The sequence below is a fragment of the Camarhynchus parvulus genome, chromosome Z (assembly GCF_901933205.1).
Source record: "Camarhynchus parvulus chromosome Z, STF_HiC, whole genome shotgun sequence".
In the NCBI taxonomy this organism is placed as follows: domain Eukaryota; kingdom Metazoa; phylum Chordata; class Aves; order Passeriformes; family Thraupidae; genus Camarhynchus; species Camarhynchus parvulus.
This window is the reverse complement of record NC_044601.1, coordinates 59,339,172-59,618,456: the sequence shown is the minus strand read 5'-3', so window position 1 is coordinate 59,618,456 and position 279,285 is coordinate 59,339,172. Positions and strand designations below refer to the sequence as shown.

General features: G+C 41.0%; 6 protein-coding genes across 8 annotated transcripts; 2 read left to right on the top strand and 4 right to left on the bottom strand.

Moving 5' to 3' along the window:
* Positions 1-11,567: 11,567 nt before the first annotated feature.
* TARS1 (threonyl-tRNA synthetase 1) lies at positions 11,568-26,438 on the top strand. 2 transcript variants are annotated; one of them, XM_030968939.1, is made up of 19 exons: positions 11,568-11,607; positions 11,849-11,929; positions 12,749-12,939; positions 13,974-14,097; positions 15,178-15,299; positions 15,521-15,638; positions 16,478-16,542; positions 16,624-16,702; positions 17,291-17,437; positions 18,327-18,425; positions 19,164-19,330; positions 19,838-20,000; positions 20,089-20,226; positions 20,917-20,994; positions 22,730-22,830; positions 22,941-23,045; positions 23,664-23,736; positions 24,466-24,580; positions 25,210-26,438. In XM_030968939.1, the coding sequence occupies exons 1-19, from the start codon at positions 11,587-11,589 to the stop codon at positions 25,356-25,358; spliced, it is 2,136 nt and encodes a 711-aa protein (XP_030824799.1). In that variant the 5' UTR covers positions 11,568-11,586; the 3' UTR covers positions 25,359-26,438. The 2 variants fall into 2 exon arrangements, with proteins under 2 accessions (XP_030824799.1, XP_030824798.1); XM_030968938.1 differs by having other exon boundaries at positions 11,849-11,953.
* A 21,677-nt stretch (positions 26,439-48,115) lies between these two features.
* On the bottom strand, positions 48,116-195,656 carry ADAMTS12 (ADAM metallopeptidase with thrombospondin type 1 motif 12). The gene is made up of 24 exons (XM_030969291.1): positions 195,160-195,656; positions 190,132-190,493; positions 143,239-143,413; positions 117,861-118,057; positions 115,899-115,982; positions 114,122-114,246; positions 112,795-112,944; positions 110,088-110,231; positions 109,273-109,417; positions 104,400-104,492; positions 104,010-104,155; positions 102,989-103,158; positions 95,223-95,356; positions 88,135-88,255; positions 85,252-85,496; positions 83,788-83,929; positions 76,275-76,401; positions 68,568-68,778; positions 65,351-66,499; positions 60,616-60,768; positions 57,974-58,147; positions 56,486-56,632; positions 54,543-54,696; positions 48,116-51,865 (listed from the first exon to the last, which is right to left on the bottom strand). Exons 1-24 carry the CDS (start codon positions 195,287-195,289, stop codon positions 51,657-51,659), a joined length of 4,887 nt encoding a protein of 1,628 aa, XP_030825151.1. The 5' UTR covers positions 195,290-195,656; the 3' UTR covers positions 48,116-51,656.
* An 8,360-nt stretch (positions 195,657-204,016) lies between these two features.
* RXFP3 (relaxin family peptide receptor 3) lies at positions 204,017-209,324 on the top strand. Its single transcript, XM_030968633.1, has one exon. The coding sequence runs from the start codon at positions 204,125-204,127 to the stop codon at positions 205,460-205,462; it is 1,338 nt and encodes a 445-aa protein (XP_030824493.1). The 5' UTR covers positions 204,017-204,124; the 3' UTR covers positions 205,463-209,324.
* An 8,878-nt stretch (positions 209,325-218,202) lies between these two features.
* SLC45A2 (solute carrier family 45 member 2) lies at positions 218,203-233,875 on the bottom strand. Its single transcript, XM_030968996.1, has 7 exons — positions 233,375-233,875; positions 232,105-232,281; positions 228,457-228,782; positions 224,549-224,692; positions 223,204-223,327; positions 222,168-222,373; positions 218,203-218,427 (listed from the first exon to the last, which is right to left on the bottom strand). The coding sequence occupies exons 1-7, from the start codon at positions 233,811-233,813 to the stop codon at positions 218,203-218,205; spliced, it is 1,641 nt and encodes a 546-aa protein (XP_030824856.1). The 5' UTR covers positions 233,814-233,875.
* Positions 233,876-235,533: 1,658 nt separating this feature from the next.
* AMACR (alpha-methylacyl-CoA racemase) lies at positions 235,534-255,008 on the bottom strand. Its single transcript, XM_030969222.1, has 5 exons — positions 254,701-255,008; positions 251,882-252,025; positions 249,233-249,393; positions 244,471-244,657; positions 235,534-236,298 (listed from the first exon to the last, which is right to left on the bottom strand). Exons 1-5 carry the CDS (start codon positions 254,957-254,959, stop codon positions 235,889-235,891), a joined length of 1,161 nt encoding a protein of 386 aa, XP_030825082.1. The 5' UTR covers positions 254,960-255,008; the 3' UTR covers positions 235,534-235,888.
* Positions 255,009-261,919: 6,911 nt separating this feature from the next.
* On the bottom strand, positions 261,920-276,268 carry C1QTNF3 (C1q and TNF related 3). Of its 2 annotated transcripts, none has more exons than XM_030969416.1 (6): positions 275,782-276,268; positions 270,644-270,755; positions 268,315-268,469; positions 265,604-265,733; positions 264,807-264,906; positions 261,920-263,725 (listed from the first exon to the last, which is right to left on the bottom strand). In XM_030969416.1, exons 1-6 carry the CDS (start codon positions 276,067-276,069, stop codon positions 263,566-263,568), a joined length of 945 nt encoding a protein of 314 aa, XP_030825276.1. In that variant the 5' UTR covers positions 276,070-276,268; the 3' UTR covers positions 261,920-263,565. The 2 variants fall into 2 exon arrangements, with proteins under 2 accessions (XP_030825276.1, XP_030825277.1); XM_030969417.1 differs by having other exon boundaries at positions 275,986-276,268.
* Between the last annotated feature and the right edge of the window lie 3,017 nt (positions 276,269-279,285).

Genomic DNA, 279,285 nt, shown 5'->3' with positions numbered 1-279,285 from the left:
CACTTCCATTTTTTTCTTAAATATTCTTTGGGGGTTGTTACATACCGCTTAAGCCGTCCTTTACTGCTTGAGGAAGGCTTTTGAGGCACCCCGCGGGGTCAGGGGTTCGGCGCTCGGCAGGGCTGGGGGATTTGGGGAAGGAGAGGTTGCAGCATCAGCACCAGGGGATGCAGGCGGCAGGGCACAAGCGGGGCTGCCCTGCTCCCATCTCCTCGCCCAGAAAGGTGCCCGGGCACAGCATAAGCCTACGGGGAAGTTGACAGTGGATCCGTGGCCCCTGCCTGTGTCCCTTTGGGATCTTTCTGAGCCCCCCGTGCCAAGAAGGTCTGGATGCCGGGTTGTGTCATTTCCACTGTGTGGAGAGACACAGCTTCATGCCCCAAGCAACAGAGGTTAACCTCAGTGAAGGAGAGATCTGAGATTTTACTGGGAAAAAGAGAACTTTGGGAGTTACTGCGACAACATTGCCTAGTCCTAAGAGCATCCCTGTTGAGTTCTACTCACTGGCTTAAAACTGCTATGTTTCAGTTTTTGTTAGCCTTTTCTGGAATAAAGTGATGTGAAATGTGCAAGATGTTTTGTGAAAGAGGCTTTGGAACACCTGATGCTTTTTGATTGACTGCAACAGCCTAAAGGATGGTGCTCTGTGGAGCTCTGTGTGCCCTGTAGCAGCATGCATCCTGAAAGCCAGAGCAGGGCTGCATATTTTGATGTTTTATGGTTGCTAGAGTGTGCCAGGTTTGTGTTTGAAAGGGGAGAGAACTGCTCCTGGCTTTACAGAAGGGGTTTGTTTAGTTCAGCACAGAGGTCGTTGTCAGGGCAGTATGTGTAAACTTAACTTTTGTTGCTGCCTTCACTGTGCAGGCTGTGAATGGGAAACCTGCACTCCTGTGGTGACCATCTGCCCACCTTTAAGATACCTCAACTAAATAAAGCAAGCTCAAAGCGCTTGTGCAATCACAACGGAGAAGTGGAATGAAAACAGCAGATAACATGATGTACAGAAATAATCATCAACATTTATCTAACAAGGCTCGGTAAAATAAAGAAGCTCAGAAATTCAAAGATGGGTAGTGTCTCTGAGAAATGTGCCTCTCGTAGTTTTATTTGATTACTGAATCAAACTTCAGAGTGTTCTTGAAGATTACATAAACATCCACCCTGGTGAAGCTGGTTTTGTGTGTTCCTGTGCTGTAAGTTATGTCAGGCATTTTTTGTTGTAAATGACTCCATATAACATAGAGGAGATTAAGCAGAAGGTTACAATATACAACACACCAGCCATCTTTACCACAAAGCTTGCAAAAACATTTTCTTAAGACACATTTTGAAATGCTGACCTTTGTAGTCATTGCTTTATGGTGACCCAACAGATGTGTTTACACCACCAAAATCTGGTCGGATCTCTCTTGATTTCCTTCTTCCCCCAGCAGAATACCTTTTTCATTTTACATGAAAAAGACATTTTACATGTGAGCTCCATGCTCTCCTAGCTGTCTTATTTGAGCATAAGCTGTATATATACAACAGAAGAGATAGTAACCCCATAAATCACAGGGCTGCTGCCCGTTTACATGGGCTGCTCCTTGTGAGGTACTGCTGGGAATGAATCAGAGTGGGAGAAGCAGGGCCAGCATGAGGCAAATCAAGAAACAAAAGGCATGTAGCCAGTACTGTGTAGCAGTAGTAGCGTCAGAGTCCAATTTCAGTGTTTTCATAAAAACATTTGGCCCACAGTATATGGCTCTTACTCACCTGAGTAATTGCATTCAGTGTTATGGGAGTCAGTGTCTCTGTGGGCCTAGAGTGCTATAAACATTTTTGTTCCTCTATGCCTGAAGTGTTTTTGTAAAAAAGAATCCCAGCCTGTGATGGACTTTTATTTCTCTGAGCCAAGAAGTTATGCATGAGAATTTACTTGTTAATCCCAATTCAAAATGTCACTTACTACACCATCATCAGTTCACTTACAGTATTTTCCATAGCTATAAATTCAACATTTCTCCACAGACATTATTTTTTTCTGCTACATAAATGCTTTTTAATAGGAACAAATCCTGCAGTTGCAGATTTGTAGCAGGCAGAATGCCCACAGACTGCAGTGAGAAGAGAGATTTCAGAATAGCCCATTAAGGACTAAAGTAATTTCAGACACAGGCTATTTTCTCCCCAGAAATAACTCAAACACAAGTCAAGAATCACTTGACTCGCTCCAGCTAGCATTAGCAGCAGTCTGAGCTGCCTGATGCCAATTCAGAATTTTTTTCACAGATGAGTTCGCTGAAAGCACAGTCCCACCTACAGGCTGAAAAGATGAAATGCTTTACCATCGCCTATACTGCAAATATACCCAGCCACTGAGACTTGCAAACTCTTTCCCTGTTTTGCAAGGTCTATTATCTTCTTATTTTAAGGAACCTATACTCCTTTGGAATGCATCTAAAGGGTTTCTAAATGCATCATGATGTATCTTGTGTCTCTTTTTGTGTTCTGTGACCTTACCTTCATATATGTCTGTTACATAAAAAAAACATGGTTTTCAGGTGAAAATACCGCCGCATGAAAACCCAAGATGAGCCAATCTGATGCTAAAAAACAGATGGAAATGTGAATTTATTTTTTCCTTGTGACACCAACTTCTGTGGAGATATAAGAACCACAAGGTCATAAAAATGCACACAAAACATAGATGTACATACATACAGATATATATATATATCTATACACACATGCATAGTAATAACACTTTGTTACTGCTGCCATCTGAATGGATTCCAGTTGACAGCAGAAAGAAAAGGCAGGCAGGTAGATGTCATTTTTATTTCATGAATGCAATGCTAGGATACAAAAGACTGGCTCCCACGCTGTTCTTTTCCAGAAATAATAACGGTTAAACTTCTTGTCATGAATGTTTAAGGAGGAACAATACTTCTTTTCTGCTGCCTGCCACTCCAGACAACATGCAACATGGGCAAAATGCAACATGCAACATGGGCAAAATGCAGCTTTATACACAGCAAACACTAGTTGCATTGTTCATTAGTGTTTTATGGAACACTTGTGTTTCCACTGAAGCCTATGAAAGAACATAATGGCGAGAAGTTGGCATCACAACCCTCCAGATAACTTTAATTTCTAAGAAAGATGTTTTTGCAATTATTTTCACTTAAAAAACGTATACCTACATTACCAATTTTGCAAGTACTTGTAGTCAGCATAGTAATATTAAAAATGCAACTATTGCATTCTTTTTAACAGTGTAACCTTATACACTACCTTGAGTCATAGTGCCTCTCTGCTAAACTCACTTTCCTCTTCTGACTGGACTATGTTAGAAAATATTCACTTTGTTCAGGCAACCAGTTTCTGTATTTAGAGGCAACATCTGGATATAGATAATGTCTGGGAACAGATTTTTTTGCCAACTAAACTAAATTAGAAGGATCTAACTAAATTAAATTGGTTTGGATCCAAGTTTTTCCCGTGATTTTCACTTTTGTTTTCATTTCCACATGTCTTAGATAGGTCAGCACTGGATGGTCACTGGAGTGCACAGGATGGTGGGCACCTTGCTCCTCATGTGCATCTCTCTCCATCAAACAGCTGTATCATAGTTTGAGATAAAGAGCGAGTCATGAAATACAAACACCAGCTGTACCTTACCAATATAATGGCATTTCTGTCCAGAGGATTTTAAAGGTTTTGGTGAGCAAAGATCTTTGTGCTTGAGATCTAGTAACGCTACAATAGGCACCCATATTGCTTGTGAAAGAATAGTTAGAAATACTATCACGGTGTCCCTCAAAAAAAGAGTTGGGATCAGATCCCAGACCACTGACAACCAAGGAGCTGCATTGCTGTTGTGTGTAATCTCAAGACAGAAACTGTTCCAAAGTCTACTTTCACATGCACTCCCATATAAGAGGAACAGAAGTCTCACAACATAAAGAAACCAGACATCTATGCTTTGTCAGGATATTCAGCTCAGCAGAATGTGTCAGTTTACACAGTAATATCACCCAGGAAATGATTGATCTTTAGAGGCAAAATGTGGATTTTTTTTTAAACTAAATCAGCTCATTGATACGGTTTGTGGTTGTGTTGGCACAGTAGAGCAAGAGATCTGAAACAAGAGCAGTAAAATGCCACAGATGAGAGACAGGAACTTCTTAGTGGAAATTAGTACTGAGATCTCTGTATGTCTTTTCTCTTGCATGTTAGTTAATGATTAAACTACAGGGAATGCATAGAAAAAATATTTTTAGTACTATTGACAGATCTCATTCCACTGAGCTGATACAGAAAATATTTTAAATATATAATTAAATAAAAATAAATTGTATTAAATAAACTTGTGCTTCATGTGTCCTGTAATTTCCAGTTTATTAAAGCACTAATGTGATTTAAAAAAATCAATGTATGGACTTGGTGGAATACACAGTTGTCATTTGTCATCACATCACAGGAATGGGAACAAATGAGATTACTGAGTGAGAACAAAAGCTCCACTAACAGATGAGTTGATGGAGGAAGAAAAAATGCAGAGCAGAGTGGGATGCCAACAGTCAATAAAGAGATATAACAAAGCAAATAAAAAAGGACACCTTACAATTAATGGTAAACTGGCCATTTCACACATCAGTTAATGTAATTTAATCATAGCAAGATGGATAAGGGCTCAAAAAATAAAGCGAACAGTGCTTCACAGGTTCTAGTTCCTGCTAAAAGGCAGGAACTCAGCAGTGATGACTTCTGCCAGAAGCGGAGCCGGAGGAAATGGAGGTGTCCTCATGCTCTATGCAGAGAGAGAAAGGCCTTTTGGAAGTGTGGCTTCTATTCGCACACTGATAACAGAGGCCTTTGGAAAGTGATATATTCTTTATGTGCAGTTTGTCATGTATTTCTTAAGATCCTGCTTGTTCTTTCCATCAGTTTTATATTTTGCTCTTTCTGACAGCATAAGTGTTTTTATCACACACACACAGACAAAAAAAATGCTTGAAAATATTTAACTCATTCTCCTGTATGTACACTTGTAGACTAAGGTCAAAAGGACATAGGAATTCCTTGTGTTTGTAAAAAAAAATATTTCCTCATGTATTTTGCTGCCAACAGCAGCAGACAGAAAGAGCAAACGTATGTAGTGGTGAAAATGTTAGCAAGAATTAGACATCTTTCTGAAGAAGTAAGCAATTTTCACTTCCTTTTTCCTCTTAAATTTTCCCAACAGTTTTCACATTAAAAAAGGACAGAAAATATTGGGGTTTAATTCTTTTTGTCTTCAACCTTAATTCTTACACTGTTCTTCTTTTAACACCAGACAGATCTTTTTAAGCAAATGTGTTTGGTCAATTTATTTTTCTCAAAGGCAGCTGGGAGCTGGTCCAACATAGGACAGAGAAGAGCAAGACCCCAAAGTAATTTGTAGCTGAAGCAGGACTATTGGGTTATTGTGTACAACTGCCAAAATCAATAGGACTGCCATGAGTAAAAAAAAAGGCAAAAAAAAAGACTTAAGGTCATGCCCATTCTGGCAATAGTTGATGTGAAAAATGGGGCTTTCTGGCTGGTTTCTGCTGCCAGACTTTACTGCCCTTTCAGATATGTCAGGACAAGTGCGTGTGTAATTGCTATTTACCCTCATTCTGTCAGCCTGATTTGAGTGTAAAAGGTGTTTCTGTTAAACTAGGTCACTAAAACCAGGCTAGGGAGTGGATCCATATGAAGAAATGCCAAAAGGCTGGAGGGGGTGGTAATCTCTGGTGGAGGAAACAGCTCCAGGTGAGCTGCAATAACAAATTTCTTATCCCAAGGCAGCTGCACCTGAGATGGCATATTAGGTTCAGGTGATACAATACACAAATAAAGGTAGAAAATATGTATCTTTTACTATATTTCCTTCTCTTGTGGTTAACCCTTGGTGTCAATATTTAACCATGCCATTGTTTAAAGGAGTGATCGAACCTATGATGTTTGTGAAAGGTGGGCTTTATGTAGCAACATGGGCTGTGTACAATGAATGATGCAGTGCTTTCCTTGTAAGGGAGAATGACAAGAAGACAGAGCCAGAATCATGCCAAACTAATGGAGAGACATCAGGGAGACACGAGATCAATGAGAAGTACCGCTAGATGAATTTATTGAAACAAAAATAATTAATATAAGCTGCATTAATTACTGAACACTTCCATGATTAAATGAAACTGTGCTTAACTAGGCGATATTTCAAGCTGGTTCTACCCTGATTTTACCCTGTGTTTGGTTCTTGCCCAGAAAGTCATTAGCTGTTAATGCGGGAGGAAAGAGTACATGTTAAAAATTTATGCCCAATGAACTGGAGAGGTAGTTTGAAATCAAAGAAACAATTTGCTACTGCCCAGTGCTTTTCTGTTCAGGGAATTGTACAGAAGAACAGGACACAGTATGGAATGGAGCTCCTCATCCTAAAAAGCCACCAACTGAAGGCAAGTGAGCAATACTGAGCTGTCATATCAAATAAAGTGCTCTATGTCAGATTGAGCCATAGTTCTCTCTGCTCTGCAGGAATACTGTTCTTGTTTTAAGCACCATTGTTTTGAGAAAATCACGGACTGAGAAGGGAAGAATCATCTGGAAGCATGTTTCCCGAGACAGATTAAAATATTAAGTTTGCTTAGTGTAGGAAAGAAAAGACTGAAAAGATATGTTGTGGCCCTTCCATACGGAGCAGATGTTTCAAACATAGGGATGAGCTGGTTTTTCTGTTCCGTGCTATTGCCAAGACATCCAAACTATTCTTCTAGGTGAATTGTGAATAATTTAAACTTTGTATGTCCCCTTGGAATATCTTTTTCCTCTGACCAGCAAGTAAGAATGGAGTCCCTTCTGCCCTCTATCCCTGTAGTTATAAAACTTTGAAATAATTTTCCAGTTTTGTATTATTTTTAGTAATGTTCCAAATACTTCCAAGTGAAAAGGACACAAAGAAAAAAGCTTTTATATAACTTGTCGCAAGAGGTCTGACAAAATTCACAGTTATGATGTACTTCTTTTCATCAGCTTTCATGTGTTCCTTTATTTGAAGCAATGTTACTGGATTGTGTCCATGAAACATCACTAAAAAGGGATGTTAATGAGAACATCACCAGAACATTTGAGTCATAGCTAAAAAGAGAAACCAAGAACAGACTTTTCAAATAAAATAAGTTTTTCTGGAAATGTGTGAAGTTAGGTCATTACTGCAATGAAAAATATGGTCAAAGAGAAAAAAAAAATCCTAGAATGCAATATCTGACTTCCCTGTGTTGTCTGCAATTTCCTCCCAAAATTGTGAGATGAAGCCTTAGCAGAAGATAATGCAAGCATTTTTCACACCTTGGTATCTGGAGATAATTTCTAGTGCTCTGGAGTATGACAGATATTGCCTGGAGTAAGAAACTGAGTCTGGAAAATCAAAGGTTATGGACTGTACCCCGGAAATTACTGGAAATAGTATTTCCTGCTTCTAATGGCATTATGTAGAAAATTCCTCCATGTGCCATATCACGCCATGGTACAGGGGACTTTGCCCACAAAGAACATGGAGAAACACCTCAATCTCAGTAATGTGAAAATCACTTTTTTTTCTGGTAAGAGTGTCAGAAAGGGTTTTTTTTGGCATGGGGTTTTTTGGGTTGTTTGTTTGTTTGTTTGTTTGTTGGGGTTTTTTTTGGTGCTAATTATTTCTTAAATTTTAGAAATTATAAAATTTATCTTCTAATTGTATAGGTACTACATAAACATATCCATGATCTACCATTACAGAAAAATAAAATGTTATTTGGAGGGGAAAATTATCAGTGATATCTGTAAGAAAAAAAGGGAATTCCATTATCACAAATGTATCTGTCAAACCCCACATTCTCAAACTTTGAATTCTGAAATGCACACTAAAATGAAAAAGACTATATACATATATAATATATAATAGATAATATGATATATATTATCTATTATCTATTATATATTTTATAATAATTTGGGGGTGTTAAGAACAAAAGTTTAATAATAAAGTAGTTTGTATTCTGAAAAATTACATACATAACCAAAAAAGTTTTATGTAGTGCAATGACTTGGTGAAATGTTCAGTTAAACTAAAAGCTAGTTTTAATTTAGTTACGAAAACCAAGGATGCATCCAAGATCCAGAAATTTGGCAAGAAATATACAAATGTGATTTTTAACATGGTATTTAAGGACAGTCAAGGACACATGATTTTAATTTCTTAGTTTATCATCCCTCACTACACAAAATAGCTAACATTTTATTTTCCTTGTAAAATGACTGATGCCTCACTGTTTGATAACCTACAAGCAGGAAATGGAAGGCAGGGGCTCGGGATCCACATCTCAGAGCCCACTCATAAGACAGTGGAGACCAGAGTGGGAGTCACATCTGCAGACAGCACATCTTTTTCTGTGAGCAGTATCCAAAAGAAAAGCTTTAAATGAAAACAACAAACGATAGTGGCTGTACACAAAGCCACCACGGATATAGAACCAAACCAAAATGGTCTCCTTTTTTTGTGTGAAATACCAGTCATTTTTCTTGCTGTCCTAAAAACATAAGTATTTTAATAAGTCATCAGAAGCTGAAGTAATATCAAAAGTTATGGCTTAGATTTCATTTTCCTAGCACATTCCAGTTTGCTTCAGTTATTTTCACAATATTTAAATTTAATGTCAAATTAATTTTTTTATTTACCTTCACACATTTTTCAATTTCTGAATATACATTTCTAAGACAATTATACTAGACTTCTAAAAGGTTTACTGCTCTGTTGCATTAGCCATGGGGAAATTAATACAAGAGAAAACTGCACAAAAGTATTTAATTTCTTAAACCTGAGATTCTCATATTGGTATGCTTCCTTAATTTTGAGATAATAACTCTTTGCTTGAAGTGGGCTTATGGAAATCCACTAGGCCTGGAATTCAAATGGTATATTTTGAATCCTCAACATAAATGGGTGGCATTCATACAATTTTATTTTCAAATTAATTCAGAGTTTGTGAAATTACTAAATACAGTGTATATAGTTGATTTAATGTACACAAATATGAACAAACCCAGACATTTTACAGAAAGCCTAGTGAGTGATATATTACAAATCAGATGGTTTCCTTCAAGCAGCTGGTGCAAGTAAATGGTGTAAATGTGTTACATTCATTGCTCTAAATTTTTACTTGCATTTTGATTTCATTTTGATCTTTAGTTTTCCTAAATGAAATGTAAGCCAAGTAACCCTGCAATTCCACTAGAAATTTCTGACCATATTTTTCCCAACAAACTTCTCATGAAACAGAAACATCTATTCTTTGCTGATAATCATTAAAGCACACTGAAATCAATTTAAACTATTAGAGCATGGCTGAATTTAGTCGCACATCATTAATTACACTGTTTAAGAGTGAAGTCAGTGAAGCATTCACTTAATTTTGTCCTTTTTGCCATAAAACCTACTTCCTAAAGCCAAGAGCAGAGCGGAATTTGTGTCTCAGCAGATCTGCGTGTTTCTCTGCTGCCATCTTCTGGCACAAGAGACAGTTCCACAGTTTCCCAACTGCTTTTGAAATACTTAATTGTTTTTTTCTCTTGAACGGTATCAGTGTACGGTTTTGTTCCATTTTGGCCTTACATAATATCTATAAGTTTGGCAATGTTCTGTCTCTTAGCCACTTGTAATTTGTCCCCCCAGAAAAGATTTTAGGAGACTTGCAAATATAAAGATTAGTATTATAAAACAAATGCCCTTAGTATTACTAAACATTGTATTTGTACAAAAGAGCCTACATATATTATTAAACTTATCTGTTTAATAAATGTTTTTGCCATTATTTATGCTGTTCATATTTTACTTTCAGACCACAAATGAACTATCTAGATCTAGGCCTGATTGTGTCTTTAAGTTCTTATTTACTACACCTTCCCATTTTCATATTTTAACAAATAGATTAAAATACTTGCATTATTTTTTAAGCTCCTACATTTGTGGTGAAATAGCCCAGTGACATTCTCTCAACCATCCTTCACCGCTACATAACCACATATTTGAAAGCTATATAAAACATCTTTTTTTTTTTCCCTGAACATTTGGCTCATAGCACTTAAGTCCATGGAGGATGAGGTGCCCTGATATCCATCTGGGAACACTTTTACACACTCTAAACTCCTCAGTCACTGCTGCTGATAAAGAGAAGGCAGCTATTCCAGGACGCAGAATGGTCGTGTTGGGTTCTCTGCAGGCAGCAGAAGTCCGTGGCAAGTTTTGACCTGTGATTAACTCTCTTCAAAGTAAGGATGTTATGCCAGGATTTCCTGAAAACTGAAATCTGGTAATGAACATCTTGCTTAAACTGGATGAGTTCACTGGTATACCAGTATGCCTAAGGTTACAAACACACGTAAGGCCTCGGGACTGGCGACTCTGGGAGCCTCCATGAGATTGTGCTGAAAGATAGTAACTTTACTGAATGAAAATATTATTATTAGAGAACAACAGCAGGAGAGGAGTGAAAGATGGTTACAGAGCAAAAGTCAAGCCTGAATATCGCATCTTTTTCTTAGAGGTGTCTGTAGCTTCCGAGCCACTGACCTGAGGCTTCCCTTGGGACAGCTGCAGGTGCTCCTGCAATTCAAGTCTGACACAACCACCTCAGAATCTCTTCTACGTATTTTTTTTCCCCTCCCCTGGGAAATCAGACAGTGGTCAACCTGATTTTTTTTATTTTAGTCTCTTTCACAAAGAGCACTCCCAATCACTGATCCGTGCTTGACTGAACATCTGTGGGAGAATGGTAGCAAGGTATCCCTGGGTTCTGGAGTGAGTCCAGAGAAAGGTCAAGGAGCTGGGGAAGGGTCTGGAGCACAAGTGTGATGAGGAGCAGCTGAGGGAGCTGGGGGTGCTTGGAGAAAAGGAGGCTCAGGGGAGACCTGATCGCTCCCTACAACTCCCTGACAGGACAGTGTAGCCAGGTGGGAATCCACCTCTTCTTCCAGGCAACAACTGTCGAACAAGAGGACCGTCTTCAGCTGCGCCATGGAAGGTTTAGGCTGGACATTAGGAGGAATTTCTCCACAGAAAGGGTGATTCGACACTGGAACTGGCTGCCCGGGGGTGGTGGAGTCACCGTCCCTTGGAGGTGTTCAAACAAAGACTGGACATGGCACTTAGCGCCATGGTCTACTTGACAACGCGGCGTTCGGTCACAGGTCGGACTCGCTGATCTCGGGGATCTATTCCAACTTAATCGATTCTGTGATTCTTCCCGCGACAGCGAGCAGAGCGCGGTTGTGCGAGCGCCGGGCCGCGCTCGCCGCCTTCACGGGCGCGGACAGAGCATGGGCCGCGTCCAGCCACCGCACCCCGTGACGGGCCGCCTTCGCTAGGGCCGCGTTCGCTCGCACCAGCCCAGGGCGGCCCCGGACAGCCCCGCTGCCCCGCACGGCTCCATCACCCCGCTCCCGCTGGGGCCGGGCCGGCGCGGCCGCCCCCGGTTGCATCAGCCGCGGGCCGAGCGGCGCCTGCGCCGAGCCGCGCCCGCCCCCTTCCCGGGCGGCTCCGTGGCCATGGCGGGCGCTGACAGCCAGGTGGGCTCCGCGCCGCGGCTCGGCAGCGCGGGCCGGCGGGGGAGCTGGGCCTCTTCCCCAGCATCTCCCCAGCTCCGGGGGGTGGTGGGGTGTGCTCCAAGGAAAAGGAGCTGGGGGCACGCGGGCTTTGCGGGACGAGGAGGTCGGGTCTTTTCCGCAGTGTGTGGGGCAGGGGGGACTTAAAGCGCCTTATGTGTGAGGGACTGCCGGGGCTTGACTAAATGGTGTTCGCCCTCCGCAGGTGGACGCTGGGGAAGAGAAGAAGGCAGAGTGCGGGAAGAAGAAGATGAAGGAAGGGGCTGGCGATGGAGGGCGGTCGGAGGTGAGCAGCCCCTGGGCCGCGGAGGTGGGAGCCTGAGGAGTCCTCGTTACTGCCTTCTGTCATTGCTACAGTTTGTCCTTCTGGGTTGTTTTATCAGGCGATACAGTTACGCCTCCGCCTGTGTGCCTTGTAGTGCCGTTGTTGGCTTTTTACATTAAGTTGCATTGGTGTAATAGGAGAAGAGCTCACATTCCCATAGCTGGGTTAGGTTATGCTTTTCCCTGTGCCTCTTTGCAGCGAGAAGCAGGCAGCAGATCGCCGAGGTGAAGAAAGCCTGCTTATGGTGCTCTTGTCTTCGTGGTGGGTGAGCACAGATTGCTGTGAGCACACGGGCAGCCAGCTGCCAGTCAGCAGCGGTGCTGAGCCAAGTGCATGGCTGTGCCCGGGCGGATGGTCCTGACGTCAGGACACGTGTTTAAACTGGAGTCAGTTCCTGTCCGGGTGGCTCAGGCTAGAGTGCTCCCTCAGCTTTTTCACCTAATAAGAAAAGTCTTGCTTTACGTTGAACTTACGGTTTTTTTCTAGTTGACTTTTGTCCTTGCATAGTTTATTAGATGGTGTAGTTGTTGGGTAACATATGTGGTTTATTGAACAGGTGTACAGTGGTACAGATTTCGTTAAGCTGAAGCCTTGTGGTATTATGACATAATTAATACTATATAATCTGAAATAACGGTGATTATTCATTACATGTAGCACACAGATATCATCCCATAGTTGCTTGTGAAAGGTATATCTGTTGTGTTAGCATTCTTGGCATGATGTGCTGTCAGATTAATACTCAGATTAATAATTTTCCTTTGTCTTTATTATATACAGCTAAATCCCTGGCCTGCCTTTATCAATGAGCGTTTGGAGATGTACAATAAACTTAAGGCTGAACACGATGCACTCCTTGCAGAAAGAGCTGCAAATGACAGTAAACCCATTAAAGTTACGTTACCTGATGGCAAGCAGGTTGATGCTGAATCTTGGAAGACTACTCCTTATCAAATTGCATGTGGAATTAGGTATGTTTCTGTTCTGTGATGCTACATAGTCATTGTCAGACAGTGAGTTTAAGGGGATGGGTAATGTATAATTAATTTCTTTGTTATTTATCTCAAGTCTTCTCAAAGCATCTTGTATGCAATGAACTGAAGGTAACTAGCAGAGTTTTAGTTTTGGAGTACAGTTTTCTTTTACCTTATCAAGATGCAGTTCCTGACATTAAATAAGAATAGAACTGAGGTATTTTAGACACAATGTAGTAGTGTATTTTCCCATCAAAGTACTGCTCTTGCATTAAGAACTGATTTGCTAATAAATTACCAAATTGAATGTTAGCACTGCAAACCAGTTTGCATTGACCTGAGGAAGATGACTGCTGGGTGATGTTTCAATTGATTACAGAGAAATTTAACAATATGAGTATTCTTTGCTTTAATTTGCATGGGAGATATCTATTAAAAAGAGTGTTGCACATCTCCAGGTTACTCATAACTGCTGTGGAGTATTTTTGAATCATACACAGTGAACACGTCATTAACATTGCAAAGACTGGGCGATTCCTGAAGGTGAAATGCCCCTTTTTAATTGTTTTTTTCCTTTGTCCATACTAAGGTGCCATGTCATTGAAACCTCGTTTGCTTCTGTGATTTGGGATCATGAAAAGAGTATTTTGCCAAGTTGATACAATCAGTAAAGCTACTATGTCAAAAATGGTGTTTGATAGCTTTTAAGAGAATGGTTCTCTCTTACATGCAGTAGGATTGTGAAGTCAGGTTTGTACTTGGAGGATGCTGCCTCTAAGTCAAATAGGTGCGAAGGTTAAGTGTATAGCAGAGTTTTCTTCCCATATCCCTAAAATATAAGTATGGTTTTTCATGAATGTTCAGGACTGGCTAAACTGGTCATTTAATTAGAATTTATTTATGACGTTATATCCACTCTGAGCACTCTAAAGTCTCATTCAAACTGGAGGACAAATTTGGATAACTTCTGCTTGCTGATTTCAAAGTACAATGTACTTTCTTATAACTGTACTTCTGTGTTTGTTCTGTAGTCAGGGATTAGCTGACAACACGGTTATTGCCAAAGTGAACAAGGTGGTTTGGGATCTAGACCGTCCTTTGGAGGAGGATTGTTCCTTGGAGCTGCTGAAGTTTGAAGATGAAGAGGCTCAAGCAGTGAGTATCTTTTACCAAAACGTTTTTTGTTTCAGCTTTACATTTAACTCAGCCTCTTGCAGTTATTTAAATATTTACTGTGTTCAGAAGATGGAGAAAACAGGTTTGTGGTTTAGGTACATCTGCATTTCCTCATAGCTCCTTACTGAAGAGTTGTGGTACTACAGGTAATGTACATTCTGCTGTGTACTTGTAGCCAAGTCTGCTTGCAGTTGCTGTAGTTCTTGTTAAAAATTTGTATTTTCAGCCTTCATGTTAATGTAAAGTAGGTCTTTTGAACTAATATCTTCAGCACTGATTTTGGGAACAAAACTGAGTACAATACTTTCTGTGTAGAATCATAAAGGTATTGAGTAGACTGCTTTTTGCTCTTTGTGTATGCAAAAGTATCTACTTTTTTATTTTGGCTATTCAATCAGATAAATGTCGCCAGCCAGTAAATTTGTGATTAGGTTCTTTAGGAAAAAAAATCAGTTGGTACAAGAAACTGTCAGTCAAACTCATCACAGAAGTCTTACATTCAAACCTAGGGTCTTCGTATTGGCTTAATGACAGCTCCAAGTTTGTGGTTTTGATTTGTGCTACCAAGGCAGACTAATTCTTAAGCGATTTGGTTTTGTCAAAACCTCAGGTGTTCTACAAGATGGAGTGTGCAGGATTTCTTATGCATAAGATTGCTGGATTAGAACCACAGCCTTATGTTGAAAGCACATCTTTTGGTCATTATGCAGATCTGATTGATTAAAGTTCATAGAAAAAAACGGTTTCTGAATTAGTATCTTGACTTCTTGAGAATAATTAAATCATATTAGCAACAGTTGAAAGTAAGAATTGTTTGGTACCAGAATGTAAGTTTTCCGTTTCCACAGTTTTCCAGTGGAAATACTGCTTTTTGGAAACATTGATGCTGAGGATGCGAGTGGTGCTGGCAGGTCACTTCTGTTCTGCAAACTGCTCTGATTTGGGATGTGCCTCAAGTATCCTTGAAAGCAAGCATTTCAGAAAAGGTTTTAAATGAAACAATTGGAAATGCATCGTGTTTATTCAAAACTGATCCATTCTGTTTTTTACTTCTGTTAGGTCTACTGGCACTCAAGTGCTCACATAATGGGTGAAGCTATGGAGCGAATCTATGGTGGCTGTTTGTGCTATGGCCCACCAATAGAAAATGGATTTTATTATGACATGTTTCTTGAGGAAGGGTAGGTTTTGTATTTTTCTTTATTTAGGAGCTAGGGGTGGGTGGCAGTCAAAGCAAAATTTCTGCTGTGTGCTTGTTCCTAGAACAAAGTCATATGTACTGCTGCAGATGGTTTTGGTTTTTTTGCAGGATGTCCCAACCACAGGTTGGTGCATTGCACCAGGATGAAAAATTGCAAATGAAAGCAAAAATTACTCACCTCTCTCTGTGTGTTTATTTTAGGGGTGTATCAAGTAATGACTTCTCTGCTTTGGAAACATTATGCAAAAAGATAATGAAGGAAAAACAAGCCTTTGAAAGACTGGAAGTTAAGAAGGAAACGCTGCTTGAAATGTTTAAGGTGGGCTGTTACAGAAGGTTGTTTCTAGCCTCATGCAAGTATTTGTAATTTCAGGGCATGTGTTACTAGTGGTAAAAGAAAGTATATCAAATTTTTAAAGGTAATATGTTCTTAGAAACTCATTTTTGATACTTAACCAAAAAAAAAAGAAAAATAAAAGGAAGTCATTTTTAGGCTCTTGGAAGTAGACATTCTGATTTTTTAAAATTTCCCCAACATGATCTAACTGAATTCTGTGAAGCCACATTCTTTATTTACTTCCCAGAAATGTAAATTTGCAACAAATTATGTATGCAGTTATGTTGTGTTACCATATTATGTATGCAGTTATGTCTGTGGTGATACTGTGACTGTATATGTTGCTGCTGCATTCTGAAAGCTTCATAAAATATTTCTTAGAATATAGGACTTCTAAAAGAGTGCAAGGAATGCTAAAACCTGACCCTTTCCAGTATCTAGCTGCAAATAATTTTTTGGCATTCCTGAGGTAGACATTGAGTTTTCACTGTTACGGCATCAGGAGAATCATAGCGTCATTCAGGTTGGAAGGTACCTCTGTAGGCGTCCAGTCCTGTCTCATGCGCAGGACATGGGGTCAGACATGGAGACACTGAGGTCAGGTTTCCTGGGCTTGTCCAGTTGGGCCTTCAAAACTCCAAGGACAGTGATTGCACACCCTGCTCCCTGGGCACCTTGCCCTACTACTGTCTGTACTTCTGTCTGTCTCTTTTACAGGCCTGATGCAACACAGCATCAGGTTTGCAAATAATTTAAACTGTTGTCCACTTCTCTTTTCTAAACAAGGAATTAACAAGTATGTGTGCTGCTTTTCTTCTCAGTACAATAAATTCAAGTGTCGCATCCTGAATGAGAAGGTCAATACCCCAACTACTACAGTGTACAGGTAGTTATGCATGGATCATAATATTACTGGGTTTCTGGTTCTGGGATTAAATATACCAAATAAATGCTTTCCTTTTCTTAGGTGTGGTCCCCTGATAGATTTATGCAGAGGGCCTCATGTCAGACATACTGGCAAGATAAAGACCATAAAAATTCATAAGGTAAGTGCTGGAACTGTCCTACACAAATGTTTTCACTGCAGCACTTCACATACATTGCTGCCATTAGAGTTAGCCAGGAATGTACTGTGAAACTGTACATTCCTGGCTAAGGAATTCCAGGTTACTGTGTAACCTGGCCAAAAACTTGGTGTTACAGATTGTGAAAGGGTTGTATGCTAGAATGATATTCACATGGTGTGAAGCCCAACTAGGTGTCCAGGGCCTGCAGTTCCAGTACAGGAGTGTGTGTTTGGTTTAAAGTTTGGCTGAACTGTGTCAATTAGAATTCATAATTTCTGCTTAGCTGATGTTTATAGCTAATTGTGAATAAACAGTTGGAATACGATAGCTACAAAACAGATGGGCTTTTAAAAACGGCAAGAGCCTGAAACCATTTTTACTTACTGTATTTACCTTTAAGGATTTTTCTGATCAGTGCTCTAAATTTCACATTAAAAATCTCCTTATGACTTAGTTGTTCCACAGTAATCATTTATTAATAATTGTATGCCTTTTCATAGCAGGCAGAAGTAGTAAAATGTGGAGGCTTCCCCCTTTCTGCAATGTTTAATTTCTTTTTGCATTCAGAATTCTTCTACCTATTGGGAAGGCAAGGCTGATATGGAATCCCTCCAGAGGATCTACGGAATTTCATTCCCAGATACAAAAATGCTGAAGGAGTGGGAAAAGTTCCAGGAGGAGGCTAAAAGCAGAGATCACAGAAAAATTGGGCGGGTGAGACAGCTTTTCTAGTGATATATTCCAAAAGCACTGTGTGGATATAAGCCCTTAATTGAACGCATCTTGAGGATAGCCTATACTTACTGCCACAACCAAGGCGTGACGCGTTTTTATTTTCAGTTGGGTTATGAAGTTATCTGCTTTTCTCGGGAGCATCAAAGTCCTAAAATAAATAACTTCTTTATTCTTTCAACACAATGACATCGTTATTGCACACGTTGATCAGAACAGAATATAAGGACTTCAGCCTGCAACCCATGAATGCTCCAGTCTGCAGGCGCTGCCCATTCCTACACAGTTTGCTGCAGCCTGTTCATGCAGTTCTTTCCTTCTGCATGATTTCAGAATTTCCAGTATACAGCTGTGGTTTTTGGTTGGCTGGTTTTTGGGTTTGTTTTTTCAGATGGAAACCCCTGTCAGTTAACTGATAGTTCTGAACAGGGTTAAAATGTCTGCTGCTAGTACATTATGACAAAATTCTGAAGAATTCCCCATATGCAGATCTCAGGTGTGTGCACAGTTTGTAGTTCACACATTCAGTTTATGTGCAGATAATTAGAGAGCTGCAGAAGCAGAACTAAACATTGACAAGTGAATGTGCAGAGGGAGCCGTGAGGGCACAGTTGGGAGTTAAGTGTAAGGTTTTGGCACATCAGTAATGAGTGAAACAGGAAACTGAAAAATTTTCCTCCCTTATAACTGCTGGCAGACATAAAAATACTAGTGAAAATGCATCTGGTGTATTGGCTATTGCTTTTTTTCCCATGTTTTTCTTTTTGAAACTCTTGTTAGTGATGACCAGTCAGTAGCAATCCATTTGTCAATGTTAAATGAAAAAGGTAGGGTGCAAATACTAATTTCTTAAAGTATTATTTTCCTGCAGGACCAAGAACTGTTTTTCTTCCATGAGCTCAGCCCTGGTAGCTGTTTTTTCTTGCCAAAAGGAGCTTACATTTATAACACATTAATTGAATTTATACGGGTAAGTAATATCTTTTGGAAATCTTGTAGGAGAAATTGCATGATTTAAAAAAATACATAACAGCATGCTATGTTTAACAGTATTAATAGCCCTTCATTTCAGGTTATCTTTTAGTTGTGTAAGCCATGGAACTAAAGTAACCTTGGTTCTTTGAATTGGTCTTGTCACAATCTCTGTGAAGTTATGTTTTATCAGTACTTTATACCTCAGTTAAAGCTGTGATAAAGGTGCTTTGTCATAGGAATTCTTTGACATCTAACTACTATTAGCTCTACTGTGCTAAGCTCACACTGCTGCTGTTCCATTAATGCATATTGATTTGTTTTAATAAACATACTTAATTTGACCTTGAAGACCTATTTGTTTTGAAAATATATGTAGGAAAAGAGTTCTGATCTTCCTGCTCTAAGATTTGAGGTCTGTGTTACTACTGTATATTTGGGCTGCAGTGAAATGTATCTAGGGTCATGGAGTAATTAGAGACTGCTGCATTGCTTGCAGGGAGGAAACTTGTTCTTCTTGCTTACTTTCTACTAGAGAAATTGTTTGGGGGAAGGGTGGTGGAAGGGATGTATCCTTGGGTGTCCAGCTTCAAGTTGTGTCTTTCTTCCTCCGTTCCCTTCCTAAGTCATGGGACTTTCATATGGCATCGCTTTTATATTTTTTTGGCTGCAGATTGAAGCCTGTACTTACCTTTGTTTTCTTTATTATTTATTTTATATACTGTGCCTGTTCTAGAGTGAGTATCGAAAACGTGGATTCCAGGAGGTTGTCACTCCAAATGTTTTCAACAGCAAACTGTGGATGACTTCAGGGCACTGGCAGCATTACAGTGACAATATGTTTTCCTTTGAAGTGGAGAAAGAAATCTTTGCTCTGAAGCCTATGAACTGTCCAGGACACTGGTAAGTACATAGCAAATTCAGTTTGCCAGAGATTGTGCTGATTGAAAAAAAACCCAAGTGAAATCCACTGTGCTTCCTTTGCCTGTGTAATTGTAAGGATGGCTACTTTCAGTTATTCATTCTGTCAGGAATGATGTAATTATATGTCTTGCTGTGTACATGCTGTCTTCACTTGAAACACTGAGAAATGTCATGTCATTTTACCATCATTAGAGTGACCCCATCATTACTGGGGCAGTTTTTATGTCAGTTTTGTGGCAGTTCAGGCATTCAACTTTTAAAGCTCAGTTTTAGGAGCTTTTTTATCTCTTTTCTGTGAAGAGGGGAAGGCCCACCAGCTGTTGAAGGAGATTGTTTCCCTGACAAATCTAGATAAGACTGATGGCTCTGTCCAGATTACACCAATGACCTTACAGGCATGTGCTTCATCACTGGCTGCTTCTCCCTGACTGTTCTTTGCAGAATTTTGGTTCTGAATGAGCTTCAAGTAATAAATTTTTCCTTCAGCCTTATGTTTGACCATCGCCCGAGGTCGTGGCGCGAGCTGCCGTTGCGGTTGGCAGATTTTGGTGTCCTGCATCGCAACGAGCTGTCGGGAGCTCTCACAGGACTCACCCGAGTACGCCGGTTCCAGCAGGACGATGCTCACATCTTCTGTTCTATGGAGCAGGTGGGGGCTATTGCTGAGTGAAACTGGGTAGTAAAATCAGGTAAACTGAGATTTCCATATTTGAGACATGATTTCTGTTATCATCAAGATTGAAGACGAGATAAAGAGCTGTCTGGAGTTCTTGCGTACCGTGTATGATGTCTTTGGATTTTCGTTTAAACTGAATCTCTCCACCCGTCCTGAAAAGTACCTGGGAGATATTGAAGTGTGGAATCAAGCTGAAAAGGTAAAACAGTAGTCTTACTCTTTTTTGTGATGTAAAGCTTCATCTTCTGCAAGAGTTAACTGCCTTTTGGGAGGTACAGTGAAGCTGGGCTGGGCATGAGCAAAATAACTTTGATAATTGCCTTCAGTTCAGTCTGCCTGCTGTAAATAGTTTGCTCTCAGTACAGAGGCAGTCTCCATGTAAGCATCAAATGAACTCTTTGTCCTTGTCTTTTTTTGATAATAAAAAAGGAGGAAGAGAATCAGTTCTGGCAGCCCCTGTAATAAAACTTAAAGCCGTCTCCCAAAAGTGAGGCTGAAAGGGATGGGGTTGGCCACTGCAGGTGCAGTACTGGGGAGAAGATAGGGCAGGAATAGACATTTGGTGTACCAGGGCAGATTTCATCTCACCATTACCTACAAACTTTGAATTTAGTATAAAATGTTCTTATATCTTAGCTAATGCTTGTTTGGCCTCTACCAAAATGAATGCATTGATTTTGTGTGTTTAAATATGGACAAAATTAATTGGTTTGTTTTTGTTTTTTTTGCTGGTGCTCTTCCAAAACTTCCCTTTTTCAGAAAATAAATGTGTTTTGGCAGTTACTGAGAAGTAATGAGGGTTTGGTAGGGTCACCTATTTGTAGTAGCAGGCTGACCTGAAACTGTAATATGTAAAGAAACGCTGAGTGTTTATGTCCTTTATCTCCAGCAACTTGAAAACAGCCTCAATGCCTTTGGTGAGAAATGGGAGTTAAACCCTGGTGATGGAGCTTTCTATGGACCTAAGGTTAGTGTGTTGCTAACCCCTCCCTGGATTTGGTTTTTAATTCTTTTTGGGCAAGGCAAAAGGCTGGGATGAGGAAGAAGGGATTTTTTTTATGTTAGCCCATTTTAAGATGCTGTCTGACTGAAATTCGCTGTTTTTCCAGATTCATAAACTCTGACATACTTGAGAGAGAAATAATCTTCTATGATTCTGGTTTTCACATAGTTTTAACTGCTTTTACACTCATTTAGTTAATTAAACATAAATAAACTATTTATCTGCTGCTTAAACAGCTGACTGGTAGGTGACATAAACACAAGGTGGCACTGTATGACCTGTTTTAGCAGAGCAACTTCTGCATTGCAAATAATCCTTGCAGCAGTAAGTGAATCCTAAGTCAGGAGAAAATCAAAAGTAAACTTGCTGGTTAAACAAATTTTTATTCCTTTAACTGCAGAGTTTTGAAGTTGCATTGAGTTACTGGTGAGTTATGTTAGTTTAAAAATCCCCATGCAGTGATCATGTGAATTTGTTGGGTTTCTTAAGAACAGTCTCCTCAGTCTAGACAGATTAAATAGGGCTTTTTAGAAACTTCATTGTTACCCTTGCTCCGAAGGACACAGAGTATTATGAAATGGCTTTTAAATCTTTCCCTAATATGCCTACACTACATTTATATTTGTGTTCTAATCTAGTAAGCTGGTTCTGATTTCTGTATTTGTATGCCATTTGAATCAGTTTTGGTTTGTGTCATTTTTTAGGTAAAATGTGTTATAGCAGCTCATATTTATTAATTTCTGTATTTGACTGAAGAAAGACGAATATACAGGAACTTCTGTTAACATTAATAAATCTTACACTTGCTCTTCATACAGTCTGGATTTGAAATGAAATTAGGTTGTAAATAATGTATTTTGATTAGAAGCTCTTTGATGACTAGCTGAATTCTGATAAATTGAATTCTAGATGCAAAATTGAAAGACATTTAGATCTTGAGTTGTTAAAATACTCTGATCTGTTTGTTTATTACACAAATTAAAATAAGGCATACTGCCTTAATATTATAGCCTGATATATACTGGTAAAGTGATGAGTAAGTGAGCAATGTAATACATAAATAATGTCAGGACACTATAAGTCTACTCCTTTCTGTAAGTCTTCTCTGTCTAAGTTGTATCATAAGTGTACTCAGAATTTAAGTGTTAGATACAAAAGAAAGAACAGGCTTGACTCGTAGGTCAGAACAAGTGTCACTGATTTATAGGAGCTCCTGCTGGTAAGTGGACTATTTAACAGATTCTTGTCTCTTGTTCATGCCCTGAATTTGTAACACAAGATGCAAAGTCCTCCAATACTGTATAATGAAGAAGTGCGAATTTGCCACTTTGAGGCTGAAGAAGTCTCCTTTGTGGGGAGACATGTTCAGTTCTGCATTTACGTTCTGCTGTACTCACTCAGTGAAAAAGCCCATGAAAGTTCCAGACTTTGAAACTCACAATATGTCTGAGACATTAAATGTAGTTCCCATCCGATATATTATCTCTCTAGTTACTCACCCTGTTTTAGCTCTATCTAACATTTTTTGCATCAGAACCTGCAAAAATGAAAGCTGTTTAAACTGCATAGAATGCGCTGTTTAAACTGCGTAGAATTTCTCTGCATTGAGTGAAACTTTCCTTCTCAAAACAATGAATTTGCTTTCAGAGGAGAATGCTTGTCTCTTAACTGTAAAAGTTTATGTCTTTTTGTTCTTTAGATTGACATTCAGATTAAGGATGCCATCGGCCGCTACCACCAATGTGCTACAATTCAGCTTGACTTCCAGTTGCCAGTCAGATTTAACCTCACCTTTGTCAGGTAAGCACAAAGACTGGTGGCTTTAGTTTCTGTGTAATCTAGCTTCAGTGACACTTACAGGGATAAGGTTGCATCAAGACAAAAAGCCTTACAAAAGCATTTCTTTACAGCCATGATGGCAATGACAAGACAAGACCAGTTATCATTCACCGGGCTATCTTGGGATCTGTGGAGAGAATGATTGCCATTCTAACTGAGAACTATGGAGGCAAATGGTAATGTTGAAAAGTTATTATTCCAGTTCAAGCAAACTCTTCGTGTAGGAGAGAAATTAACCCCAAGTACTGGAGAGTCAAGAGGGTCTGTTTGTTGCACTTGCTTGCTAGGGCAACATGCCTAGGAATACCACAGGGCAATTTCTTCTGAACCACCTTCTTTAGATATGAAATTATTCAAGGTATGGTAGATTCTACATGACGCTGCCAATGCAGGTGCAGCATAGAGCTAGTCTGCCCACAGCATATGCATTCCAGCTACTTTTGCAGGAGGACCATCTTGGAAAGAGTCATATATGTAGGTGGTCTGCTTTACCTGTGTTAATACCCAATGGGAGTGACCCCTCTGATTCTGACAAGGATCAAAGGTAAAGGTTTTCCTGTGCTTAGTTAGTAATGAGCTCAGTGCTTGTGCCCACGCTGCAATCCTTTTAGACAGTCAGTTCTTTTGGGGAAATAATTGTAATGAATATAGGGCTCTCGTCACCTCTGAACCCAATCTGTGTAGCTGGCTTTAAGAGTCTCTTGTGTAGATTTTATTCCTCTCTGTAAATAGTATTTTTTGTAATGAAAAAAACAATGAAAGCTATATAAACTTGTTTTGTTTGTTTATTGAAGGCCGCTCTGGCTGTCCCCACAGCAAGTAATGGTGGTACCAGTGGGACCAGCATATGATGAGTATGCTCAAAAGGTGATGTATATGGTTTCAGGGCTTTGATTTCAGTATATTGTATTGATCTGAAATACTTAATGATTAATAGTATTTATTTCAGAGATGTATTCCAAGTCTTTGCATATTACATTGAGTCATTTTTCATATCACAGTGACAATTAGCTGCTGAAGTTGTAGATCTCTTAAAGATAACATGGGTTGGATATTGGATATGTGAATAATAAATGTTGATCTTTGTGGGACTTTTATTTTCAGAAAACTTAGTTTTTCTCTCGCTCAGATCTGTCTTACCCTTCAGGTTCTAGTCCCCCCCTGGCCATGTGCCTCTTGCAGAGCAGTAAGAAAGATGAAGATGAGTCTTTGCAGATCTAGCATCCAGCACACCTCTGCCTGTAGTTCTTTCAAGCACATTATATACAAATAAAATAGTTTGCAAAATTTTTTTAAAAAATCTCTTCTAATCAGTAAGCTACATCATCATGTTGCCTTTTACAGTATCAAACTCAAATCACTACTCAGCCCAAACATTAGATGTTCACATCACTGCTTACTTATTTATTGTGTGTATAGTTGCATGATAGCTGACATATTTTGATTTCTTGAAGTGGACTCATCTCAGAAGCCTGAACCCATGACAGTGCCTTTGTTTCAGGGTTCACATAATCTGAAATGGTTTAAATCTAGAAGTTGTGTATAGTTCATGGTCATGAATATCCAGTAGTGACAGTTCTGATATTTTTTCCTTAGGTCAGGCAGCACTTCCATGATGCTGGATTTATGGCAGATGTTGATGTAGATCCTGGGTGCACGCTGAACAAGAAGATCAGAAATGCTCAGCTTGCGCAGTATAACTTCACTCTGGGTAATGTATTAGTTACCTTGTACTGGCTGACCCTTTTGTTACAGGGTTTGATCATTTTATGAACAAGGCAGAGAGTTGTAATCAGTGTTTTAGGTCAGTTTGTTCCTGAGAGTCTCCCCTGCAGAGAACCTCTCCTGCTGACAGTGGCATTCCTGGTTTGGATTAGTGTCCCTGAAGGGAGATCACTGTGACCCAAGGCATTACTGATACTTTTTGCTGTCTTCTGGTCAGCAGTATGGGGATAGATGGGAAGTCTCTTGTCCTTTATCAGTCAGATTTTAAGTAATGTTCCATCCTCTCAATAATTTATGCTCTTGCTTCTACTTCAGCAAAAGAAGTATGTTTCCATTGCATTCAGCCGTGGTACACTTCTGAACTAGGCATGCATGCATAAGAGAGGCCTCTTTCAGAGAGAGTGATGCAGGAAAAATTAGAAACTCATCCTGAAGTACATGATTTGAAGCAGCTTGTTAGTCCTGTTGTGTGAATTGGGGATCTAGCATTGGCCTTAAAACCATCTGGGATCCATTAAGAGTAGAAGGAGCCTTTGACAGAGAAACTCTGCCCCCCAAGTAACTGAAAGAATGGTGAAGATTCACTTAATTCCTTTGCCTCTTGGTTGTTTGTAGTTGTTGGTGAAAAGGAGAAGGCAAGTGGAACAGTGAACATCCGCACCCGAGACAACAAGGTGCATGGGGAAAGAACCATTGCAGATGCTGTGGAGAGGCTGCTGCAGCTGAAATCCTCTCGTTCCAGACAAGCTGAAGAAGAATTTTAACACCATCTGCTCTACCTGGCATATAAAGAATTTGTAGTTTTCCTAATTTAGTTAACCAGAGTTTTTGTTCTGAGCCAGATTTGAAGTATATTTCACATTTGGACCTCTTGCTCATTTTAATGGGGATCTTTCTTTAGTCAAAAATGCCTCTTTTTGTATAAAAAAAATCAAGTTTTTCGAAAATGCTGGAGTAAAGTTTCCTGGCTTTTAACCAGTGACTTATGAAGCAAGATGAAATTACTTTCTGTGACTGTAAGGGAAGATTGAAACATTAATCAGGGGTATCTCTGGCATTCTATCTGCCCTGTTAAGAATAACATACATTTTGATAACATATTTTTCATGTCAGTTTAACAGTAGACCTCAGGCTTAAGAACCCACATAGTAACCATGTGCTGCAGCAGCAGCTTCTGGAGTGTCTCCATGAGCAAAGAAGGTGATACCTTGCCATCCTGTCTCATGGTCTCTTACCAGCTGTGAATATATTGACTCTCCAGAACTCCCAGTCACATGAATAGGGACATGAACAGAGGCCTCCTGCTTCCATAGTGGTTGTTAGCTCTGGCAGTGTCTCAGCTCCTGAAGTCAGGCATTCCTGACTCCACAGTGGGGCCCTGTGCCACAGAGCACAGGGCTGCTAACCAGAGCCTACTGTGCCCCTTTCCAAAGGCAGTCTCTGAAATGTGCTGGCTCTGCAGGTAAGGGCCTCAGAGCTGTAGAAAGGGGATAACACTGTCTGGAAAAAGCAGGGCACAGTAGGGCTGAGGAAACCAGTAGTATTAGGGACAAAGGGTGTTTCTGTTCATGTCTCTGAGCTGTCATTACAATAAGGGCATCTGTCACACAGAAACAAGAATGTACTAAGGTAGTGATTATTTCTTTTCACTTTAATAGGTACAGTCCCATCCAGGCTTCCTTCCCAAGCCTCTAGTCCAAGGTATCACTTAATTAGCAGCTCTTCCTAGCTTACTGCTGAGGGCTCTCATCTGTTGATTCTGGGTTTGGTTTGGGGTTTTCCTCTACATCTGGCTAACAAGAGGCAAATGTCTGTCACTGACAAAAAATAAAATCTTGGCCTGAGTTTTTTTTTTCATCTTTTTTATTTTATTAATCTTAACTAGCTTGAACAGTTTCAAAAGGTGGTTGATAACTGTTCATTTAAAAAGAAAAAAAAAGCTATTGCTACAGCCTGAGCAAAGATCAGACAAGTCTGAGGACAGGTTTGAGCTCGCTCACCTTTTGAAAGCCTCCATGTCTTGCCATTTCCATTATTGTCTGGGCAGAAGCATTTAATCCTGCGTTTTCTCACCTATTTTACTCAGGGGTGATGGTCACATCTATTCAGTATTTGAACCCTTAGTGAATTTAGACTCAGCAGACTCTAACCCCAGCAATTTTCCACAAAATCTATTTCATCCTACTTTCATTCATGGAGATTAAAGGTTCCATCTAACTGCTGTAGGGGGAAGAGGGGGAAATTGATTTTTTTCCCTGCCTTGCTGCTTTCAGAGTTAATTTTTTAAGGGTTGTTATTTTCTGTATTTTGCACCTGCTCTTCTTTGCTGAGAAGTGGCTGTTGCCCATGCAGTCACTGCAGTGGAAGCAGATGTCAGCTACCCCTGGGGCAGCAGGACTTCATCAACTGGTGAAGCAAACCCAGTGTAGGTACCAGTGGCCCAGAGTAAAGGAGCCACTAGTTCTGTTTCTCTCTAGAAATTGTGCTTCATATTGCCTTTCCACTGGTGTATTTGTTGATTTGCAGAGATCTCTCCTTTCCTTTTGTGGGAATCCCTGGGCATACCAGGCTGCCCAGGTTGTGTAATGAGAAGCTGGAGCTGTAAAGCAGCATTTATGGCACAGCAGGTGTCGGTTTTGGAGAGTCTGTCCCTCTACAGCAACCTCATTTGCTGAGATTGTGCTCTTAAATACCAGCAGAACAATGGGTATTTACTGTGTGCACACATTTCTAGAAACACTGCCCAAGGCAGGGTTAGGCACAGCACAGAGCCCCTGCAGGGTGCTGACAGGACTGAGGTGTCTGCCCCCAGATCAGGTCAGCGCAGTTCAGCTGTGGCTGTGCACAGAAATAAAGCTGGCTCTGAGGCTGTGCTCCCCCAGCCCTTTCCCTGCCTGAGCAGCAGCCTTCAGCAGTGCTCCTGATGGCTCCCTCTGCCTACAGACAGCACCCCAGGAGTTAAGGTCATAAATCTTCCTCAGCAACTGAGGGCTACTTCAGCACATGCCAACGCAAGAAACATCTGGTATGCAAATATTACTGTGAGTCAATTGTCTTATTCCATAAATAGTTGACAGCTGAGGACCTGATGGGCTCTCCTGCAGTGGGCTGCATGCCAGCATGTCCCCTTGAGTAAGGACTCTGCTCAGGGTTAATCCTTGAGGCTGGGAGAATCCTTGCCACGACTGATTCTCAGCAAGTGATTAACAGCGTGCTAAACTTTGAAACATTGGCTAAGTGGTAAAAAAGATGGATTGTGCACATATAATGCTTTAGACAGAAGTTGTTGACTGAGTCTGGGACTAAGCCTGTATCCAGCTGCATCTAGACTCCCCTCAGAAAGGAACACTGTATGTCTGGGACTCCTTCCTGAATCTCATGATTCAATGGCAATAGGGTCTTCCTACAACAATTTTGCCTGATCATGTTCTCTATGCAGTGAAAATCAGGTGTACCTTGACACTGTTGCAACACCAAGACCAGCTTGTCTTGGTTGCAAGTGCAGTACTTCATCTATAGCACTGGCCTGGCACAAGCAGCACATTCTCTCCCTTGGTTCAACCAGAATTCCTCTGAACAGTGGCTTTGGTCACTGCTTACCATCCTTGGTAGCATAAGCTCCCAGCAAAGTAACAGTGTGTGTCTCCTAAAGCAGAATACTGCAGCTTGGCTGTCAAAGATTGATGGTGGAACCACTTGTCAAGCAGGAAAGAAGCTTTTACATAATCCATTCCAGGGTTTGAAAAGGCTGAAACCCACCTCTCCAGTTTGGCAGAGCCTGCTCTGATTGCCAGCATTAGGTAAGAGAAATTCAAGTCATTCGCAATTTGCTTTTGATTTTGTATATCCCTAGCAAAATTTTCATGGGCATTTCCTGTGGAGTATTTGGTAAGGTATGTCTCCAACTCGGCTTTACTTCACAGCAAATTTAGTTTTACAGAATCACTGAATATGCTGAGTTGAAAGAGACTCACAAGAATCCAAGTTCAACTCCTGGCCTTGCACAGGACCATCCCCAGAAAGCACACCTGAGAGCATTGCCAAATGCTTCTTGAGCTCTCTCAGGCTTGCTGCTGTGACTACTCTGGGGTGTTGCAGTGCCCAGCCACCCTTTGGATGAAGACTTTTCCTAATATCCAGCCTAAACCTCCCCTGACACAATTTCAGGCCATTCCCTTGGATCCTGTCACTGTCACCATGGAGCAGAGATCAGTGCCTGCCCCTCTTCTTCCCCTCATGAGGGAGTTGCAGCTGAGGGTCTCCTCTCAGTCTCCTCTTGTCCTGCCTGAACAGACCAAAAGACCTCAGCCACTCCTTGCATGGCTTCTCCTCCAGACCCTTCACCATCCTTGTTGCCCTCCTTTGGACACTCCAATAGTTTCATGTCTTTCTTACACTGTGGCACCCAAAACTGCCTCCAGCACTTGAGGTGAGGCCGCCCCAGAGCAGAGCAGAGCAGGACAGTCCCCTCCCTTGCCTGGCTGCTGATGCTGTCCCTGATGCCCCCAGGACAGGGTTGGCCCTCCTGGCTGCCAGGGCACTGCTGGCTCGTGTTCAGCTCACCACTGACCAGAGCCCCAGGTCCCTTTCCGTGGCACTGCTCTCCAGCATCTCCTTCCCAGTCTGTCTGTTCATCCAGAGTTCCCCTGGCCCAGGTGCAGAGTCCAGCCCTTCCCCTTGTTGAGCTTCATGCAGTTGGTGATTGCCCAGTCCTCTCATTTGTCCAGGGCCTCTCTGCCCTCAAGGGAGTCCACAGCTCCTCCCAGTTTTGTATCATCTGTGAACTTGCTTAGCATTCATTCCAGTCCTGTTTCCAAATCATTTATAAAGGTGTTGAAGGGTTTATAAAGGTTTAGAAAGCGTTCCACAGGGGAGAGAATGGAGCCCTGTGGAACCCCACTGGTGACAGGTCACCAGCCTGATGTCACCCCAGTCACTGCAACCCTTTGTGGCCCACGCATGAGCCAACTGCTCACACATCACAGGATGTGTTTATCCAGCTGTGGGCTGGACATTTTGTCCAGACAGACCCTGTGAGAGACAGCATCAAAAGCTGCTGAAACGCAAAAAGTGAATGGAATGGCAGAGAAGGAAGATACCTTATTGACAGATCATCCAAGGATGTGCCAGGATTCAGTGTTCTGTGTAGCTCCTCAGTACTGCAAACTTCCTGAAAAATTTTCCTCTGGAGCAGAGCCACCTGGATGCTGCTACTACGAAGGGTAATTCCACTAAGGTGCTCCCTGACATATCTTGGGATGATAATACTTACTCCACTACACCACTGGGTCAGTCTGATGCAGTTGCAGTATTTAGATTCAGTCACATATCAATTCCTCTAGAAGCAGAGGAGGAGAACCGAGCTGTGAGATAAACTGTTGCTGTAGGCACCTTTCCTCAGTCAGTCTTGCCTGACCACATTTTTCCCACTGCATCCAAACCCAGTCCATATAGGCTCCTTGATAAAAGGGAATTGTTTCACTAAGTGACTTTTTCCTTGTAAGACTAGACCAAGGTTAAGTGGTCTTTGAAAACTCATTTGAGGCCTTCAGCTCCTGATCTGTGTAATTTCCTTATTGCCTTCTCCATTATTTCTGAATTGCACAGTCATCTCTGGCAAAAATCTAAGCAATTGGCCCTCAAATCTGACAATGATGAAGTGATGTGATGAAATTGAGAATTGCTAAAGGCTACACTTATTTAAAAAAAAGATAGAATTTAGTGATTGGTGCTTAAAGAGAATTGACAGAATCATTCAGCTTTTCTACACACTAGTGCTTTCTGTCTGCCTTGGACAGGAATATTCTTTCAAAGTTGCCTGAATGTGGCTGATGCCTTGTTAGCCACTGTGACTGAGCATGCTCACACAGAATGAGACACTTTCGGACCTCCACCAAAAGTTTTTTGTTTAATTTTTTTCATGTAGCCTCTGGAGCAAGGCATACATTAATAATTTCTGATAAATCACTGCAAGAACATGTGCTCAGACCAACTGGAGAAGCCAGGGACAATTTGTAGTGTTCTCAGACATCAAGGGTAAATCATCTGGGCTCCATGTTTAGTTTCAATACACCAGGTATCTGTATCCTTCTGAAAACTACACCCTTCAAACTGGATCATAAAGTTCTTCTGCGAACAAAATAAATGCTCTGAGTTGCACAGAGGGTAGCTGTGAAAACTGGGAAAAACACCGCCAACCAAACCTAAAATTTTCAGCATCCCAAAAAGAAAGAAATTATAATTTAAAAAACAAACAAACACCTCCAAAAGGACCCAAAAAAAGCCCTCAAAACAAAAACAAAAAACAAATCTATCTATCTATCTATCATCTATCTATCTATCTATCTATCTATCTATCTATCTATCTATCTATCTATCTATCTATCTATCTATCTATCTATCTATCTATCTCTATATGCCAGTTAATCATGACAAAGATGCATCAAGAGACAACCTTGTCTTCCCCCAGAGCCTTTAGAATTGCCTTGCTGAGATCCCCACAAGACAAGGAGAAACTGGAAAGAAGCAGAGATGAGATGAGAAAGCATGGAACAAAGACATGCTGTGCTCTTCCTGTTGGCATCCAGATGTAAAGTACAATTAAGCTACTTGGAGTCAGAACATCCCACCGTGTGAAAGGTTTATCTCACTCGATTGGAAGAGTTCGGGGCTGACACTTAGAACAGCTTTTGCTACCCACCCATCACAAGAAGAAGCCGGCTTTTAAACCAGACTTTGATTGATTTTATTGCATTCCTGAAGCATGACTCTTCATTTTTGAAATATTCAGAACTTACCCTTGTACACTGAGTGTATATGGCCACATCAGCACAGGTTAACTCAATACTCTGCAGGAGCTTAGATGCAGAATGACAATCTAATCATGTTTGATGTGTGGTTTTCCAATTGCATGCCTCAGGGACAGACTGTAACCTGTCTGAAGCACATTGGCAATAAAAGGAAAATTTCTCTGTGTTTTTCTTTACTGGGATACAGGCACATAAGGACGTGAAACCTCTTTTCCCTGAGTATCTGCTAGGATGTTGGGCTGCACACTGGAAGAGCTTTGAATGAATTTGATTTTTTGGAAAGACACCTTTTGTTGGTGCACTCATTGAAATGTCAAAATGGGTTCAATTGCTAAGCCTACCTTTCCAAGAAGCCATTGTCAGCTGAGATTTAATAATCACACAATGACATTTCTTCATAAACACTCCATTTACCTATGGGAAATGAAATCACACATAAGTATTCTGAGTTCTGCTCCTCACATCAGGACAGGTGTAGTCAGAAGAGTGGAGTTTAAACACCTTCAGATCATAGTAATAGCACAAAGAGATCAAATACAGAGTTTATGTAGGCGAAATATTTCTTTCCTTAGGATTTTTAAACCGTTTTATGTCTTTGAACAGATCATCCCTGAACTGACTGTACATACATTTTATCAAGTTTCTCCTTTCTGACTAACTCCTCAGCATCAACAGGTGGAGCTATTTGTATCTTTTCCTGACAGAGATTTTTCTGAGATTGTTCACAGGGTGGAAATAAGAATTATTTCAGAATGTTTGGGCTTTACTTTCCAGCGACAAGTTAGTTTTGGTTGTTTTCAGTGTCAGACTTTTCCCACAGAACAAGACTTTCAAGCTCTGACTAGAAACGACCATCAAACAACAAATCTGCATTTCCTCACAAGATACATTAACTTGTGTCATCCTGGATTTACAGATGGGAATTCTGCAACCAGCTGCAGCCTGGCCCTGAAGTACCTAAATTGTAGGGGAGCTGTCTTACTCATCTTGAAGCTTGCTGCTTGTCACACACTGCGTCCCTGTCCCAGATGTGCCGTTCCCTCATTCAGCTCCCTCCTCTGCCTGAAGAGGTTCAAACCCAAATCCCCAACAACCAAAGAGCATATTGAGAGTTCAGGGTATCTCCTGTACAGAAAAAGACATGAGAAAAGTGAGGACAGTAAGGAAACAGACAAAACAGGGCCTGTGCTGCCAAAGAGATCTGGGACTCCTATTGGGGATTTCAAACACATTTATAATTTTTTAGGAAGGAGATGCTCTCTTCTCACCACCAGCATATAAAGCTAGAGTTTTTCTATTTCTGTTTTAGTGAATCTTGAGCTCTCAGCAGCTAACTCCTGCGTTTTCAAGGTGCTCCATGCAGATCTGGCAAAGCAGTGCAACACTTTGGTGTATGGCTTTTTGTTCCCAACAACATGCTTTGCAAAGCACTGCTCTGTTCACAGGATAGTCTCTTATCCTGTAATTAACAAACTCATCAGAACCAGCATCATAAACCACTGATAAAATAATTTCAATCGTCTTTATGTATGGGAGATAATGCAGGGGGACTTTATGGCAAGCTGTCACTCTGATTATGAGTGTTTCCAATTGAAGGGAAGAAAGTAGCTGTTCTAGATTGTGACATTGGTCTGCATATGAATTAAGATACACCAAATAATGCTATTTTGCTTTCTGGTCATTGAAGAAAAGCAAGTATTGTTTTGCTAAGAAATAGTGCTACCCATAAAACTGTGAATGGAGAGAGGTATCAGTATGCATTTCATATTTAATTTTCAGCATGTCTCATCACAGTAAGTGAAGAACCTGCTGGAGGTCAGAACACTGACAGCATTCTTGTCCAGCTTTGCTGTAACCAGGATAAAGCACTGCTGCTACTGGGAAACTGCAACAAGCATATTTCAGGAGACAGGAGGCAGGAGACAGGAGGCAACTGAGCTTGAGCTGAAGTGAGAGAAGGAAAAGGATCCAGGAATTGTGTGAGAGAAGGACAAGACAAGAGGGAGACAGCTGGGTACAGCAAACAAGGGAGTGCTTTTAAACTCAGACCTGGAATGGAGAAGCAGAGTTGTTACCTGCCTGTTTACATTTCCGTGCCACTTTGCAGGCAGCACAAAGCAAGACTCCAGACAGAGACAAAGCCAAGCTCTCAGAAGCCATCTGTTTGCATAGTTTGCTTTCCTCTTCACTTTCCCATTCACAAAAGGGCTTTGTCAAACTGCTGCAGGAATTATACCTGAAAAAACCAAGATGCAAGTGAGGAGAGCCCAGGAAGGCTGTTCCAATACCCCGACTCAGAGCTGAGTGAGCAACTTCTGAAAATCAATTTTCCTTTTCAGCTCTTACCCAGAGTCCCTGGCTAATGGACAACCTCCTCCACAACACCTCTACTACCAAAAAGGATATGTCAGGAATTATATCTCCAAGGCCAAAACTCTCTTTTCCCCTTCCTCTGTGCTGAAGAATATGCTGGCCTCCTGATACTTTAGAGTTATGGAGCAGAGCCTCAGCCAAGAGGCTGAGCTTGGTGCAGTTAGCACACACCCGGAGTTAATCCACCTCGCTTGTTCAGACCAGTGTTTACAGGCTTGCTGTACTGGGGGCTGCTCAGGAAGCACAGATACCTGTGCCAGGCTCACAGGGTGCTGGGTGTCTGCTCTCCCACTCTCCTAGCACAGATGGCATCGTACATAACAGAGGAGGTGACAGTACAAAGCTGAGCTGCATGTGTCAACCCAAAACAGGGGCAGTGACACCTCTGCTCTCATTTGTGTCACGAGCTGCCAGATGGGTCCTCTGCAACTCCTTCCTGCTCCCCAGCACAGCTGGACAGCCAGCTCACTCTTAGCTTCAAGCCCTTGTGACAACACCATTTGGTTATGGACTGTTATTTATATTCTCTTTGTTGTGTAGCCACCTTTTGAACATGTTAATACGGACTTAATTCAATTATCTCTATCACAGAGACAAAATATATCACAATAGTACCAGAGCAATCTCAAGAGAATTTCTGAAAATCCTCGTTCACTGACAGCCGACCTGTGCAACCTAGGGATTTATGCCAGTTGAAGGAATAAATGTCCAACTCAAAATTATAACAGAAAACCAGGTTAAAGCTTCGATTTCCCATCCTCAGCTCTGTCCCTTCATCACAGGGTCAGCTTTCTTAAGAACTGTCCTGCTGATGTGGCAGTAAAACTTATAATATGTTTAATGAAATAGTATTAATGTGGTGCCAAGGAACCCCAACAAGATCAAAACCTCATTGTTCAAAGCTGTACAGAAGCAGGCTCTGCTCTGAAGTGATGGTGATCTAATTATGTGGGGGCACCAGGAGTGCACAGCACTGCGCTGACTTAATCCCTGTCACCCTGCCCAGCCCTGGAAGAACTTCAGGCTTGGCAAACAGGGCTCGGCTCACCACACTGCACCTCCTCTGTCTGCTCTGCCAAGCCAAGCAGTATTTTTTATGAGATGCCTTTTGTTAGAAGAACGAGCAGCCGTGCCTGTGTGTGTGTGCAGAGGTGCAGAGTCTGTCTGCAGCACTGCAAACAGCCACAACACTGGGATTGGTGTTTCTTGCACCACACGCTGTCACCAGCTGCCAGTATGCCCTGACTCAGTTTTTCACATCGGAGTGGCACTTGGATCCCACTATCAGCCACAGAAAGAGAAGAGAGACATGTTCAAAACTTTTTTTCATTTTGAAAATGATGGAGCTTCTCTGCTGTTCAAATTGCAGTCATTCTGCAAGAACAGCCCTTCTCCAAGTCACTGCATAGCTTTATTTTTGTCTTGAGACAGTGACTCCCTCTTTTCAATGGCACCACTGGCACCTCAACTTTTTGACACCTTTTTTTTCCCCCATACTTCAGGTGCTGGTTTGGCCCAACAGCTGCCCACCATTTGCAGAGAGCAGCCCTGGGAGCCCAGAGAGGTGCTGCTTCAGAAGCTGCAAAAGGAAAAATCAATCAATCAATCAATCTGTCCTTCTCTGGTCTACTCTCACTTATGGTATATCAGGCTCATTATTGATTTAGTGCTCAAAATAACAGTGCCCTAAACTGTTTTGATCAATAGAAGGTGTCCAGTTCTTCAGGAGAGAGCTCTCTTCAGAAACTGTAATGGATAATAAAGTCTGGGGAAAACCAAATCTAACTCACTGATTACTTTTTCCTCACTGTTCACCAGCAGGGCCTTCAGCCCTGGCACACCTGCCAAGCAGGCACTTTTCATCACATTTCACGACCACTCACAATTCTAGAGGGAAATGAATGTATGCTGAGGGTTTGCAGCCTTTTTGGCATTATTACTGTACGTAACCTTCTGCATTGTTTAGGCACCAATTTTGTTGGCTGGAAGATCTGTGTGAGCTATTCACAAGGGCTCAATCCCTCTCCCCAGTAATTTATCAGAATTATAGAATGGCTTGGGCTGGAAGGGACTTTAAAGGTCACACTGACATGGGCAGGGACACATTTCATCAGACTATGTTGCTCAGAGCAGCATCTAGCCTGGCACTGAGCATCTCCAGGGTTGGGAAATCCACAGTTTCTCTGAGCAACCAGTTCCAGTGCCTTACCACCCTCCCAGCAAAGATTTTCTTCCTAATATCTAATCTAAATCTACCCTCCATCAATTTGAAGCCATTCTTCTTTGTCCTGTTTTTCCGGACTCTTGTAAAAGTCTCTCTCTAGAGTAGCTAAAAGGTTTCCTTTAGCTACTGTAATGACACAACTGGGTCACCTCAGAGACTTTTCTTTCCCACTCCCAATTCACTCAGCCTGCTGTACATGGTGCTTTGGATCTAGCATCACTTTTTCTTTTCTTTTCTTTTCTTTTCTTTTCTTTTCTTTTCTTTTCTTTTCTTTTCTTTTCTTTTCTTTTCTTTTCTTTTCTTTTCTTTTCTTTTCTTTTCTTTCTTTTCTTTTCTTTTCTTTTCTTTTCTTTTCTCTTTTCTTTTCTTTTCTTTTCTTTTCTTTTCTTTTCTTTTCTTTTCTTTTCTTTTCTTTTCTTTTCTTTTCTTTTCTTTTCTTTTCTTTTCTTTTCTTTTCTTTTCTTTTCTTTTTTTCTTTTCCTTCCTTCCCTTTTCTCCCTTCCCTTCCCTTCCCTTCCCTTCCCTTCCCTTCCCTTCCCTTCCCTTCCCTTCCCTTCCTTCCTTCCCTTCCCTTCCCTTCCTTCCCTTCCCTTTCCTTCCTTCCCTTCCCTTCCCTTCCCTTCCCTTCCCTTCCCTTCCCTTCCTTCCCTTCCCTTCCCTTCCCTTCCCTTCCTTCCCTTCCCTTCCCTTCCCTTCCCTTCCTTCCCTTCCCTTCCTTCCCTTCCCTTCCCTTCCCTTCCCTTCCTTCCCTTCCCCTCCCTTTTCCCTCCCCTTCCCTTCCCTTCCTTCCTTCCCCTTCCCTTCCCTTCCCCTTCCCCTTCCCCTTCCCTTCCCCTTCCCCTTCCCCTTCTCCTTTTCTTCAGAAGTCAGGTGAGCAATGAAGATGTTTCTACGCAGCTCTGGAGTGTGCAGAAAGATCCATAAAATCCTCTTGAAAAGGAAAAAAATAGCAATTTACTTTTTCCCTTCCTCCTTCAAATGGTTTTCAGTCTTCATGGTGGAGGTGGAGAGGTTTTTCTCTCCACAGCTCTTTATTATTGTTGGATTTCTGCAGCACTGTAAAAAGAAGCATTTATACTTGGCAAGAATCATTGCTGGGAGAGAGAAGGGAAGAGCTGGTGGAGGGGAGGTGCTGGGCAGGGAGGGCAGCATCACCACCCTCAGCAAGGATCATGAGGTGCAATAGCAGCACACAGCAGCACACAGGGATTTAATAAAAATTAATCTCACTTAACAATTGCAGTCCAATAGTTTTCATCCTCAGACATGACTCAGTGCAAAATAGGCTGGTTTTCTCTCCATTCCAGTTGCAAAAAACATTTGGCTCTCAGTTACCCTTCAGTAAATGCAGAATGAGAAGACTGAGGACTGTATTATGACATGACATTATTTGTTTCACACTCTGAAAAGGGCTGAACTTGCTGGGTATGTTCCTAGTCCATTCTTGCTTTTGACAACCTTTTGCTTTTGAGTTGCAGCTGTGGGGGCTGCAATGAGATTTTTGTGAATGCATCTTTAACTGTTCTAGGCTCTCTGAGGAGCTGCCATCAGTCAAGCAAATCAATGTTTTGAATTCACCCACCTGCTGTCTGTCTCAGCTTTAGCAGGGCTTTTGCTACTGTCTTCTGTAGCACACTATTGACAAATGGGTGAAGCATGGACTAGGTAAGTGGGTATGAGAGGTGTCTGAACTAACAGGGCTAAAAGGGCAAAGGGCAGTGTCTGGTGATGTGCCTGAGGCTGATGCTGGGGCCAGTTCTGTTCAGCATCTTCTTCAGAGATGTGGATGATGGGACAGCACGTTCACACTGTGAGGAGTGGCTCCACACCAGGGGGTTGTGCCACCATTCAAAGGGCTCGAGAAACGGGCTGACAGGAACCCCAGGCAGCTGGGCACAGGGAAATGCAAATTCCTGCACTCCCTGTGCAGCAAGGGCTGGAGCCCAGTTCACTGGAAAGCTGAGAAGGAGCTGGGGACAAGGTGGGCATGAGCCAGCAATGGGCCCATGCAGCACAGCCCAGCAGCATCCTGGGCTCCACTGGGCAGGACACTGCCTGCAGGCCAGGGAGGGGCTCCTTCCCCTCTGCACAGCCTGGTGAGACATATCTGGGATGCTGCACAACGTGGGGGCTCCCCAGCAGAAATAGCAGAGATGTACTGAAGGCAGCACTTCAAGGGTCACAAAGATGATGAAGTCAGTCTGTGAGGAAGAAATCACACATGCTGTTCGAGGTATGATGGAAATAGAATCAGCAGCAGGTGGCTAGAGGAGCTGAGCTGGAGACTGGAAAGGATAAACATGCAGACACTTGTTCAGAAAAGATCCCTGCACTGTTATCAGAAGTTTTCAACTTGGAAACTCGCAGTCATGCAAATTTCATCCAAGGCATATTTAGCTGAACACCTGAAATTTCATCCAAAATTATCCAAAGCTTTGCAAAGCTGGTTTTGTTTTTGTGTGTGTGTGAACACAGATGGAATTTCAAGGAAAAAAATGTTGTAAAGCAATTTTAAGTTCATTCCTCATTTAAAAAATGGGGAAAGGGCAAGCACCTCGCTGCTGAAAATCTTATGAATTGCAGTTTTATTCAGCTTGTTCTTCAAAGGAGCATGACTTAGTACTTGAGGTAGAAATCATGTTCAGCACATCATTTTAGGACTGTCTTCAGATGTCACAGATAGCAATTTCATATGAATCATGGTTTGAATTGCATGTGTTAATAAATAACATCCAGTGCCACGTAACATACAGAAGCTATTCAGCAGCAAAGAGGAATAGCGGGTGATAGCACAGCTCATCAGTTACCACGCAGTACCCCTCCAGTATTTATGGCAGGGAAATGTAGGCACAGAAAGGAAATTAGACAGGATATTGGAGTTAGCACCCTAATTTCATAAACATGTTAGGTGTTATTTCTCAGCAGTTTCTGGGGCTGCACACAGGGTCAAGCAAATAGACACAGGTCAAGGTTTTAATTGCTTATCAATATTTCAGTGAGAATTAAAAGTTTGCCCCATTTTTTCTATGAAAGGAAAATGATAGCTATGATACTATTTTTTTAATCTAATAAGATGTCACTCATTCTATAATACGTGTTTTTAAAATGAATTCTGATCTCATAGTAGAACAAAATATCTTCAGTGAAATATCTTTTTACTCATTAAAAATCTCCTGAACAGCTAGTTTTGAACTGTCTAGACATTCTGAGTTCAGCTGTTATTTTACAAGCTAGGTACCATTGACATTTGAAAAAATATATTATTTTGTATAGAAAGAGGCATTTTTAGTCATAAAATGGCTCAGAGCCTAGATCATCAAAGGTAAGTGTTCCCAAAGTAGTCACTTCAGAGGCAAATTATTCCTTATTCACAAGCTCATACAGTGGTGTCACAAGGGGAAAGTGGCAAGTCCTTCACTGAGATAGTGAAAAAACCTTCTTTTACGAAAACTGCACATGTTTTGACTTCATTTTATCAGTCACCAGTGGCAACCACTGCTTTGGAGCTTTCCATGGACATTTTGCCTGACCATAGGCCTGTGGCTGGGCTTTTGGGATCCACCTGGAGAGATCACTGCTTAGCACAACACAGGCAAGCAGATCCAGAGAGCACCTGGATTCATAACAAGATCTGTCTCACCTGGAACTGCTCACTATCTCCCAGAACTGCAAGTTGCTTTCTTTTTGCGCCAAACTAGCTGCAAATAAAACAAAATACTTCCCTTTCTAATCTGTTTCTGAGCTAGAATAGTCTCCCTGGATCATAATCAGCTCTGCTCCTGGCTTCAGCTACACAGGTATTTGGCTCAATTAGTGCAGTAATAAGGACAGACAGGTCCCTTGACAGTTTCCCTTCCTTAATTTGTTTTACTCTGTAGGAGCCATGGCCAGCTAATGGTCACTGGGGAAGAGCAGGAAGGCTCTGGATTAATATTGACACCAAGGTAGCACGGTGGGGTTGGGACACATCTTTTCCAACATGAGCCTGGAGCACCCCGTCTTCTATTGCAGTTTCCTCTGCTGATCCAGTCTTCAGGCACACAGAAGTATTGGCTCAGGAAGATCTTCAAACCCAGGACCCATCACATCACAAACCCCTTTTTTCATAGCCAGGCCTCATCCAGCTGTAAACACTGGACCTGCAAGCTCCTGGCAGGGAATGTCAACCTAGGGAATGGCCTAAGAACATTTGTAGGCTGAAGCTTTACAGTCAGCATATCAGCCATCACTGTGAAGAGAAGCCAGGTATTTTCTCTGCTGTAGCAAATTCCAGGAGTCTTGCTGTTCTGATCTACTCTGTAGCTGGATGGAACAGCAGCTGCTCGAGTTTTCAAAATTCCTATGATTTCAAATGCATAGCTAGAGGTGCCAAAAGGCACAGAGAAGCATGTCCTCCAATAGATCTGTAGGAATCTTTTATTTTATTTCCTTCCCATTTTGGATATTTAAGATGGCAACCATCCGTCTGACCCAAAGATGTCTCAGTGGTTATGCTAACAGAAATCTGACATCAAAGACATTTCAAAGCTGTTGTTGAGCATGTTCTGAGTGTGCCTTGAGGCTGAAATTTCAGTAAGACAAAGGCTGTGGCTTATGCTAGCTTGATTCTCCAACCTAGTGTAAGCAGAGTCCTCATACAGCTTCCCTCCAGCAGATAAGCTGGGTTAGATAACGCAAAAGACATCTGTGAAAAATTTTTATTTTTCCTGTGAGATATTTTGATAACAAAAACTACCACTATGTCCAACACAAACAAATTCAGAATTCATCATAAAAATAAAGGGGAAATGTCAACCTAAACCTTTTATTCCTATAGAAAGATATTTCTGCCATTAAATATCTTTATTGGCGATCTGGAAGAAAAAAGAAAATCAATGCAGAGAATATTTTCAGATGAGACGAAAATTGGCAAGACAGTCAATGAGGAAGATTGATTGGATAGGGTGAACTGGGTCACTTGCTGAATTCAGTGGAACTTAAAAATCTGCTTTCATAAAGAAAGGAAAAGGAAAGATGAGAGGTCATATATGAGGGGGGGCTATATGCTGAAGTTTGTGACACTGCAAAATAGCATCATAGTTATCACAAACTACCATCTGACTTTGTGTTTATAATGTAATGGAAAAGGTGTAATAACTAAAATTTGAGGCTGAAAAAGTAACAGAATACCAATGTTGTGTGCAGTGACAAATTCAGATTTGCAAGTTTGTGCATCTGCACTTCGAAATTACATTTTTAAGCTTTCAACGAGAGCAGAAAAATTAAAGTGCATGGAATAGGCCTAAAGAAACTCAGTGTATTTATCTCATTTAACAGAAGAGAGAGATGACTTGACCAAAGTTTGCAAGCACCCCTCTGTGAAATAGATTTCTAATGGAAGTTGCACCTATTCCTGGCCTGAAAAGAAAGAACACAGTCCTGAGTTTGGAAGAAGAAGGTACAAAAATGGCAGCTAGCAAAAAGCAGAAAGCTTGAAAAATCAATATCATGGAATGGACAGAGTCAGTCACAGAATGGTTTGGGTTGGAAGAAAGTTAATAATTTTTTTTCAACCCCCTGCCATGGGCAGGGACACCTTCCACTAGACCAGGTTACTCAGAGTCCCATCCAGTCTGGCTTGGACAGGTGCTGCAGCCCTGTGACCATTTTTGTGTCCCTCCTCTGGGCTGACTCCAGCAGGTCCCTGTCCCTCCTGTGCTGGGAGCCCAGGGCTGGATGCAGTGCTCCAGGTGGGTCTCAGCAGAGCAGAGCAGAGGGGCAGAATCCCCTCCCTGCCCTGCTGCCCACGGGGCTCTGGATGCAGCCCAGGACACGTTTGGCTCTCTGGGCTGTGAGTGCCATGGCTGGGCCATGTGCAGCCTCTCACCCACAGCACCCCCAAGCCCTTCTGGGCAGGGCTGCTCTGGGGCTGGTCATGCCCAGCCTGTGCTGGTACCAGGGGCTGTCCCAGCCCAGGTGCAGCAGCAGTACTTGGCCTTGTTAAACCTCATGATGTTCCCATGAGCCTGCTTCTTGAGCTTGTCTGGGTCTCTCTGGATGGCATCCTGTCCTTCAGGTGTGTCAAACCACCTCAGCTTGGTGTCACCTGCAAACTTGGTGCGGGTGCACTTGATCCCTTTGTCTATGCCATTAATGAAGATATAACACTGGTCCCAGTAAGGGCCTCTTTGTATCCCACTTGTCGCTGATGTCCTTTGGGGCTCAAAGGTGTTGACCTCCACCCTCTGGATATTACTATCCAACCACTTTCATATCCATCTAACAGACCAAATTCATCTCTCAAAATCCATCTCTCTCCCTAAATGAAACATGTCATCTGAACAGCCCAGCTCACGAGGACACAAAATGTGCTGCTTTCACCAGGACACAACCTCCACATAGCTCAAACTAAGAACATAGATTTCCTTTGATCAGAACAAGTACTGTTAAGGACACAACAGTCCTCTTACCAGCAACCTTAATTCACTAATCTAGGGCTAAATATTTACAGTCATTCCCTGAATAAATAAAGATAATGAGAGGGAAGAAAGAAACCTTTTGCCCTTGTAGCTCTAATTTACAGTGGGTTTGGCACTCCATATAGTGCATATCTTCATCTCAGCAGGCAGCTCTCATTCAGGAGGGACAGATGTCATGGGCCGTTACAGAGGACACACAGTGTTCTCCCTTCAGAGATTTATTTTATTGCTTTTGCTATGAAAGGTCTTCAGGCTCAAACACCTAAGAGCCCCATGTGTGTGTGCACAAACAGTGGGAGTCAGTCAGACTCTTTAAATCTGTCTGGGGACTCTTGGTAACTGTGAAGCCAATTCAGCACCAGCTTCTCACAACTGTTGGCCACTAAAATACATCCAGGGAAACCAAAAGCTTTCAGCTCTGAGCCCACTAGATTTCCTGTATGAAACCAGCATAATAAATCTGGCCGCCAGGAAACAAATAGCTTTTCTGAATAACACTTTCTTCCTCAGTGGATTGATTATATATTTAAACAAAAATCCCAAAGAGATCATCTATGGTCAAGATATTATGCTGTTTGTGCTGTCATAATTGTCACTATATGCTGGAAAATTCTGCCAAGAGGAAAGACAGGAGAGGGTCCCCTCCAGCATCCTGCACAAAACTGCAATGAAGGCACTCACTCATCCAAATGTGAACTCCAAGGATGTGGCAGCTGGTAGGCAAACTACCCAAAAGTTTCTGTCCTGTGAAGGGCACTGGCGAACACTCTCAAAAAGAACATGTAATTTCAGAAATATTGGACCTATCAGTTTTGACATTGTTCATGATTATTCATGAAACCTGAATCAATGCAAGAAAGGTTTCAAACACTACAATACTCTACTTTTCAGAAAGTAAACTTTCTAGCACAGTTTGTTCCCACTGCCACTTCCCATTTACACAGACATATTCTTTTCCAAGGGTAAGGGGGACTGTATTGGATGGAAAATTCCAACTCCAGTTTTGGTTACCTTTCTGCAGTTTCAAACCCAATAAAGGTCATGGCCATGTCAATCACAGAACCAGAATAAAAGCTCCCTGAACAAAGTTTCCAATGTATTAGTGGCACTTCTTACCTCCTCACAGGGTTGTTACAACAGCAGTCAGTGAACCCTGAGATATGGGTTGCTCAAAAGATTTGTTGAGCTTGGTAGAGAAGGTTTTTGTGTTCTCCATCTCGCTAATCTTTGGGATACCATGAGTCCAACAAGGCATGAAACACACATTTCCCATTTGGAGGGTGACTGCAGGTCAAGCAGACTGATGCTGAGCCCGAGTGGGTGTTGGAAAGGCAGAGCAGCCATGGATCCAGAGCCCCAGCACCCTCGCACAAGCCAGCACTGCCTGCTCCCAGCAGGGTCCTCACGTAAACGGGGGTACCCTGCTCAGCCAGACCACCCCTGTGGGAGGGCAGAGGGTGCCAGCAGGAAGCTTCAGCCAAAATCTGAAATTTGCTGATCATGTAACAACAATAATTGCCACGACACGTTCTTGCTCCCATTAACTACAGCAGGATCTGGCAGCTGCAACATCCCCTCTGCCTCCTTGCCTGAACACAAACTTGGAAGAGAGGCAGGAACAGAAATGAAGTGACCCAGGAGCAACAGGGAGCTGCCAGCTGCCAGGTGGCACACAGGGAGCACTTGCTGACAAGAGGGATGTCTGCTGAAAGCAAACTCCTGCCTCATGCTGGAGCCTGTGGGTGCTCAGTCTAGATTTACAGCAAAACTTCAACTTTATAGGGCTGTGAAGCTGACACCAGCCAGGCTGAACATCTCATCAGATGGGCAGGAGGGTGAAATCAGTCACTTCTACATCCACAACTGCTAGGGGACAAAAAATCTCACTTGTCTTCCAGCGAGTGTGGTACTCCAGTGACTCGCAATGACTACCATGAAGGCTGGGACTAGTGACAGTGTCACACAGAAAAGAACTTGAAAAAGACCACCATTCATTAGCCTTCAGACAGGCACTGCAGCACAGGACAGTGATTTTATCAGCCAGCACTGTTCATTATGAGTCTGATTCATGCTCCCATTTGTTATAACCTGACAATATTTTTACTTCCAGAGCCAAGCAACAAGGAAATATACTTCCAAGTGAACACAGTGGTAATTAAATGTCAAGCTTCTTTAGTTCAGCTATTGTATGAAACAGATAACAGATACAGGAGAATAAACAGGAAACACAGTGTCTCCATGACTGCCATCTGTATAAATAAGCATGTGGGGAGCTTGAAGGTTCACTGCATTTCTGTTCACAGTGAGTCCTGATGGGGTTGCAATAAAACATTCCCTCTCTGATAGTTCATTGATCAGCTTCCCTCACCCTGGAGTTTTCCTTATGGCAGTTTCCCATTAGTGCCACATTTGCCATCACTCAGCTATGACAGTGTTGCAAGGGGGAGCTTTCCTTATCACCAGCACCAGAGTAAACTGCAGTGCCCTCTGCCCAGACTGGTGGGTGAGATGCTGCACATGGCCCAGCCATGGCACTCACAGCCCAGAGAGCCAAACGTGTCCTGGGCTGCATCCAGAGCCCCATGGGCAGCAGGGCAGGGAGGGGATTCTGCCCCTCTGCTCTGCTCTGCTGAGACCCACCTGGAGCACTGCATCCAGCCCTGGGCTCCCAGCACAGGAGGGACAGGGACCTGCTGGGGTCAGCCCAGAGGAGGCACCAAGGTGATCAGAGGGATGGAGCACCTACATTGTGAGGAAAGGCTGAGAAAGCTGGGATTTCTCGGTCTGGAAAAGAAAAGGATTTGGGGTGACCTAATTGTGGCCTTCCAGTACCTGAAGAGAGCCGACAAGAACAATGGAGAGAGACTATTTGTAAAAGCATCTAGTGACAGGACAAGGGGGAATGGCTTCAAACTGATAAAAGGTAGGTTTAGATTAGATATTAGGAAGAAATTCTTCCCTGTGAGGGTGGTGAGGCACTGGCACAGGTTGCCCAGAGAAGCTGTGGGTGCCCCATCCCTGACAGTGCTCAAGGCCCGGCTGCATGGGGCTTTGAGCAACCTGGTCTAGTGGAAGGTATCCCTGGCCATAGCAGGGTGCTGAAACTAGATCATCTTTAAGGTTTCTTCCAACCCAAACCATCCTGTGATTCTACAATTCATTCTCTGATGTGTCAGCTTCTGGTTGAAGACACTGAATCACCAAATCCAGACCATCTCACCTGCTTTGAACATGACAGACATAGAGGTAACTCCAGAGATATAGCAAAAGACTGCCTTCCAAAACATCCCACCAGGAAAATATTTTCCTCTGTCTCAAATCTTTACCTTTTATCTAGCGAATGATAACTTGACGACTCATAATGCTAACAGTGAATTAAAAGAAGCCTTCAAGAATCTTGATATTTTCTTTTTTATTAGTTTGTGATACCAAGTTGGCATCAACTTGGTTATTTAGCAGTTCCTTGGTTTCCAGAGACTCCTTTAAAAACCCTGACAGAGCTTACAGACTGTGGTGGCCACTCTGAGGGTCCTGTGGTTTTCATTCCCTGCTGTATTTTTCACTCCTACAGATGTAACCACTGCATCTGTAGGAGAAACTTGTACTCCTTGGTTGCCACATCCCAGGTTTTGCTCCTGTGAGTGTGCTGGAGGTATCTGCATTTGTTCACCAAGACAAAAGAGGAGGTTGGGATCAATCAGTGGTAGAAATAAGTGGTGGCAGAAATGAGCTCACCTCATGTGAGCTCCCCATGTTCTACTGATGGAATGAGAGCTAGGGAGGCTGCTGTGCTGGGCAGCAGCAATAAACCCGGTTTCTTACTAATCACCATTCTGAAACACAGTCAGATCAGCCAATCCAAGAGGTGTCTGGCACCAACTCCTGTTTTCCAGGGAACATGAGAATACATGAATACAAGGATAGGAATTTAATACCCTCTGAATACAAGGATAGGATATTCAGCAAGGCTGAAATTTCTCCCTCTTAAGTCTGCAATGTATTGTATTTCTATATCCACAAAATTAAACTATCAGTTCTGCTGCATCAAGCTCCTCTGTCTGGAGCACCCCACCTGAAATCCCCTCCTCTTACCTCATCCTGTCACCATGCTGGTTCAATTTCAAGCTGATGTGGACAGCCAACAGGCAGTTCCTTTGGTGGGTGCTCGTGGCAGGATGTCCACACCTCCACCTCCTCACCAGAGAGTTGGTGCATAAAGAGATAACCTGGCCTGAAAGGCTCAACAAGGGGGCATCTGGCACCAAAAGGGCTCCGGCCCCAACTAAGAATCAACATCTTAGTGTGGAGAGCTGATGTGGGAAGAGATAAAGGAAATATTCTGGACCAAGAGACCCTGTTTTACAAACTATGAATGACAAACAAGTTATCACAGAGGCAGAAGGCCCCTACATACACACCCTGAAAGTGTGAGAGACCTCTCCACAGAGTTTGGATGCATGGTTACTTCCCTGGGGATTGAGGGAAAGGATCTTGATGTTTGCTCCACCAACAGTTGGATGGGAAGATATATTGAATCCTAACTTATATTACTTCTTCACTGGCTGAAACATTGATAGGTTAACCTCACACTGTATATACTTACTAGTAGTCTCTTTTTGTCCTTATTCCTGTGTAGTATTAGTTTGGTTTAAGTCTTATGTCTGTTAGCTTTGTGTCTATTAAATAAATAATCCATTCTATAATAGTGGAGATCAGTCATTGTTAAGGCAAATGAGAGCGGGTTTTGGGGTGCTGGCCACCCCAATAAAGCCACTGCCTGCTTTTTACACAGCTAGAGGCCTGGGCAAAAGGCAAGGACTTACCTAAACCCCCACATCCATTTGTGGCAGTGCTGCTGGGCCGAGCCACGGGGATGCTGTGAGCTGTGCAGAACCACAGGATCTGCTCGCCAGGCTGTGCTGAGCCCTGGCTCCTCCAGGAACGTGTAAAGGGACCTGGGAAAGCAGAGGGAGCTTCCACTCCATCCTCAGATCAGCTCAACCCTCTCCCTCAGAGCACCTGTGCAGGGTGCTGCCCCATGGGCTGGACTCTCCAAAGCAAGAAGGAGCAAATTCCTGCGACTTCCACAGGGTGTTGTGAGGCTGAGCCCATGCAGGGATGCCGGGGGTGGAGTCTGGGGACAGAGTGAGAACTGAGGGTGCTCTCTGCCCGAGCCTAACTGTGCTCCTTGGCAGCACGTCAAGAATCAGGGCTGGTCTGAGCAAGCTCCTGGGCATAAGCAGCAGCAGGACTGAAAAACTCGAGTGTTGAGAAGATTCAGGGTGGGGGGCAAGGGGCATGATAATATTATATACAACTCTTCAATAGACACAACAGACACTCTCACTCGCTGCCAAAAATTTAAGACATATCTGCTTAACCACTAGAAGTGGTAAGATTTCCTATATTTCATGGGAAATAACGAATCCTTTTAATATTTTTACTTAACGCCATATTCTTCTGCTTTTCCCCCTCACCCATTGTAATGATCTTTTTTATGCTGGAGTATCAAGCACCAAAACAACTCAGTGAAGAGGACCTCTGACATAAAAAATATATTTTTAAAGTTTTATTTTTTTCCTGGAAATTCCATTGTACAAATCTTCTTGCACTGGAAACACAAAACACCAGAGACATCAAACATATGCAATGCCATTTATTGAAGCTTGAAACAAATATGTTATCATAGTTTGCTTTTTAAACCTTGAAATGTTAGAACAAGCTGTGAATGTGACAAATACACATTTTTCCTGAGCAATCTGTTGAAGCTGATGTGTCTCAGGCTAATACAATAATAAAATGATAATACACCTCTGCAGTTAGTATTCAATTCAGTTTTGAGACTAATGACCATCTGGGTTCAGATCATAAATCCACCTTTACTTAAGAACAGTTGTGTCATAATAGCAGTGGCACTGCTCTGTTAAACAGTTCATGTTGTCACAGTATTTTTCCTAAAGTTTTAAGCTGAGAAACAGTAATGACTGCATTTCCCTGGGTAGAATCATTATTCTGACTAATACCCATAATATAATTTATTCACTTTTTATTCATTTCAAATGAAATAACAGCTCCCTGAAGAAAACAATGGAGGCAGAAATGGTTTAACTCCATACTAGCCCTAAGGAGCACTGGAAAGGACAACTCCTGTAGGGATTTTCCTCCAACCTGCACCACATCCACTCAGTCAGCTCCTTTCGCATTAGCCCAGATACCTGGTGGCCTCCTTCTGCTGACCTCTGTGGGGAAAATGTTATGCAGGTACCTCTGTGCACAGAGTAATCTGACCCGGAACTTCGTCCCACCCAAATCCTACAGAAAGCTTTTGGGAATGTGCGGAGCACCTGCACTGCCCACCAGCCAGGCTGTCTGGCTGTCAGGGAGCTGCTCTACACCCCACAGCCTCAGCCCGAGCCCTGCCCAAATCCTTCCTGCATCAGGCACAACCCCTCTGCTCCTGCATGATTCAATACTTCTGTGTCCAGAGGAGCAAGAACTGCCCAGGGTTCTATTGCTCAAAGGGTCCCCAGAAGGAGAGAAGCAAACTGTGAAACTTAAAAAGCATCATGTCTGGCATTGGCCAGCAACACCACAGACATATATTACTGTAAGAGTGTGTGCATGCACACACATGCACCATTGAAAGTCATCCCCATGTCTGTTACCCTAGCACCACACTTTTAACAGTGGATTTTGTTTTATCAGCACCTAAAACTGGGGTTATATTGCCATCACAGAGGTAAATAAATCTAACCTTACCATGCTGCATATTTTGAACTCCCAGAGACTTCAAGTGAAGAAGTAAGTCCTTAGCCAAAGGACACAAACCTTTGAAAATGACAACTTGACTCGTGGCCATCACTAGGTTAATACATTATAGCCAGGTTGAAATACTTCTATTAACTTTCATAAAGTCTGTCTAGAAAAAAAGCTACTCCTAGTCACAGTTCTGTAACCACAGTAACACTTGGATTCACAACTATGTGACTCACCATATACTGCATAAAATGTGCATTTCCCAATCTGAAATTGCATAGTAAATAGGATGCAAATCTGAGATTTTCAGAAAAGCCAGAAGAACCAAGGTGTTTAAATCTTACTGAATTCCAAAGGAATCTAAATGTCTGCTCTTGTTTAGCTCTTTTCAAAATGCCCAGCTTTGTTCAAAAAGTCTGGTCTTGGTTCTCTGAAGTTTGTTTTGGCATTTTTTTCACTAGCAAAACAGATATGCTACTTGACTAGGGGTGCCCTCATGCCTGAGGCCCGAGGTATGCAGACACTACTCTGGGCCTCAGGCTGCTGTCCCAGGAGCCCTCAGCTCCACCATGATTATGGATTTACACTGTGGGAAAAGTCTGCTGTGAGTGAGGTGGCAGAGTGCTCTTGTGAACGTGGGCTTATGCTCTACCAGGAGACACTGGATGGCATGACAGCTCTGCCACTGAACATCTGTGTGAATTACAGAGATTCCAGTTGCTGGTTGGCCTTTACGCTGATGGTGTAAAATTGATTTCAAAATGTAGTACGGGTAATTTCCAGCTGAAATGCCTGCATGCCACATTTGAAGCTGCAGGAAAGGTTTAAGTCTGTAAAGCTGAATTCCATCACATAAGTTAACACGAAATTAGCAAAACTGTTTAGCTGGGCCAGCTCACTGCTCTTTCCTTTCTTTTTAATTTGTCAAAGAAGAGAAAGATTTCACTTTTTAAATGCAAAAGACTCAACTTCCAATTGTCCTTACCTACATCAGCTTAGAAGTCTTTTGCTTTCTCACTGACTCCTTTACTCTTCATGCTGTAAAGAGTAGAAAGCATTACAGTGAGGGTTCCTGGCTCCTCTATTCAGCACCTTTAACACTCTTGAACTAAATGGAGCTGACCACTAACATAAAACTGATGGAAGTGAGAAGTCAAGAGAAAGAGAACAACACCCCTTCCAAAGGGTAAGTTCTGAGGTTAAATTTTTGCTGCAGAACAAGTTGGTACAACCTTTATGCTCTATCAATTTCCTGACAGCTTTTTATGCGCTGCTGACATGTATCATTTGTGTCTGAATACCTGCAGCTACAGAGACTGGCAATAGCCTTGAGCTGGTTGCCTTATCTAATTTCAAATGGCCTTGGATAGTTAATTTCAAATGGAGAGGAACTACAGATGATACATAAGAATGTTACTGCCTGTCTAGCAAAAAGATCTGCAAAATCAAATTTTTCTTTATACTGAAATTATTCTATCAGATGGAATGTATAAAACTGTCTAAAAGACATTGCTGGATTTTCCCTTAAATGTGTAAAAAACCACATAGATATGGCACTTAGGGGTGTGGTTTAGTGGTGGACCTGGCAGCACTGGGTTAGAGGTTGGAACTGTTGATCTTAAAGGTCTTTTCCAACCTAAATTATTCTATGACTGTTAAGGTAGCAGGTGCAGATGTCTTGGCTTTTGTGGTACCAAGAAATGCTGCTTAAAACATATTTGGGAACTGAACACCCCACATTTTATGGGCTTTTCAGGTTAAAGCAAGACATTTGTAGCAAAAGAAAACTGTCAAGAACAGATTATGGCTGAGGTATCCTTTAGAGGTTCAGTCAAGTACTAAGCAAAGATTTTTTTTTTCTCCTGAAAACACAAGTTTCAATTCATCCTGCCTATCATAATCAGATATTACAAAACTCTGCTTTTAAGTTTATTAAGTGAGCAATGAATTTAGAGAAACATTGCCCACTTCACCTTGATTCCTAAAAAGGAAAGGCAAGAGACTATAAAGAGAACTGGCCCATGGCACAGGTATGTGTCTGTTGCCCCAAGGGCCACCTTCACTAAGCACTCTTGAGTAAGCAGTACTGGTGTTTCAAGTGGGTTTTGGAAAAGAGATGGAAAAACAAGTTAAACATTCATCACAAAAAATCAGAAAATTCTTGCAAGCCTGTTTCTAGTGTCTATGCATGCCTAAGTAGTACTAGCTGCTGGTACACTGAAATTTACATTATAAATTTTGGACTATTACAGAGAAAAAATGGAAGCAGTAAATTATGACTGATAACCCTAGGTGATGTGCTTTCCCAGTTTTGATCACAGATTTCAATTTATGCTGGATGGTTCAGAAAAAAAATAAGGAACGTAAAACTTGTATACAGAAGCTCTATTCAAGGAAACAAGAATAAAACAGCTAGTGCCAAGCTGCTTGGTTGTTGTTTTCTTAGTTTTGAGGTGGTTTTCTTCTAGATTTAGTGTAATTTTGTTGTTTGAAGCCTTTATGCTGATGCCCATATCTTGCTTTGTTCCGAATTTGGGCCTGACTACAGGTGAAGCAGCACTGAGTCTGTATTGATGGCAGCAAGCACTTGCCAATGCTTTTCAGCCTCTGGCAGAAGTGAACTGACAGCTGGTCTTTGCTGCAGGGCAGCCCTGTAGTGAAGAAGATGACAAGAATTAGCTGTATTTTGCTGACACACTCCCCATATTTCTAGAATCTTGAACTGCTCTATGCCAGACAGTCATGTCTGTTAAGGGTCTTATTTGTGGTGGCTTTCTCTTCCCTTGTATTATGGGTCAGCTTTACCTCCCACTGAAATTCTAGGATCTTTTAGTGAACACATGACCTTCTGTTTTGGAAAACACAACACTCATGACTGTTCAGTGAGATTTTACTTCTGTGGCAGACACAGCTGATCTATGTTTCCCACTTCAACTTTTCTGCTGACAAGGACTGCCAGAGAAAGCCTGGCAACACTGATTTGAATTTGGTACTGTTGCATTCTTGTGACTGCCCCTAAGATGAGCATCATGGGCTGCCAGGGTGCTGCACAGCCAGCCAGGGCAGGCAGAAGAGTGCAGACAATGCACATGCAACTGCACGTTCAGCTTGGCTATGCTTTGATTCCTGCAGCCTCAGAACATGGCAGGGACTGCTGCTGTCTGTACCACCGTGGTGACAGGTCTGTGGCAGCTCTAAGGAACTGAGATGGGCCAGATTTAGCCAGATATTAGAAACTGGAGGTTCTCAGCTGTGAGAAGGCAAGGTGTGCAAAAGAAGGAAGATGGTATATTAGCAAGGCTGTTCTCCAGCAAATCCCTCAACACTGCAATGGGAGAAACTCAATGAAAACTTGTATAAAGGCAATTTAAAACAGATCAAAGCAGTTTTTTTCACACCAGGCTGTGAACCTTTAGAATGGCTGTCCTCAAGATATCCAGCCCCCGGAGCTGGAAGTTAGGGGTGGGAAGCAGAAAGAAGCTTCCATAACCCAGGAGGAGATGGTTAAGGACATGCTTTGCCAATTAAGACACTCACAAGTCTATTGGTCCAGACGGGACCTACCCCAGAGTAATGAGGAAACTGGTGAGAGAATTTGCCAAACCACTCTCGATCTCCTACCAGCAGTCCTGGCTAACTGGAGAAGTTCCACCTGACTGGAAAACAGCAAATGTAATGCCCATCTCTGGGAGGGTCAGAAGGATGATCCAGGGGACTACAGGCCTGTACAGCTACCTGAAAGGAGGCTGCAGTGAGGTGGGGGTCAGTCTATCTTACCACACCTACAGTGAGAGAACAAGAGGAAATGGCCTCAAGCTGAGACAGGGGAGGCTCAGATTAGCTTTAGAAAACATTTTTTCACTGTTAGGGTGGTCAGGCATTGAACAGGCTGCTCAGGAAGGTGGTGGAGTCACCATTCCTGGAGGTGTTCAAGAGGCATCTGGATCTGACACTGGGTGATGTGTTTGAGTGGTTCAGGGGTTACAGTGGCACAGCTGGGTGGATGGTTGGACTGGACAGTCTTAAGGGTCTCTTTCAGCCTTGATGATTCCATGATTCTGTGAACTTGCTGCCACAGGAGAGGGCAGAAGCAGACACCACAGTATCAAAAAGCATTGCAACATATTAATGAAAGTTTAAATAAAAAGGCACGACATGGAGAACTTTTAATAGTCCTAATATACATTAGCTGGAAATGCTGGAGGACTATCATGGAAATGAATCTCAGGAAAGCTCCAACCTCTGGCATTCCTGCTAAACAGCATTTTCTAATGCCATTGTTGGAGACATAAGGGGGGCTGCATGGACCAGTGCTTACCCAGTAGGGCATTTATTATGTTTTACAGGCCACTTGAACTTTTATTCACAGAAGTTACTCTTACTAATATGTGTAGGCAGTATTTATCTGAGTTTTTCTCTCTGAACACGAGAGGGACAGGAAATAAGCAGTCCAATCCACCCCAGGGCAAAACACATGCTAAAATTCTGTGAACAGGAGCAGGAGTGATGCATCACTCTCAAGAGCATGTCAGATCCACATTGCCCTCCAGATTCAAACCATTGTCTCACTGTCAAATTAGACCCTTGGCACTGACTAACAGGGAAGATCATCCTCCAAAGGCTTTTGAAAGTTTTTCTAGAAGAGCTGTGAGATGTTGCTGTTATTATCTGAGGGTACCTCCTGGATGCAGCAGTACACACACTGCTCATAAAGACAGTATTCCTTCTGTAAGCTTCCCCCTTCCCCTGATGCCTCTTTTTTTTTGGGCCATTAACCATGTACACAGCTGGGCTCCTGGGCCTTCGAAGGACAGAGGTACAGGACACCCTGACTCACAAGAGCACTTCTCTTCACCTCTTGGTCTTGAACAGTCTCACCCTATGGGACACTGATTTTTTTTAAAGTGTTTTTTTACAGTGTGTGAAAGAATTTGCTTGCTTGCACTCCCAGTCCAGAATTTACAGCTTCCATGGAGTGATCTATCTTAAGAAATGGCAACTGTTTGGACTTAGTGTGTGTCCTTCCACAGTCCTCACTGCACCCTGAGTTACCTAAAACAAGCCAATAAATCACACCTACTAATTTAGTTGTGTCATCATAAATTAGGGATGCATGCTCCCCATCATGGCAACACAAGGCCAGAAGTGCTGGAAGAGACAAGAGTGTGGTTCTGCCAACAGAGCAACTGAGCAGTCACAGGCCAGGGTGACCTGTAATTACTGAGCCCACGCTACTCAAAAGAAGTTGATAGTTTGAGTCAGCTCCCAGTTTTTGCAGAATCTCAGCAGAAATGGAGAAAACTGTTTCATGCATGTGTATTACTCTACCTGTATTTTTCTTGCACTCCTGCAGATTGCATTTCTGGTATTCTGTGGGCTTGGCTTTATCCAGACACATACTGTCATCTTCAGTTTCATTAGTTTCTGTATTCACGCATTTCACAGTTCTTTGCTGAATGCCCCCTCCACAAGAAACAGCACACTGAAAGAGTAATTTTAACATACATGAAGTTTTTTTTTACATGGAAATTTTGCAATATGGCAATATTTGAGCTGTGATGTGACAGGAAGCTAAAACTGCCTTGTGACCCAGAAGCAATGCCATTACAGCAATCTGTGTCCTGTATGCTCCATCCAGACACCTCCATGGTGCATTTTGGCCAGATTTGGCAGGATACAGTAGAGGTATAAATGCTATAAATACAGCATCTTGGAATGTGTAAACAGGAGGAGGAGAGGACTGTTTTCTACAGAGGGAAAGGATGACTTGCAATGCCAGTCCTACAACAGAAGAGACTTTTAAAACAAATTCATACAAATTAGGACAGTTTTTGCTTCCTGTGTTTTCTGACTGTCTAAGTTAAACATGAATAACCAATTGCAATGTTAGGTCTATAAATGACCAAGCTAAGATTTGAAAAAAAAAGCCCAATAAGGTTTTGTTTCTTTCCTGGCTTTTAAACAGAGGTTATCTCTGTCCACAAAAGAAATAAATAAAATACCTTTATCCACAAAAGAACTGCCAGCTGCTTTTTCTGACTGCACACAGAAGGCCATAAAACCCAAACACTTTTAAAATATCTTCCTCTACCATTCTGTAAATGTTCTTAATTCTTGTGACTTCCCAGAGCGTCTGAGAATGCCAATTAGTTTTATTTTTTTTTCTCTACAGATAAATAGTGCCAGCAGATAAATGAGATAAAGAATTCAGCAGATAGAGAATGTCAGCTAACGAAGCACAAGAGATGAAGACAGGAGCGCAACCTCTGTAATTTTTCTGCAAATTATCTCCTTTCTAATGTGCATCTCTGTACATGAAGCACAATAGTACTGGCGTGAGGTAGACGGAAAGATCTTAGGTATTCTTGGAACAACTTTATATTGATGTTTAAAATATTTTTATAAAGTAAAATTATTCATGAATACATCAATATGGGATTAATAAGTAAGTAAAATAGTTGCTATAACATTTGGTATTCTGTTATTTACTTTATGTGCTTCACTTCCATATTTAAGTGTTACAGTGACCCTACATTAGTTTATAGTCATGTCCCATCTAATGGCTTTGTGTCAAAACCAACTCATTGAATTTTCTGTGTTAAATGAGACTCCAATGTTTCCTGATCTGTGACTCCTTCTTTTAGCATTCCTTCAATATTCCATTATGCTGTGAGGAGTACTTGTAATGTATGCAGTGTTTATTAAGGAAAGTGGAGGGAAAGTTTATCTAGTTTCTTTATAGATAAATATGTGTAGCAATAGATAAATATGTATAGCAGATAGCAGAAGGTTCCCCAAAGGTACACTACATATTTGTCAATAAGATTTCCAGGTACTATGTAGGAGGCTGTTGGTCAAAATTCAGAATTTCTCTTTGCGTGGGCAAGCACACTAATTCCCCAAAGTTGTTGTGAGGATCACTCAATACCCTCCAATAGCCTCTTACAGTGAAAAATTTCAAACTTCTGCAGTAGAAGAATGTTAATGGTAAAACTCCTTCATTCTTAGACAAGATAAAAAATCACAGACTTCCAATGACATCTAATACATCAACAAAAAATAGAAGCTACATTATCTGTCACCTGAAGGAATGAGCACAGGCTGGCTACGAAATGCTCAGTAATGTTTTCAGAAGTTCTCCTCTTTCAGCTTCAGCTGTGCATAAGGAACTGTACTTGCCACAGGTGCTGAGGTTCAGAGACAAGTGGATAGTATGACCAAATATGGCCAGCTCATGACAAAACATAAACCAGAAATACACTGAATCCTACCGGGCTCCAGGCCTGGTGTACCCACTGAGTGCAAGGCTGCCTGTTACACGGTGCCATGGGATCAGGTCTCCTGTTCCAGTCACAGCGCCCTTCCCGCGGGCAGGAGACGTGCCGCTGCTGCTGGCCACCGCCACACGTCCTTGAACACTGCCAAGAGAGGGGCACAGCCAGGGGTGGGAAAGCATGAGAAACCACAAACAGACCACAAAGATGGCTGGACACGTTAATTTAGAACATGTGGGGCACAGATAGCAAGGACTCAGGGTCACAGGCCCACAGGTTTAGAAAGATGTACAGGCTTGCCTGCACATCAAATCCTGAAGTGCAGACATGAAGAAAAGCTCTGCACTTATTCCATGTGCTTGGAAGGAGAAGAAGCTGCTACATGGGGAAAAGCTGCTCCTGGCACATACTACTGGAAAGACTAAAGGGCAGAGTAGAAGTGGCTACACAGAACAGGCAACACAGAAGTGCTCATCAACATCATCAACACCAGCAGCATGTCTAACAACATTCTACTTATTCACTGATTTTTTCTCTATTTTTTCACTAAGTCTGCTTGAAATACACGAAGTATTTTATACTCTGATATGAAATAAGGTATCAAATATAATTTGAATAAGGCATTGTTACTGTCCTACAAGGAATTGCACCCCTATGGACAGAATAATATATCTGACATCTGATAAATGAACCTTTTCAATACATTTCTATCCAGTGTCTTTAGCATGAGGGCAACTTCCAAGGCTGGACTAGTGTTTCAAGTATTTTAAGTGGCAAACAATTGCAATCATTAGGATATTTTTATTTTTCCTCCTCCTGCTGATTGCTCTGACAGCACACCCTGGTCTCCTCCAAGTGTGATTTGTTAGTGCTCTGTAAAATGTGATCACCTCCCTTAAAATCCCAAAGCACTAGCCCAACAGGGCTGCAAACATCGTGACACGTTCTCCAGAGCCGCTTTCAGTGGTGTTAAATTCTAAAATATAATCAGGCCACATGCTTTAGCTGACATAAATACGTGCCTGGCTGCCTCTGAGTAGGTTGGCACAGATCTGTGTTACAAAGGGACCTAAAAGTCAGATTTATCTTATGTCTGGTCTAAGCCTTTGCTCCAAAAAATTTCAGCCTGAAAGTGTAAAGGACATTCTAAATTTGCCATAATGAGAAGGCAAGATTAAAACAGCAGCAAAAAGGATTCATCTAAATGAACCACATTACTGGTCCAATAGGATAGCTACAACAAATTTTATTCCAGGCCATCTGCTTCTCCCCTTCAAGACATGGTAATTTAAAGCTCCAGCTGTAAGAATGATTTTGTGAAGCATAATGAACACCTGTACTAATTTTTGCTGTAGCCATGCACAAGAACTCACCAGCTGCATGTCTTCCTTGGAGCACAATTTTACCTGACAGCATGGGATCCAACAGCCGCTGTTACCTGAAAGCAGACTGCTGACTCACAAAGCTTCTCTTAAGGAACAGTACCTCACTCCAGGGCTCCACATGCCATTGCAAGCAAGGTTCTGTGTTACAACTAGCGCTGAGCTGTGGTTTATAGCCGAGTAACTGGCAGTGGAAAGGCCCGAGCAGCCGCTTTTCCCCAACATCGATGCAGTGAACGTCTCGGGTCTTGAAGCCTCCGCTGCAGTTCACAGAGCACTGCACACAAAACAGAGAGGGGCACATCTCCACATGATGAGCCCTGCTGAGGGGCTGTACCTTCCCCAGTCACAGAGCAGGGCAGCCTGAGCTGTGAGCATCCTGAACAGAAGGAATTCCCAGGTTACTGTAACACCAACCTGTCGCGAGGCTTAAACACTGTGGCTTTCCCCACAGCAGCCCGGAACATGCCCTGTAAGTAATTCCCCTGCTACACTGCTATGGCCATTAATAATATGGATACATATTTAATTGGGAAATCTTGCCAGCTATTTCCAAAAATGTCATAGTGAAAGAGTCACAATGCAGTAAATACAAGAAATTGATTCTGTATACAAGGATATTCAGTTCCTTAGCTGGTTCAGAGAGAGGAAGGGAGTGAGTAGCAGTTCCCACCCTCAGTTTCCTTGCACCTCCATGGGCCCAGGACACTTCATACCCCAAGAGCAGCCTCAGTTTGAGAAGGTGGGAGGGAAGAGAGAGTCACCCTGAGCCTCACTCACAGCTTGTGAAATCACTACCCAGGTTAGAGCTCTGCTGAGGAGCTAAGTGAACCCTTCCAGTCTCCTTTTTCTAGACAGAGCTTTTTCCAAACCTCATGCAGCATCACCAGGTCCTGTCTCTGGCACCAAAATTCAGGACCTTTCCTGCTCTTGATGAAGAACTGAATTTGCTACCCCAGGGATAAGGAAAAATACACATTTTGTCTTCAAGTAGAATTAAAGCAAATTCCAACTGCACCACTGAAAGCTTCTCAGATCACCTTTCACCTTTGCCACTATGATGCAATATCAACTGATGTTGTTTTCCTTTGCATAAATAAGCATCCTTTAGTTGAGCAAGGAACCTGAATGTAATACTTCCCCTAGGAGATGAAGAATGGATGGAAAGGGAATCCTTACTCTTGTCCACAGCAGAGGTTTCTGTCTCTCTGGATAGAAACAGAAGTGGCTCTGTAAGAAACTGAGTACAACAGTCTGAAGATATATGCAAATTTTATCTGGCATTAAAAACAGACTCTAAGATTTAGTCTGAAACACCCTTCTTTTAGGGGAGGGAAAAAATTAAATTAGAGTAGAAAACAGAAAAAGCTCTACTGCACTAGCAGGGAACCCAGACGTCTTGCTGTGACAACTTGTCTTCAAAATACTTGAAATGAGTAACAAAAAACAATTGCCACTTGTAAAGCAAGCAAAATTTAACCTTTTCTAATATATGAAACTTTAATTAGGTTTGTATAGCTCACTTGATGGAAAAAATGGAGGGTAACACAAACCTGACAGGAGAAGCCCCTTGCCTCAAACTTGTTTCATAACTGGTCTGACATTAAAAAAAAAATGCTTCCTGTTATATTTTACCATTAAACATGATTGCTAGCTATTTTTTGTGACATGGCCATCATTCACCAGTTGCAACAGCAATGACATTTATGAAGAAAAAGTGAAGGTGAAATTGCCCTACTGCTGGGAGGGCAGGATGTCTATCTATCTCTTAAAATTCATTTCAAAGCTTTAAATGTAGTTATGTAAAGCCTTGGCCTTTCCTGAACTTTCTAAAGAGGCATGTAATTCCTGTACAAATCAATTTTATGTCTAAGAGCTCAATAATAACACAGGCTTTGTAACTATAACCTTTTATTTGTATCAATCTGCCCTCTAGCCCAATGGCAACAACACTGTCCACAGAAATGATCTATACTGCCTAAGTTTGAGACACCTATCTTTATCCTTATTAAATCAACAATATTTAAAGCAAAACTGTGTAGTTTATATCTTTTTAGTCTTGAAAAATAACCTGTGGTTTGAAATTCAATTTTCAGACTGCATGAAGACAAAAATGTAATAAGCTTCAAGAAGTCACCTAAGTCCTTCCAGGTGCTCTTCACACAGCTTGAAATATCAAAATTGGGCTCAAGCACAATTCTCTGGGTTTCACTTAGCACCCTGGACACTCTTCTGTCCCTTGAACAGGCCATGGGTACAAAACTAGGACCAAACAGAATCCTGCGCAGAGCAGACTCAGAAGTTACATGAATGGGGAACAGACCATGTCAGGAGACAGTACATGGTGACAAGGGAGAGTAGGAACGCAACAACTCTCTTTCCCAAATTCCCACTGCTTCTTAAAATTAGGATATGTCCCCGGAGGCAGAGATTAAAAAGATGCCACAAGCAACTGTGTACAGCTTTGCCCTGTCAGCTCCAAAGAACAGGAGCAGTGAGTCCTGCTTTGGCTCCAGATGCCAGAGTTAATGACCACAACCCACCACAGGAAGAACAAAATTCACAGCAGATGTGTTTCCAGATATAACTTGGTCAGGAAATTAGTGAATTAGGGCTGAATGGTCAACTGGGAATCATGCATGCATTCACTGAGTAAATAATTGTTTTAAAAATGAAATATTTAGAGTTTCATACCCACTGAAATCTGCAAGCATACTGTTCATATACAGCCCTGAATGAAGTTACCTTGCTCCAATTTCCTGTTTTCCAGATAGCACATGGGCGGAGATAACACCTCCTCGCAGGATCAGGTTTTTTCATGTCCTGACAGTGAGATGTGTTCCTGCTGCTGCACTCCACATGTCTCCAGAAAGACCCCATTCCACAGGTCGTAGAGCACTGCACAAGGGCAAGAGGAAAGCACAGGGGCAAGCTCAACACTAGAACATCATTCTGGAAACAATCCTGGAACCTAACTATAAATATCTAGAGCTGTTTTAGATTACAAATGTTATCAGAGATACTCAAAAGAAGATTTGAAATTCACCCAAATTTTACTTAATATTCTGAAGGAGGGTTTTTTTTGTTTCTTAGGATAATACCAATCCTGATTTATAGTATGCACTTCTTCTCTTTGGCAAACTGTTGCTTACCAAGACATTCTAAATCTGTACCAGCTGTTCCACTGTTTTTCTTTTGTTATCTTTGGGGATCCAAAGTAAAATGCAATTGCATCCAATCTGCAGCATGTTCCCTCTCTACCCCTAATACTGCTGATGAGAGAGTCAGCTAATTGAATTCATGATGCTGAAAATCTTAAATAAATATGTGAGAATCTTAGGAAAACTGTATAGAAAAATGTTTCTCTAAATCATTATTTCAGAAAGTGGCTGAGTGTTTTCAACATCTGGGAGGATTTTTGTGTCTGAGGGAAGAGAATATTGACTATTCCAGTCCATATCCCAAGAGTGCACACTCCTCACAAAAAATCCCAAACACTGTCATTGTATTCTGAAGCAGGAGGGGTTGAAAAGTGGTTGGAGACAACCATTTACCTTTTTCTGCCTTAGAAAGGGTGGATCAGTGAGCTATACATGTAGAGCCAAATTCAACACACACTAAGCAGCCTGTAGCTGGCATGAGAAACAGCACAAATAATCTTGGATTAAGTCAGTAAAACAATGAAGAAAGCAAATGCTATTGTGTGGTTTGAACTCCCTGTGTGGCAGTGGGAAAGTTAAACATAGAACACTGAATAAGTGTTCTTGGAAAAATAAGGAAACTTTAGCTGAAGCTAAGGCAGGAAAAAGAAATCAACACTGGAGATGTGTGATCCCGTGGTGATTCCTGGGATGCGTGTCCAAGTGGCCAGAAAGGTCCTGTTAAAGGAAACTGCATACCACTGCTCTGTTCTGCTTAGTGACACACCTACCCAAGGCAATTTTTCTGACTGAGAGGATAGACTGCCCTTGCCTTGCTTTCTGATGTCTGGATGCCTTCCCCAGCTTTGCTACACCAGCCTGACAATACCAAGAAGGTGTTGTCACAAAACTAAAGGGATACTTAGTCTTTGACTAAAGCCCTTTCTGAGCACACCTGAGAAGAGCAAAGGTGGCTCCACAGATGATGCTGGGCAGATCACACTGAGGAAGATTTATGTTCTTGTGTGAGGAAGACAAAACAGCAGGATTCGTTCAAACCCTGTTGTGTGCAGGCACAGGGTCAAGAGAGAAAAGCATGATTCTTCAAATGGTTTCAGAATAAAGCCTGAGCTTTCTTGACTGTTTGATGCTAAATAGGTTTCTGAGGACATACTGCTTTTGCCTTTGTAATTTGGGAACCAAAATTCACCCTTGGCACAGCAGATGTCGGTCACAGAGGGAGAAAGTGCAGGTGACTTTACATGACCAACAGAAGAGTGAGATGACCAGTATTAGAATGAGATGATCTGCTGGTAATGGAATATCTTTGCTACCCAGAAAGCTCTTAGAAAGGGAAAAGTGACAGCCCAGAATGGCCCAGGAAAGTAGTAGGAAAGAAGTAAAATTTACAGACAAGCACTGGTGGAAACGGGCACTGTTCTGCCCTACTCAAATTAGTGCTCTCCCTTGAGGAGACAAATGCCAGCCCTCTTATGGGACATGTCACACCTTTCCACCTCAGTGACTATCACTGCTCTTGGCACTATTTATTCACTAGTATGGACATCTCCTGCAAAGCAAAGCAATGTCAAAATATTGACAGCTACTAAAAGAGAAAGAACACAGCAAGGTATTTGTCAGGGTAGGTGCAGTGGTCTTGAAATACCAATGCCTTGGAGAGATGTCATCTAGAAACAGATCCAAAGCTTCACTAAGGATGGGCAAACAGAAAGAGCAAAAATAAAGTCAGAAAACTTTAGATTGAAAAATAATTAAAAGTAATGAGCAAAAAGAAAAGGTTCTGTAAATGTCAGACTCAAGGTGTGTATGTGAAATAGATAACTTTTATTTAATGTGAAAGAGAATAGCTGACTTTATTAACAGAACCATGGAATGGTTGAAATTGGAAAGGAGCTTTGCTCAGGTAGGGCCACCTAGAGGCAATTTCCCAGAACCATGTCCAGATGGCTTCAGAACATCTCCAAAGATGGAGACTCCATAAATTCTCTTTTTCATCACTTCTTCAAATTTGAAAAATTGAAGTTCAATGTGCCACACTTCCCATAAAATTTATTTTAACAAAAAACAACAGTTTGAATGAGAGTAGCAAAAGACTACAAAATTATTAAAGAATAACAAAGTTAGGTACATTAAGTATCTTCAAATTGATTTTATCAGTTCTGTGAAACCAAATGTATTAACCTTATCTCTACATTCATTCAAGTGTTTATTCAATAATCTTTGAACTGTTGAGAATCAATTATTATAATAGATTGGAAAAGTCCCAGCAGATTAGATAAGAATTTATCTCTAGGAAAATAAAAAGTCCTATCTGTGGTCTAAGGGAATGCTTCACCCAAGCACACTTCACAAGAAGATAAAAACCAAATTATTAAACAACCAAGATCAAAATGGCAAATACTCACGAAGACGATAAAGCAAAAGAAAAGCCCACATGGACTCATATAGAAGAAATAATTCAATTGAGTATAATAACCTTTTCTGACAGGGGAACATGGCTTAATGAAATAAGGAGCTGGCTGCTGTAATGCATTTTTACATGATCTTGCAAAGCGTTCTTTTAGCAAATATAAATACAGTTCAGGTGAAATAATTACATGGTTAGTGTGCAACTAACTGAAAAACTGTAATAAAGTGGTTCTTAGTGGTTCAATGTCAAAATGAACAGATTTTCAAATATGGTTCTACAGGGCTCTTCAGCATTTTCATTAACTACTGAATGAGGAAAGACAACATGCATTTAAGGCATTTGAAGATGATGACAAGCTGGGAGAGTAGGCAGGAATGTTGAAATCTGAATTCAATGACACCTCGCCACAACAAAAACTGTAAGAAAGCAGTAGCCTGAAATAAAAAAATAGATACAAAACACTACATTTAGGGAAAACTTTTTATGCATACACAAACACATACAGACATATACATGTATATTCACACACACACACACACACACACACAGAGCTCCCAAATGTAATTGAGAACTGCTGGTCCAGAAATACTGTAGTAGGGATCCAGCATTTACAATGGACCACAAATTGAATACATCAATGTAAGACGGTTACAAAACAAGACAAATCTCATTTCTGCATTCACAAAGAGGGTAATACATAAAATGTTAATAATTTGTTGATTTTATATGCCAAGTGTCCACTGGGACCACAATGAACATCACTGATATAAAATATGTCATGAAACTGAAGCAAGATCAAACAACAGAAACAAAGGCCTCAGATATTTAAAAAACACAAGGAAAATCTCGAAAGAATTTAGATGTCAGACCCCGAAAGAGTTATTAAGAAGACAATTTTCCTCCATAGTCTGCATGTAAAAGAAGAGAATCCTCTTTCAGTATGGAAGATGTTTGCTATCCGTAAGGAAAATATTTTAAGGTGGATGATGAATGAGTAGGACAGTAGCATCTCTGCATGACAGGCTTTTGCTCAGGCTGTGGGAGCTTGGGGCCACAACCATTTCCTTGATCTTCTCTTGTAGGGTCTTCCACTCAAGCAGATCTAAAAGCAGGTCTTCGCTTATAGGGATATGGGCAGAAGGGAATGCTTCACCTGTCCCACTAGAACAAGGGAAGCTAAGGCCATTCTCACCTGGCCACAGGAAGGCACAAGGTGAAAGCTCCAAATGCCATCAGGAGTACATATCCTGAACAAGGGCTGATGCGCTGAAGACAGAGCAGGGGTCTTACCCACTGTCTGCATCCAACACCTGCATCTCAGGGGTCTAGATATGTCTCCACTGACATGAGATACATTTAGTAACCTCATGCTGTCCTTTCTGGCCCTGAATTTCTGCATTTCTATGATTGTGAATCATTCCCAGCAGACCCAAGAGCAAACAGGTACACAGAAACAGACCTTGGACAGCATTCTCCATCAGCACTGAGACACAGAGACAGATCACCACTAGAGGTTTCCAGATCTGACCTCTCTAGTTTGGTAAAAAAGGCCATCAAAATATGAGATGATTAGTTCAGACACCAACATCTCTCACTTTAGGTATCATGACTTCAAGAATATAAAATCCTTTAGCATATGAGGAACTCTGCTGACAAAAAAATAAAACTTTACAGTGGGAAGGGTATTAAATAAAAGTTAGTAAATTATGGCCAGGCCTGTGATGACTATATTCACTCTCTGTAAGCAACCTAATCTTAGATATCCCAAGTTACCACCTTTTTTTGTGGCATTTTATATACATGATACTGATTTCAGAAAATTATGACAAACTAAGAAACTCCATTTCCTCAGCAATGTTTCAGACAGCTGTTCACACTCTCCACTTCTAATGAGCAAAAAATAACTTACCTCACTCCAGTTGCCTACTATCCAGTAGGCATCACTGGGCAAACTGTTGGATGTTATTATATGGCTGTTGTCTGTGACATTCATTAAAACACCCTCAGATGTCGCACTTTGGTTGTTCAGAGCATGCTTGGGAGCTGAGGATTGTGTGCTATTAGTTACGGTGTCAGGCAGCTTTATTTCTTCTCTGCTGTCAGTCTGGTCTCTGGGTGCATGACCAAGCTCTGTGGGCATTTCCGTAACCAGTGCTTGCGGGGTTGTTAGCTCCACAACAGGAACATCAACTTGGAGACTGACATAGTTTGCTGCTGTTGGAAATGGCAGCCCTTGTGCAGCTCTGCTAACAGGATTGAGCACAGAAAGGTCTTGGTGAGGAGATGCTGGTGGGGTCTGAGAAGACACACTCTCATTCTGAGTGACAGGAAAGGCAGTGTCCAAGGTTGTGCTTCTGGTTCTGATTTCAGGGTTGAGTTCTGTGCTGTAAAAGAGATCAACTGCTTTCTTGCTGACTCCAAGTGGCCCATCAGTGCTGTCAGATTCCTCAGTTAAGTAATCATAGCTGGAAGTTATTTCTGGATTACTGGTAAAAGAGGAAACAGGAGTGTTCTCACTTCTTTGCATCTCACTCTCTGCAGTAGAAATTGGCTCACTTTTAGAGGTGTTTTCAGCATGCCTTATAATTTCAGTACTTAAGCTGTTATGAAAAGGCCATGAAGTACTATTTTGATATGAGCTATTTTCAGTAGAAACAACTGGGTAATTGTAAACATCACCTGATTCAGCAAAATTATTTTGTAATGTCCTGTTGGGTGTTCCCTCTTTTCCTGAGACATTGACCAAACCAGAGGACGTAGGCAAAAAGGGAGTTACACTTTCATGCTTGGGTATTTTTGTTGTTGTATGGAACTTGGGGTTTGGTCTGGGTATTCTGCGAGGAAGACTCCGTTCAGGATCAGCAGTTGTTTTTCTGATTATAATCTTGCCTCTTCTGGGTGCCTGTGGGGGAATCAGAAATCTTCCAGCAGAAGGGCATTGCTGAAGACCACATAGGGCCTTAGAGTTTGGTCTCTTGGAACTATCACATGGCTCATCATTATTTTTGGCACAAGTGACATTACGAGTCCTTATTCCACCACCACAAGTGACTGTGCACTGCAAATGAAACAGAATTAATGTATCTCCCCTGCACAGAAGTATCAGATGGCATTTGTTTATAATAAAGAAGCATCATGACAAATAATAAATTACAAAGCTTTTCCTGAAGAAGAAGCCTTTCATTCTAGTGATGTTCTGCTACCGTGGAGCTCTTTCCAAATTTTTCAACAGTAAATGTCACCTTGGGTAAACAGAAGTGAGAAAAAACTACATGATAAAGACAAAATATTAAATTAATATGATGGAATTTGATTTCTTCATTGACTCACAAAGTCATTTAGTCAATACCTTTTCCACCAGATTTATAAAAATAGAGATTAAAAACCTGGAACTGAGCGCACACCTGACTGGCTCAGTGCTGCTCACAGTGCCACAAACCTGCTGTGGTGATCCATGCAGCTCACAGACCCTTGCTGACTTTATGAAATGGATTTTTTATTCAGTCTTAGTACAACCATGAACTACTGCCAGAGCTACTAGCTTGTCTGTCCTCAATTAGAGACTACAGAAGGTAATTAGCCAACCTGGCTTCTATTTAAATGAGAGCACTGCTGTGTATAAAGAGTGCTGGGCGCTAAGGAGATGCAGCTAAGGAATGATGTTCTTCTTTTCTGTGATGTTTTTCATCCTCAGGCCCACAGGCACAGCCATGCTTTCAGCAGCTGTGCCTCAACTAAGGATTTTATAAAATCACACTTCGCTGGCTGGAGATGCTAAGGCTGGATGACTGGTTGAGTAGGAGTGGAGATGTAACAAAAAAAACCTACTGAAAGAACTCTTCCTAAGAAGCAAAGAAGCCTGACCAGGTGCTCAACATGAAGTGATGAACTCTCCTTTGCCCAGGACTTTATTGTCCCTGACACATTTAACTCATTTTAGAGCTAGTCTGGGTCACAGGGCAGTAGAAACACCAGTAACTTTGTGTTGCTGGAGCACTCTGTTGTTCACAGCTGTAAAATAACATCAGCTCTGCAACAACAGGAGCAGGAAAGCAACCAGTGTAGCCTCACGGTAGACAGGTTCTTCAGTTCATGTCATTTGTGTAGGTGAAATACCTGTCCTACACTCTCTCTCCAGTTTCTGCAGATGTAAAAATGCATTTTTATCAGTAAGTTGTAAATATAATCCAACCGCATGTGAGCACAAGCAGTATGCCATTCCTATATAATTGTACTGCTAGTCATGTAAGCTCAAGCTATTTTTTCACAGGTATTAAAACCATGGGGGTTACTTAATTACCAAAAAAATCAATATTCTGTGATGATGGTTTGTGAGCAGCACAAACCAATCCAATACAGTCACAAGATTTTTTTAGTTCAGTATGTGACTCTGTTCTCAAAACAGTGAGTCTAATGAAAAAAAAGACTGAGGAGGAAGATGAGAGTGGAGTTTTCAAAAAAGAAGGGAAGACAGTACTTACAGCTGGAAGGGACCCTCAACAGTCAACCCTCAGTCCTGACTCCAACTGCCTGAGCACTTCATGACTCACCAAAAGCAAAGCATGCTGCTAAGGGCACTGTCCAAATGCTCTCTTAAGCACTGACAGGCTGGGAACATTGAACACCTCCCTAGGCAGTCTGTTCCAGGGCTTGACCACCCTCCCAGAAGAGAAATGCTTCCCAATGTCCAACCTGAACGTCTCCTGGTGCAGCTTTGACCAATTCCCATATGTTTCCAAAGCTATGGGGAAAAAAGGCAGAATCTTGGATGCAAGAGATATGAATGTAAAGAATTTAAAAATGCTTTGCTGACCTACAGAGATGACAGTAGTCATCCCCCTAGTCTGGCCCACAGCAGCCACTGCTCTCACACAGACTCTTTAGCACTAAGCACATCATGTTCTACAGCCCCAAAAGCTCAGCAAGTTAACATGCAACACTTCCCAAAGTCTTTAGGAATCAGGAGTGGGGTTTTTTTGCACAAAGGATTTGTGAACACATTAAACTATAGAAAAGTATTTTAGAAAAAAATTTAAAAGGCAAAACAGCAGGCTGTTGGTCCTTTCTGCTGACTATAATAAGTCATTTTGAGAAAAAGTTCAGCATTTCACCAAACATGAATTTACCTCAGTCCAGTTGCTCACTGTCCAGTCAGATGGGCACAAGATATCTCTGTTGCATGACAGATGGGTCTTTGGCTTAAGCAGGTGCTGGCACTCTGTGACATCCAGTGCTTGCTCATCAGATCCCACTGTCTGGATGCAAAGTACAGTTCTCTTCTTCTGGCCTGTTGGGCCACACGTGGTCGAACACTTCTGCCACTCCCCTGCCCACCACCTGAAAACCAGCAGGGTGAGAAACATCAGAAAACAGCCCACCACAAACACATCAAGGAAAAGGTCAGAGACTGCAAGAAAAAGAGCCAGTAATTTAAAGTCTGGGCTCAGATATAAGCTCTTCACATAAGGTTCAGATCACTCAAACTCTCCCATCCACCCTGTGCTCTAGTACCAGCCAATCGGTGAAAGAGAGAAGACAGAAGTAGGCAGGATTTCCAGACAAAAGTAGGCAATAAGCATTATGCTTCAATAAAGTGTAAAAATCTACTGAGTAGGAAGTCCTTCAAATCCAAACCTCAGGAACTGCCAGCAAATCTATTTAGTCTGTGTTTGTCTGTTCATTGCTATGTCAGTACAGAAGAGTTAACAAATAAGAATCACTGGGGAGTCTGTAATGACAGCACAGAGGTGGAAATTGTCCCTTTACCCATATCTAAGCAGCCAGTACTGCACAAATACTCAAACTGGCTCTCCATGAGGGTTACCTCCCTCCACAATTCCTCTTCCAATTAGGGGAAGCAGTGAGGCACAAGCTCCAAAACCAGGTTAGTCAGAGCTGTGGTGCATGGGATCAATGCTCTGCAGCACTGTCCCTCTGGGCATGGTGTCCAGGCCTGCATTAGGCTTTTAGACTTCAACTTTTCTGTACTTCATTCCTTAACAAAGTAGAAATTAGCCTCTTATGTGTCTCTGTCATGATTAAAGTCAGTCTTTCATACTATGGCATGCAATTTTCCACCAAACTGAGGCTAACTTTCCTCTATAACAGTATTTTGCAGTGCAAAACACCTTATCTACAAGAACTGTTCCCTTCACATTTGGTTCACCTTAGCATTTCTCCATCACCATCCAACTATTTTTTCTCATGCTGACCCAGAGCAGATTGTGAACCTGCATATCTGCCTTCTGTGATAAGAAAGGGGAGCAAAAATTTCTGGGTTTCTACAGTTTGAGAAGCACTGGCATCAACGGTGACATTTACCTGAAGATTTATCTTTATAGTTGAAAAAAAGAAGGAAAAAACATCAAACCAAGAAAAGTTTTTTTTCTTTCAGTTAAGCATGCCCAAAGCAAGACTACAACCTCAAGCTGCTGCTTGAAAAATCTGGCCCAGCTCTACACTCTAAGCCACAAAAGCTCCTAAACAATATTGCTTGTTCCAGAGTTTTCAAGGAGGTCAAACAAAGCCTTACAGTGAAAACAAAGTAGGAATATTTTTTAAAAACCTTTCTATTAAAAAAGGCAGAAAAAATTTGCTTTTGGTTCACAACCAACAGTATTCTATTGGTTTTGGTTTTGTTTTTGTTTTTTTTTAAGGTCCATGAACTTAAGAGACAAAATAATCCTATTCTCATAAATATATCAAAGTTCAGCATTCAGATTTATAACATTTTTTATGCTTTGTCTCTGCTGACAATCCCTCTTCCCTCCCTACTGTAGTTTCCATGTTCCTTGATTCATTTTCACTTCACTGCAAATGAGCTGCCACTGATGTGGAAGGCACTGGTATTCCTTCCTAATAACTAAAGAAAAAACAACCCAAACAACAAAGACTCACAGCCATCAAGCTACGATACAGCTTATTTGTGCAGCCATCTGGTCCTCTCTGTGGTACCTACAGCTATCTTCTTCCTGTTTAGTAATCTATACATACAGCATTTCCTTTCAAGTTATCCCAAGGCCCTTCCTGGCACTGACTGCTTTGCTCCAGAATGCAGTCCACTGCCACCACAACCCAGTGGTGAAGTCTCTGGACCAGACTAAACTAAAAAATACCCCAAAATATCTTTCCAAATAAACGAATCTTTCCAAATTGAACTAAAAAATATCCCAAATTATCTACCCAAAATATCTTTCTCCTCCTCTTGCCTTCCGTCAGATTGTTTCTTGCTATTCCAGGTCTGCAAACAACAAAGGAACTCTAAAAAGTAAATAAAAAGCAAGTACACCTCAGCTGAACACAGCAATAAAAAAAAAAGGAGTAAATTATCACCATCTGAATCAAGCCATTTCAGGGTTGTTATCATCTCTTGCATCTTCTTTACAATTTTATCTCTTCTATAATCTTGTAAATTGCTGACATTTCCGCACAAATGTAGCATAAATATGTGAATTGCTCTATTAATTTTAATGGGACCAGATTACATATTTCGAGGTACAGATATGCTAAACTGACACCTCTTCCCCCTCAGCATTTTCAAATGGCTCTGACTGAGGGTTAACAATTGGTACGTTGAAATACCAATCTCCAAGCAATAAATTATCAGAGCTTACCACAGAACCTACCTTGAGCAGCAGTAACAGTGTGTGATCAACTGTTGCACACAAAATACTTTTGAAAGCTGTGGAAGGAGTCAAAAAAGTCAGGTACTTCACAGTTAGAAAATCCCAGAATTCAGATTTTATTCTATTCCATCTTCATGATCAAAATAAAACTACAGTCAGCCAGATAATTTTTTCTGTAGTCTTCCTCACTCAGTGCAAGTAACTTCAAAAAAACTTGCTCTAACTGGAAGTTTACTCTTAACACTAGCTGGAATTTTTGATGTTGTGTTTTCTTATTTTCATCCTTTCATATCCTTTTTCATGCATATGCCTAATTATCCAAAAGTCAGAAACCTAACATGGAATCACCTGTGCTCCTGTCTCTTCGTGGTTTCTGCTTCAGGATCTGGACTGCGGCATCTCAGCCAAAGGGGAACAAAGTCAAAGCAAGGATGGCAAAACAGCCAACATCCTTTTTACTGTTCTGGTACAGGATGCCCCAGAGCAGGCTCTGCACCACAGAGAAGAGAGTAACACCTGAGTGACTGCTTTGCCAAGCTCTGCTTATCTTGGAGCTTTTGCTGTCTCCTCACAGTGCAGAGGCATAACCAAAATTTGACCTGACTGCCAAACACACGTCCAAAATTAACACAGCAATCCAAGCTCTAAATATGCAGCTTATGAGAGGAAATGGCCAGGATGTTGGATCTCCCAGCCAAGCTAGAGACCGTGATGAGAGACTGGGACAAGCTGGTGGACACTAAAACCTCATGGCAGCCAGCACCCAATACTTGTTCCTACTTCTGGTTTCTGATTCTACCTCTGGCATTTACTGGTACAGCAACTGAGTGGTTCTTAAGTATTAATTCATCAACAGATCCCTGAAAAGTGAAATGACTGTCTTATCTCTATAGGCAGGCATGGCACGGAAAGATTGTGGTAGCAAACAAACAAACAAGCAAAATGCACGATTTAGGTAATTAATTTGCATGAGCACTGTTTTTCCTCAGACCGTCAGAACAGAGAGCAGCCTGTCTGGTGAAAACATAACTTCAGGTAGTTTTGAGCTGCAGGTGTGAGTGTTCAGCTCTTCTGCAACCAAGCCTGGGACAGAGATAGGATGAAAATCTCATTCTTTCAGGTGGCATTCAGCTGCCTAAAATGAGAACTTATCTTTTCCTCACAAACTGGGTTTCTAAGGCTTGTAACAAATTAGGCAGAGCCCAAAAGCCTATGACATAGCCCTCAGCTATACATAGAAGATGTGTGGTGAATGATGTGTGAATCCTGTTGAAAAAGCAATAGCATGGAATTTTGGGGCTATGGGGCCAAAAGTTCCCTCCTTCCCATCATGGCATGTCACACCTAAAGAGAGACTTTTGGCTTTCTTTATGTATTTGTCCAGCATCAGGCACAGCAAATACCAACTGTGCATGGATTCTCACTCTGTGCTTTGGAATAGAAACCAGATTTCTCATTCTTATTATGCTTTTGAAGTGTACTAAGCAGTCTGGAAGCAGGACAATGCAATAACAACAGATAAAAACTAGCAGATTCCAAGTATTTTTAAAATAATCTATTTATGGTTATGCTGTTCAAGTGGGTAGTCAAGTTAAAAAGGCTCCAATTTTCTTTACAGGGGAAAGTAAAACTTTATTCACAATGCTATAAGTAGTTAAAATCTCACTATTTTTCAAGTAGTATCCATTGATTTTAACATTAACACCTATGGGACTAAATACCTGCCTACCAAAGAAACATTCAACTGGAAACCATACTCCATAGCATGACCTGGATAAAAGCAAGCACATGTGCTGCAGTCTCAATGCACTCACCTAAGCAATATCACTGAAGCAGTACGAGTGGCTGCATGACATTTTAACTCTCAGCTGTCCAGCCACCTTTATTTTGTTCTGAATCAAAACATGGCATACATGTATTGTGATATTTTAAATATTTTTTTCATTTTCCTCTGAATTATTTTAGGACAAAGTGTAATAATAAGTTTAATAATAAGCATAAAATAAATAAAGAGAAAATCATCTGACAAACAAGAATGTTAAGGCTTAGACTTCTCAGAAGTAATTTAAATTTGTGATTTTAAATCTGTAATTTAAACAGTTGTAAACTGTTTAAATTACAGATTTAAAATCACAAATTTCCTGAAAAGGATTAATGAGGTAAGAACTGGTTTGTGAAAGCCACAATAATTTTATTTTTTGTCTGTAGCTTCTGTTTGATAAATTATCTATGTCTTATTTAGTAGTCTAGTAGCACGTTTTTCATCAGTGTGATTTAGTAGGGAACAGCCATCATTTTTTTGATAGAACCTACTACAAAGCACCTGGTTCACTGCAGAGAAGTGCAAGGCCATCCAACGATGTCAATTCTCTGGCTGCAGCACTAAATAAAGGTCTTCTGCAGGGCTGTGTTTAACAGCACTGTCCTCACCTCTGGCACAGAATTTAGGAACACTTTGTCCTCAGCAGCTCCACTAAACTCTCAGTTATCCCACATAATGCCATGTGGGACAGTCACACCTGCCTCCAGCATTCAGGAGAACATTGTATATAATAGAGGAAGTTGTATATAAGAGAAGTTTTTCAAGGCTGCAGAAGGAGGCTGGATGAGTGAGGTTCATTGGAGGTTACTGATTAGACAAACCATAAAAAGCTCTGGAAATGCCTTGAATTAAAACCAGTTGGAAGCTGGAAGAGCATCACAAAGAAATCTGATTTATGTTTGACTTACTCCTCCTTAGGCATGTCGGCTGTGCTGAGAGCCAGCACAGGGACTCAGTCCCTTGGTCAAGTTCCTACAGTCACTTTTGTGATACTAAGAGAAAAATGAATATGCAACATGACTCCAGAATTTTAAATACATATGGTTTTCCTGCACTGCATTTTGCTGTGATTTTGCTGTCCACAGAAGGATGACTTGTGGTTTCGCCTGCAGCACAGAATGAGCTCAAGAAGCGTCACAGGCTGCCCAGCACACAAGAGCTTTCCTGCCTGGTCTGCAGAAGAGTTTGGTTTATGTATGACTGTGTAGTCTGCTCAACAAGGGATAGATTCCCCTCTCTCACTTTCAAGAGCAGGTCTGAATAATGTTGTCACTTAGAACAAATGGCATAAGTTGAGTGAACTGGGAATTTTTTAATTGATAGTACAGTTTATGTGTGCCATGAAAAAAATCTCAGTGTGTAAGGGTAGGCCCAGCTCTTAACTAGCCAAATAATAAAAAGTTTGGTCTACTTTCAAATGATTTCCCAGCAATCTACAAGGAATTATGAAATGAAGCTGGTACACCATGCTGCAAGCACAAAGGCGTAAATCCCACAGAAGCATCACATGCTGCTACGAAGATACTTGAAAACAACTAATAAAACTAACAAATACACTGAACTTTTAACATCAGAGTTTCATGAAATTCACTGGTGGCAAATGCAACACCATGAACCCTAACAATTTACTGCTTCGATTTGATCCTGATTGAACTAGAATTTCTAGGGAAAGGCGGGTGTGTCTTTGTAAACAGCATGATAAACAACTTTCAAAGACAACGGAAGACAAAACCAAAGTATCTAAAGCCCGAAACAAAACCAGTATTGATCTCTTTTCAGCAAATCTGTGCCTGTGGTACAAGCCCACAGTTCTGCAGGCACCTGGAATGTTTAGTCTTCCTTTCCTACTAAATACTAAAATGGTAGCACAGAAAAATGGTAGCACAGAAAAACCAGAGATGAATATAAATTAAGACAATGTTATGAGAAATGAAAGAATTATTCCCATGTGATCATGGAATTAAGAGAACCGCACTTCACTCAAAGTTATAAATAAGAAGGAAAATAAAAAGTGCCAAGTATCACAGAATCACAGAATTTCTAGGTTGGAAGAGACCTTTAAGATCATCGAGTCCAACCCAACTTCTAACACCTCAACTAGATCATGGCACCAAGTGCCAGATCCAGTCTTTTTTTAAACACATCGAGGGATGGTGACTCCACCACCTCCCTGGGAAGATGATTCCAGTATTTGACCACTCTTTCTGTGAAAAACCTCCTCCTTAATTCTAGCCTGTATCTCCCTTGGTGCAGCTTGGGACTGTGTCCTCTTGTACTGTGTTACAAAGAAAGTATAAAAATTTGTTTTAGAAGTAGGCATTTTCACTCATCACCTCTCATAAAAAGGACAAAGGTGTATTTAAAAATACTGAGAAACAACATCTAAAGGCTATGCTAGCTGTTTTTGGAACACACATTAATTATTCTTAGCTCACTTGAGCTAAGGCAAGAATACAGTTTTAAAATAAAAACCTATATGGTCTTCAGGCACATTTGTACCCAAACTGAATACTATCTACATACATGAGAGACCAATCTCCGCCATTTCCAGCACAGACTGCTCAGTAACTTGACTTACAAACCTCTCAGGGTGGCTCACTTCTGATTTATTTATTATACAATTTCTGGCACCTTGCTCTGCAAGGCGTGGCAGCCCTCACCACGGCACCATGGAAGGCTGCGGATGCCATGCTGTCAGAACTCAGTACATCCCTCCGGGTGTCCAGAGTTGCTGAGGACCCCACCAGGGAGGCTCGGAGACCCTGGCATGCTGCCCAGAACACCTGGGGATTTGATTTTGACCCTTGGAGCAAGTTGCCAACTTTGTATGAGGACATGAAAGTCACGGAGGTTTGAATAGTGTAATAACAAAATGATCACAGGGTGAAAATGTAGATTTTAGGATTTTTGGTATGGGGGTTATGGGGACAAGATGGAGGAACTTGGGCGTGTCTAGCCTTTCTTCTTGGTCTCCATTTTCTGCAGTGATGTTGGCACTTTGGGATTGGTTTAGAGTAGAAGTGCACTGTCTAACATAGGTGATAGGTATTGGGAATTAAGTGTAAATATGATATACGTAGTTTGCAGTATAAAAGGACAACACCACCCCGAGGGCGGTCAGAGTGCCTGTGGCTGCCTTGCTGAGCAGACCTTGGCTGGGCAGAAAGAAAATTTTATAGATAAGAATTAATAAACAACCTCAAGACCAAAAAGTGAGGAGTCCAGACTCGTTCTTCAGTTGCGCAGGCCAAAGCAGAGACATCTTACACATCTCGGGGCAGCAAATATCAACCAAAAACCCGAGACCATGCCAGCCTGGCATCAGGAACAGCTCCCTTTGAGTAAGGATGCTGTTCCCCACCCCCAGAGCTCCCAGAAGCTGTTACCTGGGTGGGCAGTCCTGCTCGTGGCACTTCTTGTGCCGCCCCTTGGGCTGCGTGGCTGGGTCACAGAAGGAGTTTTTGACGGTTCCGCTTGCCCTCCGCATGCAGTGCGCGATCTGCCGCCGCAGCCCTGCCAGAGACACACACAGAGAGAGAGAAAGGAGCAGTCATGCCTGGGCTGGATTCACTGCAGGAAGCCCCAGCTATGTGCATCCTTCAGCCAAGCTGGAAAGGTTAAGCGGAGCTCTCTTGGATTGGATCAGAGGTCAAGTGACAGATTACAAAGCACTTTCCTTAATGGCTTTGCTAGCCTCAGAAAGGGCTCCTGCAGGCCCTTGAGCGGGTTTAAATGGCTATGAAGGGTTCTCCAGTTACCCACAGACAAGAGGAAACACAGCAGCATCAGGCTATTCACAGCAAGCTTGGGTTTGCTGACCTTTTCTGTGTTCATTGGGAAGGCTGTTTAAGCAGAACACAAACCAGAGCCACAGAATAATCCTGTGACTCTTAACATGAATTCAAATTTTAAAAAGATTTGGTGCACATTTTGACTTTTTTTGCACATTTTGAAATCAATGATGAAAAATGTCTTCTAAGTAAATAACACACAACATTTAGCACAAGACGCAAGGCACAGTGATGAAGAGACACACAAAAACAATTCACACAAACCATTTCAGTTGTTTCCCAACATTTCCATTTATACAAAACCCCACTCATTTAACAGAAAGAAACATGAACCAAAATACTACACTAACCTCGTGTGAATCTAAAGAAATCCAGTTTCCAGAAGCCTGCCTCCCACATAGTTCTGCAATAATTTGAGGCAGATCTCTTGCTGCAACCCAATATAGACAAAAGTATTGCAATATTACAGTTTGAAAGACTGCAGTGAGACTGATATAGAGGCATTAAAATAGTCCACACAAATCTTAAGGACTAAAAAGACTGAAAAATCATTTATTAACTCCCATTAACTGTGCTATTCATTTTCATAGCAATTAATACACACTAGTAGATCACTACATCTCTAGAACTTTTCCCCCTGGGATGCAGAGGGCCTAACAAGCACTGTTATCATGGCATCAAGGATAAGTGTTGGGCTATTTAGCAGTATGTTTAGGAAACAAGCATTTCCTTTCCACAGGCCTCCTAATAACTGGTGTGGGAAACTCCACACTAATAACTAGTGTGGGAAACTACATGGAAGAAGAAGAAAGCAACAGCAATCCATAGAAAATAATTGAGAAATAGTAATATATTCCTCTATATACTCATAGGATCATAAAAATGTTAAGGTTGGAAAAGCCCTGTAGGATCAACAAATCCAATCATTAATCCTGCACTGGCTGAAAAATACAAAAGAGAGTTTTGCATGCCCATTTGGGTCATTTCACAGAAACCAATGGAAACATACATCCCTATTTTTTAACACCTGAGAACATGTGTTATGTATGTGAGGAAACGCTTTCACTTTTTGATTACTTTCAGGCTTCTGACTCAGACATATAAAACAATTACTGACTACAGCACAAGATTTGATGACTGACTCTGCTCCAGTCAGATATGAAGGCTGATCTTCTAGAACAGTGATTAGTATCACCTGTAAGGGAAGATTAAGGGACTGAAGCATTCAAGGGTCCATGGGTCCGTGGTGCAGCTGCAAGACTGCAGTAAGCCTGGACATGGTGATCTCTTATTCATAGGTGACTTCAAACAGGAGAAAGCCTTTTGTCTCAGCACAGACGTCCCAGGGAGCAGTGCTCTCTATTATGCCCTGGTATAAATATGACTAGAAAACTCTGCAACCTCTCTGCTAGCTGTAAACAAATCAGTTGGCAGAAATGTTTCTGTTACTTTCAAAACCATGATATGTTGCTGTTCCAAACACAAACAACAAGAAATCTTTTGCTTTGTTAAATTTTTAGTGTCATTTCATCTGCTGCAATTCATTTTAAAGCCCCTATAAACCTTTGCAAAAGTTTTGCTTTGATGCTGTACATTCTCACAAAAGGACCAGCTGACATCAATGAACTAGTTTATTCTAACAAACAACCTCTTTATGAAAGTTATGTGAACTCCCACCGTAGTTTCAAAATCTCTGGCAGTTCAGCTCCAAAGCTGGAAAGAATCCTATATGTGTTGCATACAGCAACACACACACACAGATGTAGGTTTACATGCTATGACATAATGAAATGGTTTTATCAGTTTGAGCAAGTTGAAGTAGAAAACACTGCAGAAGAAGACAACTAGTCACTACTGACCCTGCCCCAGCAAGTATTTACAACTATACAATTAAGAAGGTGATATCCTATCTAAGCCACAGATTAAAAATTCTAAATATACTGAAACCTCAGTAAAATTTGAAACCAAAACATTTTTTTCTAAAGGGCTTTGAGAGGTAGCTGTTTTCCTCCCTTCACCACTTTTATTTCTTTCTGAACTCAATGCTGATTAGTTCACCTGATGTGTACTATCTCAGCTCAGTGAAAAAAACCTTACAAGTATTTCTGGGAAAGATAGGAGAAAACAAGAAAGATAATAATCAGATCAGAGAATAATCTTCGTTTCACTAAATCTGCTCAGAGATTCCTTCTTTTTCACTGTGACACTGCAGCCCTAATGCAGGACTCTAGATGTGAGGCTGACCCACAGATGCCTTGATTTCTCACTTGGTTTGCAAAGAAAGGTACCAGTTCAAAGTCATCTGGGTGTGAAAGGCTTTTGAAAGAGAGATTAGAAATCTTTTTGCCATAGAGCCCTCAGTTTGGGCTATAAACAACAAAAATGAAGGATCATAAGCAAGTATATAAAAAGTGTATGAGAAACATGCAAATTTGACTTTAGAGCTCATTTGAACATATAATTGTCTGAGCTGTGCACTTAATCTGCAAGACGTTCACTTTGTATTTGAATGAGCAAATTATATTTTGTGCATGCACAAGTTATGCACAGAATACAAGTGCCAATCTTTACATTTGCAGTGCTACAAAACTCAGACACACAACAGTCAACGCAAACAGTGACCTTTGTGTTCTAAAACCAACACTGCAAGCTTAGGAACACTTGGAAATAATTTTGCAGAGCGACCTTTATAAAAGTTGTAAAGGATTTAGAGGGCACGTAACAGTTAACCCCAAAAAGAATCTTAAGAGTTAAGTCCTTTAGCAGAGCTCTGAAAATCTGCCAAGTACCAATACTATCTGAGGAGAAACAAAGTTTTGATATTGGCTAATATTCTCCCTCAGTTGCAGCTGTGCTGTGCTATGCTTTTGTTACATTTAATGCCACTCAAAGCTGGTTCTAAGAAACAAGACCAAAGCCTTTAGACAAGGAGGAAGTATTTACACTTGCAATTCCAATACAACCCATTCTGCGATTATTTAAAGAAGGAATAATAGGCAGTTGGTCTAGAAAAGAACCTCAGTGACACATTTAAATTAATCTGTATGTAAAAAAGCTTACAGGCTCTACCTGCTGTCTTGAGAGCAGGCTCTGGTGGGACAGCTCTTGTCCAGAGGGCGCAGCAATTTGCAGGACACCAGTGTGCACACATTCTGACTGCAAAGCAATTCCTTTCAGCATAAAGCAATGGCAGGAAGAGATTCAACCTGTCCTTCAACTGAGGACAGAGAAAGGGTTATAACTATTACTACAAATTATCCCCTTTGGCGCTTGTTTGCCATGAATTGGATTGCAATGTAACTTCTTATCTATTTTCTACATTGCAAATTAATATCTGGTATTGCAGCGTGTTCTCCTTTTCCCTGCATAAAGCATTAGGTATACTTGCCACAGAAAACACTGATTTTTCAGAGTATGTTTTCCTGTTCAGTGGTGTTACAGCAGACTGGCCAGAGCCACCTTTGACACTACAATAGGTGGGCACACACGAAGGAAATGAAAGAAGCCATAAGAACATTTGAATATTCTGTTTTTCCACTGCAGTGGAGCTGGACAAGGATACGCATCAGGGCATGGTCCAACCTTGGCCAAGAATCTGGGGGAAAATATGCCCAGGGAGCTGCCCTGGGTTCATTCTGGGAAGAGACAGCTTCAACCTATAAAGTTTTATTCATCACTGGGACTTTTTCCAGGTACATTTCCCATGAATAAGGGGTTGCACCATAGGGCTAAAATCACTTTTTTTTTTCTCTTAGGACTGATGAAGATTTCCTGCATCAGTCCATTTCTCTGTCTGCAGCGCAATTTCTTATTCCCTAATGCAAATTTTCTTTCTTGGCTCCAGAAAGCTTTTGTTTGTATTGTCCTGATTTCTGTGTCTATCAAAGGCTGAAGTACCCTTGAATTTATTGCTGTGTTTTTGGCCAGTGGTGATGAAAGGACCTCTGCTGGATCTTTGGCAGGTCCAGGTTTGCCAAGAGAGCAGAAGTCTAGGTAAGGATCAATTTGTCCCACTGGCTATGGCCGTCAAAGTTAGTTCAGCAGTTCATCTTTCTTGGTCCTCCTTTTTATCCTAAAAATATTGGTTTATTGTTTACAAAATGGTAATTGCAATAATCCTTATAAGCTATTTACTACTTACGTTAGGCTAAATAAATACAGCTTTTCTTATTTATCTCTCTGTAGGCTTATCTTCAATAAGACTTGTCCTGCAGCACACACATAGCAGAAGATGATCTTCTCTACTTCAGTGCACTTTGATCTTATAAACTCCTCAGAACACTTCAAATGCCAGGGATTTGGTACAAGTGTGTTACTGCCAACAGCAATAAGTTCTGAATCTAAACAGAGTGAACATTCCCATGAAATCAATCGCATTGTTCACAGCCAGAAGGAAGTTTTGTGGAAGTCAGAAGGAAGTTTTGTGGAAGTCAGTTGGACATCAGGGAGAATTTCTTCACTGGAAAGGTAGTCAAACCCTATTGGAACAGGGTGCCCAGGGAAGTGATGCAGTCACCATCCCTGGGAGTGTTCCAGAAACAACTGGATATGGCACTTGGGGCCATGGTTTGGTTGATGAGGTTGTGTTTGGTCAAGGCTCGGGACTCCCTGATCTTGCAGGTGTTTTCCAGCCTTAGTGGTCCTATGAACAGTGATGCTTGTCCACGTCCCCAAGGCCCAGAGCACAACCAAATACAATGTGCAACTGCAGAGAGCTGCAGGCAGATTGGCATATCAGATTTCCCCACTCCAAGTGATGCATTGGAGCTCTGTGCCAAGATTTCTCTGTTTTAATGAGCAGGGAGTGAGCGACAATACCCTAACTGCATCACTGCATCAGGAAACTACATCCTTCTTTAGACCTGTCCAGTTACTTCTCTAAACATCTGTATCTCAGAGGAAAGAGAACTACAGGTTTATTAATTTCTTTTCTTCTGTCCATGAAGGAATGCAGAGAACTGGTGAGGTGTCTGTGCCCTTCATGAACTGGGATGCACCTCTTGATTCCCCCTCCAACTGATGCCACCAAATCCGTAATCTTGTCTGAAACACGTGATTTCTACTTATACAAAGGCAGTAAGCTCAAAACACATTTACTAAGAGCAAAAATGCAGGTAACAGAGGAAGTCAATTAGTAGATAAGAACTGAAAAAACTTCACATGCCACAGTTATCTATCTAAATAACTCATATGGCAGAAATCAAAGCCACATCACGGTTAACTAGGTAGAAGAGAGTACACAGGGCTACAATTTACCTAGTGAGAAAGAGTTCTGGGAAAACTGCAGCTAATGTAAAAAGAACCTCAAAACAGCGTAACAAACAGTCTACTAACACATTGCCCTCCTCTCCCCTTTCTATCACAACAATTTTTACATTAAATATGACTCAGAACTACGCAGGTATCAGAAATAAAACTTAGAGAACACAGTTAAGCAAAACCACTTGTTTTGCGCACCTATTTAAAGAAAACGGTGGGTGTCTCTCCACCAGAAACCACATCAAGTTTTGTGCTAAGAGACTCTTCTCAAAAAAAGAAAAAACCAGAAAACAAATCACAGCATCTATCTAATCAAGCATCCATATATATGAATGAACACACATCTCCATAATATGTTGATTATATATATATATATATAAATACTTTTTAAATTATATGTGGATGTTATTGAGATGGGATATTTTACACTAGGCTTCTAGAAGTTCTTCTTTTAATCTTATAAATTTAGGTCATAAAATGCCTTTTGTCCAAACCACTGAAAATGCATTGTTTTAGTGTCTTCCCTGACAGAAGAGATTTACAAATGTTACTCCTGCAATCATCACTACTTTAGAATCACAACTGGGTGTGTTACAACACTTGTTTGTCCTTTTTCTTTTCCTCCACAAAGCAGCTACAAAAGCAGTAATTACCAGAAACCACTAACAATACTCTAGTATTAGGAAAGGTCTTTCTCATATTATAGGTCTGGTTGTAAGACAGATCTTCTACTCTTCTGTACAGTTTTCACACTGCACAGAACGGTCAAAGAACAATGTTATGGTTGTATCTCCAGAATTCTTTTACTGTCCTGTGAAAATCAAGAGCTAATTCAGACAGAAGGCTACAATTCCTTACCCCCAGTTCAGACTTCCTTTCATATACAACATTTTCATCATATTTTCAAAATTATTCCCACAATAGATGGATAAAAAAATTACTAATGTAAAGATTTGGTCTCTTCATCCTTATTGTTGGTTTACTACAAATACTAATATCTCATTGATGTTAGCTACTTCAGAGGAAGTTCTCCTGGTAGTATTTTGTGTGAGTTACCAGAAGCCACAACTTTCAGACCTGTTGTTAAATCCTACTTCACAATCACCATTCTGCTTGTCTGGTTTAATGTGCTGCACAGAACTACAGTATAACTGCAGTGGTACCCAAGCTATTGCCAAACTGGCAAAGACATGGAAGTTCTCAAGACTAATTGCAGTTAAGTAACTATTGAACAATGGACAAAAAAAGAGTTACTACTTGTCAAGGTAGGACAGAAATGAAGAATATTTTTTGTAGTTATTATATAGAAAACTTTTAATAGGGAAAAATAGTAGGTCATAAATTTGTACTGCTGGAAAGAAAGGCTATGGTGAACAGCACTGACAAAAAATTATGATGTAAAGAAAACTGTACCTTCTTATTTTGGTTCACAGAAGCTGAGAATTTCAGGGCAGGTGTTTTAGAAACATATTGACGTAGGCAATTTTAAAAATGTTTATTTAGAAGTCAAAATACATTATTCACAGAATCACAGAATGCCTGGGGTTGGAAGGGACCTCTGGAGACCATGCAGTCCCACCCCCCACTAAAGCAGGGTCTCCTGCAGCAAGCTGCACAGGATCACAACCAGGCAGATTTTTAATATCTCCAGAGGAGGAGACTCCACAGCCTCTCTGGGCAGCCTGTTCCAGGGCTCTGCCCCACCTAAAGTAAACAAGTATTCCTCACATTATTTTTGTAACCATGTGATCTGATTTCACACCAAATGCAGATGAAAGAACATTACCTTTTTGAGCACTACATCTGTAATGAAGGAAAACAGTAAGAGAAAAGGGAAGTGAGGAATTACCTCTTCCACAGGTAACACTGCAGGCTGTCCACTCTCCATATTGCCAAAAATACTCTGGCTCTCCAATCTCATTCTCATTACTCTCTTCTTTGCGTACAGTGTATTCATACTCAATTCCAGGGTTAGTTTCTTGAAAAAGCAGCTGGAGAGAGTGGTGTTTATTAGTGGTTTAATTAATAATCTACTGGTCAAGAGCTTTCAAAGTGTGAAACCAGAATAATTAAAGCTGCCCATAAAGTCTGCTACCAGTTCAGAGAAGCAGACTTGCAAAATTTCCACTTCTTTGTCGACAGTGGCATACATGAATTTTTCAAAGACACAGCTGTTTACCATGCATTTCTGCAAATACAGGTGGGAATAAATGGGTCACCATAATTGGTATTCTACTGACTATAAAAAAAGATAATAAGAAGTCCATCCAAAGCATCCCTATGCTGCTGATTAAGAGCTATTGCCTATCCCCATTATTAGTTATAATTTTACTACCTGCTGAAATAGCTGTTACAAAACAACCTTTGGGTCAGAAAATTACAGATGCTATTCAGACACTGCTTTAATATTATTTTTCATTGTTTCTGAATTAAGAAGAAAAATTTCCAGCTGAGAAGAGGTACTGAGAAACTTACCTGAGAGGGAGAAAGTAAACATCTTTAAGGGAAAAAAATACTTCAGCCACAAACTTTTACTCTTCTTCCCAATTGTACTAAAATTGAAGTCTGAGCACTCATTAGTTTTTTCTTCTCACCAGACATTCAAAGTGTGAAAGTGGTCTCCCCTCACACACCTAATACTTATTTTGATTGCATGGTGGACACACATGCAAGCAAGCCATGAGAGATACTTCCAAAGATCAACAGGCCAATTCTAAATTATTTTCTCAGAACTGACAGAAACTGGTTATGTATAAGTCAGAATCCATAAAGCAACACGAAAGAAACAAAGTCAGGCTCTGTGGATGTTAAATGGGTTGGTTTCACTTACCACATGCTAGTAACCCATCTATATACTGCTGTATGCTTTTCTGGCTCTGTGTAAGCTGTTACTGCCGTCAGCAGTCCCTAGCTCTCACTGTTCACAGCCTCACATCAGCTCCCTTTTTGTGACAACTTATTTTTCATCTGGATCTGGTTCACAGCCATGAGCTGGTCCAAGAAAGTTTGGGCAAAGGATTGACCAACTAGAGGCAACAAGATCCCTGTCCTAGTGGCAGCACAGGATTATATCAGCCTTTAACAAATATTGGAGTGCTATGCGGGATTTGAGTTCTTAGGCAGGATGAACAACCCTCAAAAGCAAAGTGCTTATTTCTCTCCAAAACAGTTCAACTGTTTTTTTTTTTTCAAGACAGCACATTAATAGTGCTTTATATACCAATATACATATTTTCCCAGCCCCACCTCCAGGGCCCCAGCACATTCTGCTGCCATGCAAGTTAGCAGATTCTGCTCCTGATTTCCTCTTTACCTGAATCCATATTGATTCATTGGTGGGTCCTGGAGCAGTCAGATTTTCTAGATCCCCTGTTCTGTCATACTGAAATATTGTGCCTGCCACTTTGTATTCACCATTCCACTGGATGATAAAGCCTCCATTCAAGTAGTATTTTTCTGGGTCTTTGCTTCGCATAGCAAGGAAATTTCCTGATTCTGTAACTTCCATGACTTTGATTCCCCTTGCACCTTTTGGAATTAGCCCAATATCAACATAACCTAAGAGACAAGAAGAATTAATGGAGGTGAACAACAGAAATGTCACTGCATTTTACTTATTTGTAAGATGATTAAAACAAGAGCTTTGCTTGAAAAAATACACAAATATGCTGTCACAGAGCTTGCAATTCAGTTTGTTAATAGTGTGACTTTCCAAGTCAGGGTTTCTAGCATCAGTTGGGGAATAGCGTTTAGGCAATGCCAGTGGCATTTAGAAGGGATGTGGAGGTGGAATGACTTTCAGAGCTGTGCCAGGGGAAATCTATTCCACACACGAGCATTAACATTTCCATAACCATGCCCAAGGGCTCTGGCATACTGTATCTGGAGAAATGCCAGGGAGTTCCTACAAGTTAACAGCCTGTTGTGGGAAAGGTTTTTTCAATTTGCAAAGAACATTTTCATCTGTACACAATGTACAGGTGTACATGGAATTCCATGTACCTTCTCTTAAGGCATTTAAATTCTCTGTGACTCTTTGCCCTACAACAACAAGAATAAAATAATGTTATTCAAATGCTTTAAATTACTACTATAAATTCAGCATATTTTGTAAACTACCAGTCTTCATAACAAAGTTCAAGGGCTCTTCATGGATAGTTATTTGTTTAGGGATTTTTGGTTTGTGTGTTAAGAATGACCCAAAGCATCTATTACAGAATTTTGTTCACATCACAGGCAATATGTGACACCAGACTCTGTGCTTCTCACCTTACAGGAAGCTGCTATTGTTGTTGCTACTAAATTGTAAAAATAGGAAGTTCACATAGATACTTGAGCACGAACACAGGTAGCTTTCTTGTTATTGCCCCTAGCTGAGCTCTAGAAATTAGATGCATGACATTGTTACAAGCTGGTACACTGGGAGTGTGAGCTGCATTTTGTGCTGGTTTACTTTAAGACTGGAACATGACTTCCCCAGTTCTCATCACACCTTTCTGAGGTCATGAATTAAATTCTGAGAGTCACATCCTGTCCACCTTTCTTGTGAAATGAGCTTTTCACCTTTGATTACTCACTTACATGTGTGAGATAAACCACACTGGGCATGCTAAGCAATCTTCAGTATCAATGTTCTTCTGCCACCAGAACTATTTATGTGCTGTACAACAACCTGCTGCTGTAAATAAGTGCCCAAGAGTCTTTAACATCGGATTTTCTTTGCAGCTCTTTTGTGGTGTAATAAATATTGGTTAAAATATCTTATGCTGCTTGTGGTGCAAAACAGAATCTGTCTGCTTCAGGTCTTTCCTAATTAGATTGATAATATATAACCAAATATATGGATTTCCAGTGACTGATGTTTAAGAAGCATTTTCTGAATGCTACCTTCTGCAAGTCTCTGTGACTGACTGTGGAAATTGAAACTTTTTTTTCTAAGTGAATCAGTTTTTTCTAAGACAGTGAAGTAAGAAAATCTGGAAGCTCACTTCTATTATTCAGGAAATCAGTGGTTTAGGTCTATTGTAAGTAACCAAATCTAATGATTCTCCCAAATGTTCTATTCATTCAGTGAAGAGGAGACATGTAACAAACGCAGTGTGTGATTATGTAACTAAAAGCTTGATTAGAAGGCATACTTACAATCAGGACAAATTAAGAGCATGGAAAATCTTAATTATGTCACATCCTGGCAGCTTGGCTTTGCAATATTGATGTCCTTTTACAGTAGGATTGGGTTGGTTGTTTTTGGGTTTTTTTTTCTATTTAATTACAATAACATTTGTTCAAAACACAAAGCATAAAAACTATAAGACAATTTGTATTTTATTGCAACACAAAAACATTATATCCTTTCAAGATTTTGCATAGTTATGTTGTCTGAATCACGTGCTGCTCCTCATAAACCTTATTTTAAATGCATTGCAACTGTCTGGTAAGGGAAGTTACCATTCATTCAGTTTATCATCTTCTGCCTTCTCCCTGGCCCTCCCCACCAGCTAAATTACTTCCTGACTTCCCAGAGCCTCTTGCTGATTCCCAATAAACATTATCTGATTTTGAAAGTTAATTGACAGCAAGCTTTTGAGCTTGTCACTCAACATAATAAATTTTTGTTTCAAAATTCTGTGGATGGATATTATGGAATGTTCCTGGTTATGTGGTTTCATTTGACAAGAATCTAGAGATTCAAGATTCAATAACAGTCTTACAGCCCTACACACTAGGCTCATTAAATCCTGGAGCAACCTCATTGTGGGTGCTTCTGCACACCTGTGAATTGGCAACCCTCAGATGCTATTAATCCTTCCCTTTTTAATTAAAATTAAATCTATATGCTCCCAAAACAGACATGAACAAATTAATGAAACCTTTGCTGTATGCAGAGCTCTACAAGGACTGAAGAACTTGTTTCTCCTTTCCAACTTCAGCGAGAAAAGAATAGTTTTACTCAGGCCATTAGCACAGCATTGCAAATCAAATGATGACCAGATCTGACTAGGCACAGAGCATCCATTTTTTTCTGGCAGAAGCATGATTCACTGATATCATGATAACACTGATTCACATGATGACACCCATTTACAATTTCCCCTGCAGATGATCACTCAGTTTTCAACAAGAAACACTTTCAATCATTTTTACATAGAGAAATGACTTCAGCAATGGAAGAATTTAAAGGAGGAATCCAAATTACCAAATCCTTCGCTTTGATTAAACATCATCTTCACTGTACGACAAGCAGAGCCATCTCCCAGGCAAACTCCACACTGGTCTTCTGTTGCGTTGGAATTTATCTCATAATCACAGCCCACAGCCTAAAAGGAAAAAATAGTGTCAGAATAAATGCAGCCTCCGCAATGAATTACTCAGAGCTCATCTATCACTGTGCTTCTGAGCAGGGATGTAGTATATATCCTGTATAGTGTATTACACCAAGGTGAAAAACAAACCAACAAACACTAACCATCACCATGTCACAAAACATACAGTAGTGACCAGTCACTTGAGACACAAATGTGCCATCCAAATGGCCTTATTATCTGGGACTGGCCACTATATCTAGGACTTGTGTCTGCTTTCTTATGTCATGGAGCCATCCACAGGTTCCTGGGAATGCAATGCAGTAACAGAACTGAAATCTCTGCCAGCTTTTTGAGGCCATGTCACAGAAAAGAACCTCTACTACCGTCAACCCCCCTGGCAAAGAGAAACTCTTCAGTAAGCATGAAGCTTTACATCAGTGACTCTCCAGCTTGCCAGCATGGAGCATGGGTCAAGTGGGTCAAGTTCCAGTAAAAACTAATTTTCCAGTTTATACTTGCTATAAGAAGAAGGTCAGACTAAAATGTATTCATTCTGAGTCAGGAAAAATCTCCTTGCCCAACGCGAAAATTCTGTGCTTTAATGTCTTTAAATTTCAACAGAATTTGCATTTGGTTTTGGGATTTTTTTTTCTGCCTCTCTTGAAAAACAGGCAGGATTGGAGAACACAGCATAAAGTCCAACACTTAGTGTTTGTTAATAGCATCTAAGATACCTGGAGGCCTGTGATACAGATAAGTAGCCAGAAGCCTGGTTGTATGTCAAGGTTTTGTCTTGGTTTGAGATAGTGGATACAGTATCATAAAGTCACCCCAAAACACGTTTTCTCAGCTTATTTTTCTCAAAATAAGCGTGCAGGTGCTATACCTGTCAACCTGTCAAACACCCTCTTGATGTATGAAAATCTGATATATCAACCTCTTTTGATGTTGATCTTATTTCACCTTCAGTACATCAGCTACTGTATATTTCTGCAAGATTCTGACAGGAAAATCCATCTATTAGACTAACCTAGGTATACAGGCTCTTGCATCCCCTAGTGCTTTTCTATCATTTTCAGCTTAAGAAATACCTGAACATTTGTCTAAGTGCCAATGAATTTAATGAACAATTAGAGAAACTGTGAGAAACAGAAGCAAGGAAAGGCCTCAAGCTACAGATGGTGCCAAACTGCATCACTTAAAAGAAAATTCTGAAAAGAGATGCATCCATCACTTACTGCCAATTCATACCCAGCACCTTTCACACCAGCTCTGAGAAGTCACAGCCATGTCAAAGGTTCTGCAGCAGCCTTAGCTTCTCCCTCCTTTCAGCGAAGGCCACTTTCAAAAAATGAAATGTTTTGTAATGTCTTGCACACACACAGATCCTGGCACCAAGGACCACACTTATGAACAGTACAGAAGGTTACAGAGATAACGACATGTTAGCAAGGTGACTAACTTTTTGCCTCCAAGTATGTAGCTATTTGACCAAGGATGGATTTAATCAACTATTCAGAATACACAGATGCCACTGCTACACAAACAGGATGTTTCTTTATCTTTTCAGGAGTTCAGATCTGTCTCTTCACCAGTTTATCTTTAACACTTCCTAATAATTTAGAGAGGCTGAAGTGTTGCTGTTCTCTCAGTGATGCATTCCACAGTACATCTACTGTACTATTATACATCTGTTAATCATCTGCAAAGAGGGAAGTCTTAGTTATCTGGTTTATTATTAGACCAAAGAAATAATAAGACACTCTGGAGAGTCATAGAATTTAAAGTTTATTTTCTATACTATTCACATATATCCTTGAACGAAAAGGTGGGGAAAGTCTGAAGATGGAACACTTGTACTTTGTGCTTTGCTATTAGAAAATATAACTAATGACTGCTGGGAGCTTGTATTTTGAACTTCTCTAAAAATTACTTGTCTTCAAATTGTATATTTTTGCCAAATTATCATTTTCTGATAGAAAATTCTTGTTTTGGAAAAGGTTTCTGTTCTTTATTTACTGTGCATTCTTGTTTGAGAGGCAGCACACAGAATTAATTTATCTATTTCACACTGTCAACCAGATACTTTGAAATGAACATCACTGAGCATATTTCCCTTCCAAGTACTGTGGGGTGTAAAAACCCCCAAGGATTTAACTAATTAGTTCTGATTAGAACAGCTGCAGCCCTGGCTCTAACTGAGATGGCAGCAACACAGTATCATCCCTTCCCTGCCTTTGGGACTGGCAAATCTGTGCTTCTGCATGAGCTGTACTCCATCAGCTCAGACCTTTCCCACTTGACCATTTCCTTTACTGACAGATCTGCAGCATCAAAACATGGCATCACTGTGATGTGAAGGGAATTCCTTTGTCCCTTCCAATAACAGCAGCAGAAGTTTGCATTTCACTGTTCTTCTGATACACGAAACAGTTTGTATCTGATCAGACGTGAGCCTTACCTATATATGCAACATTCCTACATGTTCCTTTGGTTTTCGAATACCCAAGAATGAGGCAGGGCAGACAATTTACTCCGCTACAGTAAATAAAGCCTTTGCTTTATTCCTCAGCCCTAGGGTGCTGCTGGTGCTGTCATGACCTTCACATCTAACAGCAGGGCCTCATCTTACAAAGCCATCAAAAACCATCACAAAGCAATATTCTCATGTCTCAGAATAAACAGCATTCATTTACTCCAGATACTTTAATTTCCATGAACTTTAATTTCCAGACCATGTTTTCCTTTATTACTCCAGTGAATACCACATTATTTTTGCCATCCATTAGAATAATTTCAATATGCATCATTCTTCTTTTTACTTGCTTTCCTCACTATTCTTATTCTTGTGGATGCATTTTCTAAACATGCCTCAAACTTTCCAGAAGATCAATATGACCCATTAATGGGCACTTGCAGCCCAGAACTAGATGGTATTTGAGGTCCATTCCGACCTGAACTATGCTATGACTCCATGATGAATTTATGACAAGCAGTTGCTGAAGGGGCTCTGAAGACTAATGCAGGTTATAAAGCAGGAAAGAATATCAGCAGCAGTTAGGCTCTGATTTTTTTTTTACACACATATGTCCTTGTGCACCCTTTGCCTGGGAACCATGCTGTGTTACAGGAACCAATGTGTGCCATGGCATAGGCATCACAACTTAGCATCCGTCCCTGCAGCCCTTTGCCATTGTCCCACTCACCAAGAGCCCTTTCTAATGCATCTCAGATCAGCTTTGTTTCTGGTCACAGCAAACAGTCCAGAGGCAGATGCAATGACCTGAACTGCCCGGCTGAATTACAGGAAGGAGAAACAATTTATTTCCTGCTGCTCAGTGACTAAAGGGAAAACAGCCAGAGATATTGGCCTTTTTCCATTTCCAGAGGGAGAGGCTTTTGTGTCAGATTGGCAGTGGGGGGCAGGTACAAAAAGTCCTTGCTGTCACTGAAGGGTATGGCCTTGAAGGGCACTGCTTGAATATCCATTATGTGAATGCTGTACTGAACTTTAAGGTCTTCCCTCCTCTTGTCTCCCCCACGAAGTCTTCAAATAAAGAAATCATGTTTACTTCATGTTGGCCATGACATTGCCTTGAAGGGAGAGAAATGTGTCCTGATGTCAGTAATTTTTCTTGTAATTTGTCTATATGGGTCTGAATCAAATGTCCTGTTGGACTAGCAGTGGGAGGAGAAAGCTGAACCATAGTGCGAAGCAGTGAAGTTGCTGCATCCAAAAATCCAAGCTGTGTAATCTGCTTTTCAGGAAGAGAAAAAAAATGGCTCCTTCCCTACTACACAGCTGTGTAATTCTCCAGTACAATGTCAGTCTCTCACAATCACAACTGTGAATTACCACAGATTTGCATGACTGAAGGTCACTTAGGCCTATCAAAATTCTGTGCAGGAGATGAATGGCTGTTAGAAACATCAGAGATGTTTCCAGATCCTCCACCCTCAGCATCTGCACACTCCAGCGCAAAAAGCATGTAAGCCTTCACTTTTAGATGATATGATGGCTTGTACCTAATCAAAAATCCCTATTATCAGTGCTAAACAACCATACTCTGGTGGCAGTATCTTCACTCATTAACACTGGGGGAACAACTGACTCACCTAGTAAGAATTAAGAGTTGTGAGAATTAATACAGTTTTGATGTATAATTTAAGCACAGGAATATAGGCTATGTGCTTTAAAGATCTCCCAAATAAAAGGGGCAAAATGACAATTGAAAAATGAGTGCTAAGGTATACAGTAAAAAATAAAATATACTACTAGTTGTAGTATAGCCTGATGATTTGAGATTAAGTTATTGACAGATCTTATCAGATCTCCTGACAGACCTTTTCTTCTGTGTAAGGTCAGTGTTGAGAAAGAACCCAGCTACTTTATAGGCCAGACCTTCAAATGAGTTAACAATTTTAACTTGTCTTTGAATCAACAAGTTCTAAAGGAATACCATGCAAACAACACCTCACTGTAAGCCTTCCTGCAGCACTGATGCACGGGCAGCACTTCCAAAAAATTAGGAGATCCTGGATAAATTAAAAGGACCAAGTGAATCAGTGGTCTGTCTGTACTTACTTATCACTTAAAGATGCACATTGTGGCTTTGTCAGGCCAGCTAGGAAAGCATCCAGTATATCTTAGGTAGCTAAAATGAAGTATCTCAATCCTGATTTAGCCGTTAAAGAAAGACCAGTTTCTCTGATAGCTCTGAACAAATTCATGACAAAGTGCAAAATCAGACTAAAATCAGATTAATTTAGAAGATTAAATTCTTTTTTGGATCTATCTATCTTGTTTTGACATACCCAGTAGGAAAATTCTGAACTCACTTGATAAAAAATAGCTACTCTACATGCCAATCACATGTGAGCAATTTAGATAGTGGATCTAATATCTCACTAATTTAATATTTTTCTCAATTTGAGACCAAAGTGAAGTGTTATTTTAATACTCAGGACAAATGTGAAGTGCCCTTGTGAGATACAATTCTGAAAACCAGAATAGTGCTTTAACGCTTGTGAATGTCTTTTCCATATAATTAGCAACATGTTGCAATCAAACTACAACAATGATGTGCCAGACTAATTATACTAAACCCGTTTCCAGATTTATTCTCCAGGACCTGTAATGTATCTATTGTGTTTAGCTAGCTGGAATCAAACACCAGCAAATTAGATGAAGATACAGGAAAAAGCTTCTCCTCAGGTGTTGTGCTGGGTACTTATTTCAGATGAAAGCATGCTATCCTTCAATACTGTGAGCTCTTTGGGTTACCTATTCATCATTTGGTCTCATTTTGCATGGCTATATTGTTCATCTGTGATCTTGGCTCCAAATGAATCTGTTTGCCACGAGATGTGAAGCAGCAGTCACCATGTGCAACACTGACAGCATCTTGGAGGGAATTTCTCAGAAACACTTTGGGCCCACAGAACTGCTAATGCTGAAGTGTATCTGAGCTCTACAAAATGCAGGTAGATTAGCTTCTCTTTCACCTCTGATCTCCCAGTTTGGATTAACTGAGTCTTGCTATGTCTAAAACAGGTATAGATCTGAACTGCCACAGGCAAGGTTTGAATACTGAAAGCATATGGAAACTAAAATTAATCACAATGACCCCAATCCAGCTCGGCTGGAAATCAGAAAATGAATGTTTCACAAGGACAGCCTTTTTGACTTTGGTAACTGGTCACTCCCAAGTGAAGGTCAAAAGCACTGCTATGGTATGCAATAGCTACTATATGTTTCAATATGCTAAAGATTTTATTCATTCTGGCTTGAACCATTCAAAAACATCATAGTTCAAAGGCCCACCCTGGCTCTCAGCAAAGTTAAGCAGGATCTGTTCACTGTGAACTTGATCAAGGTCTCGGTAACCTTTCATAAATTAAAGTATTGCAAGGAGCTTAAAACACATCTTTTATTACTGGTCTCTGATGCATTGCCATTCTAATAAAATAAATTTAAGAAGAGGGTGTACCAATCATCTATTAAAAATGTGAATTTTCCATCACTGGAAGTCTTTAAGAAAAGAATGTGAAAAATATCAAAAAAGTAATATAATTTTTAAAGGATGAACCAGACAACTTCTTGAAGTCCCTTCCAGTTGCATTTTTATACAATTAAGTGGCTTGGGGCATACAGCTCCCATACTGGGTAAGCTAATGTAGTTTCCACAAGTCATGTTCTTGTTCCAAAGATGCTAAAAGCAAAAAAGCTATTAGGCTTGAAGGAGGTACAGGACAAACCCTCAATCTGAAGAAATAAACCACAGATATAAATATATCCTCCACAAGAAAAGCACTCATTTTATTTATAAGAAAGTGACTAAAAGCAATGCTAAGATTGTGGAGGCTACAGAATTTACAGGACACTCCTTCAAATGCCATACAGACACACACATCATCCTGGAAATCTGCTACCAACACACAGAATAGGCAGACACCATTATACTTATTCTTCAATGCACAATATTATTGAGCCATATACACTGTGTTTGCCCATTATCTCACTGTATAACATTATTCAATCCAACGCTGTAAACTAAAATAACTTTTACTGCCCTCAACTGCAAAGTCCTATTAAAAGACAGCTCAGAACAGCTAAACGTGTATAGTTAAACCACATTTTCATAAAAAACCCCACAGACAGTGGTGACGCCAATTACAACTCTAAAGCTACACTTTGTGAAAACTTCTAATCAAAAATGGCTTTTCTTCAACTGATGTTTTAGAATAGTGGGAAAAAACAGAGGATTTAAAAGGCACCAAAAGTAATCAGCAGTCAGTCAAACAGACATTAAAAAGGGTGGAAATTACTCTTATGTATACATGAAGAGCTTTCACTATAAACTTTTTATAAAAATGTGATAAAATTGAGTACTTGGCCGTGATCCCACCAAAAAAATGGTTAAGCATTTTCCCATAAAATTAAATTGAAGAGAAAGAAACATGCAAACATACCCAATACCTTACACATGCCATTAATACAGATATCTCGGCTGTGCCTTCCTTCAAAGCAAGGAGTGCCATCAGTGACTGCATCAAGCATCTTCTCTGAAAAATGGCCATCTACTGGGCGGCAGTGGAGCTCACATGGGTTTGCTGAAAGGAAGACAAGAACACTCAGACAACACGCCCAGGACACTGAAGTGCAGTGCACAGGGTCTTTGCTGAGCCATTTGCTCATTTTCCCTGCCATCTGCCAGAACTGGCAGAATTAGAAGAATTGAGCAGAGCCAGGGTGACACAGGCCTGATAAATAGCCCTTGTGGATTTGTGGGAAGCTGTTGGAGGTCCCCTCACCTGCGTGCTCTCTGTCACTGGTGAGTGAGGCTGCAATGAAGGCATCAGCTGTGATGGAGAAAGGGATGGGAAACCAGCAAATCCAGCTGTCACTAGAGAAGGGGTGGGATCACCAAGGAGACTGACAAGAAAGTTGTCCATCAGCTGGTTACTGAGTAATTTCAGAGGTAATTTAAACTTTCCATCACTGCTGTCAGCCTCTCTCAGAGAGCAGTCAGCTACCTGCTTCTGATCTTATGTGTCATTCATCATTTTCATCTACCTGTAGGCACTTAATAAATAATTTCAAACTTTTTTTTCCTGTGTGACAACTTATGAAATAGGGATAATACTGCAAGTCTGACAGGCTGTTTTCAGACAGATGTCCCACAGAAGCAACAGGGAAGAGAAAAGCTGCAGCAAGAGCAACAAGTGGCCTCTGAAACAAGATTTCCTTTGACTGATCAGGGCCTTACTCTATTACATCTACAGAGTAAGAAGAGCCAAACACCAACCTCCCTGCCTCAGAGACACAGGCCTTTGTGAATAGGAAATCTTGAAACTGAGACATCAGAGAGACAAAGGACACAAGTCTGATAAATAAATTGTGTGCATGGAAGATGAGTTAGAGCTGAAATTAGGGTCAAAGCAAGGACTGACATAATCCCTGGCTTTGTAACACTCTCTGACAACTCTGCAGCAGAACCAGAACTATCTGCCTGAATTAAAAATCATCCACTACCATATTAATGAAGGATACCAACACAAGACTTGTCTTCAGATTTTGGCCTATTCAAAGACCCCAGTCCCACCCAGCATTAAAGCAACTTGTTCATGCTCAGCAACCTGAAATGCTTTGCTGAGAAAAGCAGTGGGCCTTAAACCCACCAGTCAGTAGTGACTTCAAGGCACCATTATTTAATAATTTTAGAACTTTGTGCTGCAGAGGTGCTAATGCTGAGTGAGTTTTATCCTGTGCCTGACAGAGCTGACAGAAGCTGCTGCCTTGGTCTCAGAGGGATGCAGGATAACTATAAGCCTTCCACATCCTGGTTGATGGATTTATTTTTATCATTTCCTCCTCTGCTGCCTTTGTTTGTGCCATAAAAAGGACTGTGTTTGAAGAAATTTTTGGTATGAGAGAAATGCAATCTTCTGATAATGCAAATAAACTAATTAATTTCCAACAAAAGGATTTATCCTTTTGAAGGAGGAAAATTTGCTCTCATTACCAACATACACAACACCACACAGTGCACAAAGGTTTGTGTAGCACCAACATACACACAACACTACACAGTGCACAAAGGTGACTGCAACTCTTCCCCTCAAAGTTCTTGCAGATTAAGAACTGAATCCTGCAAAGCCTGAGCTTTGGTACTGTGAATCTCACTCGTGTAAACAGAAACACTGAAGAACTGGGAACAAAAACGAATTTAAAAAAATAGAACAGTAAAGGAAATTCAAAACCTTAATGAAGGCTTTTTTCCCCCCTCTTGTCAGTAGAGCTAAAATGACATCTCAGGTCTGTCACCAATATGAACTTCCGGCTTCTCAAACAAAAATACCTTCACAAAGTGCCACAATGATGAGACCCAGGGCACACGCATGGACCATGATTACACAACTGGTGGAATTCCAGATGATGTGAACTGTGTTCAAGAGCATCAGTGGAGGTGGAGCTAAAAAAGATCTTCAGGCAAGAACATAAAGTTTGTAATCCGCACCAACCCTCAGGCCCTCTGTGAAAGCTGCCAGACATAACTCCCACCAGGTGCTTTGATAAGAGCTGTCATGGTAAATAATACAAGTGATTTTAATTCTGTCTGCAGAATTCTTTTTATGGCAGTGTGATTAAAATGATCACTTTAGCGCTCTAAATTTTGCTTCACCTTGCCTACTTTCTCAAGGTAGCATTTTTCTATACAAAGCACAATATATTTATGACAAGGAGATTCCTACAATTCCAGGTCCTCTGTTACCTGCTCAGATAGATTTTACAGAAAGCCATTTCAGCTTTTGCATTGTTTCTAATGAAATATGTTAAACAGAAGTTTGGTATCTGTACCTCTTCGTAGCTGTGTGTTGACAAAACCAGCAATTTCATTGCAGAAATCACCAAACAAGAAGAAGCAGACAGTGCTCACATACTCGTGGCATAACTATGATGCTGTAAATCTATAACTCAGAATCAGTTTTTAAAGAAAAATAACTCCCTAACTAAGTCAAAATAAAATTTAAAAAAAACCACACAAACTTTCATACTTGCAAATGCTTTCTATGTATGAAAGCTTTCCTGTTTTTCCTGATTGTGTTAACTGATCTAAAATTAAACAAAACCCACACATTTTTTACTGTTTTCCATTCTATATGTGTTTTATGAAGACCCTCTGGAAAATATAGGGTATTTACTTCTTCACCCAAAACTCAATTATATCTGATATTTATTTTATTTTTCATCTACAGAAAGGCTGGTTAGGCTACCACTGAGGAAATTATACTGGCACTGTATTTGGCATGCACTATCTAAAATTATTTCTTTATCTACCTATCATTATTATTTATTATGGTTGAGCTCAGGGATCTTGGCTCTGTTTTTATAGGGTTGTAAATAAACTGCATCAGAATCAGCCAATGACATCCAAAACAATAATTTAATACTTTTTTCATAGAACAGTTACCTAATACTTTAAACACAGAGCAGATACCATACTCACACACAAGGGAAAAAAATATGTTTCCTGAAATGGCAGAATTGCATTGAGCTCAGCCTTTTTTTCTTATTTCAGACCCAAAATTCTAAAAAGAGTTAACTCAGATGAATAGGAGCACTTGTTGCTCAGAAGGAGCTCATTAAAGCAGCTGGTTCAGTTTCAGTTACTTCAGCAAATTCAATTAAATCATGATGAGATTGAAAAAAAAGTCTGTAATCCTTGTAACTTTTAGGCCAAAATATACATAAATTCCTGCAACCCAGCATATGCATGAAAAATGAGATCCAATCTGTGAGCACTCAGTAATGACCACATATCTCTACCAGCTCAGGGGTACACAAGCTAAACACTCCTTAAATGTTCCACTGAGTAGCTGGCATTTAACTCACTCCTAGTCTTCCTTCCTAGAGCAAAACTTGCTTTGCTCAATCTGTGTTTTTCAAATCACAGAATCATAGAATGTTTTGGACTGGAAGAAGTCTTAAGGATCATCCAACCCCCCTGCCATGGGCAGTGACATCTTCCACTAGACCACAGTGCCCAAAGTCGTGTCCAATCTGATGTTGAAAACTTCCAGGGATGGGCCACCCACAGCTTCTCTGAGCAACCTGTGCCAGTGCCTCACTACCCTCACTGTAAAGACTTTTCTTCCTTATATCTAATCTAAACATGCCCTCTGTCAGTTTAAAGCCATTCCCTGATGCCCTCTCTCTACTAACCCTTGTAAGAAGTCTCTCTCAGTGACTTTCTGACTTCCGTGTTGCTCTCCTGTCAACCTTCTTTAGTCTGGCTGCATCCCTCTGCCAGCACCTTGCTCCTAGTTGGATATAAGATCTTAGCAGAAGTGCTACCAACACCCAGCAGCCCAAAGAAATTACAACTTGTTTTTTTATGTGGTGTCCACATCTTATACCTGCTGCTGATTTGAGCAGAGAAATTATCAATTCCCTAACATATAGAAGATGAAATGGAATCCCAACCCACAGAGCTCCCTTAAGCGCCCAGTGACTTTATCTGTAATCGGAAAGAGGAAGCAAATCAGCAAAGTTGAGTAAAAGTCCTGAAATTTGGGCATGTGATATTTTTCCCTACTTTATATTATTAAAAAGTTCAGATTTACCAAGTGTAAACAGAACAACATGAAGATAAGTAGAAAGGAACATATTTCCTTCCCAATTTAAATTTGTTTACCTTACAGCTGATTCCCATGAGTTCACATGCAGGAGGGATCCAGCTTAACCTGACTAAGAAGGATGTGATTAACGTGTCTGTCAGAAGAAGATAAGGCTTCAGTATCTTTCCCAACTTCACCAGGAAGAAAAGAGGTGAGCCTCTTCTCTTCAACCCCTTATCTCTGTGAGAACTCAGAATTGATTGAGGAAATCCCAAACAAAGAAAATTAGAAAAGACAATTACCAAACAGACAAAATGGGAAAAAAAGCTGAGGTGAAGCTACTTATCGCTTTAACCAAGCCTGGAACTCCAAAACAAGTTTAATTTTGAAACAGGGACATTTCATCCTGTTAGCTCAGGCCTTGTGACTGTATCAGAACACATCTTATTTGATACACAGAAATATTTTTGTAGAAATATGAAATTTAAAACATTTTTAACACAACCTCTATCTGAACTAATGGCTGACTAAATGATCCTGGCACTGATACAGAAAATAAAGGTAATTATATGATTTAATGTAGGACTTATAGATGAAAGCTAAACCCTGAGAAGCTATCAGACTCATATCAGTGGAATTTGTCAAATGGTATGAAATAAATAAACATGGGATCAGTCTGACGGAAAGAGAAGTGGTTATGTCTGCCCAAAGTGTCAAAATAGGGGCCTGGGTCATGAGAAAAATTCAGAAAATATCCTGCTCAGGCTGCTGGATAGTTTATCATCCTTGAACTTGGAGGTCTCCATCATTTTAAGATTCCCAGGGGTACTGTGATGCTCCAGCTTGAGCACATGGGTTTCTGAGGTCCACAGCAATTCCACAACAGGACTGTGCAAGTTCCCCAACAGGCATAAAGTCATTTGAACCAGAAAATTCTCAACTGAAACAACAGGCTAGGAAACAGCAAGATGTGGCTTACTGCTTTTCTGTGAGACTGCTTGTAAAAGCTGGTTGTTTTATTAAATCACAAGCTATTCAAAAATGTCTTTGTTATCTTGTGAAGTTGGAATTTACACAATAAGTTACAATTTACACACAAGAAAAAACTCTTCAGGTACATGACATTTGCTATAATTGCCTTATGCAAGCTATGAAATTAAAGCCAGGAGAGAGAATTGTGACCATCCAGAAAATCTACTGGCTTTTTTTTTCCAGTGGGATGAAGGAACAGAAAATGTCTAAAATTTCACAGAATGTCTGGCTCAAGAATCTATTTCCTCAGCTAGACACTCCACATAAAAAATGTATGTACATTCAGGGCTTGGAAAAGCTTAAAATGTTGCTGGTGGAATGTGAAAACATTAAGGGCCTCCAAGGTAATGGGAAAGACATGGAAATCTATGCTGAAATTCTGGCTGCTGAGAAAATGGGTGAAAACAGTCAAGAAGTTTTCAAGCCACAGAAAAAAATATCTCCTTGATATTTGAAGGATTTTGGAAATGATTTTCCAGATGAAATGTACCAGGCTCAGTAGCATAGCGTTTTAAATAGAGCTGGTTTGTCTGTACAGTTCTGACCTGTTCTATTTTGAAATACAGCACAGACAGAGCACAGCCCTGCCTTCCAGTGTGCAGTAAGCATTTGACTCATGATTCTCAGTGTCCTTCAGAAGCAGACATTCTGTAAGAAATGCACATGCAGAACTAGCTGTTCTGTTGCAGTGTCACAGAAAGGACACAAACAGAATGAACGCTGTAGCCTGCACTAGCACACCCTGAGTAACAGAAGTCTGTAATCTTAATTTCAATGACAGGCGACTGCAGAAAATGTTTTTTGAGCTTGTTTTAGCCTAAACATTATGCTGTTAGCATTTGTCATTGATTTACTGGGATTTCTTCCAAAAAATCTCTATCAACCATATTTTCTTTCATCAGAAATTTTACTGGAAGTCTGCCTGCTCTAGGTTCATCTTCAATGGTGTATTTGTTACATGAAATGAAAACAGAAGCTGAAATTTAGAAAACCAATTCGGAACTGCCAATAACTGAAAAAGCAATTAACATGCTGAAAAATACTACAGGCAAATGAAACTGGAAGTTTCATCCTGATCTTCCCTATCCTCTCTGTCTTATTTTTTCATTAAAAAACACATTGCTACCAAGTCTGCTGCTGCTGTGGAACTGTGGGGAGTGGCTGATCCACCTGGAGGCTGTGCTGCCATTCAGCAGAACCTTGATAACGGGGAGAGCTGGGCAGGGAGAAACTCAGTGGGGTTCAAAAAGGGCAATTGTAGGGTCCTGCTGGGGAGGAATAACCCCAAGCACACACTGGGGTCTGACCTGCTGGAGAGCAGCTCTGCTGAGAAGGACCTGGGAGTTTTGGTGGGTGACAGGTTGCCCATGAGCCAGTGTTCCCTGGCAGCCAGGAGGGCCCGTGGGCTCCTGGGATCCATTGGAAAGAGTTTGGCAGTTCTGGGTTCCTCAGTACAAGAAAAGCAAGGAGCTACTGGAGAGGGTCCAGCAGAGGCCACAAAGATGATTAAAGGACTGGAGCATATCTGTTGTGACGACAGACTCTGGGGGTTGGGCCTGTTCAGTCTGGAGAAGAGCAGACTGAGAATGGGTCTCACCAATGCACATAAATATCTCAAAGCCAATATAAAGAGGATGGTGCCAGACTCCTTTCAGTGGTGCCCAGTGACAGGACAAGGAGCAATGGCCATAGACTACAACACAGGAAATGCTACCTCAACACATGGAAGAAATTTTTTACATAGAGGATGGGAGAGCACTGGAACAGCTGCCCAAGGAGTTGGTGGACTTTCCCTCTCTGGAGACATTCAAACCCACCTGGATGTGTTCCTGTGTCACCTGCTCCAGGTGACCCTGCCTTGGCCAGGGGGGTTGGACTGGATGGTCTCCAGATATTACTTTCGACACTAAAAATATTGTGATTCTATTGGATAATCTACATCTTACATTTGTGCACAACCCAAGAATCAAACCACATACTAACAATGATTGCCCTTGTATTTAATAACTAGCTGTTCCAAAGCAAGTTATAAAGCAGAGTCATTGACTCTACCTCTACAACACAGGGCAGCATGATACTGAACCGGTTCAGATACTACTTCTTCACTGTAATGTCAAGCACAGCTACCATTCAGATCTGAGTTTGGAAGTAGTAAAATCATATGTGCAGTAGAAGAGCCCTGGTTACTGGGTGCAGCGATGCCTGCAGGCCCAAAGATGCAGCTCTACAGCACACTACTCTACTTCTTGTTCTGTGGTTGACACTGGAAAAGATGGATTAGATCTATTCTAAACAAATAGCACAGACATGACTTCAACAGCTTTTCTTAGTGCAATATCTTTTCAGGAACTGAACTAGTTACAATCACAGCCATTATCACCAGAGCTCTGAAAAAACACCTAAGTGTAGAGAAGAACCACTGCCTTTTTGTTCACACAAAAGGCACACCAGCATACAGGAGCACACCAGATTTTTCTCTCTAATTCATTAGAAAATTTATAATTCAGTGACTTCTCACCCTCGTAGACATTTCTCATATGCGCGTAACTTTGACTTTTTATACAAGACATTAAAAAATTGTGTAGTTCATACCTGTGTTATAAACAGGAACCCAGTGGTAGAATTCATTCTGGTAGGGAACTGTATCAAACTCACTGCACTGCATCTGACGGAAGGTTGGCAAGTCCTTGTGACAGGGGCTGATGTTACACATGCGATAGCGCTTCCTCTCTCCAGTGCAGTAATCTCCTCCAAACTGGGGTCTAGAAAAGGAACATTGACACTGGGACATGAGACCATGGGTAAAAAAATGAAAGTCTTAAACCAACAACCTATTTCAGGCCCCATCAGCACAACAAAGTGAGTCTGAATCTTTGACAGAGTAGAGATACTGTTCACATGACATGTTTGAGAACTCAAACATGTTAGTATGAAGCACAGAGATTTAGACAACTCCTGTATCCCAAAAAAGTGCTTGGCAATACCTGGCTGAGCTCACAACAAATTAACCTATCAAATGGACTGCTTTGAATCCCACACTTTGCAGTGCACTTGACAGTTCTCTCAGAAAAGACAAATGATTCCTGGCATTACTGACTTGTGAAAATGAGATATGGAGTCTTCATGAACTCAGATATGTAGTGGGAAATTCTGCCTTTCATGTTCCATACCTGACAACTCATGTGTCTGAAGCTCAAACAAAGCTGATGACTAGAAGAAAACATGAAAGGTGAGTCCTTAGGATCAGATTGCTAGAAACTGTTCTCACCTGGTGTTTGATGACATTTATTTACTCATCGCAGTATTAATAAAGCAATATTTACACTATTTCTGCAAAGCCTAAATGTTAAGTATGTTTTTCTAAATTCATTTTGCATTGAAATAAGCTCCATGGAGGGTAAGAAATAAAGAACAAGATGACTGTAAAAGATGAGCCAGCTGAATTTCACACAGGTATGCCTAACTGGGAAGAGAGGTGTCAGTATCTGTGACACTGTATTGATGTGGCACGTGCTGATAACAGTCTCATACAAGAGAGTTTCAAGTTTCCAATGTCATAAGAACCTCAAAAACCTTCAACAAAAAGTAGGGAAAGATAGTGCACTCAGCTTACTCTGGATTATCACACAGCCTCTCTGCACTTTGAACTCCTGCCCCACATGTCCTTGTGCAATGGGACCAGGACGACCAAACGCCCCACTCGCCATGGATTGCTTCAGGAGTCTTCCCCACTGTAATGCACTCACCAGAGAAGCACCACTGAGGAAAGAAGAGAAAGCACAAAGAGCTTCAGATCATTATCACAGGAAAATTATGAATTTTTTGAGTTTCTGTGAATTATTTGTTATTTCAGCTCATGAGGTTTGAACACTTAAGAGGAAATGTAAAGGGAGATGTCACAGGATGACCCTTCCTTCACACTCAACAATAACAGAGCTACTCATGGCTCATCTCTGCACTTTGGCAGGCAGCACAGCTTGCCAACAGCGTGACTCACAGTCACCTTGTTTTCTCCACAGCGAGTGCCATCTGCAGCAGCATCCAGTTTGGAGCGGCAGGAGCCTTTCACTGAGCACCAGAGGGTCTGGCAAAGGTTCTGAAAAAGGAAGAAAATTGCAGCAGTCTGACGCAGGGTAGAACTCCTATGGCCAACATTTTCAAAAGCCTCCAGAGTTTTTTACAGCCACTTAAAAGGTCTTGTAAGGGTTGTATTTCCAGAGGGGTGTGAGTTTTCCACAAGATAGGAACTACCAAGGGTCCAAATTTAGCTACTCATCATTACTGTGCAAAAAGGGACTATTTGAAAAATTTAAAATATGGTAAATACTATCAAGTGAATTCCCTGAACTATGTGACTTCAAATATTCTCCTAATTGGCTGTTCAGCTCCTAGGAAAACACAATGGCTTAACAAACTCTGGTCACTGCTGTTTGCAGATAAGGTGAACAGAAAATTGAACAATTTTCATTTGACGAGTACTAACCAATACCATCTTCAATTCTGCATTGCTGTCTGCCTGGAAACACACAGTGAAATCAAAGGTTACAGAAGCCAGGCAGGCAAATACAAACAACATCACATCTCCAACAATATTAATGGAGGTCCCAAAACCAGATGAGGAAAAAGTGATCAGGCTTCTTAAAACATCAGCTTGGCAAATGGCAAGGAAACGATCTGAAAAAAAAAGCAGTCAGCTAGTTGGCAGAGAAAAAAGCATAGTGGGCTGGGAAGGGTAAAGGCTCTGGTTAGTGAATGTTTGCATTTTAAGTAACTCACAAACTGGTGCCAGTATGAATGCAGTAGGTTGCCAATAAAACACAGCATTCCAGATGCTGCTCCATGTGCAGCGGCTCCACAGAACAGACAGAAACTCCTGAGAGGCAACAAAGAAAGCAGGGCAAGAAACATTCCAGCCACCTTTTACCAAACCCACTTTGCTCAGCCAGGACTGTTCTCCAGAAAGGGAGCACAGAGCTGGAGGGCCATTTCTCCCTCTTCAGTTCACATGGACACCAGCTTTTCTTTGTTTGGCATGCAGGAGCCCTGCATGCTTGGAACTCCTGACTGATCAGGGCTTTGCACGAAACATCACTTCCAAAGCAGAGGAAGCAGGGCTCTCAGAGGGAATGCACGCTGCCAGCAGGAACAACAGAAGCAAAAGCCCAGGTCCTGACTCAGGCTGTTTGGATGTCATAGTCCAGTTCTGGAAAAGAGAACAGAGCTGGCAGCATCAACCCGTGAAGAAGGGATGGCTCCAAATGCCATCAGAGAAAAGAGTTAATAAGAAGGATCCCACTAGCAGCTCCCACTGGGATGGGACACATAACCAGATTTGGAAGTTAACATATAAACTGCACACTTCCAAAAATGCAGCCCTAATGAGCTAGCAGCAATGTTCATCCAAATGGGAAATGTAGAGTTTGGCTGCCCATTTCTGATCTCCTTCTGTTTAAAATGGCTAAGCTTGGGCACAAGCTTTGAGATAGTTCACTTTCATTTACTTCCTCCGTTGTCTGTTAACCTTGACTTGCCAACAAGAGCACCAGAAAAAAGCTGATGGCATGGAACATCTCAAAGCACTCCAGCCCTCCAGCTGGAATACAACGCCTGGACCACTTGGGCATCTTGGTTCGCTGTTTTTGGGCAATGTACACAGGACAAACTTTGTTTTGCAATTCTCTACTTATAGCTCATGGGTAGCATTCCTTATGAAGGCCTTGTGAAGCCATCATTGTCAGGTTCTTAAGGCAGAGCTACCCAAGTGCTCTGGCTGATGAATTCTCTCTCGTTATCAAAGTCACCCTTTATTTTAACTCTTGTACACAGAATATATTTTGTGGTTTTAGTGTATAAAGTGTATTTTGTGGTTTTAGTGTATAAAGTGTACTCTTGCACCATCCTCACACAATATCAGAGAAACTGCCATAGAGAAATACAGCTTTTCATTGGCAGTTACTTTTATTATTAGGTGCACCCATAGATTTCCAAGTCAAGAATTCACAAAGGGAATTCTTTAGCTTTGTAAGGATTTTTCCATATTTATCTCCATATCCCATAACTGTTTTTCGTCTCTAAGAATACTGAAACGATAGCAGAGGAGATGCACTACAATATGAAAAACAACAATAAGATAGAATGCACTATGTACTGCATGCCTTTAGAGGTAACACACAGAAATTCATGACTCTGCTATGGACTCACTGCAAAGCAAGCAGGTTTTCTTTTCATCAGCAGTATGATATACACTTTCCACCCAATCTATGAGAATAGGGTCTGCACCTTGAAGAAAGATGAATCCAGTAAGAACCTCTGTTTCATGGAAGCCAATGACATTTTTGGAGAAAAAGGCATTAAGATGAGTATTCTGATATCGTACAGGCTGTTCTACAGAAAGCTATGGGTCTAGCTATGATGGGGAAAATTCCTCCATCTAATACATATTTTGCTTCTCTTTGCCTTATTAGAGGGACAATATTTATATACTTCACAGGAGAGTTTGCTGCCTAAGTGCTTCATGAAAACCACTATCTGAATTATAAATACTAATTTTTGCTAGGTGAACTCCAGGGCATCTTCAGCTAAATGCATACTGTTCTCTCAAAAAGGATCTGTGGATCAAATTCAGTCAGACATTAAAATGTACAAAACAAAAGCAGCTTGTCAGTGAGCAAGGCTAAGTAAATAGAGGAAAGGCAAAAAAGAGTCAGACCTCTTAGACAAAATGACAAAAAGACTGATGATTCAACATTCCAAGTTGACCCTACTGTTCTCAATTCCATCTCCTGCCAGTGCAACTACCAGCAAATACAGGCCTTTCAGTAAAATGCAAAATGAGAGGATACCAATTAATTTTCTGACATATGTCCACCTGTAAAATTGGTTAATCAGGAGATGCGAATGTAAAGGCCTATTAGGTTCAAACTCAAGGAGAGACAGACTGAGCCAGTATTGCAAAATTACATCCTAATTTTCTATCTGTGCCAACAGACAAATTACAGTAACTAAGGAAACTGTAACAGCAGGTAATGAAAGCAATCTTTCAGTACCTTCTTCAGATTCAGCGGCTGTAGTTCAACACTGGTAATCATGTTATCTATTAAGGTTGAAAAGATTAATCAGAAATAATTTCTCTAGGAGAAGGGTAGATGGAGATACACACAATTAACTGAATGGAATAAACAGTCAACATCAGCAGTGCCCAGTCCAGAGCTGTGTTCATACCAGCACTGCCAACAACCAAAACACATCTGTGTTTGACAGGGCCAGTAGGCTGGGTGCTGTCTCCAGCATTTACTGAACATTGCTGCTCAAAACACAGGAAAATTAGTGATAATTTAGCTAGGCTAGCACTCGGAAACATTGTTGCTGAGCTGTTCTATGTATAAATATGCTGTGTTTGAATACAAGAAATAAAAGCCTCTCTGAGTCCCTCAGAGAAAAATAAAATGCAGGGTTTGAATTAGAACCTCTAGAGAAGCTGAAATATATTAAGCCACACAGACATGAAACAGAAGTGTAAGTTTTAATTTTAAGTAAGTAGAAATATATTTCAAGCGCCTTAAGAGACTGTGTCAACTAGTAAAAGGCCTTAAAGCCTGGTTTAACTTAGGTCCAGGCATAACAAAAACATGGCAGAACATTGCTTGCATTTCTAGATAGAATAGATAGAACTACTCATGTAAACAGGTAAAATTATATACATAGTTTTTGGGTAAGAAAACAGCACCTTTTGCATAAATAGATAAAATCATGTACGTAGATTTTGGGGAAGAACTTACACCACTTTCGCACATTAGAATTAAGCTCAGATTGGTGTAAGAAAAATGTTTTAGAATCATGCTTTTAGTTAAATGGATGATTTATGAATAAAATCCCTCGTACTGGGGTGAGAAAGAAGAAGGAAGAAGAAAAAAGGTGTGGGGGCTGCTGCTGTTGCTGCTGCTGTTTTTGCTCAAAACAACTTTGGCCAGAAAGCTTTTAGCATGGACTTTAATACTCTGAACTCCTTGCCTTCCAGACTGATGTACTCACTCAAAAAAAAACTTCACTACAACCAGCAACTGCTTTTGTCTCTTTGCAGACCCAGCACCCACGATAATCTGGACAATGCTGTAAGGACCCAAAGACCTCTGAACATTCTACGTACCACTATTCTAGTAAAATACCATACCACTGCATTTTAGCTAATACAACCTGTTACTCTGCAGGGCTCCACAATCTTGTGAGGGTTGCTGTGACTGCACTTCTCCCTTGCATCTGCTCACAATACTGCTTTGCTATGCTGTGAGACAGACCTCAGGGCACTCTATGAATTATACACTTCTGCATAAATATCTAATGTTCCATGCAAAAATATTGGTTTTTCAAAATAATTATTTTGCACAGGGACTGAAATATTCTTTTGTTTGTTAGATCATAAAGAGTATGAAAAATCAGGATGTATGGGAAGAGAACCCTAATTTCTTCAGAAAACTCTTCCTGGAACTGAAGATTTGTTCCCAGAATGATTTGATCAATTAAAAGCCACAAGGTTGAAGAATATTTTAAAATCGGACTTAAGTTGCATTAACAATTTACCTTAGAATTACTATTACAAGTTTAAAACCAAAACGACTCCACTGCAGAAGGACAGGCATGTAACCATAGATATCGTTGAGATACAGAAAAGATTTTGTGAAATACAATGCAAAGAGCATAACAGCTCACTTCCAGAATAGGCAGAATTAAGTGTGTTAGGCAATGCCTGCACTGCACATCTAGCCTACGAGACTCTAAACACACTGCATTCGTAAATGAGGTGCACTGAATACACTTCCATGCTGCTTAAGAATTTTGAATTCTTACTAGGAAAATGAAGAAAAACATCGAGCACTTACATCCACATCTTCACAGAATGTAGCATTGGAACCATACTGAAGCTGGCATTGATGGTGCACATCATAAATCACTCCAGGAGCAATGATTGGGGACTTTAGAACTTCTTTTTGGGGGATGTCATCCAGACAGAATCCCCACCCACGACTAAAAGACAAAAATTCCATATTAAAAAAACTCCCTATCACCACAGTTTTTTGATGTTTCTATACAGACTTTTAGTATCTATTTCTTAGGGGTAATTTTGATTGGCCCATGTAAATAATACTTCCAGACTCCAGCCAAGTTAGGCTGAAATGTTGCAAACAAAGTAGTTATCCTGTCCAGCAAGAGATGGTTTTAAAATGGCAAAATACAGCTTGTCAAAGAGGAAACACCATGAGCTCAGTATGGTTTGCAGAGTGGCTTCAGAGAACCCCACAGCCTGTGGTTAAAGTTGTACCACACTGCTGGTCTTAATAAGAATGGAACAGATTTGAACAAGTCAGTGAAGCCAAACACATGGCACTGTGGCCAAAGGCAAAGCCTATGAAGCTCTGTCAGGGCCCTCGATGGAAAGGCTTCTTTCTCCTGGTAACTGCAAAAAGCTGCAGATTGCACCAAACCCGAGCCAATATGAGAGGACTTGAGTTCACTTCCAGACTACACTGAGCTTTTCCCAGATAAGTAAGCAACAGGACAGTGGTATGTTGTCCATAAAAAATAACTCAAAACCACTAAGACCTCCTACAATAATCAATGCAATAATACAATATATACTTTGAACTCCAGGACAGTTGTACTCAATTTAGGCAAATGCTGCAACCTGACCACTCACTCTAGGAACCGTGTGATGTACTCCTTGCTGCACTGGGACCAGGTGAGGGGAGTGGGATCATACTGCAGCTGTCGGGACATGATATACGGGCGCTTTCCAGCAGGCTCACAGTCGTTCTCCTTTCCATCGTGCTGGATTCCAAAACTGGAGGTAAAAAACAACATCTAGTAATTCCAGCTGAATGGCTGTACCACAACACCTACCTAGAGGTTCCACTCTGTGCTTAAAAAGACACGTTGTTTCCTCCCCTGCAGAGCTGTAGTTATCTGTTTGCTAAAAGAAAGCGTAAACACAGAACATACGACCCAAAATCTATGAAAAATCTACACCTCCACAGGCTTTCAAACATGTCTGTTATGCACAACAATATTGCTCTGCACAAAATAAAGAACACACTGTCACAGACTATACTTCTGTACTTTTAATGGAGTCCAAATACTCATACCCAGCTGGGGCAGAAATCAAAGTTTAAACCTAAAAGTTAGGTTACAGCTGTTAGAGCTCAGACTGCTCCCTAACTCTTGAACCCAAACTTGCACCACTTCAACTAAGATGAGGCTTTGTTATATTCTGTCTTAGACTCTCTCATAATAATGTCTCTACTGCTTTTTTCATTTCTAAAACTTTTGACAGACTGCACCAGAGACATTGCCTACAAAATTATTGAATGTTCAGTGAATTTTCCTCCAACCTCTATTCCTTCATCCTATTTAATTTTCTCAATCTATGCAAGCAGATGTCCACGGCAGGTTCCTGCCAGCATCTCTGACTTGCTGAGAAATTCTTTTATTCAAGAGCTTGCAGAAGTCATAAACACAGAAGTTTGGAAGGTATTCAACTGAGTAAACACACATGCCCCTTCATCACCTCAGAGTGAGCATGATCGCATAATATAAATAATAACATACATAGATGTTGATATATGAAGATGTTGACACCTACATTGTTAACATCTGGAGTAAGTCCTGAAAGCAGTGAGAGCTTACTCAGATCATGATTAAGTCACGAATCAGATAAAGTGTGTTCAAAATACTTAAGACTACGTTTCTCAAAAATGTAATCATATCATGACTCAAAAGTTCCGAAAGTGGAGCTAATTTCAGTCAGAACCAATTCCAGTAATGAGTCAGAAGCACAAATGCACGGATGTCCCCTTTCTGACAGGCTCTTTTCCACAAACAGGGTCTGTTGAATGCTAAGGCTGCAGACATCTAGACAGACAGTGTGGGGAAGAGCTGACTTTTGGCATTCATCTAAGGTACGGGAGCATGTCTGTCTTCGTATTTTTTGTTCATCTGTTCTTACAAACTTGTCCATACCTGAACTTCTCAACGTGTGCACACTAGCCTGGCTTGAGGTCAAGAGGGTGACAACAAACCCTGCAGTATTCAACATTCCTTATGGAGACAGTCCTTAAGGAAAGGCCCTGCACCACTCCTGCAAGGGCAAGCACAGCAGTACTGAGCCCCACAGCTTCCAAAGGACACAGAGTCACCAGCCAGCCAGGATAGACAAGGAGAAGGTCACAGATGGATCAGTCTGTGGGGAAGGAATCTCCTCAGATCATTAGTGTGAATGAAAACAGCTCCCTGCCAGCAACACGCTATGGGGACCAAGTGACTTAAACCCACAGCACCCAGACCCAATTGGAGTGATTTCAGCATTACTTATTTGTACAATTTCCCTTCTGGCAGTGCAGAGGTTGAATAAATAGTGGCCAATTAATGGTCGACAGGATCATCACCATCATCATCATCATCACCATCATCATCATCATCATCATCATCATCATCATCATCATCATCCTATGAGGAAATAGAGACTCCATCCTGATTGGTGGCTGGCGCACAGTGAAATTAATGTCATTGTAGATAAAGCAATGAACATGTGACTTAGCCAAGCAACAGAGTCCAGTTGAAAAGTGCAGGAATTACAGTCAAACCAGAGTATCCATGAGATAATGCTCTGCCCTGAGGAAAACAGCTGTGTCAAAACAGTTTCAAAAATCAGGGTTTTTTCAAGTGAGTTAATAAATCATCTAACCAAGCAAAACACCTCCAAAAATCTAAAATTCTGAGAAATTTGGTTCAAACAGAAATACCCTATCATTAAAAAAAATAACCATATCTAAAACAAAATATCTAGGAACTTTATTTATCTTAGTCTAAGTGTATCCACAATAGCATTATTATACAGAAAATACCACTTACTAAGAAATGCCCTAAAAAGACTTTACTGGATCATTAAAAAAAAACGGATATAACAAATATTAAATATATGATAAGCTTATATATGTTTTTCTATAGGAGTTAAAAATGTTTTCTAGCTAATTTGCACTACTGAAACACCTTGATGTAGTGAGACAGGTTTGTTTTCTGTAAGTGCTTATTGGATAATGTTCTTTTATCTCTCTGTAAATGGTTTTTTAGATAATCTGGAGATTATCTAATGTAATTGCATAGAAATCTAGCACGTGTTTGGAAAAATTAGCAGGGTTGAGTGATGCTACTTCATTCTGATGAATAGCTGTATATGTGAAACACACATCAAAGGCTTAAGAGGTTTTTTTTTGCTTTTAAATAAACTTTGATTTTAATAATAGAGACATTAACTCACTTTTTGTTTTGTTTCTGCCTCACAATTTGAGTATTAACATGCAAATAACAAATTCGACTCAGACAGGCTCCCCGTTCCCAGTCAACTGTACCTGTGTCCAAGTTCATGAGCAATAGTGAAAGCCAAGGGGAGGCCAGAGTCCTCATTGATGTTGCAGCTCCTGTGAGGCTGACACATGCCTGACAGGTGAGACAAGCCTAAGGTTTCACAGGGACGGTTCATGCCAGCACAAATGTCCTTTCTAGAACCACAGAAGAGATGTGCCATTTAAAGAGCTTAAAACCAACTCTGTCACTGGAGTGTCACTAAGAGTGGGTAGCAAGCTTCCATCTTATAATGTGCTAATTTTCATCTTGAGTAAATCATAGTGGTAAGTCTTTTCACAAACATGTATGGAACAACATGCACTTGTTCTACTACTATACTATACTGTTATAATTTGTAGCCAGTATTTATGTGGCTGTAGTGCCTAGATACATGCACTCATTACCAACTCCCATAAGCCAAAGTTTTAGAACCTCCATGTCTGGCAGCATTTTAGAGCACGGTTTACTAAAGTCACCACAGCTCAGCTTCATTCAAGTGAACTGTCTGAGTGCTTTATATTTGGACAGTGAAATCTCACATCATTGTGAGACTTTATCTCACATTCTTATTTTAAGATTTCTGACTGAGAAAAGGTTGAGAAGCTGGGGAATGAATGGTCAAAGGCTGCACTTGATGATCTTGAAGTTCCCTTCCAACCTAAGATTCTGTGACTCTTTTTTACTGAGCCACTTGAGGGGTGTTTTAGGTTGGGTTTTTTGCCTGACAGACTTTAGCCAAGGCCTGGTTTTTTTAGACCACAGACTCAATCTTTTCTGTATCAATTTTTACAGATCTGGAGAAGTCCCATTTCATGCTATGACATAAACTCCCTGCATAACCTCAGACAACCTCACTTTCAAGTTTTCTGTTCCTCCTGTGCTCAGACATTAAAAATTATTTTGTGTCTACTTAAATATGGAGATATTTAAAAATCATATGCTTTAAAGCTTAAAAATGAATGGCACTCTGCATAATACTTGTCCTTTCAGAGCTGCACCTGCACATTTCTTCAGGAGTTGTTCATCTGCAGGCTACCTTGTTTTGGTGTATGGGCTCAAAGGAGAATAGAGCAGTCACTGAGCACAAAATGAGACAGGATCAAGGGGGGAAAATGACCTGAGCTGTGGAAGTTGTTCACCTCTTGGGACCCACAAATCTCTATTTTGTGACTAAGAGGCATCTCTAACCCGTATGCACATGTAGCGTCATCAATATTTCAGCCACGTTTATGAGCTCTGTGCAGGATGAACTAAGTGATGGCCTGAGTCTATAAAGGAAATATCCTCACCAAAGAAATGCAACTGAACAGCAGCCAGTCACTGCTGTCATACCTGGTAAGAAGGACAGCCACATCATGGTGTGTGGGGTTGACATCACTCTTGGGATTGACACTCTTCTGCCACTTGCAGAAGCTGGCTAATGTCTTATCAGCATGGTGCACTATCTTCAAGCCTTGCTAATGGGAAATGAAGGAATATATTACTGTAAAGACCACACTGCACTGCAGTAACACTTCAGTGAAGTCAGCTGTGATGATGGGTAATCTACATGTAATTGATTATGCTTTTGCCTGAAGTTAGAGCCATCATTAGGAGCAATGACATCTATTTATCTAACATTGAATATTAAGTTAAAATGCTGACATTCCTGTAATTGGCCCAGCTAAAGGAAAAATTACAGAATGCAGAACTCTACATATATTTTGACAAATGAGCTTCATAAGATCCAACATTGAACTGAAACTTTCAAACATTTTATATTCTCTTGAAATCAAATTTTCTCTGAAGACAAGGTGAAGATTACTTATTGTGGGACTTTGTGATCAAATTTGTCACTCAATGTTATGTGAACACTATCATATTCAGACAACAATTATAGCTTCTAACAGACTATTCATTTCACCATATTTTTCAATTCCAAAGAGAAACAAAGCAGTCATAAATGTTTCTTCTTCAACTTATTATTATACATTTTACAGGCAAATTACTGAAATCCTTAAATAAAAAGTATGGAAAATTAATTAATCCAAAATTGAATTTTCCAATTTGTGGTCTTGGACATTCACTTTGTCTTGCCTCAGTTTGCTTTGTTTTTAACAAGCATCAAAGTACGGGATTAAGTGTTACCAGACAGTAATTTCTGGGGAATCTAAAACCAAATTTTGAGACGTATTTAACACTGTTACTTCCACCATTGCCATTCCTTCAACAGGAATCCACATTTTTTATCCAAACAGCCACAGAAGTTTAGCAAATGCAGTTAATTGGAGGTCATCATGGATCTCAGGTCCTGATTGTCCTGTTTAGGTGGAACCTCAAGTTTTTGTCTGACTTACGCTGAGAGCAGTAAGGACAGACTCTATCCCAACAAATATTTCTGAAGACATAGCCATGAGGTTTGGTTTACTGCCTGTAACAGCACTGGTACCATCTGGCTTGTGGTTATAAATTCTAAGCCACTGAGAAAATCCCTTTAAGGTGTACCTCTGGTCAGAGCTAACTCTATCATGCATTGCATTTAAAAAATAACCACAAAATCATGACAATCAGCATGTATTAAAGCATACAGTAACATACTTGTGAGACAGACACATTGGAAACTATCAATATACAGCTAGTTACAGGAATTAACATCTACTTTGTCCTCATTTTTCTTTGTTTCAAAAGAGATTTAAAAAAGAAAAATATGTGTTTGAACTGCACAATAAGAGATTTACCTCTTCAGATATCTGCAAATACTATAGCACTATAGTTCATAATACATTTTAGGCAAAGTTAGGTAATTAAATCCTGAATGTTGATGTATAGTTTCTGTTTCTTATCTAGTCTTCTTTGGCATCCCATCTTCTTCTGACACTTGGGAGATTCCATTTCCCCATTCTTAACCTGCCTGTTTTAATTACAGTTTCCTATGCAATTTTATGCAGAAATATCTGAAGTCATCAGCTAAAATACTTTGCTATCCAGGGCAGCATTTCTCCTAAAACCAGATGTTGTAGGTTTTAACGGAGTAAATTTAAAACATTATTTTAAGCAAATATAATTCCAGCCCAATGCATTGAACCCAGAAGGTTTGTAAGTGATATTTTGAGGTAAATAAAAACCTTACCTCCACCTCCTCAAAGAGGATGAGCCGCACCAGCACAATGTGAATTGCATTGCCAATGCTTGGATCGTGGAACAACCCTGTGACCTGTGCCAGAGCCAGGAGACATGAGATTAACTGATTCCTCTACAGCAGAACACAACTTTAGAGAGAAAATACACTTTCTTCTAGCATACTGTTGATCTGGGGATTGTTTTGCTTTTTAAATTCTCAAATCATTGAAAGTTTACTGAAATAAAAAAAATATGACAACTACTGCAAAGGCTAACTCTGCCTAATGAATGATGACACAGCCTTTGGCTAAAGCTACTAAGCTAAAGAGCAAAAGCCCAAACAAGATTAAAAAGATTCAAAAATCTCTGAGTTCATAAAAAATACTAGCAGAAAAGAACACAACATCTACAGTCATACAACACTGACGGAAAGGTACATTCAGGGGGCAAATAAAACAGCATATCAAATTGTCCTGATTTAAATAAACAGGATCCTCTCACAAAAAAAGCAAATTTAGTCAGCACTAGGCAAAGAGAAATTAGTTGAATAATGGCTACTCTTGTGTTTTCAGAGTACAGGAGAGGCTGATTAAGTACAAAAGCAAAGATAACTCCATTCAAAAAAGACTCCACATAAAAAGGAACAAGAACTGAACTCTGCAAAAATGTGACCCAATTGTTATAAACATCATCAAAATATTGAATTAGGCAGGAGGAAAAGGAATCAGAGCAGAAGATAATCACAATGTATCTATACATATCTATGTGCGACCTATGCCATCTATCACAGGAAATATGGATGAACAAAATGGATTGCCTTTGGGTTACAACTGTTATGGAGAAGACCACTAAAGGAGAAATACCAAAATGAAGTAGAAATTGTGTTTACAGAGGTCTGATTTGGATATGGATCTTTTGCAAGGTACTCTACTGGAAATTGAAACATTTTAAATAACCCTAATATCTAAGGTCAGACTGTCGAGTCTTGTTTGTTCCTGAACCTGATAATGACTGGGTTTTATTCCAAGAACTTTTCCCTGTGTGGACAAAACCTCACGTGCTCGAACAACCTTTGCACCTATTTATTCAGGCTCATTGCCTCAGCAGCAAGCTGGGGCGCTGCCTGGGGCACAGCTGGGAACATACTGTATAAACTCACAGGACAGATCAGTCACCATGGTTAGAATTACAATCTGATTACCTCCACAAATATTGCACATTTCCATGATAACCAGACAGAACGCATCCTCAATGTACTCTCAAGCTCAATATCTACCATGATACACATAATATCGATAACAGGCATTAATAACAGAAGGCATATCTATGGGCAAATGCTATGGCTTTTCCCAGGATCACTTCTATTTTGAAACTTGCCACAAAGGAAAGCATCTAAGTTCAACTTTTCTTTCTTCCAATGTGAACTTTGTACTCCAAGAAGGATACTTATCTGGAAAAACAGTTGTATTGGCTTCAACTGGGACAGTTAACTTGCTTCATAATAGTTCATATATTGCTGTTTGGATTTGTGACCAAAACAGTAACAAGCTGGTTAAAAAAAGCTAAAATGGTATTTTAGCTTTTGCAAAGTTACTACAATTTCCAGCAAGCTCCTGTGTGCCTTTCTCATCCACAAATATGTGAAAGAATTTCTCTCTGCCATAGTCAAAAATCTGAAATCACCACTGAGCAACAAGTTCCAAGGGAGACAGAGAATTTCAGTGAAAAGAAAGCTAGTGCTAGAGTTTACAGCTATGAGACTGATCTTGCATAAATCCAGAGAAAAATTGTGCCTATACAAAATACAATGTAAAAAAAATACTGAAAAATACAGAGTTTCAATTCATATATATTAATGATACTACATTTTTCTCCATGAGCAACACTGCAGACCTGTTAGAAGATCAGCAGCATAATCAAATTCAGGTTTGCTTCATTCGCCTACCCACAAACTCCAAAACACTGTACATACCATATTCATTATTGTGAGGATATATGACTCCACATGGTCACTCCCATGATATTCAACCATTTTGCTGTCTGCCACCACAAGTGTCTCCACCCATCGCTCCTTGCTGACAGAGCGCCGGGAAACCCTCCTGGCAGCTGTGTGGTTTTGTTCCCATCTCTCCCTCCGATGCTGCTGCTGTTTGAAAAAGCTGTGGGTATCTGAAAGAATAAAAAGCAATGCTGTCTTGAAAATATTTTCAAGCTTGAACTGTATGGCTGTAACACTTACAGGATGATATTAGCTGGAAGTGACTTTTCTGGCTGCCACCCACCTGACCCACTGCAGAGGCAACTCCAAAGTTACTCCAGACTACCAAGGGCACTGTCCAGTGAAGTCCTGAACTTCCTGAGACAGATTAAACACACACCAAAAAGTCACTCCACTCAAACACAAGGGATTAACATTGTGAGACAGAGCCAAGCTAAAAAAAAAATTGAATTGGGGATGCCCTTTTCAAGGAGTTTCTCTCCTGTCGTTTGGATCTAACCTCTCCAAAGACACCAGCTGATAATTTAAGATAAGGGATATGCTTTCTTCACAGGAGCTCATTTTCCCATCAGGATGGCACATTAAGTCCAATACATTCTTGGCACATCCAAGAATGCCTTGCTCTGTGCATGGAGAACATCCTTGACAAGCGGGGACATTTGACCAGCAGGTGTCATCTAAATACCAGCAGGGCAGCCACGGCATCTCTGCTGCCGTCCTGCCCAACAACAGAACAGACACTGCTTCCACTGTAATTTTGGGATCTGTGCATCTAATGCTTTTCAGGAAGAAGTTTCTGCTCTGTACGGCTGCTAGCAACCTTGCACTGTGTTCAGTGGGGCTAATGCCTCTCCACCCACTCTAGCTTTGAATGCCAGCTGTCCATGTTACCAGGGAAATACCAGCAACTTAAATAATGCAGGGCCTAAAAACCACATGAGATGCCAGTTTTACAGCAGCTGCTGGCATTTTTCCAACCCATGCCCCTGAGAAATGTTTCTACAGTGGTGGGATTTCCTGAGTCCTACAAAGGATCAGCAGCACTTGCTTCTGTTACATGTATTGTAATAGTCCCTTGTCATCTCAGTCATGAAAAAAGATGTCCTAATTCCAGATGGGGCACATCCACAGGTCGGAAAGGCAGCTCCAAGTGCTTACAGCCTTTCCAGCATCACCTCCATGACTGTGGGGCAGTGGACAGCTATCTAACATCACCTCCATGTCCAGTTCCCAATGCTGAGGAGCAGTTCCCAAACACTCTGCCCTTGAAGATCAGATGACCTGGCAGCTGGGTCCCTTCACACCAGCTACACCTCTGTCATGAATGAGCTGTCTGCCCTTTAGACCCAAGTGCAGACAGAACAATCACGGCATCTTGTCTACCTAACAAAATGCGGCACCACCGGATGTGTGTACCTCTTGGTGTAAAAGATGGTTTATATATTCAGGTCTTCAGAAAAGTGCTCTCTGACGTAAGCCTGAAAGATGCCTCAGCCCTGATAACACATAATGTGTGCAATTGAAATATGCCACATTAATAAACAAAATAATACCGACCACATTTAGAACTGAGCCACCGTGCACAAGTGTCCTGTACACGACAGCAATGAGCTATCACTGCTATAACCTGCACCCTAATCCCACTAACCCCCACTGCAGCACCACTCCAGCTGTCTCCCTCAATCTCTGTTCAGTTACAGCAATCATCTCCCCAATGAGGGGCTATTTATGAGCTGGTATTCATTAACCTCCCTTGCACATTTGCACAGTTTTCAGCATTCTTATTTCTATGAAGCACAGTTCTCATTATCTACATTTTTAAGGGTTTTGTGCTGAGAAAAACCTTCCCCACAGCTATCTGAACAAAAAACTCCGTTCAAACTGCTGGTTAAGTGCTTTGTTTATGGCCAAATAAAACCTCAGGCCAGCTGTCAGGTTTTCTGTTTACAGCTAGTAAAAAGTATTGCTAATTGTCTGGGCAGCTGATAGCAGTGGAGGTAGAAATATTTAAAGTCATAGAGACTGCAATGGTGAACAACCCTCAGGGAAATGTTTAGAGTCCTGGTTAAGAATGAGGTTCTGTATTGTATGAAAATCTGAGAAGAGGTGAAAATGAATGCCAGATAGCCAGAGGATTCTGCAGAAAGAACTCTCCTTAGTGATGGACAGCCTCCTGTGCAGCGTATGTCACCTGGAGGTGACATCTAAGGACTGGATCCCCACTGCGTGACATCTCCTGGCAGCTTTTTTAGATAGACAAAGCAGAGAGGATAACCTCTTGAACCACACTAAAATACAGGCAGCTACAAAGTACAGTTCTACTTCTGCCTTTATGTCTCTCCAAATTTTGATTGTCTCTTTTAACCATCCAGCTGTGAAGTTAAATAACCTTACCTCTAATGAGTAAAGTGTTACAAGTGATTTCAGATTTACTGAGAAATCACAGGCACCCTGTATCCAGGCATGGAAGTCTTGACTGGGAGCCCACCAGTTCAGGACTATCCAAGAAGTGAGGAATGGCCTGAGACTAGGAACAGTGCTGCCTGGGGAAAGCCTCTTTTCCATCATAATTGCTGAGCACAGATAATTTCACAAGAAACAGAAGAGAGAAAGGGGGTACTCCTACCCTGAGGGTTTCCATGGATTTCTGAAGAAGAGGTATAACACAGATAGGAACAGTGCTGGAGTCCTTAGGAACAGAAAAGGAATGTAGTGCTGAGAGAGTAGCCAGGACAGTCTAAGACTAAACAAAAACAAGGCTGGGAAGAGATGCAGGTAACAAACTACATGAAATTCAAGCAGCAACACTCAGAAGCTTATAGCTGTTGTGGGAGATAATTTTGCAGATGTGAAGCTTTCATTAGAAAAACTGATTCAGCCCAACAAGTAACACACCATGTCCCAACATGGATATGTGATATCCAGACATTTGACTGCATAATCAGAAGGAATGGTGTAGATGACAACATTTCATCAGCTTCTAGATAGAAATGGCTGATAAACTCCAGCAAAATGGTTGGGTTTTAAGATCAAATTCCAAATTATTTTTAGTGAAAATAAAAACATCCCTTGAAACTACCCTACAAATCCAACTTGACTAACAACAACATAAAAGGCCCTTAACTTTCAGCTATTAGGAAAGATTTTGAGTTATCCGTAAGATTCACCCACATAAGAAAAAAAACAGTACCGCACAAACTTCTTCAGGACAGTTTAAAGCTGCATGGTTTGTGTATATGAAAAAAAGCTCTACCTTCTAACAAATCAATTTAATTTTTCATCAGGTGACAACATTATTTGCCACTCCTTTGTGAGAAAGAGCTTTCTAATCGTTAACTATAGATGATCTCACTTAAGAAACCTCCACGTAAGCTCTTCTTCACTTAGAATAACTTGTCCATTCAAAATGAGCTTGATTGTTAAGCAGTTAATTTCTGCTTGTCTTCTACCACTCCGAATTCCTTAAAAGAGCAAACATGACTCACCTCACTTAAAGGCATTATGTAAGATTTCCATAAAACAAGCTTTTTCCCAGTTTTGTTTCCTGCTGGTGCTGCTCAGGGAAGAGGGCAGCACACAGTGCAACATAAGGGGACCTCCAGGTGCTAACTACACATCACCAGCCTTCAACATCTTTGGAGGTACACAGGGCTTTGCAGAAGCAAGGGGAAAATGTCTGGAAGCTCCCAGAAGAGGAGAATTACTGAGTTGTAGAGGAGAACTCTCCAAGTGAAGACTGTCACACAAAACGTAGTAGCACTGATTTGTGTCTTCACTTTCTACTCTCAGCTCCCTTCCCTTTGAGCAAGAGTTGTGCCATTTTTGCCACTCTTATACTGTTCACAGTCAAAATACTACAACCCCAGAGAGGAGGTGTGAATTATGCCAGACAAATAAATTCCACACTGTTCGTAACTTGCTACATTATGACTCTTCCAAAACCATCTAAGACACGCCTTTAGTTTAAGTATTAACAAAATCATACCGTTTAGGGGTGAGTTTTTCAAGAGGTCAATAAACTGTTGAAGCACAGTCACTGCACAAGCGATACTCTCTCTCACTCATAAGAAAGTGAGCAACTTTCATAGCTGATCTACTTACTACTCTAGCTACTTCTTATTACTACTAGCGAGAACTTACTAATTGCTTACAAATCAAATGCAGCGAGCAATCCTCTTCCCTGTTCCCCTCCTGAAATAAACAACATAGTTTTCTACACACAGGATCTGCTTATAAACAGACAAAACTAAGTCTGGATCATGACAATGTGAGAGTAAGAACTCACATAATGGGAAAACTGTTGTAAAAATGGAAGCAAGCGTGTGAATTTAAAACTGAACAGATAACCAAACCAGGTGTTTTTGCAAGCATTTCTAAAACAGGCCAAGCTAAGACACAAATGCTTTCTGAGTGTGAAGAAGTGTTCACACAGGAAACTATTACAACTACTTAATCACGTACAAGCCCATGCTGACAACCCCCAGGTCCCAGCAAAAACAAGCACAGAGAAAGCAAGCTTACAACTCAGCAAGGTTTGTTTAACTTTGACATTCCTGCTGTCAAAAACACAGCATATCAAACAGTGAAGTCACACCACTCTGAAGTAGAATGAAGCTAAAACTGGACCCATCTTGACTGATGCACTTAATCAGATACTGCTGCTGAGTGTCTGCTGCTCACTACCATTCAGGCTCTAAAGATGGAATGAGACATGCACTGAGCATCAGGAGGTACACAGAGAACAATATCGTGGGAGACATATGCCTGAAGTTGCCAATGTTCTGCATCAATGATTGTCCTCCTGACTGAATGTTCTTATTTTTTTACTTAGGAATTAAAACCAAGACAATAAGGGACAAATAAAACTTAGAGCTGTGTCAGATGTTTCCCTAGGAGTACATTACTCCATGTAATTGGAACTTTCCATGTTCATTCATTTGTCAACTTTAGTGTCTGGTGCCTCTTATTTTGGTGAATACTTTAATGAAATGGATTAGAAGTGACATTTCTATGAATTAATCTAGCTCTTGATAAAATGGCATCTCAATACAATTTAACTTGCAGCACAATTCTATTAAATTTTAAAGAAAAACAAATATCATCTAAAACAGAATACACTCACTGTGAAACAAATTTGCAGATTACAAATACCCAATGAATTATGTCTATATAATAATGTCTCTTGCCAAATAACTTGAGAACTGCTAACCTAAAAATAATGGGGTACCATTATGATGAAAATGAGAATTAAAACATATGGGCTTTATTAATAATCTTTCTCTTTTTATGTCTCTCTAAAAATTCATTCACAGAAAATTTATCCAGAAAACCTTGGAGTGACATCTTAAAGTAGTTGTCTGCATTGTCAGTATTGATCTGATTTTCAGTTTGGTTTTCCAAATAGTATCCAGGAGCTCTTGAATCAGACTCCAAGAATTTCTGTTCCATATTTTTGTTCCAAAAATTTATGTTCCATAAATTTAATTCATATAATAATGAAAAAACCCCAAACTGGTTACATGCTGGCAATCAGAGGTCACCAACCAGCTGCAGTCAGGACCAAGAACAAGGGTAAAAGGCTACAATGTCTTATTCATTACAACAAAGACACGGACATGCTGGAGAGTTTCCAGAGAAGGGCAACGGGGCTGGGGGAGGGTCTGAAACACAAATCTGATAAGGAGCAGCTGAGGGAGCTGAGGGTGTTTATCCTGGAGAAAAGAAGGCTCAGGGGGGACCCAATCACTCTTTACAACTCCCTGACAGGAGTGTGTAGCCAGGTGGGAGGTGGTCTCTTCTCCCAGGTAACTAGGGACAGGAGAGAGGAAATGGCCTCAAGTTGAGCCCACAGAAGTTCAGGTTGTGTATTAGGGACAAGTTCTCCAAAAGGCACGCCAAGCACTGGAAGAAGCCCAGGGCAGCGATGGAGTCCAAATTCCCAGAGCTATTTAAAAACATGTAGACGTGGCACATAAGGACATGGTTTACTGGTGGACTTGGCACTGTTGGAATAACAGTTGGACTCAATGATCTTAGAGGTCTCTTCCAGCCTAAAAGATTCTGTGACTCTATTCGCATAGCTTGTATGCTGCAGGTAAATTTTGTGCTGGCACTGTGGAACTCAGCAGTGAAAGAAAGTGCTGAAACATTCAAAGGGTACATATTTTATGGGGCTTCGTGGATATGAAGAGAGTTATGAACCAGCAGGATTCAGAAACTGGCAGCAAAGGTCTCTGGAGTGCCCAATAGTTCTTTAAGGTCACTTAAAGGATTTTCACAAAGGCACTCATTGCAGGCTGCCCTAATGCCAAGCTCCAAGAACTGGCAAGGCCACAGGAATGAAGGACAGAGCATCAAGGCAAGGAAATGTGCCAGAAAGAAACTCCAACAATTATGCTGGAAGAAGCAAAGAACAAGAAGGGACTACTAAAGATTGTGATTCCAAGGATTTGAGCACTGTGAATGCTTTACATGGACGGTTTGCTCTTTAAAAGTGGCTCGGACAACAGAGAATGTGGTTTTCAAGCTGTGAAGATTGCAACCAGCCTCTAAGGGGACTCAAGGCAGCTCAAAGGAGCCTCCACCTACTGGCTCTAAGTTTGTGAGTATAGCAGCAGGCTGGGTGCTGTGCCACAAGGACTGGGAAGAGTCATTCCTCTCGCACAAAACCAACTTGAGCCTCTTACAACATTCATAGGAAAGTTCACCAGACCAATTGAATCTAATCCAAATAAGCATTAGCAGTCATCTCCTCATGAAACAGGAACTGAGAATAATCACATTTGATTCACGGATTCAAAGTAAACTCATGCATTTCCTCTTACTTCAGAAATCGCAGCTCCATTTTTATCAGACACCAAAGTACCTGCAGCACTGATACCTATCAAACCATTTTGTTCTGCTCCCAACAGAACCAGAAGCTGAAGAGTAGCAAAGGAGACAGCTATGATAGCATAATTCTCTGCTCTGGACTGTAATGTGCTTTCTTCCCCATCTTCAGCCAGGCTTTCCTGAGATTTTACCAGGGATAAACTGATGCAGAACTGAAGGGGAGCACTTGGGTTTCCCCACGCAGAAAAACAAGAGGCTTCTGCTCACACGTGCTTTCTTGTTTAGCTCACAGAATCTAAGAATAGCCCTTTGCAAAGACCTCAGTATGTCACTGCCCCTCCTTGGAGAGGACAGAATGCTGCTCCATACACCCAAGGGGCCCATATTTGCTTTCAGCCTTGCAACAGCCGAGGAAAGTCTTCCTCCACACAGACACCCTTTGCAAAATGCTCCCTGTAATATCCTCATCATGCCAAAACCAGTATGTTTAAAGGGCTTAAAGAGTACAGGTGCCTGTTCCAAGCACTGTCAAGGCCACAGATGGAACTTGCCGTAAGATAAATCACCACAGCGAGAACTTGAGTTAAGCACAGAAGAGAGGAATTTGGAAGGTGCTATTCCAGGCCTGGCAGCAGGATCTGGTTAGCACATTGAGTGGTTAACACATCCGGACAAAAATTCCTCCTGTGGCAAACGGTGGAAAAGGAAGCACCTGCTCATCCATGTATCACCCCACGTCGTGGGAACACCATCTGTGACCATCCTGAGGCTCCCTGGAACTTGGGCTGTATGAAAGTGGTACTCCAGGACACCAGGTGAAGAAGGACCAAAGGGATGGTGCTTGATCCATAGGTGGTAACTATCTTCTGCTTGATCTCATCCTCCCTCATCCCTTCTACTTCCCTCTATTTCTCTACCTCACATTAATTGTTAAATAAGATCTGTATTGTTAACTTCAGCATATAGTCTTGTTTGCACCCTCATTCAGGCAGAAGCATCTCTCACAAATCAGATTATAACATACGCCCAGGACTGTTTTGCCTGCTTATGCTACCCCATGCAGAATCCCAAATTTAAGTGGGTTTAAGGGCCTCCTCTAGGTCCCTAAGACCCAACCTGTGCACCACAGGAACTCCTCACTGGCTCATCATTTCTGTTCAAGCTAATAAAGCAGAATCAGCCACTTGCATCTCTCTGTGCTTGCAAATGATGAGTACAGAGCCAGCTGGGACCAGCTGCTCCTGCCTCCTCTCCAAGAGGGATAGGAAGGAAGTCAGAGGCAAACACACACAGGCAGCACAGCACAGCACAGCTGGGAGACGCTACCACTCCTGTGATTACCCAGGCTGATAAGTAGTCCCAGAAGAGGATGCAGCCTCCCTGCACTCTGAGACACTGCTCCAGCTCACGGCTTCACCCTCACAAAAAGCTGAATCTCAGCAGTTTGGTTAGAAACTATGTGTGAAAGGTACGGCTGATGAACTACAGCTATTTCACATCATCCCACTACTGAACTGCTCCTTGTCCTGATCATATAGCATTCTTCTGCACCTCCTTCCCTAAGGGCACCTCTCTCTTTCCCAAAACACCAAACAACACCCCTCACTGAATACTTGGCAAGATTCCAGCTCAGCTGTGACCCTCAGGAGTCCAGGCACCTGAGCCCCTCACACCATTTTCAGGCCAACTCTCTTTCAAATGTCAGCACTCTCTGCCCTGACGCCTCCACTGTGCTCAGACTCATTCTGGGTCAAAGACAGCTCGGAAAGTGCTGTTCAGCTCATCCCCCAGGAATCTCCAAACAGCTCTAAGAGTCAAAACCAGCAAGCAGATAGCTGTGGCTGTCAGACCTGCTGTGACTGTGTGAATGTTCATGGCAGAGACACAGCCCAGCCATTCCTCTCAGCAGTCAGGATCCCGCCTCTCTGAGCAAGAGACGGAGAAAATTTAATGTACTTACAAAGAGTGCTGTATGCTACTTGGCTGCCATGCCAAAGAACACTGGAGTATTTCAGTGATTAGCACAAACATGATCTCATTGTGTGGGAACATGAATATCCACAGTGTTCCACAATGAGAACAAATGCCAGCTCAGCACTTACCTTACATATAAAAAAGTTACATGGTGAACCAGAATACACATTGTAGAGTATACCACAGGCATCTTTCAAATACAATTCTCAGGCAAAGTTATTAAAAATGATGTCTTTATGTTCACCATATAAACTGCCTGATTTTGCAGCTGTTTTATACGTTTACAATGTCAGGTTTCTGCTACACATTCTGGTATTGGATTAGTATTGGACTGTGTATTTTATCATTCAGTTACTCAAATACAATCACATTTCTAGGAAATAAAAGTTTCTAGTTTAGCCTTCAAAAAGGGCTGCTTTGACTGTGACATATTTCAAACAATCTCTTTCAAGATGTTAACAGAGAGGTTACTGAATATGCACATGCAAAGGAATTGGGGAGCTTAGTTGAAACTATCCCCACTATTAACCCACGACTTTTTGGAACTGCCACCACAAAAACTGGGCCGATTTCAAGACAGATTTATCTACTGTAACTCCCTCAGATGTAAAAGTAAGTCAATAACTCAGAATAAAACACATGGATTTGAGAGAGTTCTCCAGTTGTAACACGGTAGTCCAGTTATGAAGCCCTAGATAGAAACATATCATTTCAAGTCTAAGCATAAAGCAGATACAATTTTTTTTTTCTTTAAAAAATGGTTCCAGATAGAAGTTTGTCTTTGTACTGGCAGATATGACTGACTAAGAAATAATCTGACCTCATTGACTAAATATTTATGTATGTGTGAGGATGCATTTTCTTACATAAATTAACAAAGCATCCAGTAAAATAAACATATGGTTATTTCAGTGAGCACTGGCAATGAGCATTTCCTGGGCTTACAATCAATAGTTTAAAAATTGTCAGTTAGCTGTATAGCTGACTTATAACACAAAAGGGGAGGAGAATGTTAAAAAAATAATCTAGATTAAACTTCCCCCCCTTTTTCCAGCATCTTATCTAAAGTCTCTTAAGTAGGAAGACAGATCCCTGCTTTTTTCAGAACTAACCAGAAGGTATTTTCTATGTCAGCTGTAGAAGCACCTGCGGTACAGCAAAGAAAATATATCATACAATTTGTTAGCAAAACACACAGAGGGACAAGAAGGTGGAAGAAATGTATTCTAAAACCAAATATAAAGCATTTGCAGCACTCCCCATAGCTTTTAAACAAAACTATTTCAGTCATCCAAGTACAGAAGGTCCATTACGGTCCCTTTACAAATTGCCAGATTTTATTTTAGTGCTGCATTTCAACATTTTATTTAACTTATTGGTATAAACATATTCCTTTTCACATTTTTTTTCTCAAAAATATTTTTTCATAGTTAATAGGTAGTGTGCACTAAAAGGACTTGAGAGTGATTCTAAAAGGTACAAGGCAAGACAGTAATAAGTGTTCTACAAATGCTTTGAAACTCATGGGAAAAAGAGGTGTCTTTGGCTTTCAGTGAAGCGAAGATGAGATTTGGTATTTACATCAGCTATTTTATGCGTCATTGACATTCTCAGGATTTCTCCAACGATCCCATTCTACAAACTGTACCTGCTCATTAATTCACTAAGGCTAAGTTTATGGAACCTGTTGGAGCATACAGGATATGGCCCAGCAGACAGGCTGAAACACAACAGAATTCAAGTCATGGTGCCAGTTCAATGTGAGAATCAAAGAAAAATAGCCCTTTCTAAGACTCCCATATTGCCAGAGCCATCTTAGCTGTGCTCCCTGCAGCCTTCACCTCCAGCAGCTTTTCACCCCCATTGCAATCCTCTCTACACATTGGATGCTCAGCTCTCCCCTTTGTTTTCTTCATGTAAAGCAGCAAGCTGGTAGCTAACTGCAAGCTCAGAAAGTTCTGCAGATCGAGAAGAAACAGCAACCTCCATGCTCAGGAGGGCATGTAAATCACATATTGGACCACAAAGTGTGATTAGAGAGCAAATAAAGCAGAGCTGTGCTTCCAATGCAAAGGGTAATCCAACAGTGTCTGGCAAACACATTTTATCTGACAGCTACATCTGCTTCAGCCCGTCCAGTCTGTCTCGGTCACCATCCTGCTCTCACCTCAGGATCTTAGAAATAGGGCAGTACCAAATCAATTTCCGTAGCAAGACCCAAGCCTGAAAGAGAAGCACCTCTAACCACTTCATTTGCTACCACTGAGTTTTACTACCTAAAAACCTTAAAAATTACAAATCAGTCTAAAGATGCCAATTGATAGTAATATTCAGAAATCATTTACCTGATCTAAGCAGAGCAAGCAAATAGGTAATGCCATTAGTTTTATAACAGAACTAATTAGCTGTTCTAATGGACTGCACAAGCCCTTAGGCTTGACTCATAATGTCACATTTACAAGACTTAAATTTCAACTGCTTCTTCCCCCTTGTTTTTTCTGAAATTATTAAGAAAACAGCACTTTTTCCAGACATCACTCAAAGCTATCATGACTTATTTTCATTATGAGAGGACTGTGAGGAGCAACATGAGCATGAGCCATTTTGTATAAACAAGGGTGAAGGCTGGAGAAAATGCCTGGCTCCTACTCCTTGCCTCATCAGCCATCCTTAGAAACATCCAAAATAAATACACATTTCCATAAAATACTCTAGGACGTTTAGTCTTCTTGGCACCCTCACATGAGATGAAATTTGAAAGGAAGATGGGAAAGGGGAGAGCACTGACTAACAGGTATCAACTTAGCGAAACTCTGAGCTCCATTTCCTCCATCTCTCAGTCCTCTTGCTCCTATATGAAGACCTTCATGCTTGAGGTATGCTGCAGACACAGAGGCCACGTTCTCAAGAAAGCACCTCATCAAATAAACATTCCCTGCACCAAAGCTGATTTTTCATGAACAATAGCTACTATAGTTCATCCATAATTTTTGAAACTTGACATCTCAGTTTTAAATGTTCAAACCACAGTTCAAGAAGTGTAAAGTACCCCAACTAAATTAATGCACAACATCTGTGATGTGGAGAGAAACAGTTACAGAAAGGCGAACAGAATAGTCTTCGAAGTGGTAGTTAAACAATGACTTTTAATTAGTTTGGTTTTGGATTAGATTACTAAAAAAAAATAAGAGAAAGGCAATCTGGAATTAATATTGAAACAGAATTATATTCTTTCAAGGTTTGATACAATATCACTGACACCACTTATGCTATAACCTTCTTATCCCTGGGCTTACACAACAGAGTTCATTTGGCCTTTCTCTGGACCAGCTGTTGTTTTTTCCATTCCACTTCTCCACTGCCTTTAAAATACCAATCACACCAATGTGCTCAAAGAAAAAAGTATTTTGAGGGGCCTCCTTGTCCCTGGCTGAGGCCAAATGTCTTAAATATCAGATGATGTTACTAAGCAATACAGCCTTCAAAGGCTCATGCTCAGCCCCAACCCTGCTGTGCCTCTGCTACAAACATCAGCACTTAAAGCACAGCTCTTGCAGAAGAGAACATCCCCCCTGAAGAAGGGAAGGGGTTGGTCAGTCACCAAAATGAATTATGTTAATATCTTGAAAATCTTAGACACACACTGCTGTTAACATTTTCTGTCCTTACAAGCAAGTCCTGATAACAACATTTTCCAGCTTCACAACATTTTGAGAGATGACTGTTGAGGTTCTCCTGTTCCAAGCTGGCAAAAGATTTCATTTGTCTGACTGAGCCCCTGAAGAGGCACCTGTACACAGACAAAAGACATTGAAGCAGCAGAGCAGGGACAGACTCTGTCCTGCAGCTGGGGAGAGCTGACAGAGGCATCTGTAAACTCCTAGAAGGAGCAAGGGGAGGAACAGCATAAATCTCATCATCTCAGGGGAGGCAGCCAACAGCATCTCTGAGGTGAGAGGTTAACAACTCCTGCCACCAGCCTGCATGAGCTACCCTGCTGGGGTAACACCAGCTTCAGGTGAGCTGTATCCCACTCAGCTCTTTGTGAATACCACTGCAGGGCTAAAGGATGTTTCCAGTTTTAGCCAGAGCTTTAAGGGTGACTTTTTCTTCTTATTCCAGTTTCCTATTAGAGACTGATTGTCAGAGGCACTATAACTTGTTGGACGTCATAAGCCCATTAATTTATTTGTATTTCTGTCATGCATGGACTGGAGGTTCACCAGTAACACCAGCTTTAATTAACTGAACTCCCTGTGTTCATTACTTACAGAAAACTATGCTAGAATCCTTCACAGACAGGAGCATTGGGGGCTTCCACACTTAAATGCCAAGGAGTTGGAAAGTGCTTGCTGAGAACTGCGCTTGAACTTTGAAATTTTTACTCCTGTGGAAAGAGAATTAAACAAAGCCCTGCCAACACATTGAGCCTCTGGGGTTTTTTTTTAATGACAATTTCAGTTTTTATTTGCAAAAATTCCGTGACTACTATTCTCACCAGGAAGCCATAAGATGATAAAGGTAAGTAAATGCATTGGACCAGAAAGAGGGAAAAATGTAGGTTAACCTGAAAGAAACATCCAGTTCACATTCACCATAAAACAGTATGAATAATTATAGCTTAAGGAGACAAAAATATACAAAAAATAGATAATTATGAACAAAACCAAGTTACAACCCTAAGCTGAGGAAGAGGTTGTTTAGTAATCAATTCCCCAATATAAAGGTTATCTCTGCTTGGACAACTTTCATCTGCCTATCAATGTTACCAGTCCAGGCTTCGCAGGAACTCCCTTCTTTTACTGCCCTTCTTTGCTATTACCTCCCTGACAGACGAAATTTCAACTCTCCCATCATCTTCCAGTTACTCTGAGGAAGACCTGACTGACAGAAGCACCTCACCATGGGCAATGGATGCAGCTGGGATGCTGAGAAGAAAATGCCACAAAGCAGAGAGTGGTTCAGTGAGTGTTTTAGCTGGAGAACATCAGGAAAATAATGTCAAGCAAATCATACAGAAAATGACAGGAATGATCCCTTGTTGAAACCACAGTATTTGAAAGAAGAGTTTGATTCAAATCCAAAACCTCCACAGAGCTGAAGGGAACCCAGACTGGGGGCTCAACCAACAACAGTGCAGATCAGAGAGGAAGGATCCTGATTCAGCTTGTTTTAAAGTTTGGGCAGGCAAGAAACTTGCTGCTAATTTCAACTTTGGCAGAATGGGAGATAGGCTGACATTGTGTTTTAGAAGTGTTTAAAATATGAAAACATCTCTCTCTGTAGCTTCAACTCAAAAGCTGCTCTGCAAAAGAGCAAAGTATTAGACCAAGACATTTTTTACAAGAAAGATTAATAAAGGACATAAAAGCTTCAGACTTTTTATTTTGCACAAGGATTATTTTTGGGACAGCGTTTGTTGACACTGATTAGAACAGTTTAGAAAAGACTTTCTGTAGGAGTCTAATTTATGTGTACAAAGACCTCATCACTGCTGCTTAAAGAGCATAGGAACACCTATCTTTTTTTCAGCTAAGACACATTACACGTCGTTTGCTGAAGTAAGTTTAGGCTGAGTATTTGCAAGGGAAGTGGTAAGTCTAAATGAGACTGTGGGAGGAAAAAAATCACTCTTTTCTCCTATGGTCTTTCATAAAGAAATCTGGACATGCAAGAAAACAGCTCCACAAAATCTTCAAACAAGTGCAGTATTTAAGGGCAGCAACTAAAAACATTTTCTATATCTTTTACCACAGCAATCTTCTGTCCACCTTTTTTTGCATAAAGATTAATTCTTTGGGATAATTCTATTTATTAGGAAAAAAAAGTGTGTAATCTATATGACCTTTCAGTGAACAGCAATTCTCCAGCCTGTTATTTACATACAGTTTATTTCAGGACAGTACATAAATAACATAGGGGTGCAGGATATTTGTGCAGCCCAAGCAATTGTGCATGATGGGTGATAAATGCAAATGGGGCCCCACTTATCCCTAAAAAGGAGGGAGCTTACAAGCTAACTGAAGTAGTAGCGGCTAGAAAAAATAACCTCCCAAGTTATGCAGTTCCTCTCATTCCCAACTAACCATAAAGCTAAAACCTATGCTTAGAGTAGTATTACTAATTGTGGGAACTCTGCACATCACTCCGGATGTGAGAAGTCCCCCGAGACCACGTCGAGAGCCGAAACCCCGTCAGGGGGCTCGGAGATCTTGGCATGATGCCCGAAACTTGGTGGCTGGATTTCGATCCTGCAAGTGAATTGCCAGTTTGGTATGAGGGCTGGAAGGTGTCACAGGTTTGAAGGGTGTTTTTATAAGGTGTACACAGGGTGGAAATATAAGTTTTAAAAAATTTCTGTATAAAGGTAATGGGGGACAAGATGGAGGGACAGGGCGTGTCTCATCCTTCTTCCTTCTTCTTCTTGTTCTCCATCTTCTGCTGTGGTGTTGGCACTCAGGGATTGGTTTGGGGAAGGGGTGCACTGTCCAACATGGGTGATAGGTATTGGGAGGTAAAAGTAAATATGATATACGTAATTTGTGGTATAAGAGACGGAGCAGCCTTGGGGGTGGTCGGAGAGCATCGTGGCTGCCTTGCTGGTCAGACCTCTGTCTGGCAGGAAGAAAATTTTGTAGATAAGACTTAATAAACAACCTGAAGACCGAACAGCAAAGAGTCCAGTCTCATTCTTCAGAGCCTGGGGTCGCTCCCTGGACCACCCAACTCACCTCGGGGGCAGAGAACAGCAGCCGACCCCGAGACTTGGCGTCCCTGATGTCACGAAAGCTGATGTCACGAAATATCCATCATTTGGAAAGCTCAAAAATGTTCATGTTTCAGTAGATACATTCTCGGGAGCAGTCTTTGCTTCAGCACATGCAGGAGAAACAGCAGAACATGCTTGTCGACACTTTTTACAAGCATTCGCATCATTAGGTGTACCCCAGGAAATAAAAACAGACAATGGTCCAACATATACAGGCAGGGTGCTTGACAAATTTTTGAAGAAGTGGGGTGTCAAACACACATTCGGTATTCCATACACTCCCACAGGTCAGGCAATCATTGAAAGAACTCATCACACCCTAAAATCCCTTTTAGAAAAGGGGGAGGGTAGTTGCCTCACATGAAATTAAACAAAGCACTGTATGTGTTGAATTTTCTAAATAGTTCATCCTCAGACCCAAATCCTCCAATCCTGAGACATTTCTCAAATAGCTCTCAGGCAAAACTTAAGGAAAATCCTTTAGTTTTGGTCAGAAACCCAGAGTCAGGCCAGATAGAAGGTCCCTTCAAACTAATCACGTGGAGCAAGGGTTTTGCTTGTGTTTCCACAGGGCGAGGTCTGAAGGGGGTTTCAGCTCGACACGTCAAACCATATCGAGCAAGAGAGCAAGAGAACGGTGATCCTGGAAACAGAGAGACAGGAACGCAAACAGAAGACGAAAGCCGGATTCCAGATCCAGAAGAAAAAGCAGAAAAAACTTAAGGACTCGGGGGTGTTCCTTTGGAACTTGAGTGTGAAAGAAAAAAAAAAAAAAATGGCGGGGCTTTTCAACAGGGTTGAAGATGTGAGCCTTATAATGCTCATGTGTTTCAGTTTTCAATCTAAAGCTTTTAGCTTTGAAAAAAAATTGCCCATTGCTCAGCCAAAACAGAACATTTGGGAAACTTTAGCCCAGACGGCGAATCTAAGCAGCATCTGCTTGACGCATTCAAGGCCAGGGAAACCATTCTCGATGTGCATGGTTGGATTGCCGGTGGACTCATGGCCAATTCCAGGACACTCTCCAATGGAGATTTCGCAGGTCCTTAAGGATCCTGTGAAAGAATGGTGTTCCTGGACACATCTCCTTCCTGTGGCTTCTACTGAACCTCAGGAATTGGAAATTTTCGGGTCCACGACAATGGAACTATGCATGCAATTCGAGATTTCGGTTGTGGCAAAAAATAATAAGACTACTGACGTCACACCGAGTCATGTTTTTTATAGAAATGCATCGGCTTGGTGCAAATACACCGAGACGATGACAAAGGGTTCGATCCAAGCTCCAGTGAAATTGCCACGCGGACTTTTTCTAATTTGCGGAGACAGGATTTGGCACGGTATCCCTGCAAACGCAAAAGGCGGTCCATGCAGCATTGGGAAAATAACAATTTTGTCACCAGATTCAAACTCAGAGGAAAAATATGAAAGTAGAGTGAAGAGAGTGAGAAAGAATTTGAAAAATTATGGTGCAGATTGCAATGATGACGTGTACACCTGGGACAAGGCACGGAGAATTGCTACTGCAATTTTCTCACCTCAGACAGCGTCGGGGGTGGCCTTGACTCAACTGGACCGATTGGGTTGTTGGTTGAGCAAACACTCTCAATCAGTTTCTACTGCACTGAGTGACTTGCTCACAGATGTTAGCAGTGTGAGACAAGCAGTTCTTCAAAATCGAGCAGCAATCGATTATCTGCTGCTGGTGCATGGACATGGATGCAATGAATTTGAGGGGATGTGCTGCATGAACCTGTCAGATCATTCAAAATCGATTCATCAAAATATACAAAACATAGAAAATAGCATAAAAAAGCTGGGCGAAGTCACTGGAACTTGGATTGATGATTTGGTGGAATTTTTTGACCCTTCTCCTTTGTGGAGAAGAATTTTAAAGATGGGATTTTATATTTTAATAATACTGGTAGTTCTTCTGCTCGTCATACCATGCATTCTTTTATGTGTGCGGCGGGTCATGGATCGAGTTGCCAAAGAGGTGTTTTTGGTGCAAACAGAAGGGGGAGATGTGGGAACTCTGCACATCACTCCGGATGTGAGAAGTCCCCGAACCCGTCGAGACGAAACCCCGTAGGGGGCTCGGAGATCTTGGCATGATGCCCGGAACACTTGGTGGCTGGATTTCGATCCTGCAAGTGAATTGCCAGTTTGGTATGAGGGCTGGAAGGTGTCACAGGTTTGAAGGGTGTTTTTATAAGGTGTACACAGGGTGGAAATATAAGTTTTAAAAATTTCTGTATAAAGGTAATGGGGACAAGATGGAGGGGACAGGGCGTGTCTCATCCTTCTTCCTTCTTCTTCTTGTTCTCCATCTTCTGCTGTGGTGTTGGCACTCAGGGATTGGTTTGGGGAAGGGGTGCACTGTCCAACATGGGTGATAGGTATTGGGAGGTAAAAGTAAATATGATATACGTAATTTGTGGTATAAGAGACGGAGCAGCCTTGGGGGTGGTCGGAGAGCATCGTGGCTGCCTTGCTGGTCAGACCTCTGTCTGGCAGGAAGAAAATTTTGTAGATAAGACTTAATAAACAACCTGAAGACCGAACAGCAAAGAGTCCAGTCTCATTCTTCAGAGCCTGGGGTCGCTCCCTGGACCACCCAACTCACCTCGGGGGCAGAGAACAGCAGCCGACCCCGAGAACTAATCCCTCTGAAGCACAATTGCTCCAAAGGTGTCGCCTCAAGCACACAAAATGGATTCAAGTTCAGGGACACAAAGAGAAGAGAACACAGTCACAAGCAAGGACATAGTGTTTCACGCAGAAAAACTGAACTCAGACACCTGTTTAAAGCAGGTCATCTACAACAGAAGGCTCATCAAGGATATGCGACTCCAGAGAAACTACTTTTGGACACTGAGCCAATATCAGTTCATCAGCCCCACAGAGCGAGTCCAGCACTTCTGAGAAGAACTGGAAATCTGTCATCTGCCCAGAAATAATAAGGTAATTGTAGTTTCTTATTAGAAGGTTCACAGTGAGCTTAGCATGACTGAGAAATCTGGCCCTAACCAGACTGAAAGCTGAACATCTCTGCAAATACTACTCTGTTAATGGATCAAGTGTTCTGACCAAATTTTCAAACTCCTGCATTTAGAAATGTTTAACCAAATGCAACTTAGCTTTCTGAGTTTTCTATTTCACCTCTGAAAATGTGGTTTACAATTATTCAAGGCCACTGTTATTCTAAAAAAGGGAAAGGGATGGATGTGATATGTAATAGTTTAAAGTGTACTATTGCTCTCCAAATCAATACTGCAGCAATTCAACATTTATATTCCCAAGGCATTTGTTTACCAAATCAATTGCTAAACTCAAGAAGTGCAATAGCATCACACACAGTTTGATAAGGAAAGCTACAGGTACAGAGCAAGAGCACAATATATTCCTCTAAGACATGACTACAGGGAAGTTCTGTTAGACATGCTGAATTAAGTTAGTCTGGATGCAGACTGAGACTCCTCAATCTGATGAGCAGTTAAGCAAACTCTCAATGAAGACATGGAAGAGATCACAGACTACCCTTAAAATTACAGGAAAGGAAATACAGTAAGCAAGCATGGTGTAGCAAACACTTTCTTTCCAGTGGCACGGTGACTAACAGAAAGACTGGTGAATCACAACGAAGAAAAACTTTTCCCTCCTTACAGGTTTGATTCGTATTATTTGGAAAATGGCTTGTCACAGAACTTTAAAATTTATTCAGTCTTTGAGTGAGGTAGCATCTATGGCGGCAACAAGTAACAATTATGACCTTATTACAACAATCCTGTACTGTCAGATTTTTGTTCCCCACCTCGTGCATAACACAAGAACTTAGGGAATTCACTTTGCTTCAGTTAACAGGAGCAGGTGAAATACTGAAAGTAAAATTCCATCAGAAAAGAGAAGAAAATGAGAAAACAATCAGGGACAGGGAAAGCAGGTGCCAGTACTCTGCCAGCATTGAGCCATCTCAGGCACTTGCTCAGCACAAACTTCGATCCACTCGGGTTAACCTCTAGTTTTGACTCCTCACTCATTTAACTGGAGAGGAAGAATGGCAGAAAATACAGTATTTTATTCCTTTTCCCTCTACCTGTACTGAGAGCAACTAAAAAAATCCTCCCGTGTATTCCTGAAAAACGAAAGAGAGTTAGAATATTTGGTTCCATTCCATGAGGTTGTCTGGGGAGGGGGGAAGTGTTTTGATATCGGTTAGCAGCAATTGTCACACTGACTGCTGTGATAAGCCAATTTCTTGTCTTTTATTTCCCAGATCCCCGCCTCTGAAATGCTAAATATTGCTGTCCACACGAGGAGGCACTCACTTTTTTCAGTGCAGTGCAAACTGTTTCAGAGATGAGAGGATATTCGGTGTTCTTCTGCAAGCTGTTTGCTAGGTTGTACCTGCTTTAAAATAGAGGTCATTCTGACTGAGTGTCCCTATTTGCTCTTTTTTTCATGATAAGCATCTCATAAACAGCTTAGAAGAGCCAGTTGTAGGAAGAGCCATGCAGGGAGAAAGGTGCTCTTCCCTAAACTGAGGCTGAATTAACCTCAGCTATATTAAATTTCTATGTGCCAACTTACCATCCTATGAATAATTGTCTCCGTGTCCTGGAGAAACCAATTAAGCTATTAAGCTGAGAAACTAATTAACTAATTAAGCTGAATTATAACTGATGTGATTAAATACAGGATAAACAAATACTGGGAAAATATCAGCAACTTTCTTTAAAAGCGCCAGAAACTACAGAGCCTCTACCAGGAGTTCTGAGCTTACAACCAGGAGCTCAAGCAAAGCTGCTTACATTGGCCATAATGTCCTTCTAAAACAAAAGAAAATAGGTTATCGCTTGAGAATAGAATATTGTCCTAGGTTTTTCCCCCCTCCTTCTTTCAAGTGATTAAACAAAGGATTTCAGGGTCAAAAGACAGTATTACTAGTTCATCCTGTACAGTTTGCAAGCATAAAAACTGAAGAGAAGCCTTTGACAGTATCAAGTTAATCATCAAAAAACAAGACCATAATTGAACAAAGTTCTGCAGTCAGACAGAGGAAGTAGAACAGGTAGTAATTGCCTGAAATAGCTTAATGGCACTTAGATTTCTGTTAAATTAATTATGCCATCATCACTCAAAATACTTAAATTTAGAGTGATGATGGGAAAACTGTTAAAAACAGTTTTACACAGACAATGTTGCTCTGCTCCTTTAACTCCCTCTTCCTCCTCATCATTTCACACAGCAGCCAGCCTCTTCCCTCCTTCCTTTCACTCCAGCTTTATCACATCACAATTACAAATCTGGGGCAAAATTGCTCCAAATACAAAAAAATAAGTTTCAAGATTTGTAACTTCTCTGCAGACAAAGGGTTGGAGGCCCATGTCAAACCCAAACTAATCCTAGCTTCAGACTGATCAAATACTTCAACACCAACATGATGGTAAAATATATAAAATTTTTTCTACACCTAAAGCTCCAATTAAACATTCTCAGAGATCTTTTTTAATACCCTAAACCTTTCACGCCTGAGTTACACTTCACAGCCTTCTGCAGCAATCACTGTGTTGCAATCTGAATAAACTTAACTGCCCTCACCCTCTGAAGAACAGCAACCTGTCCTTCTCTCCAGCCCAAGGAAAAGAAGGCCATCTGTTTGCACCAATCCCCTCCTGGAAGCAATGAAAACAAGCAGAAGAAACAGAAGGCCACTTCTTTTCTTCTTTTTTCCTACCTTCTTTCCTACAAAAGGTAGGAAAATTCCTCTTTCCTTAAATTATATCTCAGAGCACTGTCAAGCTTTTAAAATCACCTATTGAGAAGAATAAAACAAACTCCCAGATCCGCAGTTTCCTCTCCTGTGGGCACAAAGGATTAGAGAGGTTTTTTATAAGGCACAGGGACAGTTTTCATCTATCTTTTCTGCTACTTCTCACATATATTCCACATGGTACAGTGAGACAGGTTCTAGCAGAGTCCAGTATTGTTATGCCACTTTCAGTATTAGTAACTCAGTTCTGCATGCAGCTAATGACTCAGTCAGCTGGCATTTGCCTGAGCAGCAATGGAAGTGTGCAAAACAAACATAAGTTTTCATTTACGTAATTTACTGTGTTGATTTTTCTCCAAGTATCTGAAACTGTTAAAGATAATATCAATTTTAAAGTAATTAATGTAATCATTGCAAGACTACAGGGAAGTCACTGATTCCAAAACATTACTGCATGTAGGCAAGACAAGTGATAAGCAGGTTGGACACTGGATATTCATGCAGTTGTTGCCACAGTAAAACTTGTAAAAGTTGCTGTTGTACAAGGCTTCTTCTAAGGGACACAGATCTTGCATTAAAGAAAAAAAACCTGGAAAAAGACTGCACAGAGGATTAGCATCCTCTACCTATTCCCCCCTGTAGTAATTCCTTTACTTTGATTTTGTCTGTACAACTAGTCTTTATCTTCCTTGCCTGACAGGCAGATTAGTTTCTGACTAAAGATTTCTATTATCACCACTCAACTCTGTGCACCGACTCATAAGCATCGAGGTGATTCAACTTCTCCAAGCAAAAACCACCACTACCCTTTAACCTGAACACACACCAAGTGTAAGTCACAGAAATAACTCAAGCATCTTAGTTTAATTTAAAAAAGACTAACAAACTCAGAGCTCAAATAAACAAATGCTGACACTTTCATGATGAATCTCAGCCCACAAAGTTAAAATATTTGAACACCAATTCCTGTAAGACATACAATAGGCAACTCTTCATCAGCTAAGCCTCAGCTCAGCAGTTGCTGAGGGTTGAAAACACAAAATGGAATTTAACCTATAAAATAGAATTAGTTTTTAAAATTAACTGTGAACTGCAAATTGAAAATGCTTTGCTTTGAAGGGATCCCAAAAGGCATTACTCTAAGCTATCTGTGATGTGTATGAGATTTCTGGCGCCAACCTCAAAAAATGAAATCCTGAAAAGGTGGCAGAGTCAACTTACTACCTTTGAAATTTATGCACAAGGTATTCACTAAAGTCTAAGTAGCGAATACATTTGGCACAGAAAGCAAGAATTGTAACACTTTCCCTTTTTCTTCTGTATTTCACTTCTAACAATAGCAACTGCTCTGACAATGTGCAGTATCAATAGAAGATGACACTGAATTCTTTCTTCTATCCCTGTTGAAAAGCTGGCTACTCAGAAATGAGATAAAACACAGAACAGCTTGGTTTGGAAGGAATCTGAAAGATCATCTAGTTTCAACTCCCTGCCATGGGCAGGGACATCTTCCACTAGACCACGTTGCTCAGAGATCCATCCAGCCTGGCCTTGTACACCACCAGGGATGGTGCATTCACAACTTCTCTGGGCAACTTGATCCAGAGCTTCACCACCCTCAAGATAGAGAATTTTTTGCTAATATCTTATTTAAATCTACTCTTTTTCAGTTTAAAGCCATTTCCCCCTTTCCTTTCACTCCAAGACCTTGTAAAAAGTCTCCCTCCACCCTTGCAGGCTCCCTTCTGGTACTGGAAGGCCACAATTTGTTCACTCCAAAGCCTTTTTTCCTCCAGGGTGAAAAATGCTCCAGTCCTCTGACCATCTTGGTGCTTCCTCTGGGCTGACCCCAGCAGGTCCCTGTCCCTCCTGTGCTGGGAGCCCAGGGCTGGATGCAGTGCTCCAGGTGGGTCTCAGCAGAGCAGAGCAGAGGGGCAGAATCCCCTCCCTGCCCTGCTGCCCACGGGGCTCTGGATGCAGCCCAGGACACATAACACACAACTTAAATATTAAGGCCTTTTGAGGATCCTATGATTGCTATATGCTGTCAAACAAAGGGAAAAAATGTAATTATGAAAATGGTACCTTTCTTCACACTGATTCTTTAACTGTTATGACAGCCAAGATTATGGTTTGGTTAAAAGCAGATATTACCTCCAAGGACTGACTTGAAAAAAAGAAACATAAATTACAGCTGACTACGTTGTTAGTTCATAAGGCACTATCTCTGTTTGTGTGCAATATAATGAACATACTATTACCAGAAATAATTCTGTCACTTTGGAAAGAGTAACATCAGACAGAGAGTTTAAATTGACAAGTCTATTAGAGCAGACTTAGCTAATCTAAGTAATGTAGAGAAGTTATGCTCTTTTTTACAGCGTCCAGGTACAGTCAGTCTTTTTCTGTCTCATTCTGCATGACTTTGAAGAAAGATACAAGAGGCAAAAAGTGAGAGGTAGAAAGAAAATAAGCAGACCACACAAAGCAAGCAAATAACATGTTCCCAAGGATCTCCTATGTCCTCTCCACACTTTAAATTACTGCATGCAGATGTTATTTCATCCATATGTTATTTCATCCATAAAAGAAACCTGGAAGATAGTAGGCAAGAACAACTTCCCTATTCTTCACAGGCAAATCTAAACTAATTTCTCTTGTCTAGTCCAGCAGTCATCAGAAGGAATGAAAATTCAGGGAGCTATTTGAAATTGATACCAATATAAACATTACCTTTAGACACTCCTGTTTTTTTTCAAATCCAGGGTTATTTTCTATTAAGTAGACATATATATTCACTTGATGAATAATAAAATGGAGCAGCATTCATATTAATTCTTATGGCTTCCCCTTTACCTTCCCAGTATCACAGAAGACTGAGTAACTCCCTCATCAGCTTTCTCACTTTTTCCCGCTGTTACCATTTTGCACTACCTTGGGCCAGCAAGCAAGAAGGGCACTTGAGGTCTATGACCAGAAATACAGCGGGGTCAAGCTGTTCTTTGCTTCTTTAATTTACCAATCCATATTACACAGCAGTAAAATTTCACCAGCAGTCATGACTAGGGATTAAAAATTCCTACATTCCTCCTTTCATTTTCCATTCCTGGAAAGGAACGAACTTCTCTTGAATCACTGACCTGTGAAAGACAGAAACACACTCCTGTGTATTCTGCAGCTCTGTTGGTACATAACTTGGGCCTTAGGTCATGTAAGTAATTACTGATTCAGCCTTACCAATACTATGCCTTTCTAAAGTTTGGTGCAGACTCAGATCCAAGGCCTCAAACATCAGAAAACTAACAAAAAATCTGTACATTCTTGGTCTGAAATAAATCAAGGAAATTATTTTACTAAATAAAGGAACTAATTTTGTAATTATGAGATGCCAACAACCCTCTAGTCTTCCAGCATAGTGTACTAGTTTGTTTTCACAAAAGACATGATCCTGAGTATTACTGCACCAATATTCAAGCTATTTTTACTTCCACTAAAAAAATCTTGCTCTTGATGCCCTGTACTTCACTTTCAGAATAACTAAATAAAACTCTTTAAATAATCTGCTAACAATCACAGAAAATCTAGAAATCCTAAATTTAAACCATGGACTAGGCGGGAGTTATTTTATGTTGAAGACAGAATTTGGCATGGAGTGAAACATTTTATTAAAAATAATGCTGACTGTAAACCTTTTTAGCCCAGAACCCCTCAAGAATTCAAGTTTCAAACTCACTGAACAGTTCTGGTTGGAGAAAAAGTGAGGGGTAGAAAGGATCAATGGCATGAAAAACATATCCCAGTTGTCATAAGGAGGATTTAACTTTTCAGAAAGGAACACAGATGGGTGGCTCCTGTGGTGTTTTGATTGAGATGCTCTCATTTTGCATAATCTTTTCTAACAGAATTTTTAAAAGCCTGGCAGAAGGAAAGGCACACACCACTGGAAAACAGCTGCTTAAAAAGATTCAGAAAGCAAACAGGTTGAAATCCAGCAAAATTAGTACCATTCAATCCACATGCTTGTTCCTTTTCCATCACGATGGCCCGTCTTCTCCTTAAAGCATCTGGAAGGTTATTTGCACCATAGATAATGTGGGGATGGGGTGTTCCCTCCTTCTGTGGATGCTTTTTAATGGGCTCAATGAAGTAATCCCCATGGGGCAGATGGAAATATCCAGTCTGAAAATAAGCACAAAAGAGTTAATCTCCTCTGTTCAGTACTAGAAGACAAAAATAAATATACTGGTTCATACCAGCAACCCCAAGCTTTCCTCACAAGCCAGTCATTTATACAGGAGAAATATGAACACAACAGGTTTTCAGTATTTATTCTGCTGCATACATCTAGGCTGTTTTATACCTCACAGTCATTACAGTCCAAAGTGAAACACAAAAAAATACCTCCTTCCTAATAACCTGAAATTGAGTCAAAGACTCTCATATTTTTATAAAGCCAGTAAAAGGTCAAAAGTTGATTTGACAAACATGATGCATGAGGAAGAGCTGCATCTTGTTCTTCTGGTGTTTTGCATCCATTCCCCGGAGATCAAGACTGGAATAGAAGCTGTTTCATAAGTGCAAATCGAAATTCTGCTCCCAGCTGCGGTCCCACAATCAATTATCCAACCCATCAGATGGGCTGGGCTGTGTGGTCCAACTTTGTCTCAGACCATAAACCCTCACTGGCCCCCAGGCCAACACTACAATGGAAGCAATAAGAAGTTTTTCATTAATTAGCAAGCCATTAAGAACATCCAGTAGATCAGCTAAAAAGGCAGCAACATTTCACAGGCTGAAACTTTTGTATCGGCCTCCCTGATTTGCCTAAGCTACAGGTCCCTTGATACCCATCTGGACTGCACAGGATCCTTTTACACCTCACTCTGCCATGATCCAGCACACACTTCCAACCAGGCATGGCCTTGGTCCATTGTGTCTCAGCATTTTGGCAGGGACTGCAAACATTGCAAAACCACTGTACTGTCCTTCCATGTCAAGTGGAGCAGTATTGAATCTAAAAGCAAAGGATCTACTGACAACCCAGACCACACTGGGGATGGGACAGGAGGTGGGGCTATTCCAGTCTTGGCTGTGTTTCCTCTTCACTTTCTTGCTGCGGTCAGTGCACCCCTCTTAGCCTATTCTGGAAGAGGGAAAAAATGCAGTAACAGTCTGTTCCTGCAGCTGCTGTATTCAAACACAGAATGGCAGACAAATTTTCAAATCTTTTTAAATATCCCAAAGACTTGGAGTTTCTCTGGATGGTTGGGAAAGCCAGTATGAGATTAAGGATATGAAAGAAATCATATGAATAGAAGAAAAGCACTCTTATAAAACTAAAATATAACCATGGGCTCTACATACAAGGAGACAAGGGGCAGCTCAGTGAGACACTTTCTGCCCCCACACTTATTGCCACAGGTCCAACACATCCCACAGCAAACTTGCGCAAATAAATAACTGTGTAATTTCACAGCTTATTCAACAGTTCTGAAGATCAGAAATTCCTTCTTTCAAATGGAAGTCAAAGTTTTAAAGCCAGCAATTGGTGCTGTTTTGAAGCTGTGTTTATACCCCTAAAGCATCAAAGGTTCAGGACTCAGAGTCACATGTGTTTGTTCATCTGGGATTTCAGCTACTGCCTGTATGGGTTTTGTTTTTAAGAAAAAAGAGATTGAGACTTCTGATTCTTAAACAACATACAAAAAATGCTAATGTTTCTTTTTAAATCATAAATCAAGGCACAGCGTCAGAGCGACACACAGAAGCATCCACATTCACACTGGATAAAACTTTCAGGCAAGAGTGAATCCATACAGCAAGAATGCATCTACAGTGGTCATACCAGGAGATCTGTGATGTGGCTTTCTTGCATGCTGCTCAGGGAATCAATGCACCTTCACAAATCCTTGCCCATTCCCTTTCATTCCACAGGGTTCAATCTTTCCTGGATATTTGTAATTTTTGAGTGGATTATTTGATTATTTTGTGGGGTTTTAAACCAGTTGGGATGAAGAAGAACTAGCCATCTTCATTTGCAGACCCTGATTTTTGAATGCAAGTGGCAATAGTCACCAGACTACTGTGTCAATGTCTATCTGCAACAAGAAAGGCCAGACAATCCTATAAAAGGTGGAGTAAGCCTATCAGTGGTAACCTCAAGCTCCTTCATCAATGCTTGCATGTTAAAATTCAGCTATCTATCCAAGCTGTATGGAGCAGGGAAAAAAGCAAAACTTCATTATATGAATGTGACTCTAAAAGCCCATTTCCAGTACACAGAGGCGTTCCAAAAGCTTCCAGAGACTTCCAGCACTTACTGAACTCTTGCTCTGCATTTGCACTTTCACCCTGCACAGGCTATCCACCAATAAATTAAATGCTGAGACTAACTGAGACCAAAGAAAAAAAAGACCAATCTTCACATTAAACTTACTTCAAAGCACTGAGGACTGGCAAAATTCCCTTTGCTGATTAAATACGTCTTAATTTTGCTCTTCATAGCTCTTCTTTTCTGACTCACAAATATAACAGCAAGAATTTTTCATTTAAAGTCCATCAGATTTCAAGATATGTAAATACAATAAAAGCTTTTTCTGAGCCTCACCTGCTTTTGAGTGCATTCACACAGCCTCAGAATACACAAAGGAGGGCAGTTATGAAAGCCTCATTAGAAAACAGCCATTCATATTTACATTAATGAAAGGGTTTAGTTATCACCACAGAAAAAAAAATTACTGCAGAAAAGCTTTCCTCATTTGAACTTTCTTATGTAAAGCTACCAAGCAATACAGCAACAGACATGGTCAGAAAATAGGGGTGGGGTGTGTACGTGTGTTTGTTTGGGGGGTATGTGTTTCCCTCAAAGCCTACAGGTGAAAAATCTACAAACCTACCACAGCATTTTTTACAGACTATTGTTCTCCCCTCTTTCAAATCTCACTCTTCGCCCTCAGATTCTGACATGCTGTGGCTGCAAATGTTTACCATACTGTATTTGGGAGTGCTGCTACATCCCTTCATGGGATTTTTAATTCATGTGCCTCATTATTTTGACACAAACAACTCCCTGAACATATCACATCTCCTACATTGCATGTGACTTGCCAAAATAACACTGATGATCCTGGAACACCTCTGACTTAAAAGTTTTCAACCATCTTTCAAAATGTTTTGATTTTCAGTAGAATCTGCATTTTCCAGTGGAAAGCACATAGTCTTCACATATTTCTTTCAGTCAAAAGCTCGGGAGTTTGTCAAAATACATTTTCTGGCATATTTTTTTCAATCAGTTCCATGTGGGAAACCGAAGCGGAGCCCTGTGGGAAGGGAAAGAGCAGCTTTACTCTTGGCTATGGTTTTGAAATTGCAATACTACACCAGACAGGAGGGCCTAGAATTAGTGGGTGTTTGTTAGGAGAAAAAGGGAAAGGAAAAAAACAATAATCTGTAGTTTAAAGTTACAATAACAGTATGTTGACAACAATGCTCAAAAAAATTACATCTGTGGTGAGAACAGCGAGTAACTCCATGAAATTAAACAATATTTCTGACAACAAGTCAAACAAGAATTTTGACAACAGGACAGTGACAGAATCTGAAAATACAGCAACTTTTAGAAGCAACACGAAAGAAGAGGACAAGATTCGAGTTTTACCTTTTGGTACTTTGCTCCAGGTGCTTATTATAACTGTAATACATGGTAAGAGAAACTAGGTTTGAATACAAGAATTAAAGAAAAAAACTGTGGCAGATGAAACATGCATTATCAGACAACTACAGCTGCAAATAATCTAAACAGAACTGGTAAAGTAAATGATCTGTTAACATTACACACGCTAAATTTATTTTAGCTAATCACTTAGTTCCTTTCTGTATGTCCCTTTTGTTTTTCCCAGGGATCTTTCTTTTTGAATTTCTCATCTGTTCCTATTTTAGCCAAAAGAAAAACCTAGCATCTAGATTAGATTTTTCACTACATCCTCAGACAGAGCTAGAAAAAAAAACACCTGCCATGGTGCTGCTCAGAACAGAAAGAGGTTGGGGTTTTTAGGTACTGAGTAATTTGATGAAAGATTTTTATGAACACCACCCACTCTAACTCTTACACACTTCCATGGAAAAAATCGATGCTTTTAGCACAATTTAGTGAAGAAAGTGTGATACTGAAACATAGTCTTGTGGTTCAACATAGCTTTGGTTTGAAATAAAAATAGCTCATTTTTTACAACAACATAAGTGAAAGAACAGAATACTATAATTCCATGAGATTTTACATACTTTTGTCACACTTCCTATAATATTTTAGGAACTGACAGAAAACTGGCCAGAGGTGCAGAGTTATGCCCTGGACAATGTGAACTCAGAAAGTTCAGACATAGAAGATAAGGGGGAAAAATAACCAAATTTATTAGTAAGATAGGCTTTTGTGGAAGAAAATAAGGTATCTGGAGAGGAAGGATTGTCTGACATCCTCCAGTTCCCAGGTTCCTAAAGGACCTATCAGTTCTGGATACTTCAGAGAGAGGGGTGTTTCTGGCTGGGAGGATATCCTCAGCCAAGGAGAGAAGACAAGTCTCTAGGGCCATGTCTATCAGCTACCATAAAACTATTTAAGATTCACAATCACTCAGAGAGACTTAGCAGAGAATCAGTCCTCTGACCACACTCAACTTCATTTTTTCTATTCACTCTTTCTGGATGAAGGTTATCTAGAATAAGTCTTAAGAAGCTAATAAAACCCCCCAGCTGTTACATGGGGGGTTTTAATGCTGTTACATATTTTGGATTGTTTGCTTCTCTTACATGTTTTTACATGTAAGAGAAGCAAACAATCCAAAATATGCATTCATTTGCCCCTCTGCTATGACATAGATACAGTTTATTAAATAATTCTGTCACTTCTATGGACCTTGAACTCACTCGAAGCTTTGGATCTCACACAGAATCTGAAACAGCCTAGGTACATTCATTTTTACTGAAGGAAATTCTCTGCGACCTTATCTTCTGTAGACACTGCAGCATGCTCACTTGAAAATGCACAACTTGGAGCATGTAATTTTAAAAGACAAGATGTCTTGTTCATGCTTCATTCAGGTCATTGCATCCTCCACCACAATCTTTACTATCTATCCTAAACTTTTATTACTTCTATTTTGTGATTTTCCTTAAGAACAAACAGTCCAGCTATCTTATTCCTATTTACTTGTGCATACCCTGTTGCTGCAGCTATATTTGCATTGTAGAAATAGCCCATCTTCTTTTCTCATTACAGAAGATCCACAAATGATGATAATTGCCTGGCCATTAAGTTTCTTTGAGCCTCGTTAGGTAGCATCTCTGCAGCTCTGAAATCCAGCAGTTCTTGAAGAACATGAAGCTCCTACATCTCTAACTGTGCCCAGCAGCACTCACTTCATATTGTCCAGCTCCTTTCCACATTCTCACCTTATGCTTTTAGAAATACGTCCCATTGGATCCACACAAGCCAAAACTGTCCTTCTTTGCTGCACTTAAAGCTCAGACACACCATTAAATTCCAACAGGGTAAAACTTTTTTGCGCACTAGAGTACTAGCAACTGGACATTTTTATGGTCTTGAAATAGAGCAAAGATATTATTTAATAAATTTTACACAGCGCTCAGCACTGGTTCAAGTAAGCTGAAACAAGGTGTGTTTGCCACACACTGAGCATGCAAGCAGGTAGATGGCATGGCACAGTTGATTAAAAATTTATTAACTCAATCACAGTTTCAACCCTTCTATTTACCCGTGTGATTTTCACACTGCAGCTGAGTCAGACCACCAAGGACTGCCTGAAGTCCAGAGCACTCTGAAGATCTGAGGCTCCTTCTGTCAGTATTTCCTTATTCCTCAACTGCTGCTGAGTCCCCTGGGTCTTGGAAGAAGACAAGGTCACAGTTCTTTGGGCTGCCTGGTCTGTCCAAAGGTTCTGAGGTGCAGGGTGCCTTGCCAGAGCTCTGAGCCACACAGCAAGCTACATCACTTGAAGATGTTACCTTGAGAATTAAATATGCCCAGATGAGTTTCCTCCTGCAAAAGTCAGCTAGGTCACACTTGCACTGCATCAAGCAAGGACCATGAAAAAGTAATAAAGTCTCAAGCTCTATCTCAGGGTGAATATAATAGCAAGCTAAATATAAATTTTAAAATCAATCAGCTTTGCTATCCAGCTTGAAGGACGCTCTTTGGTGAACAATAACATACCTTTTATGAGTTTTTTACTATTCCCTATATTTATGCTTTGCCCTTTCCCCTCCTCCCCTGTTTTTATATTGGAAGGTTTAATGGTAACTAGTGGGGAAGAAAGTAATAAAAACCCCTGCTGCTTTTTCAAGAGCAAGAGGCTTACTTTGACTTTAGTCCCAAGAGGGTGAGATTATCAAGTTTTTACTTCATTTGGGAACAAAAAACAACTGAGGCAAGTGTTACTGTTCTGAGACAAAGAGTTTGCCCAATCCCTCCAAAGACAATTTGGGAGAGCAAGAAAGAGCAACAGCCATTTTCTTCATGGAAAATACTCTTGGAATATCTCATTCTAATTTTTCTAATCAAATTTGCTTAGAAAGCACTGTATCCAGGGGGCTTACATGGTACTAACTGGGGATTTTTATCTTGTTAATGTTTAAACTGCTGTTCATGAAAATGCAAATTAACTGTGTAAAAATAGTTTGTACTTCTCAGCATTTGAAAACTCCTCTGACACTTTGATTGAGAAGTTTTGAAGCTTTGATTTGGAATCCAGTACATCTTCACCGTTTGCAAAACAGGTTACGTTTGATGGTTTAAAGCCAACTAATGCTGAAGAGTGAAGATTTAACACCAGATTGTTAAGCAGTTCCGTGCCTAAACAGTGGTTTCTATTAAGAATGAAAAGACAGGCAAGAGGATTCACAAAGCAGACATGATCTCTAATCATAGAGACAGAAAGCACCACGGTTGTTTTGGCTTCCTGCTCACTCATATTCTAAAACTAAGGTAGTGAGCACTAAGTGAGTGAACTCAAGCCAGTGAGCACGACAATGTTAATATTGCAGAGTTCAAACTTTATTAGAGAATAACTAAACGCAAACATTTGATCAAATGACAAGTGGCTTTGTTTCTATTGACAAGTATTGTTTGTATTACTGTGACCTACAGGACCCCCAGTCAACAGCCAGAAAGCAGAGATACAAATGATGACAGCTGCCACAACGTGTGCAGATGGATGGAAGAAAGCACCATTTTCCAGTGAATGAAAGTCTGTCAGGAACCTTACTCCTCTCAACAGCGGAGCAAGGGAAGGTCACAGCCAAACTTCTTCCTCTCAACAGAAATTATTTTGCTTGATGAAAATTAAGTCTGTGAGGCAACATCAGACTGACCCACCTATTGATGCGCTTCTCCTCTCTTCACTCTGTTCAGCTCAAAACCAAGAAGTGGTGTCAGAAGCAGACAGGATATTTTAGGTCTGCATTTGTCATCATACATGTGTTGCAAGAGGAGGATTCTGCCTCTTTTTTTTCCAAACTCATGAAGCTTCACAGCATAGATGGGACTTAAGAATGAATTTCACCATGTCATGGAAGGGCCCTTCCATCACTTAACATCAGCGTCATTTCACGGTGACCTTAAAGGCAGCCTGTACTGATGCCTTCAGCCTCTTCTTTACTTACCATTCATGTTTCCAGTGCCTTTCCAGAAGGTGACTTCCCAGTACCAAAGGAGCAGCGCAGTGACATGGAAGAATATTCTAATCAATCTATGAGGAGTCATGGATTCTGCTCAACAACTGCAGCTTGAAACACACTGCCCTTCTATCCAGGGTGGTGTGTGCAAGCAGCTGCTCCATTTGCTCTGCACAGCCTTGTGACAGCCTGTGAGCCGTGCTCAAGCTGCAGCTTGTTGTGCTATCCCTGGGGAGGAATGAAGGGGGAGGGAGCTTATCAAAACCAAATACCTTACAAAACAGGAAAATTCAGTCCCAGCTGAGGGCAGCTGTGGTGAGTGACACATTACACCAAAAAGGTTACTCTGCACCACAAACTAGTCTCTGTTTAGAAAGGGACTGAAAGTAGGAACTGGGATGCAGAAGGAGAGGGGAGAAGAAATTAAATGAAACAATAAAAAAAAGACTCAAACTGAGATCCAGTACTTGCAGGACAAAGTGCAGTCTCTAGCACACAGCTCATGCTCAGTATGTGCCACTCTGGGAAGCAGCATGATGGTAACTGGCAATCACCACAGATGTGCTGAACTCCTTCTGGCCTGGGGCAAAGCACATGCCAATCACTTGACTTTCCTGGTTATTTTTGGCAGCCTGAGAAGGGAGAATGATGTGCTTTTTTGACTGCATCTGGCACACACCACCAGGAATGTTTTTACAAATCTATGAATCCCTGTTCCCTCTCATACATAACAAAGATGGAAGCTGTTCTGATTCAGCACCGGATTCAGGTCTATTTAAAAGCACAAAGCTTTTAAAAGAGTTAGCTCCGAATGTGATGTAAAGCCCTCCCTGAAGTCAGAATTCTGACTGAAATCCATTCCCACTAATATGAGAGGTACAGGGCACACACTGATATATCATCAAATTTACCTGGGCACACGAGACACTAAAGCTCACAGGCAGGAAATTAACTTCTCTCTCAGAGCTGCAGAGAGATAACCTATACTGTGAAATACAAGTTGTGGAAAAAGCCCACTCCCGTAAAAGCAAAAGCCTGCAAGACAAACAAATACTCCTTGGCAGGACATACTCAATAAAAAACAAGTCAAATTTGATACAAAACCAGTAACTCAATAAATACTTAAACAAAGACTAGCATAAAAGCTCAGGTAATTTCCAGGACTCTTCTGCTGGGAGAGTGATCTGATGAAATGTCAAAGGTGTCTTAGGCGATGGATACTTTAAAGTCCTTCTGAAGCTGCTGGCAAATCAACAAGTTCAACACTTTCCAGAGAAAGGCTGTGTGTAATAAGCACCTAAAAAGGCTGGAAAACAGACAACATGGGGAAGCAGCAAGTGGCACAGATGGTCTGGAGAGTTCCTACCTCTTTGCCCTAGCAAAAAAAGTAGGGAGCTTCAAAACAAGCTGGAAGGAAACAAAACACTTTTTCATCCAAGTCAGAGGAGGTTCACATCCCTCTTATGCTGGGAGCCCAGGGCTGCATGCAGTGCTCCAGGTGGGTCTCAGCAGAGCAGAGCAGAGGGACAGAATCCCCTCCCGGCCCTGCTGCCCACAGGCTCTGGATGCAGCCCTGGAAACAGTTGGGTTCTGGCCCAAACATGTCTCTCCAGCTTAGAAACAAGGATGTCATGTGGCACAGTGCCAAATGCTTTGCTCAAGTCTTCCTAGATGCCACAAAAAACTGGAAATCAGAAATGTTTTAGAGAGGTACCAGAAATGGCTGGATAAATTTATGTAGGGAAGATTAGTCCCTCATTTTTGAATAGAAAAATACCACCTGCAGCCCAGAAACAGACTGTATGCCAAGGAGATATTCCTACTTTCCACCCTTCTCTTAATCCTCTTGCCAAGAATCTGCTATTGATCATGATTTCCTTCTGAAAGTCAGTCACATGCTCAACAAAGGGAAGGGTCTGGAAAATTAAAACCCTCCACCAAGAAGGAAATTTCCATCTGCTGCTCAGATGCTGTATTTGCAGGAGCTTTTTCAATAGGGAAAGAGACTTTCTTGGTTGAGCGCTTCCTCATTCTTTCTGCAGTCCAAAGGGCTCGTCCCTATTGTAGCTTTCATGCTCAAGGTTTGTATTTTCTTGAAGCTGTAACATCAGCCTCAGATACCCCTCAGGGATGTCACTGCAGAACATGTGCACACCTCTCTCACATCAGACTAATCCCTCTCGTCTCAGACTAACTTTGGGGCAGGCGGGGCTTTTGGGCTGACCTTGTACTGCCATAGGTCTTAGATCCTCAGGCAAGCAGCAACCAATTCTAAAAGAAGTCTCCATTGTACAAACCATTCCTGGGAAATACACTTTTGTCTGCCTGCAAAAAGAAAATGTCTTAGTTTTACAACTCACCTATGACTTCAAAGGATACAGTTTCAGTCTAAAAATTATTAATTTAAGATTTTCATTTCACATTGTTTTGATATGTGTGGACATGTGTGGGTTTTTTCTTTGTAAACTATTTCTGTAAAAAAACAGGTTTTGACGGTTGAAAAAATTACTGGTTTTATTTCAAACTGACGAGAATTAGACCTTACATCAAAATCATTCTTTATCTGCAAAGAGATTAGTTTTGCTGTTTTGGAAATACAACACTTCTTGCAATAAAAGCATTTCATTTTGTCTTAAAAGCAGCAGTCAGCCTTTTAGGTTTGAATGCAGTATGCCATAGCACTAAAAAAAAGGCCAAAATAGATAAGAATTGAGCTATTTATCTGAAGAAAAAATTGCAGTAAAACATTCTTTGGAACCAAGCAGGTGAGGAAAAGTATTTTGCTATAATAATAAAAGGACTCATTTTCTTTCTTTAAAGTTCCACTGTCTTCTTTTGTTCACAGGGTGTTAAAGTTTTCTCTCTAAAACTGGCATGTTTTGAAATCCTCATAATGTACCTCCCAGGAATTCAGAAACCATGAACCCTTTAAACTTAAAAAAAGGGCACAGATGTTCAGCTTTTCTAAGAATTGAGCTGTTTTTTCCCTTAGGACTTTCAATACTTTTTACATGACGCTGATACAGTGATACGCAGGGAAACATGCAAAAGAATAAGAAAATACTTTTAGTACAGATAAGGGAGATGTTGTCTGCACGTCCTTCAAGACATGCTCACGGTTCTGCAAAATCAAATGCTTTACTAAAGAAGTTTACATAAACACAAAATATACTAAGCATCTTCAGCTACTATTCAGCTTGACTCTTACTAATCTAGGAATACTAAAAATTAAAAATTAAAATTAAAAAATTAAACTTAATTAAAAATTTAAAAACTTGGTAACAATTGGAAGAAATAGAAGACACTAAATGTTTGTACATAAACAGTCCTGACAGAACGCCAATGAACTTAAAAGCTCTTTAAAAGAGAGGTGTAATTGACTCATAAACCTCTAACAGGCTTTTGTGTAACCAGAGAACTGTTTACAAACAAATTTATGAAGGAATTCTGGACTGAATCATCAATATTTCACAATCTTCCTCTCTCAAACTTAGACAAGTAGTACGTTCAATAAGCAATTCATTCTGTTCTCACTATCGGCTGGAGTGGCATAGGTAAATACCAGAATTTTACTGCAGAAATCTTTTCAACTGAGACATGAGACTGTGACCTTTTGAAAGAAACATTCTCAAATGAGGTTTTTTCTACAGGATGATGCCAGATCCTGACAATTCCAGTGAATCATCAGTAATGGAAATGCTATAATTGAAAAACAATGTTTTTGCACAAGGGAAGGGAAAGGTGCTCTTTTTTTTGCTTTTATTTTGCCTTTTTTTACCCTCCGCATGTGTGTGTGTGTGTGTGTGTGTGTGCATGCATTCCTCTCCAAAACAATTCAGGCAAGATTTTCTCAAGTTTCTCTGTCAGCCTTTTTTATTTCTCCTCTATGACAATGAAAACCAGAAAATAAAAAGATACATCTCTGGCTCTCCACCTCATTGATTTATTTGCAGCAGGAATGGACCTGACAGCCTACATCACACAACAAACTACATGCGGGTTCCAAAGGCAATGAATAATCCCCTGAAGGCTCAGATGAAAACACATGCACTGTTCCTGTCCCTTCTACTGTCACTTTATGCTTGACCATACTCTATGCTCAGTACTCAAAACATAGCAGCACTTACAGGTCCCAAACTCAAATTTGGTATGAGAAGACTTTCAAGACTGAATCTGCCAGAGCAAACAAGAATTACAGGGCTGGTTTAGTGCAACTGGCAGTTAAAAATCCCTTTTGGGAGGTTTCTTTCCCCAGGGCAGCTGGCTGTTTTCCAATAGCTACATGACCTAATCCTAGACCAGGTGACACTTTCTTTTGTCCTTCCACAGCCAAAACCAGTTGTTGGGCCGGAGATCTCTGGATTCTGCCTATTTTTCTTCAAAACATCAAGACTCACACGAATCTTTTTACAGTTTCAACAGCTCTGCCCAGGGCTGCTGAGAGGACAGCAGCCACTCTCCTGCTATGCCTGCCCAGACACTGCTCAGATCCCTCCTCGTTTGGCTCTGGACTTCCCTGTGCACTTACTGCCCAAACTGTCCAAAACCCCATGTTTGGCTTCCTCACATAATGCAATCCCATTAATTTAGCACAGCCTTAGATTACCTTTCACTGAGAAGCATTAGAAAAATTATATATAAAGATAAGATGCTTTTATTTTCAGCCTCCTTAGTTTTCAGTCTTTTCTCATGTTTTTTTTTCCATAGTTCAAGTCTCAGCCTTTATCTTCTGTGGCTCCAGGGAAGCTGTTGGGATTTGATTGTCTGTAAACCTGCTAATTCAGGAAGACTGTAACTCATCTGCAGAAGTGAAAGATTAGCTCTAGCTCCAGCATTTGAAACCATGTTCAGCTCTCAGCCACAGCAATGTGCAGCGGAGAAAGCAAGCAAATGAGGAATAAGCAAAAGATACAGTTATACATACACACAGAGATTAAAATCAAGAACACACAAAAGACTAGAAGTACAACAGGCATCTCCGTAGGATCCCTACAATTACAGATGATTTGAGAAAAGCTACAGCTACCCTAGAACTGAGAAAAGAACTCAGCACAATCAATCCTCAACTTGCAACAAACCTTCTGACCTTTGTCTCATTCTACTGGCAATGCATAAACACAAATAAGTCAGTTGAACCAAATCTGCAGTCCTTCAGATGGAACATTTGTTGAAAAAATACATATATATATACTAGCCCTTTTCAAAATGTAGAGAAATTATTTTCTTCTACTGCCATAAATCTTTTAGAAATACCATACTCCTGCTTGCAAGTGTGCCTGTATATGAAAAAGAGACAGACAGAGAGTATCAGCCAGTATTACTGATCCACTAATACAGATTCTTCTACATAAGGAATCCACATGGATTTCTGGACATTAGAGTGAAACCCACAACTCCAAATTACCTGTATGAATAACAGCCAACAAACAAAAGATTCTAACACTAATATTAGTGACATTAATATCCAGTAGCAAACACTGCTTCCTAGGTGACACACACCATCTGCACATTTTAGGGCCACTCTCAGAATTGCCAGCATTTTCAAGCTGAGTTTCTGAAATGAAAGACTCAACAAACTCCAAGAATCAAACAGAAAACTTCATTCCTTTTGCGGAGAGGAAAAGTTAGAACATCAAAATGTATGTCTAACATAACATTTTCCAAAGGAAAACATCCCTTTCCAGCCTGCACTCATCCTGCTGCCTTTTATTCTACACTCACAATCTCATAGCAGTTTTTGGTGATTTTTATGCAGAACCTACCACAAGGCCTGTGACTCAGACACACAGCACTAATAATAATTCACAGCACTACTGCCATGTGAATTATTACTCTTTATAACAATAACAGTAAAAATGAGTAATACCCCACATGAGGAAGGTTTATTTTATTGTTCAGGTTCCCTATAGAGATATGTCTTGAAAAACAATCCAATAAACAATACCATGTACACTCATTTGCCACAATGGGATGCATATGTGGGTTTACAGACCTCCCTGTGCGTCTCAGAAACAAAAAAAATCCACGCTACAGCCAAAGCTACAAGATGTTATGGGCCACATTTTACCTCTTGAGGAACCCATCAAACTCTCTGTGTGGTAGCCAAGGCACAGTTCATTATAAAAACAGCCATTCTATTGATCTCTAAGACTGGCCACCAATTAAGCCTTTTCTTTTTTTCTTTTTTTTTTAAATGCTTGCCAGAATCCAGGATCTGTTAAACAGATAGAGATACACAAAATACAGAGGAATCAGAAGCACATCAGAAAGCCTGTCTATAAATGAGACAATTGTCTGTGTATTAAAGTTTGTCTGCCTTTACTTCCACAGATTCACCGATCCAGGCCACTTCCAGCCGTCCTGAACAGCAACCTATCCATTTCCTCCCAAACTGTAATAAGTCTGGGGTAAATCTTCTCATTCTTATTTTGCAACATTTACTACTTTTCAAACATAGTATCACATTCCCAGAAACGTTTCACAATCCCTATGCTGCAAATTAAACACACTCTTTTCTTGGATAATTAACACAAGACATCTCTGCATGGAGCGAAAGAATAAGGGTTTCATCACAAGAGGGCTTCCAAGGGGACTTCTAATAGGAAAGCCTGTGGACTGATTTCAAATAGAAAAGCCCAGACAGAAAAATAATCTGCAAGAAGAATAGTGAAATGCACATGAGAAGTACTTTTGGATTAATTCCTAATAGATTTCTATCCAAGTTCAGACCTATCCACTTAGACCACAGCATCCTTCTACCAACATCTGGGATTTTGAAAATACATCCATTTAACAAATGGCACTTTGTGTAATTCACCATCAAAGAAGAACATCATTTTACAATACTTGGAGGAGTACACAGAAAATTTTATTATGTTCAAAGATCCTGTTGAAAAATATCCCACAGTATTTTCATTCCATGCCTAGGTGACTACTCTTGTGACTGCCTCCTCATGGTGTAAATATCCTTCTCACAGCCCTTTCACTGGCACTGGATGTCTCAGTTGTCCATTTGGACACAACTAACCAAGTTAAAATGTTGGAGAAATAGGTGGTATTGCCATCATGTTTTGTTTTCATGGGCTATCAAGTAATCAAGTAACAAAATCTGCGCTTCTGCTCAACTCACTTGGAAGATTGCTGCAGCAGAATTCTATCTCTCTGAGTCTGCCATCCAAGAACTACCTCAAACCACCTGCTGAGCTAAACCTCAATAATATATTTTGGAAGGACAACGATTCTGAGGGCTCATAGCCTGATGTCATGAAATTGTGAAGCCTTCACAGAAGAGTTGTAGGCATCGGGGTGATTAAAGGTACTGTTCCGGCAGGTCACCTCATGACAACAGGTTAATGGTGGAGATCTGGACTCTGGTCGGAGGGACTTCATGATGGAGGTTCTGTTTTTCTGTTCAAGCAGATATTCCGAGCATCCTTATATCTCTGGTGTATTTCCCAAATGCTTCTGAGGTCAGTGCTCTATGCAGGATTCCAGACTGAATTGCTGTGGGGTGGTAAATGGTGAGTCAAGCTGGAGATAAGCCAGAAACTTTCCAACTTTCTGAAAAGGCAATGTTTAAGTCATGTTGGTGCAAGAAATAACCTTAAAGTCTTCTTTCCTTCCTCCATTCACACTTACTTTGCTCCTTCTAACACTCAATGTTGCTGAATGATATGGCAGGCTTAGCAGAACTCAGCCCTTTCCCCACTGGGACACCAAAGCATCTTTGAAAATTCAGAGCCTGGGAGGGATGTGAATGGTCAAGCCCACAGAGAGGGCTGGGGAGCAGAAAGAGCTACTACACAAAGCCCTTGAGCTCATGTGAAGTTCTGCTGCTGGTTCCCAGAAGAAAACTCAGTGAGGGTACTGCAACCTGCAGTGAACAGACAAGCTCGTGGTTTCCATGTAATTGTGTGGCACTGGAGGAGAGCAGAATGTTTTGCCAGGAAGGTCTTTTGAAAAAAAGGTCTTTTTCTCATCTTTTGAGAAACTACTGAGCTTCACAAGTGGAATGTCCTCAAAGTTTCAGAGTGTGATTTAAGAGACAGACTAAGGCCTAGTGATTACTCCAGACAGAATTTAACTTGATAGAGAAAGTTCCCTCAAGATGAATTTCTTTTTTGTTTTGTTTTTAATAATGGATTCAGTCAATAGTCAGGATGATAAAAAGTTTCAAAACCTTTCCTGGTAGTTCAATGCACCAAAACCCACTTGCTTGAAACTATGGGGAGTACTAAGTCACGAAAGTTCAAGAAATTGACTGTGTTTTCTTCTTGAGCTAGAAAGAAACAGCTTTCCTCCCCAGACAATGACTGCCTATGGGCAGTTCACTTAAAGATCTCTGATCTTGTGGCATTGACTAGTCATGTTTGCCCATCCCTATTCCTCACTGATAAAACCTTTGTCACCATCATGATCAGAAGCACCTGCTCTCTGTCTGAGGGAAAGACACTAATTTCTTTTTATCTGCAACACACAGAATGCCAATACTGGAAGTGCCTTTTTTTATTCTGACTTATGCAAGTCTGACTTCTGTTTTGCAATTCTGATGCAATACATGTCATAATGAATAACAGACAGAGTTAAAATACATCAATTGCTCTTATACCATATTACCAAGCTTCCAGCAGTGACATAAAACAAAAAGGAGCTCAAAAACACCATGAAGAGTCACTATGTGTAGCACTACAGCAGGAGAAGGAAATATATTCCCTGGCTACAGCTGGCCACCAGTTCAAATCCTGACCAAACGCACTTAAGGAGTCATTGTGCAATAATGACCCTGTTTATGCTCTGATTTTTTTCTAAACTATGCTATACAGTAAATTGAGGGAGTTCCCTGTAAATCTTGTTGAGTAAATTCCCATCAGTGGGAACTGGACTCTGGAGAATGGACTCAAGGCTACACTCTGAGGGGTCAGTAATCCCAAACTGAGACACGAGGCAGAAGCGTAAGTTTGAAATGGAAGAAAGATTACTGGTTGTGAAAGAAAAAGAACTCATGCCACCATCTGCAAGAGCCTAAATGAGAGATGCAGGACTCAGGCGACTCTCCAAAATGCAGTTTATTCCATCCAAGAGGTTACAGCAGTCCAGGGTTGTGGGTAACAGAGTCTGTGCCTACAGCTGTCAGCTCCAGCTGCAGGCAGGCCTGGAGACCCTTTGGTTTTGGTTACAATGCATTATATACTTTTCTTTGCTGAGCATCTTAATACAGTAGAACCAATCTATACCTTAAGTATTACCTATAGCCTATCATAACTACTGTAATTACCATATTCATGTTACTATTCTCCAATCACTAAAAGTTAGTACATTACAGTTGAAGCTAGAAGTTGTTTTTCAGTTTTCTTGCAGTGGAAAATTCTGAGACCTTTTTTCTACTTGCAACTTTGCTGACTTGTTTGCCTCTGCTATCTTTCTGCTTGGTAAAAACATCTTCTTGTTTGAGGTGGGTTTATCCTTTGCTCTAAGTCATAAAAACCCCTTCTAACTAACATACCCTTTGCCTTCTTGGCTATCCAGTTAGACTGGCTCAGCAATTCTTTTCTTCTGTATCAAAACTTGCTTCCATCTCTATTCCTTCATCAGACTCTACATTTAAAAATCTTTCTGCTAAGCATACATATCTGTGAGACTTTCTTGTCAAACTCTCATCCTTCCCAACAACCATCACAGCCCACATCATGCAGCAAGGTGACTGCAGAGTCCTCAGCAGCAGTTCTTAAGTAACTCAGAAGATACTCTACAGCAGAACCAAGGACGTCTAAAAATTCTGTGGCTACCTGCCAGATGATTACAGAACTACCAAGGAAACTACTACTTTAATAATGTAAACCGATGCCCTGCATTAGAAAAGAGGCCATATATCGACTACTTTTAGGGAGGCTTTTCATTGTCAGTTTTATCCCTTTGGATTCCCTCCCTGTCCCTGCAATGTCTGCACACAAAGAAGTGCCCTGCAAGTGTCCTCTTCACTGATCCTGTAGTCTGGACAAGCTGAGAAGGAGACAGAGTCATATTCCATCCAATACATCTCACTTACAGTGACCTGGGATACCATTGCAGTAATTTGTGTTCCACTGCAGCCTTCTTTCTGCCACAGTGGTGAACACCACCTCTACTCAGCTGTAAAACCTGAGTGCTGCCAAGTCTGTATTGGTGTAAAATTCACACACCTGGGGCTCAACGTCTTCATTTAACTTACGTAAAATTTGGCATGTGTACATAACACTGCAGGCCTACAAGCAATACTGAGAATATTCTCTACTCTATAGAGACATCCTAATCATCACACAAGGAATGGACTGAGATTCTGGAATATGCTTAATTTCTAAATTATGATCATTTGCACTAACTCCACATTTATGAAACTAATGAAACATTAGTTTGATGAATGAGGAGTTACTGCAAATGAAAGGCACTGGAAGCAAAATATAAGAAGTATTTAATTGAGATACACATATCTAAATATTCTCATTAATTTATGTAAATGAATGTCTTTGTGGAATTTTTTTCCACACAGCTTTCTGATCTTTTTTGCTTTTAACATAGGTTTTATGAACTTATTATTTTCATTTATTTCCTTTTGATGACCGTTTCATAATACTGAAGTAACAGTGGCAATACTAGTGAATAAATACTGGATCAGACAGTTGACCCTCTGTGTGGTTCTTATGCCTCTGTGTAAATTTTTGCTGCTGTGAATAACACTACCCAAAGAATACTACCTCCCTGTACTGTGTTTATTCCTATGCCTCACAAAGCAGTCCTGTAAGACATTCTTCCATCCCATTCCAATACAGCTGAATTACAGTGCTCGTTTTCATCAGCAAATTGTAGCTACAATGAAATAAAAACATTTTTTATTTTTTATTTTTATTTTACAAAGCAGTTTGTAAAAATTACACTGCATAAACACTGAAAGATCTTAACCCTGAAAAGATGTCATTTAATCTGTATTATTTTTACTAATTCATATAGATGATGCTTCTTATATGTGTCCTCTTGGTACAGTTTAGAGCACATAGTGCTACACATACTATGTCAATTCTCAAAGCATAAGGTTTGGGACCCCATAAAGCAGATAAAGCTGGGAAACACTACCCCTTCAGACCACTCAGCTCCTTAAAGCTAGATTCTTAAATTAAGAGATGTGCAAGTCTGTGAAAGCACAGCCAGAGTCTGTATGAATCTTTCATTTACCTGGGATTGCTGGAAGACTGAAACATGGAATCTGAGAGTTGTCTGCTCTTGTTTCCCAACAGTGTTATCTCAGATACCAAGAAGAATACAAAACCTTTATGAAAACTGACCTTCTTCAAAGCTGTGCATGGATGAAGGGGAATTCAGTCACAGAGAACTCTGCCAGTGCCTTCCAGTGCAAGGATAGCCTGTGCTTGGAGCAAGGTTCAAAGAGGCCTTGTCAACTGGGTGCAGGACAATTGCATTAAAAAGGGGAGGCAATCCTTAGTTTCATGTGCGTGGAAAACACAAACACCTTCTTCCTCCAAAATATGATGCCAATAAAGCTGTTATGTAATATGTGGTGTGGCAGACAAAAATCATTCCTCTCTCATGTACTGGCTTCTGCAGTGCTATAAAAATACATCTGAGCTAAACACCATTTCCTCAAAGCATTCCTTGCAGGTCCTTATCGTCCTGCAGAATCCTTTCCTAGACAGTTGCAACACCAGCCAGAACCTAATGTTTATTTATCCCTTTCAAACCCTCTTCCCTCTCTTCTTGCTAAGGCTCCCTACCAGCCTTCCAGTAACTGCAAACTGGAGTCAGCAAACAGCAGCTAAATTGGAATTAATGCAGTGTCCCACACAGCCCATGTTTGCCTGGAATTTCTGTCTGCTCCTGGAGCAGAAGTGCTGATTAGACAGATGGGACCTTTCCTGGCTATTTAGGAATTCTAACTGGTTTTAAAATAGCAATATGGGTAAAACAATACAAGGCTCAGTGACAAGGTCTTCACTATCAGTTGCATACAACAGAGTTCTCAGAGTATTTCTTAAATTCTTCTCCATTATTTCACTAATTCCATTAGTCAAAATTGTAAGTTTGCAGCTGAGAAAAGCATTAATTTTTTAGTCCAAATTATGTCTGTTTTGCTTTGCCAGTGCAACAACTTCACAGGCTGGTGATGCAAGATACTAGGGGAATGTTAGAAACTCCATCAATATGAAGTGCAGTTTGTCCAAACAATTAAGCACTAAATAACACCAGAATGGCATTTTTGTGCTAATAACCCGGTTCATGTTCCAAATTCCAGTCGCCCTGTGTAATCATTCCAACAAAGTTGCAGCTTATTGCAGCTATACCTAATATGGCATTGAGTTTCAGTTTTTGGACCACTGCACTGTGCTTATAGGCTATTTCTGAATAAAATCCTCCTCATCAGCCAAGTTATAAAATGAACAGAAAAAAAACAGGGGCACATTCCACTTTGGTTTTTTGCAGTAACTCCATTTTTCCCCGACATAATCAACAGTTTCTCAAACCCTGCGCAAGTATTTAACTAACATTTCTTTAAACATCAATATACAGTTCATGGGCACATCACTAACATAAAACCTCATAAGCAAGCCCTGATAACATATCAGTTTTTTGGTTGTTTGTTTTTATATCAAAACTGCAATGGAAGCTGACAGGAACTTAACATCCAAAAACTTGTGATTTGATGTTGTCAGAGAAAGAACAAATGAGCTCTCTGATACTTTATAACAAAATGTTTTAAAGCAGCGAACACATCTGATTTTCATCTCTCTGTATTCAGTTGGTATATAAAATGGGATAGAACTACCACATTAGCCAATTTAACTTTGTAAAAAATTCATGAATTTTTGTGTGCCACACTGATGAGTACAGAAAAACTCAAAAGAACTACCCAAGTGTGTTTCCAAAAAAAGAAAAAAAAACACTAAAACTAAAAACCCAAACATGTTCTCATCAAACAAAACACAGCAAGCAATGAGAAACTGTTGAATTAGCAATGAGTGTCATTGTGAACACTTGAAAGAAATCAATACAGAAAGCATTTATGAACAAGTGTTTGAAAAATCTCGTACCACATGCACCCTTGATTCAATACTACTTGTAACAAAAACACTGCAGCAGGCATTTCTCAACCTTAAAGCTGTTAAGGTAGATTTCTTCAATAAAACCTTTTTCTTTTTTTTATTTTTAATTTGCTGGGCATTCTTCCCACACATTGTCATCTTTTGCAGGAGTGATATATTTGAAAAGTGCACTATGTTTATTGCTCCAAAGCATCTTCCATCAATAATAAAGGGCAGAATGGAAATTACCACATGACATGGAGTGGCATCTATTAAAAAAAAAAGAACTAAAACCAGAAAGAAAACAAAGGAAAACAAAAACAAAAATAACCCACCAAGAACAGTGCTTTAACTCAACTGTTCTAATTCTCAGTAATAGAATTATGGGATTGTAAAAAAGCCCATACATATGGCTTTCCAGTACCTGCTACTCATAAACACATAAAATCAGCAAAATCTTATTTCTGAAAGCACAAAAGGATGAAGGATACTGAGTCTGCTTCCTAGAGACTGAGCTTTTTACTCTGAGTGAACATTCAGACATAACTAGGCATTCATCCTCTCAAACAAACTTCTGGGTACAATAATCCTTTTTTGTTGCCATTTTGGATCTGTTTTCCTCTTAATTTATTTGCATGCAATCAGTATCCTATTCCTGGAACCTGAGGAGACTTTTTCTAGCTTTCAATAAAATTTCTCCTATCGAAGAAAATGTAGCAGTTCTTCTCACCAGATTCACCTAAAGTTCTTTAATTCAGTTTCCTTTGACACAATCAGAACCAGGGGAGTCCAGCAGGAGTTTCCAGCAAGCGAAAGCTGATCAAAAAGAAACAGATTCACCCACTGTTGTATTGCTAATGTCTATCCCACATTTTTTCTTTGTGCACACTTTTTCAGTGCGCAGACTGTACCATCCAACCACACCCAGCATCTACACCTTGGTCCTAGAAAGCTTTCTCCCAGGAAACTTCTCTCTCAGGAGCTCCAGTAACTGCCTGTGAGAGACACTTTTGTAAAAATTTACCACCTGTGAGAAGGACAGCACTTCTCAACCTCACCAAAGAAGATTTTTAAAGAACAAATAGCAATGATGGATGAGGTGTTCTTAGTGACAGACAGAGAACATCCAAATATCTTCAGGCCTCAGATGCAGAATTCTAAACTCAAACCAGTTCTCCCTAGCTGCTGACATTTGGGATGAGTCAGATACAAATGCATTCCAGCTAAAAGATTGGAAAAAAACACTTGTAGTAATATCCTTCAGAAACAGCCTAATCAAATTTTTAGCTGCATATGGTTGTGGAAAAATCATAGAGAAACTGCCTTCGATGAAAATTTGCCCTTGGCAAAGAAACACACAAGCTTATAAGGATAAAACACATCTAGTTCACTCATTTAAATACAGTGGAAGCAGCAGGAACACAGTTCTGCATAGAACTGCCATCTTGCACCTACAGCAACAATGAATCTGCGAAGACCACTAAAAATAAGAGACATTACTCATTTCTAATGGTCCTTCTAAAGAAGAAATGGTTACATTTTGCATCAGTGGAGATTTCTTCTCAATCTTAACCAAAGGAAAGGAAAATATTAGTTTCAGTCCAGTACAGCCTGGACAGATTTTCAGTAAAAGCCACACCAGCTAGGATTGTAAGGTGCTTGTTTTCAAATGGCATTTTGACCCATCTCTGCCATTTATCAACATCACATATCTTTCTCAGGTCTAGCACGCTGGGTAATTAAAGCATTAAGAAAAAATACAAGAAGCTGCACATCATCCATTTTCGTTTTATTACTGTACTGTCTCACACTGCTTCTCCTCAGCATGCACAGCACCAGCTACTTTTGGTCAGGGATTTTTTTATTGTGCGTTTTGGTTTCATTTTCTTTGTAGGGGTTGGGGCTGGGTTTTTTAAATGGCTATGCATCCTTCTTCATTTCCATAGAGAGAATGGGTATCTTCCCCTAAAAAGAACAGGAACTGAGCTACGTATATGCAGATAAAAGAAAGAGCAAAACTTTCCTGATCATTCCGCTGCTCTGGTTCCCCAAAAAATTCCCCTGGAATTTTTGGAAAAAATTCTGGTTCCCCTGCATATTTCAGGGTTGGGCACCACACAGTCTAAAGAAATCTACAGTCAAAACCAGAAAAACAGTCTCATTTCCCAATCTGATTACATCTGTACAGCTGCTGATATTGGACATTCAGATAAAAGCTGGAGTTGAAGGCTCAGTTCTCTATCTCTGGGATGTTTACATTCTGAAAGCTTGGAGATTTTCCTTTGAAAAGCAAATGAATAAAGAAAACATTAAGATTCATGTGGTCTGTGTCAGAAAAGAGCTACATAATGAAGTCCTCCTCTCAGCTCAGTGGGTTTGAGTACTTCAGATGGAATCAATTTAGTCACCTGTTTAGGCAGACACACCACAGATTTAAGCATTTAATTACAGATAATAGAGATCCAAGGCTAAAGTAAGTCCTGCATTTTCTGGATGTGCCAGGGAAAAATGAAAACCTCCTGAGAAGAGCCTTAAAGTGGCTCACCTATTTACTGAACACAGTATTCTCCCAGGTAGGCTGCAAGACAAAGATAAATGTTATTTCCCAAAACCATCACCATGACTACAATTAACCCCGTCCTGCCTTCACTAGAATCTATGTCTGCAACCAAGCTGCAGGTGAGATGTGCAGGAGCTGTCAGGGTAAGACAGATCCATAAAACCTGAATCCTTCTGTGGGACTGTGGCAGGATTTTACACAGCTGCCTTAATAACTGAATAGGATTCAGGATCTTCATCCATCTGGTCTCCCTCTTTTCCGTTCAGCAGGACTGAATGAAAATACATACTGTAGTAACTTTTGCCAGAATGCAACAGGTTCTGGCAAAACCTGTTTGCAAAACCACTTTGAAAAGAAGGTAATGTCTTGAACCTACCAAACTACTAATATCCATTTCACTGAGCATTACCGACACCTTTGAAATAAAATTCCTTACCTCTGTCTGTCACTAATGTGGCACTATCAATGCACAGAAGTGACTCCTGTCCAAAATTCTTTATTAGTCACTTGTCACAGGTTCATCCTACAACAGAATTATACAGGTATTATACAGAATAAGAGTGTATCAAACACAGGGTGACCATGTACCACCTACCATATGTATTTTTCAGATACTCCTTTTACAGAAGAAAGGAGGAGTGACTGACATGGAGCTGCCATACCAAAGGAAGGGAAATGCAATCACTGACAACTCAAGGAACAGCCTATGGTCCTGCAACTCTGCAAGGAGAATGTATTTGGAAACTTAGATCTGACAGGCTTTAAAAAAAAGGAAAAAAAAAGAAGGCTGTAATGAATTTCAAGCATGCTTTAGCTGGAAAATCCACTCTTCTCATCCATACCCTCTCCATGCAAGCTAAAGAGCCTTCACCAGTTTTCCAAAGTTCAGCACATACAATAAGGGGACTGTGACCAGCGGAAAAAACCCAAACCAACAACTATGAGTCTATAAAAATGCTTGGGAGACTAGGATTTCTCTAGATTAAGTTTTACCTCTTATTTGACCACAAGAAAAATAATAAAGAAGAGTTTCTTTGAAGATGATACGAAGGAAGGCCATCTGTGTCAGTCACACATATCCCTCCACTTTCTCTAAAAATATGAGTTATTGTTTCAAAGACATTCCTATATACCACCAGGTCTGAAAAGTCTTATAGCCCAGAGCCACATGGAAAAAGCCATTTCAATTTCATTTATTACTTTCACACACCAGAGCTGCAAAGTAGGCAAAAACACAGAGAGAAAACTCTGGACTTTATTAAGTTTTTGAACAGAAATGTTTATTCAAGTCAGAACTAAAGTTCCACACCATCTTTAAAGTTCAGCGAAGTGATCGGACTCAAGCAACCAGTGTCATCAGATGGTAACTTACCAGCTGTTGATAAGAATAAACCTGGATACTTGGCTACTTAATATATTTTTAGATTTCAATAGACTGCCTCCCATTTAAGACTCATAGCAAGGCCTGTATTTACAAGGCATTTAAGACTCATAGCAAGGCCTGTATTTACAAGGCAGCCACAGGGTAAAACACAACAGCTGGTGTTGAATTCACCTTGCCCAGGACAGGAGAGTTGTGTCTGGGCTGCTGTCAGGAGGTAGAGTTTGCTGGAGCTGGCCCTCCTGGCACCTGAGGTCATCCAACCCCTGCTCATGCACCTTGATATTCACAAAGTGCAGAGGAGGTGAGCTGCTACACAATCTCTTGATATGCTCCTTCAATTACCCCATATTTCACAGAAGGCCACAAAGACCTCTTGTCCATCTGAGTAGCAGCTAAACAGCCCTACTGCCTCTCACCTCTGTGCAGCTCTTCACTCTTGGAATATCATTACAGAGTCTGCTCCCTTCACTACAGCTACCTCAGAAGAAATAATTCTTGAACACAGCAGACTTACATGTTATATCAAGAGTAACAACTGGCCCTCAGTTATGAAACCCAGTGTTTTCTACTACACTTTAGAGATAGTTCACTCTCCATTTTAAAAAACCACACCATAAAAGCAGTTTCTAAAATATAAAAGCATTTATAAACAGAGCAGGAAGTCACACTTCTATTTATTTGATATCCTCCTATTCTTCCATCCCTGGATATCTCCACAGCATACATATTAAACATCTGTAGGAGACATCGATGGAAACATCAACCCCTCTCCCCCCCCAAAAAAAATCCAACTAAAAACCACAGTGTCTGTTTCTAATAATTTAATTTAAGATAAGGAATAATATGTTCATTTCGCATTTTACTGGATAACAGAGGGGAGTGAGAGAAAAGAGTATTCTAAAATTAACTCTCATTTTTGTTGCTAGCTATTGATGACTTCGATTGCCACACATCATTAACTACTTTCTCAACTAAATCAAAAGCTGTACGAAATAAAATGAGAAAAAAACAACCCTGGGGCTATACTTCAAATGAGAAAAATGCACTTATTTTTAACCAGATGGTTCTCCCTCTGAGTTACAAGTTTATAATATGAAATCATTACTCCTCCATATTAAATATTCTCCTGTCTTGCTTGCACATGTTTTTAAATTCTAAGAAATCGTAACTGCTGCATCACCTGCAGCAGAGACTTTCAAAGAATGTTAAGAGCCAGAACATTAATCTCTCCGGTGTCAATCTGTTTATTGCACCCCAGAGTCAAAACCCCATCAGCTCTGCTATGGTCTCAAGCATACTCCGTGAGGTCAAATATTTGTCAAGATAATTTGTTTTGGCTGGAATGGAGAAAGTAAAGGGAAACAGACAGAAAAGGGCAAAATTACACCATTTTTTCGAGAGACAATGTTAAATTATGGAGCCTTGACTAGACAAATATCTAATTAAATTAGTCAAAGGTTTAGATTTCAGAGTATACTTTTAGGAGCCTCTAGGTGTGGCATAAACTCGGAGCAAAACCAGATTGGCCAATGCAAAAATCCTGGCTGCAGTAACTTCATTCTTCTCTGAATGTGCAGACTTAACCCCTGTTTAAGCCAGAGATAACATCTTAGATTCCCTCCACATAATTTTGTGTGCTTGAAATACCTATGGAAATTATTAATTAAAAATAAACATGACCTGTGCTAGAAAAGGCCTTTTCAAGGCTGTAAAGCACCAATAACCTAATTTCAGAGCTCAGCTGCTGAAGGACACTTTTAGAGGCCTTCATAAGGATGACTCTGGCCCTTAGCAGGCTGAACCCGTGCAAACATGCTCCCACCTCACCATCCTCTGGGTAAAGCATCTAAAATAAACCCACAAAGGCGTCTGAAATAAACCCTTATAATCCTGTTCTAAGAGCACTGGTTTAAAGCATCAAAACTCCCTAAAACTGGCCCATACATCTCTCTGAATGTATATGGTTTTGTTCAGCCTCTCTTCCAAATGCTGCAAGCAAACCAGCAGCATGGAAACAACCAGAGTTACCCATCCTACTCAGGAAAGCACAGTTAACATCTGTGACTTGATTTCTTTCAAAATAGAGACAGGACATCAGGCCTCGCTGAAATGGCATATCATGGTGTCAACCTATGCTTCATGCCCTTCTGAGAACCAGTTTCTCAGAAACAGGGGAGCACAAATGTTTGGCCTTCTAATTCACAGCAAAGAATTATTTTACAAGACATTTCAGTAAATGAGTAGCATATCAAATACCATCTCTAAAAAGTGCAGGAGCAAGTTGCTATGTATTTTTCAGCAATAATTAACTGACCATCAACCAACCCTGCAAATGCCACCTACTTCCCTTCCTATGACAACTGTTTTACCTCTCGTTTCAATACGCAGCAGCCTGACAGACACAAAGGCAAACAGCTTTCCAGATCATTGTCCCTGGACTCAAATAGAAGCTGTATTAATGTTCTTTTCCCCAGTGTTAAATGTTTTTGATAGCTAAGAGAAAGGCTCCATAGTGTAAGAGTTAGTTGCTGGATGAGGGCATCCCACTGGGGGCTGTATTTGGCACTTCTTTCCTATAATTTGAAAGCATGACACCCATTAGTATAATTGAGATTTACAAGCCTGCACAATGAAGCAAAACTTATAAAAGACCCAAGAGAGTGAACATAAGCTATCATCAACAGGGGAGAATTTGACGAATAAGCCATAATGCCATTACTAGAGCATTTCTGCCTTTCCTGAAAAACAAAAATTTTGGTAATGCTTGGTATTCATATGTTTTATCTATTTTGTACTATAATCTCACACTGGTTTTTGAAACTAAAAGTGAAAAGCCAAAAACAAAGTCATCCTAAAACACGATACAGTCACACAGCAACAAAATAAAATATCCTTGAAAAGAAGAAATTGATGAAATAAAACCTTCAGGGAGATAGATGTGCAGGTCTTCATTTCTCCAGCTTTTTTATTAGGTATTTTAAAGGATCAAGCTTATGCAGATGGCACAGAGTGAAAAACTTCACTTGCTCTGAGCTACACCTGTGAAAGCGCTACTTTAAGAAGAGTCTAATTCTTTCAGTGCTGCTCAAATTGCAATCAAAACCTGGTAAATCTAAGCTGTAGTTCTGCATTTGTCCACTAAAGCTTTTTTCAAGTCCAGACTGAGTTTAAACAAAATTAGCTGAAAAGCTGCCCATGTGCTGCTGTGTTATTTTAACTGCAATCTCACCTTAACAAACAGAACCTACCTACATCCATTGACACCACGGACAAGCCATGCTACCTGGCTCAGAAACAAAGGACTGGTATTTACAAATTTTCCCAGAAGTGTCCCCAGGTAAAATGAACAGATGCCTAGGTCAGCAGAGAGGAAGAATTTAAAAAGCTCAATGTAGGCATCTACCTTGTCTGCACCCTTTCTACCCCTCAGACACTGATTACACAGGAAGTGAAACACAAATATAAAACACCTGCTGGGAATAACAAATGACAAATACAATCTCTGTTTTTAAATTGAAATCACTGAACAGTTGACACATAGAAGAAAACAAAACAAAACAAACCAGAATTGTTAAACCAAGTGTTATTGTTTTGTAGATGGGAAGACAGTCCTGCAATGTAGTCATACTACACTTACTTTTAAAATAACTAAAGAAAGTGTTAAAAAAGTGAAGCTTGGTCTGTAAATCTTTACATTTCTAGGGCCAGCAAATTTTTATAACTTGTATCCAAGAGCTGTAAAGAGAAAGGTCAAGAACACCTGGGAACTTAGGGTGTTCAACGAATTTTGGTACAAGAGAAATTTTTTCCAAGAACTCAGAAGAGTCAGCTTGTGTAGTATGTACTGCAGGCACACAGCACATCACAGAACATCACAGTCATGTCAGCTTGACATGATTCAGGGTGGGCAGGAAGGGAAATAAAGGACAGCTGATACTAACCAGACTGGTAAAGAATTAACAGCAGGAAGTACGGCCAAAGCCAACAGATTCTATCTAATGAGATTACATTTTTTTACATTTTCTAATCACATTTCCTAATTAGATTGCAAGTTTGACCAGAAAACATATGTTTATGACACATTTAGGTTTTCTAAGGCATTTGTCTTGGCACATTTTAATGAAGAATGTTTTTGTTTTTTTAAAAAGATCAATGCTATGCTCATTCCTCTGACTCAAAACCTGGTAACTGAGAGAGCTGAAGCTACAAATAGAAATGAGGAGCCATTACCAAGCAGGTACATTTCCACCAAAACTCTCTGGTGCTATCAGTTTTGTCACTTCTGGCACTGAGCATTTGGACAAAGGTCTGAAAGACAACGTAAAAATGTTCCCGGTCCCATCTGTAGACAGTACAAACTCTGCAGGAGCACATCTTTCTCAGGAAGACAGGTGATAAGACACACAACCACCACTGCCATTTGTAATCTGACCCCCAGGAAACAGCCCAATTTCTACAAAACTTCACACAAAAGAGAAATTATGCTTCTGGAAACAAGGCTCTTGTCTGCAAAGCAGAAACTCCGAGAGTCTTGGTTTGCCCTTAGGATGGCTGAAAACTGTCCTTAATGTACATCTACAGCCAAAAGGGTTAACAGAATCCTCGGAGATGCACAACAGATCTGGGAATCTCTCCTGGCACCACCACCTCCTGTTACAAGTGCTACTTTACACCTCTTCTGATGGCAAAGCCACCTCTGCTTTGCCTAAACAATACATTTACTCTGTTTTCACAAACATTCAGGCTTTTCCCAGCACAGAAGAGCTTTGCTAGAAAGCAGGTACCAGACTAGAATTGCTTTCTTTCAACAGAGATGCCACAACAAATTACAAGAAGAGGTGTTCACTTCAAAACTGCACATTGTTATCTACCTACCACACAGTATTTTGTATTTTTCTGCATGGTCTTCTTGTCTGTACAGTTAGAGCTTAATTTACTCAAAATATACTTATTGCTACCCTGTTATTCTTTCATCTTTCAGTGTTGATTTGCTCACATGAGCAGACTCATATTTTCTCAGAAAAAGACTTTTCCCTGTGGCACAGTTACTGCCACTGCTTGCTTCTCTGGCAAATCCAATGCAGTTAACTTTCTTTGAAAGGCACACACAGCTCCTGAAAATCAATGATCTGAACTATCTAAACCTGTCCCCATTATCAGCCCTTCAATTACGACTCTCTGATGTGTGTTTCCACAGTGACACACACAAGGTGTTTTTAGGACAGAGTAAAAAGGAGAAGGAAGGATGTGTGGCAGCAAAGAATACCCTTTGAGTTTTAAACCAGGCTCAAGTCCATCTTGTCCTAGGGACATGAGCTTTCTATTTTTCCCAGTGAGTTTGAAAGCATTACTATGCGAGCAGGAACAACACAAAAAAATACAACTGCTTGAAAATCAACTGTGATTATATTCCCAGGAGATTCTTCCCCACTGCCTCCTCTCTTTCTTACGAGCTTGTTATTTCAGTAAGTATTATCTGCAGCCTGCTGTAGTTTTCTGTATGCAATGAGATTGTTTTCTACTTTAAAATTAGAATATATTAGATTAATAAAAAACCAAACCAAAACAAACAAAAAACCCAAACTAAAAAAAAAAAAAAAAAAAAAAAAAAAAAAAAAAAAAAAAAAAAAAAAAAAAAAAAAAAAAAAACCAAATCAAAAAAGCCACCAAAAACCACAAAACCCCCAATCAATCAAACAAACAAACAAGCAAACAAAAAAAAGTCCCAACCAGTGTGGATGTGTGCAAGCTGTTCTGATAACAGAAGTACAGAAACTGGGACTGAGCTGGTCTTGCATTCTCATATCAGACTTCCAATTTCCACAGCTGTTTACACCTCATGAGACACAGCAATACAAAACAGTCAGAGCTGCAGCAAGCAGACTTCCAGCTCTCACAGGCATCCCCTTCACTGGTAACCTGCACCCCTCACTACTGCCCACAGATGAAGATGCTATTCCCAAACTGTCTGCTCGTTTCCATCCTTTACCTCTCATGCCTGTCTCTTCTAGTTCCTTACAAAGTTTATCAGACACGATTCCAGCATTTGTCTCGTAGATTTGAAAACTTTCCTGTACCCTTACTTCTACCACTAGCAGTTGCAGAGACAAGTAGTTTACTTCAAATCTTCTACTAAGCAACACCTCCATTTTCAAATGGTACTGAACTATATTTAATAAAGCCCTCTAGACACGCAGCTCTTGACAAAACCACACAAGTAACTTGAGCTGCACTGAAGATGGCTGACATTATATTCTTCAGTAAAACAGATTATACATGCCACTCTTGTGTTACAGTCATGTTGCCTAATAATCCTGCAAAAAATGGCAACATTATTTAAAATTCTTGCTTCACTATATGCAAGGAAATCTGCATCAACATAATCAAAGATCTAAAATTCTCAGAGTATACAAAAACATTCAGCATCCCACTGGTGTTTGCCCTTTTCTTGGCTATGCAACAAGAGCAGAACTTGGCCCTCAGCTGTGACCGACTTTTGCAAATCATCTTATCATTTTTATGGCTCAAAAAATATTTTGCTTATAACAAAATCCCCACTCTTCTCATACTCCAAAAGCTCCATGAGATACTATGCCAAACTGATGCTATATTATTAGACCTTTTACAGTAAATTCATGTTCAAAACCAAATCCTCTGCATTTCCATACTGCCTTTAATTTGTATTTCACAAGTGGGTTGGGCAAGAAGCCACTCAGCTGGCTGGGCAGAGGAGCCAGCTGGCCAGTTCATGCAAGGAACCCGCCAGAGACTGCCCACAGAGGCAGCCAAGAAAACACAGCAGGGTCTCCAGCAGCACCCATGGGTCCCTCGTGGGCACCCACCACACTGACTCACCCTGCTGCCCAGCTCTATCACTCCTCCCACCTCAGCCCTGTCCCCACATCTCATCTCTAGTGGGAGCAGTTCTAGCCATTTCCCAGATTTTAAAAATCTGGCACAAACTGATGAGTAAAAACCAGCACATTTTATAACCTGGAACTACTTTCTTTTTTCCAGCTGTACAAAATGAAAATGTCCCTCTGGGTAACCTTTGCTCTGGTAGCTCATAACACAACACATAGAACTGTGTCACTAGTCAGGCATTAAGTTTACACTGCTGCAGAAGACAGGCAGCACATCTCATTCTTCAGCATTAGGATAAAACAGAAGAGCTGGTCTCTGCCTCAGCCTCCACACTAGACAGATTTGGAAGTACTAGAGTGTATTTTCTGTGATGTTATCCAACACCTATGCAGACAACAGAACTTCAAACAATTACAATTTCTTGTTGTTCACATCAAGTTCACCTCTCTGTTTTTAATACAGTTGCTGGAGCACAAATTAGCCTTTCAGAAATTTAAAAAAGAGCAGAGACTACAGAGTAAGCACCATGTCTGCTGTCTGACTAAAACCAGTGCAAGTCTATGCAGAAAAGAATCCAAGCCAGAAAGTAAATAGTCTGCTGCCTCACATACTTGCTCACTAACTTCTTAAAGTGAAAGATGACCCCCAAAAGCCTTTCCAGCACTGGCAAACTGCTCAGAAAATAACTCTCTAAAGAGTTAATCTGGCTCTTACACTGCAGAATTCAGCACGCAAGCACAGAATGCCCAGGCTTCTCTTTCTGCAACTCCGGTGCACTGCGATCATGTAACAAACCAATGTAGGAAACGTTATCTTACTTCAGCAAGAGAAAGCAATGAATCTGAATCCCTAATGAAACCCACACCAAAAAGATACATGATAGTCTTAGAAACTGTAGTACTATTAAGCCTTTTGGACAAAGAGTTAGTGAGCTCCAGGGCACTCTGGGCAGCACCTCCAGTCACTCCCAGGTTTCCCCACTCCTGCTGACAAGCGAGGATACCACCCCAGGAGACACCAACAAAAGACAGAAAGCAGTAATTGGAGCCTATCTAATTGCAAGAGTCAGAGGCTGTATTTAGACTGACTTGTACCCCATCATCCCCACACTCCCTCAGTGTAGGGGACCTCTGCTCTCTAACAGCCTTCTCCTGCCATCAAATATTCCTGGTACTGCCCAAAGGCACCACAGCACTTTGCTGAAGAGAATAAAAGGATGCCACTGGAGGGGGAAAGGGGTGCCCAGACTACCTCCAAATCAAATGCCATCCTTGTTTTTGGACTAGAGAGGTCATGCAAGTAGTGGCCACACCTGCAACCAGGGGTCAGAGGGAGCAACAAAAGCCAGAGCAAGGGAAGAACAGAGGAGAGAGGGCTGAGCCACACCACACAGGACAGAGTGAGGAGTGACACCTGGGAGCTGCCATTACACTAAAGAGCTGCACTCACAAAGCAACACAGCATCAGTGTGTCAGCCATGAAGGGACAAAAGGGGTCTTAATACAAGGTTATATGAAAACAGAAATGTTGATTTGCTTCAGACAGCATACACTCTAATGGATACAAAATACCACAGCAACTCCAGCAGGACCAAAGCAAAAGGAAAGATTTAGGAGATATTCTTTTCTTGTTACATATTGATAAAAATAATTATGATGGACTCATGTTCTTTAGTGCATCCTGCCTGAATGATGCAGTAACCCTCACTGGTCTGCTTACAGATTCTTCTTAAATGAAGACTGGCCAAGAAGATTTGATACAATCACGGCATCCCAGGGCTTCCTGTTTACAGTGGACAGGTGTGAAATGTATTTGCATCTGTAGGTAAGTCTCAGAATGGGACAAAGGAAGATGATATAAAAACATCCTAAGCCCTGCTTGCACCTCATACTTGTCTCCTTCCTTTCACTGGATCAAATTCCAAAGCACTTGCTGTTGTGGGCACCACACATTTCTCACATCAATGTACTGAGATGCACTCCCCTGCCTTTCTGAGCTAAACCATCCAGAAACCTTTCCTTGGCTGTCCCAAAGGAAAGAGGCTGGGCAGAAGTCTGAGGATTAAAGGATTATATTGGATGACATACAGAGTACAGTCCTCATGCAAACCCTGTTTTCAGGACCCACTTCATTTTTCTCTTGCTGTATACCTGTGGTGATTAGTAGAGAAACACTTAATACTAAGGAGCAGAAATGCCTCAGATAGGAAAGCAGATGGGACACCCTGAAACAAACTCATTACAAACGTGCTTTTTGCCCAGAACAACTTTTTCTGCCACAAACAGCATGCGCCAGATTCCCTGGCTGCAAAGCTGAGTTACACCACAGCAAAACAGCCCCTGAAGCAAGCCCTGCAGGAATATTGCCATGCTCACTCTCCTCTGGATGTACTTACTCTGCGCCGCCTCAGCCTCCATGCATAACAGTTCCCAGACAACGGAACTTTATGGCTGCCAAGATCTTTACTCTGCAATCAACTGCATGAACAATGCCCTTTTTTTTTTTTTTTTTTTTTTCCCCTTGTCTTAAAGTTCTGTCTCTCCTTTACTTCCCGTCTCCCCTGCCTTCCTGTGTTACCCACAAGCGTCTCACTTGGTTCGGAAACTTTTGGGTAATAAGAGGGCTGTATTTGGGAAAGGCATTGGTTTTATTATTTACATCAATCACATTATGTAGACTTGTACAAATACAGATACATTGCACCCTGGAGTATTATCTTCATTTTATTCTATATATCCTTAAAAGAAAGATAAGGTTGAAGTGAACAAAGACCACTCATGAAGGACACAAGATGTTTATCAATCAGATTTCAGAAAAGTGCTGAAAGAGGATGTCTTGACTTCCTGAAATCTCACCTTCATATAGTGCCAGGTATGCCTAAATCATCTCCCACTGTTACCTTATCTCTTATGCTACAATTTAAAACTTCATTTATGTTTTCTTGGTTTTCCAGGTCTTCCCATTTATATCAGCCTGCTTGTTTCAAGAAGAGACTGTGAATCCTCACAAATCACTGAGGTCCCAGTGTTCAAAACAGAACTCAGGCAGCTAGAAACAAGACAAGAAGAGAAACCATAAATGTACAAATCCAGCTGCCAGTTCTACCTTACAAAAACTAAATCTCACATAAGAAGAAAAGGACAGTCTCAGACCAACATCTCTTACCCCCATCCTATTTCTCAAAACTGCTGAAAGCAAACACCTGGGGAATAGTAAAATAAGGTGTGGTACTTCCCACAGATTCTTACCCTTTTTCAAACAGACATGAGAAATGCTTGGTATATCCTGAGTGAACCTTTAGTCACATTTTCCCATATTTTTTTAATCTCTGCTCAAATCCTAGGATCTTTTTTCCTTTTTTTTTCCTCTAAGGTAAAATACTTCTACTAACAACTTACTCCCCAAAAAATCCACAAACTACAAAGCAAATATATTTAAGTCTTAGCCTCACACTTATACCAGATGAGCTTTCAAGATAGAAATGTCTATTATTCGCTAAGTCTAGACTCCACACTATGACACTTGAATTTTCCCTTCTTCAACTTCACATCTTCCACTTCCTGGTAAATGACACAATATCCTGGTCATTCTCCGTACTGATGATACCTTCTAGATCTGCATCCTGAGCAAAGTTGATTCTAGTCCCATGAGTATCAATGAAAATTCTAAATAAAAGTAGCCCCAGAACAGAGACTTAAAGGACCACATGAACAGTCTTTTTTCTCCACGAAATAATAATACCATGAAACTTCAATGTGTCACCCCAAGTGACACAGTGCTCCAAAACACAGAGCTATGAGCACCCTTGACTCGTCCCAAATACACAAGAGTAAATGCTACACACAAATAACCACATACTCCCCGTGCCAGATGTCATTAGCCCAGTTACTGGGATGCAGCCAGGTGGGTGGGGAGGATGATGGGCAGTTCCCAAATGCCTCACAGGACTCCAGTTAGCAATGTCACAGTGGCACTTCGCCAATGGTAGATGTACCATGCAAGTATAAATTAGTGACCTGATTTAATTCTGCAGCGAAGAATACTGCTCCATTCTCTGTGGCATTGCTGCAGATCCTATACAGATAAACAGGTCAATCTACTGCCATGTTCAGGGTAAACTCCTGAAGAGACTTTGTCCCGTAATCAGGTTAAGAAATTAAAAAGAAAGGGCCTAAGAAACCCGGTTGAAGCTTAAGGGTTTGCGGGGAGGGGTTGAGTTAGCGGCGGTTTTCTGCTTTGAGTTTTTGGTTTTGCTTTATTTTTAATTTAGATAATTCTGATCTCCTAACCTGTACACAAAAATAGCCTGTGTGAGGGCTAAGAATGCCAGAGGTATATGGACAATTCACAAATTCCTACATTTCACAGAAATCCACTGTGAGAATCTGAGCTATTATGCCTAATGTTTTCTTCTCAGCTGAGCTTCTAATTCGCGCACCGTTTATCCACTTACAGACTCTGTACATCACTTTATCTCTATGTTCTGCATCTTGAGTCTTCACACTGGACTGTCTGGATGAATAATGGCTTTCAATTCATTTTTTATATAGGACTTTATAGTTCAAAGAACAGAAGTTCTTAGTAATGGGGAAACACAAAACATTTGTAAAAGATGAAAAAATGCAACTCAGTTCAGCTAGCTCAGTCTCCATAAAGAAGCTTGACATAAACAAACTTGGCTTGTTTATATTTAAAATATCTAATTGTCATTCAGTCCTTCACAGAACACATTTCTTGAGAAGTGTTATGATAATCAACTTAACTAGAAATAGTACCATATAAAGCAACATTCACAGCCATAACATGAAGAGACTATGCCAAAAGCTGCTCTTCTGCCTTGCCAGAAGATGATGTGTCCTAATTATGAGAAAATGGCCAAAAAGATAACACAACTGGGCTGGAGATAACATTCCTTACTAAAGCAATTCAGAATACTGGTGCAAAATAAATTTAATATCCTAAAACCTCACCTGGGTAAATAACTGTAGCTGATGATCTGGCATGATATTTAATGAATTTAATGTTATTTCTATTTTATCTTAAAAAATACTAATATTAAAATCTATATTCTTTGAAAAGACAGCTACCAATTTCCTGGAAGGCAGTGATTGCTACTGCAGGCAGCAGCTTTGTGGTTAGTCGTAGCTAATTTACACTCTCCTGTTTCATTCCCTCCTCAGAGTTGGATTGCTTTCACAGGTGCAGTAATGGTCATTTCGCCTCATAAAACTCCTTGGCATTTCTCTCCTGAACTGCTACTACTCTCAGACTTTCGATCTTTTTTCCAAAGCCAAGTGAAATCCATTTCCTGATTTGAAAGAGAACACTTAATTCGATAAACAAGTGGCATGCTGTCTCTGTAGCTTAGCTAGCAATAAAATAAGAAACATGCAGTTCTCTGTGTAAGGAGAAAACCTGTATTTTTCTAATTTATCCCATTTTTTCTGACAGCTGAGACTGGGGTCCTGCTTCCAAGAAGCAGCAATAGCTTGTGCTGTGCATTTTGGTGAAAAAAGGATTATAACACACCTGTTGTTTTTTGACAAGCATCTGCCACCAGCTGTGACTTAACAACATTATATAAAGATACATTAAAAATCTCAGCAAGTACTCAGCCACTCTGAACTGACATGATGTAGTAAGAAATACAGTTTCTCTTTTTGATTATAAGTTATTCGGAAAAAGACAACAGCTGTTGCAAAATATGCGGGCAATGCAGTTCAAACATTTTGGTGCGGTCTATAACCATGGCAAAAACAGTTTAATAAACATTAAAATCTACTGAGGAAGATCCAAAAAAAGGACATCCAGACTCCATATAGAAAGCAAAGCCAGAAAGAGCTTGTATTTTAACTAATTTCTTACGCCTCATGGCAGCAACAACCAATTCTTGCTTTCCCCTCCACACACAACTTTTAAGAGAAGGCACCTGTGTTAAAATACAGATATGGCAAAAACACTCTCGCTTGGTGAACACCTGCTGTAAACCCTGTGCCATAAGAACACAGAAATGGCCAGACTGGATTAAAACAAAGATCCTTCCAACTCAGGAGCCTTTACAGTAGACACAAGCAGATTTTTATGGAAAGGCTGCAAGAACAGAGCAAAGATAAAAGGACAGAATCACTGAACTTCAGATGTTCTGGAAAACTTCCAGTTTGGGATGTCTTGGGTTAAAGGCTACTTTCTCGTCACTTTGCCGGAGTTCTTCTCCGCTACTTGCTCATTTTACCCATCTACTCCCCTGCCATTCAAGATACTTCACTGTCTACCTTCTACACAGCCAACTGAAATGACAGATCTCACAGTTGGCAATTCAGCAATCTTATATTAATTCATTTGGAAAAGCAACTTAATGGGTTTTGTGTGTTTTTTATTAATAATGAAGCTTCTTGGCTATGGCTTTTCTCCTTCAACCAATTTCCTTGTCTTAACATCTGGATTAAAAATTAGTTTACAATCTGTTATACAGGATATTAGAAAACTCTAGGAAGTTATTAAAGTAAGGACAAAGGACAACCAATGAATGTCAGAAAACTCCTGAGAGTGAGCAGCTGGACAAGAAAGAAAAAAAATGTAATTAATAGATGAATGAAAATTCATACAGCACTGCACAGTGAAGGGGGAAAAGCAGCATATGGACTCTGATCTAGATGCTACTGTGCAGAAAGAACCTGAGCTACTGTTTTCATGAGGAAAAAAACTAGAACTATGTAACAAACTAATCTTAACAGCGGACCAACAAAGCTGTCAAGTGTCTGCAATTACCAAGAAACAAAAAAAAAATAATTAGGAATACACTATGTCACTGAGTAAATAATCTCAAACACTAAACTCAGTGTTTCACTGTTCACTGTGTCCTCCATGACAACAACTCCAGGAAGCATCAAATGAAACTGATTAAAAAAGCTGGTGAAAAACAAATGAAGATATATCTAAATCATTTTCAGTATATAATTAATATGTAAAGATTTATATTTCTAACACTAAGTAAAGCAGTGCCCAGATAATATGCGCAATACTTATACATCAATAGGTTTTCCTCCAAAAATTTGATCTGAGTTGAAAACAGAAGCAAGGATGACCAAATGAGAGATGGCCAACTGCCATGTTCTTACTCATATCCGGATATTTACTTAGTCATTGTTGGACAGAGGATGCTGGGTAAAACAGACACTGACCCTATCCACAGTCTCCATTTTTATGGTTTTGACCAGATTTGGTCAATGACTGTTCTAGATAAGGAAACAGACAGAATTAACACTGCATAAAAATCAGTAGATATTCAAGTTCGGACTGATCATTTAAAACTGCGTTTGTTTCAAATATATACATTTCAAAAGAGGGTGGGAGGGAAGAGTGAATTTGCAAAAAGGAATCTTGAAACCCAAAGCTCTGCGTTAGCCTTTACTGTGAGTTCTAACCAGAATTAGTTTAGATCTACTCTTGGGCTTTCCATGCATCCACAAGCAGTTTATTAGGGATCTACTGTTTGCCATGAGAACTGGAACACACCATGAACAAGTTTAAACACAGACATTGTTTAACCAAGACCACAAGCTTTTTCATGACTACTCACTCATTTTTAATGCTTGTCCTTCTCCAGAGCACACCTGAAGCCAGTGTGTATATAAAGCAACAAAATACCCTAGACTAAATCACTAAATACTTAAATGCTGTTGCAATTAAGAAATGAGTTGGGCAAGTACATTGTTAAGCACCAGAATCTTGGGGGAAAAAAAACAAACACAACAACTTTTTTGGCCACAGTTTGGTAACAAGAAATACATACAGCAGGACAGAAACCTTCTCAGCACACCAAATAGATCTGAACCCAATAGCTTTAGCTGCAGTGCAGCTGTTCTGCAGTGACAGAGCTACATGTATGAATACAGATTTGCATGTGTGTGTGTCTGATGTTTGTGCACATATAACCAAGTCCTTATGCTGACACTGTGCAGAGACTGCAGCTGTTCCTCTCTGACAGACAAAGAGAATTGAAGAGGCCATTGTGAAAATGGAATAAAGAAGAAAAAGTTATATGAACAGCAGAACTATCAAAGCCTTGGTCCCTCACAGATTTGCTTCTCACATGTGCTCCATTTCCCCAGTCCAAGCAATTTCGTCCAATCTCTCCTGAACTCTCAGTGCTCCTCACCATCAGCAGGGACATGGGCAGGACTGCACCTCACTCAGTAACAACTTAGAGCTGCGCTGAGCCACTGGCCAAGCTGAGTGCGCACATCCATCATTTCACTGATCAAAAGTTCTCACCTTCACCTGCAAAATTCTTAAGAACTTAATGGGTTTGATGCCTACACTTCTCTTTCAGAGAATGAAACAAAAACTTCCAAAGATAATAGAAGATATTAAAATAAATAAAGAACAGACTATTTTACAAACCTTACATTATTAAGAATCAAAGCAAAATAGATGTTATGCATATTTTTCACTTCTGCATCCTGAACCTGAAGTCAGAATCTCACAGATTTCCCTCAGTAAACATAAACATTTTGTAAAAAGACACCAAAGTAATGAAATCATGACATAGCAGATTGGTTACAAAGGCTCATGGAAACTGGAAAGATGATTGACAGCTCTGCACATGAACATTATTCCTAAATAATTAGCAAATATATAGATATATATTTAAGCAAGAGATTAAGATTCCTTAAAACTACCTTATAAGAGTAATCCTTTCATATTCTCAAAAAATCATTATCTTGAAGGAGCATTCTAAATCTGAGTACTCCATCCACACAAGCTCACAAAGACTAATCCTTTTTTTAACCTACCCCACTCTTCCACTGAATGTAACACTGAATGTAATGACTCTTCCACTGAAATGTAACACAATGTTATAAAAGCTCCGGTCAGACCCAGCTTCTGGTCTAACAACTTCATATTGGTTAAAGGTGACAAGGCCAAAAGCAGGAGCCACAGACACAGCCAGATTCTCATGTATTGAGATCGCTGATGAGATTCGTTTGACCTGTCAATTAAGAGTATTTTTGCAGACAAAAGACTGGGGGAAGGGAGCTGGCAGATGGATAGCTGAAGCTTAAACACAAAGAAAGGGATGGATGTTAAAGTACTGCAGCAAATACTAATGAAAGTTTGAAGGATTAATCTATTGGGGGATGGGGGTAGACCCCCACAGACCACCACACACCCTGCCTTTGGATCATCTTCGAAAAGAAAAACAAAACTATGCAACACAACAACAACACTAGTCAGTCAAGGAGAATACCCAGATATTTATTACTATAATGGAGAAACAAGGCAAACCAAGCACGACAAAGAACAGATGCACAGCAAAAACTGCATTTACTTTCAGTGTATATTTTTCTACTTGCAATATTTTCCATACTACTGCATGTGAGAAGAGACGTACAGCAGCTACACAACCAGGTTAGTTGGCAGCTCTTTCCTTCTTTAGGATTGCCAGAACAAGTCAAATTGCAGTAATCAGACTGTGGAAGCCCCATGGTATCCAGCCATGGAGCAATTCCCATCCCTGAGGAAAATGCTGGCAGCTTGACCTCATTCTTGCCTCTCTCCAAACACCATATTCCTACATTTTGGTTCCACCAGATCATCCTTTGCCAGACAAACCAAAAGAGGACGCAGTGGAGATGCCACTGACACCAAAGTAAGGAGATACCACTGGCAGAGAAGCAGATATGGCCATACTTCCAAACACAAGCAGGACCCACCCAGTACCATCCCTCAGGGAAAAGACAAGAAGACTGTCTCAGAGGAAGGAAGGAGAGATGAGAGAAGAGCAGGAGATCCCTGAAGAACTTCTGGTTTTGTCTCCCAGAAGCCATGTTCACAGAATGGAATTAGTGTATCTCAGGAAGCACTACAGGAATACATTACAATTCAACTCATAAAATTAAAACAGCCACCTAAACAGCACATGTGCCCAAATGTGTTCTGGGTGTGCCTGTCACAGGTCAGGGATCAGCACTGAATCGAATTTCAGGCGGTCAAAAGTTTCAGTGAGGAAAACATTACATGCCCCCTTTCCATAACAGTCTTCTCACTGCCATATATTTTGCCACTTTTAATAATCAAAATACACTTCCATTGGAAGAGGAACAATTCTACTAGCTGCATGTGTACTACAAGTGAATAAAAAGACACGGTTATTTTTCTGGGCTATAGGAGTGAATTGTGTAGTTCTTTAGCTTTGCTAAACCTTGGTAACTACCTTTAACAACGGATTAGCAAACAAATGGTCAGTAATCAAACAAGCTCAAATGCTGGGAGATACAGAAGCAGATAAAAGTATGTATTATAAGCTTAGCAAGACATTTTAGTCTTCCATTACTTTAGAACAAATATTATAAAACTGTTTTAAAGATTATTTTATTCTCAAACCTCATCTAAGGAAAAAACCAAGTCCAACATGTTGAAGGCTGTTTTCTGTATCTACAGGAGAGGACAGTCTAAACAGCAGTATTAGACCACTATCTGTCACAGAGCCCATTATCACTAAAATATTTTTATGATACCTGCACAGAATTGTTCAACTTGGGACAGATCATAAGACAGCAACACGTGGGTCAACATAAAAACAGCATCTCACATTAACTAGAAAAGCTTATTGGCATGTAGCAGGTGAATTCCCCCAAACTGATGCAAGTCTGCAAAAGATAAAAGCTACACTGAGAAGACAGGTGGAACTGGATGAGTACCAGAGCTCATTCTGGGTTTCATACAACAGTGATATCCTGCAACAGAGAACAGTTACATTCAAGCAGAATTCAGTCACCATTCCACTTCAGTGACAAGTTTGTCACTGGTGTCAGGATAGACAAAGACGTGCCCAGAGAGGTCCCACTTGGAGCATCTCCTACCAGCTGCTACACGAACAGTCATACAGCCACCAATTAAAGGTCTACAAAGGTCTGCCCTGACTGTGGCCCAGCACAGAGAGAATGGAGGTGGGGGAAACATTTCAAAAATCTTTTCAAAGGCACCCAGCACTTCTTAAAAACAGTGATGTCCAGCAGGACAGAGGCAACCCTCTGACTAGCTGGAGATAGCCAAAGCGGGATCTGCCCACAGGCCCTGTATGGCCAGGAGTTTACCAGATACACGGGCACAGATTTCCATACTAATATCCTTCCACTCTCCTCCCTTTACCATGCTAATGCCTTTGAAGATGAATGCATCCCCCCCAGAGCAACTGTTGATTGACATCTCTGCTCTGTAAACAAGTGTCAAGGAAACAAAGCCTTAATAATGCTCTGTCATCTAAAAATACTATAAACAATGTCTGTGTTACTGATGGATAAAAGGGGGCCTTGTTCCTAATGAAGAGGATGGACTATCAGAGGAAAATTCACTTCCCAGCTCTGTAGGACTTGGTGCATACAAACCCAGGATATTCATTCAACTTCACTGGGCTTTGCTCGCTCCCAGCCCTACTGAGAGGACAAGCTGACACCACTGCTCCAACACAAGGGATCCTCAGCACTAGCACACAAATGACAATTAAGAAATTAGTATTGGGAAAGTTCATTGCAGCCTTCTGTGGAAAGGCACTGCGAAAACTCAAAGCATTATTAGAAGAGTGCCCTAAATAGACTGCCAAGACAGCCAATCCAAACATCATTTTCACTCAAAGATATAAAAATAAATCAATTCCTTCCTTTACTTCATCTTGGAAATTTTCCTGTATCTAAGTGATTTCATGTTTGCTCCCCTGCCAAGTGCCACAGCTTGATGTTTCTTGTGTTCCAGTAGTGACTCCCCCACCGGGATTCCCTCATCCAACTGTGACCCAAAATAAACAGTGAGGGCTGTCTCACTCTGCCCATGTTAACAAATGCATTATTCAAAATGGCTCAGAAGTGCAAAAGACTTTACTAAGCAACTGACCCATAGAGGAAGAGACAGAGATTACAGCATCATGTTCTTCAACCTGCTAAGAAGGTCATGATCAATCTATCATGGAAGGGAAACTAAGATTTCACAAGGTGTAAGAAAAAATTTATTTGGAAATTACATCTTATTTCCTCCAGATCTCTTGATAAATATCCTCTGTATCCCCTTGCCCTGATCAAATTCCTTTATGAATCTTTTTTTCCCCATATATACTTCTGAAAACAGAGACACAGTTACTTTTTTTTTTTTAAAGAACAACGTCACACAAAGACTGTACCACCAGTTCTCATATCTCACATCTATCACTCTGATATTTCCTTTGCAGGCCATTTTGTGAACATTAAAAAATACATCAGCAATGCCTATGTAATGCCAAGGGAAGTAGGAATACATTTCAAAGTTAAAATGAAAGGGAGATGAAAATACATTTCTAGATTTTCTGTTTTCAGTGCACTATGTGAGTGATTTTTAAGACAAACACAAACCTACAGCACACTCTTTTTGGTTCTTATACACCACTATTGTCCTGGAATATCAGAAACTGTCAAATACAAACCAAACAGACTCAAAATGAGAAGTTATTCCACAAAGAGGACTAGAACTAGGAACACTCTAGAACACTCTCCCACAGGCATTTTTAGGATTTTATTATGTTCCAATTCAGCCCACCATTTGTAAAATTGGAGTGGACATATTCTAAGAAATTCACTAGGGAAGAATTACAAAATAATAATGCAACATTTGACACTAAAAATGACAACCAAGAGGATATTCCATAAAACATATTTATTTAATCAAATCAGTACATTCCAGTTGTATTTTTTCACCAGCTCCAATGACTAAGAAAGCAAAAAAAATGAAGTTTAGGGATCACAGAGTTTCCTGTCATTCATTACCATGGTAAATTGGTGCTTCACTGAGCTTATTAAAAAATGCCTCAGCAACAAAAGCACAGTAGGCTTTCATTTGATGATGAACCTGAAGTGTCAAGACCAAACAGCATCAGGGAAGGAGCATCACTAACATTCCTGCTCCCAGTACTTGAAAGCTAAGATTACTGACTGGTTTTCACCAGCTCCTGGGTTATGAGGCTTGAGCACATCAGCACAGTTTTACAACAGCAAACAAGCTAGTCATTTCTCCTCATGCCATCATCTATTCATCTCCTCAGATACTTTAGTATCTGAAGCAAGTTTCTCTAATTTCCTGGTGTTTACTTACTCTCAGTTCTTCATTCTCCTCCCCTTCTTCACAAGAGTAAATGGAAAAAAATATTTTCAATAGAAAAACACAAGTCATCCCAGAAAGAAAAAAAGACAGAAATAGACCTTATGATGAAGAGCAAAAAATTGAGAATCACCAGGATGAAAATAAATCAACTCTGAACTCTGAAATGTGGAGACAACCACAAACAAAAAAAAGTTTCAGAAATGTTAGGTTTTTATTATGAAAATCAGATTTCATTTTTCATAGGTGACAAAATTATTCATCAATAGATGTTTTCATGTGACACTAGATCTTTTGGAATTAGCTTTCAGGGGAAAGGCAAGCTAAATCACCTTTCCCTAGCTTGTGGCACACAGGAGGATCAAGATACAGACCCAATTCTTACTGCAACCTCTTCAGAGCAGCAACTCCTGTACTTCAAAAATCATCACATCAAAACCATCATGTTTTTATCCAGAGGCAAATTCATTTATTCAGCCTGAATTAATTTGTGATTATATATTTTCAAAGTTTCATTTTGGGGCAGGCTGGGAACAGAAAACCTCAACAGTGATTTTTCTGATACAAGTGCTCTTTCAAAACCTCCAAATGAAAATCAAAGTCAAAAAAGTTTGTAACACATATGAAAGGATAACTTTAGAAGGTATTACCAAGCTGAATTTAAAATGCCAACTGTATTTTTTTTAGTTCTTGTTGCAGACTAAATACTTCCAAAGATATAATGAAGATCGAGCACCACATTTTCAAGCTCTCATCCAACTGAAAAATAACAAAGACATTCTGGTAAAGCACAAAACAAAACAACCAAAAGAACTACTTGTATCATCGTATGTTCTTTTATTTACTGACCCTGTATGACCAAAAGATGTTTTGGAGAAATTTTGATCAGTTGGTTCCCACCAGAAATGTAACTTAAAAAATAAAATGCATGAATCTTCATACCTGTGGGACTGAAATTTCTGCCCTCAAGCAATGGTTTGTTTCTCCAGGAAACATGCCAAATGTGTTATCAGCACTTCCGAAAACTCCAGAGTTTCCTATTTCATACATACCAGCACTGTCTTCATGTTGTTTCTTACACACTGCCAGAAGACTTTCCATGGTTTCTGAAAGCTTCACACAGCTCAACAGCAAGGAACACACCTTGATACTGACAGGTCAGCAGGGAAAGGTTACACTTCACATTTTACCCACCCTGGCGTTCAGGCTCAGAACTGAAGCATCAAACCCCAGCCTGCTGCAGATTTGAGATGTGTTGGCCAGAAAGGATCAGTCCCCTGCTTCAGGGGTTCTCAAACATTGTCATTTGACATTCCAGGCACGTGCAGTCAAGGCAGGACAGCATGTGCATGCTGCACACCTTTCACCATCACCTCTGCCTGTACACTCCACAAACCCTTTGGGTTCTGCCTCTCACACATCACACATGCCACTTTACACACCTTGCTACATCCCCTTCCCACTCAGGCAGTTTGTTCCTTCTTCCCCTCCAGAAAGGCATTCTCAGCCTCATGCTCTAGCGCAAACAGAAACCGAAGCTATGGCTGTGATTAAAAGCCACACAGCATGGAAAAGAAAAGGTTTCCATCTCCTTTTCTCAGTGTGAACCACTGAAATATTCAACTTCAAGCTCCAGCCTTAGAAGTGCTCTTGGACACAAGGTGCCTAGCAATGGTTAACACTTGAATTCAGAGCTCTGGCTAAGGTTGCATCTAATCTATCATTTATATCTGAAGCTGCAGTGCAGTTCATAAGGAAACAACTGCGTTTTCCCAACCTACCATCCATGGGTGTGATTCACAGAGTAGTTTCAGTGTACTTGAGCTACACTGCTTTTAGAGGAGAACAGAACAGAAGCTCATATTCGGATGCATTGGTAAGGCAATCCAGCTACTAATAGAATCAAAGCAATGACTCGATATTTGGATGGCTTCAAGCTGTATGACTAACAGAAACCTTCAGTCCAGATCACCAAAAAAAAAAAAGAATCTAGCTAAAAGTAAATGCCAAGGGGCTTCAGCATCACCTTTTGACTTTCTGATTCTTCAAAAAACCCGAACAACATCCATAGAATTAAACATTCTTTCTGAGTTAGTAGGGCATCAGACTGGCTCATCCAGTTTCTTAGCAGACATATTCATAAAATACCAGCTCAGCTCTAATGACACCAGAAATAGCCCAAAACCCCAGTAAAGATCACACCACTTACCAGGCCACTGCAAGTGCTGATCGCTGCTGTCCCACTGCCAGAGCCGGGCTGCCACGCTGTGCCAAGGAAGTGGCAAGGAACTCCTGAGTGAGCTGAAATCTTCGCTCTGGTGTGGTTGCCACGTCTCCTTTCTACTACGTAGTTATGGGAAAGAAATCCCATGTGGATAGTCAAGTTAAAAAACAGATCTTTCTCCTTGTGATTAATTTTGTAATATACCACATTTTCACTTTTTCTGAGATGTCTCTTCTTCCTCAGGCTTGAGATGGGATGGTGTAGATTAAAAGAAAGAAAATGCCCACTTGCATCTACTCTTGCTGGATGAACCACGTGGTATTCTGGCACAGTCTTCACAAATTGCTCTGAGAGAAAGGGCGGGGGGGGGGAGAAACAAAACTAGAGTGAGTACTAGCCTGTTCAGTTCTCATATAATTCAAAGGAAAAATCAGAAGTGAGAGCAACTCACCACAACATCCTACTGACAGGCAGTGCGCTGACTACTATGGAATACATTCCTCATTTAGGCTTTCCATTCTCCCATTGTAACACTCAGTTTAGAAGCTAAACATTCTTCTTTTCAAACATTTTGTCCCCATTCATATAAAAGACTGACTGTCATGCACACCCCCCTCTCCCAATCCCAAAGGGCTTGGGAACCCTCCATGACCTAGGTCTCCAGGACATGATACTCTGATCAAGGAGTGTGATCTTCACACATCCAAAAAACTGACCACCTGAAATTGGACAGAGAGCCTTGCAAACACACAAAGGTGAAGAGAACACAAATTGATCATTTGTAGTAACAGCATCTCAGTAGCACCAGCTTTAGCAGCTGCTGCAGCTGCAGCTTCAGAATTTCAAAGGAGGGTTTGCAGAGAATGAAGTAATCGTGCTCTGTTGTATAAGGCGTTCCAAGCAGGGTAAGACTGGAAATCTTATCACTTCTCAGAATCTAGCAGGGAAAGAGAGCATTATTGACATTGTTGTCCCCTGCTACAACAGGGGAAGCATACACAAGAAGATACAGAAGAAACACCAGCTGTACCCAATTTTATTTTTTTAAATTAATGTGAAACGCAAAAGCCCCATGCAAATAACACAAATCCATGTAAAACACAATCCATAAGAATTCATACCCTAAGGGCCAGATCTGCTGGGATACTTGAATTCTACCCAAGAAATGACAGTCTGAACACATTTAATTAAAAAGAAGTTATGATGGCACGCATTAGTCCAATTCCTCTTTACCCAGAGTTGCTCTTCATTCCCAAAGTCCCAGCCACTCACACATAAAGTGACTACACCTCATTCATTAATTAAGCTGCTTAACAAAGCAATTAGCCTGTTCCAGCTGCTTCCAGGCTAGGTCTAGTTAGACAATCCTTTTAGAAGCATTTCTCCCTCTATTGCCTGTACCTTCGAAGTCATAGAGGAAAAATCCTGCCTAAGCACGCAGCTGTCTGGATTCATCCCCTTCTGGAAGGAGCACATCTCAGCTGCCCTCATTAGCTGCAGTTTAAGACGTGGCTGCTTGAGTTTCCTCAGGCCAAGGACCCCTGAGACAAATGCACTGAAACACTTCGAACTGAAATGAAAGCAAAACAAAACACACAAAGTCCCCAGCCTCCCAGCACATATAGAACTACATCAGAAATCTGGCCTAGTTTCAGCAGCACCTCTACTTCAGAAGTAAGCTAATTCTCTTACACAACAGATTTCTTTGTACACAAGCCTGCAGTGACTTGGAGCATTTGCAGGACAAGCCACAGCAGTGGGGTTTTGGGCCTTCACAGACAGAGCCAGGTCTTGACAACAAGGACAATAATGCCTACCACAGGTTCTGAGAGACATCTGCCCCTGTCCATTGAGGGGACTGAGACACTGGAAACTCAGTGCACACCTTCATGCCTGCAATTTGCACTGCCTGTGGACAGCAAAAAAGGTGCTGGATGCCTGATAATTCAGCAGCTGAAGCTAACCCAAGCCTCCTCACACTCTACAGGGAAGCAGAAAAGAAAAAAAATACAGGTAGAAGAGATAAGAAACACCAAAAAATACAGCATATCTGCAAATGTTAAATTGTGAGACTTCTGGGAAGTACCATATCCCAATATGGGACTTCCCAGACAAGGGACTTCCATATGGCTAGCAAAGCCAGACTAGCAGAGAATGCTGCAAGACCAGCCCCCATTTCTGTGGTTTTCAGCACAATTAATTAAATAATCAAATCCAATGCCTGAAGGAAAACTTACTCATTTGCTGTCACTGTGCAATTTGCCTCTGCCTGATGTCTTGAACCTAATTTGTTGCGGCTTAACTGCTGAATTCCATGCTAGACCAAAGACTTCTGGTTTTGGATTTAAAACTATGCAAGGAAGTTTTTTACTTCATCACTATAGCATCACTTAGTGTACAGAGGTTAAAGAAAAGTAGGCCATCAGCATCAGTAAGATGCGAAACAATGGGGAAGCATTGGATTATCAAAGCAGAGAAACTGAACTTCTTTCATATACATATTAAATACTTGTTTAGTTACTGGAGAGAGGAATTATGCTGCAATAATAATGTACTGTAATACAACTGCAGAAATTAATTATTAAAAACCCTTCAAAAGACCAGAGGGAATAAGATTACAACACAAAAGTCTAACAGGAAGAGGGGAATTATATTTCTGCAAGTAATCACTATCAGTACAGTTTTGCTTAGACACATGGGTAAAAGGCAGCCCTAACTATAACAGAAAAATCTACTCAGCTCCACACTAAGCCTAAGACAGCATAGTTTCTGCCTGGAGAAGAGCGTAAAACAGACAAGAGGTATAATTTTGGTGATCCCTTTCTGCCCTTCTAGGAAAGAACAAAATTCATGCAACGCAGACTGCTCAAAATCAGGGGCTGCATCCTTCAACACCGAATACTCTAGTTTCATATAGTAACATGAATTCCTATTAAAACACCTCAAGTTTCCATAAAATTTTGCAGCAGCAAACATAAATGGAGAGAACAAATGCCACTGACAAGCTGTGGCACTGGCATGTCACAGCATCCCCCTTGGACACCCAGCATACTCTCCACTCCAGGGGAGTTCTGCCTGTCGTGTGGACACTGCTCAGGATTTACAGTCCAGGAAAAGTGGCTGTGTAGCTCCGGAGAATGTTTTGTCTTTCCAGAACTACAGCCTGGGTATGCTGGCTTGTGTTGGTGCTGTGAATGAGACCGAAACATGGCAATGAGCAGCACACACTTGAGTCACGACTTTGCTCTGCAATCACAGTGTCTGCTCAGGCCCTTGGGCACACAGGACAGGCAATGTTCAGGCTCTTCACACTCGTTTTGAGGAGCTCAAGTATTGTTTAAGTTGTCAGAGAAATCTTCCCTGCAGACCTTTTTAATTCCACATCATTGTAAACATCTGATAATATTCAAAACCACTCCTGTGTGTTCTGCTCCTCTGTGGATGCAAATTCACCACACATGGCAGAGAATTGCCTTATTAAGAATGGCTGTACGCAAAGTGAATAAACTAGGATAAAAATATACATGATCTGTCACACATGACAGGAAAACCACAATTTACTTTAAATACATAACATGTACCCTGACAAAATTCCTTTAAAATGCAACACACCATCATTTGCCATTGTTTCATCTCCATCTTTGTAGTTTGTGTACATGTGCTCCTCAGACCCTCTGGCTTCTTTTCAAACCATTCCCTGGGATAGGAAATAGTGTGGCTCATCTTGTGAGGAAGAATCACACCCAGGAAACACAGCAAGCTCCAAAGCCCCACAGCAGAGAGCAGGCCTTCAGCAGTCAGCAAGGGCATCCCCAATGTCCCATCCACCACACTTACGGATGTAGAGACAGCAGAACACTTCAGCTCCACCACATAAAAATTTCATTCCACACCTCACACTGCAAGAAACCTTCCTGTGTAAAAAATTAGCCACATTCTTAACTGCACTTTTACTGAATGCTATTTGCAAATTCTTGGAAAAGACTATTTTCCATGCCTAGAAAGTTAAATTACTTCTACATTAATTTCCACATGCCCAGCAATTAAACGGCCACTACATGCTAACACAACCATCCCTGTTCCGTGCCATGTACAGTCACAGGGATGTAATTATTGCTAGCATCCACTTTCAATGAATTAATCAGGAACCATCTTTAGGATATTTGAAAATTCACTTTTCAGGCACCTTATTTTAACACTTTTCAGGCACTTTATTTAAACACCTTTCCACAGTCTCTGAGAGGTACAGAAGATTTTCTCTTTTGTGTTCAAGCTCTTTTGAAAGCACCACAGCTGTTTATTGCATCAGGAAGCAAAATTTCCTCATATACTTTTGGATCTTCTACTGCCAGGCAGAATCTTCCAACTACTCAAAATTCTTCTCCCTTGGGAGTCACGATTTTCCTTAAACAGGCAAAAACTAAAATAAAAAATAAAATTCCTTGCACTCCCCACTCCAAAAGAGGACAAAATAACCCAACTGTGAGGGCAGCCTCAAAGAAACCTCTCCCGCGGGTGAAGTCTGATTTGTAATTTACCATTCTCACTAAATGTGAGAAACTCACAGCGGGTGCTGAACCCTGCTAAAACCAATCCTTCTACAGTGCCGGCTGCTTTGGTACAGAAGCGATGGCTTGCTTAAAAATAAATACACAATCAGGACAGTAAACTTCTTCGCTTTAGTAGCACAGAACGATCCCGGCATTTAGAGAGCTGCCTCTGAACGGCGAAGATCTGCAACAGGCAGGGTTTAGCAATACCTTCATCTCTACACAGCCAAACTCTGCCCGGCAGCCGCAGAAGGCGCAGCCAGAGCGCTGTGCCCCGGTGCGGAGCCGCGCGTCCCGGCAGCGCTGCCCGGGCAGCTCCGGGGGCCGACACGGCCCCGCTGCCGCCCCTCCCGCCCGAGCAGCGCCCCGACGCCGCTGTGCTGCTCCGGCTGGCAGCGCACCCTCGGCGGGACCCGCTCCCCGTCCCGTCCCGTCCCGTCCCGTCCCGCCCGCCGCCACTGACCTTGCCCGCCGTCGGGGAACGGGGAGCTGCCGGCCAGCGGGGCCCTGCCCAGGCAGGGCGCTTGGGCGTGGAGGACGAGGAGCCAGAGGGAGAGCACGCGTGCGGCCCGGCTCCGCGGCACACATGGCATGGTGCGGGCGGGCAGCTGCGAGCGGGGCGCCTATCGGGGCCGCGGCATGGCCGGGCCGCTCCCGGCGCCGCCGGACACAGGCGCCGCTCCGCACAAGGGCTGCGCGGGGCCGTCCCGGTGTCTGGTTTCTGCCGGCGGAGGAAGGAGGGCTGTGGGGAGGGAGCAGCTCCCGGGAGCCCCCGCCTCGGAGCCGCCGGGGTTAACGTGGCGGGACGAACCGGGCCGGGCCGGCGGGGAGGGAGGAGAGGCGAGGCTGCCAACAGGGACCGCCGCCCCTCTCCGCCCTCACCACGGCCGGAGTGGGGCGTTCGGCCCGGCAGCCCTCGGGGAGGGCCGCCCGCACAAGGCAGCGTCCCCTCGCTGGGTCTCGCCGGTGGTCGCCGCCGAGGGGCCGGGGCAGGGCGCCTCGCAGCCCCGCACAGGCCCTGCCAGAGGTTCCCCCGCCGCGGGAGGAGGTGTTCGAGGCACGCGGGAGCTTGTCCCGTTGTCCACCGCTCTCTGATGCCGCGGGAGGGGATGCGGGGGTTTCCCGGGCTGAAGCATCCTGTAGCCCGTGGCCCCTCGGGGCCCAGCAGCCAGAGCCCTGTTTCCCGGCTGCCTGACAGAGCCACAGAGTCAGCCAGGTTGGAAAAGACTTCTGCGGTCATTGAGTCCATCCCGTGGTTTGAATATCAAAATGTCAACCAGACCATGGTAGCAAGAGCCACATTCAGTGCTATCTTAAACACCTCCAGGGATGCCAGCTTCACCACCTCCCTGGGCAGTTCATGCCAAAGTTTAATCATCCTTCCTTGTGAAACAATTCTTCCTAGTGTCCAGCCTAATCCTCCTCTGATGCAGGTTAGGACTCCTCGGGGTGACCAAGACCATTCTGTGTTTTAGCAATGTGCTGTCACATTGGGGTTACTTCTGAATGTCCTCCCTATGAACAGACAGTTCCTAAATAACGTTGGCATCTACATTTTTAAGTGCATGCCATGTGCTCTCTAGCAAGTCTCCTCATCTAGCATCTGCTATGGTTACTGCCAGGCCAAGGATCAACACACTTCAGTGCTGTCCCGTGCTTGAGACCTGGGCTGGGCTCCTTATCTGTTTTGATAGCGTCCTGCTGGCTCCACTATGGACTTCTTGTATACCTTCATAGCAATCTGTGCTTTATTATGCTTGTTTCTCTGCTCAGTTTTCTCAAGATGAATGGCTGCCACAGTTCAACTGCCTTAGCTGTAAGAACTGTGAACTCCAGACTCCAGAGCACAGAAATGCAAAAAAATAGTTAAAGCTCCAAGGTTTTCTAAATCAGCAAAAAATGTGGCTTCCCCCAGGACTCAAACCAGTAACTCTGGGAACGGACATGTTTGTAAGAGTGATAATTGATTTAGGAATCATCATGTGCTCTCTTCTAGATAGTGGGAGGACACAGACCATGCAAAAGAAATATTTGATATTCAGCATGGATTATTTGATATCCAACAGTACTTGCCAGGAGAAGATTTGTTAATTGCGAGATATTTTTTTCAATATTTCTGTCCATATATTCTGCACATAAATAATATTATCTCATCTGTTACAGTGACAAGTTTTCTGGTGTTCTTGCCATTAAGAGTCTTGGTCTAGTCACACAGTGGGCATGAGGCTATTTTGTGAGACTGGGTATTATAGTTGGCTTAGCTCTTTATCAGTACTTCCCTGATATTAATTTAAAGCTAAATGTGACCTGAAATTGATATTATATATATATATATAATATTTAACATCTAAAACCACAATTGTTGCATAGAAAAAGCCACACAATTTGACATTAATATTTTAAAATAATTCAGTTGGCAAATAAGGAAGTATCTCCACCAAATGAAATAAAAAAAGGAAAAATACTGCAAAATGAGGAGAACAGGCTAGGAACATGGACAGAAGCTATGACAGTTCAAGAGATGGTCATATGTTTACAAAGTACTGATTTAACATACTTCTTGAAGGCCCTCAGAAAAATAACCCTTCTGTGAGAGACGTTTAACTATTTGCTTCCATTTTCAGTCATCTCTTAGCTAGGTGTTCCCTGCTAGGTGAATCTGATGGGAATTTCCTGCAGGATTCAATCTTGGTTTCTTTCTCTGCAGGAAAACTTAATTCCTGTTGCCTGTAATTCTCCCCAACCCTGGAAGTGGTGGAGAACTAAAAGCTTTAGGAACTCAAGAGAGTTTGTGGGAATGAGTTTTGTTTTGATTTGATTTTTTTTAATGATAAAAATTTGTAGATCAAAAAGTTGTAGAGAGTGGAGAAAGAGAGCTGTGGGAATCTGGTCTGAGACATCCATAACTCCCTGGGCTTTATGCCAGCATGCATATACACAGAAAAAATTATTCACTGGGTGTAGTGTCAGAGAATACCCTGGGGGACAGTAGGGTTCCTGCTTCAGGGATGCTGTGGCTGTAGCTGATGCAGTGTCCAAAACACAGCACTGTACCAGCTATTAAGGAGAAAACTACGTCTATCGCAGCTAAAAACAGTCAAGATGTGAAGAAATGCCACAAGTAGAAAGCACTCTCCTGATGTGAGTACATACTGAGGCCATTTTAAGGGAACAGAATTTATGGCACTGTGTCTTCCCAGTGGTTTCCTGTTCCAAAGAGGCATAACCTGAGGTTTTGGAAGTTTTTTTTGAAAGTAAGTGGGTTGTTTTTGCTAACTCAACCTCAGTTATAAAAAGAATACATCACCACATTGGCTGTGTTCTTGTGGCAACAAAGTTGTTGCAGTTCAGTAGGTGCAGCTCCACTCAGAGGAGCTTGTACATTTATTGAAAGGTCACAATGAAGAGACACAGTCAATCCTGGACTGACAAACCAGAAACAATACTGGACTGTTCTAAATTTGAGTAGACTTCCAGGACAGCCATAAAAGAAATTTATGTATTTCAATTTATATATATATGTAGAAATGTTTACATATAGCCAGAAAAGCAGAGGTTCTGAGCAGTGAGGAGCTAAAGTACAAATTATATTATTTGGCATAGAAGAATTGCTACAAAATGAAGTCCATGTGAAGACAGACACGGAAGGATATTTTGCTTTGCTAGGAATGAGAGTCTCCTGCTCAAAATGGAAAGATACATAATACACACTTGCTTTGCTCATGCAGTTGACAGGGAGAGGAGATGATACCTCTGGAGTATAACACATCCTTGCCTGTCACATCCAGGTGAAACACTGTCCAGACCTGACTGTTAGCTATCCTGGCAGCTTAACAGCTTGCTTGGACTAGAAATGATAAGAACATGGATCACACATGATGTGGTGGGCTTAGACTATTCTGTGATTCTGTGACTATTGGCAGGAAGATGAACTGAAAGAGAATGACTCTGAATACCAAGGACCCTGTGGAGTTTGCTGGAAAATTGCCACTGTTGATGTATTATTTCTCTGCCAGATTAATAAAGAAGTTTGTGAGTACATTTTTTTAATCTTTAGTCTTATTCCCTGTTTCTCATTAGAGGTACAGCTTGTTGAAACAGCTAACTATTGGCAACTGAGCCAGAGACACTGTTGAATCTCTCAGCTTCCATTTCATTATAACCTTTACAGATTTTTGGAACTTCATAAGTTACTCTTGCAAAAAAAAAAAGTATTTGCTGACATTCCACTTCTGGTGTATCTGTGGGCAGATTTAAGTAAGAGAATGAAGCAAACTCTAAGTAGTCAGTGATTCTTTAACATGAAATTTTTTGTATGCTCACACTGAGATCTCAGTCTCCAAACATGGATTGGTTTTTATGACTAGTGAGCTAATTCACAAAATTATAATTTCATGCTTGCACCATGCAAATTTATAAGCTCATTTGTCATACTATCCATATTAACCAAATAAAAGCAAATATTTATGGAGCAACAGGTCACTTTGAATTATCATTTTAAGTTAGTGCCCAAAAAATAATATTCTTAGTAGTCTGTCTAGAAAGTAAATTATGAGGATGATGAACATAATCAAGGATTTTGGAAGGTTATTTGTTTGGTTTGGGGGTATTTTTAAGGGTTTTGTTTAGTTGTGTTTTTATTAAAACCTATTTCTTTGTCCAAATAATACTTTCTGGAGGATATTTCTGTGGTTCATGAACTGTGGTATGATCATTGTGTTATCTGAGATTTTGTAATTAAAGCCTGTATCCATTTCCTACTAGACTTTTAAGAGAAGAATTGCCATGAAAGTCTTTCCATGGTGGACACACATCAAGTCACCCTAAGTTCACTCTCAGGATGGAGAAGGTAAAGCTGTAAAACCCAGTTGAAACTGGGACTGAAACTGTTAACAGTTACTGTCTGAATTTGGTCAGAAGGATGAGATTGTAGCCCTGAGCTCATAAAAAATCAAGAGGGGACCGTATCAGTTCCAGAAATTAGAAATTAAAAACTAAACTAACATGAAATATCCCTTTCCTGTTTTCTAGTTTCCTTCTCCTGATTCAGAATTTTGTTTGAGAGAGGATGCCATAAAAAGAATTATTCATAAAACAGAATTCAATTGCAAGAATACAGCATTTAAATAATGTAAAGCCCATTTAAGCCCCACATACACACACAAATCTTTTTAATAAAATCTGTTCTAGACCTTTACTATTACTAATTTTTGCTTCAGTGTGTCAAATACAAAAAAAGAAATTTAAAATCTCTTAATGCTACAAAAATATCCTGAGAAATAGTCCCATGTTTCTGTATTTAGTGATACATTCAATATTTTAAATCTGCTCTAAGCTACAAAAATGCCTTTCATATTGAAAACAGAACACTATCTCCCTTGCCAAAATATTTCAGAAGAGCATACAGCTGGTTCAGTCACTGTTGTAATCATAATAAATCTTTTGTTTGTGTATGAAGTCTGTAAAGGGAGTGAAAAATTATAGGAATTCTTTGGGGTAAATTGTAGGAAAATTCCCATTTCAGCAAATGCTTATTTGGCATATTTAACTAGAACAGATTTTGATGCTATTTGAGAAACACCTGCAGGACACTGACACAATATAGACAAAACCAGTGGGCAGTTTCTGTTGGTGGTCTGATCAAGTGAAAGCCTTTTAAAGTCTACTGTACTGATTGATGCTGCCTGCTGGCAAACTAGCAATCTCAGCCCTGTGGATTATGTTGGCATAGTACTATATATATGAAAAAAAAGCCTCTGCCTGATTTGTTTGAGATGGACAAAATACACAAATCAGCCATTTTTACACCATTTTTGCCAGAGTGCATTATGGAAGCCTCTGCCTTCCTAGACTTTTCAGAAAGTTTGAGTAAGTAATACCAATTACACTGACACTTGGATAAAAAGAAGGCTCTGGAATGTTGTGTGTTAGCAGCACAGCTTTGGCAGCATGGGTGGAATGAATAGGGAGCAAGCAGACAACAGAACAATAATGCTTATGATTGTATCTGATGAGTTTTGCAATACTTTTTGAAAGTAGCTGATGGATTTCTTTAACATTTTTTCAGCTATGGCAGTGTTCTGGCAGTGTGTTAAATAAATAATTCAGCAAATATTTCTTTTCTTATTCATCTTGGTGTTGCAAATTCCCTTATTTGCCTCTAAAACATCTCTGAAATGAAGAATGACAAAAAAATCCACCCAAGACTAAAAAGGAATTTTTCTGAGGGTCTAAACATGAGCAGAAATTTTGGCCAGTCATTTCACACTTGCAGACCTGAGTTCAAAATCCACTACCAGTGTTCCCAGGAGGTACCTAACTTCACATTCCGTTGCTTTCTCTGGGTGACTAACAGAAAAAGCAATATAAGGTTGGACATTATTTTCCTCCTCTTCCCCTTTCTGGATCATTATGACTGTTCAGGCTCAGCAATATATCAGCAAGATGTGCCAAACAGAAGAAATGGTAGAAGAGATTATTCTATGCAAGACATGTTTGCTGCAATTTTTCCAGTGACATATTTAAAATTGGGTGTGAAGATAGCAATGTGATGAGAATAGGTTATAATTCAATCTAGAAGTCATCCACTTCTGCATTATCAACCTCACTAATAATGTATCAAGTCTCTTCATGGCTCAATTACAGATTGTTTTTTCCTTGGGGGCTATAATAGTAGCAGGGCTAAGTGAGAGGGAAAATTGAACAAGAACTTACTTATTTGAACTTGCTTATTTCAAATGTTTGGTTTTGGGTAAGCGCTAACTCTAGTGCTAAGGCAGTCATTGCTGCTGTGGGCTGGGAGGCACCTCACCCTCTGCTTTGTTTACAGAACCTCTGCAGGTCTGGCTGAAACTCAGCATTTTCACATTGCTTGTTCATATGATGGTTCTTCTGCTGGTTTTAAGGGATCAGTGGCTTTGTCTTCTGCTTGTGCTGTTTTACAGTCGACTGTGCAACGCTGATGGGACTAATGGGCTTGTTGAATTTCACTGCAAGGATGATTTCCTCTGATTGAAAGAATTAGGAAAACTGCAGGCTGAGAGATGCAACTTAATGCTGTGTATTGAAAATGCCACCCAGAGGCAATCCTAATCAGTGATTAAGAGGTATGAAAACCTAGGGGAAAAATCCATAATTTGCAAAAATTGAGAAGATTTGCTGGATTTGGTTGGGTTGAAGTTAATTTTCCTTGAAGTGGCTGGTGTGGAGCTATGTTTTGGCTTTGTGCTGAGCACGGTGATGATAACACAGAGATGTTTTAGTTACTGCTGAGCAGAGTTTACACAGAGCCAAAGCCTTTTCTGCTTCTCAGACTGCCACGCTGGCGGGGAAGCTGGGGGTGCTTGGGAGAGTGGGAGCAGACACAGCCGGGAAAGGTGACCCCAACTGACCAAAGGCATATTCCAGACCTTGTGACATCACCTTCAGCATACAAAGTGGAGGGAAGAAGAGGGAAGGGGGCATGTTGGGCATGATGACATTTGTCTCCCCAAGTGACACTTAGATGTGGTGGGCACTGCTCTCCTGGAGAAGGCTGAACTGCTTCCTGCCCATGGGAAGTGATGAATTAACTCCTTGTTTTGTTTTGTTTGCATGTGTGGCTTCTGCTTTCTCTATTAAACTGTCTTCGTCTCAACCCTTGAGTTTTCCAGCTTTTATCCTTCCAATTCTCTACCCAGTTTTGCTGGTGGGGGAGTGAATGAGTGGCTGCAAGGGGCTTGACTGCTGACAGGGGTTAAACCATGACAGGAAAAAATGTCAGGGGTCCATTTTTTGAGGCCTGATATGATCAGTCAATTCTTTCTCTTTTTTTTTTTCTTTTTTTTTTTTTTGATCATACTGGTACCAAGCTATTTATTATACAAAGTAATCTGCAGACTAAACCTTCCCAGAGCCTTGCATTGCTAATTCCAGTAAATTGCACCCTCACTCTAAGCAATATGAATAGTGTCTAAAACTTTTAGTTACTCTTGTTCCCCTTTAACACTTCCATACCGTCATCTGACTGATACTTTTACAGGGTCCCTGCAGATACAAATCAAAGTGACAAGTGGACTGCTGATAACAAATAGCACATACGGCTATGTCTTTGCAGGAAGTTCAGTGAGATAAATATACAAAAATAATATACTTGTTAAATGTTCCGTAAATCTCCCCCGGCTGGCTGATTCACAGTGCTTTACTTAGGTATATTCAGAATCTATTTGGTTTTAAAAATGCGCCGTTATCTTGATTTATTTAGAAGCGGAACAGAAGAAGGAAAGCCTCGGTTCGTATTCCCATCGCTTGCTGTCTGTTTCTGCGGCAGACTTGGTGGGGAAGCGATTTTCGGGCCCCGCGCAAGACAGGGGGGCCCCCTGCGGGCGGGATCCCTCTCTCTGCCTCGGGCAGCGGCGGCTGCTGCTCTCGCCTTCCCCCGAGCGCCGCAGCCATAGACAGCCGGCATGTACAGCTTCCTTGTCCGCGCCGTTCGCTTTAAAATGAGGGAGAGACGCCGTCTCCCCAAGTCCCAAAAGCAGGAGGGGAGTTCGTGGGTCCCTGTCCGGAGCGCGGTCGTTCAGAGAGGCGCGGTCCCGCTCGCTGCCGAGGTTTCTCAAGCTCGAAGGCGCTGGTGGTTTCTGGGTCACCCTGCGGCTCGGCGAAGATGCGACATCCCCAAAACTTGTCCCTACGCAGGAAGGGAAAGCTTCTGTGAGAGCTGATCAGAGGGGAGCACATCGGGGACGGGAATCGTATGGGGATTGGAAGGATCACATCGGGGAGAGGAGATCACATCGGAGGAGTGGGGATCACATCAGGAAATGGGGGATCATATAGGGGAAGGGAGCATGACACCGGCGGGGGAGAGAGGGCATCGCCTCTGGCCGACCAATTGCTGCACTGAGCCCGAGGGAGCGCCCGGTTGATTCACACGCGCCGTTCCCGGCCAGGTGTGCGAGACAGGACAGAAAGGGACGGAACAGGTCGGGACGGGGCGGGACGAGAAGGAAAGGGACGGGTGAAACGGAACGGAACAGGACGGGGTGATTCGCAGGAACAGCCGAGGGGGCAGCGGGGGGGCGGGGGCCGCGCTCAGCACCGGGGAGAGCTCCGCGCCCACCGCGCATGCCCCGCCCCGCCGGCGCGGATAAAAGCGCGGCGCGGAGCCCAGCGGCGCCAGCCGTGCCACCGCGCCAGCCGTGCCAGCCGTGCCACCGCGCCAGCCGTGCCAGCCGTGCCAGCCGTGCCACCGCGCCAGCCGTGTCCCCGCACAGCCGGCACCGCGCCGTGGCACCGCGCCGTGCCACCGCGCCGTGCCACCGCACCAGCCAGCACCGCGCCGTGCCGTGCCCGGACCCTGCCGCCGCCCCAGCAGCCCGCCCGCCGCCGCCGCTGGTCAGCCTCTGCGGAAAAAGCTCCCGCGGACTCGTCTCCCACCCTAGTATGGGATGGGCGAGCCCTGCGAGCGCGGTGCCTGCTCGCCAGCCGCTGGCATAAAGGAAGGAGCGGACAGGGAGTCCTGGGACACGCCGCTGGCTTTCCTGGAGAGCGCTCCGATGGACAACGGGAGCAACGTGTCCTTCCTGCAGTTCTTGAAGACCATCAACCTGGAGCGAGCCGACGGGATGCAGGGGGACAGTTCTGACGTGGTGCGGATTGTCATTTCACTGGTGTACTCTGTGGTGTGTGCCCTGGGACTGGTGGGCAACCTGCTGGTGCTCTACCTGATGAAAAGCAAGCAAGGCTGGAGGAAATCCTCCATCAATCTCTTTGTCACCAGCCTGGCAGTGACTGACTTCCAGTTTGTGCTGACCTTGCCATTCTGGGCGGTGGAGAACGCGCTGGACTTCAACTGGCTCTTTGGCAAGGCAATGTGTAAGATCGTCTCCTATGTGACAGCAATGAACATGTATGCCAGTGTGTTCTTTCTCACTGCCATGAGTGTGGCTCGATATCGCTCTGTGGCTTCAGCCCTGAAGAATCAGCGTCGAGGAGACCCACTGGGAGGCTGCTGCTCTGCCAAGTGGCTTTGTGCACTCATCTGGCTGTCAGCTGTCCTGGCTTCCCTGCCCCATGCCATTTTTTCCACCACTGCCACTGTCTTTGATGATGTTCTCTGTCTTGTCAAGTTCCCAGAGGGCCGAGGCAACAATGCCCAATTCTGGCTGGGTCTGTACCACATCCAGAAGGTGCTGCTGGGCTTCCTGGTGCCGCTGGTCATCATTAGCCTCTGCTACTTGCTCCTGGTGCGCTTCATCAGTGACAAGCACGTGGGCAGCACCTGCAGTGGCCCCAGCATCAAGCGCCGGTCCAAAGTGACTAGGTCAGTGTCCATCGTGGTGCTGTCTTTCTTCTTGTGCTGGCTGCCTAACCAAGCACTTACAACCTGGGGGATACTCATCAAACTCAACGTGGTGCACTTCAGCAACGAGTACTTTCTCTCCCAAGTGTACCTCTTCCCCATCAGCGTGTGCCTGGCACACTCCAACAGCTGCCTCAATCCCATCCTCTACTGCCTCATGCGCAGGGAGTTCCGCAAGGCACTGAAGAGCCTCCTCTGGAGGATCACCTCCCCTTCCCTCACCACCATGCGCCCTTTCACTGACACCACCAGGCCTGAGAAGGAGGAGCAGGCCCTGCATGCCGTGATGCCTGTCCAGCCTGTCCCTGCTGCTCCCCGTGCTGCAGCTGTGCAGGCAGAGGTGGCCTATTACCCGCCCGGGGTGGTGATGTACAGCAGCCGCTATGACCTGCTGCCTGCCAGCTCCATGGAGCAGCACTGCTGAGAGGGCAGGGGGCTCTGGGGGCTGGCACAGTGCCAGATGTGGCCTGGGGATATTGAATGCCTGGTCAGGACAAGGGGAGGAGGGATGAATAAAGGACAACTTCTGTGTGAGAGATGCTCTTTTGGGGTTTTGTCTGCCCTCGGAGACACTTGATGGACATTGTCTGGAAGATGCACCCTGAGCTGGAGAACAGGACGAGGAGGAGGTAGTGGCGGGATGTCTCCATGAAATGCTTTTTAGTGGTTCTGCCTGTGCTGGGGAACAAGGACTAATGAGGGTGATGGGACTCCAGCCAGGGAGGATGCAGGATGTGCAAAGCAGCACAGGGAGGTGAAGGGCTGGCTGGGGTGGACTGAGGCTGGAAGGCCTTAACCACATCCTCAAGCTGGAGTTGCAAGCAGCCCTTCCACCTTGTGTGTTTTTTCTGTGGCAGGGAGAGGGAGCTGAGCTGCTTTCTCCCTGCTGCAGGACCCTGTAAACGTCACTGCTTCCTGGGCTCCACTGAGGGCTCGGGGATCAGACAGCCTCTCTTCTATTTCAAACCTGCCCTGAGGGGGACAGCCAGCACAAGTGGGTACAAAGCTCCTGCTTGTTCAGGCTAGGTGCCTTTCCCCTCTTTTAGGGACTTGGGAAAGAGCAGGGACAAGGAACACTGTGCTCCCCTCCAGATCAGTGCAGGATCTGCTTTTCTAGTTACCCCCCATCCCCCCAGCTGCTGCCAGGGTATAAAGCAACCCTGACAGATAAGGAGAAACCCAAGGATGGAATTTGCAGCTTCATGGGATGTTCCTTTGCCTGGGTTTGGAGGGAGGGTGTGAGCCCCCTAATACTGTTCCCCAGCCTCTCTCCAGGCCACTGAGGGGAAAGGAATCCTCCCAGCCCCAGACCATGGAGATGCAAGACAGCATCTCTCCCAAGGCACTGAGGTTGCAGGCTTAATTTTTTCTGCACTTCAGACTGTTCATATTTAACTTCAGGAAATCAGCACAACTGTAAATAAAAAATTTTAAAAGGAGAACAAGAAACACCCTAGCCACTTCAAATCGCTTGCTCTGGGATACTACTGGATTCACTTAAAACCAAGCACAAAGGCTTTAGTTCTGCTGAGGGTTCGCACTGACTCTTGCCAGTTTTTCAAGTGAAGCTCAGTTCAGGTCCTCTAGTCTGAGCAGCCCTAGGGCCTGCAGTGCTTATGTAGCCTAGAGAATGTCAGGGATTGGCCTTTACCAGCCTCTGTTCCACAGAAATGCCTGCGAAATAATTTGAGGCTTATCTGAATCGAACTTTTAGGGGGATGAAAAAAGTGTAATTTTAAGCTGTGAAAGTTTTTATGATGAGGCTATATATCTACTTAAAATATTTTTTTATTATGAGGAAAAAAATTTGAAACCAAAAGTTCAAAGCATTTATTTTAAATGATAGGAAGGTGCAACATTTCTGGTTTTGATTTCAGAACGCAAGTTCATTAATCCCTAGCACTGAAATAAGATGATTATATAAACACAATTTTCAAAACTGTTTTCTATTTCCAACCCCTTTTCTTGCAGTCTAACTCCAGCATCTGCCTGATTCTGCTATAAAGGCATTTATGCAGAGGATTGTGTGTCACCTCTAAGTACTGACATGGAGCAAACTTGCTATTTCTGTCCAGGGAAAGCTGCTACACCATAGTGGCAAATACACTTTTCAGACTCTGCTAGGTGTACTGTACGTGTTGGTAACTCCTGTTGTAAGATTTATTTGGTCTGAAAGCAGCCAGTTCTGCTACTTGCAAGGAGAAATTTTTTTTTTTTTCAAGGCAGAAAAGACTTCTCCAGCCTTGGGCATTTGCTGACGGGGAAGATACTGATTTACAAGTTGTCTGAAGAAGAGCAGCAGAAGTGAGCTGGTGGCTGATGGGCACACTTACACAGATGCAAAGACTCCTAAGAAATCAGACATATCCACAGAAGAACTTGAGCATCTTAGTACTGTACAACTGCCTCTCTAACCTCCTAAATCCTGACTTGGTTGACCAGTGAAGTCTGTAGGTACTTAAGTTTTTTCTAGTAAAATTTTTGTGCCTAGAAACCTGTTCCAGAGCATGCCTAAATCTGCTTAATTCTGTAGCACTTATTTCTGTGCATAATGGGGATATTTCTGTTGGGACTGGCCACAGTGTATCCTGTGAGGGAGGCAACTCTGCATCCTGACATAGAAGACCCTGTGCCAGGCCACACTAAGTCAGAAGTGGCTGTGAACTCAAATTCATTTCCCCCATCCCTTTGAATCTGTGCCTGGATGTGCTGTTTCTGTTCCAGCTTCAATGTATGTGCAGATTATACTCCTTCCCCCTCCCTTGTGAAATGCTAAATTAGTGGTCACAGCTATCCCCCACAGCCTGAGTGATTTGCTTCCCTTTTCCACATCCCAGGGGAGTGGCTCAATCTCTGGGCCACTTTGTGAATGTGTGCATATTCTCTGGCTTGAAACAGTTCCCTGTTGCCTGAGTTGCTCAGTGTTGCTGGATCTTAATGACAACAAAAGCCCTCAAACTCTGCTTGGCAGCACAGTGGTTAGGGTGCAATCTCCAAAGAGGAATTGTGAGAGATTTTTTTCAGCAAATACAGAATAGAAATTGGATCCAGATCTGGGTTCTAGGTCTCCCTTTCCTGAGGACAGTGGTCAACTTCCTCCCAGGTCCTGTTTCAATTAAAGTTCCAGTATGCTATCCAGGAACCTGAGGTCTTTCTAGATCTGCTGCTAAAGCAGCTTAATCTGCTAAAGGATTTGCAAAAAACTGTATTTCTGGTATGGGAGAAAGCCCTAATTTCTGTGTTGCAGGTGAAGAAAGTTGCACAGTTGTATGAGAAAAAGATACCATGAGCTCTTAATTCCAGAGTTCAGAGAGAAAGATAATCATGTTTCTGTAGCCCGGGAGAAAGTATCTAAATTAAGAACATGGGAGGAATCTCGCAGCCAGATGCTTTTCTTACTGTTTGCTTTTGAACAGCGTAATTTCTTGCTTAACTTGCTGGAAAATTTTTCCCTATCTGATGTTTAACTGTTCTTGTGCATTAAATAAACAGCTTTCCAAGCATCTGAAGTGTAACTATGAATTTCAGTAGATAGCAAGCTGCCTGAAAGACAGCCTCTGTGGTGCTCAGCATGGCAAAACTCATGTGCTTTTATGGGTGTCAATGTAGACATAATTTTGTGCCAGGAAAACAGCACAGTAAATACAACAGGTGGTGTTCAGAACAACACATAGTTAGCCCAGAGGTCCCATGTACCATTGTCAGAGGAAACCCCAGGTGTCTGATCACTAGAGACATAAAAACCTCCCATTTGGCAAATCACCCAAACATGAAAATACCTTGAGAGTGTGTAGGGACTGGACAATGAAATTAGCAGGCAGCTCTCTCACAAGCCACTGATCACCCAGTGTAAGTCATGGATCTGCTGTTTCAAAGAGGCACAATGCATCTGCACTTGGCCAAATGTTGATTTAGGACAGACCAGCAGCCCAGGCTGTGCAGGTCAGTGCATGTCCAGCACAGCAGAGAGCACTGCTCTACCAACGCATGAGCAGAGGGAAATCCTGCTTCACCTCGGCTGACAGTGTGAAATCTGTCTGTGTGCTGCATGGGCAGGGGCACCAGCCTAGGTCTTGGCAGAAGGTGCAGTTGCTCTGTTTGCATAGGGTGTGCAGCCTCAGCAGAGGATCATTCCAGCGCAACAACAACAAATCCTACTGAGTATCCCGGGGTTTCATAAGTAATGACTACAACACCCTTCAAAAACTCTGTTTCCTACAAATGTTCATGTCTTTGTTTGTAACAATCATCTTTTCATGTGCTAAAATAAACATTGTTGAAGGATACAAAGCAATACTTACAGAATTTTTGACAAGATTTTCCTGCTTGGTCTCCTTCTGTTGCAGAGTCCTGGTGGGGTGCTGGTGGAGAGGTGCACTTGGTTATAGAAGGGTAGGGACCTGAAGGTGCAGGCTGACATCTAGTGACAAACTGAGGGAACCTTTAAAGACCAGATATTTTCATTAAGCAAAGACTTTGATTCTTTAGGGACGTTTAAGTATCTCAGCCCCTTAAATAATTAACCAAGGTCTTAATGTAATAACAACCTCCAATTGCATTTCCAGGTTTCCCTTTGAAATGCTTCCTCCCTGGAAATACTGTTTCACTTTCTCAGTGAGTTATTTTGGCACTCACTTTAAAGTCCAGTCCCCTTCATTCCCGTTCACGACTGTCTGCTCTAAAATTGATTATTCAATTGAGAGTGTGCACAGAAGCTCTGATCTCATTTGTATCCCTGAGCTGGAGCAGGAGCAGATATGGGTGTGGTGCAGCGCAAGAATGTTAGATTGAGAGCTTGGAACTTTTTAGTGAGGGTTTTTCCTTCAAAAGAGAATTCCTATTTTTCCATTTTAAGGGAGTTACTGAACATGTCTTTTTATCATGATGAGAGCAGTTAAAAGAATCACTTCTAGGTACAATCCCAGTAGCAGTCAGTGCCATGAGTAGCCAGTTAGCTCATTCCCGTGCTAAAGTGTAGCTGATAATACTCATCAGCAGATTTCCCTATGTCTGTCCTTCCCAAAATCTCAGAATCTTTCCCAAAATCTTAACTATAAAATATAGACTCACAGGATGGCTGAAAAAATTGGGCCAAAAGTTCAGCTGCAGGCAGAAGCAGTTTCTTCAGTTAACATTTTTTTTGAAACATTGGCTTCCTGATTGGAAAGGACTCATTACTATTCAGTGTGGAAAATCACAAAATAAAGGTATCTTACTCAGATACTAGCTCTCTCCCTTACTCATCCATTTCTTGGGATAATGAGATACTGTTTCTCCAAGGACTTGTGTTTTCCCTTCAGATCAGCTGAATGAGTATGGTCAGTTGTACAACGGCCAAATTACCTGTTTAACACTGACTTCTAAAATCACTTCTCAATGAACCCTCCCACTTTTGCTCAGCTGAACCTCACACTGGATAAAACTGGAATCTTGTGGAAAATTACTTGTGTCTGTATTTGTGAAGAAGTCTGATCAGCACACTGACATCAGGTGGGTGATTCCCACACCAGGGGGTTATGCCACCATTCAAAGGGTCCTTAATGGGCTGAAGAAATGTTGTGACAGGAACCTCAGGCATCTGCACTAAGGGGATAACAAAGTCCTACACTCTCTGCACCAGCAAGGGCTGAAGCCCAGTTCACTGGAAAGCTGAGAAGGAGCTGGGGACAAGGTGGGCATGAGCCAGCAATGGGCCTGTGCAGCACAGCCCAGCAGCATCCTGGGCTCCACTGGGCAGGACACTGCCTGCAGGCCAGGGAGGGGCTCCTTCCCCTCTGCACAGCCTGGTGAGACACATCTGGGATGCTGTGCCCAGTCCTGGGCAGGTTACCCAGTTCTGGAGTATTTACCAGGGAGGCTGCAGTATGATGGAGGGCTTGGAGCATTTGCCATGTGAAGGGAGGCTAAGCTAGAGGTGTTCAGCCTGGACCTCAGAAGGCTTTACCAGTGTGTGTAAATATCTGATGTGGGTGGGGATTAAAGATGAAATCAGACTCTTCTCAGTATTGTCCAGGGAATGGACAAGAGGGAATAGGCCTTTCAATTCCATCATTGAAATGTAAGAAGAAAAAAAAAACCTTTCAAATGGTGTGGTCAAGCACTGGAACAGGTTGCCTGGAGAGTTTCCAACTTTAGAGATGCTCAGAATGTGACTTAATGCTGATTGTACTTCTTTAGCAACCCTGTGCTGAGCAGAGGCAACCCCAACTATTCTGTGCTTTTGTGTGATTTTCTGATAGAAAATAGATTGCTCTGGATGTGTCTTTGTTCCAATACAGTGGAATTAGCATTAGTGTCCGTCTTGCTTGATGTTTATTCTGAAAAACCTCTACAAATTTTATGCCCTCAAATCATCTACTACTGTGTATTTCAAATCACCTATTCAATGAGTTTTAAAAGTGTTTTAATTGCTTTTAATTTCTGCTGAAATGGTGGAGGGAGTTTAGAGGAAATGTAGTCTTCCTCTTGCCCATCAAAACTCACTTCCTTCTGAAATCCAGTCCCTTGTTCATAGGCCAATCCAGTGATGGATACAGAGGTATAGAGAGTGAACCATGAGGTCCTGAAGGTAAAAGACATCCTACAGCTGTAGTAAATAACTGCTCGGTTTGTAGAGTGGATCGTAATAGGGAAAAGAAGAATCTGGTTTAAATTTCAGATCTCATTTTTAGAGATGTAAACTGAAATATCGAATTTTGAGCACGCTTGGTATAAACTAATTCCAAGGAAAATACTCCAAAATGGAAAATTCCTATCCAGAAAAGAACATCACCCTTTGATAAGCTGCCATCTTTTTCACAGAGAGAATCATAATTCCAAAAGCTGTTTTATTGCCATGTTTTGCAGTGTTATGGTAATCTAACAATGCAACAATATTTGGGAAATATTTCTTAAAGGCCTTCTTATTGGGATTGGGGTGTTTTGTTGGAACTGCAGCAGTTATTAAAGAAAGAAGTGCCTCTGTGGAAACTGAATAACTTGCAAGTTGCATTGCAGGCTAACATAATTATTATTTTTTTTTAATCAGATCTGAATGTTGGAAAAACCCCAAATAATCTGAGATACATTTGCATTTAAGTAGTGATCTGCCAGCCATGCAACTCCAGTGTAAAGCTCCCAGACTTCAGCAAAAGGCATCTCTGTCAGAAACATTTCCCTTCCCTCTTGTCACTCCTTAGACTCCACAAATCTGCCGCTTGTCGCATTTCCTTCTCACTGTCTAAGGAGCAGAGGGGCCTTGAAAACAGAGGTATCCAAGACTCTGATGCTGCCTCCCTCTGTGTTGCCCCCATGTCCCCCCACCTCCTGATGCACTTTAGCTGAGCCAATGCCACAAAAACTCCTCTGCCAAACAAGCGGGGAAAGGCTGCACTGCAGGATTGCCTCTTGGCTTCAGCACTGAAGGCTTCCAAGGCCAGATCCTGCCATGAGTTTGATGCTAAACGTGTCCATGGGGGGCTCCCACCACCACATGTCCGTAGGGCAGTGCCTGCAGTGCATCAGGTAAGCGGGCTACAGCTGGGAACGAGCAGCTTTCCTTGGCTGTTTAAACATAAAAAAGAAGAGAGAACTGGACGGCAGCAGTGCCCCGAGGTGAGGAACCCGTGGAGGGGACAGCGGAGGGCAGGGCAGGGAAGGGGACAGCAGAGGGGACAGCGGTGGGCAGGGCTGGGCAGGGCTGGGCAGAGCTGGGCAGGGCTGGGCAGGGCTGGGCAGGGATGGGCAGGGATGGGCAGGGCTGGGCAGAGCTGGGCAGGGCTGGGCAGAGCTGGGCAGGGATGGGCAGGGATGGGCAGGGCGGGGGCTGGGCAGGCGGGCAGGGCTGGGCAGGGCTGGGCAGAGCTGGGCAGGGCTGGGCAGGGATGGGCAGGGATGGGCAGGGATGGGCAGGGATGGGCAGAGCTGGGCAGGGCTGGGCAGGGCTGGGCAGGGATGGGCAGGGATGGGCAGAGCTGGGCAGGGCTGGGCAGGGCTGGGCAGAGCTGGGCAGGGCTGGGCAGGGATGGGCAGGGATGGGCAGGGCTGGGCAGGGCTGGGCAGGGATGGGGGGGTGGCTCCGGAGGGCGCAGTGCTGGCGCTGGACAGCAGGGGGCAGCCGAGCACCCGGCTCCCTCCGGAGCCTTGGGAATGGGCCTGGGAATGAGCCTCGGGAATGAGCCTCCCCAAAAGCTCCCCGTGCTCCGGAACCTCACACCACGGGAAACAGAGGGCTTGCTCATCTCAGTCTGCTGCGCAATCCAGTGTTCCATTGTTCTCAAAGTAAAGAAATTCTTCATGTTCGGGTGGAACTTCCCATGCCTCAGTTCCTGCTCATTTTCTCTTGTCCTTTTGCTCAGTACCACCGAGCAGAGCCTGGTCCCTGCTCTGACCCCTCCCTGCAGACACCGACAGACATTAAGGAGGTCCCCTCACATTCATCTCTTTAGAGGGTGAACATGCCCAGCCCTCTCAACCTTTCCTCACAAGAGAGATGCTCCAGTCCCTTGATCACCTTTGTAGCTCTCTGCTGGACCCACTCCAGGAGCTCCATGGGATTTTACTGAGGAGCCCAGAACTGGGCACAGCTCTCCAGACGAGGCCTCACCTGGGCTGAGCAGAGGGGCAGCATCTCCTCCCTTGGCCTGCTGCCAATGCTCTTCCCAGTGCACCCCAGGACACCTTTGGCCCTCCCGGCCTCAAGGGCACTGCTGGCTCATGGACAGCTTGTTGTCCACCAGGAGCCCCAGGTCCCTGTCCTTCTGTTTTCCAGCAGGTTGGGCCCAGCCTGTACCAGTGCCAGAGGTTGTTCCTCCCCAGGTGCAGGACACTGCGCTTGCCCTTGTTGAACTTCAGACAATTCCTCTCTGCCCATCTCTCCAGCCTGTCCAGGTCCCTCTGAAGGGCTGCAGAGCCCTCTGGGGTGTCGGCCACTCCTCAGCTTTGTGTCATCAGTGAACACCCTGAGGAGGCCTCTGCCCCTTCCAAGGATTGAGGTGAGACTGACTGGTTCCAGTTCCCTGTGTGCTCTTTCTTTCTTGCCTGTTTTGAAGACTGGGTGACATTTGCTTTCTTCCAGCCCTCAGGCACCTCTCCTGATCTCCATGACCTTTCAAAGATGATCATGAGCCCCCTGGCTATGATGTCTGCCAGCTCCCTCAGGATTTGTGGATGCATCACAACAGGGCCCATAAAATTACAAATCACTTTTCACAGTTCAGTCTTGAACAAGTGACCCTGAACATTTTCCTCTTAAATTAACAAGATGGAGCAGCTAGAGAATGGAAATGAATGCTGGAAACTTAGAGGGGAAGATTTTGTTTTATGGCTCATTTTTTATAGCTTTGTCATGCCAAAAACATTTACAGACATTTTCACAGCAGATACTTCCACCCAATCCTTCTACAGTTCAAAGATATCAAATGTCACCATTGCCACATTCACTTGCACCATCTTTTGACATGCTGCAGGGACTGGTAGTGATTCATAGGCACCAATGTGAAAGCTGTGAGTTCTCCCAAGGCGAAGACATTTATGATTCATGCTGGCTTGTGTAGCCTTTCTGGAAAAAAATGTTTATCTTCCACAAGCCACCTGAGTTGCTTGTTTACAAGCAAGTCAAAGAAACTTAATGAGAACACTATGAAACACAGAATGAACACTGAGAAAAAAATCAGAATACTTGTGACATTACTAGGACTTCAAGTCCTCTAAAGAAGAGTCCCGAAGTTCCTTTAAGGATTTGCTTGCGTCACATGCCTGCTTGTTAAAGGGGAGTGAGTGGCAGATGTTGGTAAGAGAAAGAAAAAGGGAAGTGTCATGAAGATAAGGTGACAGACTTGTCTCCTGCCTTGCTCCGCTCAGCCATGACTATTTCTGTGAGAGTGGGAGGGAGGAGGGTTGATTATCACAGGACAGCTCATCTTTGAGAAGGTTCAGAGGAGGGATACGAGGATGATTGAGGGACTGGAGCATCCCTTTCATGAGGAAAGGCTGAGGGAGCTGGGCTTGTTCAGCCTCCAGAAGAGGTGACTGAGGGGGTGTAGAGTCTCCTTCACTGGAGACATTCAAGAACCCTCTGGACACAATCCTGTGCCGTGTGCTCTAGGATGGCCCTGCTGGAGCAGGGAGGCAGGACCAGATGACCCACTGTGTTCCCTTTCCACCTGACCTATCCTCTGATTCTCTGTGGTTTGTCTAAGTGTATCATTTACATAAACATGATACAGAAAGGATCTTTATTTATTTGATTTTATGTATATGGAAATAAAACCAGATGAGAAAGATCAGGCACAGGGTACTTGTAACTTTATACTCACACCACTCCTATAAAGTTGATGTTAAGTACAGTAAATAATCATACTGATCATGGCTCAAGTCCAGAACTGGTGTAAAAGCACAGAAGAGGTGGAACTTCTTAAATTAATAGCATTACAGTACAATCCTTCAAAACCTTCAACATTTTTAATATTTTAGCATTTCTTTTGCTGAAATAAATATTTTATCCCCTTTCATGTATTAGTAATATATTATATTAGTAACATACATTAGTAACATTTCTATTGCTAAAAGAAATACTTATTTTATCCAGTTTTATGAGTTAGTAAGATTTTATATTGTTTTCAATAACACTTGAGATACATTTTCAACTTCAGAATGAGCACCATGATTATTTTTGTTTTTGTTTAGACACTGTTTTCCAAATTGTATATACTTTTTTGTCAGTTTGCCATTTCAAATGAAGACTCATGAAGATACTGTCTTGAAGTCCTGGGAACAATACAGGATGTTTTTATGGAGATTTCCAGAGAAAAGACGACTTTAATGTTTCTGTCGTCTGTAGCCGACAGTGGATTTTAAAGGGAAAGATCATGAGGTCATGAGGAATGATAATATGAATTCCTGAAACAATTTTCTCTGAATAAATCTGTAAATAAAAGCACTGATATAAATGATCTGTATATATTCTCACTTCTCTCTGCAGGTTTAGAACCCTTCTTACACTGCCACAGATCTGTGGTTCCTTTGTGGGCCTGAATCAGTCTTCTTTGTGTAACATCTTCTTTGTGTAACAGAGCAGGGATAACATTGACCATTTAAATGTTAATGTTCTAATGGTATTAAACCTCAAAGAAAATATTGACAAAGACATGGTAAACATTGCAAAATTTCTTTTGCAGCCTCACAGTGGAATCAGAGCTTTATGACCTCAGCTCCTAGTGCACAAGTTTACATGATGCAGTCCTGTGAAACCAGATCACTTCCTCCTTTATCTGTTTTTATGGCTCCATAGATGCCTCGCTCTTCCCTTGAAAATTCATCCTCCCAGGAGATACGGAGTTAATGGAAGTTAGTGACTTAATGATGGCATAAAGATAATTGGGAAGACAACAATCTTTCATTTTCTGTCTTCCTCCTGTTTGTGCCTGTTGAGGCCCTTGTGCTGCAGCTGTCTCTGCACCTACAAACTGTTTCAAACGCAGTTCAGGAGCTCTGTCTTCTCAGTCTTTCTCTTTCACGGGTGTGAAATGAAGAGCCACAAAACAAAAGAAACCATGAAATGTGGCTTCTTCAAAAGGCAGGAAGGATGCCGATGCTGTGGTGAGGTTTGCCATGCAAAAGCCCCTTTTGGGCCCTCAGTGGAGACAGTCAGCATCAAGAAAAGCTATCTGAGGCTCCCACAGGCTTGTTGAAACTAGTAAGAATTTACCTAGGGGAAAATTGGTTTTCCTGAGAATATGTGACTCACTCTACTCTTGAAAACATAGAGAAAGGATGAAGCTGATGCATCTCTGCAGAGGCACTTGATGCTGCAATGTAACCATTTATTTTTGGTGTTGTCAGTTCATGTCTTGCAGAGCTTCTAAGAGCTGATAAGCTCAACACTGCATTTCTCTGAACAGTGTTGATGATACATGTGCAACAAAAACAACCATAGACACCATACTTGCCCATAGTCTCTCAATGTTCATTAACAATATTGCATTAGCAGATGGCTTCAGGTGACTTAACATAGTGGATGGATGTGACAGTTTTCAGGACAGAGGGAGCACAGCATAAATACAGTATATTGCTTTCACAAATAGGTTTTCAAAACTCTGGCAATATTATAAAAATAAGAAAGAAGCTTCATGTGCAATAAAATACAAATAACTGGGCCTTTGTAATTACTGTACAGTAATTCCTGATAGTGCTTTGCAGAACTGAATTCCTCTACAATATTCTGTAGAGAGCAAATGCAATTTCAGGCAAAGCATGAAGGACAACAGAGAAAAGAGAGATGCTACTTTAAGATAAATGCTGTCATATCCAATGTCAAGATTTATGTAGTCAACCAGCCACCAAATTCTTCCATTGGCCAAGTTTATTTTTTCAATTACAGCATCAAAACTGAGAGGCCACTTTTTAAAGAAGGCAGAATTGGCAGCTGTTTCCCACAGACAGATTTTTAGGTACCTACACATGGATTTGCAAAGCAGCTTTAGGCAGACTTTCCTGACAAGCTCAGTCAGTACTTTCACTTCATTCATACAGAAGCAGTAGGATTCAGTACAGAATAATTACTTTACAGTAATGCTTTTAAACAATAGGCTTCAATCTTTTTTATATTCCAGTAATTTTTCACACTCAAATCTGCTTTTGACAGTAGCTGGTAATTAACTGATCCCATTTAGCAATGCCACTAATGATAACAGAACTGCACCCTGCATGGCCTCTGACACCTGTTTGAATCTCCTGCAGCTTTTGACTACTGGAGGGAACAGCCCCCAGCTTAGGATGCTTGAAGAACAAGATAAATAAAAACTTTCTTCTAACTCTGTCCTTTTATATTACTTCAATTTATCACATTCTTCATCCATTAACTTTCACAAATTGGTAATGAGGAGTTCCATAATGACTCCTGGTGTAGAGCATCAAGATACTGTGGCCACACGCACCATCATCACGTGCCACAGCATGTGAACACACTGTGGGGGAGTGTGTGTGTGTGTGTGTGTGTGTGTCCGAGGCATAAGGCAGCCAGTTCTATCAAGTCTCCATTTCATAAAGCTCTGGAATTGCAACTGATCCAAGGAGGTAAGAGAGGATGACGTGTCAGCAGTGTCAGCACAGCAACAGCGCCAGTGCTACTGACCCAGACAGAAAACGCTCCCCTGGGGAGATCCCTTCCGACGGCTCCTTGCAGCCCTAGTCCACGTAGCGAATGCAGAAGGCCACAAAGCAGCAGCCAGCCAGTGCCACTGTGGATGCCGAAATGATGGTGACGGCGCTGCCGGCCACGCTCACCAGGAGCCCCAGGCCCACACCCAGAATGATCTGGGCCAGCTGCACCATGCAGGTCAGGGCGGCACAGTCGATGCCCTTCCCTCGCCCGTGCTCCCCTTCTTGCTCCCCTTCCTGCAGCTTCTGGCTCTGCAAAGAAGCACAGAACAAGCTCCAGAAACGGGGCAGTGTCAGCAGCACGCAGCTCTTGGCCGAGGCATTGTCACAGCCCCGAGGCAGCAGGCAGGTCAATAGCTCCCTGCTCCCCTTCTTACACCACAGAGATTTTAAGTAACAGTAATTTTCCAAGCTTCCACCAATTTTTTCTCATCTGCAGTTTTCCCCTCTGTCTCTTCTCTTAAGGAAGTAATTGAAAATTGACAAAAAAACCCCCTATACATTATTTTCAAGTTCAGGTCAACTTGAGCTCTTTCAAACTGACATTAAACAGTACAGGTCATCCTGTCATGAATAATTTGGCTCTGACTCATGGCTGAAGGAGCCATACTATCATATTATCAAAGAATCATCACAGAATCACAGAATGGTTTGTATTGGAAGGAACTTGAAAAATCATCTTGTTCCAGTGCTCTTCTTGTGAGCAGGGACTCTTTCCAGGGTGCTCAAAGGTTCATCCAACCTGGCCTTAAACACCTCCAGGGATGGGGCATCCAAAACTTCTCTGGACAAACTGGTCCAGTGCCTCACCACCTGCACAGTAAATAATTTTTCCTGATATCTAACCTAAATTTACGCTCTCTAAGTTTGAAGCCATTCCTGATTGTCCTACCACTATGTGTCCTTGTGAAAAGTCCCTCTCCATCTTGCAAACTCCCTTCAAATACTGGAAATCCACAATTGTGCCAGTCTGAAGCCTTCTCTTCTCCAGGCTGAACAATCTCAATTCACTCAGCTGTTCCTCACAGGAGAGGTGCTCCAGTCCTGTGACCATTTTTGTGTCTCTGCTCTGGGCTGACTCCAGCAGGTCCCTGTCCCTCCTGTGCTGGGAGCCCAGGGCTGGATGCAGTGCTCCAGGTGGGTCTCAGCAGAGCAGAGCAGAGGGGCAGAATCCCCTCCCTGCCCTGCTGCCCACGGGGCTCTGGATGCAGCCCAGGACACGTTTGGCTCTCTGGGCTGTGAGTGCCATGGCTGGGCCATGTGCAGCCTCTCACCCACAGCACCCCCAAGCCCTTCTGGGCAGGGCTGCTCTGGGGCTGGTCATGCCCAGCCTGTGCTGCTCTGGGGCTGTTCATGCCAGCCTGTGCTGGTAGCAGCCCAGTTGCAGCACCAGCACTTGGCCTTCTTAAACCTTTTGAGATTTCCCTGGGCCACTCCTCGAGCTTGTCTGGGTCCCTCTGGATGGCATCCTGTCCTTCAGGTGTGCAATCTTTTCATCAATGTCGTTAAAGAATATACTGAATCACACTGGTCCCAGTGCAGATCCTTGAGGACACCACTTGTCTCTGATGTCCATTTGGATTCTGAGTCATCGACCACAACCCTCTGGATGTGACCAACCACTTTCTTATCCATCTAAGGGTCCACTCATCAAATCCATCTTTTTGCTTTACAGGGCAGGATGTCGTGAGAAACCACATCCAAAGGCTTTACAGCAGTGCTGATGTGTCCCACACACATATAGGCAGGAACCTGAAGTTGTGGCTCAAAGCACATAAAGAAAATCAGTACTAAAATACAAATGTAATACTTTTATTGCCAGGATGAAACCAACCTGAAAGCAAACATCCAAACTAGTATTCTTCTACACTGCTGAGGACCACTTTAATTACTAATCTGTGTATCTGCTATGATATAAATAGCAGAACAAAAGCCTTCATTTATTATGTACAAGTGTCTTGCATATTAGCACCCTGTGAGGCTGGTGGGTCACTGGAACAGGTTAACTAGAGGGAACTGCTCAAACCAGAACTGGGGCTTTAGGTTGCCCTCCTTGAAAAGGATCTACATGATCTCTGGGAGTCCCTTCCTCCACAAAGAAATTACGCTGTTTAACTGGGAAATTATGTTATAATTGACTTATTTATTTTCTTCCTACACAGGCTGTTAAATGGGGGAGATTGTATTCCAACAACAAGAAGTTCCCACACTGCAGGCCGGCGGCAGGCACTGTGGTGTTCTGGTATCCAAATTCTCTTAGCCATTAACATGCTTTTTGCTTTTTGCAAACCCTATTACCTTGCCTTTGAGCTACACAAAGCTCACAAGTACTGGAGACAAACAGTCTCTTCCTAATCCAGTAGAAAAAAAATTGAATTTGGATCCTAGGGAACAGCAGCACAGAACATGAGCTGAAATGGCAGCATTATAAAACACAGCACACGATTTTGGTAGAATGCATAGTGGGGGAAGACGTCTGCTCCTTGTTCTGAAATGATAAAGCCCCAATTTTAGACACTTTGAAAAATAAATTGTATTTATTTTGCTTGGCTGTTCCCAGTGTTCCTATGTGGCAGTAGTTCTGACCACAAATACATGAACTGTAAATGAATGCACTCTTGTGCTTGACGTTTATGGGGGGTTTTTTTCCTGTCTGGTACATTATAGAAGATTTGAGCTAAACCTCAACCCATTAATATAAAATCTAACAGAGAATTATATATCATTTAACATCTGTCATAGCAGACACCATACATCAAACAAGAAACAACTGGTTGTCTTTTAAGTAACACATTAATATATTGGCCTATTAACTGTAAAGTTCATGCACACTTTAGCTTATTTTATTTCACTTCTGTCTTGAAACAGATAAAAATTTTGCATTTACTCCTCCTCTCTGAGTTGGCTGACCTGAGGTAAGAATTGAGATTTCACCCTAACCTGGGCTCATTCGCAGTCTTTTGTTTTGTATTTATAACACATCATTCCCTGTTGGAAGGAGCAAAGAAATTAACCAAAAAATTATTAATCATATATATGAAATATTTAATCATTTTGAGACCTCCTCCTAGCATTCAGTAGAATAATTAAAGAGTTCATTTGTGTTCATCATTCAGAAGGTGCTGGTGAAAGCTGTACAAAACAGTAGGAAGTGTTATCTAGCACTTGATCTAGCCCTCTGCTGCTTAAAACTATGTTTTATGTGGTTTTCCAATGGTTCAACATTGCCTTCATTAATTTCTTCAGATGTTCCAAGATATACTGCAAACTTTTCCTAATTTCTTCCAACTCTCCTTAATCTTTCTTGTTTCCAGCTGTTTGACTAACTTAAGAGACTTGAGAGGACTTTTCCATTAAAGAACTCAACACTTTACAATACATGAGGATCGTGCTGTGCCCAGTAACATGACACAAGGGGTTCAAGTTTTTCCAGATTTTCCGTGGAAACAGGATTTAAAGCCATGGAGGATGAAAACCCAACCACAGACATTTAGAAAAATAATGAGAATGTGGTATATGATTTAATACTGAACTATGTAATGCTGTTTCTACTTGAATGGCATTTGTTTATTAGCTAAGAGCTTTTGTAACACTTTGCAGTTAACTAAAAATTCTGACAGCCTTTACAGGCTTGTTATTAACCTCAGGCCCTCAGAAGTCCTCTGCTAAGGTGGCTGGAAGGAAGGATATAAGGAAGGTAGGACTTGAAGACAACACAAGGGGAGCACCCTGCTTATGCCTGAACATGTTCTGTGATTGGCTTTGTTTCAGATGTGATGATAAATAATTATTTGTTTCATGGAAGGCCTGTTTGGAGAGTTTGGAGCTGGGATATTAGCTCTCTCTGTCAGAAACTTCCCATTCCTATGTGTCATTATTAATAGTTCAAAATTAAAATTAAATCTGCTCCTTTCTATCCAGTTTACCCCCAAAACAGGTTGAACAGACACAGACAGATATAAAATTAATGCTTCTTGGGACATTGCACTCACCTCCTCCTCCCTGTGGTACTCTGCAATGAGGTGGAATGGCACTGTGTAAAGTGTGCTGGACATGACTCCAAAGAGTGAACAAAGAGCCAGAGTGGAATAGACATTGGGAAACAAGCCAATTAATCCAGTACCCAGTCCAAAAAGTAGGTATCCCATGAAATAAAGTCCCTTTAATCCTATGTATGGCAGAAGGACTTTCTGCAAGTCTGTGAAAAGAAAGTGAAAATGCTGATACGATTAAAAGAAATAGGTCACATTTTATCAGGAAGTTTCTTTTAAGGAAAAAAAAAAACGTTTTATTTTGTAAAATGCAATGAAGAAGATAATCTTAAGGATTTTGGAAGTTACCTCAAATTATTGTAGGTATAAACTTGCCAAAGAATACTTGCTCACACCACCCAGAGCTCAACCTGCAGCTTGCACTGCAGCTGCACCCAGAGATACTTGTGCGGAATAGAAGTTCATCCACAGAAGGACTACACAGAAATGCCTGCATTTAAGCTCCAAAGGTGAAAACATTTCCCTCAAGCCTCTTTTAGATGCTCAAATCAACCCCCAAAAAGCTACTTATTTGAGATTTCAGATAATGGGATTTTTAATTCTTGGGAAGAGTTACGGTGAAATCTACCTGGGGAGCTGTGCTAGCATGTTTACATATAATTTTGGAGAGCAAGACTGAAGCTTCTGGCAAGACCTTCTGCACAGGGAATGCAAATGGGGAGAGGTCACCTTTGAGAGCCCACAGCTACAGCATTGCTAGGTGAAAGAGCACTTAAGAATTTAGTGTGGCATTTATTTTCAGAATGATTTTCAGTGTTCAGGGTCAGTTCATGTGCAGAACAATATCCTAATTCCAAAGTCACCCCTCATCATGTGGTCAGGAACTCTTGGTGCTAAGATATGAGTTTCTAACAATGCTGAGAATGTAACATTCCTTAAAACTTTAATGTAGGACAAATTCCAGGGAATTTGGCATCCCCTTATGGTTTTTGGCAAACAGCAAACACAGTGTTGGAGTTTATTCATGGGTACTTACACGAATAGACTGATGAAGAAATTGCATTGATGCACAGCCCCCAGCATCCCATCTCTACCCCTGCTTTGTAGGTCAGGTAATGTGTGGAGTTGTGAGGTGCATAGGGATTCCCGTGGTACACAACCTGAAAGACACCACAAAAGTCACAGAAGGCAGGAATGGCACCATGTAGGGAATGCCTCCTTCTCATGGGCACAGGCCCCATCCCTGGTAAGGAGCACCCAAGAGATCTGTTGAGCAGTGTCCTAACCACCCATTTGTAATTCTCCAGGTTTCACACTCTCATCTCCTGGACTGTCACATCCCAGGCTCCACCTCATTTCTTACCCTCTGCCTTTTCCTGGACTGTCTATTGTACAGATTTTTAAACCTGCTTATTTGCTCTTCTATCCTTTGGGTGTCTCACTTCCAACTAACTTTCTCTCTTCTCTCAGTCGTCTTGCCTTAGTGTTTCTTTCCCTAATTTATTTACAATTTTTTTTCTCTTTCAGATTTTCCTCAACACACTCATTTTTCCACACAGTTATTCTTGTATTCAGTTACTTTTCTAGACAAGCAAAACTTTTTTCTTTCAGTTGTTCATCTACGCTGCAGGGAAAAAACCCCTCCCACTTGCCTTGCCTGAAAAGACAAAAAAGGCAAGGAAATGGGAATACTGTGTGGAAACCACGGAAGAGTAGGGAGTGGCAGTGAGAGATTTGTGCCAGGACCATACTAGTGCTCTGGAAGGAAGGAGGCAGACACAGCCATACAGGCAAGAATCACTGTCGAGGACATACAGTCCCTGGGAATGGCACGGAAAAGGCACCAGGGGGTGTTGTGAAGGCAAACAGCTGCTGAGAAAAGGGATTCAGGACAGACAAATGCAGGAAGATAAAACTTTCTGCTACCAAGTAGCTCCCTGTGTGCACAGAGCGGCATGGCCTGAGGCCAGGGAGGCTGCAGTGCAGGTGACCGGCTTTGTGGGGATGCTGCACACACACCAGGACAAGCCCAGCTGCACCCAAGCACTGTTCCAGCCAGAAAACCTGCCCAGCTGGGAGCAGCTCTGAAACCAAACCAGAAAATTGATGTGTTTGGACCAGCTCTGAGAGCTTCACTTGGAATATTTAGACAGAAATAGCCTTACAAATACTAAAGGTTTTCCCCAGTGATTTCCCCAGACAGACTTGGAACAAGGGCCTGACCTTAATTAGCTGGTTTACAAAACTATTGTTGAGCCATGCAGATATAAATGGCTCTGACACCAGTGTCATTTCCTCAGGATAGTAACACCATTTCACTTCTTTTGGATGGAGGAGGAGATGCTACAAGGAAGGAGTAGTGAGAGTATTTTATGCTTTACCTGTCCCATGAAATCCGTGAAGAAAAGCATGTTGGACAGGAAAGCCATCCATCCAAAGAGGTGGCTCACACACAGGCAGCGATAGTGGGATGGCATGCTTAAAAGTGTCTTCAAGAGGGATTTAAGGGTCATCTGCCTCTTTTCCTAAAAGCAAATAGCCAAGAATAATACAGTGTTATTGTCCTGAATGCTAATTAAATAGCTGACAGCAAATGAAGGAGGCCTTAGTAGTATCTTTTCATTGCTAAACTTCCAAAGTCTTTTATTTTTTGCTAGGAAGGGTTGCTTGCATACTGAGTTTTGTTCAGTTTATAAAATTCACAGGAACTATAGAAGAGATGGAGTATACCAGCGGGAATGTAACATTTTTTTCCTCTTATTATCAATAGGACAATTATTTACATTTAGAATAACAGGGAAATTTTCTGTCAAAGCAGACTCAGAGAGTAAAAAAAAAAAAACAAACCAATGAACCAACAACAGAAACAACCAGGAACAAAATTTATTTCTTTATAGAGACCATCAGCTTTACACTGAAAATTTAAAGCTTCTGCAGAAGAAAGTTGTGCTCAAAATACTTCCTGAAAATTAAAATGTGTCAGATTTCTGAGACCTTTTATTCCCTTTCCATTCTATGTGCTAAATTCCCTAGGAAACTTCCTTTTCTAGGGAAATTTATACCTCTTCAAGCATATAATGAGCTTTCCACTATGCTCTGTCCTTGAAGCAGGGTGAAGCTGTGGTTCCCCATGGTAGCACACAGAGACTGTGAGCTCCAGGATCTGAACACCTCATACCAAGGGAGAAATAACTCGTTTTGTAATCAGAACTTAATTGGTGCTGGTTAACAAATCTCACTGATGAGGAAAATCAAATTTTCTCACTGCCTTTAATGCCCCCTGTAATCTCCCTCCTTGTCTAAGCCCTGTGCCCCAAAACTCTCAGTTTCTTCTCCAGTTGCATTCATCAGATCATTTGTATTACTATTTTTTTTAAACTACTGTAGGTGTGCTAGCTATCAGGTATTTTTACACATAATTCTTCCTGTATTAAAGCTCCTGCATGGTTCACTGCTTTTAAAGAGAAAAAAAAAGATACTATTTTAACTGTGTATGATGGAAAACTTAAAATTTTCTCTGAAGATATTTTAAAACAGCAGTGTTGGGAGAGATGGTAAGGGAAGATGTATGTTATGAAATGTGGAAGAACTGCAAAAGTTATGCTAATTTACTCAAAATTCCTGGACTGGATCTTGTCTTCAATTTGCTGTAAAATGTCATTTTTTCCTTTATTTCTTCAGTCTTGTATTTACTTTTCACAAATCTCCTTTCCTTTGAACTAGGCTATGCTGCGAGCTACTCTATGAATAATCACCACATATAAAGTTGGAAAATACTTTGCTTCAGTGTGAGGTTTTTAATCCTCATAGGAATGCCAAAATTCAAGTTGCTGACTTCCACCTTGGACTGTATATTGTCCAAATCCCTTGGAATTTGGCATCACTGTCTTTTTTTAAACAGGGTGAGCTTTATATTCTTCTACAATTATAAAAAGAAAACAAAAGAATTCCAGATTGACTCATTAGTGTTATTGCAAGGATAATTACTATCGTTTGGCTTGGCTTTATTTAGTTTGCAATTCTTTCACCCTGCTTTTTAAAATAGCCTTTCCAATCAAAGTTTTAAGATAAGGTCATGGAATTACAAAGGACACTGCAGTGATTACAAACAGTAATTGACAGCTAGATAGAAATGTTTTCTTTCTATTTAGATATTCCAGAAAGTGGAAATGGAAACCAAAAATCTTTAATGCATACATTCGAAACATACCAGCACACAAACTGCATGCTAATTTAAATAATGTGCTGAAGTTTGAGGCTCTGTTTAAACTCCTTCTCCTTCAAAAGCTCAGAATACCACATAATCTCTACAAAATCACTACAACTCAGGGCATAAGATGATAAGAATACAGAGGAAGCAATATGACTCGGGTTTTATGGCAGTGGACCCTGAATAATTTGGCACCATTCAAAAGAATACAAGGCTAATTGCTTTGGGTGTCTGTTCATACTCTAACAGGTCAAATCTCATTAATAATCACGTTAGCTATTAGCATGTGAGAACATAGGCCTTAATTTAGAAGAAGTATAGCCATGGTGCCTGCAATTAAAGAAAGAGACAGAAAAACAGGAAGCCAAACCATTTCTTCAAGGAAGTGATTATGGTAATGAATGGACTCAGCAAACATGTGCCACAGGAGACAGGTCATTAAAGCAGTGAGTGTCTAGAATTCATGCACACAAAGAAAGGCACATCAAAGAAACATGAGACTGATCAAAGCACTGGGGAACTCCAAGAGGCTGCCCAGCCTAGGCAGAGAGGAGGGCAATGGCACAGGCTCGCCACCACAGCTTCACCTCCGGTGTCAGACACGGAACTCCACATTTCTCATGTCACTGACTCCAGGGAATTATTTCTTCCCAAGGCAGAGGCTACCCTAAACCAAAATCTGCTCCCCCCACTTTCTCTGCATTGCTCTCTCATCTTCATTTGCCTTCTCTTTTTTTAGAGCCCACATGGTCCAAGCAGTTGATCAGGCTCAGCATCTCTGACAATTTGGAAGAATTTCTGAGTGAACAGGGCTGGTGAAGGATGCTGGCTGGGGAAGCTCAGACAGCACCACAGTGATCTTGTCAGATTCTGCCCACAGCTGTTGCCTTGCTGTCTGCCCCACTCCGTGTTTGCCTGGCGTTATCATCAGGCAGTGCTCATTTCATATGTCTTGCATCTAATAATATTGTAATAATTTAATAATATTTTAATAATTTCATAATATTTTTCTTCCAGTTAGAAATACCAAGTGCTATTATAAAACAAATTACAAATAGTAAAAGATAATAGATGCCTTTTACTTACAGATTAAACAAGAGTATTTCCTTCCTACTTATAACTGTTTGTACATGCTTAGTACATTTTACCTGATTTATCAAACCTTTGTGTCAGTCTATCAAGGATTGATATGCATAATGCCAAGAAATCAAAATGGAATTAAAATGAGAAGCAATTGTGTCACCACTATTGTGTTATACTTTGTTTACCTAGGGTACCATGAGGTAGCCATGAGGATTTCTAGCACTAAAAGTCATCAACCAAACCGTAAAAACAATCATCTTTTCTCAACACCATATTAGAACTGGGCTCTCCAGATATTTTTCTGGTAGATTCACCTCTTCCTATGTGCCTTAGGTTGAAGAAATCTCTCACAAAAATGCATCAGAAACAAAATAACAGTGAGGATTTAAAAAGTACTCACTGCTTTCTCGCACCTCAAAATTTTTTCAAAGGCTCAGCTACAATATTGCTCAAAATAAAACTCAAACTCTGGTAGCAAAGTAGCACTGCTGTAGACATATCAATTTTAAACACATTAGTGCTCAATGAAGTGTTGAGCGGCAGAATACCCAAATGTCACACATTTCACATGTATTATGTACAAAACCATGTGGACTTCAGTGAGAATTAGAGACCTACATCAAAGATTAATGGTCTGTAGTCTTTGTCCACAATTTTATGCTAATTATATCAAGACTAAAGGACAAAGTAATCCTATATACAAAATTCACATGAGGAGGACATCAAGAGACTGACACTGAGCAGAAAATGGAGCCAGGTTCTCTCTCATCCCTGCCAATGGATCAATGCCTCAGAACTAGCTGGTCTCATGCCTCTTGCTGGCAATACCTTCTAAAGAAAAAAAAAGAAAAAAAAGGCAGGCAGACTTTCTCCTGTCTCTGTATCCTGGTGGAGTGCTCTTTTCTGTGCCTGTGCCTTACAAACAATCAGCATTAGCTAATTAAGGGGTCTCCAAGGATGCAAAGATAGAAGCTGTAAAGTTACCTCTGCACTCACCTCTGTGCGTGACACAGCCGCGCATTTCCCTGGCTTGGCTGCAGCCTTTATTTCAGTACACGTTGATTTTAAGGGACCATTCCTTATTTCCTCCTCTATCGAGTGGTATCTATGGGGTTCAGTCTCTTCCAACAAGAACTTTGCCTCGTCATTTTCATATCTGAGTGGGACTTCAGCAATACTGCACAGATGTACGGTAAGGCAGATTATGAAAACCAAGGCTGCGAAGAAGAAAATCACCTGGAATTCTGATGCCAAGGTATATCCTAGTAAAGTTTGACCCCAATCCATAGCACCTGTAAGGTAACCCAGGGCTCCTCCCAAACCTACAATGGTGGGAGAAAAAAAAGGAAAAAAAATGTCTACTGGCATTGACAAACTAAACAAAGAGTACATAATAGCCTCAATGCCCTCTAGAAATCAGGGAATAATCACTCTTCAGATATTTATCACAAGAAATACTGAGCTAAACACATATATGAGCAGTTACTAAAACATCTCTTGAAAACTGTCCTCAGATCTGTCAGGCAGAGCTCTCTAGAAATAGGCTGAACACACAGCAAAATAGGCTCCATCTCTTTTTTTGACTCTTTCAAGCTCTATTTTCTTTGAAATGGTAAATAATGCAAGTAAAACTAAATTAAATCCTACAAGAAAAATGTGGTTTTCTTTTTTTATTTTCACAGAACAAACATTTTTAAAATTGTTTTGAGAGTTTCTATAGTTTAGAATTTATAAAACGTATTTAGCTTAGTCCAAACAGAAATACTGCCTCCATGTGAATTTTTTCTAAAAAAGGAAATAAACCCAAAGGCATTGTTTTCTACTTATACAAATTCAAGCACAACACCACTTGGTAAAGAAAACAGAAAGGAAAAAGTATAAGCATGTAATCCCATTTACTAATTTTCTCAGAAGAGGTAGACTAAAGGGTAAAATGAGAATGCTACTTTGTTCCTTGATGTTAATAAATCCAGTTTTCAGTCAGTTTGGTTTTTTTACAATTCTTCTCTTTGTTATAAGCGCACACAGAGATGCACAGGAATGTGCCCTCTGTTACACTCAGCACAGAGCTCTGGTGGGGGTGGCACCTTTGTTGGGTCCTTACACCTTCTTAACCAGGTGACTCTGGGGGATGGATGGATGCATGGTTGGGAGTTCCATGGGATAGGCACTTCCCAAGAACTTAGAAGCATTTCTACCCTTCTGCTTAGGAGGATTGATAACAGTCTACAGCAAAACCCTGCATCTGACAAAAACTAACAGCACCTGCACTTGCTTCCCCAAAAACCATGGGATTTTGATTTAGTTCTGGACTTTCTGTACCTTCTTTGCCCTCCTGGGTCTGATTATGGCCCTCCTTTATTGTGCACGATGGCATTTCACAGGGGACTGTATCCTTGCTTGCTCTCATAAAAAACAATTACACTACTAATAGCCTTTTAAAGGAAATCTACACAATGTTATTTTCAGTGTATGCTTGCAGACAGAATGTTTGACATTAGAGAAGGATTTTGCATGCTGTTTTGAAAAAGAAGCATCATGATATTGGAATGCAGTCTGAATGTTGACAGTTGAACGTGTGAGCTCTTTCTTCCACTTGAATAAGTGGCCATGGGTTTCATAACTGCAGAGCTATCAAGTTTCATGTTCAAACCCTAAACTGAAAGCAAAATGGGGAGTAAAATCTCAGAAGTATATAATATTATATATAGTATATATTAAGTATAAAAGGAAAGAAGGAACTAAAGCAGGAAAAAGAAACAATATCTAAAACAGAACCTGGACAAGAAACGGGAAGATTGTTGTCTGTCTATCTAATAGGGATAAAATGGAGAATGATAAATGTAAACTGTAGGGAATTTATAATAATGTTGCAGTTTAGGGAAAACAAACACCAAGGCCAGTAAATTACTGGAGAAGACTGCCTTGGGAGGCTGTACAACTCCTGTCAGGGGAGGATTTCAACACCAGACCAGGGAACTTTCAGTTAGGAAGGCTTGAGATGAACTTGCTGTGGAGAGCACAGGATGTTGATCCAAGTCACACACTCTGCCCCATTTCTGTCTTATTTCGTGTTATTTGTCTCACATCCCTTTTCACAGATCAGTACACTGAATCAGCTAAATCTGTAGCTTCAAACTTGGAGACTTTTTAGTATCATCCAAAAAAAATTGCAACCAGAGTTGTGCTGAATATACATGGACACTCACTCCTCTCTTTCTAGAAACAAGTGATCCTTTAACTTTTATCTGTTTCTAATGGATAATACAGATTTCATTCCCATGTGGCTTCAAGCTTCCCTTATAAACTGTGTTCCTGGATATAGGCATTTCATGTGTCCAAAATCAGCCTTTATCAGTAGCTGATACACCTCCCTCCTTGAACAGTAATTGTAAGTGAGTAATTGCTACTGGGTTTACATGTCTCTGCTCCTGCTGGGGGCTCAGTAGCCACAAAAATCTGCTGTAAAAAGATTGCATGAATTTTCATGTAGTCTGCTTTTTATCTAGTGCTTTCACAGGGGTTGCTCTCAGACGTGGCAGGAGTTTCCTCCCGGGTCACTCCAGATGTACACAGCCTCACGTGTCTTCCCTGCGCATTTCCTCAACACAGGGCTCACATTGTACAGATGATTCCATGGCATCAATGCTCAGGGGTTGGGATGGACCTTAGAGATCATCCAGACCCATCCAGGGACACCTCCAACCAGACCAGGCTGCTCAAGGCCTTATCCATCCTGGCCTGGAACACTGACAGGGTTGGTCAGCTATCCCCGGAAAACTTGTTCCTGTGTCTCACCACCCTCACAGGGAATAATTTCTTCCTAACATCCAGCCTAAGTTTCCCCTCATCCTCCTAAAGAAGAGTCCCTCTCCAGCTTCCCTGTGGCCCCCCCTTCACATACTGGAGGGTTCCTACGAGGTCTCCACACAACCTTCTCTTCACCAGGCTGAACAGCCCCAGCTTTCTCAGCCCGTCTTCATGGGAGAGGTGCTCCCTTATCAACTTTGTAGCCCTCCTTTGAACTTGTTCCAACAGTTTTGTGTCCTTCTGTAACTCAGCAACATTCAAAAAAATGTACAAAAGCAAATGAAGCTGTTAACTTCATTTGCAGGAATTTGAACTGAACCACTTGGTCTTATTTTGTGGGAATTGTGGATTTCTGAATTTTACACAGAACTCCTGTTTCTATGCAGCACATACTGGAGCACTGCTGAAGAATCGGAATCAACTGGTATATGCAGCTCTTGCTGTATGTCACATGACAAGTCAAAAATGTTATTTTTATGGGCAATAGCAATGAAACAAGCTGCATCAATTAATTTTTGCCTCAGCAACAGCTTGAAAAAACCCAAAACAAACTGAACAAACCCTATTTCACATTTTAAAATAACTAACTACTCTTAAATCATGCCTGTGTTGCTGTAATTATTTGTGCCTGCAGCCTTCCTCAGAATTTTTGTAGCAGCAATCACAAGTTACTGTTCTCCAGAGTAGTGAAAACCCAGCAACAAAAGTCCTGTGACTGAAGCGCAGGATCAGATGGTCAGTTAATTCAAGATTAGAAACACAGTGAGGATAAAACCCAAGCAATTACCTTCCCCTCCTTTGAGAGGCAGGGAGGAAAAGAAGGGATCAGTGTACCTGTAAAGAGGGCGTGGTAATGCAGACCCTTCTCTTTATCCTGATGACAGCAGACATCAAATAAATATGCTTTGATTGGACCATCAATAAAATCAGCTGCAAAATCAAAAAGTACTACTCCCAGCATGGTAATGACTATTGCCCACGTCCGCTGCTTGTCTCTCTCAGCGATGAAAGCTAAAAAAGAAAAACACCCTCATTCTGACAGCAACAGTGCCATGTTCTGCAAAACCACATTTAGTCTTTCCTGATGCCTCAAAATCTAAACAACTGGTTACACAGGAGAGTCCAGTGACACCAGAATCTCATTGGAGAAGCAGGAGAGCTGAGTCTGTGTAGTGCTGAGCTGGGCTAGGCTGACTTACTGCCTTGAGCCAGCACATGCTCAGAATGCTTCAAGCTTCACAACCAAGAGCATCTCTATCCTAAATCTATTCCTTAACGCCTCCAAGGCATGCTCTGGCAGCCGAACACATGTGTTTTGTAATACTTTCAGTTTATTTTCCTTGTCCAATCTTTATATTGTTTTGGATAATCAAGAGTTGACTGTAACATCTCTCTCTGGATCAATGAAATCAAGTATATTCAACATCAATAATATTTAGGAAGAGAGAATAAATCAATCCGTAAAACACACACCTCCCCCATCTGCCTAGTCAGCAACAACTTTGTATCAAGACTTTAGGAAGCTGCATCCCAAGCCAAAATGTAACAATATGGATGTCACTCCTATTTGATTTTGCTTGTTTCAGCTGCAACTGAGTTTTCAAGAAGTTAAGGATTTTTGTTTTTCACCAGCACAACACGAGTCAAGCCCGTGCTGCAATAATTGCAGGTGAGTATTTTGAACACTAACCCATCTAAAACAGGGATGAGCAGGGATTCAGTTTGGGTATGTATTACATCACAAAAACAATACTATCATTTAAGCTAACAAGGTAGAACTTAGATCATAAAATCTTCTATGGCCTAAGCAAATCTTTACCTGTAGGAGCTTATCGGGCAACCAAACCAACATACAACAGACTGCAATCACATGCACGGACTACAGAACACTATGCACAGGGTACATAACATGCAGCCTTAGAATTGAATGTACACAGAGATTACAGGGCTCCCCAGCTCCTTCAGGGCACCCGAGCCACATGATACCAAATTTTAACAGTGCATTTTAGAAAGGAAAAGGGGAACCCCTCTCCTTTTTCTGATTTGAAAGGCTAGGATGAGTTTTGTCTGTCAGCACAGCACATGACACAGCACCCTCACTCACCTGAGATCATCACGTCCCCATTGAGGTACAAAGCCATGCCTAACAGCATTATGATGCCCAGACCCAGAATGTAAGGTCGCCTCCTGCCCCAGCTACAGGTGCAGTGATCACTGGCTGAACCTACCACGGGCTGCAGCACGAAGCCCAGGATAGGGCTGATGAGCCACACGAGGCTGTAGAGGCTCTTGGGCAGCCCTACACTGAGCAGCACCGGCGTGACAAAGGCGGCCTCCACGGCATAGCAGAACTCCCGGCCGAACATGGCCATGCTGTGCATGATCAGCCTTCCCACCGCTCGCCTCTTGGGCACCGCTGCTCCAGTCCTCACCACTGCCTGCCTCGGAGCCTCCTCCTTCTCTCTGGTGCCATCCATGTCGGCCTTGGCCGCTCCAGAGGCGGGCAGGAGAGCCCCGTGGAAGCTCTCTTTCGTTAAGGTCATGGCTCCGGCTGCGAGCAGCGCCGTGGCAGGCTGGTGCTGCCTGCTCCGGCTGACATGGGGCCCAGATCATATGCTGGGTGGGATCGGTCTGTGCTGGGGGAGGGACTCACATACTTTCATGGCTCTGCGATCACAAGTTATGCCAGGAAGGGGGCGGGGAAGTGTGTGTTCACATTAGCTGATTTGAGCTTTTGGGCGTCTGCACTGCTCCCGACTATCCACAACTGAGGAATTACTGTTTACGCATGAAGCACACATACAACGGGAACATACATCACATGGTCTGGAAGCAGGATTAGCCAGACACAAAGCTGTTCCTCTTGCTGTAAGATCTTGCCGTAAGATGGCAGTGACACCAGGAACCCAGTCCTCATCTTCCCATTCAGCAAACATGAGCATCAGACCATTTCCTGCTGACTAACCTGGGGGGAAAAAAATCCGTATCTCTCTGGAAGAGGATTTCAAGGGACTTCATAACGATGAGTAAGTGAACCTATCCATTGCCCTGGACCCTTAGAGGCAGATATTACGCTTGGCAGGAATCTGTCAAGCAGCAACTGATGAGTACTTTTTTGTATGTGCTGTGTACTACCCTCAAAATAACTGATTATTTCTTGGTTTCTGAAAACAGAGAGTATCAGAATTACTTAGAAGAGGGTTTTTTAAACAGTCTTACTTGCCAGGGGAAGGTCTTAAAAGAAACCTGTATTGACCTTACTCAAACTGTACCTTTCAGGTTAGCCACCTGAGGCAGGCAGCTGATCCAAACTACCCTGAAGAAACACAAGGTTTTAAATTGACATCAGTAATTCTGGTTTCAGAACTTATCCATGAGGGACATCACATTTGACAACACTGATTTTTCTCCAACACAATCAGATATATCTGGGACTAAGAAACTTGTCAAGCCCTATGGCAACTGTGTATAATATTCAGTAACTTACACTAGACTATCAGCCAAGTGTTTTTGCTGATGATTTGGACAACTTGCCAGGACCTACTAGATAATTCTTGCTTCCAGGCTGTGGTTTATGTAGTAGAATGTAAAAGGTTTTCTTATGGTAATAATGTTGACATTTTTGCCACAACACATTATGATGCCCAGACCCAGACATTTTAACATTAAAATGGGTTAAAGTATAGCTCAGCTTTGGAACCTTTGTAACCAACAAACCAAACTTCAAAATTATCAAAACACCCAACCCTTCATGTCATAACTCCTCACACATTGGACAATACTGTAGTAATGCCATATAATTTATTCTTTTTAAAAGCGTATTTTATTTTGTCTTAAAAGAGATGGTTTCAAATGAAAGTTTAAGTTTGAAGGAAATGAAAACCAAATAATCATTGTTTAAAACCTGCACAGCAAAGTTGCCTACCATTTTTCCATAAGGAGAGAAAAGGATTATTAGTTGGCAGATATTTTAAAAACAAAAAAGTTTGATTCTGAATTTAGTTTCTAGCCAAGGTGATATTCCAAATGTAATATATAATAAGGAGACTGCAATGAGAAAATGCAGTCAGGCTGTTAAATAGATCAACTTTGAGATAATAGCTCTGCAACAGCTCATGAATGAATAGCATTAGCTAGACCACAGTTTCAGCATGATAAAGCAAATTAATATGAAAAATCGATTAAAAAATCCCTTCTAATTCACGAATAAACAACACAATCATTCATTTAAGAAGAATATAACTATATTTTATTAAAATAATTGCTTTCAAGTAATTAAACATGTATTACAAATCAATGGTGTAACCAAGAATTAAAATAATCAAATCAAAGGATAGAGTATTTAAACAACATTCTGAGAGTTTACAGGTGTTCACCAAGTAAACTGTGTCGATCTTCAGAACACAACTATAGTATCATTCTAGATAACAGATCATCCAGGTACACAAGTACACAAGTCTCACTGTTTCCAAATTAAATTTAAAATGTCAACAACTTTAAAAATATAAATTACTTAAAATCAATATTATGCCAACATTTACTTGTCATATAGTTCAATTTTAAAGCATAAAAGCTTACAGTATCAGCCTGAAATTTATCTCATATGCATAGTCAGAGATTATAAACTAGCTTTTAGGTCCTTGATTTCTATTGTTTTATCAGAATGAAGTTTAGCAATCTCTTGCTTAGTAAACCCATATTCTAGAAGTATCTCTTCTGTGTGCTCTCCTACAAAAGGATCTCTTTTACAGGATGGAACAGCAGGAGTCCTTGATAGAACAGGAGCAGGTCTAGGACTTATTTCTCCCGGATCATTTTTGATAAAAGAACTTCTTTCCTTGTTATGCTGATGTGAGGCAGCATCCTCGAAGGACAAAACAGGGGTCACACAGGCATCAGTGCTATCGAATATGCTGCACCACTCAGCCTGTGTCTTCTGCACAAATATGGATGCAAATTTTTTCTTCATTTCAGGCCAGTTGGAGGAACTCATCTGAGCAGGGAGTTCATCTAAATTTAGCCCAAGACCTGAAAGGAGAAAAGCAAAGTTTAACTATAGTACAGCTTAGATAATTCACTAAGTTCTTCTCACAACTAAGTGCGTTCCTGAAGAAGATAATATTTTGCAGGCAATACTAAAGTAATTTCAAACTTTATTTGGGTATCTGTGCAGGGCAAGGAGCAGAAGAATAAAATGTTCTATGATACTTGCAATTAGACTAAACTGCATCAGCTACAGCCTTTTAAGTACATATCTATAATAAACACTTATTTCCATGAACACTTCGCAGAAGCAGCAGCTGTCTCAAGGTAATAATGTCCTGAGAAAAGCTTGATAATAGGTATCATATTCTCTACCTGGCACTAGCAACACAGAAATCTGCTGAATGGATCCTGTACTATTGGGACACGCAAGACAGATGACAGATTTTGGACCTGGTTAGCATAAGAGTGACCTGCTTCTTCACTCCACTGTCCAAAGAGGCTCCATCTCCTGCTCCCTCTGCTCCAGCTCACTTCCCAGGTTCCAATTCCCTCAGCCCTTTCACTCACTAACTGCTCAATAACCCTGCTTTCCATCTCTGTTGCAAGGACCATCCAGGTAAGCACTAAGCACATCCCTTCTGAGACACCAGGGCAGAGCATGGGCACACAGGCCTTGTAATGACAATTTCCTGAACTAGGCAAGTCCTAGGTCTATCCATGAACTAAGCATCCCTTCTCACTGGGGAGCTTACAGCTCTTCGGTGCTGCCAGCTTCCAATACGTCTTTCTCTTCTCACGGATTCTGCTCTCTCTAGTCTCTGCTCTTTAATTCCGCTGCTTCAAGGAGATGCAAGAATTTTTATCACTTATTGTAGAGATTATCTCAAAAAGGAGGTAAAAAACAAGGAAGAGAAAAGGCAATTGAACTACAGTTTCAAAATTGAGATAATACAGAGGTATAAGGAGAATATATGATACTGAATAGAAATCAGAAGTGACATACTGATGGCTGTTCTAACAGTCACATTTTGAAATTCAGGAGCATGAACACAGCAGGAAAAATTCAGAAAAAGCAGGGATACAAAAGAAGCTAATTTGAGAAATCCGAAAGACTAGAAAACAACTATCATCATAATGCTTCAAAGTAACAAAAAAAAATGAGCTTCTTAGAAAACAGCAGTTCGCTGTAAAAGGCAAAGGAAATGTAGAGCTCTTCAAAATCAAATTCTGACCATTCTTTTTTATATCGTTGATTATCTAGTATCAGACTAACAACTTACAGGCTTGGGTAATAGAGGGCTGTTTGCAGGCAGAATTTACGCAGACCTCCTCTTGTCTTTAGTTGTAGATAGGCAGAAAACACCTAAAATATCTTGTCTTTCTATGGCTTCCTTACCACTGAGTGAGGTAGATATATTGCTGCTTAAACATACAGGGGAGAAGAAACGGAGATAATTCCTTTTCTTCTGCTCCCTAAGTTCTTTCTCTCCATTCATAATCTGTACAATATACACTTGGGGCTCACAGTGCCCCCCACCCAGTTTAACTCAATATTTAAGAATTTCACTGTTGATCACAAGATTATTAAATATAGTTTTGAAAACGAATACATGCTTTGAAATTGCACTTTGGTACTTCAAAGGAAAAAACACAGAAATTGCCAGTCTCCAGACTCAGAAACACAGCCTTGCAGTTGTTAACTCTCAGAAGAAATTCATCACAGTCAAAGACAAAATAAGTATTCTCACATCTTATTAGAGATGCCTGTGGATACCAGGATAAATGATACTACAAATGATCAGCCCTTATGGTTTTATCAAGCCATGTACAGCTTAAATCACTGAACTTACACTCTTGTGTCCATAACCATTCATGTAATCCTAAAAATGAGATCAGCTTAAGGTAACTCACACTGGTTGAATATCATGATCAAATAAAAGCTAGCAGTATTTTCAAAATTAATTTTATTATCAGTTTTCAAAGTCTTCTAGCAGAGACTTACAGTGCAGTATAGTTTACTTATGAACTATGAGGTGAGGCAAATTTATCTTCCACAAAAGGAAAGTAAATACTCACTACCTGAGCTTCTGTCTCAAAGCATGAAATCTTGTCAAGTGGAAACTTTGTTTCACAGTACTCATTTTTTTATTAAGTATGGTTTGGTTTCTAGCAGCCAGTCCAACATGAGTAGAGCTCTACCATTATCCCATTACACAATTATTTTTGATGATTGTGGCAGATGGGAAGTTGGCTGAGCCTCACTGCACATTCTCTGGCAAACTGGAACAATATGCAGAACCTGGAATTTAATATTACATGCTCATTTTCTGCTTACCACTGAAGACTTCAGCTTTAAACAGGATGAACTGAGAGCATTTAAGCACTATAGCTTCTCATTTTCTAGCTTGTGCTCACCATTTGTGGTGCAGATGAGCAGTATCAGAGCAGGAGTGACTGACTCAACAAGGAAACTATTACATGGCACATAATTGTCTGGGATACCACAGGAGCACAGACTTCACTCGGTGTAATCAAAAGCAAAGTATCTTTTACACAGAATACCTTATAAAGCAATCATGACTTAGTTCCAAGTCTTTTTGTTTAAATTTTAATTTAGGAGTTTTTGTATGGAAAAGCCTAGTCAACCTACTTTAGTATGCCTTGAAATTATTTTTGAAAAATGAAAATTTGTCTCCCTATAATGATGTAGCTTTAAATCTCCTTCAAATGCTATAGCTTTATTGACATATATCCCCCACATTGTTTATTGATGGAGCAAGCTGAAATCTCTATTTCTAGAGAACTTCTTAGACAAACTCTAGTAAAATCAGGCACTGATTTCAAGAGAAAGAAACCAGCAAAATTTATTAGACAAATCAGTGAAGCTGCTTTGGTATGTCAGAAATTCAAACAGTTTTTCTATATTATTTCAGTCATACTATTTTAAAAGCAGAGTTTTGTTCAGGATTTTCTTGGTTTAACTTGCTAATTTTCTTTTCAAAAATGTATGGTCATAGCAGAGTCATTTTGAAATTATGTTGTCGTAACATGACTGAATAAAATCATCTAGCATAGGAGACCTTAATTTTGGCCTAAACAACAGCTGCAAGGTGAAGGCCATTGTTCCTTTTCTGACTAAATAAAATTTGTTCTCAGTGTGAGAGGGAATTGAATTTCAGAATATCCCATATTTCAGAAGAAAGTAGTGAATTTTCATTAAACTTACTAAGTAAAGTTTTTTCTCTGATCAAGGTTTCTGAAACTTAAGAATTTTTTAGGAAGTGACAGTTGATCAGGCCCACAGTACTATCAGGCCTCACTGCAAATGCATCCATAGCAGTACTCGCAGCTGACACACTCAATTACCACAATTGCAAATGTTTTGATGCAGCAGGAGTCTGGCCCTCTACAGTATTTGTACAATGTTTAAGGCTTATCATAAAAAATAAATTAAAACAAAGCAAAACATAACATTATGTATAGCTGAGTCTAAAACATAATGAGGAAATTGTTTGCCCATGTTGAATGTCTCAATAACAATGTGATATTGCACTCAGTATATCAGCAGATTTTAATACAGTACACAATACTTAACCAATCACAAAATGGAGAGTCCGGTGGAAATCCTTCATAATGATGTAAACTATGTTTTTTAATGGCTTCTTAATTTTTTCCTTCTCTTTTTTTAAACAGAAGTAATACAAACAGGAATACTGAAAAGTAGTATGAAAGGGGTACTATAGAGTAGGAACTGAAGTTCAGTACTTCAGTGACTGTCAGTGCCTTCCACATCAATGTAAGTGGACACTAAGCTCACCTTGTGTAACTGACTTTACACCATGTAACTCAGAATCAAACCTTTACTCTCACCTGCTCCACAGTGTTTACTGTGTTCTTCACACCCCTTGTGGCCTGGCTGCAGCAGGATTAAGCACCTCTTGCTAAAAAACAGAACAAACCTGCAGAAGCAATTCACAGGCCAGCTGAAAGACATACTGGTCTCTTTCTGTTGAAAGATTAAGGCTTAGCAGCAAATGTTTCTTCTATCAGATTTTTCAACAGATGCCAAGGCATTTTAGCTATTTATTGTCTGATTTTTGTAGTAATAAAATTAATACCAGCAAAAGGCCTACAGCTTGTCTGTTAATAGCAAATAGTCAATAGTGAGCTCAAAATACTTTTCTACTTCATCTGTTTTACATAGCTTCAGTTTCTCATAAAGCCTTTTGAAATTTATTTAATTAATAAATTTCTGGCAATTTCTGGCAATTGTCCCCGCTGAGCACAATCCACAAAGCCAACAATATTCTCAAACTAATGTGCTCTATTTTCTTAAATTTAGTTTCCCTCTGCAGCCTCCTTAAGAACTTTCCTCACCGTGTCATTAACTGCACTTGGTCCAGCACTGGGTTCCTGCAGGAACTCTGCAGGGAAACACTGAACTAAACCAAAACCAAAAGGAAATCAGTTCTGCTTTGGCTAAGCAGAATTCTGCAAGCAGAGACAAATCCTTCAGACATCACACTCATTTCTCAATTCTGCAGTCTTCAAATCTCCAACTGACATCTGCAACACCCATATCCTTGTACTCTCATTCTATGGGAGTAGCAAAACTAATCTACCCTCTGAATATGGACAAAGAGACATCAAGTGGTTTTTGAATATATTTTATCTGGAACAGCACCAAACTGCTCACCAGCAGAAGTGAGCAGAAATATGGAGAAAAGCTATGAAATGAAATTAAGGAAATTGCAACTGGACCATACCATTAAACCCACTTCAAAGGTGGAGTTAATGCCTGGAACAGATGACTCAGCCTAAGTCAAAGATCCTCAGATTTGTGAAAAAGCAATACAGTTCTCACAGGCACTTTTCCCTATAATATTCAAAGGCTTAAATTCTGAATTTAATTTCTGCAACAGGTATCTCAGAAAGGAAACATCCCTAAGTCACAAGAAGGTTCTGCTGTTCTAATTTAGTGAATTATTGCTTCAGAAAGACTTAAATCCTAAGTACTGAAAGGAATAAATATTTCCTATGTGAAAATCTGAACAGATCAGGATATGCACCTCAAACAAAATAACAAAAAGACCAGTTGCTTTAAATTCAATATTGTGAGAAAATCTTGAGTTTGGTCATTTACTTTAAACAACAAACTTTTACAAAATAAACAAAGGAAACTCACTGAGTGTAAACGAGCAAAGATAGTGAAACAACTAATGGCAAAACCCAAAATTTCCTCAAAGACTGCAGCATATATGTTGGATTTTTTAAATATGGCAGCAACAGACTGAAACACATGCAACAATGACTGCAGTTGTCTTCTTATAAGTGGATACACACTAGTTTTTTATTGCTGGAATAACTATTTTTGAAACCTCAGATGTTAAAATCAAGCAACTTCTCTGCACTGTAAACATAAGGAGTACTTTCAAACACGGAAATGAAGTTGTCCAGTGTGGATGTCCCAACATAAGCAGAAGAATTCACAGATGCTCTAACTTTAAACTCTAAATTTCTGAGAAACAACTAAAAGAAAACCAGAATTGTAGCACTTTCCTCAGTAAAGAGTCATCTAAAGAAGACAGAGACCATCAGTGACCATGTTATATGACCTGGCCACTGGTCTCATCCATCACAGGCTTATCTTTAGATAACCTGGCTGAGAGAGAAAAGCCCAAGTCTTGCCCCATGATCAATAAAAGGCAGGACTGTCCAGAAGAAGTTGACAGAGAAAGTCACAAACAGAACCACGCCCCATTGCAGAATTTTGGTGCTTTTTGAACACGTACAGATTCCATCCCAGTCCTATAGCTTAACTGTGATTCAACATAGTCTCCAAAGAACAAAATACTGCAGGCCATGAATACTGCAGGTCAGTGCTTGATCACTTAAGCCAAGCATATGGGTATTTGAGTATGCAGCCTTATTTTTTTCTCATTTGCTTTGTACTTAATACAAGCATTCTCCCTGAAGATATTTATTGGAATTCCAAATTACCCAACTCCCAGGGCAAGGGCTTGCATTTTATTTTGCTACAGTTTTATATTTACTTCTGTTCTTCAACCACCAGGCAAGCAAGAAAACCTCAGGGGATTGGATGAGAAAAATATTTCCAAGAACTGCAAATAATCAATGTGGAATGATCAACTACACTTTCCTTTTCAAGATCAAGTTGCTTACAAATTGAGTTCACAAACAAGTTATTCTCAGGACAATTAGAGACAAAAAAACATCATCCTCTTCAGCCAAGAAAGAGGCATTTCCAAACTTGACATTTGATCTGTCCAACATAATGCTGGACATGTCCCTGAGTCACTCCAGGAGCCTTCCTCATGTATTTCACATAGCAGCATGCCCCAGTTTAGATATTCCACACAACTGCATGGACATTTTTAAGAGAAGCAGCCATTCACAGCTACAGCTGTGCAAGAACCTGGGGAGCACCACAGGCTGCAAGAGATAAAGCCAAAGAATAAAGAACAAGCTCTCTTTGGGATCCTGCTCACCAAAGGCATACCCCACCTTACAACCCCATAACACAAGAAATACAAGAGCTGCAGATGAGAACAACTGCTCGCCCTCAACTGCCCAATGCCCACCCAGTCCCTGAGCAGCGGCCACCCACCAATCTCCCTTCCAGTTTTATTTCCAAGCATCATTTCCTGTGGTGCAGGAAGTCCCTCTGGTCAGCTGGGGTCAGTTGTGCTGGCTGTGATCCCTTCCCATTTCTTTTCTTGTGCATTCCCAGCCCTCTCACTGGTACAGTGGGGTGAGGGGGAGAAAAGTTCTCAGTGCTGTGCAAGAGCTGCTCACCAGTTACTGAAACATCCCTGTGTAATGGCACTGCTTCCAGCACAAACACAAACCACAGCCCCCTGCTAGCTACTGTGAAGAAATTCAGCTCTATCCCAGGCAAAACCAGTACAAATTGTAGCATGGATACAATTCAAGAAATGCTACAATTCAAGGAATAATCAGGGGGAAAGAGACTGGGCAAGAAAAAGGAACTACTCCCCTGGCACGCTCACTGACTGGCCACATGAGCCGTACATGGAATAATGTGGTTCACAAAACACTGGGTACACCCACTTCAGGAATCCTTTGCTGACATTCCTTGAACTCATCAACCAACACTAAAACTAAATTGAGAACTTCTTATAGCCTTCATATTCTGTGCAATGAAGAAAGAATAAATACTAAATTCTTTAATGAATTTTTTATATTTTCACAAATTCTGTATGGAAAGCATGGCAATATACCAGAGAAGCACAACAGAAAAAAAAAATTAATTAAATAACCAATAAGAAGCTAAGAGTCCATATGATAAAAGGGTTGAAGCACACAATGAGTTCAGCAATAAAGACGCACGTGAACATTTGTTTTAATTTCATACAGTTAAATATTTTGCATAACCCCTTCAAATTTCTTGAAAAGAAAAATCATGACTTATGGTCATATTTAAAGAGCCTTAGTCAAATATAAATATTATATCCACAGCTAGATACTAAAAGCAGTCTAAAATTGTGTGGTGGAAAGTAATTATTTAAGCAGAATTAGTTTCTACATGAATTTTTTCTATCACAAATACTACAAACTACTTCCTGTGAATATTCCTTTGTGAAACAATTTAAATAGGATTTATTTTTAATTATAGTACAAATAATGAAATTGCTTGAAATTCTATTTGCAATTGCAAAGAGTCTGTTTAAAGTATGATAATAATTTTTAAAAGTGATTTGCAGAACAAGTTTTTTAGTGCTTCAGTGACATCACGAACTACCATTAGAATAACTCCAAAAGGAAACTTGCAATTTAAGTGTAGTTGCTGGGGGTGAAAAGGAAATAAATCAATGGCTAGAAGAAGAAAGTCAATTAAACTGTTACTCAACTACCCAACCAGCTTCAGGAAGTGTTTGGTTTTTACAAAGAAATCACATTTCCCGTTTCTTAGGAAGAAGTTTTTTACTGAAAGGGTGATAAAGTACTGGAATGGTCTGCCTGGGGAGTTGGTGGAGTCACCATCCCTGGATGTGTTTAAAAAAAAGACTGGATGTGGCACTCAGTGCCATGGATAGTTGAGGCTGAAAGGCATGGGTTGGACTCGATGATCTGGAAAGTCTGTGAACCACACATCATGAATCAAAACCAACTGTAAAAGAATTCACTCAATCATGCTTTGCTGTAATAAAACAATTGCTCCAACTTACTCACCTTTTATTAACTGGTTATAAAATTTAGGCTCAATGGCACCAACAGCCATGAATTTTCCATCAGAGGTCCTGTAGGTTTCATAAAAAGGTGCACCGCTATCTAGCAGGTTTTCACCTCGAGGTTGGCTCCAAAGTCCCAAATTTTGTGACTTCCACAGGAAAGAACTTAGGTATGCTACTCCTTCTACCTTGAAGATTTAGAGGGAAAAAAAAGTTCCAGTAAATTAGTTAGCATGTTACCTAAATTCTGTATAAAACAAAGCAACAAAAAGCTATTACCAGTTCTGCCTTTTGCTAAGATTTTTAATGACAGAACCTCTGGTAAGGTTCTGTCATTAACCATTTCTTAAAATTTTCAATTACTGTTTACACTGCATATGTGAAATCATCTAGAACTAGAGAATAAGTAAGAACATAAATGTAGTCAGGCAGCTTCACATGGACAACACACCTCCAATGCACAAAGCTTCCCCATTTAGCAAGTTCAGAGAATGAGTGAGTAATTTCAAGATGGGACAAGCTTCTTGCCTCTATACAACATTAAGCATCAGACAGCTATCAACACCTTCTAAACCTCTTGAAACAGGGTATCTGTACCATTCCCATAAATAACAAATTTTTATCTCCTTTAAATATACTGATTAGAGGAAGACTGCTATTTTTAGCAGAAAATTTGAAGGAAATAAAATAAAATCCCCAACACTAAGTTAAAACAAAAACTACTCTCCCACTTCATCACTGGCAGCTACACACACACAGCAACAGAATCTCTACATAGATAAGACTTTGATGAATACAGTGCTAGGATTAATCCCATTCCAAATTGCTCCTCAAAATTTTGTCTTTGTGCAGTACACCTAGATGAAAATTCAGTTTATTCACCTTTTCAATAACTACCAAGATTGTACTAGTCTTTCAAAAAAATGACATCCTACAGTTTTGCTCATCAGCACAACTAGTTTTCTTTCAAATGCATTGAAATTACTGTAAGCAATGATAAGCCAGTTAATAGTGTATGGCCTGAAACATACCAGTAGAACAGATTAAAACCTGAGCTGTATTATTCTGAGTATCACTTCATTCATGCATTTTCAGCTGCATGAAACTAACCTAATACTGTCTATAGAGAAAAGCATAGATATTGTACCAAAAAAAAAAAAGGCTACTAAATTTTCATGCAGAAAGATCTATTACTTTATACCTTTCTATGCAAAAATTTAAAACCTGCAAATTGCTGAAGCATGCAGTAAAGAGAGCTTCTTCATTTAATGTGTGTTACTTGGGCTCTGCTTCAAGGATAGGAATACTTCTATCCGCACTGTCACATGTTAAAGTCAATTAAAGTACTTTCATATGAGAAAATACTGCGTACCTTCATCTACATATCAGCAAAATTATTGCAAGGATGTTAAAATAAAGTTTGTTTTACTAATGACCTGATCTTGCACTGCTCATATTAACAAAAAATAATATTACACAAAAAGCACTGAAAGTAAGGATAATAAAAGATGGGGAAAATATTACAATAAGTCCTAATTGAAAATTAGATTTTGGTGCTGACAAAAATTCTTAGTCAGCAGCTGTACAATACCTATGTGCTACTTACCCAGGAAATACTTAAAATAAAACAGCACATCTGGTTTTGACTGGTATAGGGAGTTCAGAAATATCCCTGTCTGGGCAACTGGACAGCTAGGTTCTGCCTGAGGCCCACCACAATTCAGAGATAAGTAAAAAAAGTGTCTTAACATCTGCACCAAACTTCCAAAGGCATGTAAAAATAACATCACACACTCATGAATGTGGTCACTTTCTTTTACAACATGAAAAGGGTAACACGGAGAGACTCCACTTAAGTCTAATTGCAGAATGATTATAGTAAGAGTTATGTGTTTCATGTCTCCCTCACATTAGAGAACATCTGCAGTCTCTGAAGCAGGCATGAAAATCCAGAGGCATCACCCTAATGGGTGACTTGTCTGCTCCGCAAGCCTTCTGTTCTTTCCACAGACTGGTAACAGCTCAAACAAAAGTGGGAATGAATCCACACCAAGCTAAACTACCCTCGTGACTGATGAAGGCTTCTAGGATGTGGGAATTTTGGTTTTGAGTACCTCCAGGCTGAGAAAAACCTGGAACCTCAGTCTTCTGTTGCATTGATAAACGCTCCTGCCATGAGACTATTATACAAGCTATCACTACCAGCATGCTTTCCTGTGGCTGTCTTTTCACAAAGAGTGAGTTATGCTCAGTCAGATGCCCACCATCAGCAGAAGGTTCTGTGGCTGAAACTCTAGTGAACCACAGCTGTGGGCCTGACTCACATGCCTCTGTTCCAGTGTGGTGCAAGAACGCAGAGGTACAATTCTGCCTACTGTGTCACATCAGAGTGTTCACTCCACGTGGCAACTATCTGGCTTCCTGTAAGACAGTCATGATCCCTACAGGGTCAATGAGAAGGGACAGCAACCAGCAGGAATCAACTCAGGCCAGGCACAATTCTTCTGAGACAGGCAGATGAAATGCTGGACCCAGTGTCTACTTTTTGCACAGTTTCTACTATAGAAAATTCTACCATGTGTCTGAGTCTTTAACATATTCAGAGCAGCTACATTGTACAACAGCTTAAGTAAAGGGTCTCTTAAACAAAAAACAGTCTTAAAACAAAACAGCTGAAATGCTGCAGCGTCGTGATTTTTAAAACAATTCCTTCCACACAAAAAATAACTTAGGTGTAAAAATAGGCTCATCCACCAGTCAATTTACTGCAGTCTTTACTGCTGATGATGCATGGATAATTTTTATCAACGGTGTCACTGAAAGTCTATTCAAGAAATGAGGAATATGACCAAATATCAGGTAAAGTACATCCTGTGGTACTGGACAATATTCTGTCCATTTCACAGGTCAGCAGGCATATTAGCAGGGAACTGTAAATTCCACAATTCTAATGAGACAAGAAAAAACTGGAAGAGACTATCTTAAGGGCTTAAAAAGCCCTACAACACATTTCACTCCAAATGAGCTACAAATTTCATTAGAACATTAGCAGACTTAACTGATTTCTCTTCTAACAAATTCCTTTAATTATCTGAATTATGATAAGAAAAATTTGATAATACTACAAACTACAAGAAATATTTTTTTCAGTATCTGAAGGCTTGTCACAATTCTCCACAGTTTTTCTTTCACAAATACACAATCTCCTTCAATTAATCTTTTAGGTCATGTTTTTAGAGTCACAATTTTTGCTGTGCTACTTGGGCTTCCTCAGATTAGCAGCTTTGAAAGATGATGGCCAGTGTCTGAAAAATCATTTTGCTGAGACTTCATAAACATTGAATAGGTTAGAATAAGTGCTTCAGAAACTTTGCTGGTTCTATTTTTCCTGTTTATACATCCTAATACAGTATGTATGTGTTTTGTAACAGCATGATATTGTTGACTCATGTTCAGCTTGTGACTACTACGAACCCGCAGGATTGTACTTCAGCCAATTGTTCTCTCACTGTTACTGCATTTGTGCAGCAAATTGTTTCTGCCTACAAAGGACTACAGAGCAGCAATGTCTATAAATGGCAGCCAGCCCTTTCAGGTCATTGCTCCAATCTGAAAAGGTCATTTTCATCCAGCACACTTGTACTTCTTCACATACGTGTATCATCTGTAAATTTACTAAACACAGTCGCTCATCCATCATTCAGCTTATTGAAGAAAACAAAGAAAAAAAATCCCCACAAACATCTACAGAACTCCACTTGTTAAGTTTTTCATTTTGGCAATCAGCTACTAAAACCTTTTTTTGCAGTAAAAACGTTAGTCCTGTTTTGCACTGTTCCCATAAAATTTTCATCTAGACCATAATGCCATGGACTGCTTCTGAGAACATCATGTGAATTTATAAAAAACTTACTGAAATCAAGAAATCCAACATCTCTTGCTGCTCTATTCTCTTCAAGACCCCTTCAATAAATGGATTTGTTTCAATTAATGTAATTTTTTTTTTCAATTTATATTTAAGGCCAAACCTTTGTCTTCACTAAGGTACTGATGCCTCAAACAGAGGTCAAATTTTAACTGCAACATTCTTTAAAAAGAAAAATGGAAGAACAAGAGAGGAACAACATCTGCAGATAACATAAGTTTCAAAAGTTACTGTAAATAGTTATTTTCCCTCTGTGCTTAAGTGGGTGGCCTTCCAGCAGAAAAATATTCATTATTAAGCTAATTTAGCCTTTCCTTTATTTTACAGCACATTCACAAAGTGTCTGAAGTTGACTTCTCGGCAATGATCCAGAGGCAGTGTAACTATCCCAGGGAACAGTGTTTCTAAATAAGATACAACCTGTCACAAATTCATAAGAAGATGTATCTTAAATAAAGCTAATGCAATTTTTACTCCAAGAGTATTGTAATTTTTGCTGTTATGCAGTAAGCCAGTTGTTTATTATACACCCTATCTCCATACACCACACTTATTCTTCAAATATATAGTGCTAATACTTTGTGAGGTAGGCAGACAGGCAAAAGCAGGGAGAGGGGAGAGGCTGCAGTATGTGTTCCATGACATAAGGATGTTATGGGACAACTGATACATGAAAATTGCTTGCATGTGAAGGAGTAGCCATTTTATGAGATCACTCACTTTCCCATTCCCAACTTCTCAATTCTAAACCTTACAATCTCCTCCCTTTCCCAGACTTAGAGTAGGAGAACACCCAAGAAAGCCTAAGAAACCCCAAGTTCCTTGAGAACAAGCTTACCATACTTGCATCAATGACCTGCCCTTTGCCAGATCTGGCACGTTCAAAAAGGGCAATAACAATGCCCAGTGCACACATGACACCTCCACCAGCAAAATCAGCCAGAAGGTTTACAGGTGGATAAGGATTTTCATTCTTTCTGCCCAGCTTTGACAGCACACCTGACAAAAGAGAAAACAAAGCAAGGATAAGCATAAAATTATTATAAACATTCATTTCTACAATTAAAGTTTCATTCTTTTCAAACCATGCAAATAAATAAGGCATACAGCAATCTTGTAATGTTTTCTATTTTTGCTTGGCAGACTCTTTAATTCACAAAAGAGTGAAAATATATGAAATCACATTAGTGAAGATGTAATTAATTAAAGAGATTAACAAAACTCTCACAGATAAACGTTGATATTTTGACTACAGAGGGACAAAATTTTATTTTAAAAAATCCAACCCTGTGTGCAGTAATTCTGTATTAGTTCTTTGCACATGCATTGAATCTCGCCCATAAAGAGGCACTATGGATATGTCTCAAAGCCACTTTATACATCTGCATTTTTACTTTAAAATATTCAAAGAACACTTTATCAGTCTTATGTGCTCATAAAAAATGAACTAATAATCATAACAAAGGATGTCACACTGACATCCTATCCTCCCTCTCCAACAACCTCTGGCAAAAAAAAATGTTGCATTTAAGAACAGGTGACTAACACAGGAAAGTTATCTCTGATTGCATGCAATGTAAACACAGAGAACCTATGTTTATGCCAGCAATTATGCAGAAACAAACGGAATTAGAGCAAAGGCTAAGCCAGTTTACTTCAGTCAGAGCTTTGAATTTGTTAGCATTTTTCTGCCATCCTGAACAACTTCTTTACTGTGACCTTATTCTTTATAGTTGCCTCATAGCAATTCCCTTTGGGCAAGCAAGAAACTGCAGTGTGATCACCCTTCTCCTGCATCTGTGGCCTGAGACTTGCAGAACACACGGTCAGAATTTCCTGAGAATTGCATGGTTCTGATGCACTGTTTAATCAACTAATGCACTTCCTATGGGCAACAGAGTGCACAGTATAAAAGATTTCCAAATCCTGTAGTGCAGAAGTAAAACCCCTGCTGCTGCCTAAAACCTTCCTTTTAATAGTTTAAAAAGTTGTCACGGGCACCAGAAAATTAATATACCGACTTCTTTAGAGTTCCAAACACAAAATATTTTTTACTTAAAGGAAGCCAAAGCTCACTAGGAGAATACTCAGAATATGAGATCTCATTTTTGAGGAATGATACCTCTCAAACACCTTGCTCTATTTCTTTTTAATAGGCAGAAAAACTTGATCTGTGAAATTTCAAGCAAAATTATTTTAGGAAGTTATCACTAACCAAAACACTACTGATTAAATCAGCTTCAGAGATAAAAATCACTCTATTTGTAAAACAGAAAGTAGTACAAACTAAGGTAGGGATGGACCATGCTGTTTCTGTACCGACTCTTTCCCTCCACTAAAATAAAAAGAAAAGATAAAAAACCCTAATACTTTGAAATCATCTTAACATGATGTCAAAGTGTTTCAAATGAGACATCTTTTCTTTAATCTTTTCTACTTTCTAACATTTTTTCATGAGGGAAGACTGAATCCATCTCTAAAGAAATTTAATTCCACAACATTATGACTCCTCATAGTAGCAGGTACCAGATCACCACGTTGGCATTGCCTCTGCTCCATCCCTTTCCTGGGGCTACAATAACTACTTTATCCAGTGGGAAGCCAAGAACTTTTGGGCCACCTTCCTCCTGCACAGGCATCAGCGACAGAAAGAAGTGTGAAGAGCAGGAGGTAGGGCCGTGCATGGATGGGCAGCACCTGAAGTGTGTATTTTGCTTCTGCTTGCTACTGCATACTTGTAAAACCACACCACTTAAAACTAGCATAATGTCCACAACACCTTAATGAAATGTAGCATTTCCACTTTATTTGAAGCCTACTTCCTTTCAGTTGGGATCAGTGGAGACATATTTACAAGCAAAAAAGCACAAGATCTCAATTGTCTTGTGCTGCCTAGTTTTTCTTTGCTCAAAAAAATCTGCTCACAAGCACGTAAAATAATCTGCAGCCCTTTCAGGATTATAAGTATACAGAGTTTCTAGGAAAGGGCACTGAAGAAAATATTCAGTCCTCTCTTCAGATAAATATTCGGATACTTTATTCAGACAGAATAGCACAAAGGAAGGAAAATAATGTACAGCCTGGGAAGACATGCTGATCCAGCCTGTAACAGTTTGCTGCTGCTGGAAAAAACAAACAGCCTGTCCAGTACATGTTTCCTCCTTCTGTGTGCTGACTGTTGGTTGGATCCCTCATTGAACTGCTTCACCTTAACAACCTGGCAGAAAACATCCTCATTTCTTCTGACCAGTTTTTGACTTGTAAGGAAGTTTATAGAGGGGCTACGCAAGTGCCAGAGCTGACTGAAAGCATCAAGGAAAAGCACAGAGAAAGGAAAGCCCCATTTCACTGACAGCAACACTTCAGATCAGCTGTTTTATCAGACTGCATCTCAGATAAATTTTGAGCTATCTGCTTTCAACAAGTTCTTGAGTCTTGATCAAAGGGAGGAAAGATACTTTATTTAACAGGAAATTTTACAGCCTACCTGATAAAGCCAAGTAATTGATGTCATGACCTGCAGACTTGGCATATTTTCCTGTCTGGCCAAAACCAGTAAGTCTAGCATAGATGAGTCTGGGATTCTCCTGTAGAAGGACCTCTGGGCCAAGCCCAAGTCTTTCCATGACACCTTCAAAAGACATAAGCAAGGAATTAAAATTCACATTTAATAATACTCAAAACATAATGGCTCAGAGTTAGATTATACAACAGCAGAACTCAACTGCACTTTCTGAAGTAGCACATTCTACTTCAGTGTCCATGTTACAACATGAATATTATCAATTACCAACATACCGCATAAAATTTTAATATAGATCAAGTGGAAATTAGGCTTTAGGGATCTTTTTTTCAGCTTTTATTCCTGTTTTACTCCTCCAAAAGACTGACAGAAAACCATGCACCACTGGACGAGAAAGCTACCAAAGGCTTGTAAAACAAGGAAAAAAGAGAAAGAGAAAACTCTTACATTTTCTGTATTAAAATCACTTGAGATTTCATTTGCATTTTACTGGAATATACCTTCCTCACCATTTCTCAGTATCTCTTGTTCCTGTGTGTTTTAACTCACTGATGTGAATGGACCATGCCACTATTCCACAGATGATCTGTAGGAATCACACACAAGTAAATGTGTTCGTTTTTAATGCAGGGAATAAATAACTTTTAGAATCAGTGGTATATAAGCTGAATCAGCATGGATTTACAAAATTCAAAGCTAAAATTTTAATCTTGCAGTGGTTTTAAGAGAAGAAATTTGAATAGCAAATGAATTGTACTTTCTTCTGGTTCAGCGCAGTCTGGTCAGACTTTTACCAATGGTCTATAATGGCACTGCAGGGCCACATATTTTGGAGTTGAAGGGATAACACAATTTCAATTCCTGTTCCACCCCAAAATCTATTATTCCAGCTTGTTTCACAAAACTAATCCATACTTTTCCTACATCACCAATTTCATTCAGATGCATTTCTATTGTACTAACTACTGGGCAGTGGCAAGTGACTACTCCCAAGAAGAAAGCAGTGAAATTCGGCAAAATGCATGATTTTCAAATGCACAAGTGGAAACAGGGTGACAAATAACCCCTCTGGTGTCACAAAGTCATTGCTGTAAAGTCACATGCCTTGCAAGAAACTGTTCTGCAGCTTGGGCCCTCACCTTCTCACTGTTTTCCAGCAGTCTCATGATGGGTCACAGATTTGCCTAGTTCGCTTACAGGCCCTGGCAATCTAGTATGTATTTACAAAATTGCTTGTACTTCCAGCCGTGAAAAAAACCCAGCAAGTGCCCATAAAACCAAAGAAAACAAAATATCATAACAAAAAACCAGGAGACCAGCTACAAGGAAAAGGTGGAATTCAACTTCTTCCTTTCTGTTTTTGCTCAGCTTCTGGGGAGTAAACAAACAAGGTAAGATAAGGTAAGGTAAGGTAAGAATAAACCCATTTTCTGAAGAAAAATAATTACTTGTGACACACAATCTGTCCATGACGTATGATGTCTAGCCAACAAAGTCTCCTATTTCTAAAGTGTCTGTAAAATCTCCAAAGCATTTCAGCTAGCTCCTCAATGAAGCATGATTACAGAATGGTTTGGGTTGGAAGGGACCCGTAAAAGTCACTTACTCCAACCCCCTGTTGGGAGCAAAGACATCTTCAACTAGATTCGTGTACACAGACCTCTGTCCAACCTGACCTTAATGGCATTTTTTCTAACAGAACAGCACCCTCAAGGAGCACCCAGGGATACTGACATAACCATCAGGCCTGTGTATGGCTGATAAACGGAGGGAACGTGGTAAACCCAAAATGTCTATAGAGCTTAAAATGGCATCAATTTTGCTACTGAAAATCAGATGTTATGCATCCCTGTATGTGGTAAATTAGTAAAGATGCATATTGTAATTAAAAAATGAACTGAAAGTTCTTTTAAAAAAGTTTTGAAAAATTGCAAAATTCTGTAATTGAGTATTTGAAGAATTTGTCTTAACCTAATGTTAAAAATGGAAAGTACTTGCAAAAACACAAGGAAGCTTTTCATAAAGTAGATTTAAGACCGGCAGGAAGTGATCAGTTCGTAGAATGCAACTTCCTAAACTTAACCTGATGTTTAAAGATGAAGACTGTAGTTCATAACCTGCATTTGATCCTGAATCAGAGTAACCCTGTACAACAGAATCATACTACTCTATTTAACACATACAACTCTTATATTCCTCTCCCTGGGATATGTGCTTTGTAAATGTGTACCCATAATGTCAGGTCTCCTGTCTTCAGAGGAATTATAAGATCAAACTCTGACCGGCACAGCAACCGTGAAGTGAGTTGCACTTTAGCAACAGGCCTGCATATCACACAGGACGGTGCCCCCAGCTCGGTGTGACCCCTCGGCTCGGACACCCTGCTGCTCATTCAGGGCTCCAAGCCCGGTGTCACCCCTCGGCGCGGACACCCTGCGGCTCCTCCAGAGCCCGGCCGGGGGCACGGCCCTGTCTGAGCGCGCTCGGCGGTCCTTCCCTGCGGTTTCACATGGGGCTGCACTGCGCAAATCCCCCACACATCATGCGCCCCTAGCTCCTCCAAAGCTGCTCCCTGCCCTCTTCCCACTCAGAATCGCAGACGCCACAGACAAACGGGAGCCCCTTAGCGACTGACGGGAGCCCCTCAGCGACTGACGGGAGCCCGTGAGCACGGCACCCGCGGCCCCGCAGCTCCCACCTCCCGCTCGCCCCCACGGCCCGGCCCGGGCTGCCGCGGCCGCAGCGCCGCCCCGGCGCGGTTCGCGGCGGCCGCGGCCCCTCACCGTGGCGGAAGGGCTCGATGAGCACGTCCGCCGCGCCGCACAGCCGCCTCAGCACCGCGGCGCCCTGCGGCTGCTTCAGGTCTAGCGCCAAGGAGCGCTTCCCGCGGCCCTGCACGTCTCCGTGCGCTAAGGCCGCGGCGGACTGGGACAGGCGGTCGACTCGCACCACCTGCGCCCCGAAGTCGGCGAGGATCATCCCGCAGAGCGGCGCGGGCGCCAGCCCGGCGAGCTCCAGCACTCGCACCCCGCTCAGCGCCATCGCCACGGCCTCCTCGGCCGCTGTCGAGCGCCCATACACCGATCGCGGAGGCGGCCCGGGGCCCGCCCCGCCCGCTCCCGCGTGGCCCCGGGGCCGGGGCGGGCTCCTGCCGCCCCTCGCTCGGAGGCACCGGCCCCGCTTCTCCGGGTGTTTCTTCACCCCGCGCCCCGATCGCCCGCAGGCGGTTCCACTGCCCTCCGCGCCGGCTCGCGGTGAGGAAGAATGGTTCTCTTGCAGCCGGGATCGGCACGCAGCTGCTTTTGGGGGAATCTCCCTGTCCGACCATGCAGGAGCTTGTCACCCTGGCCGTCAGACCCGCACCCCCGAAACTGGGACCGAGGCCCCTTGGCAGCCGTACAACCCCCCATGCTCACACTGGATCTCCCATAGCAAAGGTTCAGACGAGCAAATCCTTCAAATAATTTAGTCGTGATGCAATAATCAAACAACAAAGAGTGATCCGCCGCCTCCGTGTAGGGACCCCGAACAAAGGAAACCATGGGCTTTTACATCCCTACAGCCTAAAGGCAGGAAAGTCACAGAATCACAGAACGATTCAGGGTAGAAGAGACCTCCAACATCGTCAAGTCCAGCCTTTGAAGTCTGAGGCTGGGTGCCATCGTCTCCAGCCGGTCTCCTGGCCGGGCCGCAGGTCCCTGTGCCTGTTGTTAGGAAAAGAGTCAGCAGTCCTCGGCCTGGGGCTCCAGCCACACCTGGGGCACCTGCATGGGCCAAAACCCACACACCCAAGACCCCTAGGTCACAGGGTAGGATATTAGCAGGACGCGTGATTAAAACTTGGGGTTTCTTTTCACCAGATGTTTCCTTAAAGAGGGCTGCCTGGCCCTGTTCTTGCGGCGTCAGCTGCTTACCGGAACCGAAATAAATCCAGAAAGGGTAATGAAATCTTTGGCATTGTATTGACACAGCTTTTCAAACTTAGGTTCTGCTCCCAGTATTTCAGGTTATTGGGAAGCAAACAGAGCAACCCATGCTGATGTTATAAATTTCTTTAAATTGCTTAGACTACGAAAACCTGTAAAGGCTGCTAATTTGAATGCAGAAATTTTTCTCATTCTACAATAACAGGTCTGTTTCCAGAATACCCTTCATTTTCTGTGCAGACACCAGGTTCTGTAATGCAGGCACTGATTATGTCCACTACTATGGTGCCACCCACAAGAAATGGCCAGGAAAAAAGTATTTGCATTTTCATTCAAATGAAGCTGGCTAGTTTTGTTTGTCATCCATCTCCCTTAGAGACACTATTCCACGTAAGGGTTGGTTTTCACAGACATTAGGATGTTACTGTGACACTGTGTTTCTCTGACTAATTTTCAGTTTCATTTGTCCCCTCACACCTTCAGGTCTTGGAGTTTGTGTTGAATACAAACAGGCAATTTCTGTTGTGTCACCTTTGATTTCACCTGATGCTCTTTAGTTTACCCCATCAAAATAACACCATAATCACACACTGGATAACGTCTGGATTTTGCTATGGTTTAACTGAGCAGTCCTTTGCACCTGCTGTTTAGATGTCATCCAGAATTACAGCGAGTAATCTGTGGCAGAAACACTTAAGTCAGAACCCTATTAAGTTATTTCAGTTTCAGAGAGGCGAGGGCAGCATTTTATGAGCGTTAACTCCAATTTGAAAAATTGGATTTTACCAAACAAAAAAATAAACAGGCATGAGAGAGAAACAGATATTCTAATAAATCATGAGATGAAGGCTAATGATTTGAGTCCAGCAAACTCTCCTGAAGCAGCAAGTTGGCCAGCAGAAAATATGTGTTATAAATAAGGAGATCTGCTCTACCATGGGCTTGCAGTGTGCAAAAAACAGTGTGATGTTCGTCTATGTGATGCTATTTAATATTTCTCATTAATAAGCAGCAGCAAAGAGAAGGGCATATGAATTCACCATTGCACTTGTAATGGGTATAGGAAAGAAGTTGTTTTGGGATTGAATCTACACTGTGTCAGAGTGCTTGTGTGTGCTTTATTCTATTACATCAGTGAGTTGCTGTCTGTGTCATCCTGTGAAATGCATCTTTCACAGTCAGTGTTCAAAGACTGAAAATTGTTTTTACTGTGACTTATATCAATATATCTTGCAGAGGTGTAGGCACTTTTGCAGTGCACACTGCATGCCAGACTATTACTTTTGGTCTCAGATTTGTTGATTACATTTACCCATACATTTTGGTCCTTTGGAAAAATACTAAGGCAGCAATGTGAAGTTACAGATGTACAAAAAGTCTGGATTGTCCTCTTTCACATGTATATTGTTTACAGTTTAGTCCATCTTAATGCATGGATAAAGAGATACTGATATCTGTACGGTTTGTATCGATTTGTTAAAGGGAAAAGCAAAAATTACATTTGTTATAATATTTCAAATCTTGGTAACTATAATTGCCTGAAAATGTAAGTAGCAGATGAAATTTCTCTAGCAAATTGAAAGATACCTGCATTAAATTGAACTTGAGAACTTTACAGATTCTCATGGAATTTGATGGTAGTTTTGTGCCCCAAGCTTGCAAAAGCTTTCAAACATGGTTGCTTTATCCCAAAGCTTGCGTTCATGCCTTGCCTGAATAGAAGCTGTGCTCCATTTATAACACTTGATACCCACAGAGAAGGTGTGGGTGATACTCCACATTTCTAACTTCATATCTTGTGCAGTTGTGACAGACACACTGTCCCTTATACAATGTTCTTGCCAAATGCAGCACCTTAATCTCTGCCATTTCAATGGATTCATCAGTTTGGAGCATCACTTTGCTTTTCTGTGTTTCCGTGCTTCTGTGTGAGTGTGGATTTGTGCACTGCTGCTCTTCCAAGCGTACATCCCACCACTCAGCAGCAAAAAAAATCTATCCTGAGATCATTATATCCTTCTAGAGCAGCTGTGAATTCATGCTACTTGAAAATCTGGCTGTCTGTCTGAAATAATGAATTATAGATTTAGAAATAAAATCTCTGTCTCATCCACAGAAGGTAATTGTATAAGCTGCCCTGTTCACTAAAATAGGCATACTCTTGAAAAACTACAGTTTGCAAGTTTTTTTAGTCCAGTCAGTCATTGAGGTGGTGATCTGTCCCAGCTGCACCAAACAGGTGTTGCCTTTAACTTTCACATTGTCAGAAATTTGGCCCCTCCTGCTCTGGTAAATAGGAATTTCAGGTTACTGGGATTACAAATTACTGTTGCCTGTGACGGTGGTGTCTGTACTTTGGACTTGAACCCTTGTACCTGAAGCAAAATATTTTTCTTTCCTATGAAACACAGCATGTGGTATTACTGTGCTTTCATGATTTAGATGAAGAGAATGGCAAGAAATTTTATATAGCTAATCCTTATTTTTGGTAATCAGGAGAAAATAAATACTTTCCTGTGAGTTTATGATTAACTAGTATTGTAGAGGCTGGAAACTCTAAACTGGGATTATTTCCACATTTTATTTGCCTGAATACTGAGTTTGAGGTCTGTGCTGGACGCCACATGAACTACTGTTTAGCGACCCTGCCCTAAACTTACCTCCAGTGAGCCATTCCTGCCAGATAAGAGTGCTTGCCACATTCACCAGAGACAATTTCTCCTGCATTGCTAGGACAATGGATTGAGAAACCTTTTTTTTTATTAACTGTTTCCATCATCTTCCGTCATCTTTTATTAACTGTTTCCATCATCTTCCATCATCCATCATCATCAATGGCTCATCTCCCATGAGCCATTTACTATGTGTCTTATGGCATACCTCATACCTGTTATTTATTTTGTGAGTCTTTAGTGATTTGACAGAACGAGCATTCTGAATAGTCGGTCATCTTGGAGGAAAGAAAATGTTGATCTGAAGTGATGCAGTATCTGAAAAATTTTCCTTAGAACAACCAGGCTTCTACTATTTTCTAGTTAAAAAATGAACATGAGACAAATTAAATTCCATCCAGTGCTTCCAGCTGCAGACCAGGACTTGCACATGGCAGAATGGGACAATCTCTGAATTCAAATTTCCTGGCCTGAAATTCTAGTCTTTGCAGACTTCCTTGACTTTCATCATCTTTACTATGCTGTAAGAGCCTGGAGTGTTTTTCTGTCAAAAAACTTCCAGGATGGAAAAAAAAAAAACCCACCAAAAAAACCCTCTTAGAAAGTATTCTAATTAATTTAATTTAATTCTGCCAATGTTTCTTACATATTAGTGTTCACTATTTTTACAGTAAAGTCACTTTGTTAACTGTACATTTGGATGGAGTTACTGAATGAAGATGTTCTGTATATTTTTCTTCCTATCACATTCCAGTACATGCACAAGTCCTTATTCAGCAAGAATCTTATACTTGCTGCTGGACAAGGCCAAAGAAGTAGCATGTAACTAGATGATGTAGCATGTAACTAGATCACACCATGTGACACATTCACGGGAAACAGAAGCTGAGATGTCAAAGCTAATTTGAACATGGGTGTTTCTACTCTTGGTGTTATAGCAACATGATTCTTTTTAAAAACTGATTTTTGTGGATTTTTTTTTAATGTCTGATGGACTGTTTCCAGAAAAGCAGGAAAATAGCCCTCAATTTGTGCAATTTTTCAGCAGCTGATACAAGGAGTCTCTTTGTTTAGTAAAACCTTGCCACATGTGGGTTTTATTATTCTGTGAATGTGTTTATGGAGTATAGCTTGCTCCATTCCAAATGCAGATGCACAAAATGGAGCCTCTCCCACTCTCATCCTTAAGTCTTCATGTCAACATCTGTGCACTGAGTTTATCAGTCCAGTGGCAGAAGACTGGAAATTAATGGGGGGCTGCAGATGCTCTAATTCTTTGTAAAACTGTGTGGTTTGGCCCAAGAACTGAAGGAGTGTTCACCCTTTGGTGTAAGAGTGAACCTGGTCATGCTAGGAAGTGCACCTTCTATCAAGTTCTTTTAATAGGATAGTTTCTAGAGTTTTCTTCACTGGTATCTGAGCATGACAGCCTTTTGTTGTCTCAGATTTTTAAATCTGAACTGATCACCCAGGCTGTATTTTCTTTGGTTGTTGAAGCAGAACTAACTGCAAAATTCACCAAAATTAAGAATTCACACACCGCTCAACGACTCCCTGCATGTTTTGTCCTTGTGTGATTTTTTTTTTGTTCTGAGCACAAAAGAATAATTTTAATAATCTGAACTAAGAAGGAGGCAAAAAAGTTTTAATTCAAAGCTACTTCTATTAAAAACTGCTTCAGAAAACAGAAGGTTGTAACATAGGAAGCTCAGTGAAAGAGAGGGGAAGATGAAAGACCTGAGTGTAAAGTTTGTTCCTTATTCACCCTTTAGAAAAATACTGCTTTGTTTAAAGATCTCCCTCTGGCTTGCAGGCTTCTCAGTGAGGCTGAGACTGCAAACTATTGTTAGTCCAAACTGCTTTTTCAGTCAATCAGTCCACAGACTAACTTCTGAAAGTAAAACCATAAACTTCTTTCTTTTCTCACAGAGTTCTAATTAAACTTTCTTTACACAACATGCATGAAATTCAGACCCAGACCTGTAACATTTTCACCATTTGGTTTCGTTCTAGTTCATGTTTTTCTTGCACAGAGGTTGTGTTTTACCTCTGCCAGGGGGTGCACCCAGCACCTCTTGAGTTGAACACAGCCCTGTTTTGCAAAATGCTCATGACAGAGCTGGAGATGAGAGTTGCTGGCTTGCAAGGATGTCACAGCAGACCCTGGAACTCTGGGGGAAGGGAGGATCAGGACTTGGCTCTGTGTTGAGAAGCATTTTCTGCTGCCAGGATGCCAGCCCCTACCACAGAGGCTGAATATCACCTACCAAACCACGGCTCTCATGGCAGGCAGGGACTTGTGGGTCTTGCCAAGTTTTGGTTAAATCTGGGAGCTCAGGGAGCGGGAGAGATACAGATTCATTTTAGCAGAGACAAGAAGCCTTTAAGTATAGTCCAAATTACAGCTTTGCGGTTTCCAGAAGGTTTTTCAGCTGTTACACAAATTACAAGATACCATGTATTTTATAACAGGGGATAAAAGCCTCTGGTAAAAGACATTTTGTCTTGAGCATCTGCTAAGCAAGAATCTTTCAATTATCAGCAGCAATGGAAAGATGACTAATCTTCATGAACATTTCTGAGAAAAAAGATCATAAATTCCACATGACTTACTGAATATAAAGAGTGTTAATTTTAGAGAAGAAGAAGAAGACACACACACACACACACACACACACACACACACACACACACACACACACACACAGAGTCGTATTCACATCAGTTGCTGTATTTTGAAGGATCTTCCTTCTTCTTTTAAATGAAATTAATACGTAAGTTAACTATTTATTTGTAAAGTATTATGACACTTAATCAGCAGAGATTGCATGCAGTAAATTGCAGAGAAAAGACTGCTGAGATTTCGGTCAAAACCTAGGAATTTTAACTTTGATGTAAAAAACTGTTTAGCTTTAATATTGGAACTACTCTTTGTTTGTCAAAGAAGCTTTTGTGATAATTCTTAGTCACCTTCCCCTCTTAGCAGGCCAAGTTGCACAAAACTCATGAAAACAATACAAAATGAGTAGGGCAAAACATGACTTTCTTTTATATTATGGCCATTACAGTAAATAATAAGATAAAAAGGAGCTTACAATTAGTGTATGCCGTAGAGTTTCCTTCTGACCAAAATGCTTAAGTGCTTCCTTCTGGCCAAAATGGCTTAAAGTGGCCATGTCACAAAAGAAAAGTCCCCAAAGGAAACCTTACAGATTTAAATTTTATGTATATATGTGTGTATATATATACACATATGTGTAAAATAAATGTATTTTAATCCTTGATGCTGACTTTCTCCCATTCAGTAGCGAAATGAATGCTTAGGAAAAAGAACATCTCTCTATTGTCTCCAAATGGTAATGTCCTTGGTAAATACAGATATCAGCAAACCAGTATAGCTTTGAACCATTAATCTTTATTGAATAAATGTATGTTTTACAAAGTAAGCTTAACAAAATAACATGGTCTCAGGTTTTGAAAACCTATGTGGCACAGACCCGATCCAAGCTGATAAAGAAATGATTAAAACACATCAGACAACAGTTCATTAAAGCTAATATTTTCAGTGGTTGATGCATAAAACTAAAAAAATCACAAGTTATAATCATCAAGTATCAACATGCATTTTTCTTCATAAGATGTGGTTACATACGCTAGGAATGTGTACAAGGACGTACAAATTCATAGGGCAGATTTCAATTCATTTGCTCTATTGTTGTGCTACTGATACCTGTATCCAGTATAAAAGAATTTCAAATAAATATTTTCCTAACCCCACCTTCCTGTTATACATTATTGGCAGGTAATATCTGATTAAAATGTAATGTCTGTAAAAAGGAATTTATATTTCATTGACTTTTGTGTGGAGAGCCAGAGCAAGATACATTCAAACTTCAGTATTGATTTTGGTGCTCATTCAGATGAAAATAGCAAGACAGAATTTCAGGTACCCAAATTTTGAAAAGCCAGTAACATGAATGCTGAAGACTGGCCCAGTGTATTGGGACCAGAACACCTAAGCCAGCTAGCATTTGCTTTCACCAGTTTAAATACTGAACTGGCTTAGCTGCAATGGCTTTTCCTGAAACACTGATTCTTGGAAGGCTGCTAGAAAAACTGTTTCAACAACTTCACTGTTAAGTAAATATGCAATATTGTAAGGTACATCCTTCTGGAGGAGCTCCACACCACAAAGTTTGTTTATCTCTGTGCTGTTGGTGTATCCTGATTTCTCTAGCGTATATGCCTTTGCTTTGACACCCTGCATTGGCTTACATCAGGTTTTAAAAATTCTAAGGCTAGGGGAAAACATTACAGTTCCCCTGCCTGATCCCCTTCACACTGCAAACTAAATTACCTTAGCTTCAAGCTGCTACTAAGGCAAGAACTACTGACATTCTTCTTCTAAGAAAGAGAGACTAAGCATAAATATGTGCTAAAAATCTGTGAAAAATGACACCAGATACATCTTCAGAGGTTTGAGATGGGAATGCAATAAACCTGAATCCTTGACATCTATATTTTCACATTTTTTCTTCAATTTGAGCTCATTCCAATCCAGTAGAAACTTCTTCCTTTACATCTGGTCTCACCTGAGCCTGCTTATAATACATTCAGGCCTGTTTCCATGATGCAAATTTAAATGAACATGTAAGAAGAACTGAATAAATGATCCAAAACTTTTGAATCAGTTGTTCAATTCCTGACATATAAAGTATATTTAGAGATGAAATTGACTTTATGTAAACTGCTCTTTAAATTCTTTAAACTCATTTTCCTTTATTTTTCATTCACTTTTGGGGAAGAGAGCAATAGGAACATTTAATGATTAAATAGGTGCAACCCAGATGACAATAGATACTCTGTGAATCTGTGTCAGCTACCTGATGTATTCAGCTCATCTCTGATACACAGGTAGCAGCACATTGCATCAAAACAAGGCTTCTTGATCCTCCAATGTTGTGAAGTTATTTCACAGTCCAGTGAAATATACAAGTTCCAAAAAATATGCTTTTTCACATAAACATCTGTTGGGTTGTCTCCTTTTTTTTTACTTGGTTTCAAAAAGAAGAAACCCAGCAAAGGTGGAGAAGCGTTGATGGTCCCCATGGAGGGCTCCATTTCCCATTCGCAGCCAAACTTCATCTCCTTTGGCGAGTTTTAGGACTGCACTGTTTCCTGAAGTATCTGCTTTCCCTTTGGATTCATAGCTAAGGATGAATATTTTAACAAGTCAGGTTTTTGTTTCTCATCAGTGACCAAACAAACAACTTTACCAAAAAAATCCAGAAGTACATTGTTATCCTGAGCAAAACTTTCTTGAAAGACTTGCCAACATTTTTCAGCTTTATAAGGAAATTTTGGCAACTTTGTGCATTTGATCTCCTAGTCAAATTTTGCACCTTACCTAAATGCATTGTTTAATTCCTTTCTGAAGTTCTGGAATTGTAACTTATTTTTTTTCCAGGACACAGGAACAAATTTTTTGCTTAAAATGAAATGCTGCTCATTGATCACAGCACTACAGATTTCCTGTGATGCTTTTTTCCCCTTGAATTCATCCCAACTAATTTTAAGAGCTGAGTTCCTGTGCTCCCAGCACATGCAGTGAGCAGACACAGGCAGCCTGCTCCCTACTGAGCCTTTCATTGGGATATGGGTACATTTGATGTGAGCTAGCCTCCTGGCTTTGCCTCCTTTCTTCTGCCTCTTGCCTTTTCTGACATCAGTGCTTCAGGGGGAATAGAAATGAAGCCCTTTTCCTTTTGCAGAGAAGATCTATTGGGGATGAAGCTGCCTCTGGTGGTGTGCTAATGATAAAAAGGCCAGTAAATGGAAGACCTTTACTTCTTACTCATCCTTACTACTGCAGCTTAAACACTTCCCAACTTTAAAGTAAATTTCTCTTCCCTTGTGTTAACAAGACTGTAACTAGTCACTGGACACTTCATTAATTCCTTTCTCTGACAAGCAAAATGAGGCTGAAGATGTATTTTAGCAGAATGACAGCATGATACCACTGAACTCCAACCCTGACTTGCAGTGCTAACTCCTTTCCCCTGAGTTTGAGGAAATTATGATCAAGGCTGTATTTTAGGTCCAGCATCTGTGGTGTGTATGGTCCAAATATGCATCCTGAGGATGGCAAAATGAAATAGGTTTTCTTGTTGGTTATTTTACCCTAGAGAATTTCTTCCAAAAAATGAACAATTTTACATTTCTTGAAAGGTGAGAAAGCTGTCACAACCATAGAAGTGTTTTTGCATTGAGATGGCCTGGCTCTTTACTTACCTGTATAAGCTGAACACTGTATTACCATTATGCATCAAGTACACATACACTTCCTCCACATCTTCATGTTTCATCATATTGAAAGTAAAGAAATATACCCCTGAAAAGGTTAGAAAAAACAACTTGTTTGCTTCATAGAAAGAAGTAATCATGCTGCACATTTTTGCTTCTTGCTTAGAAACCATAACAGCTGTGGACAAAACTGCCTTCCAGTTGTCAGCAGATATTTTGTTTCTGCTTATACCATTCCAAAATCTGATTAATTTTAATTCTGCATATGGCAGGTGTTCTTCTTCCTGCATCACAGCTGCATAAAAGGGGGGATTGATGCAGCTGAGAAATAACCATGAAGAACTGTAATGCCTCATTTCCAGCCACACATCTGTTGTAGGTCAGCTCGCAGCTGAATTGGCATGGGGGAAGATGAGGATGAAGAAACTGGCAGGAGGCAGGAGGTGGAGGAGGCAACTGTGAAGCTGCTGCTGCTTGCTACAACATTAAAACTGTGGTTCTGTCATCGCGGTGGCTGAAGGGCTGAAGTGCCACAGCAAAGCAGACAGTCCTGCTCCCTCCCCAGCCCTGGCCATGCCTCTTCCTCCTGCCTTTGTGTCAGCACTAGTGTCACTGGCTGGCAAGACTACTCTTGGCTTGCTCAGTTTTCAATTCATTTTCTGGAAAGTCAGTAGCAAGAGCTATGCAGACTGAGTGCAAAGGCAGTTAAATAGTACCTCATCTTTTTTGACCACATGTCTCTTTACAGCTTCAATAATTGCTTTTTTTTTTTTTCAAATGCTCACCGTTCACTGGAGCACCAAATCTCCCAGTCATGACATCAAAAAAATTCCCAACGTTGGTTTCAACGCTACTGAAGATGATCCCACTGTTCTGGTTGCTGAAGTGAGTAGCCATCGAAGCCATAAACGCGACCTGCAAAAATCCAGTTCTTATTCAGGCAGTCGTTCACGAAGAACACATGTGTAGAGCAACCAGGTACAGATTTTTTTTCCTGTATTTGCAGTCTGTTTATTTTCCTGACAGAGATGTTCTTCTAGGGCTTGCTCCAAGGCCAATAAACTCCAGTTAACAAAACTCCCATTGAATGAAACTGGAAGAAGACTAGGGTTCTCATATTCAATTGGACTATTCATGGCTGTAAAGTAAGTGTATGGTCAAGTGTTTGCAGTTCAGAACCTTAATTTCAGATTTTATTTACTTTTAAGTCTTGCTAGAAATGATGCAACAGCAATATATTATTGAAATGGTGTTTCTGACAAAAAGGTTTTATATAGTTTTATGTATTCCCCAATGCATTTAAACTGGATATTGCTTTCAACTGCCTGTGTGAAAATGAACAATGCTCAGTAAAATCCATGAGGATTAGTGTTTCTTGCTTAGAGATACATGAAGTACTTTTATTAGAGGTCCTCTGGAAGTGCTGCAGCTGACACTCAATATTCAATGCTTTTTCTACCTTGTCAGGTGCCCTCAGTTTTGAAAACAGAGCGTGGTGGAGACCAAGAGGGGAAAATAAGAAAATTAAAACTGTGCTTCAATTTCATGTTTCACTTCTTGTCATAGAAGTGTCTCACAGGAAGCAGTGCAAAACATCCCACACCAGACAATTTAAATTACCCTCAGGAAGATACCGGGGAATGACCCTGCCAGCTGGCCTGGTTAGGGAAGGGAGTGACCTTTTCTCAAAGTCTATCATTCCCCTGCCCCCATTATGTGAGCAAATGGGGTAGAATCAGATTTGCTGCACTTTGTTGCCAAAAGGTTACATATAGACTTGGCTTTTTATTTCTGTCTCAGCTTCTTAAATGACAAGTGTTCAATTGCATCTGTTACTGCCCATCACAAAAATGACTTTTTTTTTGAGATTCCAGCTATGCTGGTATTTAAAAAAAAAAACAAAAACAAAACCAACCAGCCCAAACTCCTTTTGATTTCAGATCCAAACCAGAACAAAATGAAAACAGACAATCAAATGCAAGTCTGGATCCAACAACGGAAATCGTTAGCCATCTGTTCAGAAATTTAAGGAGCTCCAGATGTGAGCTGAAAGCTTGGGCTGATTTTCCTTACCCCTGCATGGATGCATTTTCTATTACGGCAATTGTTAATATCTTGCTTCTCAGCCAGGATCACATCAAAGTTCATAGTGTGTTAAAGGAGAGCAGCTGCAGTGGCAGATTGATGGAATTTATTGCTTTTTTGTCTAGATTCCATTTCACAGTCTCTTTGACCCTGAGCTACTTTTTGTGGGCTGAACAGAACAGCAGAAAAATATAGCTTTTCTCACTAGGTCTCATTATGAAGTAGCAGGTCAACTTGGATTCAGAAAGTTTTTCAAAATAATCCTGTACTTAAAACAGTATTGTATTCAAAAGTGTTTCCTCCTATACCACCACTGACTTTAAAATTCTTAAGTATGGTGGTAAGAAATACTGTAAGCATTTTTAAACACATCTGATAAAAGAAGTGATGGAATTTTAACCATTGGAAATAGGTATTACAATATGAGCTTTCCTTGTTCATCTTCTTTCATCACTCAGTTTTAATTACAATATTACCATTGTCTTTATGTAAGGAAAAAAACAGTGGTAGTTAATTTTAAAACTGTAGAAGAATATATGTTGGATGTAATTGAAGGTATGTTTATCAGATATTCAGCTATACCATGAGTATATATCTATTTCTACATGCATATATTATGTGTATATGCACATATATGAATATGTATATATGTACCTCTGTGTGTGTGTGTGTATAGAGATATATATACACATACATATATATTTACATATACATACACAAACTCTCTGCCATCTGCCAGATTCCTGGGATTTGAAGAAGCTTTAATCCAAAAGCTGTGAGATTGTGCCAATACAAGAGTTGAGCTCAACAACTCAGGCTTGAACCCATATTTAAATGCTCATCTGGCTTTTGAATTATTCATTCATAGGCAGAACCTACATGGCCCCAAACATATTTAAAATATCTAGACATATAAATATACAGACAACTACTGAGGGATATCTTTTGAAACTAAAGGACTTTTACTGCACTCAAAAATTTTGAGTAGCTGGATACATGTGCTTCTGAGAATCTCATAAAGCCCGGCTGCCCTGAGAAACATGACTCCTTTACTCTTTCCATATGCTGTGGGAAGTGCAATTATTTATGTGATACAGCTTGGGAGGAAAATGATAGTCCCTGCTATTCTCCTTTAATAACCCAGATACTGGCTTTCTGCCCTCAAAGGGAAGCATATATGTTTCTTCCTGCCTATTTCTCAGCTGGATTCTGACTAAAGCTTTTCTTTTCCAGAAAGATCTGGCAGAGCACTTTTTTCAGTAAGGACAAGGGCTGTATATGCCTGTTAGAGTATTAATTTACAAGGGGATTTGCTTCTTAAGTATCTTACAGTAATAAGGTTCTGTTTTTTCAGTGAAGAAAACCATAATCTGAGGTTTGCTGCAGCCAATACGAGCCAGAGATGTTGTACCTGTAGCTCTGGGGGAATCCCAGGGTAACCCTTCTCGCCTTTGGGTCCATGATGGCCACGCTCGCCTCTTGGTCCAATATCTCCTTTGTCTCCTTTCTCACCTTTGGCTCCTTCCTGGCCAGTTGCTCCATTATTTCCATTGTTTCCATGATTTCCTGAAGGGATACAAAGCTTTCTGTTTTATTTAAATAATTTATCATATTTTAACAGGTAAGTGTGACAGGGTCCTCTTCCGCCAGCTTGCAACACAGGTACTCTTCAGTGCCATAAACCCCAGGCTGGGATGAAATGGATAAGAAACTGCTGCGTGGTCAGGTTGATGGTAAAGGTTTTGGTGAAGGACGTAAATTTTGGGAGTTAACCCTCATGTTGGTGTATAAACTGGTGGTGTCTCAAGTCATTGCTTTGTGGGGGAGATGTGCAGGAAGACCTCAGCAGAGAGAAGACTCAAGGAAAGCAAAAGCCTCTTTTAATTGCCATATACTCAGCAGCCTGCAGAAGTAGTTATGCTTTTCCTTTAGTATAAACACCAATTTCCTGGTAAATTAAGTCAATCATGATAGGAAAAGATAATTTTGAATAAGATTTTGCTATCTTTAAAACACATCCACACAAATGATGAATGGCTGTAGCATTAAAGTTGTTAAAATCTGTGCTAAAAAGAGGACAGTGTGTATTTGCAGGGTGCTGGCTGGGGGTTGTTTGATTGCATGATCCTAGATTTAAAGAGAGACAGAATTTTTATAATTTAGCTTTTTTGAGATGGCTTACTATGAGTAAATGAGTAAAAAGACTCGTTGCAAAACATACTCATGCATCTGCAGTATTCCGTACTTCCTGGTGTTGACTGACTAAATTACTAAGCAAATGTCTATGCAGCTGACAGGATTTTAAAGTTGGCTAGAATCACTGAGCAATTATTATCCCTCCTGCAGCAAAAGCCTGATCTTTCAGCTCAGGGGATTAATTAATGTCATCATTGTTCTAATTCAACTTGAATTGAAATTAGGTTCTTTGCCACTCTGCTTGTTCTTTGATTATTCTCTCTGGTTACAAATTTAGAAGGAGAATAGTTTTATTTGAGATCAAATCTGATGATCAAGTGATCCTTCAGAGCTTTTCTATTAAGAAAAAAAAAACAAACTCCAGACAAGGAAGCCAAAAACTGAAAGAAATTATGCACATTTTTGTTTGGATAGAGGAATCTGCAGCTCTTAAAAATAACAAGATCCTTTATGTGAAGCCAGAACTGCTCTACCAGTTCAGAACAGAAGTCTGCAAGCAACATTTGATTCAATCAAGGGGAAAAGCAACTGCTGCTGTTCCCCTTACAGGCACAACAACATGAAATCCAGCAAATGAAGGAGACAGAAATCCCAGGGTGCAGGAGGCTGCTGCCAGACGTACATTTGTGGTATCCTGCAGTGACAGAAAGTGGAACTGAGACAGGAAGGAAGGGCAAAGCTGGGACTAGGCCATGCCCCAGTGTGTCCGCTGCAGCCTTGAAAATGTGGGTCTAGTATAAAATCATATCCTGCTTCTAAGAATCCAACAATTTATTAGTAAGTAATGGATCACTGAATTGCATTTTCATTGTGTTAACAGAAGATGTAAGTTTTTGAAGAGGAGACAAGTCTGTCTTTCAGTGACCTGCTAATTTATGTTGTACCTCTGCTTCAGGAATGGTGATTTCCAAATCTCTGAAGGTAGATGATATAACAAACTGACACCAGCATGCAACCAACATTTTCCCTTTTCTAGACTCTTCTATTTCCATATCAATTATCAGATCAAAGTATATACTTTTCTTGTGTATGCTGTTCTTCTGTGGACATTTTTATGTTAAAAAAGAGGATTTTTTTTTATTATGAAAGACAAGATGAAAGAAGAAAGTGAAGGAATTTCTGTGGGAGAACAGAAGCATTATGTTTCTGTAAAATATTGGCTAGCAGTATGCTAGATGAAGAAAAGCCCTTGAACACAGTAACATAGCTGGATATACAAAGGTGATGACAATAATCAGCTCCAGGGAACAAGTTCTTCCAAGTGTATTGGGAACTTCATGCTGTTTTAAGAGACACCAATTTTTCCTAGAGGTGTGATAAGATTACTTTCAGTATGAATTTGTGAAAGCTGAATTTTAATAACAAATAGGTTTTCAATGGAAAATATCTTAGACTATAACTGAAAATATCTGTCTCCTCTGAAATGATAGAAAAACTTGTTCCTGAATCTGTCCCTAAATACTGATGTTTGGACCATTCTCTGATATTTCATAGAATAGCCTACAATTACACTGATAAAAAAGTGAGTTAAACTTCATGTTTACCTGGCATCCCAGGGGGCCCAGGAGGTCCTGGGGGCCCTTGGTAGAGTCGAACTCCAAAGTCACCTCGGCAGCAGGAACTGCAGTCTGGATTCTGCGGTCCAGGCTGGGGGGGCTAAGTGCACAAAAATAAGCTTTAAGTGGCTCATTCATGGAGGACATCAATCTTACGCATGTTGGTTACAGGGTCTTCATTATATATTTCTGTTTATATACTTGGTAAGTTTTCAAAACAGTTCTTATCTGGCATGAAATTTTCACATAGTTAAGTTATCCCTGAAGACGTTATTTTTGGAAGATTTAAAGGAATAGCTCTTGAAGCATTCAAAAATATATAATGAATATTTAAAAAAACCAGCTTGTCCTGTTAAATAATGAAGGTTTTAAAAATAAATTAATACCAACTAATGAAATTTAGATGAATATTTCAATTAGATTCACATCCTGATCCCACATTTCAGCTGACCTTTGATGACAAACATGCCTATGTACAACCAGTGTTAGGACACAAGGGACTTGATTTGACCTTCAGCAGTGAACTATCCTCCATTAAACATAAATAAAACTGTGTTGGGACCACCCAAAGAAGATACTAAAAAAAATCTGTGCAGCATATTCCTCTTCATGATCATAGACCTGTGTATTTATTTACAGGCTACTAAAGTTGGGACACCCTAAAAAAACACAAGACAAAAATTTGAACTTACCACAACACAAGGTGTTAGGGGCTTTTGATAATGTGTAGTGTTGAATGTGAACCCATGAAAACCTATATGCTGACTAATAGAGCAGCATAAATAAAGTAATGGGTTCATTATGTACAGCTCAGCTACTGTAGTAATCAGTTTAATAATGGCTCTGTTTGAGTGTTTTTCTTTTCCATATTATTGTGTTTATACTAATGGAGACTCATTCAATTCTGACTGAGTTTCATAACTTAGTTATCATAGATTTTCCAGTATGTCAGAGAAAGCCAAGGTTCAGTGTTTGATTTTATTTCTCTGCCTCCTCATTTGTTCCATCTTTGTTTCTTTTCCCTAGAATTCTTTCCTAATATCCTGAGATGCAAACTTTCAGTTCTTAAAATCTGGAGTTGGATAGTCACACCAATCCAACTACTACTTTTCTTTAATCATTCTACTATTTGCCTTTCCTTCCCTTTCTTTTTTCTAATCTTTGTCATTGGCAAATTACTTGCCCAATGCAGACTTATTGGTTTAGTGTCAGAAAATGAGCTTCTGTCAGGATGGGAGCTGTCAAATGAGCACACAGATGTGCTGTATTCCTGCCCTCAGGGTCATCACTGATGTCATCTGAAACATTCTGCCTGTGTTTTGGATAATACCAAGCAAACCCCCAGACTTCATTCATTTCAGGAGGCTTAGAAACTTGTAGGAAATTCATTTCATGACAACACCAAAATACTGCAGCTCCTCCAAAGACACAGACACATGCCCTGTCCAGCTGGAACCAGTGATGGTGGAGTTACCATGGGAATAAAAACTGACTTGACAGCTAAAGAAATATCCTTCATAATCAAAGAGTTATGGAAAAGTGAAGACTTGCCAATGGGCAGAAGGGCTTCATACTTATGGGGTTTGGTCAAGGCTATGCTTTTTAGATTAATTCTGGACAAGGTCTATACTTAATGAGAAAAATAGGTTCTGCCTCTTGAACTCTCTCTTCCTGGAGAACCTGTTTGTATTTTTCTGGCTGTTTTGTCTCTTCCAGTTGTTAGGCAGGACATAACTGACAATCACCAAATGCACTTTTAATAATATTCCTGGTATGAGAGAAGAAGTAGCTCTGGTTTCAGCCCATTTTCAGTCCTTGAAAGAGAGCCAAGTACGAGAGCACTGGAATTGTGCAAGCATGTTGTACCCCCTAAAAGAATGACTGATTTTTGCATTGAGATTAAAAACGCCAGCTGTTTTTAGATAGTGCTTCATATTCTTGTTAAATGGGAAGGTGAACTAAATACACACCTGCCAAGAGCAAATAAGTTTTATCAGCCTAAAAAAAATCCGAAGACTTAGAACAGATTGTAATTGAGGGAAAACATGAATTCAGCAAAGGGAGCTGCATGTAAGACTCTATCTGTGCAGATGCAATTTGTCTTTTTCAGACAATGTACTGAAATTTTGAACAACTTTATTAGAGAAACAGCTATTTTAAAATAAAATAGATACAAGCGATGGTCATAACCAAGTGCTATTAGGCATTACCTAAAAAAAGCTCATTAGGTTCTTAGGTGTGAAATAAGGCAAGTCCTGCCAGTCTGGTTGTATGCAACAGTTCCACTGATTTAAAAATAGCTGTTTGTGCAAGTCATAAATAATTAATTTATTACCTTTACTCTTTCACTAGGAGAAAAAAATATTCATGGTTAGCTGCCAAGGATGAGGAAAATTTAGGATTTTCTTCTAATCTTTAAAATCAGATAATTTCATGAACAGTACATTTAAAGGAAAAACATCTTCCTAAAGTAAAATTACACTCAAATGTGACATAGAGATTAGCTGCAATCTACTTGCCAAAGGCATCCTTTGCAGCCATTTGTCCATAAATTTTGTCAGTGAATCTTTGGCTTTGCTGCCAGAACATGAATATAATTTAGGAGGTTGTGAAATGCATCTGCCACATTGAAATCCTAACACTGATAGAAAACTGGAACTATTTCTGAGGCTATCTGCTGAAATTCCCATGATTTAGTATATAGGAGAATAATCTAGGCAACAGATGGTCTATGAAATTCCCTTAAATTAAAGCTGTGAACAAGTCATAATTGAAGACCCAGCCTTTGACCCTTTTTCACTTCCTGATTAATTTTATGAATTTCTGTTTTATTGTCTAAGACAATGCAGAAGATGAGTGATGCACCTCCACCATTCTTGGCTTCTGTTCTGAATGCAAAATATCTGTCTCTGTGGGCACTTAGGCCCTCCATGCCCCTTCTCCAAGCAAAGAAACAAACAAAAGTTGCCAAAAATCAGGGTAAAACACTGCTTGGCTAGTGATGGTTAAAGATTTTCAAAGAGCAACCTGAAATGGAAAAATGGTCTGACATGACTCTGCTTAGTCACTAAGAGTTCTCGTTCTTGAAAAATGCACATTATATTTTACATGAGTTAACAGCAGTGTGGAAACTGGCCTTGCACTCAGTGCAGCAAAGACAACAAATAGTAGTAACATACAATAGATAGTAAGAACAAATAATATCATGTCTTTTCCACAGCAGGGAATGAGACCTTTGAAACACTTCAGCAAGAATGTGAAATTCCCCAGCCTAAATTCTCTTCATCTTGGTAGAGTTATTCCATCTAAAACAAACAAGAAAGTAGGAAATAGGAATCGAATAGTTTCCATATAACTCAAGGGAAAAAGAGAGATTTGACATGAATTAAAGCATTTCAGTGCCATTTCAGTGCCACCTTTCCTCTGCCTAGAAATTCCAGGAGTCTGGAAGTGGAAAACACATATTGCATAACCATTGTGTGATTGATTATCCCTGTCGTGCATCTGCTAGTGCTCCATTTCATTTCAGTGAGCCAAAAATTGCATCATTTCCCCAGAAAAGATTGCTTCTTGGAGATGGGCTGGCAGGTAAATGACTGCCATCAGCTGTACTTGGATCACTGGGCTTGTTTTTATTGTCACAACCTGTTCCCCAGCAGGCAGCTCCAGACAAGTTGCATTAAACACTCTGACAAGAGACACATGCAGCCTGAACACACTTTCTGTGGGGGAAAGTTTGAGCCCTAAAAAGCTGTGGTTTTGCATTAAATCCTGTGTTATCTAAAATTGTGTGGTGTTAAAGGGGAATCTTCTGTACAAGGTCCGCAGCACACAGCTGCAGAATTCTCCCTGCAGTAAAGAGGTCTGCACACACTGGCTGGCTCTTTGAACTGTACAGCTTATGGTTTACACTGCTTACATTCTGCAAGCACAGTTTAACAAGCCTACAGTTAAATATCTGTTCTGCTGAGTGCACTGGAGGAACATTTAACTCCTGACCAAGAAATACAAAATGCAAGGCACTGTGAAGTTTTAATACCGGGAATACAGTGTATTAAACATATTCCCTTACTTGGATGTGTTTCAGTTCTTCAAGCCCAGGACAGGATTAAAATCAGACCTCTTCTGTGCTTATCATAATATAGGTTATTATTCAACACTTATCTGCATGTCATTGATTTTGGCAATTCAAAATATCATATTTTGATCTGAAGAAATTTTAAAACCCCAGAGGCTAAAAGGTGAACTATACAGGACTCAAATATTTGTATCAGCTGTAGGAAAAACCACTCATGTTCTTGCTGTTAATAAAACACATTGATCAAAAAAAACCCTTCATTTGAGTGGAATTTTGTTTTGCCTAGTCCTAGAAAAAGCTTCATCTTCTGCCCTTCAGATTTTGTCTTTCAGAATTGGACTGCAATATTTTGTGTATAATCAAGTTATGCCATTTTCCTTGTGTTATAAACTAATGACTGTAGTATGCAAAGTGCCATGAAAGGCATAAAAAGATTCTCAGTTTGAAATGCAGATACTGCAGATGATTTAGAATTTCATTCCAAGCTTTTTTTCTTCTTAAATTCTCAGTTGATTTATATAATTAAATCTACTCATTACATTAGTATCTGGTTTTTTTTCAAGCTACTCCTTAGAATAATTTTTTTTAACATTTAGAATTTCATTATTTTTGTCTCAAGCTCAAGAAATATACTTTTTATACATAATTTTAAAGTAAAATTATTCTCTGCTAATTGAATCTCTCCAAATACCTCTAGCAATGCTATAATTTTCCTTCACATCTAAATGAATTAGAAATATTGAATATATTTAATATATTAAATAATTAATACCTTGGGATAATTAAGAGACTGTATTTCAGCATATATGATTTCGCAAGTTCACAGTTTCAACAGAAAAAAGCGCTGCTGCCTGTGTTGAAACCAATGTCCCCAACCACTGCTGATTCTACCAGCTCATTAAAAGATCCTGTAAAGCAGCCCAGCAGGATACAGACCAATACACAGCTTTAATAAAAACTATTCCATAAATATATCACTAGTAATGTTAGCAAAAAAAAAAAATCTCATTAGCTTTAAAGATATCTTTAGAAGATTAATTCAGAGTACCTGGACTCTATCTGAGGTAGTCAGTTCTACATCATCTACCTCTGGTCTCAGGACATTATGGTCTGTAGATGTGCTATTAACAACAGTCCACTCTATAAGTTGATGCCGCTGTTTCAATATTTCCCTGCTTCTGGAACCTTTGTGACCAGTCTGGTGGTGACTTTGCAATATTTTGGCCACTGGTTTATAAGATCTTCTGCTCACCTCCATGTATTCATCTTGACACAGGCAAAATGGAAGAAAAAATAAAGCCAGTAGATGCCAACTGATGAAATCCTTCTCTGCCATGTTAATCAAAATAATTTTTCAGGAGTCCAGAAAATGCCTTGCAGAAGGAGATCTTCTTTGCTGCACCAGACGTTATGTGGTCCTTTCAGCTTTTCCACTAGTGAGCCTGGCACTGAGACCAGTACCAGGTTTTATACGCTTGCATGCAATAAATAAAACTAAAAATGCCAAAGTGACAGGATCCTTCATCCAAAATCAGTCATGCTCCTTTAAACAAACCAGGCATTATTCACCACTTCACCACCACAAGGAAAATTGATTTGTATGCTGGAAATGACCACAGCATTTAATGGACTCCTGTGGTTCCTATTTGGGGGCATTAAAAAATGTAGCACCTTTCCTTTGGCATGTTTTTGTTTAAGTGTGAAAAAATGTGATGGAAATGGGGAACATGTGGCTAATGGTTTACGCTCCTTGATTAGACATGGAAAGGCTGTGAATTCACACTCTTAAATGTCTTTTGGACACAGTCACCTTTCTTATTTGCCAGGAAATTCACACACACAACTGCGTCAGCCCAGTCCGAAAAACCCTTCCAAAAGCAATTAGGAAACAAAAGCACAAGAGGAGCTTTTGCATATGAACCTGACCCAATGGCTGTTCCTGACTATGCTTTTCATTCACTAGAAGAAAAATATTGAATTTCTGTCAGTTGGCCAGCAGTGGAAGGAGACCGGGTAAGTAGCTTTAAAAAACTGGGTTGAATTCAGATTCATAGAGCCCCATTTCTCAGCATTAGTTAAACATGCTCGGCCAAGTAGTATTTTCTCCCTTGAGTTCCTAATGTTTTCCTAAATGTAATTGCCAAACCAAGTTTTATGTTTTCACTGCCAAGTAAATATAAATTTACCGGGGGCTTATTTCAGACTGAAAGAATCAAATTATATGTGTATAATAATAACATCCTTATTTTACTTTTTGAACCACCCACTGGTATTCTCTGGAAAGCCATAACTGCAGGATGCAGTTCTGTACATGCATCCACAAGCACACCCAACCTCTCCAAAAGCAAGTAGCTCCTTGGTCTGTGAGCAAGTCTTCACCAGTACCAGGCTGCAACAGCGTTACTGAAGAAGGCATCATTAGTCCTAGGAATGATGCCCAGCCCTGCAAGGTGATGGCTGCTGAGTGATGGTAAGAGAGCTCCTGATGATGGTGAGAAGGGATTCTCTGTTCCATATGCTGCTTCCTTCTCTGGGAGACAGCAGGACAATGCCACAGGAGAGACCCTGGCTGGAGAGGAGTGAGAGGGGTGAGCCCTTTGCAGCTGGGGGCTGTTTGCCTGTGTCACCAGCACAAAGAGTACCAGTGTTGGCTGGTACCCTGCCACTTGCCATGGTAATTTCCTACTCAGCAACACACAGAGAGGGATGTGGGCCTGCAGCACTCCCCCCAGGGACAATGCTAGCCCCCCACAGACACGAGGGGGCTGGGACAGTGCTCCAGCTGACTGGAGGCAGCCAAGAGCTGGTCTTCCCTTTTTCTCATTCTCCACCAGCCAAGTATGGCACAGGAGCAGAAACCTCAGCTCCTGTGGGCTCAGTGCTTGCCCCCAAGGATAAACACGACCACGTTGTCTCAGTGACACTCACTTTTCACTGCCAGGAACAGAGGTGGTTATCCTGATTATCTCAGCCCACAGGCTTGCCAGGCAGAATTGCATCTTCTTGCTTCATGCTTTTGTTGTGTTTATTGCTCCTGTGTTAAGGATTTAATGGCAGGAACCCTTAATTGAAACTTGATTCAATTGCAGTGAATTTCAATCTTGGATTCCCAAGGCAGATATTCAGAATTATTAAATAACACTTCATAGATTAGCTCTTGAGCCTTGCTGCAGTATATAAATATTAATTAACTAAATTGTCTTGCAGAAGATGCTCATTAGCCTATGCTTTATGTCTACTGAAAACCCTGATTTTTTAAAAAGTGCAAATATTCTGGCTATTTCACCAGGGAAACAGAGGAGGAAGAGAATTTACAGAAGAGTGAAGCAAGACTTCAGAAAACACAGTTGCAGATTCTGCAGAAGCTGCTGCCACCAAAATGGAGTTCACTTTTCAAACAGAGAGGACTTTCTAGGTAGGAAGGGCGTTTGAAAAATCTGGATTTTGTAAAATCGGGGATGACAAACATTAATGTATCTTGGCACTTAATAATTTGATTCAGCAAGTGCTGGGAGAGCCCTGATGTTTTCGGCTGACATTAGGGCTTTCATAGCTTTCCAAAGTATGTTCCAGGAGTTTCCTGTGGCAAATGTTTCCAATGTGAGTAATGAACACCCACAGCACCCATGTCCCAAAAGGAGAAGGAATAAAACCAAAGAGATTCAGGCTTCAAAGCCACCATCTATCATTTCATGCAAAAGCTGAAACAAGCATGTTTCTTGGCAGCTATTAGGAAGAAGAAAGATTCCTTCTCTTCCTTGCTCACTAATAGAGTCCACCTGGTCCCTGCTCATCGCTGCTCTTGTGGTTTGATGCTACATACATTTTTTTGGTCCCAATTATAGCAGAGTTTAGACTTTGCTCTTTTAGTTCCAATCTTTTTGAACAGAATCCCATCTGCAGAAATATTTGCTGCCCATTATTCTGCTCTATGGCCTTCAGCTAGGAATAGCTGTCCCACAAAACCATTGTCAAAAGGCAGAAATTCTGGACTCAGAAGTAAAAAAACAATGGAGGAATTGATTCTCATTCTCCATTCTTGATCTCCAAATGATCAAATACACTCATTCAAACACGTGGCCCGAATCTAAAATAACAGGACATCAAAATAGCAGAGTTTTGAATTAACTTTCTGCTAGAATGAAACACTGAAAATGCTTCACACTGAGATAAACAGATCTTCCTGATCTGGAGATGAGAAAAGGACTGACCTAAAAGGTTTGGTTTTGTTTTTGGCTGGTGTGTGTTGCAGGTGTGCTGACTAAGAAAATAAAATCTGACCCCTTCCCTTCCTCTTTGCTATGCATTTGCACACCTAACATCACCCTTCCAGCCTTTGCCAGCTGAACTCACACACGACTGCCACTGTGTTTGTCCTGTTGCTGTCTGGCAGCAGGATGTGCTTCTCTCTGCTAATCAGCAGCCCAAGATGAAGTGAAGCACATGGGTCTGTCAATGTCAGGTAATGAGATATCAGCTAAAATGCAAAAACTGTTGAGGAAAAGCTGCTTCCCACCTTGTCTGCAGGCAAAGCCTGCTCCATGAGAAAGAG

What these genes read in the sequence shown, in the direction of transcription:
- SLC45A2 (XM_030968996.1), bottom strand. Translation starts at nt 233,813, where the DNA reads ATGACCTTAACGAAAGAGAGCTTCCACGGGGCTCTCCTGCCCGCCTCT. An exon ending in TTACCACGCCCTCTTTACAG is followed by an intron (nt 228,783 to 232,104) that starts GTACACTGATCC and finishes CCACCATTGTAG; the next exon opens with GTTTGGGAGGAGCCCTGGGT. An exon ending in TCACGGATTTCATGGGACAG is followed by an intron (nt 223,328 to 224,548) that starts GTAAAGCATAAA and finishes GGTGTCTTTCAG; the next exon opens with GTTGTGTACCACGGGAATCC.
- AMACR (XM_030969222.1), bottom strand. Translation starts at nt 254,959, where the DNA reads ATGGCGCTGAGCGGGGTGCGAGTGCTGGAGCTCGCCGGGCTGGCGCCC. An exon ending in CATCGAGCCCTTCCGCCACG is followed by an intron (nt 252,026 to 254,700) that starts GTGAGGGGCCGC and finishes TGTCTTTTGAAG; the next exon opens with GTGTCATGGAAAGACTTGGG. An exon ending in TTATAACCAGTTAATAAAAG is followed by an intron (nt 236,299 to 244,470) that starts GTGAGTAAGTTG and finishes TTCTCCTTTCAG; the next exon opens with GTCTTGGGCTAAATTTAGAT.
- RXFP3 (XM_030968633.1), top strand. Translation starts at nt 204,125, where the DNA reads ATGGGCGAGCCCTGCGAGCGCGGTGCCTGCTCGCCAGCCGCTGGCATA.
- ADAMTS12 (XM_030969291.1), bottom strand. Translation starts at nt 195,289, where the DNA reads ATGCCATGTGTGCCGCGGAGCCGGGCCGCACGCGTGCTCTCCCTCTGG. An exon ending in GTGGCTGTCCTTCTTACCAG is followed by an intron (nt 112,945 to 114,121) that starts GTATGACAGCAG and finishes CTGTGGTTCTAG; the next exon opens with AAAGGACATTTGTGCTGGCA. An exon ending in TACACCAGGCCTGGAGCCCG is followed by an intron (nt 54,697 to 56,485) that starts GTAGGATTCAGT and finishes TTACTCTTTCAG; the next exon opens with TGTGCTGTTTCTTGTGGAGG.
- C1QTNF3 (XM_030969416.1), bottom strand. Translation starts at nt 276,069, where the DNA reads ATGGCAGAGAAGGATTTCATCAGTTGGCATCTACTGGCTTTATTTTTT. An exon ending in CTACCTCAGATAGAGTCCAG is followed by an intron (nt 270,756 to 275,781) that starts GTACTCTGAATT and finishes TTGTGCACTTAG; the next exon opens with CCCCCCCAGCCTGGACCGCA. An exon ending in ATTTGGTGCTCCAGTGAACG is followed by an intron (nt 264,907 to 265,603) that starts GTGAGCATTTGA and finishes TAACCTTTTCAG; the next exon opens with GGGTATATTTCTTTACTTTC.
- TARS1 (XM_030968938.1), top strand. Translation starts at nt 11,587, where the DNA reads ATGGCGGGCGCTGACAGCCAG. An exon ending in GACATGTTTCTTGAGGAAGG is followed by an intron (nt 15,300 to 15,520) that starts GTAGGTTTTGTA and finishes TGTTTATTTTAG; the next exon opens with GGGTGTATCAAGTAATGACT. An exon ending in CCAACTACTACAGTGTACAG is followed by an intron (nt 16,543 to 16,623) that starts GTAGTTATGCAT and finishes TCCTTTTCTTAG; the next exon opens with GTGTGGTCCCCTGATAGATT.